This window comes from Manacus candei, unplaced genomic scaffold, assembly GCF_025592945.1.
Source record: "Manacus candei isolate 608988 ecotype Guabito, Panama unplaced genomic scaffold, ASM2559294v1 h1tg000047l, whole genome shotgun sequence".
Classification (NCBI taxonomy): domain Eukaryota; kingdom Metazoa; phylum Chordata; class Aves; order Passeriformes; family Pipridae; genus Manacus; species Manacus candei.
Window position 1 is genome coordinate 10476766 of NW_026138095.1, and position 275049 is coordinate 10751814.

General features: G+C 51.8%; 3 protein-coding genes across 3 annotated transcripts; 2 read left to right on the top strand and 1 right to left on the bottom strand.

The window, feature by feature from the left end:
- Positions 1-4167: 4167 nt before the first annotated feature.
- Positions 4168-106328, top strand: NTN1 (netrin 1). The gene is made up of 6 exons (XM_051797518.1): positions 4168-5682; positions 57936-58124; positions 74094-74243; positions 77230-77283; positions 92999-93073; positions 102329-106328. The coding sequence occupies exons 1-6, from the start codon at positions 4659-4661 to the stop codon at positions 102655-102657; spliced, it is 1821 nt and encodes a 606-aa protein (XP_051653478.1). The 5' UTR covers positions 4168-4658; the 3' UTR covers positions 102658-106328.
- A 2905-nt stretch (positions 106329-109233) lies between these two features.
- STX8 (syntaxin 8) lies at positions 109234-217654 on the bottom strand. The gene is made up of 8 exons (XM_051797564.1): positions 217592-217654; positions 217025-217124; positions 213492-213586; positions 211716-211826; positions 202318-202442; positions 200845-200937; positions 149675-149776; positions 109234-110226 (listed from the first exon to the last, which is right to left on the bottom strand). The coding sequence occupies exons 1-8, from the start codon at positions 217606-217608 to the stop codon at positions 110159-110161; spliced, it is 711 nt and encodes a 236-aa protein (XP_051653524.1). The 5' UTR covers positions 217609-217654; the 3' UTR covers positions 109234-110158.
- Positions 217655-222273: 4619 nt separating this feature from the next.
- On the top strand, positions 222274-230983 carry LOC127475565 (TBC1 domain family member 24-like). The gene is made up of 7 exons (XM_051797517.1): positions 222274-222392; positions 224065-225100; positions 225386-225544; positions 226819-226882; positions 227857-227952; positions 228723-229011; positions 229630-230983. The coding sequence occupies exons 1-7, from the start codon at positions 222290-222292 to the stop codon at positions 229773-229775; spliced, it is 1893 nt and encodes a 630-aa protein (XP_051653477.1). The 5' UTR covers positions 222274-222289; the 3' UTR covers positions 229776-230983.
- Positions 230984-275049: the final 44066 nt, after the last annotated feature.

The following is a 275049-nucleotide window of genomic DNA, read 5'->3' on the forward strand; positions in this document are numbered from 1 at the left end:
TCTTTCTCCCCTTCCCCGCGGTGTTTCTGTAACCCTCCAAGCCAGATGGCGCGAACCGAGTGACGGGTCAGCATTGCTGCACATACACACTCCCTTCTCGCACTCATCGCAAACACTGGTGAAAGAAGCGACCGTTCGATCACTTTTTGCATCCCCCATCCGGCCCTTCGGAGCTCAGGGAATCCCCCAGGCTCCCTCCGCGGCGGTTCGGTCGATGACAAAGCGCTGCAGCAGGACTGGGGAGAGCGCGGCTGCTCCTCGCTCCGCCGCGGGGTCGGCGGGCAGGTGGCGGAGAGCCCCGACGGACCCGTGAGCATCGAGAGGGGGCGAGCGGCCTCGGCTCGGGCCCCGGCCCCGGTGCAGCCCGGTGAGAGATGCGGCGGCCGGCGGGGCCGTTCCGGAGCCGGGGAAGGGGCAGCCAGAGCGGGACCCCGCAGGGTCTCCTCGCCCGCTCCGCCCGGCCGGGGCCCCTCCAGACGCCGCTGCCCCCATCACCTGCGGAGCGAGGTTTGGGGGGTTTGAGGGGAGCACCCTGGGCCGCCCGCCGTGTCAGTGTTTAAAAGATCGCGGAGATATTTTCACACCTCAAACCGCCGCCGCCTTTCCGCCCCCCCGCCCCCGCTCCGCCTTCAGCCCTCATCGCCTTGATTTAGCCCTTGGTAATTAATTTGGCATTTCAGAATAGCTACTGGGCTGGATAATGGCCTCATTCATCTCCCCAGCCTAATCTGAACAGAATCTGGAAGAAAAGCTTTCAGAAAGACAGAAACTGCCATTCGGCAACTGCTCAAAAGAACTGTCACTCCAGGGGAATAAATCGCTCCTGATTATTTCAACCCGGGTCTTCTCTGCTTTTCCAGCCGCTCCCGATCCCGCCGGGGAACGGCCCCCCGAGAGCCGAGGAGGGGAAGAGCCGCCCGGATTTTCCCCCTCCCTTCTCCAAACCCGGGCCGTGCAGGGGGAGGTGGGCGAGGAGCAGCGCATTGTTCCCGGCGAGGAGGACGAGCTCCGGCACCCGAAGCCATTTGACTTTTAAAACAGGCTCCGAGCGCCGGGGCGGCCTTTCCCGCTGGCCCCGGTGGGGCTGAAATAAAGCCCTTCTCGGCTCTCCGTCACGGGGGCTTCTCCCGGGCCCAGCGCGGGGGAACGGGGAGGCTCCGCTCTGCCCTGGACCGGCCGTGCCCCGCCGCCGCTCAGCCCCTGGGCCCTCACGGGGATCGGCCGCGTTCCCGGGGCAGGTACCGGAGGTACTGGAGATGCTCAGGTCCCGGTGAAAGTACTGGAGATGCTCCGGTGCTGGTACCAGCCATGCTCCGTCCTGGTGCGGGTACCGGAGATGCTCCGGTCTCGCTGCGGGTACAGGAGATGCTCCGGTCCCGGAGAGAGAGTGAGCGTGCATCGGGGTCGCACCGGGGCTGGATTCGGCAAGGATCTGTCCCCTTTCGAGCCAGGAGAGGGCCGGGGTTAGCTGGTGCTTAATGACAGGAAAATCAAACCCCAAAGTAGGGGGGCGACCTGTGGCCTGGTACCCCGAGCACCCGCCCTGCTCCATCCCCCCGGGACTGCCCCAGGCCCCTGCCCGGAGCGGGCGGACAGACTCGGGCCCGAGGCTCGGAGAGTTGCGCCTCGGTCCCCGCGGAACTGCTTACACGCATTTAATAGCTCGAGGGCGAGGTAATTAGAGGAGAAAGCCTCAGTAAATCACGTTAATGACCGCAAGAGCCATTACAAACCCCGGGGGTTGTGAAACACCGAATAAACTCAGTGAGAAGGGCAGGAGAGAAGCGAGAGCCGCAGCCCCGGGAACGCCGCCGGGCAGTGCGGGGCCCCGCGTTCGGCAGCGCCGGGTGGTTGTTAAATTAACACCCTGCTAATGGGATTAGGCAGCACCTCGGGTTTGCGGGGGAGTTTAGCGGGGGTCGGGATTGCTTAGATTCACCCCATTTTTTGCCGTGAGGCGTTAAAGAACAGGGCGGGCTTTGAGGGATGGGAAGGTGGGGGGGTAACCTTTAAAAACCTTCCCGAATTTTAAGGAAACGCTAAAATTTCAGCCCTATCCTGTGCCCGGTGCCCGGCAGCATTCCCGGTGCCGCGGCCGGGCCGGAAAGAGGGTCGAGGAGCGTCGGGAGAAACCGGAGCCAAACCCGCATCCTTTCCTGGAGAAACGCGGGTCCTCGCAACGGCACCTGCTGCGCCCCCAGACAGCCCCGAGTGTCCCCCCCCGGGCACAGGAGCCGGTGGCCCCGTGGCTTCATGTCCCCCCCGGGCACAGGAGCCGGTGGCCCCATCGCTCCCCCTCCCCGGCACGGCCCGGAACGGGCGGACGGGGAGTCCCGCAAGGAAGGGCTGGTCCCGGACGTGCGTGGCCGAAGGGAAAACGCCGGGCGGACAGAGCGGGGGCTCAGAAACGACGAGCGCGGATGCTCATGGCAGGCACGTGGAAGAGTCTGAGGGCCCGAATTTGGGGCTCCCGGCTGGAGATTTCCATCCCGAGTTGTCCGCACAGCCGCGGCCGAGCCCACCCGGCGCTGGGGAGAGCCCGCACCGGGCGGCGATGTCCCGGGGCCTCCCGCAGCTCTCTCCCGGCCTGGTCCCCACGGCCCGGGACAGTTTGGTCTAAATTGTCCCCTTTCCTCCTTGAGGTACCACCCTATCTCAATTACGCAAATAGGTCCTCAATTCAAGAGCGGGGGAAAAATCTTTCTTCGGGGCTGGGGTATCTCAGGATTGTCCGTGTGTGTCGCGGGTGTGCTGGGCTGCGACTGAGTCCAAGGACAGCTCGGGTGAGACCAGCGGGACTGGGACACCCCCTCCTAGTCCTGGCCCGACGCATCCCCAACACACACAAACACCCCTCTTCCTCCGGCGAAGGAGCACCAAGAGCCCCGGGAGCGGGACGAAGGGGCTGTTTCCCGGGGAAGAGTTAACAAATCCCGGGAGTGGCGGGGCTGGGGGGCGAGTGGGGGAGATCCGGGGGGAGCAGTGGGGGCAGGGAGGCTGCGGAGCCCCGCTGCCCTGCGGGGAAGGCGGTTGCATTGCCAAAGACGCCCCGCTGGGCTAGCAGGCCCGGGAGCAGATTAATCAGGCACTAATTCAATTTACAACAACCACTTTTATTCAGCTCGGTGGCAAGGAATTCAAAGCGGGGAGAGGGGCGGGAGGAGGGGAGGGGGCGGAGGCCGGCCTGGGGCTCACGGCTGCCCGGGCAGCCCCGTCCCCTCGGGCCGCCCCGCCGGGGCTCGCCGGGGAGGGGACCGCGCCGCCGTGCCAGGGCCGAGCCGCTTGAGTGACACGGCGTGGGCAGCGCTCCGAGAGAGGGCACCTCCGTTGGAAAAATAAAAGTGCCCTTTTAATCAAAGAGAGAGGGAAGGGGGGCGAGCAGGGCGGCCGGGAGCCGCGGGAGGGAAACTCTCCGCTCCCTCGCGGGACCGTCTCTCCTAGATCTCGGTACTGTCCCCTGGGGCTCTGCCCCCGGCCGGGATCACCGGGGGGAAGCGCTGGGACAGAGCTGATCAGGGCGGAGGCAGCCCCCCGGCACGGAGGGTCCGCAGGACGGGCGGGAAGGGGAGACCGGGGCTGGGCCACGGCCCAGTGAGGGACAAGTGCCGCCCTTTAACCCCTTCCTCGCTTTAACGGGAGCCCCGACAAGCTGCAAACCGAGGCGGGGGGCGGCCCCTGTGCCTGGATTGTCCCAGGGTTGTGCTAGGGAGACGAGATCGGCCCCCTAAAACAACCTGCCGAAGGTCGCCAGGCCCGTTAGTTCCCGTGTAGTGCCCAAAGACTCGAGATTTCTCCCTGTTCAACTTCCCTGGCATCGGAGTTTCTGTCCCAAGGGCGAAGGCTGCGGGTCGAGACCCTCTGGGAGCCCCCTCGGAGCGGGCCGGTGCCCGGACGTGCTTCGGGCTCTGCCCCGGTCCCCCCTCCCGGTCCAGCTGAGGGGACCAGTCCCTGTCTGGCCTGCTAGAGAGGGGAGGCCAGCAGCGACCAGCTGGGAGACGTCCCCATCCTGTCCCTCTCGGCGTCCCCACAGGTGGGCGGGGGGCTCCTCCCGGCCGCTCCCCCCCTCTCCCCGCTCCACGCCCACGGAGCATCCCCAGCTGCTGGGGCGCAGGCGGCCCTGGGCTCCCCCAGCCCCGTCGGGGGCACGGAGGGCCGGGGGGAGCAGGATGGTCCTTCCGCGGTGCTCGGGGCGGCTCGGGAGCCCCGCGGCGGCGCTGGCGCCCATCGCCGCGGTGTCGAGGCGGGCTCCGTCCCACTCCCATCCCCCCCCCGCCCTCCCCGAGGCCTGTGCGCGTCTCTGGCTGAGCCGCCAGTGGATGTCGTTGTTCTGTTCCTTGAGCGCGATGTCACTCCTTTAGCATGACCTCAAACGCGGCGGGGGCTGGGACCGCCAGTCATTCTCCGTGCGAGGGCCGGGGCGGGAGGCAGGCGGGACCCAGCCCCGCCGCCAGCCCCACTTTTGTGGTGCCGCCGCCGCCGCGGTCTCCCCTTTCTCCGCGGGGCTGGCCGCGGGGCGGGCGATGCTCCGCGCTCCCTGAGCCGCCGCACCGCGTCCCTCGGCCGAGGCGCCCCGCGGAGCTGCGCGCCCGAGCGGCGGCTCCCCCGTGTCCCCCGTGCCCCCTCCCCGCTGTCCCCACGCCGCGCGGAGGTCGCGCAGGATGCCGCGGAGGGGCGCGGAGGCGCCGCTGGCCCTGCTGCTGGCGGCGGCGTGGCTGGCGCAGCCCCTGCGCGGGGGCTACCACGGCGTGAGCATGTTCGCCGTGCAGACAGCCCAGCCCGACCCCTGCTACGACGAGCACGGGCTGCCCCGCCGCTGCATCCCCGACTTCGTCAACTCGGCCTTCGGGAAGGAGGTGAAGGTGTCCAGCACCTGCGGGAAGCCGCCGTCGCGGTACTGCGTGGTGACGGAGAAGGGCGAGGAGCAGGTCCGCACCTGCCACCTCTGCAACGCCTCCGACCCCAAGCGCGCCCACCCGCCCTCCTTCCTCACCGACCTCAACAACCCGCACAACCTGACCTGCTGGCAGTCCGACAGCTACGTCCAGTACCCCCACAACGTCACCCTCACCCTCTCCCTCGGCAAGAAATTCGAGGTGACCTACGTCAGCCTGCAGTTCTGCTCGCCGCGCCCCGAGTCCATGGCCATCCACAAGTCCATGGACTACGGCAAGACCTGGGTGCCCTTCCAGTTCTACTCCACGCAGTGCCGCAAGATGTACAACAAGCCGAACCGCGCCGCCATCACGAAGCAGAACGAGCAGGAGGCGGTGTGCACCGACTCGCACACCGACGTGCGGCCCCTCTCCGGCGGCCTCATCGCCTTCAGCACCCTGGACGGCCGCCCCACCGCCCACGACTTCGACAACTCGCCCGTGCTGCAGGACTGGGTGACGGCCACCGACATCAGGGTCACCTTCAGCCGCCTCCACACCTTCGGCGACGAGAGCGAGGATGACTCCGAGCTGGCCCGCGACTCCTACTTCTACGCCGTCTCCGACTTGCAGGTCGGCGGGCGATGCAAGTGCAACGGCCACGCGTCGCGCTGTGTCCGTGACCGCGACGACAGCTTGGTGTGCGACTGCAAGCACAACACGGCCGGCCCCGAGTGCGACCGCTGCAAGCCCTTCCACTACGACCGGCCCTGGCAGCGAGCGACGGCCCGGGAGGCCAACGAGTGTGTGGGTGAGTCCAGCGCCGCGGCAGAGGCGGGGAGAAGGACGGCGAGAGGGCGCGGAGGTCCCCGGAGGGGCAGGGAGAGGGAGGGCAGAGCGAAGGACCCGCGGGGTACGGGAGCGGAAGGCACGGGGACATCCAGGGACACGGCGAGCAGGACAGGAACGCGCGGGGAGATGGAGAACAGGACAGGGTGAGGACACTGAGGTACCGGGGAGCGTAGGGCAAAGGACGGGACGCCGAGGGGCCCAGAAGCTCGGAACGGGGCTGTGAAGGCGCTCGGAAGCGCAGGGGGTGGGACACCGAGGCGTCCGGCAGCTCCAGGGAGGGAACACTGAGGCACCCGGGAGCGTGATGGTGACAACACCGAGGGATGTCCGGGTGCAAAGCAGGGGGCATGGGGAACCGGGGACCGCCGGGCAGGGCACGGCGAGGCACAGGAATTTGGGGGAGGGGATACCGAGAGCCCCGGAGGTGTGGGAGGGGGGAGACCCGAGGCAGCCGGGACAACAAGACGGGGGCACACCGAGGCACTTGGCGGTGCAGGACAGGGAGTACGGGGGGACTCCGGAGCACAGAGCAGGGAACAGCAGGAAACCTCGGAAACGCGAGGCAGGAGACACCAAGGAGCTCAGAAGGGGGGAGAAGAGACACTCAGGAATCCGACAAAAGGCCGTTCGTGTCCGGAGAAGCGCGGAGGGGCCCTGGATGGTTGAGGAGGGTCTCCCGTCACAAGCAGGTCCCTGCCGGGGGTCCCGCAGGGCACGGCCTGGGTTCGGTCCGGGGATCCCGGAGCTCGCCGGCAGCCCCGTTCTCTTCCCCGGGACACCGGCTCAGAGACCCGCCGCAGAGCCCGAGAGGCTCCGTGCCCGGACAGGACGAGGACGAGCTCCGGCCTCCGCGGAGGAGGAAAGTGGTTGGGAGCAGGGGAGGGAAACCCGGCAGTGCCTGCGGCTCCCGCCGCTGCCTCCCCGAGGGGTACGGGCGGCCCCGGGAGGCGGTGGCGGGGCGGCGGGGACTTGAATGAGCCCCGAGGCCAAATGAGAACCCGGCAGCAGCCGGATCGTTCCATCCCGGGCGAGAAACTCGCGCCGTTCCTGGCTGTCCCTGAGAGGAGACGGGATGTCCTTCGCTTCTGCCAGGGGGGAATAAGGGTGAAAGCTTTGGGTTGCTCTTCTCCGTGAGTCTTCACATATCCCGCTAACGATTCCCCGCGATTTTCCATTTCCCCGCTTCCCAGCGGGAACCCCGTGCGCTGCCGGTCCCCTCCTCGTCGCGGTTTGGGGGGCCGGTGCCAGCCCCTGGCTCAGCCGTGTGCCGGTGGGGACTCAGCCCCGGGGTCTGGGATGCCTCGGGCTGGGCTCGGCTCTCCGCGCCGGGACCCGCCGGCCCCGCGGAGCGCGGCTCCGGCCCCGCCGCCGCCTTGTTTACACGGAAAACACGGCCCCGTCTTCCAAAATATTTGCAGCTCCGACGATAGGAAAAAACCCTCGCCGAGTGGCCGGGGTTGGGCGCCTTATTTTTTTGGTTTTGTTTTCTTTCCCTTCTTTTCTTTTTTTTTTCCTTCCCCCCCCCCCCAAATCACAATCAGATGTGTCCCTCGCAGACAGCGCAGTTTCTTCGCCGACGCCTTCAACACCGAGGCACGGCCGAGCCCGGGGTGTCCGGCGGGGAGGGGGTCCCGTTCCTGCGGCCCGGTGGCACCGGGGCACACACGGGGGAAGCCCGGGGGGAGGCGCGGGGGTCCCGGCAGCGATGCTCGGCCCCGTTCCGAAGCCCCGGCTCCCCCGGGCTGCGGCTCCCGTCGAGAGGGGGGGAAGCGGCGGGGAGATGTCGCGTCCCGAGCGATGCCGGGGTTATCTCCGCGTTTGCTTTTCTTCCGTCCCGTGGATCCCTCTGCCCGGCAGCGCTCGGGGACGGGGATCCGCGTCTCGGTTATTTCTTATATTATTCTCTGGGCCGAGGACAGGAGGCGTCCAGCTCCCCCAGCCTCAACCCCCGCTCACGGGCTGGGACGAGTTCCCTGCCTGCAGTTACCGCAGTCAGCGATACCATAAATTTTGGTGCGATCTCGGGGTGCTATCGGACCCTCAGTCTACTCTACAGGGTCCTCAAATGCTCCTGAAAAATGCTTCAGTTATTGTGCTGGCCCCGTGCTCTTACCATCCTTCTCCCTTCCAATTTATTTCCAATAAAAGGGAAACAAGTTCCCAGTTTCCAGTAAAATGTGTCACTTTTATGCCAGGCTTTGCATTTCAGACCATGAGCAGTCCCAGCCGCGTCAGACTTCTGCAAACGAAAATCGCTCTGTTTTTTCCTTTTCCACCGACTTTGCTGGGAAGTGAATGTTTTGCAAGGATGAAGGTACCGTAAAATAATTTTCCACAGCCCGATCCCGGTGCGCCGTTCCCTGGGGCCGTACCTATCGCTCTGCAAAACCAGCCACGGCCAAACAACCGTGTTGCCCTGCCAAGCCCACACTGCCTGGAATAATCCCCCCAGATAAAGATCACAATAACCCTATTCAGCTCCCACCCACTTGTTCATGACCATCAGCCCACCCTGGTTTCTCTCCTAAATCCCGAGAGAAAGTCAGGCCCTGCGGTCAGCGGGGGCTGTGGACCCGCCTGCGCCGGGCAGGGGCAGGGGATGAGCGGGGAGTTGGTGGTGATGCTGCCGGTTGCACGCTGGAGGCATCTCCCACCGCTTGAGAGGGAAGGCAGAGGCGGCCGAACCCTGCTGAACAGCTGTGCTGAAGGGGTAGGTCACAATTAGCCAAATTAGCTGATTTTGCCTCAGGTAGTGGTGTGAGAACTAGTTACAATTTTTTCATCAAATTTATTTTTTTCCTTTCTGGAAAATCGTTGGGGTTTTTATTTTTGTTTTTATTTTCATCCAGGGAGAAAAATTATAGAATGTGTCTGCTTTGCTTAAAAATTTGGGTGTTTTCTTTGGTAAGTCCATTCCCCCTGCCAAAACTGAATCTTTGTTCCTATTCATGCTTATTTGGTGCTGAAAAAGAAATGCGCTGCAGTTTCTGACAGAAAGTCAAAATTTCCCACGGGAACGTTTTTTGCCAGCCAGATCTAATTTTTCTTTATTGCTTCTTGCTGCCTGCGAGATCCAGCACTGCCCATGGACAGGACAGGTCTTGTCCCAAGGAGATGTGCTCCAGGATCTGCTCCTGCAGAAGGAACCCGGCCAGCAGAGCTTTTCACAGATTCAGGTTCCCATCAACTTTACCTGGCAAATAATTCATCCACGTAGAGCTTGGCTTTACAGTCCAGCTTTGGCGGAGTGCCTGGGAGCGAGCGTGCTCCAGGGAGGACACAGCTTGGAGACAAGCTTGGAGGTCTGTTCTCCATCCTCCCCCTCTCCAGTGCCGTTGGGCTGGCTCTGTTTGCTCAGCGTTGGTCCAGCCCAAGCCTCATGTCTCCAACCCAGTTTGTCCTGATGAAGCTTCCAGCTCCCCCTGGGAGACGAGATTGCAGCTGGAAAAGGCTTGAACTAAAAAGTTGTCGGAGCTCAACTGCTGGTGAGCTGGTGTGGACACATGAAAATGCAGGCAGGGGCTTGGACCAGATTTAATGACATCACTAAAATGACACCATTCCACAATTTCTCAGGAACAGCGGTGTCATTCCGAGTGCTGGAAATGAACCCGGACAAGCACCTTCCCTTTAGTTACCATGAAATACCTTTTCATTTGGCCGTATAAAGCGCTGCTGGACAAACCCAGGGCTGCAGCCCGCTGACAGGCACTTGGAGAACGGCCTCCAGACTCTGTTCCCAGTGCTGGCTCTGGTTCTTCCCAGCCCATTCCCCCGTGGGGCCGGGAGATGCACCCGCCACCTGCACGTGTGCCTGACGTCAGCAGTGTCTGCCTCTCGGATTTTTGGCCCTCTGTGATGCCTAGAGAGTGTTTAACAAAACCAAGTGCGAGTGCAGTGAGAGAAGGGAAACATATTGTGTTTTCAGATAGGGGATTTGGCAGAGGCAGCGCAGGGAGCCTGGTGTTAGACAGGCTCTGCTCCGTGCTGTGCGCTGCCGTAGGGTTCCCAGGCTGGGATGTGTCTCATGTCAGAGCAATTTCCGAGCAAGTTTCTCATTCAGCTAAAAGGAAACTTCGTCTCGGACAAGGAGTTGACCAGGAACTATGTGAGAACAGCCTGCCAAACACTCCCAGTGAAAAACTTCCTTCCAGACAAACCTGGGGCTTTATCACCTCCGTGGTGGTCCAGGGATGTATTTGCAGGGCAGTGTTTACTAAAATAGCTAACAGGTTCCCTCCACCCTCATCACAGCCAGGGAAATCACATCCTCCCACAGCATTGAGCTCCTCTCACTCTGCTCCCACAGAGGGATGTGAGGACTGCAGGATTTCATTCCAGGGAGTTCCTGGTGTCCCTTATTATGTTTAGTTGATCCCTTTTCTTTCCCCTGCATTAATCACCTCTACCTGAAAAGTCTTCACGGTTCTCATCCTGTCTTTTCAACCGTTTTCCCCAAGGTTGGCAGAGTGGGTAATCCCATTGGATGATTCTTTCCCATTCCTTTGGCCTCCAAATGGGATGAGGAGTCAAGCTGGTGGTGATTGATGGCTGCAGGCACACCTGAGAGTGTCTGCAGGCATCGTTTGGGTGGGCAAGCAGCCCCAGTGCCTGTCTGCAGGGTCCAGGCACCCTGGGAGCACAGGGCAGAGCGGGGAGTCAGGGCAAGTCCTGCACCTCCCATGGGTGACAACAGTTCACAGTGCACAAAACCCATCTGACCAGGAAGGACTGGGCTGGTGGGAGATGTCCTTTCTGTCTTCTCCTCTCCTGGGGTGATTCAGGGCTTTGGAAATGGTCTGTCCTGGAGGGGAACAGAGGGAAAGAGGCTCTGGCTGCAGCAGTGGGAAGTGTAGTGTGGGTAGGACTGGCAGAGCTGACAGGGACCTGGTCACACAGAGGCACTGCACCCGCTTCCCCTTCAGTTCTGGGCACCGTGGTGGGATGGGAGTCAGACAGATGATTTAAGTGGCTTTGTGAATCCTTCTGTGAGAAGATTTTGAGGGGTCTGAGTGTCACCCTGCTTATGGCCACGTCTCTTCCAGAGGGATGTGGAAAGATGCAAACCTTGCCTTGAAAAGCAGCGACGTTCCCAATCTGAGCAAAGAGGCTCTGAGCACATTTTCCATGATGTCCCTGCAGGATGCCCAGAGTGCCCATGTAAGATCCCCAGGGTGCCTATTCAGGATCCCCATGGTGTAATATCCTTTGCCCATCTGAGACAGATGCTGACAAGCACAGCATGACGATGTCTGTACCTGGATCCAGCCAGACAAGGCTCACAGGGGGACTTTGGAGCTGCTGTGTGGTAATAATGCCTGTTACCTTCTGATGGTATAAGGGATACTCAGCATTTCTGATATCCAGGCTTGCCCTGTGCCTCAGTTTCCCCATTTATAGGGAGTAAAAGGGGACTGTGTAAAATCCTTTGGACCTGGGTTAAGAAAGGCATGAAATGTTCTCATACCTAGGGAAACTCTGCACTGGGACAGCTTCACCAATGACATGGCACCAACCAGCAACTGGGCCAGACCCTGGGAGGGTTGCACCTCTTGTGGCATCATGTGCCATCCTTGGAGCCACAGGGCCTTTTCAGCCCAGCCTGGTGCAACTCCCAGCGGGTTGTGCTGCATGGGGAATTGGAGCAGTGGGTAACACTGTATTGCTGAGCAGATGGGTGCTGTAGCCATAGAAATATGGGCCCATAAGCTGCTGAGACTCCCATTGTAGCCTCCCAAGGGAGCCTTGCATGGGCAGAGCTTTCTCACAGGCTTTTATTCTCAGGAAGCTTAAAGTTAAACTGATTTCCAACAGAAAGGTTTTTACACCAACAAACAAACAAACAAAAAAGCGCAGTTAAGGCTAAAACAAAACCAGGCTTGGCACTCTGGGTTGGACACTTGCCTTCCCTTGAGCTTGTCCACGGCTAATCTCTGCCCTCCTCTTTCTGGGCCAAAGCATGTCATCCTTATTCAGCCTACACTGTCCTGGCTTGGGCAAACTCCCCATGGCTGCCTGGGGGGATGTGCTGCCTCTCTGAGGATGGAGCAAGAAGCCCATGAGGGCTCTTTAATCTCTGCTGCCTGCAGGGATCCTGCCTGGAAAAGCACTCCCGTGGTTCTGGTTTTCCTACCTGGTCTGTGAAATGGGAGCAGCTGAGGCACACGAGTGTGTCTTTGTATTCTTAATATATCTCTCCTTCATCCTCAGGGATGGGGGATGGACTTTCTGACCATGGAGGGCTGCTGCCTTTTTGGGTCCTGTCTTCTTTTTTGTGATGCCCTGCTTTTTGGTACAGTGGCTTTGGAGACTCTTGTGCTTATTATGGGTTATTGTGTCCTGAGGTTGGGCTATGCAAGTGGAGTTTTACTGAGGGCTTTCTGGAGGGTTTTAGGGTGCTGTTTTATCCCCAACCAGTTTTGTCTTGTGGGATATCCAGGGCAAAGGAGATCTTGGGTCAGGGTGAATTGGAACCAGCCTAGCATGGTAGAGGTTGTACCTCATTTCACCCCTTGTTGCTGTCAAACAGCAGAAATAAACCCAAACAAGCCCCAGAACCCACCGATTACAACATCCAGCCTTTCCTGGATAGCACTGGCACAGCTGCCTGGGGCACAGGACACACCAATCCATGGCAGGGCTGAGCCCCCAACACATGGGGGGGCTTCACAACCCCCAGACTCAACCTCACCCAGACCATTTATTTGCAGCATGTTCACAATTGCACCAAACAGATCCCCCCCGGTTTTCAGGCAGCAGGAGAGGAGGGAGAGGATTTGCTGCCGGGATCAGCCCGCACAGACAGCTCAGACCCGGGGAGAGGGCTCAGCAGTGGCAGAGCCCAGCAGTCACATCTGCTCCGTCCCCAGGGTGTCTCTGGAGCAGTGGCCGCCGTTTGGCCTCCGCCGCTGCGATCAGCGGGGAGCGTTTTCTTTGCAGAAAGCCGAGCTCCCCTCCCGAGCATCCCTGCCAGATCCCCGCTGCTTCCCGCACGGCAGCGTGGCAGAGCCCAGGCCTGGCACGGCGTGGGGCTCAGCCTGGCTCTGCAGCCCGGCGTTCCGGGGCATCAAAGCACAGCTCCTGCAGGAACAGGCCACATCAAAGCACAGCTCCTGCAGGAACAGGCCACATCAAAGCACAGCTCCTACAGGAACAGGCCACATCAAAGCACAGCTCCTGCAGGAACGGGCCACATCGCCACCCGGCGCAGCCCCAGCTCCGGCCGGGGCAGTGGCTCACCCGCATTATCCACACTCCGACAAGTCCTGATAGCCGGGATGGGGCTGCTCTGGCTGAAGTGACGGGCAGGCTTTTAAAAAGATATCTGTTTAATAGCTTTCATTTATAAGGGGATTAGGATGCCCTGGGGACTGATAAGGAGAGAGGGAGGCTTTTCCTGCCTGAGTCCGTGTGGCCGTGGAGGCAGTGGTATGGAGGGGCTCAGCCACACACTGCCTGGGAGTTTGCCTTAGGCTCAGAAGAAGGCAGGGAATTAATTGGTGGGGAGGAAGAAATCCTGCCTTTTTTTGGTAGATACTAAAGAAACAGATTCTGACCCCGGGAAACCACGGGCACCCATGTCAGCAGCGGGAATGGAGGAGGTGCACAGCTCAGCTGGGAGCTTGATTTATGGATTTATTTTGAACAGCACTGGTTTTAGTGGAGGCTGGAGTTTAAAAACTGATGGAGTGATATGGTCAGAGAGACTTTCATTCCAGGGCTCAGTGTGGATGGTACTGGGCACCACAAGGTCTCAGCTGGCACTGAGGGCACTGATGCATTGGCAGCACAAACTGGGCACAGAACTGCTGCCCACAACATGCACCCCCTGTGCAAAATGTCTGCTCCATCACTGGAGCCGGCAAAGAAAGCTACAGGCAGGCAAAGATTCATGTCCCACACGCAGCTGTGAGAGCACAGAGGATGCAGACAGGAGTTTTCCTTTCAAAGCTTTTCAAAGTGTCTTGCGAGTGATGGGAGGGTTGAAAATCATATCTGCATCCCCTGCCTGGATAGAGGGTTGGAGGCTGGGGAAGGAACAAACTTCTATTTCACTCTCTCCTGGAATCACAGGATTTTTCTAAATTATTTCACGGGATATGTGCTGGAAGGGACCTCTGGCTTTGCCCAACAGCCCTTGTCACTCAGGTTGTGGTTTCACATGGAAAGGGACCTCCTCTTGTGCTGAGCCTGGTGCAGGAACAAGGTGCCCTAGGGTGCTGTATGGGGAACCACAGCCCTCAGCCCTGTTCCTGTGTTGTGTCCCTGGGGATGGAGGAGCTGGTAAGGCTAAAGGATGAGCCCGGGAGACCTTTGCCATATTCTGCCAAAAATGAGCAGCAAGAAAGAGATTGTGTGGGCAGGCAGGTGGGACTGCTGGTGCAGGTGGGGTGAGCAACCTTGGGGCTCCCTGCTTGAGGGTCAAAGCTGCTGCATCTCTACTGTTTGGGGAGAGGAGAGTGGGGAGCCCAGAGCCCACATCCAGCACTCCCAATTCCACCTAGGAAAGGGCAAAAATGACATGAGGGGCAGGAGCAGCCAGGGCACTGATGCAGACTGTGAGCAGCCGGGCTCTGCAAGTTTGTTTTACAGTAGATTTATTCTTTTTGACCATGTGAGATGTGAAACGGTTTCTGCCAGAGGAGAAGCAGACACAATTTCACCAACGGTGCACAATGGAGCGGGAAGAGCGCTCCCCAATTTCTCAAGGCACTAGGGAGGGGGGTGAGATTTTTCTCCCCCCTGTCCCAGGTGGGAATTAGAGGAGGAGTGCAGCAGGAGTGCTGCTGGCTCAGCAGTCCCTGCCTCGCGCTCGCTCTCCGGGCCATGTGCCATATCCGTGCTGGGTCTGCGAGCTCCCAGCCTGTGCGAGGCAAAGCCCAGCTGTTCCATCCCTGATCACCATCTTTGCACATGCCTGTGTGCTCCAAGTTCAGAGCTTTGGATGGAAAGATGGATGAGGAGTCCACGTCATCTTCCCTGTGGTATTTCAGAGCCATCCATCACCCCGATCCCTGCCAGGCTGTGCTTTGTGGCGCCGTGTGGATCACTGTGAGCTGTGCTTTATTTTGACCAAGTGCAACTATTTTCATGGCAGCTTTTTGGGGAGAATTAATGTCCCTTGATGTCGACTATGTGGGTATTTAGGCTCCAGTTTCAGGCAGTCAGACCACAGTGGATGAAGAGAGAAAGTACAGCACATCTGATTGCAAAAAGGGATTATTTTATACACACTGGGGACTGCCCAGTGCCTGGCAGCCTGTGCAGCACCTTGCTTTGCTCTCACAGCCCCAAAAGTACTTTCCTTCGGGATCTAGAGCATCATCCCTGCTTGGTCAAGAGGTGCTCTGGGAAGAGCTGAGCTATGTGTACAGGGAGGTGAGGAGAGGGGAGGGAGGGACAGTGCAGGGAGACCTAAATCTCCCTGTTCTCAGCCTCTTCTTCATTCGAGATCTTCCCCAGACCCCGCTCCCTGTGCAGAGTGGCCCTGGCTCTTCCTGGACCACTGGCCACTGCAGTAGGTAACAGTGCATAATCACTGTTTCAGCAGCAAAGCAAGTCCTGGGGAATGTGACAGAGGTATGAGGACACTGTAAATGGAACAGGGAAGAAGGAAGGCAAATGATGGGTAGAGGTATGGACAGAAGAAAAAGGTCTGGTTTTTAAAATCAACCATCGTGGTGCATGGGATGAGCAGAGCAGCCTGTGGAGCATCCTCAGATTGGGCAAAGCCGGCCGCTCCCTCCTGGTGCTGGCAAGAGGCTGTTGTTTTCCAGCCTCATCTGATAAACGGCACAGAACCAGCCAGGCTTTTTACCTTCCTCTGTCACTGCAGCCTGTCCCGGGCCGGGCTGTTTACTGGGTCGTCCGCCCGCCCTTTTGCAACAGGGAGTCAGTTCTGGTTAATGTTGGGAGATTGTAACGTGATTACTGAAAGTCTCATGAAATTAAATCCCTTTTCTTCAAAGCTGCCGGGGAGGGGGAGCGTCCCTCTGGCAGCCGGGATGGCCGAGCGGATATTGAAAGCAGACTGGTAACCGGCATTGCACCGCGCACAATTGAGCTCTGACAGTGTGAAGGCAAATACAAACAGCAGCTTGTGTTTGCACACAAAGGCTCTGTGCACCAGTATCCCCGGCCCTGTACTTTACACCCTCGGCTCTCGGGCAAAAAGTCCTGGGAGGGTTGGAGGGAGGGAAACTCCGCTGAATATTTAGAAATGAATTGAACTGTGCAAACATGCCATTGGGAAGCTCTGAGTGTAACGCTTTGGATCAGCTACCCGCCGGGGCTGGAACACAACTGCTGGACTTGAAAGGGCGACTTTCACGCTGAAGCAAAACTGGACAAAAGAAGATAAATGAAACGGGCTCCCGGCAGGGTTTGGTTTGTTTGTTTTTGTAACTCGGCTAATATTCCCGCATTGTTCAGCCCAGTGGCCCAGTGTCTGTCCTTCACATGCTGCTCGTAAATCGGGGCTGAGCGGGCAGTGCGGGCAGCGGGCGGTGCGGGGCAGGGAGGGGATGAGCTGCTCCTAAATCGGGGCTGGGCTGCTCCTAAATCGGGGCTGAGTGCTCCTAAATCGGGGCTGAGCAGGCAGTGCGGGGCAAGGAGGGGATGAGCTGCTCCTAAACCAGGGCTGGGCTGCTCCTAAACCGGGGCTGGGCTGCTCCTAAATCGGTGCCGAGCGCTCCTAAATCGGGGCTGAGCAGGCGGCGCGGGGCAGGGAGGGGATGAACCGCTCCTGCGCCGGGCCCTGAGGACCGGGGTTTGTCCTCTGCTGCTTTTGTGATGCAGAGAGTTGGAAGCTCTGGGACTATGGGTGGCAATCCCGCCGTGCTGTGCCGGAAAGGTCTGAGCCGGAGCGGGGATGCACAGCCCTGTTAATTCCCAGGTGTACCCGGGTTTATCCAGTGGCATTTTTGGGCACAGTGCAACATCTAGCCTAGGAGAGAGACGGTCAAAGCGGTCTGTGGACCAACACAGCTTTGCTATCAGCTGAACTGGCATGTCCTAATGATTTTCATGGGGCTGGCAGCAAATCTGCCGAGATTTGCCCAAGTGGGGCCCTCCCAGACAAACGGGTACCAGAGGTGATGTGTCAGCTGTCTCCACTCCACGGTCAGCACAGTGAGGAGCAGTGCTCATCCTCAGTGAGCCATGTGCGTGCCTGGGAGTGCATCCCTGGTGAGCTCAGAGCCTGCCCGGGGCTGGGGGGATGCTGCTCCCGTGGGATGGATGGTTCCTGCAGGATCAGAGCATTTCAGGGTCCCACTGGTGGACCCAGCCAAGTTGATATAGGCACTTATTTGATTTTAAGGCAAAAAGATCCCCAAATGCAAGCTTCTTGAAAATTCCCTTTCCCTCAGGATTTTAGGTAAAGCAAGTCTAATACCTCAATATTTCTCCAGGTAGAGCTGAGTAAGCAAAACTTAATAATCAGCTGCATGATAATTTCGAATAGCAAACAGCAAGAATAACGTTGCCTTTAAAACATTTAAATAACATTTAATGTGCTTTGCAGCATTTACTTTTCACAAGCCTCTGAGAAACCCCCAAATGTTCACAAAAATTTGGCAAACTGACTTCTCCAGAAATCCAGCCCCCCCAAATGAGCTATTTGTTAGTCTCCACTTCACAAAGTTTCACCCAATCAAAATAAAAAAAAAAAAAATCCCAACAAAACCCCAGACGGCTCATCACGTGCCTGGGGCGACCAAAGAAATCCCCTGGTTTGGGTGACCAATGAATGTCCCCAGGAATGAAAAGGGAACAATTTGTCGGCAGCCCATGCACTTGAAAACGAATGATCCAAATTATTCAGCAAGTCTCCCTGGATAGGGAATCCATTGAAAGGGGGATCGAGACAGAGTCATAAATTATGCATTACCCAAAAGAGAATGAAATGCATATAATCATAACAATAATAATAACAACAACAATCGTAACACTAATAATAGCAACCAGAACCCAGTCAGCTCTGCCAAGAGAACCAGGGAGGCATGAAGCCTCACAGACTTTATTTTCCCTTTATTCCAGCTCCCCCTTAGATCAGCTGTGTTAAATAAAGGAATGTAAAGTGGGTCGACATTTGGAATAAATATATTTATTGCCAACAATTTGACTCACTTGCCTTGACTGGGGGTGATGTACTTTGTGCTCTGTTCTTTGGCAGAGAGAAGGTCCGTGAACTCACACGCATCACTGTTAATTGCTTAATATAATGGATTTCTCAGGGTCCTGGGCTGCTTTTAAGGAGTCTGGAAGTGGCTGCAGCGGAGGCATGTACTGTACCACTGTCCCTGGAAAATTTATAGGTGTCCACGGGCTGAAAGAAAAGTGGAAAGTGCTGGCCTGACACATATCCCCGGGATTCGGCTCTTCCTGGCTTGAATGGGACCTTGATTGCAGAGTCACCCGGGACCCATTGAACAGTAAGAGAGCTAAGGAGAGGCCACAACACTTGTCACACAGCCCGCGAGTTTCCTGTTGTCGCTGGCACGCATGTTTTTGGCTGGGAAAACCCCGCCGCAGATACGCCTTGTGCCTGAATTCGGTGCGTTTCAGCTCTCCGTCGTTTTGCTGCCCTCGGGACCCGAGGTTTCCTTCGGGCATCTTTTACTTGGAACTCTCCCCCCCCCACCTCCACCCTCCTGGAGGGATTTTCTCCGAGGGGAAGGCGCTGCTGGGCGGTGGTCGGGGCGATACTGAAGATTCAAATACATTTAAATGCTCGCACCGTGTCGTTGTAAAGCGCCCGACAACCACTTTGGCATGCAAATGAATTCCCGTTCGCAGCGAAGGGGCTCAGCCGTGGCACTCGGCCATCTCCAGACCGTTTCCCACAGGTCGCCCCGTGTTTGCAAGGAGGGGGCTGGAGGGGCCATAGAGTCCCTTTTGCTGCTCTTGGGCTTCCTTGGAGCTTCCTCCGCCTGCTGCCGTCGTTGAGGAGAGCGGAGGTGTCCTGCTCTTTCATGCATGCAGGAAAAAATGATGGTTTTTAAAGCTAAGAAGCAGCAGGTTGGGCCAGGATGGAGCCCCATACGGCTCCATCAGCTTTGGGTGCTGCAGAGGGTGCTCAGCACCCACACGGTTTGGGTGGGATGGGTCAATGCTGCAGCAGAGTGGGGCAGGTTCAGCACGATAGAGTCAGCCCGTGGGGGTATTTTGGAAACCAGTGTGCTGAAATATATTGTCAGAGATGGTTTTTTGTCTGCTTGCTGAAATAACCTACAATTGAAGCTCGGCCCTGCTCAGGTGGGGAAGATGTGACAGGATGAGGGAGATGAGGGAGAGGCAGAGGAGAATCCGGGGCTGGCTGGGGCATGGCCGAGTGTCTGGCACTGAGCCTCGTGCCAGTCAGCTTTTGGGTTTGGTGGCGTGGTGCTGCCTCTCCCTGTGGCCATGGCAGGAGGGCTGAGCTTGTAGATCCTCTGCTGACGGGCAGCTGTAAGGCAACAAGGAGAAGAAAGAGTTCCTGCTGGCATTTTTGTTGGAAGTCGGCTGTGTATTAAGTGGAACGTGGTTTTCATTACCATTTTGGTACAATAAATCATGAACTAGAAAACACACTTTTGGCCTAGATTCTGCCCTCAGTTATGAGTGGCAGTAACCAGAGGCAAAACCCAGCTTTGGCTTCAGTGTTGCGGCCCATATGTTCACCTTTTGGAATTAATTTCTTCTGGTAATTTCTGTGTAATTATACAGCATTGAAGGCTGATTATATGCTTCCTCTCATGGGCAATTAATATTGCTGATCTAGTGCCAAGGGTGCACTTTGTACTGTACAAGCCCATGAAGAGAGACAAGCTCAGCCTCCAGCACCCGCTGCAAGGTGACAATCTGGACCCTGTTACCTTCTCAAGAGGACTCTGGACACCCCCTCCACAGTCCTTGGAGAAGATGAGACCACCAACCAGCAATTTAGCACAGATCAAGCACTTGCTGTTCAGCTGTAAAAAGAACATGGAGTGTTTGTGCGAGCTCCAGCTGCTGCCGAAATATTTGGGAGGTCATTTCTGCCGAGCAGGCTGGAGGAACCTGTAATTGCAACAGATGCTCTCCGATGGCGGTGGCCCCGTGGGTGAGCAGAGCAGCTCATCTCCCCAGAGCAATAATCTAATTTATATCTCATAAGACAGTTTTATTTTTCAGGATTACTGGTGCCTTTTTCTGCCAGAGAACTGGCGGTTCCGTGCGAGCCCCTCGTGCCTGAGACAGGGGGAGTGCGGGGTCGTAAAAGAAACTCCTCTCGTCATGTTATGGTGCCTATAAAATTAGCCCCGTTAGAAGCTGGCTGCCCGTTTAAACAAGCAATTTAAGTGCACAACAAAGGCATCCCCTCGCCCCCCTCGTAGCTTCTGTACAAAAACTGAGTAACTAGATGGGAAGGAGAGCAGTGGGTTTGCTGGAGTCAGGCTTCTGCACCGCTCAGACGCTGCTGCCGCGGATTCTTTCTGCGTGGAAACGACTTCGGTTCCAACAGGATGGAGAGAGAAAGCAAGTGGGAAGAGAAGAATTCATTTCTAGTCTCACCACTGGTTTCCTTGGGCTTTGGATGAAGCCCTGCCCTCCCTCTGTGCAGTTTTCCCTGGGTTTGGACAGGCGGTCGGGCTTGGCCGCATGTGGGCTTTGCTCGTGCTGATGAATTTGCTCCTGTTCTGCCAGATGCAACAACACAACCCCAAACAGGAGAGGCTGAAACCAAAGAGGCAAAGTGCTGCCTCCAGGACTTTGGTTGCCCTGCCTGCTGGGGTGTGGGGTCGTCCTTGCAGCCTGTTCTTTGCAGAGGGGGCTTCCCCAAAGGCAGCCCCCAGCATTTTTCAGAGCAGTGGGGCACAGTCCATGCAACCTCCAGCTTCCCCCCAGCTCCAGCTACTTTCCTTAAGTCCTTAAATGGGAGAAGCAGTGATATCACCTCCCTTGCTGGTGCCTGGGTCTTTGTTAACAGTGTCCTTTCTGCTCATATCCAGGTACAGTCTCCTTGCTCTGAGATTTCACTGTCAGGGGAAAATTCATAGAAAAATATGGGAAAAGAGGGAAATTTTTCTGCATCTCCCATGCATGTGGCAAAGAGCAGCTCTGAAAATCAGACCCAGTTGGTCAGGGGAGTGCAGCTCTGTTGTGTGGACATTCCCCACTCTGCAGGAAGCATTTTGCAGGTCACTTCATCCCATCTGCACTTGGGAGCTTAGAATAAGCATCCCATACTCAGACCCAGTTTGAGATCCCAGGCAGCAAAATGCTACTCAAGCCACAAATTGTCATTAGGTTTCAGAGTGAACACTGGTTTGTAATGGTGAGAGCAGCTTGCCCTCACAAGCTGGTGCCCCCTTAGCTGTGACAGAAAGCTGTGACAGCTTTTCCCACTTCCCCAAACCTCAGCTCCCAAGTTCACAGGTTCATGTTTTCTCTTATTCCTTCCTGTCATGGCAGCAAAGAGAAACTGGGAAAGCAGGAGCTGAAACCCACATGTGACAAACAGGAAAAATGACCAAATTGTCTAAGAGGAGAGAAAACCAGCTGGTTTCACCCCGCACCACCACCGTGCAGTCGGGTGCTAAGGCTGTGCATGGATTTGAGCACTTTTGGGGGGCATGAAGAGACTGTCCAGGGTCTGTCCCTGTCCCAGGGCAGATGCTGGGGAAGCAGCCACAGCCTCTGAGCAACTCTCCAGGCTCCCAGCCTCTGAGACAGCCTCCTGAGAGTTTAATTTTTGGGAAGCTTTAACATCCCCAGCTTACCAAGCTCTGAAAGAAAGGTCAGCTAATCCTTCACAGCGTCTGAATGAATTCAGGCCCAGAAGTGAGATTACTAAACAGGGGAGTGTGAGGCCGGGAGAGCTGCATGGATACAGGGACCCTTCCCATAGTCAGGCCTGGCTTTCTAAAGAAATGGACCTTTTATTTCAGTTCTTATCCCCTGGGAGAAGGGGAGGGGGGTGGGCAGACATGGCCAAAGCACCCAACTCTCCTCCCACAGTAGCAGGGCTTGATGGGGGGCAGCCCCAAAAGAGAGCTGAGCGAGGATCCCCATCCATGGGATGGGCAGCTGGGGCAGCCAGGGTGTCTTTTGGACACTGAACAGCATCCATGCCCTTTTCATCCCCACTGGGTCTCACCTCAAGCATTTAGGAAAAGAAGAACAAAAAACCAGGGTTCTCATGTCATTCTTGGCTGCTTAGGTGGCCCTTGATCGATGACTCTGAAGGCACCGATGTCCCAGCACCCTGGGCACCCAAATACTCCTGTGCACGGGGTGAGACTTAAAAAGCCCATGAATTTAAGGCAACATGGCCATTTCTGTGTGCTCACCACTTCCCACTGTGCTGCAGGTCCCCTCTGTGGGATGCCCAGGGGACTGGGCCTGGCTGAGCAGGGTGAGGTGGGTGCCCAGTGGCCCCTCGGTGCAGCACCCCTTCCTTGGGGAGGGGTGTGGGCACCGTGCCCGTGGGCAGCCAGTCCCTGAGCCATGCCAGGGGCTGCAGGGCAGCACAGGCATCCCCTTTCTGGGCTGCACCCACCCTCCTTTGTGAACCCCTGGGGTGATGACATGACAGGACCACTAAGGACGAGCCTTTCTCCTGCAAATCAACTGTCCTTCTCAATGCTGGAAGAGCAGAGCCCATTGACTGCAGGCAGGCAGCAGCCCCCCGGGTGTGGATGCACTGTGGATGAGCCATGGTAACCTGGCTACAAGTGTGACAACGCAGACACCCAGACCCCGAGCCTCCCTGCCAGGCTCCCCAGGCTCCCCAGATTGGGTATTCAGGCCACAGGGTTTTCTCTATTGACCCTGAAACACTGTTCTGCATGGGAGAATTTTCTTTCTTTCTCTCCTGGTAACTGCAGAATCAAGTGTTTGCAGTTGGAAACTTTCACTACCACCACAGCAAGCTGGTAACTCAGCCAGGAGCTGCTTGCCCAGTGGGTCTTCATTCTCAAGGTGCAGGAGCCAGCTGGGAGAAAATGGAGAAGATGATCTTTTCAGGCACTCTGTAGTGACTCCAGCAAGGTGGGATGCTCCATCACCATGAGCAGAGCACCCAGTAATCATCACGTTGTGCAGAGCTGGCAGGTCCTGCCCTAGTCCTCTGTCTTCCCTGCGAAGCACTGGGTGCCCTTCCTCAGCTCTCTGGGGATGTCTGATGGAAAAAGCCCGTCCAGCCTCCAGAGCTCCAAGTGAAGAGCCCCAAGGTCAGACCTTCTCCACAGCTTGGTTTCTCTTGCAGGTGTCCTGTGAGAGGCCGTGGCAGTGGCTGAGGTGCTGCCTGGCCATGTGAGCCCATCAGCACTGCGTGGGGTGTGCAGATGCTACAGGTTTGCAGGTCCCAAGGAAAGCACAGCACTTCCCAGCTATTCCAGGAAAAGTGGTGCTGGGACTGCCTGGTGCACCCTCTGTTCTTGCAGACCCCTCCTGCAGGGAATAAACTCCTGGTGCTGGGGAATAAGGATCTGTATATGAGAAACTTTGATAAGAGCCATGGCCACAGCCATCCAGATCTGTTCTAGATGGATCTGTGATGCTGTGAAATCCAATGCTTGATTACAGAGAGACTTGGAATCCTGGCCTGCTGGACAGTAAATGCCTAAATTACACCTAGGAAATACTTAAAATCAGTCCCCAAAGGTGGCTTTCACTGGCAGAATCATGGTAGGGGCATGAAGGTGCCCTGCAGGGCTCTGAGATGTGCTGGAGCCACCAGCCAAGAGCAGCTTTCCTTTGGTGTGACACTTGTCACAGCAGCAGAGACAGGCTGGTGCAGGAGCAGTTTGGGAACAGCCTCAGAAGGAGGCAGGGACTCATGCATGACTCAGGACAGTGAGCAGCAGAGTATCTGCCTTTTGGGAAGATGTTTTTCACTCAATTTGTGGGGAAGTGTGTGCAGCCCTGATTAAAGAACAAATTGATGTGAAAGGGTCTGGTGTGACATACAGTACCTGCCCTGGGGAAACTGAGGCACAGGTGGGGGAGCTGATCAGTGAGCAATACAGTGGCAACGAGAGAGACTCCCTGGTCCTAATTCTCTCTTCTTTTCCCCAATCCTGCACTACTGTTACTCCAATTCTCGGTTTACTGGAAGGAAAGAGAGAGGAGACTCATCATTGCTGTGCTGGGGAGCGTTAACCTGAAGCTTGCAGTGCTCGGCATTTGGGGGATTCACATTTAGCTCCTCCTGATCTCAGACTGGACTGGTTTCAGGTATATCTGAAAATTTCCATCTGCATCCTGCTGTGCCTAAACGGCGACAAACGTGAACTACAGGCAGCTGTGGGAGGTGCACAGGGAGTCCCCGAGAGGTGGGCAGGGGTTTGCCAGGGAAGAGGAGAAGAGGACAGCCCTGTCTTCAGCAGGATCAGAGGGTCCATCCCGTGTCCATGCCTGTCCCCTCCTGCCCAAGCCCTGTGTGAGCCCCTCTCAGCCTCCCCGTCACTCCCCTGCGCAGTTCCCGCGTCCTCCGCAGACGCTGCCCCCAGCCATTCAACTGCTCTCCGGATCATTAAACATATTGAGCAACACCAGTCCTGTGACTGGTTAATTAGTAAAGAGTTGACTAATTAGTTAATCGTGTTTACCGAGTGCTTTGAACGTGCTCAGTGTTATTATTTTTAATTATGACTGCGCCCCGGGCGCCGTTCACCCCCCTGCACACCAAGCCTTGCAGGGTCTGAGCTCTTTGTCTCTGCTACCCCAGGCTGGGTTTAAAGATGGGAATTTGCCTCTTATCCTCTGGTTACCAGGTTTCCTTAACAGCCTCTTGTGGGAGATTTTAGAAAAGCCCCTCACAATGTCTTCGTATACCCTGGCACACTTAACTCACTCTTTCAAAGCCATCTTATCTGTTAAGGAGGCAGGAATGGCTCTTGTGAGGCCATACACAGTAGTGCCTTTGTGCACACCTCATCCCACGTCCCTCTCCTGACCTCAATGACAGATCAGCCGATATCCAGGCTTGCTCTCCCATCCCAGCTCCCATCCTCGGTGCCATGGACACCTCTGATTTGGGAGCCTCACATCCTGTATGGAAGAAGACAAAGTTTCCCACCAAAAGGAAAGGCAGGTTCTTCCCACATCTGATTTCAGGCTGGCCAGAAGGAGAGGACAGTTTTGGTGGAGGGCAGGGAGAGAAAACATGAGGCAAAGATTTCATCTGCTGAGAAGAATGTGAATGGGGTTTGTTAGTCAGGGGAGGGTCTTGGCATATCTGAAGGATCAACAAGTCTAATCATCTTGGGACTTTCTTCATTCGTAAAAATGTCATCAGCTCATTAAGCAATGTCGTAAAGAGCCCCAGTCACCTCTTATCACTGTGTCATCTGAAGAGGAGGCTTCTTGCACCAGCTGCAGAAATAAGACCCACCTCCACATAGCACAGAGATAGAAGGAAATCTGGTGCTTGAGCAGACAATGAGCTATAAAAGTCACACAGGGCTGCCACAGGAGCAGGGTTTGGGAATATTTCTGTCCCCGTGAGTTGAGCAGGGGGTCACATGGCCAGTCACAGCAAGTGTGACGTGGCTGCTTAGTCCTGCTGCCTTCACCCCAAACCTTGCTGGCCCCAGGTTGCATTTAGGAGCTCCCAGCTTAGGCTCTTCTAGAAAGCCCATAGAGGTGTGTGGTCAGGGCTTACCAGCTCCAGGTAACACTGCCATAGATGGTCTGTGCTTGTGGTGATGTTATTGCAGGATCATGGAGATGTTGGTTGGGAAGTGGGGAGGTATTTCCCTCTACACTCTGAATTTCCTCCTTGGAAGTCCTTCCTCCCTTCATGCCTGCTAATGAAGGTGAGAGTAGCCAGGTGCCAAAAATGGGCATCAGTTAAAATGCCAATGGTAAGTGGGGATGAATCCCAGCCTCGGCCTCTGTAACTGGCCCTTAGACTGGCCATACTGGTCAGAAGAAAGGACCTTTTGGTGCAGGATCCTGTTTCCAACCTGAGTCGCACCAGACTCCCTGAGAGGTGCTTGAGTATGGGGCAGCCATGTGACAATAGCTGGCTGGTGTTTCTCTGAAATTTAGGGGTTTCTGAACCAAAGATGGAATCCTTGTAATTTATGTTAGTAGCACCTTAGTAGTAATAGTACTTTAATGGTTTTTACCTCTATGGATCACACATCTAGGACATTTTCAGGTTATTTATACAGATTAACCAGTATGGGATAAGGGATTAGAAGTGGTTGGGACCATTTGGAGTCTAGACCAGTTCTGGTCTAGACTCTATGCCTTTGTAAAGGTCAGAAGGCTCTTAGGGCCCTCAGACTCTGTCTGTGCTGTGTCCCCAGCATGTCCCCTCTCTCAGGAGGGAGCCCACAGGGCTGTGTAGCACACACTGGGTTACTGGCTGTAATGGGTGCTTGCAGGAAGGGCAGAAACACTGGAGCTCAGTTTAGTTTCTTCCACGAGACCAGCTTGCCTCCTTGTCTGATCTTCTCCCCACCATCCTCCTCTCACAAACTGTTTCTTTGCCACAAGAAGCTCTTCCTGCAGCAAACTCCAGGAAACTTTCCCCATCCTCTCAACTGCCTCCAGTGCTGGGATATGGAAAACTTGTTTCCTCTGGATTTCTCCTGGGGCAAGGCAAGACCTCCAGCCCTGCTCCAGCCTGCGTGGCTGATGGGGTGGCTGCTGTCTCCCATGGGTCTCAGAACAGTCCCTCTGCCCCAGCCATTGCCTCAATGTTTCCATCCAGGAGGAGAGCCTGCTAAATCTCTCTCTCTTCAGAAAGAGAAACCAAGGAAGTCTGGAAGGGAGGGGGGACACATCTGCACCTGGGAGATGTCATGTTTGGTTTTTCAACTCAAAATGGGCAGTGACAGCAGCTCCGTGGGGGCGTAAGCAGGGGGAGCAGAGCAGATTTATAGCTGTGGGTCACGCTCAAGCTGAGCCAAGCCTTCTGCCTAGCATCAGTTTTATGAACAAGATGAAGTGCAGAACCTCAAGTGCAAGCGCCCTTATTAGAGGAGAAACACTGGAGAGCAGGAACAGGGAGTGCACTGCAAGAGGCCATCCTGCCCCTCTCCCTGCTCTGCTCTGACTCTTTCCTTTCAAGGCTGGATTTGGGCCAGTTGGGGGTTGCAATGACCAAGCACAACCAGCCCCCAGCAGATCCTGGGTCTGGTCCCACAAGCCCATAGAAGTCGTGCGCTGTGAGCCATTGGCAAAGCAGCTGGAGGCTGAGGGAAACAGGAGTCAAAAACTCCCCTCTTTCAAAACAAAATAAAATTCACAACAATTCCCAACCCTGCAGGAGGGAGTAATGCTAGACAGAGAACTGAAACCTCTTGGACAACTCCAAATTCAACACCCTGTTGGGCATCGGAATTGCCAGTCCACGGAGATGCTCTAGAGATTGTCACAACACCGCAGGACATAAGGACCCAGATGATGCCAGGACTTCCCTTTCTGGCCAGACACCCAGACTGAATCTCTTGTAAACTCAGAACCTCATATAAAAGATTAAGCAAAATTACTGGAGGCTCCCAGTTCTCCCTGAGATAAATGTGGCACAGACCTTTCTCACAGATGTGGGTGAGATTGTCACTTCATCACAGCCTCATACTGAAAGCTGGGTTTCAGCTGGGCTTTGCTGTGTAATTGATGAATGATGCAATGGGGTATTGTGGCTGTAATGCCCCCAAATTGTCTTCTTTGGCAATGCCTTTTGATGTACCTCTTCAAAGAAGTGTGGCAGATCCTGCTCTTTCCCCTAAGAAGACATGACCAGGAAAGTCTTTGCAAATATGAATAAAGTGCCTATAGTGTTGAGGCTGATCCTCCTTCATCTGAAGTCCTTAAACTGGGGCAGGTGATGTTTCTTTGACTGATACTTTTGCTGTGGCTCCATTAGATCTTGTGGGATTGCTGTAGGTGTTGTGGAGATTCTGCCTTTTGATTTAGCCCTAGAGCCCACTTTGGTGTTTGCAGTCTGTGAATCTATGCAAAAGGCCTCAGCAGACAGAAAGGATGAGGCTTAGCAGAGTTAGGCCAGTGTGTCACACACTCTGATTCTGCATTTCAGTATCTGGTTCAGAAGTTTCTGCCAGAAGAGCAGCATCTTGGTGCTACAGACAGAGCTAGAGCTCATGCATCCACCCTGAAACAGCTGTTAAAGAAACAAATATCTCTGAAATTGGAAAAATTCTGCATGCTGAGTACCTGTACAAAGCACAGGATATGTGAGGTTTCCACAGAAAGCTGAAAGCACCCAAACTGTCAACAGCCAAAGCATGGACACTCATGTGCCCCAGTGCAGAGTGGTCAGGGAGCTGTCAGTGGTGTTTGACAGATCCCAGTGACTTCTGCTTCCTCCAGCCCCTGCTTGGGTACCTGTGTATCTGTTACCTGGGTGTCTCCACTCTGCTGGCTGTGTTCAGTCCTGGTTTTTATTTGGTGAGATTGGTGTGGTTGACATAATTTGTGAGAAATGGTGAACCTTTCTGCTGGATGGTGGTGAGGGCAGGAGGAGGCAGTTTCACTGGCATCTTTGCATGTCAGTCTGTCACAGGGTGACATGGCTGTGGTGTTTCCCACCCCTGCCTGCACAGGTGAGCCCCATGGCCAATCCTTCCAAGGGAAGCAAACCCCAGCCCAGGTGAAAGTACCTCTCAGTGTGGTGACTGTCAGTGCATCTGTCAGCTCTGTCCATGTCCCATCACAGGCAGAGATCAGAGCAACTCTCCTCCTTCCCTGCCTCCCTCCCTGCCTCCCTCCCTGCCTCCCTTCCTTTTGAGGCTCCCCTGTCCCCAGCACCCCAGCACAGGGTGTTTCCTCAGCCCTTGTCTTTACTGCTCCATATCTCCTGTGTGGCCTTGCCCCAGCGGGACTCTACGGCTCCTACAGATACATACATAATCCTATAGATAGAGTTTTACCCCTATATCTTGGCCTTCCTGACTCATCCCTATGCCAACTGTTCACCTGGCCAGCCTAGGACCCAAGACCTGCTTGGAGTCATGTGCTCTGAGTGTTTTACAGGGGCCAAGCTGGGCATCAAAGCTGCCTCAGAGTGAACTGATCACAGCACCAAGCCTGACAGAGGTCAGGAAGTGTTTGGAAAATACACTTGAGCACATGGTGGGACTCTTGGGATGGTCCTGTGCAGGACCAGGTGTTGGACTCGATGGGGTCCCTTCCAACTCAGCATATTCTGTGATTCTGTGAATTATTCTGTAGGTGCCCCATAACCTGTGCCCTGAGCAGAGATGTAATTTCCCTGTAAATGGTGGCTGATCTCTGAAAGGACAAATCTGGGCCCCTCTCTGTGTGGTGTCATTGCCAGGATCATCCATATCTTCCCCATGGGGAAGTGGCATCTCACTGTGTAAAGCTGGGGGGGGATCAGGTCACTTCTTTGCCATTAAGAGTTTGTACCCACATAACAAGCTGGGCAAATGAAGGGCAAGGGACATCGGTTCTTAGTGAGTTAAAAATCCTACCAGCTTTGATCCAAACCCAGATGGAAATGCTGTTACTTATTTATGTGACTCTAAGGGCTTGTTCCATGCTGGATAAAGCTGATGGAAGAGCTGGTGGCAGTCGCTTCTCTGGAGTTAATTGAAGCATCCCACTGATCCCAGTGGGAGCAGGGCAGAGCTCCAAGGGGAAATGCCAGCACTGGGTTACCTAAGCTGCCCCCACCACGCCAAGGACAAAGGGACTGTCGTGTCTGAGCAGCACCTGCTGCACAAACTGCAAAGGGCACAGCTCTCCAGGCAGCCTGTGGAGGTTTCTAAGCCAGCTCAAGGACTCAGTAGAGTGGGTTTGTCTTCTTGGGGAGTTGTGGTCAGAGCTCAGTTCCCTTCAGTTTTAGCTTCTACTCTCTGTATTGCTGTGGAGCCTTGTGAGCACCACCGACCTTCTGGCTTGGCAAGGCCAGCAAGGACCTTCATTCAGAGCCTGCCAAGGTGCTCTGGGGCTGGCCAAGGAGGGCAGTGATGCATGTCCAGCACAGCCAGGGTGGGTGGTGATGCTCCTCCTGCCTGTCCAGGAAGGCCAGTGATGCTCTCCAGCCTGACTGAGGTGAGTGGTGATGTTCCTCCAGCCCAGCCCAGCACAGGGGGTGATGTTCCTCCAGACCAGCACAGGGGGTGATGGTCCTCCAGCCCAGACCAGCACAGGGGGTGATGTTCCTCCAGCCAAACAAGGCAGGTGATGGTGCTCCTCCAGCATGGCCAACACAAGTGGTGATGCTCCTCCAGTGGCTACAGTGGAGGCCTGGGAGTAGCTGCTTGTCCTGCCCCTGCAACAGGATTTGAACTTGGCTGTGCCTGGAGGGTTTCACAGCCCCTGAACCCACTCAGCAAAGCCTGACCTGTGCAGGGAATGGGGCAGGAAAAGTGTGTGGCTGGGAAGCTCATTTCTGAGCCTCTGAGCCATGTCCTCTGCCAGCACTGGGATGCAGGATGGGTGGGTGCCGATGGGGCAGGATGCTCTGTGAGAACATGTGGGACTTTGTGCAGGAGGGGATGAATGAAGCCAATAGGATCTTGATCCAAGTCAAATGTAAGGATATCATTCCTCCATTCCTCCAGCACTGTGGGCAAGCTATGGAGCTCCTCAACCTTGGATGCAGTGGACAATAGAGGTTTCTGTGGTTCAAGGGGTGACTGTGAGGGAAAAAGGTTGGGTTTAGATGCTCTATTGACATGTAAGGGTAGCTTGACTCTCTCATTGTATTTGTGCTGTTAGGAGAAAATTGAGCATTGTCCTCACACCTTGGGATTGGGGAAGGGGCTGGCCAGCTCAGCCTTGTTCCTTGGGAGCCAAGCCCACAGAGGACCATTAAGCAGAGGAAAGCCATATGTCAAAGCAGGGATATAATGGCAGATTACAGGGAGTTCCTGGAGTGGCATTGAGCTGCCCAGCCCTGGTCAGCTCAGGCATTAACATGCATTGTGCTGCCCATTCCCCCCAACCTCTGCCTCGCAGGAAAACCTGAACTGTGCCTTCCCCTCAACCCCAGTGTTTGTGCTGTCATGGAGTCATTGACAGGTTGCCCTTTTATTCACATGATCAGCTCCCCAGGAATCTTTCCTTAGGCATTTTGATCCCACAGTATGTCAATGGTGGCCCGGAAAGGGATGGACCCTGCCCCAGGGTGCCCGAGGTCTGGGAGAGCTGAAGGTCTATTCAGCAGAAGAATACCCTGAGCCAGCAGGTGGGACACGGGAACCCTTAATCCCAAATCATTTTTCTTGCTGGCATCCTTTTTTTGTTTAGAATTATGATGATTATGGCCAGCAGTGAGGCGTGGGCTCACCGCCTGGGAGAGCGATATTATTCACCTCCTTTTGTGCCTGGTACCATGTTTGAATTGAGAAACAAAGCCAAGCAGCTTGTGCCTCCTGTTGGAAGCCTTCCTATCCCGCTGGGGATCCAGGACCTTTTCATCTCAGCCCATACACACCATAGGCTTCTGCCTCTTCCCATCTTTAAGTCTTTAGTAAATATCATAAAAGAGAAAATAAAGGCAATCCCCAGGGCTCAGGAGTTTTACCTTCCTAGCATTAAAAAGATGGGAAAAGAAGAGAAAGCAGAGATTTATCCTCATTTTATCATTTTTCATGCACAGCTTGCAGAGAGCAAATAGTATTTATCCCCATTTTGCAGGCTGGAGCCACTGTGGAGCAGGGTGGTTTTTCACTCTTTGTGTGTGTACCCAAATTCTGGGGGGATCCAGACCCTCAGTCAGGCTCCTGGGCCTGTGGAGAAAATTGTGGAAGAGGTTATTGGATGCAGCCATGAGAAGGGAAGCAAAGCACTGCCAGGCTCCCAACCTAGACCATGGGCAGGATGGGCAGGAAAAGGGGGTGCTCGGCCCCCCTGGAAACCTTCTGGAGACAATTCAGCTTCAAATCAAGCACCCTAAAACTATCCCACGTGTTAGTGGAATGAGGCAGGAAAAACAGGAGAGATTGAGTCTCAATGCTGTTGGGAAAGAAGTCACATTGCTGCTAATGGGGGAGGTGTTTAAAAACATCCAACTCCTTTGAGTTTACTGTCTCAGATTGGATGTGAATGTTTGAAGGAAACTCTTCCCTTTCCATGAAGTTTTTATTATTATCTGATGGAAGGCAATTCAAAACAGGAGAGAAATATTTCCCTTTTTTTTTTGTTTTAAACCCAAACTTTTGGCTTGGCTTGGCTTTCAAAACCCCAAATGAAACCGTTTAAATCTGAAATAAACCCAAAAAATGTTTCTACTACATGTAGATGTTTTTCATTGGAAAAATGAAAATGCTTCCTCCAAGAGCCTCCAACCAGCGGGTCAGTGTGTGGTTGCTGTCTCGAGCACACACACTGGGTAATCAGTTTTGGGTTTGACACCCAGGCACGTTGGCAAAAGCCACAACTCCACTTCCCAGCTCGGGTTATATGCTCTGACAACAACTGCAGTTGCACAACTCCTTGTTATTTCCTATGCAGAGGAACATCATAGCAGTAGGTTTCTTGGCACAGATTTTGGGGATGGCACTTCTTTGTATGACTAATGATAAACATATGTGGTTGTTGTTCATTCTTTACTCTTTAATACTTCCTTTTCCTTCAAAGACTTTTCCAGGCCAGGTTTTCAGTTTGGCTCATCTGAGATGGAGGAAGAGTCTGTGCCTGGTTCTGCTGTGCCTGGAGGGTGATGGAGTTACTGGGTGGCTCTAAAGTGGCCCCAAGGTGGCTCAGGGGACCTTTTGAGTGTCCCTTGCCCACAATGCCATGTCCCCTCTGCAGAGAGCTGCCACATAAGAGCTCTCCAGTGTCAGCAAGGTGGAGACTGGTCCCCAGCTCCGGAACAGTCTTCTGCAGGAGATGTGAGGGAGGCTGGGGATGGGGGTAGCAGGCACAGAGTGCACCAAGAGCTTCTCCTTGGAGCAGGTGGAGAGACACAGAGCTGACAGAGGTCACACCAATATCCAAGCCTTGAAGCAGGCACACAGGGCACAACCCAGAAGCCAAAATTTGCCCATGCAAATAGCTGTATAATTAGGAGCTCACAGAAAAATAGCCCATTCCCCAAAACCCCTGAGGAGCACAAGGGCTTAAACTCCCCATGACTGATTTTTCAGTCCTCCCTTCAGCCAGTGTGGGGCTGAGCCAGGTCTCCACTGGTGCAAACAGAAGCGGAAAAGAAATTATTTTGCTGCCCTGATTGCTTAGGAGAGTTCCAAGAAAACACATCATGGTCTGTGAGAGCAGGGGAGGGATTCAGTGCTCGCTCCCTGCCACCACCTGACTCGTGGTGCTGTGAGAGATGGACACACCATCAGCAGCACTGTCCCCTTGGGGACCTGCAACCTGAGGTGTGTTGCCAGCAACAAAAGAAGCTGTGGTTGCTTTAGCTTAAGAAGTTTGCCTGGTGTCGTTGGGTTGATTTAAAGCTGCTCGCTCGGGGTGTGTGGGCGAGGGTTCGTGTGTGCGTGTTTACCACTCCGGCGAGGAATGCAGTTTGAATGGCTCTGCTGAAGGTTTGGATACAGCTCACTAGAGCTCTGCAGGTTCCCCGAGGACTCTAATAATTGGTACATTTGGTTTGCTTTTCCTCATTATTTCTAAGTTTTCCAGCTCTAACGCCAAAGGAGGCCGTATTCTATGTAATTATTACTCAAAACTTTGAAAACATTAAGTAGGAAAAATAGGCCATTTAACAACTAAGAGGCAAAGGAACAAGTGTGAATTATGGCCCTGCCCTGTGGTTTGACTGTGATGGGTTTGTTCCACCCATGGAGAGACGCTGGAGAAGGGAAGGTTGAGTGGGTTGTTTTGCTTAATCTCTCTGCTGTCAGAGTTGCAGTCCCTGGAGAACGCAGATCTATAGAGAAATGTGCCTCCCCTTTGAAAGGCAGTGCACATGCCCAGCTCCCAGCAAAGGACTTTTGTTCTGCTCTGATTTATACAGTTCTCTGGGGCAAAGAGAAGTGGCTGTCATGGTTGCAAGGATTACTCTCAACTGGAGGGAAGGGTGGACTCTGCAGGAATAATTTGTTCTCTTGGCTGGGCATGGAAATCCCACTCCCCCTTCCCCAGTCTCCATCCCCCTGTCCCCCATCCCTTACCCACAAGGGGATGCTGGCTCCCAAGGTCCTGAGGCTGGACAGAGCCAGCTGGGAAATGCCAGTCACACGGTGATCCCTGTCTCCTCACACTTCCATCCCTGGTGAATGACAACCTGGGGATGCTCCTGCCCCTTGCCCAGAGCTGAAAGGGGGATGTTGAGTCTGAGCATCTCACCCAGAGCACTGAGAATGGCTCATTGTACCCCTTAGACACCTGCCCAAGGGTGAGGTGCAACACCCTTGGAAGTGGCTGCTGTGGTTCTGAAAGAGAACTTGGGGTGGCTAACTCAAATGTAACATGGCTACTGACCCACAGACTGTAAGGCACGTGGGCTTCCACCTTGTCCACAGTTTGTTTATCCACTTAGCACACCCTGTGCAAGCTCTCCATGATGAGCATCTTCTGCACACACACAGCGTGGCACGGCTTAGGTTGGTGTTTGAGTTCCACTTCAGTGCAACAAAGCCTGGGAGTTTGCTCCTGGCATCCAGGGATGTCCTGGGGGGCTCCTGGAGGAGCTGAGCTCTGTGGCCATGGATGAGTGCCTGCCCTGACGACCCCAGAAACCTCAGAGGGCTCAGTTTGTCCATCAGAGGGTCACTTCCCAACACCATCACCTCACTCGTTCCAGTGAAGGACGTGACTTCACTTATCTGCTCCAGGAATTTTTCTGCCTGTTGGTTTTGTTTTGATCTGAGGAGGAGGAGGAGGAGGAGGAGGGTGGTGCCTCCACACGCACAGGGCCAGCCACCTCTGAACCCCAGAGCCAGAAGCCCTTTTCATGCTCTATAAATTTTATTGGAAAATCTGTTTCGCTCGAGGGGGGAAGGTGGTGCTGGTGTGTTTTTTTCTCCCCCGGTAACACACCATGAAAAGGCTCGTTAAAAGTGAGCTCCTCCTTCTGATTAATCCTTCCAAGCAGGCAGAGGTGACACATGCTAATGACATTTCCAGCCGGGATTGTCCCCTGAGACTCCGGCTGCTCTTGCGGGCCGAGCGCGGCCGAAGGAGACGGCGCGTTGGACGTCGCGCAGGTTGCTCTTGGCTCCAGTGCTCACTTGTAGTGGAGAAATGCCTGCGGGAGCCAGGGAGCTGCTGTCTCTCCAGCAGGACTAGGAGGTTTTGTTCTCCGTGTGAGTCTCATGGACTGTCCTCCTGCGGACACGGGCTGTTCCCGGGCTCCGGAAGGGCTCGGGAAGATGAGGAGTGGACGTCCCTGGCGTCCACACAGATCCCCGTGGCATGAACTGAGCTGCTGACAGAGGACTTCTCCGAGGCACCAGAGCGCCTGTCTACACCAGGTTGTTTTGTTAACCTCAGACTGCTGCTTGGCCCCTGCCAAAGCTCTGATGTTCTTGGAAAACGCCAGGCTAATGAGACGCCTTTTCAAACAACAGCTGACTTAACGAACCAGCCATTGGCTCAGCAGGCACTGATCCCCAGCAAACGGGACCAAGGTGGATCTCCTTGGATCCCACATCATTCCCTCTCCCCATCACTGCCTGGGTTTGGCAATGGAAACTCTGTCTTTACCCCAAAGCCTTCTCCACTACTTTCCTGACAAGACAAACCTGACTTCTGGTGAAGAGCCTGGATGCAGGTCCAGTTTAAGGGTTGTGAGAACCCAAAGTAGAAATCTTATTCTGCCTTATCTATTGGAAACCCCTGCCCAGCTGGAGAAAGGAAGAACCAGGGATGTTCCCAGTTTGGGTCAAGGACATGCCTGGGGCCACCTAAGGTGTGCTGGATGGAGGGCAGACCTTGCTCAGGAGGTGCTGAGCAGCCTGAGCTGTGCTGACATTTCTCCTCTTGGATCCGGCTCCGCAGAGGCACAAGGCAGACAACAGTCAGAAGAAAGTTCCCACATCCTGCCAGCTTCCCCTGCCCTTAGCAAACATCCAGTCCTTCATGCATGGAGTGTTCCACCTAAGCCTGGACCTGCACCAGTGAGGAGCACCCAGCGCTGACTCTGAACCACTCTGCTTTTCTCTGAGGGTCTTGGCCATTGTAGCCAAGAAACATAAGGGTTTATAATGCTTTGTTGGGCCAGGAATAAAGGGAATTTGTTGAAAGAAGGTTACCATGTTATATAAGTAAGGAAAGGGGAGTTGTATTTGAACTGGCAGAGGGCAGTTGTTTTCAGTTAAACAGAGCAGTGCACAGGACACAGCTCATGGCTGCTTCCTCGGTGAGGTCTTGTTCACTTTGGCCTGAGTAGCTCTGGGTCAGGGAGGCAAAGCTGTGGCTCATCCACGGGGGGGGCAGGGGAAGGGAGACATGCAAAGGGCAGGACAGAGCAGTCCGTGCTGCTGGAGCCAGGAGCTCATCTGGTGTCAGCAGGCACAGCCCATCCCGGCTCCTGAGCTGCCAACGCACGGACCAACTGACCTGCACTCAAGGGCAGTCCCAGGTGACCTCGAGTCCAGCAGCTGCCCTGATCTACTCCCTCCTGATCCCAGTCACTCTGAGCTTGGTAGCTCACAGGATCCCCTGCAGACAAACCAAGTGGGAGCATTCCCAGCACTGCCCTGGTAGGAGTTTGAGCAGAATTGGGGCTCCGGCACAGAGGATGCTCTGGAACCAATTTTACTCCATTGGGGCTTTCACTACATAAAGCTGTTGGAAATGAGTAGGAGCTGAACATGGAGGTGTGGAGCGTCCCTGGCTTGGCTGCTCAGCACCATGAGTCCTTGTGAGCATGGCTGGATGAAGAGGCATGAGGGCAGCAAGGAGAGATCACCCCCAACAGAGACACACTAGGAGAGGGCACAGAGCTCTCTTGGCTGCCAGGCTGAGGAGTTTCTACACAAGCAGGGCAGGTGAATGCAGCAGGAGCTGGATTCGGTGTGTGGCCACCCCCATGCTCAGCATCACCTTTCTCACCTCACCTCATGGCTACGCTTCACAAATGAAGATTTAGGAAGGCTCTATCCACATTTGCTACAAGCACACTGCTGGCTAAAGAGGCAAATACAAGATTCTACAAGGCAGCCAAATGTACAGCTCTGGGGCTGGGGCTCAACTCTGCCTTTTTACCTCTGCATCCTCAGCCCATGCTGGGAGCAGTGTCAGTGCAGCCTCAGCCTCAGGGCAGCAGTCGGGTCTGCCAAGAGACCTTGAGTCGTGTCAGGGGTCTTGGGAGGGTGCAGAGCAGCAGATCCACAAACTAAATCAATCAGCCAAGGATTATCAAGAGTTTCCTGGCTGGAATCTTTGTAGAAAACCTGAACCGAAGAAATAAGACATAAGACATGTGATGCTTGGCATGGAGAATGTATTGCACTCCCTGCTGAGTGAACTGTTTCAAACAGCTCATCATTGACCTTGAGACTGGAGTTGCTGTCTCGGCGGGTCAGTTGAGTCCATGGCCATGGGCTGATGTCTTTCAGAAGAAGCCTGAGGCACAAGTGTCTCATGTATAAATGTGTCTCCCATTTATAGCTATGGACATGCATTGCTGTCCTAAAGGGAGGTTTTCTACTTCAATGTGGAACCCAACCAAGGCTGGAGAAAAAATCAAATTCAACTTTGACAAAAATGCGGTGAAAGGCACCAGTTGTGGGAGGAGATGGGACAGGAGACTTTTTTCCTTGATCTGGTTGAAAAGGGGTGGGAAGAGCGCAATCAGTTTGGTGGAGAAACCCCTCAGGGCCATGGGGGAATCTGGTGGACCTTTCCTACATTTTCCTTTGGGGGCCTGGCACAGGGAGCTGTGAGATCCCTGCCTACTTTATCTTGGGTGGCTGAACCAGCCCGTGTTAAAAGGGGATGAACACAACACAATGGAGTTCGACTTTGTTTCTGTGCTGTGTGGTTCATTCAGGGGGATTACAGGCGCTTTTCAGCCCGTTACCACCTGGAGAGGCAAATACAAGGGAGCGCTGGTTGGAATAGGCTACCCACCGAGCAGCCTTAGTTCTGCCAGAGCCAGAGTTGTAGAAGGTTAAAAATGATCCAGGCAGGATCTGGGACAAACAATTGCCTGGAGCAGAGGGACGTGTTGGGCACACGGGGCCGGCGCTGCCCGCGTTTGTTAGCAAAGGGTTTGGAGTCGTGGCTGCAGACAGCCAAGGGGAGCTCAGTGTGGTGAGGCCCAGAGTGGGATGCAGACATGAAACCGAGCCTAAGACCCCTCCAAATGAAACAGTCTCTTGCATTTTTTTAAGGGAAAGAGAATTGTGTAAAGAGTAGGGCTGAAGGTTGGTGGGGCTGAGTTGAAGATCTGTATGGCCGGGGCAAAAATTGCTCCTTCCCTGTTTCCTGGTGTGGGCATTGCTATGGATGAAGGGATAAATGCTGGAGAGCATCAAGGTGTAGGGCCAGGTCTTATGGACTCTGTCTTTCTCCATGCAGATGTGCCCCCAGATGCAGTGTCTCCGTGTCCTGTGAGGGGCAGTGGGGACACCTTGAGGACCTTGGGGTGGTGAATGCAGGCAGTTCTCCACTCCTTGTGTTGCTGGAGCCAATGGAGAGCATCCCAAAGGGCCATCACAGGGTGGAGACTTGAAGGCCCCTCTCTCACAGACCAGCTGAGCATCCCAGACTCATCCTTCTCACCTCTAGGCATTCTGAAAGAAATGTTTTTTGCATCCAGGCAGAGTCCCTGAGCTTCAGTTTGAATAATGTTTATTTGGGGCTGTTTTGCCTGAAAGAATAGTTTTTCAGTTTATTGGAAGTGTGAGCTGAGTGTCAGCAACTACAAAGTTTGTTTTCAAGAGTTTATCCCTGATGAAGCCTCACTACATCACACATCCCACCCCTGAGGGTGATACCCGTGCAAAGTCCTCGCAGCTCTGCAGCGTCTTCCGAGCCAGGACAAGGAGCAGGCAACACCACCCACCCCTGGGGCTGATGCTCCCTAGTTCTCAATCCCTTAAAGGGCTCCCCAAAGAAAATGGCCTGTTTGGGGCAATATCTCTGGCTGGACTCTCCTGCTGAGTGGGTGATGACGGAGAGCAGCCTCCTGCTCCGCACAGGGGGAAGCTCCTGCTCCCCCTGCCCTCCTCAGCCAGAGCTGCTCAGGCTGTGGTTTCGTGGCCCCTGGGGCATTTCTCCTGCCCACGCACTGCTGGCCATGGCCACGCAGTGAATGGATCCAGGACTGGAACCAGTGATAAATAACCCAGTAGAAGTTTAAAAAAATGAGACCAAAGTCTTGTTTCTCAGCCGGGACTCTCTCCATGCAGCTGTCCAAACAGAGGGGAAAGAACCTGCCTGTGTCTGTGCTGCTGCTGAAAAAAATACCCTCTATCACCCAGGAAGGCATCAAAGGCATGGGCAGGATTTCTGCCTGGTCTCCAGTGTCCCATCCCCAGGACACTCAGGGTACTCCAGCCCCTCTGACTACAGTTCCAGCTCTGAACTGCCCCCACAGCAATCTGGTCAGGAACAGCTCCTGGGATGAGCTGTGTGGCTGGAGAGGTCTGCTGTGTGCCACCAACTTAAATCCAGGCAAAACCGCAGCTCAGGGACCAGCAGTTTTGCTGCCTGCCCAAGCAGCAGCCAGCAGTGAGTAGCTGTGCTGCAGCTCTCCCACTGCTGGTCCCTGGGCACAAACATCCCCTTCCCATCCTGGGGAAGGGCTCAGAAGTTGCATTTGAAACACCATTTGAATTATGTGTTCCCTTCAGTGGCAAACACAGCCCAAAGGGCCTCACTGCCGGCCCCAGCTTGCCGGTCAGATGGAGCAGGGGAGTATCCCAGGAAGGGCTGGATGTGCCACGTGGCAGAGTCGTGCCCAGATCCCAGCTGGTGGCACCCGTTCAGCTCTCACCCACAGCTGCCTTAGTGCCAGGCTGCAGCAGATACTCTGATTTCAGATTACAAGTTTAGTTCAGCTTGTCAACAAGAGCAATAAATAAATCCCTCTCACTTGAGCTCCCCGAGATGGTGCAGCTGGAATGAATCTGCTGGGCTGTCTTCAAAGGGAGAAGAAAGCTTTTCTCCCTTGGAGGGAACGTGCTTGGCCACAGGTGAAGACTTGAGCTCCTGGGGGAAGGGACATCAGAGAGAGCTTTAGGCTGATGGTCCAAGCCTGGTTTCAAAAGAAGCAATGTTTGTCCTGGTGAAGATGAGTTTGTTTCTCTGCTTATGATTGGAAGTTCCCATGTCTCTCAGGTGAAAACATATTTGTTTTCCAAAGGGAGTCAGCAACCATCCCACTGTTGAGTTCCAGGACCTTAATCCAACACTTTGCATGGCAGCCAGAAAACACTGAGGGCCAAATTCAAGCCCGTAAGAACTTAAAAGAGTGTCAGCCACTAAGGGAGGGCTAAGAGCCACGTCCCCTTGGCCTCTCAGCCTCTCCTTGTGTACTACCCTTGCTAGGCTGGCCTTTGCTCCTGCTGTCTCCTGCTCCTCTGGGTGTGACCACAAGGTGACACTTCGGTGGGTGTCATTTTCCTCATCTCAACCCCGGAGTCCCTGTTTTTGTGGTTTTTGAAGACACTGTTTCCTAATGTAGGAACATCCCTTAAGGCCCTGAGCATTCCCTGATATCAGGGTGAGCGAGGCCCAGCCTGTTGGTTTACAAACATCTGGGTTCCCAGGGAATGCCTCGTGTTCCTGCCGGTGCTCTGCTGTCTGTTAACGCTCATAACATGAGGTTTGCTTCCTGCCGTGGGGATCGGGCTCTGGCTCCACCTTATTTCCAGGGCTGCTTTGTGCCAGAGATACAAACCATGGCAAACAAGCACTTAAAAGCCCAGTGTTCAGCACTGGGCAAACCACAGGCACTTCACAGGTTTGGCTTTGAGAAACCGGTTGCCCAAAGGAAGGCAAGGCAAGAGAACTGGTGTGCACAGGCTCCAAAGCTGTGGCTGGTGGGGTGGTACCTGGCCCAGAGGGGACCGAGGCACCCACAACCCCTGGGGACACAAATGGGCTGCCCCATGGAGATGGTGGTGGTCTGCATAGCAACTGGGCTGGAAACCCAGCCAGAAAAGCTTCTGTGGGAGAGGTTTTGCACATCAGCCCTCGCTGCAGTCAGGCTTTTTGGAGTTAATCTATGTCTGGGTCTCTCCAAGACCTCCAGGTTTGTGCTGGGGTGAGCAGAGGCAGAGGCAGGGGTTTGCTTTAGGCAACTCGGGCTCTGGGGTGGAAAGGGTGGGTGTTGGGTGATTGCCACCAGTCTGGAGGGGTCTCCCATCCCGGGGCACAGCTCTGTGGCCCCTCATGCCTGCAGAGGGGAGTCAGGAGTGGGCGAGTGCCTGTGGCTCTGGCCAAGCTGGGAACTGCAAAAGCTTTTCTGTCCGGAGGTGGGCTTGAGCTCAAGCCTGTTTGCTTTTCCTTGCCAAAGCATCTGCTGTCCTGCACACTTCCCTTCCCCCTTCCTCCAGGATTGCAGGCCATAGAAATGTTTCATCTGATCCCCCACACCAAACCTCCCTTTGGTTTGATTCTCTGTGGCTTGACACCCCTCCTCTGGTTGCCTTGAGGTGACCTTGGCTTTGTAGTGCCCTTTCACACCGGAAAACCAAAATATTGCATTTCAAAATTGCCCAGATGGGTATTTCCAGTGACCTAACAGGAAAATCAGCATTTCTTTGCAGCTCGATCACCATGACTTCGTGAGCAGCTCCAGCTGGTCCCAAGCTGCTTTAAATCAATAATTTTGGCTGGAAAATGCCCCCAGCCAGGTTGGGATCCTGCAGTCTCGGGGCCAGTGGGTCTGGGTCCTGTGGTGATCCCTGTGGTCCAGCTGTGCAGGACTGCAAATTTGGAAATTGGGCTGTAACAACTGTGAGTGTGAGATGCCCAGAGAGTATGAGAGCCTGTTAACCAGGAGCACTCATGAGGCTGCTGGGGCTGAGCAAGTCTGGCTGCTCCAGGAGCACAGCAGATTTTTGACCTATCCAAGGGCAGGACCAGATGTGCCACTATGGGAGGTGGCTGTGAGGGCATCATCTCACCCATCCCCAGCCACAATTTCATGGTGATTTCTGTTGAAGTCAGGGGTGGAAATGGAAGATGACCCCAAAATTCCCACTTCCTAGGCCAAACCTGGGTTTAAATGCTGGTCTGTGTCTGCACTAATACATTAAAGCTCTGTCATTGTTTAGCCTTGAGCTGTGGGTGGCATAGCTTGCAGTGTGGTGGGGGACATATCTCCCCTCAGGAGTGGCACTGGGGAGCTTCAGACTCCCCTTTCTTTTGTCACCCCACTGTAACCCCTCCCTGATCTGCACAGAGCAGCAGCAAGACCTGTGGGAGGTCTCACCTCCTGCTCATGCCATGTACAGCTGCCTTGGGCCACGAGGAGCCCAATGCCCACAGCAGAGATGCTTCTTGGCCCACACCACTCACAGGGGCTTCAGGACAAAGGACAAGCAGGGGTGTCCTCATAGATGTAGACATGGGGGGAAAGGGAGCAGCTGAAGTTATAAACACCAGGGAAATCACTGGCACAGCAGCACCCCAGCCCCTGTGCTCAGGGTGTATTTCCAAGCTGCTCAGCATCCTCATCCCTCAGCAAAGCCAAGACATTTCCCATCTGCAGGGATCAGGCCCTTCACTGACTGGGCATTGTGATGGAAACCCTCTTGCTGGGCCCTGTGAAGCCACTCAGACTCATTTTGTGGCCAAGCTGGAATGCACTAACCAGGAGTTGTTTTGAGGTCAGAAAGGAATAAGTTGTTTGTAGACAATTGATGTTGTTATTAAAAACATCCACAGGAGAGAGGAGGGGGAGGGAGGTCCTCTTTCCTGTTTGGGAAATAGTTTCTCACTGCATCCATCAAGCGAAAGAATTCTGTATGAAAAATGAATTTAAAAAAAAAAAGGTTTCTGGGGCACACGCGCCTGAAAATGAACCACAGCAGGATCAGAGGTTTGGCTCAGAGCAGCATCCAAGACTCAAAAGCAGAGGCCAGATTAAGATCCAGGACTCCTCGCTCCCAGCCGGTTGCTGTAACCAGAGGAAATGCAGTTTCCTTTAGAGAAATGCAATCTCCTCTCTGCAACACTTGGCAAAATTCATGACCTTCAGCTGAGGCCTGGAGCAGGTCTCCCACAGAGACAGGCTCAGCCTAAGTCTAGTGCAGCAGCTGGGCTGCAGGCAAGTGGGGATCACGTCAAAAAAGGGAGAAAACCCCCTCAGATGAAGGGATTAGACCTGTCCCCCTGCCTGCACAGCCTTAGTGTCCCAGCCCAGGGCAAGCAGCTTTTCCAGCCCTGTCCCACAGCAGGAAGATGTCACCTCAGTGTGACCTGAGAAGCAGCCACACCATGTGGCACTGTCAGGCTGTGGCCAGCCTGTCCCATGGAAGCCAAGCCAGCCTCTCCACACTGTTACCACCACGTGCTCCCTGGCACTGGCATGGGGCTGGCCTGCACCAACTTTCCCTATTTCCAGACACAATGTAGGGTTGTACATCCAGAGACCCTTCCCATGGGATGGAGTGGAGGGAGAACATGAGCTGAACAGCATCCCTGGCAGGTCAGACTTAAGCTATAGGTACAACTCCAGGGGTTTTTTGTATGGGAACCTGTTCAGGGCTGGCTCCAGGATTTGTGGGAACATGGCTCCATTCCTGCCCATGCCCAGGCTGCCCCATGTCCATGTAAGCACAGTCATGCTCCTTGCTGTGACTGCAGGAGTGCTCATGGACTGGACTCAGATCCAGGGACAGGCAATTTTAGGGCCAAAGTGGCCCGTCCCTTGGCTTGAGTGACTCCAGCCCATCTCTGAGCATCCTCTTCACCATCACCAGCACTGCCACTCCCTCCATCCCAGGAATGTCTGCACATTTGCCAGCCCTCCTTTGAAAGGATCCAGACCTGCAGACTGTGCCAGGGGCAGTGGGAGCTAATTGCCCCTTGATAAGGTAATTAAAGGGTTCTGATAAAATCTGCCCGGCAGGCACAGGAGTGTGTGGTGTCCCTGGAGTCCCCAGGGCAAGGGAGAATGCAGCTGCTGGGACACCCAGGGCTCCATTACACCCCCTCCTCCTCCTCTGCCCTCAAAGAGGTTGTCAGCACCTTTGCTCGGGTCTGGGCTGTCTCCTGCTGATTGCTGTGCCCCAGGGTGGGTTTTGGCAGTGACCCTGATGTTACAGATGTGACCACAGGATGCTGGCAGTGCCTGCATGGCCACAGCCCAGTGGAGAGCAGGGGGCTTGGAAAATGTGGGTGATATGGCTTTAGGAAAGGGGGGACCTCAGTATCTTTCTCTCTCCCCCAGGGAACCCTCTACTAGGCACTTCCATTTCCTCATGTCTTGGCCAAAATGAAAAGCAAAGAGTTTCCACAGCCAGAAACAGCTTTTGTGCCCTGAAGAACGTGCAGCTTTGTGTGTCTGGGTGTTCATGTCAAGCTCTTCTCCAAAGACTGCCCCATTGCTATGAAAGCTGTCACATCCAGGGATTAATCATCCTCTTCAAACAGTCCTGGTCCTTCCTGGCCCCCGGCCTGGGGTGATAACAGCAGCGAGGGCCAGGCTGACCAAGGCAGTGTCCCAGGGCTGTGGCATGCATTGGAGGTTGATCCCAGCAGAAAAGCTGGGAAATCCCTGTGTTTGACTAGCTTTGATCTGGATTAAATCCCTCTGAGAGAAAGAGAAAAACAGCCTTCCTGGGGCTGTGTGTTTTGACTTGATGCCATCAAAGTTTGCCCTAAGTGACCCTACAAAGTGTGCAGGCAGCCGTGGGCTCTGGGCTGGGCAGTGAAGTGCTGCTGCATTTTCAGGTGCATTGTCCTTGCCTGAGGGAGGCTGTGGGGTCAGATATGGTGGCTTTGCTTCAGGACTGAGTGAATGTCTGCTCTCCTCATCTTTGCTGATGCTGGGTCAGTGGGATCAGGCCCACACTGTCTCAGGGCTGGGCTGAGCTGTGCAGAGCCAGGAGCTGAGCATCCTTCATGAAGTGAACATCACTTCCTCTGGTGCTGGAAGTGTCCATACCCACCCATTCCCCTTGTCCTGCACCACCAAGCATTTTTCCATCCATGCCCTCATGACCATGCTCAAACACTGGCTTAAGGTACAGACTTGACTTAAGTTCCTGCCCTACATTGTCCGATAGATCCCACTGACCCCAGAGAGACTTGCATTTCCAGCTCATCAGTTCTTTCTATAAGGATCCTCACATCCCTGTGATCCCTCACTGCAACCTTGGTTTTGCCATTTATAAAAGGGGATAACAGCTGCCTGGGAGGATGAGCACACACAGACCATGAAGCTCCTTGAGATGCTGGCATTTAAGGGGCACTGTGGCTGCTGAACCCTCAGGTAACAGCCCATCATGTACAGCATCCAGACCCTTCTCTGGGGTGAGCTTTCAGCCAGCTCAGGCTGTCACTAGTCACCTGGGAAGCAGGAGAACAGACAAGTAACATATCCCATGGCAATCCAAGAGAAAGTGAGAAGGTGAAATACTGTGTTCCAGATGGATGTGTGTGTGGGACACCCGGGCTGGCGGCTGCCCTCTTGCAGAGGGACCTTTGAATGTTCACAGGTTCTGGGGTTTTGATGTCAAACATGGCAGGACAGTGCAGGACGGTCCCATTCACCCACGGGATCGTGGCACTCCTTTCCATGGAGACCCCTGCAGTGGGCTGAGGATGCTGAGCTCAGCTGTGGTGGCCTCCCATCCTCCACAACCAGGCACAATCAACATTTTTGCCCAGAGCGTGTTACAGAAAACCATTAACGGTAGCACTGCTGCCCTGATAAGGCAGGATAAGCCTGTCAGCCTTTGATAAAACCCCAATCTCCAGGAAAACAAAATACACCAGTGCCTTGCTGGGGAGTCCCGGGACTGCCCAGCCTGGCTGGGAGCACTGAGCAGAGTCACCATCCTGAGCAGTGCAGGGGGAGGAGGGCAGACAGCTTGTCCCAACCCTCTGTGAAATACTGTCACGTCCCTGTTGATGATAACGCTGATTGGGAGGTCAGGCCCAGCAGCCTGAGCTTTCCTTCCCTCTCAGATGCCCCGGTGATAAGATAGCTCTGTTTGCCCGGGGCACAGAGGAGAGCTGTGTCCACAGCCCCGGAGTGTGAATATCCCTGAGCAAACACGACTCCTCACACCTGCACAGCATTTGGGAAGCCAACCCATACAGAGTCCAAGTGACTGTGGGATGGGCAGTGGATGCTCATCCCATCAGCTGCTGGGATTTGTTCTCAGGACTGTGTGGCTGCAGATTACCTCAGGTTTTGGAAGACTTGGAAGTGGAATTCAAATCCATCTCTGCTGAGGTTTCCCAGGTAGCGCTGAACTTTTATAAGTCATCTAACAGAGAGATCCACAAACAATTTGGGCTCCTGTGACCCACAGCTCTCAGCTTTTGCCACAACAAAACCCTCCCAGGGTCCCCCTGAGGCACCTGCCCACTTCCAGGAAGGGAAACTGAGGCACGGTAGTGTTAGGTGGCTTGGATTGGCCAAGCCATGGCATGACCTTCTCTACTTTTGGTGGAATTGTTTTTGTGCCAGAGTGCAGGGAATGGGACAGTGCAGCTGTTTGTTTGAGACAGCAGTTTGTTACCATCTGGGGTGTCCAGGGAAGTGTGTGCCCACGCCTTGGATGAGGCAGTGGTGGGCAGGAGTGGGATGGGAAGAAGGAAGTGCTGACTCTGCTCATTGCCTTGGCATCAACAGCTACTGGATTTTGGGGTGTTTGCAGAGCAGAAAGAAGGGCAGAGCAGAGAGAAAAAACACATGTGCCACTGATCAGCTTCCCACCTTCATCCAGACGTGCAGGTAAGGATGGATGGCCCCTGTTTTCATGATCACTGTAGGATAGATTGAACAGGGATTAATTAGTAGCAATCTACTGTACCTTATTAGCATAGCAGGGAGGTGTGCTGGTGCCCAGCCCCAGGCTCCTGGAATGATGTTTCCCATGCACACACCTGCCTCAGCAGAGCACTTTGCAGATTGTAGGAGCTCAGGCCCTTTTCAGGGTTGGTTGATGGTGAACTGAATCTGCCCAAAGTGATCAGGGAACTTCATTGCCAGAAAAACAGAGACACTCACCACGCAGGGAAGATCAAGACTTATTTTGGACCAGTGGTGCTTTGGAAGACACTAGTTCTTCCCTGCACAATAGCTGATGCAAGAAACCAATCCTGCAAAGCACTCATCTACTTTTAAATGCATTAATTAATATAATAGGGTTGGAAAATATTTTCCAAAAATGGGAAATGGCAGCTCAGGGTGGCTCAAGGCTTTGGTGTCATATTAGGACGTGGGTGTCCTTCTGGACACAGCCAGGGCTTTGCAGTTGGGGATGGCACAGGCAGAGATGAGTGTTTCTGGCTCTCCTGGTGTGGCCTCCAGCCTGGGAAGGGGTGCTGTGCTGGGAAGGGGTGCTGTGCTGGGAAGGGGTGCTGTGCTGGGAAGGGGTGTTGTACTGGGGAGCATCTCCTCACTGAGGAAAGAGCTGCTGAGCAGAAGTGGCTGAGCCCAGGCTGTGTGGCACAGGGACAGCCCCATGGCCAACCTCTCCAGGTGCTTGGTCCTGCTCTGCCGGGTGGAAGCGAACGCGCTGAGCTGCCAACAGCTCCCCTGAGCCAGCTCGGCCTCGGAGAGAAACAAATCCCTTCCCGAGAGCCGGCATCTGTCAGGCTTGTGTTACTGCCTGGTGTGTCAAGTGGCCAAGCTGAGGTCTGTAATTCATGAGGAAGGGGAGGAGGCCGTGGTGAGTGCTCCCAAAGCCACCCTGTGCTCTGTCTCCCAGAGTAAGGCAAGGGCTGGAGCAGCATCTGCAGGCACAGGCAGGACCATCTCCCAAACGGTCCCACAATGTGGGACAAAACAGAGGGGACCATCCCCTTGGAGAATCCCCTTGCCTGGCTTTTGTCCATACTGTAACACAGCAGTTCCATGAGCTGCTTGTGGGATCTGCCTGCAGGATAACATCCTTTCCCAGCTCCAAGAAGGATGGTATCTTATGGGCAGGGGTCCCCTGTCCTTGCTGCCACAGGGATATGGGGTCTAGAGGGGTGTAAATACACAGATGCAACCACTGGCACTGCCCAGGGAGATGAGGTGATGGGATCCTGGCAGAGAGGAGGGAAGGCAGCATCCAACCAACAGTGGGGAAAGGACAAAAGGGTGTTACAGAAGAAAGTGGTGCCGACTCGGGCTCCAGAGGGAAATCCTGCAAGAGCTGGACTTCAGAGAGGTGTTTCTGGTACAATGACACAGGGCACTGACTCTGTATCACCTTGGTGGGGGTGCTGCTCAGTTTGAGGAGAGATGCCATGGGATGAGCTGAGCTCCATGCCAGGCTCTGGCAGCAGCCCTTGGTTCCCAGCTACAGAGTCCCTTCGGAAGTGGGTCTGGCTGGGGCTGGTTTAACAATTCCCCTGGCCCTGCTCCAGAGAAGATTGGGAAATGATCTAGGGTTAAAAAAACACAGCACGTTCCTGAACACTCTTTGTTTGTTTATAAAGTAGATCCCGGCACAGCCCGACCTCACAGGAGGCTGAATTAGCACCACGGGAGCAGCAGTGACTGGGCACAGGAGCAGCAGCACTTTAAGCTGGGTCTGCCCTGGAGGAAGCACGGCCTGAGCCAGTTTAAAACAGCTTTGCATTGCTTTCACCCCTGGCTGATGGGGAACCATGGCCAAGTTTCCTGGCTCCCTGGGGCACTGATGGAAGCAGAGCTAAAGCTGTTTGTATCTCTGGTCCTTCTGGGCTGGAGAGTTTTAATACAGATTTGAAAATGCTTTGACTCTTTGCTTGGGCGGATTACACATCAGCCTTTTGCATTTTGGGTAAACTTTGCTCTGAATGAGCAAATTCTTTCAATACCTCTTTGTGCTGGGGCTTTACCCCTCAAATGGCTGATTCCTCCTCGATCAGAAATGTAGGAATGTTTATAGGAAAGTGTCTTGGAGAGGGGCAGTGATGGCCTGTGCACTGGGTGTGCTGGCTCCTGCCCCTTGGTCTGGGTTGGAGCATCACCTGAAGGTTTGCAGTGCTCAGACCCACCAGGTGCCCTCCTCTTGAGCTGCAGGGTTTTACAGAAACACAGACATATTGATGAGACCAAGCACTTGGGGCTGGGATGATGATTTTGGCAGTTTGAAAAGCATCCACTCAACCTGCAGCGGTTCAGAACTGCCTGTGGGGTCATCAGGCTGGACAGGGAGGAGGGAAACACCGAGGAGTGGGGTAGAGAGGGGAGAAAGGTCTTGCAAAGCACCACAACCCACGGAGCAGGGAGCAGTCGAGGGAAGCTGCTGCTGAGATCTGTACCAGATAAGAGGAAACCACAAGGCCAGAGTCTAAGTGGGTAAATTGTTCCCAAGTGGATTCCCCTCGGACTCTAAATAAACACTGACACTTAAGGAGCACCTCGGAGCTGAGCTGGGGTGGGCAAAGGGGGGGGCTGGTGGCTGCCTGCTATCTCTGATAACCTGTGGGTTGTGGGGTGAGCTCTCCATCAGCTCCTGCCTTTGGATGGCATCTGGATGAATTACGGGAGGCAAACAATTCATTTCAAAGGATTTACAATCTCAGGAGGCTGGGTTTGGATGATGCAACTAAATAAAGAAAGCTGATGACAGCCTGGTGTCATCTCCCACACTGAAATAAAGAGTTCACTTCCTGACTTTTCCCTTCTCAAAAAAAAAATAAAATTAATTAAACTCTTTCCAGTCAGAAGGTTATCTGCAAACTTCCTGCACAACATCTGATTTGCAGAGGGGAGCTCTTGTTGGATCACTCAGAATGTGCCTGCAAGTGCCATCACTTCACTGGCTGTGCTGGGACCTGGATGTGGGTACAAAGTGCTGTCAGTCAGTGTAGGAGACGAGCCTGGCACACACTCTGCCCATGTCCTTCTGAGTCACAGATCAGCCCTCAGGTGAGGTCCATCTGAAGCTCTCATCCCACTCCTCAGAGGTGGTTCCTCCAGTCCTTGTTGAGGCAGACTCATGATGTAGACTACAAGGCTGAAGGCCTCATCTTCAGACAGCTCCCAGAGGTTCTCTAGGTGGAAAAAGAGTCTTCTCCAGTCTCTGTTAAAGAGCACTGATGTTCCTACCAGCACACTGGACAAAGTAAAGGCAATTTGCAACCCATTTCCAGGCACTTTGAGTACAATCCTGTGTGTGCTGCACCAGGGCAAGGCTTGCTTTGTGATTTCCATCCTGTATTGAGTAAGACTTGCTTTTGTCTTGGGATAAAATGCCTTGGGTGAGAGGCTGCCACAAATCCCAACATTTCAGTGAAACACAACAGGCCCACAGGTTTCTCATCCACCCCAATTGCCTGTTGATAGACAGTCAGCTGCCTGGTGGCTTGGAAGGAGTCATTGCAGGTCACTGGACATGTCTCCAAGGGTTCCAGGCAGGAACCCACCATTCAGTAGGACCTTGCTGGCTGCGAGCAGCTGTTTGCCACGTGTGCTGGCTGGCAGTGGGGGGATCTTCACTACCCAGAGATTGTTAAAATCTGGCTCAAAATCTGAATAACAAAGAGCTGTAAATCTCCCAGAAGATAAGTCTTGTTCTTGCTCCTCTGATGCTTCCTGTGGGGCCAGAAATGCCACGTGTACAGGCAGGAAATACCTACTGAGATTCTGGTGTTCCAGTCCAGTCTGGAACTAATAAATGTGGAAGTAGTTATGAAAATATGTCCCTCCACAAAATTAATAAAAACATATATCAGACCCCAGGCAGAGAGGTTCACGTTGGAGGTTAAGTTGTGAGTGGTGTCTGTCCCTGTTGGGACCAGCTCCCATGGCATGGGGTCTGGAGGATGGACAGGCAGCCACAGTGCCTGGTTTGCAGCAGCTGCTGGGTGCTCTCCAAAGGGATCTTCTGCTGTTGGGAAGAGCTTTGGTGACCCTGCACTACAGAAAACTTGATAATTGTGCGTGATGACAAAGTAACCCTCAGTAGTTGATCTGATGGGACTTGCTCTTCCCTCCTTGGGGTTTGATCTGTGAACAGCTCTGGACTTTCTCCCTGTATCCGCTCTCATAACCACATGCCAGAGACCACATCCTGGGAGCTGGCCTTGCCAAGCTGTTGGCTGCCCAGTTTTGATGGACAGTATTTAAGCTGGCTATGAGTGTTGATGGACATCTGCTTTGCCATGGACATGCCTGGTTTACCCCTGCTGTCAGCCGGGTTGAGGGCAATTCCCAAAACACATTCATGGGTTGAAGCTGTCAAGCTGTGCTGTTTAGCATCTGCTTCTCCCACTCACTCTGCTGAAAGTTCACCCTTCCTGCTGATGGAGTTGATGATGAACATGGTAGGGCATGATGGACTTTGCATTGAAGGCAGGAGGGATCAGGGTGGGTTGGCACCACCACATTCAGCACCAGAGTCCACCAGCAGCTACCCTTTCTCTACAGGCTTGATTTAGGCAGTGAAAACTGGATTTTCACGGAATTAATCTACAAAACTTCATCAGCTTTAACCAAACATGTCCCCCATTTCTCAGTGCCTTTAGAAACTCGGCCAAGCTCGAGGAGTTCTTCTTAGAGACAGCAAAAGACACATCCCTGCCATAAAGCAATGTTTTTCTGTTTAAGCCTTGGCTTCTAATATAAGGGCAATAGATTTTCTTTAAGGAAATAAATCCCCAAATTTGTTAGCATTGGCACAGCACAGTATTTTTCACTAGTCTTGTTTCTCATTACCAGCTGAATCATTTTAGCAGGGACTTTTCTAGAAATATTCAGCCTGAGTCAGATGCCTGATCTCAAACATTTCAGTCCAAACAGAGTCTGGCTATTGTTTTTTGTTTTTTTTTTTTACATAAAAGAGAATGAGTGTCTTATCACTGGAAATCCCAGGTGGATGTAAATGTTGCTGTTACCAGCTTGGGCTTCAGTGTTGCAGAGAGTTGTTCTACTTTGCAGAACCAATGTTGACAGGGGGTCATCTCCAGGGCCTCCCGGTCCCTCAGGGATGCAGGGGTTTGGGAACTGGGCAAAGTGGAAAGTGAAGGGCACTTGGGGTGTGCATCATCCCCAGGGAGGTTCTGAGTCACTCGGATGACATCTCGTCTAGAACTTTTCCACAGAATGGCTATTTCTCAGTTTTTTCAGGCATGGAAAAGTCTTCTGTTCCCCAACCCATTTTTATGCCAAGGGGAAGACGGTCTCAGTGTGTTTCTCCCCAGGACCCTTCTTTCTTGCTTCACCCACCTGTGCAGTTTGGCCATTCCTTGCTCTTGGGGTGTTTCTCACGGGTGAAGAGAGGGGAGAGGCCTCATGGGGAGTAGCTCAGACTGTGAGGGGCTGCTCAGAAAGCCTTCAGGCCCAGCAGTGGGGGGGGTCCCATCCCAGCAGGGGATGGGGTTTTCCTTCCCCCACCACAGTGCACACTTGGCTTTGCTGCAGGCCAGGTCTGTGGCTCGGGGCCCGTGGGCGATGCCAGCCATAGCTGCATATTTTGTGGTGTGTCCACACACTTCCCTCCATCCTTTTGCTCTGACTGTCAGGAAAACCTGGGGCCTGGCGCAGACCTTGTGTCTCCCCCTCACAGCCACAACCCCCTGATGGATTTCCCCTTGCTTGAGCAAACCAAGCCAACTTCTGAGCCTGCTCCTCACTCAGACTCAGCAGCTCACGCAAATGAATTTTCCTGAGCAAACGTTTCTGTTCAGTGTCTGGCTGGGCCTGTGGTGGGTGGCACTGGGACACACAGGAGGGCAAGCAGAGCTGGGTCTGGGCACTCTACTGATGGCTCCAAGCTCCTGGGGCCACACATGGTGGTTCCACTTTGCAGGACTTTGTCACCACCACGGCTGGTGTTCACCCACATTTGGCCATTCTGCTGCAGTAGGCACGGACAGAAACCCTCTCCCCCACATCCATAGCCCTCAGGAGAGATCCCTGCATGCCACACCACCTGGGATCACTCAGCAGGCACAGCCCTGGCAACCCAATGCACAGCAGCCTGTGCTGGACCGGTGGGCTCCAGTGCCATGTAGTGGTGTGGGAGCTCATCCAGCAGCTCCAAGTTCATGCCCAGCTGTTCCAAAACCTCAAACTAGTTGCCAGCAAGCTTGAAGAGACACTGTAGGGGACCAGGGATGCTCTCCTGCTGTCTCTAGAGGGGATTTCTCTTTACCTCCCAGTCCAGCAAGCAGACAGGTCTCTGGCTGCCTCACCTCTATTGTCTCCTCTCTTTGATTTAAAGGTGGCTCTTTCCTTGACCAGTGTGGTCCTCAAAAATAAGATCCCTGAAGATATCTCCAGGGGTGCCCTGGGAGCAAAGCCCCCTCCCAGATGGGTAAGGACAGGGTGCCCTCTCAGCAGCCAGGACAGTGCACGCAAGGATTGCTCTGCAGAAGAGAAATAATGGCTCAGGCTGAACTAGCAATTTTCTAGAAAAAAGAAACTTATTTGGGAAAAGGACGATTTTAAAGAGACTGAGACTGTTCATAAATTCAAGTCAAATTTAGAGATTACTTTCAGCCTCTGGGTTCTTCTATCCCCCCCTTTCCCTTCCCCCCTTCCCCCGAATTATTGTTTGCAAAAATTAAAACAAAATGTTTTGGGGCTTTCGTTTGTTTAAAAAGCAATTTGCATTTTGAAAATTGCCAAAATATAAGCTTTGGGAGGGTGGGGTCTTTTGAAAGGGCAGCATTGTCATTGCTGAATGAAAACCACGGAGAGGAATGCGTCCTGGGAGACGCAGGGCACTGGGACATGGGGCCTGGGGGACACAGCAGCAGCACAAAGACCACAACCACAGCTCCCACCACACAGCTCCAGCCTGTGCTTCCATTCATGTATCTCCTTTCGTTCTCCCAAATGGAAAATCCTGCCCACCTTGGCCTTCTTCGAGTGATTAATTTGACCGAGTCGCTGTTTTCAATGCGGAGAAGACTCTGCGGTACTTTCTTCAGCAGGGTCCAAACCACAGCTTTCCCCTTTTCCACTCCAGCCTTCTCCAAGTTTCTGAACATCTGTGTTTAAATGAAACCTGGTTATTCATATTGGAGCCTGGCTGCTCAGGTAGAGACAGTTTGATGAAGCTCTGTACATCTGTGTGCAATAAAGCAAGCGAACAAAAGGCTTGTGAGGTCCTTGGCAAGAGGGGAGAAAGAGGAGAGCAGGAGACAGCAGCACTGAGCTTAGCTGAGCAACTGCAGCCAAACCCTTTCATCAGAGAGGTCTCAGCACCTGGTCCATGTTTTGCTCATAGCTGGGTCTGCAGCCCATGCAGGGGTGTCTTCTCCCCCAGGTGAAAAGCAAAGCGTGGGGTGTGAAGGTGATGCCAATACCGGGAGGTGATTTTTACTACAGCTGGCAAAGGCATTCATAGAAAGAAAAGTTGGGTTGCTAAAGAGCCACTTAGTGTGGCAGGGAAATTCCAACCAAGAAGCAGTGGCTGAAAATTAAAGCCAGGCCAAGTCGTGTTAGGAGCGAGGCAAAACTCTTCAGCACAGCGGGGGATTAACCTCGGGTGAGGGAGAGGGAGGGCGGGATCCGCCTCTCCCGAGTGCCTCTGTCCAGGGAAGTGTGGCCGGGTGAGCCACACGCCCAGCCCACCGTGGGGAGCATGGGGAGCACCCAGGGACTCTGCACAGGTTGGGAGATGGGATCCAAGAGCATCACGACCTGCTGCTGGGTCCACAGCACATCTGCACCTCCGGGTGATGGATCCCATCCTGACATGTCCCAGCAAGGACTTTCTGATGGGTCATTTACTGCATTGCCCTAATTCCTCTATCCCTATGTGCTATTGTCAGGAGAAAACAGGATGGCTATCTTCCTTCTGTCAGACCAAACCTCTCCCACTGGGCATCTGCAAACACATCAGGCTGCAGAGGGAGCTTCCATCCAGCCCCAGCTGGTGGCCAGGGGTGCACAGCACTGGCCACTCAGGACCCAGGCACTGAGGGTGAACACAGGAGGCAGTAATTTCAACTAAAACCACTCTCCCTGTGTCAGTTTGGCCACTTCTGTCAGCAGAGACAGGTGGATCAGGAGGGGGTGGATGATGGCACTGCAGCTGTGTGCTAGGAGGCAGTCAGTGTCCAGGGGTGTCCTCTGTGCCTTGAGAGTGCAGGTGGAAGGAGGAGACAGAACAAAGGCTGAGCCGATGGAGCCAAAAAACCCTGAGAAGTCACAGCGGAGGGGTGGCTGTTGCTCCCTGGCTGCTTGTTGTGCTTGTGGGAAGCTCACAGGGAGGTCATGCTGCTCATGGAGATGGGCTGGACCAGCCCACAAGTTCTCCCAGCTCATTCACTTCCTCCTTGGAGGGTTTATACCCCAAGGCATCCACAATATTTAGGTTGTTGATGCTGGGTGAGGACAGGGATGGCTGTTTTGGGAAGCTGTTTTGGGAAGCTCCTTGCAGCATCTTGTGAGGGTCAGCTTCTTCCCTTCTTCAGACACTGGATATTCCCATCCCTGAAGATCAATGTAAAATTGATCCCAGGAGCAGAGCTCTGAGCTGCTCTGCACACTCCACTTATTCCTCCACATTCCTGTGCAGCTCTGCTCTGGTGGGACCAGCAGAAATATTAGCAAAGAACTTGAGAAAATCCCAAGAGTCCTGTTTTCCTGGCTTTGCAAAAACATTTCTGCTTATCAAGCAACCCAAAGAAATGCGAAGATTTTCAGTCACTCTTCGTGTGGGCTCAGCTTTGAATTTTAAAAAGGGATTTGCCAATGCAATCTTGCAAAATACTTGAGTGCCAAGTCCAGCTCTCCTAAAATACAAGTTTAGGAGGAGGTGAGCTTTCACTCTCTGGGGAAAACATGCATTTCTGACAGATTCAAGGAAGAACTAAGTCTTTTGTGAGGCCATGCCACCCCCTGGAGAAATGTCTCCTCTTGTTAATCAACAGGGACTAAGTCCTGTGGTTTGTAGCACCAAAGGCAGAGCTGCTCATGAGCCTTAAGGCTTTGAACGATGGAGATGTGCCCATGTGGTCACAGGCTACAGCAGGGATGACCAACCCTCAGACTGAGGCATCTAAATCTCTTTTTTCCTCTGCTTGAGCTGAGTCCTGAGGCTGTGCCATTGATAAAGGTGTTGCCTTGGGATTTAGGTACAGCCAAGAGATCATCCTTCATGTCACAGCCCTGGTTAATGGCTGGGGAGAGGTTCTGCCTTGAGTGAAGGAACCAGCCCTTGGCTCTGCACCTTCTGCACGCCCAGAAAAAGGGTTTAATCTCAACATCTTCATTCACCTCCGTAAAACAAGGATTTTACCTTCTGAAAAACAAGGATTGGGACTCTAAAAACTTCACCTCCTTCCCAGAAGCTCAGCTCGTGTGTTCTGCAGGGCAAGAATCACCTCTAACCCCCTATTTTTACTGCGTGTGGTGGAGCCATCGTGGTGGCTGGGGCTGCTCAGCACGTGTGAGACCAGGAGGAACCAGAGCTGAGCAGCTGCTCCAGCAAGGCACAGCATGCTGCTCTTCCTGAGGTTTAGATGGGAGGGGGAAAGCCTCCAAAGAGGGCACAGAAAGCGCCTGGTGCGTGCTCCTGTGCTCCTTTTAGCTGCAAACAGGCTGTTAAAGCGCAGCATCAGCACATGTGTCTGTGGGACCGGCCAGATCTAAACAGCAGCCATTCCCTCGGGATGCAGGAGCGGTGTCTCCGGTCTCCTTGATGGCCATCTCCTGTTTCAGGAGTTGACAAATGCACCCACAGGCTGCTGGGCTGATCTAAAGGAGAGGCAAACCATGGTTCAAAGCCGTGGCCCTGCTCAGTGTCAGGAATCTCACTCCCTCCCGGCCGGCAAACCGCTCCCGGGACGCTCCTGTCACCACTGGCTGCTGCTCCTGCTCTGCCAGCGTTTGGTGGGGACCTGAGGCTTGGCCTCACCACGCCAGCTGCAGGAATTTCGACTGCAAGGCATGGAGAGAGCAGGCTCCATCCCACTGGTTGGATGTGGATGGAGGATTTCGCTCTTCCCTTCCCTTTCCTTTCACGTCTGGTGTCAGCTGGGAGTTGTTCCTGATGAATAATGCGGAACTGCACTGTAATTTTCTGGGTTGAAATTTGATAATTAAGCAAATATAGCATGTCTTTGTGTTGGGCAAGCACCATAAGGTAAACAGGAAGGAATGAGGGATTAAGATGTCTCTGCTCTAAAGGAAGGTGACAAGCCCAGAGCCGTGACACCTTCGTGCTGAGCCGAGAGGCCCAGCTGTGGCCTGGCATGGCACAGCTGCATTGTTCAGGGGTGAAGAGCAAATAAAAGCAAGGGGAAAAGAAAACAAGCTATAAAATTCTCAGCAAAGCACAGAGCCCCAGCAACTGCCTCTTGATGTCCCCGTGACAGCTCTGGGGAGAGGCAGGCGAGGGGTCGGGCTTTTGAAGTCCTTAAGTTGTCCTTTGCGAAGGCCCCCTGTTAAAATAGTGCCTGTGTTGACATTAGGCTGCATATGGTGGAGGAATTGGACATCTCAGTCACAGCACATGCAATCAAAGCACTGGGGGACTTCTTGGTATTTGCCTAACGGGGTGTCAGGCCGGCCCTGCCCCAGGCGGGATGGGGGATGCCGAGGCAGAGGTGAGGTTTATCAGCATACCTGAGGCTGCAGAGGAGTAACAGAGCCTGTGGCATGGAAAGACAAGGAAGAAACCAGCTAGGAAGGTCTTGAAATGGTAGTTGGAGCTCAAACACACACGTGTGTCAGAACTGGTGAGAGTGGGACTACCGGGAAGGTCAGGCAGGTGATGATGGAAATGCCCTTCCTGCAGGGGTGGGCAGAGGGGGCTCCTGAGGTACTGGGAAGGGAGGGATTTCATGGCAGTTTGGGGGCCTTTGTGCTGAGCAGTAGCACAATACAAAGTGAGAGTGGATGAGAAGGGAGAGAGCGGTGCTTGCATGGGACAAAGTGCTTGTGACAGAGCTGGAGGAGGAGTGTGGGGGGCTGTGCTCTGTTCCCTGACCATGGATGGGCTCCCGGTCCTCACAGCCCTGCCTGCACCCAGATTCTAATCCACATTAAGAGCAGGGAGAGGCAAAGGCACATTTGCTGCAAGTCAGGATAGTGAAATGAGGTTTTAGTGATCTCAGCTTCCCCTCCAGAAAGCTGGACTTATCACACAGCCTTGGTCGGGAGGGGGTATGGGTTAGCAGCTGCACCAAAGCATCCCACCCTGTGACACCCCGCTCTGACAGGGCACACCGGGTGCCCAGCCCTGCTCACACAGGCTCCCCTGGGCTTGGCACCTCCATGGCTGGGCACAAATGGTGACGATCTCCACTCTTTGCCTCTCTCAGCCTGCAACTGCAACCTGCACGCCCGGCGCTGCCGCTTCAACATGGAGCTGTACAAGCTGTCGGGGCGCAAGAGCGGCGGCGTCTGCCTCAACTGCCGGCACAACACGGCGGGGAGGCACTGCCACTACTGCAAGGAGGGCTTCTACCGAGACCTCAGCAAGCCCATCTCCCACCGCAAGGCCTGCAAAGGTACCGGGGTCGGGCGTGGGACAGCCAAGACCCCGCAGCTCCTTCCCTTCCAGCCCCTTCCTGCAGCTCCTGCTCCCGCAGGAGCCAAACTCCTCCTGCTCCTCCCTCTCCCAAACCAATTTGAAATGACTTTTCTTGCCGTTTGAAATTGCTTTTCTTGCCCCCACGTTCCCTGATGTCACCTCTCCCTGGTCTCCTCCTGGTGAGGACGGGGCCATCGAAATACAACAAATCCTCACTGCTGAGAATGACTTTATTTCAGTGTTTATCAGTTATCACGTGCCTCATCTGCTAACCTGGTCATCACACATGTAAAGTGCATAAAATCCCAGGTATGGGGTCAGATGTAGCATCTGTAAATCAGCCTCCCCCGAATACCCTTCTCCAGCTCCCCCACTCCACCCTCGCCCCGGCACTGCTGGGGCACAGGCAGCGCTTAACCCACGCACAGAACATGTCACTCCTCGGGACGAGGAGGGAACAGTAAAAAGGGAAACGAGTTTATTTTGAGCTCAGAGTTTTTTGAGATTTCCTCGTGTGGACGTGGAGGCGAGCTGGGCTTCAGCTGGGGCGGGAGCAGCAATAAGAGCAAATCCTGCAAATGAACCTTTTCCGCTCTCAGCTGGGGGAGACGTAAATCCTGAACCTGAGGGGCAGCGAAAGGAATCAAGCAAACATTCAAAAGCCAGACTAGAGAATGCTGGTGTTTCCCACAGAAATCTTCAGCTCTTTTCTCTCTAAAGACTCATTTCAATAAGAAATGAAAAGCTTTTTGGCCTTAGCTGGGTATTTTTGGCTGGAAAGTTTTGAGTCTTCAGCATTTTAATTTTTAATGAAAATGCTGCTTCTTTATTTTTTTTTCCCCACTGAAAACAGACACTTTTGGCCAAAACAGAAAAAGAAACCACTTCTTTAGATAGTCCTATTCCTCCCTTTTCACCTTGTAAAAACTATTCACACGAGATATTTTCGACCCACCCTGCACTGAGGCTCCTAACCAGCTCCAGCTGATGTGTGGGCTGCTGGGAACCCCATCCATGGGCCTGGGCGGCAGAGGAGCTGCCATTTCAGGATGCAAGGAGCCAGAAGAGAGGGCTGTTGAGGGGCTGAGCCACTTCCATGCCAGCCCCAACACCTAGAGGGACCCCAGCTCTGGCAGGGAGCTGCATGCTATGAGTGGAAATGCTTTGTCTCCCCATCCTGAGAGGATCTGTGTCGGAATAAAGTCAGCATTTCTGCCTTCACAGCCAGGTCACTGATGAAATAACAGTGAAATAGCAGTGAAGGAGTGTTCAGTTGGGCCAGTCAAATGGAAATGGTGAAGGTGTGGGCACTCCTTGTGGGATGCATGTGGGCATCCATCACCCTCCATCAGCAGCACTGCTGCTGTCCAGAGCCTGATTCCTGTCTACCTTCCTTCTCCCCAGAAAGGGTTTTGGGCTGCCCTGCTGGGAAGAATTCTTGCCCTCCCCAAGGACAGTAAACTCCTTCCCAGGGCTGTGGTTTCTGCCTCCCCAGCATGGGGACTTCTGGGGATGTGGTGTGATTCGGAGGAGAGGAGGGCTCTTTGTCAGCCATGGGCTCACTGTGCATCCACAGGAATTCCAGTCCTCTGGGATCAGCACAGGGAGCATGGAGCAGGAAGGGGATGCTTGGCTGGAGGGTAGGATGGATTCTATCTCCTGCTTTTCCATTCTGGGAAAATGCAGTCTCTGCCCTGTGTTGGCAGTGATGTCCATGCTTAACCCTCTCTTGACTGATCCTGGCACTTCCCAGGACCATCCTCATTCCTGCTTTTCCCAGCTCTCCTCCCTGGCCAGGCAGCCTGTTCCCCTTGTCCTGCCCATCCCTCCTTGCTGTTCCCTGGCCCTTCACTCTGCTGACCTCTCCCTGGCTGAGTGGTCCTACCCAAAAACACAGCTGGGTGGTACCTGCAGGTGGGAAACCTCAGAGCTGCCTCAGTTTCCCCAGGAGAGCACTGGGAATTCAGGCACTGGCCTCCATGAGGCCCTCCACAAGGATTTTAGGCTGAATTTCCCAGTTGCTGGGTCATTCACTCTATTAAATGCTCTTTGCAATTGTCCTTCTCTCAACCTCTGCCTTCTCAAACTGCTCCTGCACTTCAAATTGGAGGTGGCCGAATTTAAATACTTCTCCAGCCCCCATGGTTTGTAACAGATACAAAGGTATGTGATAACTGTGCTGAGCAGCTCCCAGATTGCAGCCTATGAGCAGGATTTCACAGTACTTGTTGGGTTATTGTTGGTGTAATCCACTGTTCTGCATGAAAGCAGCAAAATGAAGTTTCCTACAGCACAGGCATTCCTTTGAAAACTCGTTTTCCTGAGGTCTGTTTATGACACAGTGCAGGTTCATATTCCCTCTATTTTTCTTTCCCAATTCAGGGCTTTTTCTGAAGGAATTGTTAAAAACAGGCATGTTTAAAAAACAACCCTATCATCTAACAGCTTCAGCCATCTCACCATTGATAACAATATTCATTTATCATCTCACCAAACCAGCTGACAATGGGCAATCCTCTCCCAGAGCCTCATCTTGACCAAATGTGTTTCAAATTGAGGAATTAACCATTCTGAAGCATCTGCCATCTCCCTCACCACTACCTGCTGTCTGCTCTCACCCACCAGACTGTTTTCTCTGTTAGACTTGAGTCTTTCAGCCATCACATTGCTCTGATTGTGTTCCACATGCAACAAATTTAAATAAATGCATACGATAGAGCCCTGGTGCCCCGGGAGCTGCCAAGAGCACGTGACACACTCACCTACCCTGGCAAGTGTGTGAGCTCACAGCAAACACCCCATGGAAGAGCTGCCAAGGAGATTTTTGTACTAATTCAACTCCTTTATTCAGCCTAACACACACATCCAGCTAAAATGCCTTTCCTCTCACTCACATTCCTCATCTCCCACTCCATCCTATACAAGAGGTTATGCACCTCAACTCGTAACACATCTAAGGTTAGAAAATTAGAGAGGCATTCTTTTCAATGCTTGGTTGGCTATTTATGCAAAAATACAATGTTGCAGAAATGTTTGCACAAGGTCTACTTAATTTCAACTCGGAGAAAAAGAGAAATCCACAAATTTTGCAGGTGTTCATAGGGCACAGCGTGAGGCTTAGGCAGCAAAAGGTGAGCAGAAAGCAGAGCTGGGCAACATCCTCCTACCCATCACAGGGCTGTTTGGCTTTCTAATAGCCAAACCTATAATAACTGTTAAATTATAGATTTTTTTTTTTTAATGATCTGAAGTCGTCTCAGCAGCACAGATGAAGGCATAAGAAGCTGGGCTTTAAGGATGACTTTTCCCTGATGGTTAACAGCAATGCAGCTGTGCCATGTAATTCGCCTCTGCGTTTGCTTCCAGTGGTTTTCTTGCAAAAATGATAAAAGCAAAGAATTTGTCAGTGCCCAGAGATGCCTTGTCACAGAGCCACACAAGGCAGGGCACGGCACGGAGTCTGCAAACCACATGCAAAGGAATTGATGACAGATGGAGCGGGGATATTGCATGAAGTGGCAACGCTGGGTGAGCGCCAGAGCCTGCCAGGCTGGGGCTGGAGCTGGGGCTGGGGCTGGGGCTGGGGCTGGAGGAGTGTGGCTGCTGTGGGTGGGTGGTCAGGCAAACCCAGGGACAGCAGTTACTCAAGCCAGGGCTCGGGTTCCCCCTGTGTTTTGAGGTCAGACCCCAGAGCTGATCTCTGCGTGGCCCCATCTGGGGACTCTGGGGCTGGAGGAGTCCCGTGGTCCTGCTGCTCCTCCACCGGGGGGGATGGATGGGCTCATCCCAGAGGGCAAGGGAGCAGGATGCCCTTTGCCCTGGACACGTCAAACCCCTGGTGTTGCATTGACCCTTTAGGTGTGGGGGCTGTCCAGAGAAGCAACAAAGCTCCAGATATAAGAAATTTTGCACATTCGTCTTTTAAGACAGACAAGGATGAATTGTTCCTTTCTCACTAGTTTTTGAGAAAGCACGAAGAGTTCCCAACACACCAAAGCCGTGCTTCCAGTTCCTTCTGCTTTCCCTCTGCTCCAAATGATGTTGCAAGTGAAATTCCACATCTGGGTCCTGCAAACCTTCGTCCGCCCCGCTCTGCCGTGGGCCGCCGTAAATCAGGGCCCTGGTGTTATTTCTTTTGATTAAATTCCCTCCTGATATTTGCCAGATTATTGGCACTAATGTAATTCTATTGGAGCAGAGAGTCTGCAGGATTTTATAGCCCGGCTGTAAAACAGCTCTGCACTTGAGGGAGAGGCTTTACACACTTTTTGATGAAAAGATGACAAATGATACACGTTTTGAATGCACTTGTGCTGAGGCTGCCAGTGTAAACCCCTTGTAGAGAGGCAGGATTTGGCACCTGGAGAGGTCACATTCATTAGGACTCCATGTTTTGGTAAAAAATGGGATTGTCTGATTCCCTGGTGCTGCCACAGCTCCACGCCTGTGCAGAGCCTGGCAGGTTTTCCATCTGCACTGAAGTACTTAATGGCTTGTTCAAAACCCAAAAGGCACTCCCAGCCTACCTGCCCATCCTGCCTTGTAACCACAAAGGGTCAAGCCTTGACATTTTCATTTTGGAGGCAGTTTGGGTCGAAGCAGAGGGAAGGTGAGTGCCATCCCCATGGGCTCAGCCTCTGATCCTTGATTTCATGGGTGCAGACACAGGTTTTCTTCCCACCCAGCTGCAGGCCCTGAGTGGGGGGGACTGACACAGTGGAACCCCTTTGGCTCCCGGTGCTGCCTGGAGAGGGGAGCAGAGCCTCTGGTGACAGGGACAGTGGGACGAGTCCCCGCCTCTCTCCACTGACTATAGAGGGAGCTGCGTGACCAGCTTAGAGCTGAGAGCTCATTCCCACGAGGCTGAAGCCAGGGGAGATGGAACCTCTCCTTGCTGCCCAGAGGCCCGCTGGGAATTTGGGGTGCAGAGGGCAGTGGGGATAAACCCCACCTTAGACAGCAGAGTCTGACAAGGGGCTCCCTGCCATCAGTGTGCTGGTGTCCCACTTGTGTCCCACGGGCCATGTGCAGGACAGTGAGATCAGTCTGTCCGTGGTTTCAGTTGTGGTCAGCACCCCTACACCCTCAGGGATGTCCCTGCCATCGTGGTCCCCAGTCCACACCCAGGTAGAGGTTAGGCCAGCTCGCAGCTAACACATCCCACACATAGAGATGGCCTGGCTGGATCCCCTACACCAGGGCTCCAGGGACAGCAGGGCCACCAGTGGTGACTCCTGACAGGGCTCCTGTCCCCAGCCTTTCCTTGTCTGCAGTGAGTACCTGCTCCCCAGGCACCCTCCCATCACTGCAGGGAGCCCATCCACGCCGAGATGTGCCCTTGGCATCCACCTTAGACAAGGGTGAAGTGCAACCCAAGAGAGATGTTCCCCTCTCCAGAGCAACCTCATTTTGATGCCCATCTCCAGTCCAGCTCAGTTGTTGTTTCAAGGCAAAGTCCAAGGCAATACTTTCTAGGAATTCACACCAGTGAGTTGTCCTTAATTACCAGACTTCCTTCCCTTCCTTTTCTCCTTTTCTTCCTCTTTGAAGACCAGCTGGAGCTACTGTTCAGATGAGAGATGAGCCAACTCATAGTGCTGGTAGAGCTTGGGTCGAGCTCATGTGTCAGGGCTTGGTCATCTCTGAGAAATCACATCACTGGAGAAAGTCCAAATTCCAAGGCATCGATCTGCCAAGCGCAGACTTTCATTTCTCCACAGGACATGCCCTTCCACTGCCACGGGAACAGATTTCTAGCTGCTCTTCCATTCTGCATTTGTTAGTGGCTGTGCCTTAGTCACCCCCTTCCCCAAGGCCCCTCAAGTCTTTACATCGATATTACTCCAAGTGCCAAGAGCTGATTTATGGTTTCTGCATCTAAAACTTGTCATCAGCAACCCCCAATCAGTTGGGGAAGGTTTATGGAAGTGCAGCTTTGAGCTGTCCGTGCTCACGGGTCGCTATGGGGGGGTGTCCTGGGGCAGCTCAGGAGTTCCAGAGCCACTGCCACCAAGTGCCACCTCCTCTATGGCACCCCCAGGACCCAGGGCAGAGCTGCACCATTCACCAACTTGGGCTGGGAGGGTCCCAGAGCAAAGAAGGGACATGAGTATTACAGAAACTCCTAAACTGGTTTGCATTTGTTGTGTGAAAACGTGGAAAAGGAGTGATTTTTTTTTTTTCTTTTTCAAATGAATAATGAAGCTCAACACAAGGCATCTACCTGGCCATTCCAGCTTTTTAAAATCCATAATTTTAATCATGTATGGTTCTCCATTTTAGTGCAAATTAGCTGGGATGAAGGTAAACTCCTGCTTTCTGGTCTTCCCAGAAACTCATCACTGGTTTTTTCCTCTCTCTATCTTCTGATCAGGGCCACCTCCCATAACACAACAAAGTTTAAACAGATATTTGCTTTCAGCAGAGGATATTTTAGGCAGTCCAGGATTGAAACCTGGATGCTTGGAGAGAGCAGAGAGGACCTCAGACCTCCCTCCCAGCCCCAGGGGCTGGCAGAGCACCAAGGGGCATTGCCATGAGTGAGGAGGCTCTGCCACCCACATCCCAGATAAAAAAATACATGTGCTGGGAGTCTCTGCTCTGCTACAATCTCTGGAAGTTGGCTTTCAAGGTCATTAACCAAAAAAACAAAAGAAAGAAAATTTAAAAAAAAATAAAAAGAAAAAAAAAGGAAAAAGAAGAGAGAGGGGTTTGTCTGTTTGCCTGTTGATAAGGTCAGAGCAAAATCACCTCCATGCCAAAAATTTTCCTGAGTTGCCGCTGTCTTCTGGCTCCAGGGAAGTCAAGAATTCCACATATTGCTCCCACCAGGCACTTTTGCTGTGGGATATGACTCCCCTGCCAGCCAGGACTCCTGGGACTGCTCTGGGCAGGCCCTGTGCACCTTGAAGGAGGGGACTGCTGCTTATCTGGACTCCGGTTCTCCTCCAAAGAACCACACTGGTACTTCCAGAGCCCTTTTCAGCAGGGCTCCCCTCTCTCCCAGGAATCTTTTGGACTTTGTTGCGTTGGTACAACTCCCTTGCATTTAAAGGTAAATTTGAAACAAACCTGGTTTAGGGAAGGGGAGGTGAGGAAGGGACTTTTGACATCTTCAGATGGGCTGGGAAAACATGTGGACATAACCAGGACACCAGTTCATGGGTCAGGGGCCTGACCTGCTGCACAGACCCCGGAGTGGGGCTCTGCTGTCTCCACTTGGCATTCCCAGCCCAGCCAGGAGCTCCTGCTCCCAGGGGAGATGCACTCAGGGCCCCAGCACGTTCTGTGTGTCACAGCCCTGGGAATGCTCTGTCAAACCAGGACCCCAAACACCACCCCCCAGGAGAGGGACACCCCCAGGTGAGCTGGGTTAGAGATCCACCTCCACCTGCATCGCTTTTGGTACGGGAGGGGAGGAACAGCCCAGGGAAGGGATGAGCTGAAAAAGGGAAAGAGGAAAGGGTAAAAGCCATGGCAGAACCTGCCAGCACTGTGTGGGGCTTGCAGGGTTCAGGGAAAGACACTCTGCTGACTCCAGGGAACCAAAAGGTGTGATGAGGAGGATGGAGGATGGAGGAGGCTCCTCTAGAGACCCTCAGAAGGACCTTGAGTCTCCACTGCAGCCTAGAAATCACCCCCCAGCACCTTCAGAGGGGAGATATAGCTGACAGCTGAGTCCCAAATCCATGTTAGGCACTTGGATGATCCAGCTGAATCGGAAAATGTAGATAGTTGATTCCCTGACAGGAGCTAGCTCTGCATTCCTGAAAAATCACATCCTGGCAATGCTGGTGCCCAAAAGGAGTTTTATTGGCTAAACTGGGGGCCAACCATCTTCAAAACTGTGGCTTGGGTTTGGTTTTCCAGCAGAGATACATCCAGAAGCAATCCTGGAGGGCAGGTTTGGACTGTGGTTTTTCAGAAGTGATGGCATGTGACACAAGAGAGGGGAATTTGCACCCTAATTAAGAAATAAAACCAGACTAAACCCCAGTTCTCCATAAGTCTCAGACTATGAACAAAAGTTGCTAAATTCACTTGCATAGCCAGACTTCTGCATATCTCCAAGATAGAGGAAAGACAAGGAATAATTTGCCTTCTCCACAAGTGTTTTCAAACTGTTGAGATAATTTCCTGCTTCAGACCAGTTCTCCAGACTGGAAAGTCCTCCAGGCTCTCAGATCCTGAGAATTAAACCAAAGCTCTGTCCTGATCATCCACACACTCTGGTTTTCAGCATTGTAAAACAAAAAGGCTTTTTTTTCTGGTGGAAAAGGATTTATTTTCCACTTAAACATAGGCTTCTTGGAGCATTACAAATTAGTGACTGGGATTTGTGCCCCGAGAGCTCTCATTGCCATTTTCCCCTGCACTTGAGGTGTTGGGGGCTCTCCTCACTGTGGATACTTCAGTGTCCCATAAGGGCCATGCACACTGAAGGGATTCCCCTCTGCAGAGCTTTTCCTAGAGTTTCTCTCTCATCTTCTCCACTGCCTTTTTTTCCTGAGGCTTGTGGCAACCTCATTATCTCTGAAACTTTTGCTCTGCTGCCAGATTTGACTGAAACACTGTTAGTGGGAGAATACACTTGTAGGAACTTCATTTCCTCAGAAGCCATGCTAAAAACACATCAGGAGGAGAAAAGATGTGCCTTTTTTTCCCCCCTCAAAATTAGTATTTTCTAACACTCTTTCCCCTGCAATGTCTCCCACGAAAGCAGGATGAGCTGTATTTTGCTTCAGAGTCATGTGCCCCACTAAGCTGCTCTTTGCCTGGCCAGAGCTTTCCCTGCAGGTCTTAGACCAGACTTGACATCTTTTGATGGAAAAACAAAAGGGATAACATCCTCCATGACAAAACCCAAGCCCTGCCAGCAAAGCAGGGAGAAGCAAGCCCCCATGCTTCATCCCGGGGTGTCTCAGCATCCCTGGCTGAGAATCACCCAAAAGCCGGAGCTCCCAGACGACGGGGGAATCTCTAGCAACTTTTTTAACGAGGGAATTTTCGAGCATTTTGGAGAGTGCTGCCATAATTGTCTTATTGTCTGTATCTCTAATGCCTGCCCATAGTGTGCCTGCCCAAAAAGTGGATTTATTGCCGTGGTTCAAAGCCCCCTCCGGATTAGCGGCGACTCCTGCTCAGTGGAGGCTTTGTGGGCCCGTCTGTTCCTTGTTATGGAGAAGACAAAGACAAGGTCTAATCTGTGAAATTTGGCCCAAACTGCAGGGCGCCAGGGCCCTTGGCTTCCCCGGGTGCCAGTTCAGGAGGAAGAAATGGGAGAGCCCTGAGAAGCGGCGCAGGAGGAGGGACGCTGTGGAACACCAAGAGATTATTTGGCTTCGCCCGATAAAAGGAGGAATTCATGTTCTGCTGGCAAGAAACCTTTAAATCTCCAAGAGAATGTGCTGAGGGACATTGTGCATGAACATGATCCTTTGGAGAGCTAAATCCAGTTCACAATATCGCAGACAAGCCGACGATCTCCTTGCAAAGCAGTTAATAGTTAATATTTAAAGTCATTATTAGTATTCAGGGTTAACACAGAGACATTTCAACCTCTGCTTCTGGTTAAGCAAACTGGCTGGGGCCAGACTGGGTGGGTGCACAATAAATACCACAGTTTCTCTTCCCCATGACATAAATCTGTGGGATTTGCAGGACGTGCTGCCCGTGGTGGAGATGCTCTGGCAGTGGCTGTGGTCTCCCCCATCCCCACAGGGTGCTGCCCTCAGAGCCAGCACCACTCAGGTGCACAGAGATCAGACCAGATTTTCCTCATCCATGGACAAATAACTGGGATAGGTCTCCAGAGGAAGGAGAGCTGCTTGTTTTGAATCGATTCCCCAAAGGCAGGAGCCAAAGCAAATCTCCTAAAATAGCCTGCCCAGGTCAGGACTTTGTGACAGTTTCAAGGGGTCATCTCTGGGATGGATTATGGATACCATGGGAGAGCTGGACCCACCCAAGGAGTTCTCACACCTTGCATTCCCTGGGCAGATATGTCCAGAGGAACCAGGATCTCAGTATGCAAGTTACTAAAGACAGTGGAGCAGGAAAAAAATAACTACAACAACAAGAACAAAAAGCTCATTTAAGTAATAATATTGGAACCACACCTTTAAATACTAAAGCATAAGGCTGAGATATGGTTACTGCACCAGGTTGTGTTATTGAGGCAACAGGCAAATTTGAGCTGTTTTGACATTTCGGTGTTTAAAATACTGCTGGAATCCAAGAGAAGGGGTTTGAAAGAAATCTGGGTTTGGGGTATTTTTTTTTTCCGACAGAAATTTTCTGCAGCCACATTTTTCACTCCCATTGAAGTCTTCAGAGGAGAGAAGAAAAGCAACCACAGGGAAGCAATTTTTGGCCGTGATTCTGGAAAAGCATTTTAAAGCGTGGACAAACATAAACGTGCACCTAAGGCATCTGGGCTATATGAGACATGAATTCATACTTAAAATTAATGTGATTTCTCAGTATAGGGAACTTCATCAGTGACCATTGTAAATTAAAGTGTTTCTTTCCAGTCTGATGCACTGTTGGGTCACTGCTCAGTACAGAGGTCACGCTTTGGGCAGTTGGATCTGGAAGCCCTGTGAGGTGTGTGATCATGGCAGATCCAGTGTGACAAGAGGAAATCTGCACACCTTGTAGAATCAAAGCCTTTCTTCTCAGTCAAAAAGATTTTTTGTCATTCTGAAAGCATCTCAAAGACACAGCTTCCCTGAAAGCAGGAAGATGTTAATTCTCCAAAAATGCAGGCCTTTTCAGGTACCTTCTCAATAAAGGTCACACTTGAGGAGAGCTAAGCCTGGAGATTTATCCCTCTGTTTACCTTTCAACACACGTGTGTGGGGGAAGATTAGCAGCTGGGAATACCTCCGACCAAAATTCAGAGGAGGAAAAATATTTGCACTTTTGTCATGCTATTTGTCAGCCTTCAGCAGGGCAGAGACACCCCGGCAAGTTCAACCACTTTCCCAGGGTGTTTTGCATCCTTCCATGAAAGGCCCTAAGATTTGCTTGCAGGTATTTTTTCGTCCCAAACCTCGGCTGAGGCACAGAAATGTGTCCCTGCCTGTGCTCGGGCTGGTGATGCTCTGCCTCAGCAGGTTTGTACATATAATAGTGGCTTGTCTTGGAAGCTCCAGACAGAGATATAAAACTCCAAGACAGCCGGTTCTGCAAGAGCTTGGCCCCAGGGGAAATCTCCTCCTAACTGCAGGCAGTTAGTAGCTGGCTTGGAGTGCTTATATCCGTATATATATTAATCCCAGCTAATGTAACTACAGATGTTCTCATTCATAGCCCTATCTAATCCTGTTGGGCCCTTGCCATGGTGTCTCGTAGCATGAGTTCTACGAGTTAATTACGTGCAGTGCAAAGAAGCATTTCCTTTTATCATTGAAAAAGGTTGCCTTTTAAATGCCTTGAATGTCCCTTTGTCCCCGTGTTTTAAGGACCAGTGAAGAGGAGCACCTGTCTGACCTTCCCGGCGCTCAGCGTTGCTTGGCACCCCTCCATCGTCTCTTGGCAAGGCATCCCTAATCTTTTCCGTCCTCAGATGGGTGCCTCTCCCTGCCTTTCACTGCAGTTCCCCAGCTGAGGACGTGCTATTGATTTCTATAGTGCCACGATATTACACATTCACTGTTACTCTCTACCCCTTTCATAACACAACCTCCCATCTTGTGGCTCTTCTGAGCTCCGTTGCAATCAGCCAGATGTTTCATTGACTCCTAGATCTTTTCCTGGAGTGGTTGCAGTTAATTGGGACCCTTCAGTGTGTATGAGCCATCCTGTTCCCTCCTTCCAATTATGCAGCCTTCTGTGCACCGGATTTTGGCTGCTCTCCCCTCATCCATTCGGCCAGTTTGGGTCTGTCTCGCAGAAGACCAACACATCTGGACTAGCCAAGTTGCACGGGGTCACCTAGAAATGCTTTTAGCTCCCTGCTTTCCACTCCATGATTATTTTATAAGAAAAATCAGCTTTTATGGGCCGAGGCACCCCCACTGCTACCATCAGTGCCCATTAAAACCTCACCATAGATTCCTGCTCCTTGTTTCCTCCTCCACAGCCATGTTTTCGAGCAGCAAATAATTTCATTTTTCCCTAGAAATTCCGGATCATTTCTGCCACATCAAAGATTTTTCTTTAAGATTTTCTGAAAGAACTAAATCCTGATGGTTATTTCCTTCCCCCAGTGCTCTGTGGACTAACAGACTGCAGACCCACTGTTTTCTTGCACCGACATAATTCCTCTTTGCTCCTCTCTCATCTCATTGCACCCTTGCACCCTCCTCTGTGGGGTGATCCTTTCAAGCAAGGCATGAGGATACAGTAGAAAAATAACTTCTTATCCCCCTTATAATCCCCAGTCATGTCCCAGATACCCTCCTTTCCTGATCAGTGAGCTTTCCTCAGCCCTGGGGCCCCAAGGGCTCTGCTCAGTGCAGGGCACTGCTGACCCTCTGCATCGTGGTGGGTGATGGACAGATCCTTGCACTCAGGGAAGTTGAGGCCTGAAAAGCCGTTTTGTGAGTCCAAAGGTGCCCATCAGGAAGGTCATGGGGATGCCAAAGGGGGCGTTGGCAGCAATCACACCCCCACTGTGACTCTACTGCAGTCTTTCCTCAATTTGGCTTTACAGCCCAAAGGAATTTGAACCGTACTAGAAAAATCAGCATCAAGCACCAGCAGCCCAGCCACTCCACGGCTGGGGAAGGAGAAGAGCCTGTAATTGCTGGCTGCAAGTGTTTGCACTGGCCAGGGAACTGCAAATTACCTTTAATTGCTCCTAATTGCTGGCGCTGGTTCAGTTTCTCTAGGACAGGGACGGCAAATACACATCTGCAGACACCGCCTAGACCACCTCCTGCCTCCCCGCTCCTCGAGGGCTGAGTTGCTGCTGATTCAGAGAGTTTTCTGGAAGATAGACAAGTCAGAGCGGGGTCAGGCTCTGGAGGAGCCGGAGTGCTCTGCCCGGGGCAGCGGTCCCGGACACGCAGGGTCCTGTGCCCCAGCCTAAAGTTGGGGACTGGTGACACAAAGCACATCCCTCCACCCAGAGGGGATTTACCCCACCGTGTGTCAGCATGAGCTGTCAGAAATCAGCCAGGGCTTTGTCCTGGTGACGTCCTGGACCACGAGCTGGTGAGTCCCAGCTCCTCCATGACTTGCCTACTCTGCAGCCTTGGGCACATCACACGTGCCCGTGGGGACACGGGTGACACTTGTGTGCAGAGCCCTCACAGGAGCCCAGACTGGGGAGAGAGGAGACAACCTCAGACAGATAGGGCTGTAAAAATAACCCAGCAGCTCCGGACGAGCTGTGCCGAGGCATTACCTCATGAGGGAAGGAAGCAGCAGCATCGCTATTTATTTATGTGGTGTCCAGAGGAGCGCTCTGTGCTCTGCAGCCCAGCCTCCAAGAGCCTGATTCTGTAAATCTTACTCATCACCAAGGCTTTTTTCCCTCCCTTTCCCTCTCTCGTCCAAGCAGTCCCACTGAAATCGGTGCAATCCGCTCACATGGGGGAGGATTACTCACAGGATGGGGGTTTGCAGGCGATGCCTGAAACCAGCGCGCAGCCCCAGAGGGGACGCCTGAAACATGAGGCATGTTCCTCCCCATCCTCCTGCCCTTTGCCTCTTCTTGTGTAACCCTTCCCTGATTTGCTTATTTTTGTATTAACTCCTGCCTCTCTGCTCTTCTTTAACTCTTTTCTGCCCTGGCTCTTCTTCACTCTTTCACTTAATGTGTTTTTATTTCCTCTCCCCCAGCCTTGTCAAAGCCATCCCCTGGGGCTGCAATGGGCAGGTTTTCCCACCTAAACATCCCTCTGCTCTCCGAGCTCATCACCAGCCACACTCATTTCATGTTGAAAGTTTTTCAATCAAAATTAAGTTTAGAAAAGCAAATTTTCTGCTGTGGGCAGCAAGCAGCAAGCAGGGACAGCTCACAGCAGGGGAGAGAGCAGGACCCTTAACCAAAAAAAACAAATCAGAAGTGTTAGGAAAAGAGGAGAAAAGAAGGAAAAGCGTTGTTGGTTTCTTGAAGGGTTTTTTTCCCCTTGCATGTGAAAAAATCATCAGGTTTTGGCAAGGCTCCATCTCTTCCCACTCAAGACTGGTGGAGTCAGGGATGGCAGCAGTTTGTTGGTGCTCTGGGAAGGGCTGCACAGGGATGGGATGTCCCACACAGGGAGAAGGGGAAATCCTGGTGCAAGGAGGCCAGAGGCACTATCCAAACCCTGCTGGGAGGGGGGTCAAACTGGGAGCTGCTGGTACAGGGAAGCTGGAGCAGGATCGTGCTGGGATGGGTTGGAGGGAAGCTCCAGCCAAACATCAAAGCTTGGACACCCAACACAGATGAATGTGGGATGTGATTTGTTGTCCCCAGATGAGGCAGATTTAGGGTGTCTCAGAGCTGAGGGGTTGCAAGACAAACCAAGAATCATTGCAGGGTCCAGAACAAACCCTCATGGGAGTGGTATGCCCAGTTTGGGGGATCTGGGGGTGTTTTAAGCCACTGGAGCCCATGGAGACACTCATACTGCTCCTGACCCACAGACCAGCTCCCTCCAGATTTTGGGCAGTGGGACACATTTTCCCCCAAGCCCCCTTTCTAGCAGGCAGCTCCCCTGAGGGGCAGAAGGAGAGCGGGATCAGTGCTCCCCTGGGAGGGATTTGGCTGGCTCCTTCTTGAGGATGCTGCAGAAGAAAAGGAAAGCTTTCCTGCCTCTCCCTGCCACTGCTCAGCAGGGGCAGACCACAGTCTGGCACGGTGCTTGCAGCTCTTAGAAATCAGGGCTGTTAACAAATGTGCGAGGCCGTAATCCTTTTGGAGCAGCGATGATAACAAGCCCTGATGCCTTTTTTTTTTTTTTTTGGCTTTTTTTTCTTTTCGGCTTTTTTTTTTTTTTTTTTTTTTTTTTTTTAACCAAACAGCTGCGCCGGTAAGTCCCACTGTGGGAAATGAGATGGTGAATGTTTTCAAGTGCAGTATTTACATCCCCTGCCAAACCCTTCACATCTGCCCAGCTCTGCCGTCAAGCCTCCATCCATCTGGCCGGGAACAGCAGGTCCTCCAGCCTGCCTGCATCCCACAAGGGCATTTCCTTCCTGCTCCTTCAGTGCCAGCTGCCAGGGATGCTGCTCAGCAGGGAAGGGCTCAAGCAAAAGCACTGAAAGGAGGAGGGTGGCTGGTTTGGTTTTTCTTGTAGTGCACGTGAAACGAATTCCCAACATCTCTGAAAGCACTCGCTCCCTGCCTGAGATCTCATGTGCTGAAGGGGCAATGAAACACTCCTGGGTTTTGTCCCTCTTCCTTACAGTCCTGCCACTGCTCCTGGGAGCCTGAGGGCGTTTGAAGCTGCTGGGGTGGGGGCAGCGGGTGCTGCTTTGCCTGCTCCCCTCCTCTTTGAGTGCTGCAAACTCTTGATCACAGCACTCATGGATAAGGCAGTTGTGTTTCCTCTCAGGCACACGGTGTGACTCTTGGGGATGGGCCTGTGCAGGGCTAAGAGTTGGCCTCGATGATCCCTTCCAGTTCGGTGTACTCTGTGATTCTGTGCCCACGGGTGGGTGTCCCCACGCTGTGATTCTGTGCCCACGGGTGGGTGTCCCCACGCTGCCTCCCCAGGGCTGTGCAGCACCTGAGACATCCTGGCTGCGTTTCCATCCCCGCAGCGGGATGGGCTGTGGCAGGGCCACCCTCTCTCCGGTGCCATCCCCTCTGTGCCCAAGTAAGGGCCTCCACACCCCCTCTGCCAAATGCCACCTCCGTTCCAGGTCAGTGCAGTCGCTGGCTGGGTGGGATGTTTGCCGGCGGCAGGAAAGGTGGAGCCACGCCGGGATTGCTCCCCGGCGATGCCACAACGTCGCCTGCGCCCGCTCTGCTCTCCCCTGACCCTCTTGTTGTGTGTTCCCCCCACAGAGTGCGATTGCCATCCCGTGGGTGCCGCCGGCCAAACCTGTAACCAAACCACGGGCCAGTGTCCCTGCAAGGACGGGGTCACCGGCATCACCTGCAACCGCTGCGCCAAGGGCTACCAGCAGAGCCGCTCTCCCATCGCCCCCTGCATAAGTAGGTGGATCGCTCTTTCAGTGTCTGTAGATTAGAGATATTAACCCTTAGAAACCCGCAGGAGCCACTGCCCGCGTTGGGAGGCTGCTTAACCCTGTCACGACCGTGCCAGCGGGCAGTGCTCGGGGGATGGAGCTGCCTGGGTTCCCCTCCCATCCCCACAGGAGGGAACATAGCCCAGGATCCAGCTCTGGCTTCCAAACAGCTCATCTGCCTCATTGGCTGGGCTGTGTGGGTGCAGTTACAGACCAGTTTGATGGTAATTTGGTTTTGCTTCAGGAGCAAAGGTGCCTCAAGAGCACATTTATTTTTGGGTACCACATCAGGTCTGGATGCTACAGCAGATCCCTACAAACAGGATTTTCTCTCCAAAAACAGGTTGTGCTGCACTGACACAGAGCTCATATCAGAGGAGCTGCTGGTTTGGTGAAGTTGCCATCACAGTAACACAGTGATAGTACCTGGGTTGCTAAAGGGGATCTTGCACTCACACAACCCTCCCAGAAACAGAGGCTGTTTTATTGTTTGCTTCCTTGGGCTTGCTTTTCAATTTGCCTTCCCAAGGCTGCTCTCCTCCTCTGCTCTTCAAACAACAGCAGGGAGCACCCTGGTACAGGTACAGCTCCCAAAGTGTCTCCACTGCAGCATTTGCTCTGCAAACACCCAGATCCCCACTCAGCCCCTGCTGAGCTCTCACTGCCCAGGCAAGGTGGGCTTTAGCCTGGTGCTCCTCTCTGCTGCCTGTTGGGTTTGCTGCTGTTGGATCATTCAGTGGCTCATGCACCTTGTGAGACATCTCCCCCCACCCTAACGAAAGGAAGCATCAAAATTAGTGTGCCTGGGATGGGCTGGGAAGGAGGAACTGCTCCCCTCAAGGGTGATTCCTTGCTCCTAAGAGGGGAAAAAGGCCCAACAAGAAAAGTGAAGGTTGAAAAAAGTCTTTCCTGGGAACCCAGAGTCTGCTCCTGCTCTGTCCCCCCCCAGCATCTCCTTCTCAGCATGGCCATTGCTGAATTATGGGGAAGATACCCTTTGTCCACCTTCTCCTGCTGAAGAAAACATGCATTCTGGGATGGGTTTTGGTCACTTGAGATTCATTTTTCCCCATGTTGCAATGGGACAGCAAGAGCTCAAACTAGATGCTTATTTCTCCAAGCCCTCCAGTCGTGGCTCCAGGCTGTGCTGCAGCAAGTATGCACAAAGGTTTATCATCAGCCATTCCCCAGGGCCATGGCAAATCAGAGAGTAAATTGTTCCTTGCATCAGCTCCCTTGGGATTTGTTGCACTAAATAAAGACAGACACAGGATTTCAACACGACCCATCCAGGGGTTTGGAGCCGGGCTGTGCTCACACAGCTCCCGACCCTGCGTGCTCAAGGCTGGTGTGAGCCTGGCAGGGCTGCCCTGCCTGGCCCTGCCACCTGACCACCACCCAGCACCCATGGGAGCCACTTACTTCTGTGTCACTGCAAAACATCCTTGCCTAGGGATGTTTTGCTGAAAATGCTTTCCAAGCCAGGCTCTGGCCTGGCCGTCAAGCCCACGTGCAGTTGTTGGGAGCTGGATCTGCACATAGGACTCTAAAGCAATTCAAGTGAAGATATGAGCAACTCACAATTCCCTCATCCCAGAAAAACCCAAACCAGGACATTTTCATCCTTGAAAAATGTCAGTCAGCATATCCCACACGTGGGAGGGGATGGAGTTCACACGTATTTGATCTGTGTGTAGTGGGGGGCTCCATCCCTGCCCACGCTGCTCTCCCACTGCCACAGGCTCACTGCCACTGGCAAGGGGCTGCCACCTTGCCTGCAAGGGCACAGTTACTCTCTGATTTACCACTGCTTATATTTTCCCTGTTCCAGAGACTTACAATCATGCAAAAAACGCCTCATGGGGAATGAACAAGACCCCAGTAGGGTCTGTCTGCACTGCAGGCAGGAGTACCCACCCAGCCTTTTGGGATGGCTGTGCTGGCTGTCCATGTGCTTCCTGACTATGTACCATGTCTTTCACATGGGCTGTGCCTGTGTTTAATTTCATGAGAGTGAATGACTTGAAAAAATCATCTAATGCTAATTGGGCTGCACCCCTATGAGCTGCTGTCACCACAATGCAGACTGACCTCAGCAAACCCTGCCTTCGTGGCCAGGTGTGTTCCCAAGAGCACAAGTGGAAGGAGGCAAATGCTGACCCCCAGCTCATGCCTAAATTCCACTTTCAAACTGGGCTGGTGGGGAGTTCCCCCACCAGGATTACCAGGAATGCACAGAAATTGCATCATTATGCCCTGAATGTGTGAAGGATGTCTGTGATGAGAGCTATGTATGTGCTCTGGGAAAGGAGAGCACCCTGCAAAGCTGGGGCCATCCCTCCATCCACAGCCCATCCCTTGAATTTCAACAAACACAGCCAGGCGTGGGCACGAATATCCCGAATATTATGTGGTTTTTGCTCTGCAAAGCTGGTCCCAAATCAAAACCAGGGACCAGTGCATTGGCACCAGATATGTTTGGTTTTCCCTTAAATGTGTGAGGTAACACTTGCATCCCTGCAGAGAGATGCAATGCTTTACCTGCACCCTCTCTCACAGGAGAGGAGCGCTCACACTGCCTCAGACGTGGGTGGAGACAGCAGCTGGAAGGGACAGCCCTGGGACAGGGAGAGGCAGCAGCATTCCCACTGCCTGCAGGGGCTGGGCACAGTGCAGCCCGCAGCCACAAGCCAAAATGTTTTGTTAAAAACCCCTTTCCCACACCCTCCAGGGAGGCCTGACTCCCCAGTAGCTATGGTCCTGGTGCGCTGCTCTCTGGGGCTCTTGCAATGCTCCTTGCTGGAGGACATCGTTGGGAAACCCTCCGTGCTGGTAGACATGGCTGGGGAGGGAACATGCAGTGTGTGCAGGGGCCAGGCTCTCTGGGATTTGGAATAATTCCTCCTTCTTTTCTGTCCCCTCTGCTCCTGCCTCCTCGCTGTCCCGCGCAGAGATCCCCGCCGCGCCCCCCACCACGGCCGCCAGCAGCACGGAGGAGCCCGCAGGTACGTTCTCTCTTCTTTTGAAGCACTGTGATGCTAAAAGTCTTCTGAGCAACCCCCTCCCTTGAACGAAGTTCCATTAAATACATAAATTCTGGTCTTTGTGCCGGGACAAGTGGTTTCCTTTTACGCCCAAGCGTCTGAGTGTTCGAAACAGCTGTGCAGCATCCTGAGAGACGGGTGTTCCTCAGAGCGTGTGGGAGTGTAGAGAAGGTGGAGGGAGGTTTTTCCAGAGGTTCTAAATCCATAAGCACACAGGGTGGAACCTAATGTGTGGTTCCACTCAATGTGGAACCAACACTTGATGGAAAAGGGGTAAGGATTTGAAACCACCTCTGGTTGATTATAAAGTTTCGTGGTTACCTTCTCAGAAGGATGAGAACAGTTCCAAGGAGATTTTCTGGTGGAGAAGGACTGGAGAACCAAAAATCCTCCAAAAGGGAAAAAATACCTAATCATTGCTTACTGCTGTATAGGAGCATTCCTGTTGTATTCCTAGATCTGTGCATTCCTTGTGCCAGGCAATCTCGGGTGCTGATGTGACCTGTGTGTGTTATAACAGTGTGTCTCATGTCTGGGTCTGAGCAGGGGATGATGGCAGGAGCCAGAGAGTCCCAGGAAAGGGTGACTTGTCCCACTGCCTGCAGATTCCTGGGGTATTTGAGCAGCGCCACAGCTGTGAAGGACACGAGGTGTAAAGGCTGTTTACTTTTGCCTCAGCAGTGTAGGAGGGTTCATAAATTTAGGAGTTTGTACTAAAAGTGATGGACGCCACCTTGAATTGAACTCTGAGCCGAGGCTCGTCCCGTGGCAAGGGTTGTCACACGGGCTGTGTGTGTTGCTGTGTGCTCAGGAGCTCTCCCAGGGTGGGGAACCCAGGGAGCAAAGGGACAAGGTCTTAGGTCACCAGTGTCATGGCAAGGTAAATCCCAGGGTGTTCCATGGGACTGATTTAAAGGACAAGTCCTGCTACGTGTCAATGCAGAAGCAGCAACTCTGTGTTTCAGTATCAGGCTGGTCCGGGCAAGAATGATCTCCCAGCCTTGGGTTGTGCCTGTTGTTTCCCGTGTGCTTCTGGAAGTGTTCCCTCCGAGCTGCAGGGCTGGAAGGAGCCTGAAGATACCCCAAGGGCTGCCCCAGGCAGCTCCCTCCAGCCCAGCCCTGCTGAGCAGCCCTTTGGGTGCTTTGCCTTAGACATTGGGTGCCAGCATGAGGTGTGTTGTTTGGGGAGTCCCTACAAAACAAGGTGTTGGGTTATCAGGAACAGGGACCATCACACTTAAGCTGAAGCCAAGCAGGAGCAGGTCTTCTCCTCCTTACAACACTGTTTCCTGGCAATACCAGCCTCTGTTACCCAACTCCATCAGGAGAAATCTTCTTCCTCAGGTCCTCAGGAGCTTACTCGTATGCTATAGTGCAGCTCACCATCTTCTTTCAGCCACACAGAGCCCCTCCCCACAGCTCCTGTTAACCCCTCTATCTTGTCCTGGCTGTAAGGGGACTTGGTGTGGGGATGTCCCCACCTTGGCCACCTGTGGGCTCCATGCAGGTACCAACACAGCTGGGGAAACAACTCCTTCCATGAACCCCCCCACTGCCCTGGGCAAACACCAGCTGGGGCAGCTGCATTTGGCCATCCCAAATCCCCACGTGCCACCTTGGTTGGCCACAGCCCTTGTCAGTGCCTGCCCTGATGTGCTGTGGCAGTGTGACCTGTAGGAGCCCCAGGCTGCGAGTCAGGGCCACCAGCTCAGCACCAGGCACTGTGTGGGGTGGGCTGGGCAGGACTGGGGCTGGTGCCCCCCTGGCCCCTCAGCGGGGTCAGGACAAGCACGGAGCCTGCAGCAATTGGACCCTTGAGCAGGATAAGGGGATGCACAACCCATTTTAGGCACAAAATGGGGACACTTTGATGAGGAGCAAGTCCCTGTGCAACTAGTGGGGAGAGCCAGGTGCTCCCTGCCAGCCCTGCATCTCCCTGAATGCCAGCAGGGATGGCTGCAGGGATCAGAGGCAGGTCGGTCAGGAGGTGCCCCTCACCTTAGACCAAGGCTTTGGGTAGGTGACTGCAGGGTTTTCCAACCTTTCTCCAAAGCCACCTTCTCTCCCTGGTGCTGCTGGCAGGGCTGCACCCCCTGGTCCTGACCCCCCACAGCCCCTGGCAGCAAACAGCTCCACTGGGGAAGGAGTGAGTCCCACAGCTCTGCATCCTCTTTGTGAGGAAAGGGGTTATTTAGGGATCTGCCCAAGCCCAGCTGATTTGCCATTAAGCCACTAACTGAGAACATCTCAACAGGGTCAGAGACACCTCCCTTCAGCAGAGGAACCCTTGCTGGAGGCTGGGAAAAGGTTATCCATGGGGGCATCCTGACAGCCTGCAAGCCATGAGCAATGACTTGACAACACTTCTTGGATCCCTGTGTCACTGGAGGGCTGGATCTCCCCACTCCCTGCCCAGAAGGGTGACCAGGGACCAGCCCAGCTCACCAGGAGCCACTTGTCCTGCCTCCTCATGAAAGCTGAGCCAAGCTGAGCAATCTCATGGGCCCAGCACCCCATCATAATTCTACTCACAGTGATTTTATTGGACTTTTTAAGCACCGTTTTGTCCAAGGAGCTTGAACCGTCCACATTTCATCCCTTCCCCTTGAGGGGAGCATCTGACAGTGCTGTGCCTTGGCAACCCTCAGCCCCCCCCATCCTGTAGAATTCTGCTGAACTTTGTGGGGGTTCTTAGCACATCTTTAAATCAGTGTGTCTGCAAGCCAGAGCTCCTGTGCTGTGGGAGCAAAAGGGTTACAGAGATGGAGAAGGTAAATAGTGAGAGATTTTGGATGCAGCCAGTTCTGGGAGAGATGCTGTTTTATTTCCTTTGCTCAAAGCTGCAGGGGACAGAAAGCACCACCCTGGCCAAGAGCTGAGGGAGCATCACTCCACTGGGAGCCAACGAGGGGCACATTGCAGAAGACCATGGGCCAAACCTGGCCTTGGTACAAGGGGTGGGACAACATCAGCTTTGGTGTGGGGGGTCCTGCCTGGCTCTGCTTAGCTCTCAGAGGTCCCAATCAATTTGAGAAAACAGTCCAAAACTGAATTGTTTAGATGAAATGCATTCATGCTCTCCCACTCCGGGAGATTGGAGGATGAGGAGGGGGTGCTCCTCACTTTTGCAGCCTTTCTGAGGCAAGAAAGTGCTACTACCCCATCCTTCTCTGGTCCCATTCAGAGAGGCAGAAGGGCCCCAGTGAAGGGGCAAACAAAAATAACAGTGGGGGGTAAAGGTTTACAAACTTGCCACTCAGTCATTGTCTTATCTGAATCAAATCCAGATTGGTTTGGGAATGATTATCTGAGGTGGATGATTTTGGCTAGTGGGCTTAAATAAAACCAGGTGATTGGATTGATGCAACTTCACATGGTTTTCCCCTGGAAATCAGCCTCTGCAGCTTCAAAACCAGATCTGGAGTTTCCAAATGTCATTTGGGCCCTTTTGTTCCTGGCTGGTGAGGAAGAGGCTGGAAGCAAGTGCAGAAAAGGGGGAAACCCCCAGTCTTGGTGATCCCTGGTGTGCACAGTGTGCACAGTTTGGCTGCAAGTTGCAGCTTTCCCAGACTGCAGAGGTGGGTACATGCCTTGATATCCAAATTTAGCCAGAATCCTCCCCCAAGAACCAGAAATGGGGAAAATTTGCCTCCCTGATGACCTGGAACTCCTGTTTCAGCAGCATTTGCAGGTAGCCAGAGTATTCAAGCCCTAAAACAGGGTTGGTTTTCTTCTGTCTGAATGTCAAAAGCTTTAATCTTTGCCTGCCCATGCCTAGATGAATTGAGGTGATGCAAGGCCACCCTCTAAGAGTGCCCTGCTCCCAGGTACACACCATCCCTCCCAGGACAATCAGAGGGTGAGCAGCAGGAATGGGCTCCTGCATCCCTCAGCAGAAAGGCAAAATGCAGGTTTCAGAGGGTGGTCAGAGGCTCACAGCCTGTCTCCACAGATAGGCATGGAGGAAAAAGGGGTCCCTGGGGTCTGCTGCCACCAGCATCTGCAGCACCCCAGCAAAACCTCAGCAGGCACAGGTAGAAGATGAGTTAAATAAATCCCTTGCTCCCACCACATGTACAGGAGCTGTGCTTGAATTTCATGGCTCGGGCAGATGGGAGAAATCTCCTTATCCCCAGCCTCCTAGCTAGTCTGTACCCCTGCATCCCCAAGGGAAGGTGCCTTTTTGGCTCCACAGCTCCACTCCAGGCACATGAGTGGATCACTGTCCCCCTGCTCACAGCCCTGTAAACACAGTGATCATCACTGCAGCAGCAGCTTCAAGGCAAGAGTGACAGTAGGAAAGGATTAAATGTACCACAGCTCCTTTTAACGAGCTGCAGCAGCTGGAAACAAGGAGTCAACACCGTGTGAGCTGCCAGCTGCCTCCACAACATCTGCGAGGGGTGCGAGGCTCGCTCGGAAAATGACAGTGCGGGGACAGGAGCACAGTCAGGCTGAGCTTTCCTCTGGGCTGGGAGCAGAGACCTGCCTCAGCCATCACCCAGCACTGCTGTGCAGGGCACAGGAGTGTGTGAACGTGTGTTGCCACTCGTGTCAGCACTCACAGGGCCTGGAGGGGATCAGCAGCACCGGATCTGAGCACGGCCCCGGCACTGCTCCCTTCCTTCCCAAAGGGCTCCCAAAGGGCCAGGGGGAGCTGCCAGGGCACAGCCTGCCTGCTCATCTGGGTGAGAATGAGATGGGGCATGGCCAGAGGGACCCTGTGGAGAGAAAAGCCACAGCACTTTGCTCCGAGGAAGCTCTAACAGCGAGTGTCAGCTCTGTCTGTGGAGAGCAGGGCACATCCCACAGCCTGGGAATAAAGGTCTGCCCAGCTGCCTTCGGCACAATCGGGGGCAGAAACCGTCATTTCAGTCACCCTGGTGTAAATCTGGGCTCAGTCTGGGGGTCTCCAGCTTTGTACCCATCCAAATGAGGAATGAATTCAGCCCTGCATGGGTATTCTCTTGCCTGTCTCGGGCTGTAAGCGAGGTGATGGATTGACTGCATGATTGATTGACTGATTGATCGGCCGCAGTGTCCAGCTCCCTCCTGAAAAGAGGTTTCTCATGGTGATCTGCAGTGAATGGCTGTGAGCACAATAGGGGTGAGGGACTTCCAGAGAGGAAACTTCTGGTCACTTCAAAATATCTCAGAAAGTCTGGGGAAAAAAAAAAAAACAACAAAACAAACTCCACAAAACTGCTAAAATGCAGATAAGCCTCAGGCACAACTGCACCGTGCTCTTATCACCCCAGTGCAGGGCTTCCTGCATCCCCACATCCATTCATTCCTCCATCCCTGCATCCCTCCACTCCCAAATCCTTCCATTCCTCCATTCCCTGCACTCGATTCCCTCCACCTCCAAATCCCTCCAGTCCTCCATCCCCTTGTTCTTTCATCCCCATATCCCTTAATCCCTGCAACCCTTTATCCCCACATCCTTCCATTCCTCCATCCCCACATCCCTTCATCTCCATCTCCCTTCATTCCTCCATCCCTCTGCCCCCAAACCCTCCATTCTTCCATCCCCATATTCTTTCATCCCCATATCCTTCCATCCCTGCAACCCTTCATCCCCACATCCCTCCATCCCTCATCTCTCCATCCCACGTATTTCCATCTCCATCTCCCTTCATCCCCACATGCCCAGCTCTGGACACTGCCTGAGGGACTGTCCTTCTGACCCTGGGGGTACCTGGGTGCCCACAAGCCCTGGGCACTGTAGCCAAGCCACGAGCTTCAGATCAAGGACTGCCCAGCTCAGCATCACCCTCAGACCCATTTGCAAAACCAATGATGATGATTTTGAAGTGAAACGAACTGATTCTCTCCCCATTGGGGGACATTTCCAGATTCTGATTCCCCTTGGAGAAACAAAGCCCTTGTCCCCAGCTCTCTGTTTCAAAGTGGGAAGTGTGATTTTCCCTGTTCTGGTTCCGCTCAGCTGGGAGCTGCTTTTGGGCAGGAATTTAGGGGGTGGCTGATGCTCCCGAGGACAGATGGCTTCCTATGAATGTATTTAATGGTGTTGTCAGTGGCTCTTGGCAGTTCTGCATCCCAGGGCACCCCTGGAGTTCAGGAAGCAGCACCCCTGGAGCTCGTCAGTGGCTCGGGATATGTTTGGAGTGGGGAAGCACCAGGTGTGGATGAAGCCCTGTCAGGGCTGGCACCCCCACGTGTCCTGGGGCTCAGTGCTGGGTTTGATCCTGTGGGAAGGGGGTAGAAAATGTGCTGCCAGCCCCGTGTGCTCCTGGGAGAGAGTGAGGAGGGTGGAGAGCAGGGGGTGGATGAACCATAAAACTCGGTGTTGGTGTAGTGTTTTCCATTGAACTGTTTTCCAGTGGGTCACAGTGGGACTGTCCCCACTGTGTCACCAGCAGCCATAGCCTTCCTACTCACTCCCTTTATATCTGGGAAAATTGGGATGCTGATGAGGCCATGGCTGCTCTGGGCACCCATGTCCCAAAACACCAGATATCATTCAGGCCATTCTCTCCTGTTCCCAAACTGGCAGCAGGCAGCTCAGGAGGCAGGGAGCAAACTCACCCCGAGGCACAGTGGGGCTCAGGGAGTGCCTGGGGGTGATTCTTCCTCTGAACACCATGACCAGGGTTCCCAGGGATGCACCAAAGGCACCCAAACCATGCCTGGAGCACAGCTGGAACTGGAGGCTGAGCACGGGGGGCCTGGCAAGGGCAGTTCCCCTGAGGTCATGGGCAGCCCCGGCCGCATCCTGCGGGTGCTGGGGGTCATGCTGGAGGGTCCAGTGGCCCCCAAGCCGCGCTGGGTGCTGGGGAGGTGAGAAGGGGCTGCGGGCTCCCAAGCCCTCGCTGCTGCTCCCGCCGCTCCAGGCGAGAGGCTTTAATCTAATTACATGCTTTATTTGCGCCAATTTGTTTTTCAATCAATCTTGCTCAGCCAGAAGAAAGGAGGCTACTGTGGGCTCATTTGCACCTTCTTGTTCCAAGGGAGAGGTTAATGGCAGTTATCCACTGGGATGCTGTGGTCCTGGCTCTCCCCCGCGGGGGTGCCCAGCCGGGGGTTCAGGCAGCTTCTCCCTCAGCACCAGGCAGCAAGTCCCCAGTTTGGGCACGGAGCAGCCTGGATGCTGCCTGGGGATCTTTGGAACAGGCTGTCTTGTGAGGATCTGCTGCAGGCAGGGCTCAGGATGCTCCTGCCAGGTGGCCCCAGGGAGTCTCGGAGCTGTCCTGCAGGAAAGGTTTTGTGTATCTGTTTCTGGGGGTTTCAGGAGGGTCCCAGGTTAGGCCTGCAGAGCACCAAAACAAACAAAAAAAAATAGTGGGAATAATTCCTGCCACTCCTCCTGCCCCACTGGGGCTGGTGCAGCTCAGTGTGATCAGTACAGGGCAGAGTTTGCCTCAGTGCCCCACATATTCATGTACTGGTGCAAAGGTGCTCCTCAGCCTGCTTTGGAGGTCAGAAGATGCTCTGGTGCCCAAGCAGGTGCCTCTGCCTTTGCAGACTGGTCACAGACCCTCTCCAAGGCTGGGTCTCAGCTGATGGGACAAACCCCTGCCAGCTCCTGGGGACTGCTGCTCCAAGGCTGCCCTGAGCCAGCTCAGGGGGTGGCCAAGGACAGACAACGAAGCCTCACAGCTGTGTGGTTAAATGCAAGGCTGTACCAAAGTCTTGCTGTGCACCAGGAATTTGCACAGACCCTCTGTGAGGAGATCCAGACCCTTGGAGTCCCTGTCCACAGGCTCAGGTAGGGACTGCTTCAAACCTGGGGACCATTAGGTAGACAACACGTGTGACTTGAGCAGCCCAGTCCCAGCTCATCCCAGGTCAAAGGCTTGGAAAAGATGTGTCTCCCCATTCCAGCTCCTGACTGTGCTGGAGGGATGGCCAAGGCCACCAGCCAGAGGCACTGGCTGTCCTGCAGCAGGCCCAGGATGAAGGGCACTGATTTGCAAAGCATATTTGCAAAGGGCATCATGCTCAGCAGCTGGGTCATCACCAGGTGGGGGGAGAGGAGCCAATGTAGTCATAACAGACCCCCTGCTCCATCCAATGGCTGGACAAGGGTGCAGGAGGAGTGATCCCACTGCTAAAGTGAATAACCTGGGAGGGATTCTCTGCCCTAAGTTTGCTTTTTTATTAAAGCTTCTTTATATTAAAGCAGCCAACTCTGAGACAAAGACTCCCACTGGAGTCCAGCCCAGATTAGGTCACAGCATCGATCCCTCACAGGCTGTGTGTGCTCTGAGGGCCAGACACATTGCAGTCCCTGCTGCTTGTCCCACAGGGAGGATCCCATCCATATTCCCTGGACAAGGAGAGGGCCACTGCAGAGCATCCCCTCCCTCAGGATGTGTGGGCAGCAAAGGCCAAGAGCTGGAAGCTTGGAGCAAGCAGAGCTGGCACTCTCCAAAATGACTCTAACAGTCATTCACTGAGACTGAGGGAGGAGATGTTAAAATAATTCTTTGGGATGGAAGCAAGGGGCAGCCTCAGTGCTGTGGGAAGCAAAACAGGATTTCATGGTCATCTGGGGAAATCTCCAGAGGTCTAAGAGCCAAAGGCATCCCTGCCATAACTGCTACAGGCCAAACCCTGGCACAGGGTCATCCTCTCCTGTCCCAGTGCTGGGTAGTTGTGGATTGCATTTTATCCTGTGTTGCCTGGGAGTTAAACTGCCTTTGGGATGCCTTGAGACAGCTTCCAGAAATGTTTTCATGCCCAGTTTGAGCACACTGAGCACCCAGCTGAGCCCCTGCTCAACCACAGGGCAGAGACACGGTGTTGTCGCCCCTGCCCTTCCCAAACAAAAACTGGCTCCCCCCACACACCCCTTCTGCTCCTTGTGCTGTTCCTCCATGTCCCCAGCCACAAGCTGAAGATGTGGGATTGCTGCCTGTAAGAAGGGCTGGAAATTTATTCCCAGAGTCTGAACAGCCTGGAGGAGCACTCAGTTCTGTGGGGAAGGGGCAGCAGGAAGCTCTGCAGACCAGTGGAGCTGTAGGCTGCAGTACACAGTGTCCTGTATGTCCCACAGGACTAAGGCTGCAGCAGTTCTTTGGAGCACCTGGAATAGTTTTGTGGTTGTTGGATAGGCTCGTGGAACCACACCAGGGCTTTGGTTGAGAGCACTGCTCAGCTGCAGGATCTAGGCATGGACACAGCCAAGAGCTGGGATTCCCTAACTCCTGGTGAAGGGAGGGATCACTTGGGTACATCTTCAGCATCACTGTGATACCAGAGCTCACAAAAATACACCTTCCTCTCCTTCTTGAGCAGATTCTGCAGCACAGAAACATAAATCACATCCCCTAGGTGGGGGCAGACACCCCCCCCCCCCAACTGTTAGAAAACCAGAAGCAGCAGCACAGCTGGAGCACGGCTTTGGAGATGCCTGCAGAGAGGTTTAGGTGTTGTGCACTGGCATTTCCAAACACAGTTTTGGATATACCTGCAGAGAGGTTTAGGTGTTGTGCACTGGCATTTCCAAGCACAGATTTGCCCAGAGCTGGTGGGGACCTGGATGCTGCCATGTTTCCCCTGTCACAAGGGGCAGCTCATGCACCAGCCCTGTGTGGGGATTTCTGACCAGTAATGCTGGGGAAGGAAGAGAAAAGGGCAGAGAGATGAGAGCTGCTCACCACCACGGTCCCCTTGCATTACAGCAAGTCAAAACAGCCCCACTGATATGCACTGGCCCACTCTGGGGGTATTTGGGACCCCAGGCAGGCCCTACTGCATTTCCTCAGTCCTGGTCTCTCCAGTTATAGAATCATGGATGTAGGATTTGATAATGGCCCTTTACCTTCATTTAGAGGCTCAGTATGGTTGCACATCTCACCCAGGGACTACAGGAGATGGGGGCACCCAGGGCCCCCCCTCCAGAGCCCCAGGAGGAAGCACAGCCCCCTGGGAGAGAAGGCAGGAAAACGCCCTTCACCCTGAAACGCTGAGGTCAGACCATCAAGGCTGGGGCTCCCCTTCTAAGCCACAACACCTCCACTTTGGATCGCAGCCCACAAAGGCATTTAGGGCCCTACCTGGGGGAAATCAATAGGAATTTAGCTGCATAAATTGGGATTAGAAATCTGAATCCCCTTGGGGATCTAAGCCTTATATCTGCATTTCGAGTTAGGTACCCAGGCCAAGAAATGTGGCTTTAATCGTTCTATCATGTCAGAATCAAGGGGCCTTTAATTTCCGTTACCGACATGTGGCTTTCGCAGGGGCTTAAAGCTCATTTTGGAACTGCAAGCGCAGCAAGAGGCGCCTCGTGCAGCCTCTTCTCAGGAACAACACTCAGCACCCCCAGCTCTGCTGCCAGCACCTCCATCCTGCCCAACCCTGGGAGCATCAGCACTCAGAGTCACACGATATTCTGGGCTGGGAGGGACCCACAGGGATCACAGAGTCCCAGCTCTTAAATAAACGGGCTCTGGGAGGAACGTGGTGCGTTAGCAAAGCACGGGGTGCCCGGGGGGCCCAGCATCCCACAGCTCCCAGCCTGCTGGGAGCAACCCCAGCCCTGCTCGAACCAACCCCAAAAGGAAGATGTTTAAAAATAAAACAAAAAAAAAATTAAAATTAAAAAAAAAATTTAAAAAGGCAAAACAAAGAAGGTGTTTAGCTGTGAAAACTCTTTGCTCAGCCAGAGAATTAGTTATATCAAGGGGATGGGCTGAGCTGCAAAGCTGCTGAAGGCTGTGCTGACACTTTTTACTAAGCTGCGACGGACACGAAACAGCCGCTCCAGCCGCCCGCCACCTGCTCCCTCTGCGAACAAGTAGCGCCAAACGCCTCTTCCCAGATCCCCTCCCACTCTGTTTATCCGGGAAACGCAGAAAGTTGGTGCTTTCCCGCAGGGAAGGGCGCTCCCGGCCCCGGGGAGCCGGCAGGGAGGAGCAGGATGTCACCGCGCCGGGAGGCAGCGATGAAGAAAAAAAAAAAAACAAGGCACTAAGGTCTGGTTGTGCTTTGGGTTTGAGCCTCTGAAACGGGGATTTGCTCTGAAATATTTGTGCAGCTGAGCAAACTCGGGGCGGAAAGTGCCGGGAGCAGGGGAGGAGGGTGCTTGGATATCAGCACTTGGTTTCTCCTGCCCCGCGGTGCTGTAGCCAGGGGGGTTTGGGTCCTTCAGAAGGGGGGTGGCTGGGTCGGATTAAGGCTAGGAGCAGCTCAGAGAGGTCTCAGGTCCTGCCCAGGGCCAGACAGGCTGAGAGGACAGGTCTGCCTGGAGGAGGAGCAGGGCAGGGCAGCAGCAGGGTGAGCACCAACCCTTGTTCTGCACCCCCCTGTGTACAGCACGGTGGGCAGAGAGCTGGGCATGACCCCATCCACCCCTCCTGGTGCCCCCACATCCCACCTATAGGACCTGGCTGAACAGAACCTGGACACCAGTCACCCCATGCTTCAGGTACCAGGTTGTTCCCCACCCCAAAGAGGCTTCACCTCTTCAGGCATCTCCCTTAATCTTCAGCCTGACCTTCTGGCCAGACTCTGGCATCACCTTCCACGGGCAGGTTACCTCAGGCTGATCCTCTGCAGCCTCCTGGAGAGGGGCAAGAGGGACCTGCAGGACAGCAAGCCTCTGGAATAACCAAGCAACACATGTTGGGACTCCAGAGGTTTGCAACAGAACCATCTGGGAACAAATTTTGCAAGAGTCTCACATGGTTTGTACCTCCTGTGCACACCCACGAGTCACTGGAACGGCTGTAGGAGCACCCTGGGCTCCACATCCACCCTCTCCTCCCCTCTCAGCCAGCTGATCCTTCCTCCCATCCCTTCCCCAGCTCCACTATCACTTTCCATCAGGGAGAAGCAGCTCAGCAAACCTTCCCCAGAGCCCAAATGCTGAAGTGTCCCTTGGTGGAGGAGAGCAGGGTCTGTCCCAGGCGTTAGGCAGCACTGAAATAACATCCTGCAGCATCTCTTCCACACACTTTCCCTAAGCAAGAGTCATCTCTCAGCGTTACCCCATGCACACAGCAGTGCTTCCCAGCCAAACTGGCTCAATGCTTGGCTCTGGGAAATCTCATTTGCCCTCCCAAAGAGGCCCCACAGAACCTCCAAGTCACCCAGGAGGCAGGAGAGCTCTCCACATCGGAGACAAAGGAAATGAACCGGGGCAAATCCCCCACCCACGGAAACCAGCCCTGGCATCTGGTGATTCACTGTGATTTACACCAGCTGGCTCTGGCCACAGAGAGTTCAATTCAAACCAGCTGAGGCTCTGGCACAGCCCGTGGGGCTGGAGAAAGAGAAAAGAGAAGGCAGGACAGGGTTGTGTCAGTCAAAACAGGGTCAGACCCGGCTGTAGGTGGGTGTCTTGAGCTCCAGATTTTCGCCCTGGGAGCAAGCAGAGGTGTGGGGATGGGGTGCTGTGGAGATAGGGTGCTGTCCTACAGCGTGTGTGGGGTAGCTGGTTGGTGCCCAATCACCCCACAGGCTCCCTGTCTGGGAAACAGCACTAGGATGGGTTTCCAGCAGGTCTGGAATCTCAGGCAGTGTGGAATTATCATAGCAGTGGTGCAGGGACTGAGAAGCTCAGATGTGGTTAGTGATGCTATTGTGGGGAGAGGCTGCTGAGGTGACTTGGGGTTGTTCTTGTCAGAGGTCTGGACTGAAGTGCAGAGCAATGGTTTCTGTCTGATTGCTGTTTATTGGGGTGGATCCCAAAGCAGTGCAGTTGGGCTGGAGGAGGATGTGCTCCAGGTGGGCTCTGTCAGCCTGGATGGTGGAGACCCCCCTGCCGATCCAGGGGCTGAGCCGTGGAGGTGGGAGCTGCTGTCCACCCCACTAGTGCTCAGAGCCAGCTGCTTGCCAGCATCTGACTGACGTGGCCAGGATAGGAGGGATGTGCAGCCAGAGCTCCCAGGCTTGTCCCTGCTCAGCTGCTCCTTCTCCACCTGCCCCTGTAGCAGAGCAGCTGCTGCCCAGGGGCTGAGGGGTAACAGCAGCAGTGAATATCCACAGAGCTCCAGGATTTCTGTGCCAGGGGAGAACCATCACCATGTTTATCATAACCACGCTGGTGTCCTGAGAACATCCACAGTTGAGCAGAATGATGCCAGAAATCTGTGGGAGCTGCAATGGCCTGTCTGTCCCTTGTCATCCCCTGCTCCACTGAGCAGCTGAGGGGAAGCCTCTCTGGGCTGTCAGGTCACTGCATGCACATTTAGTTCCCTTATAAACTTTTCCTGCAATGTTTATGGCCAGGAACATCTTACCAGTGTGTTGGATCAGGAATATTTTTGCTCCCCCAGCTCAGGGACACCAGGCAGTCACGCCCCACCTGCCACGTAGGCATGGCTGGGACTTTGCTAGCGAATCTCCATCATCTGAACTGCAGCTTTTATGGAATATCCACTCCTTTCTCAATGCATTTCAAGTTTTACTCGATGTTCAGAGTCATGTTAGATGAGAAAAGCAAATGGAATCAGAGGCTGGAAACCCTCAGTCATCAGCTCAGCTCCTGGGTTTTGAGGGGCTTTGGCTGGGTTGTAGCTGTGCAGAGACCTCAGCTGGGTCTCTTGGAGGAGGAAGGGGCCTTGCTTCAAATCATAGCTTTTGGTTTTGGCCCTGACTGGGTAATGCTGAAAGATGAAGCCATGTGTTCCTGTGGATGCTCTCTTGAGGAGTGGGAACAGCAGGCAGAGGTGGGGCAGGAGGATGGTGCTGAGCTGGGGGACTCTTCATGGCCATGTTGAGAGGGGCTGGGGCACACATGGATCAGAGGTGTTGGTACTGAGGTGGTACCTGATGATCTGGGCAAGTGTGAGTGTCCAGCTCCTTGAGTTTCCTTCACTTGTTAGTTCCTCCACTCAAACTTTTCAGCTGCTGCTTGGCTCAGGCTGGGTTTGGCTCTGCTGCCAGAGGGATCTGGCAGAGTTGGATCTGGGGTCCATGAGACCTCCTGGAGCATCTCCTCTCCACCTGACAAAGCTCCCCGTGGTTCTGAACTCACCTCCCACTCCAGGGACACCTCCTGTACTGGGGCTGGTGAGCTGAGAGGGTGCAGAGCACCCAATGCACCACATCTGCCCTCCTTGCCTGGGCTGGCTCTGGGCATCCACCACTGGAGATCACCTCCTCCAGCATGGCCCTGTCCCAAAGCTGGCTTCATACCACGGCCCCTGTGTGCACAGCAGAGCTGCAAACAGAGTTATGGCCAGGAAATGCTGCCACTGCTGTGGCTGTGCAGCCACTTCCAAGCTCTGTGCCTGTTTCCCCTCCCAGCCCGCTTGGTGCCAGTGTCCCTGGGAAGGAACTGCTTCTTGCAAGGGCTTTTGCAGCACACAAGGAATGAGGCCTCAAGCCCTGCTGAGGCTGTGGCATGTGCCACCCTGGAGTGTGACACAGCCTTGCTGACAGGGGACAGGGAAGATGCTGCATAGCTTCTCCCCCAGGGTTTCATGTCGTGGTACTGGAGAGGAGGAAGTGTTGCCTGGGCAAGTGTGTTCTGGTCTGGCACTGCCCACGTGGGCTGGGGCAGGATACGGGCACCTGGCATGCACTGGCCATGGGATACCAGCAGCATTCCCATCCTTCCCTGCATCCCCACCCTGCTCAGAGAGCCCTGGGGCCCTGCTGGGGCACTTCAGTTTTCACCTGGGCTCCATGGGTGGCTGTGCAGGGATGATGGGCAGCTGGGACAGTGGAGGTGTCTGAGGGCTGTCACTGTACCAGACATGTCCCATTTTTTCCCAAATAAGGGGATTCTGTGTGTTGGGAACCTCTCTCCAGCACCTGTGGGTGCTGAGGAGACATGAGGTGTGCACGGGCAGCACGTCCATGAGCCCACCCCGATTCTGGGAGCTGGCATGGGGTGGCACATCTCCAGCTGTGGCACCACTGGAACATTCCCAGCAGTGGCTGGAGCGCACCGACCGCGCGATGCCGTCCAGCCACATCCCACGACACACATCCCTCACGGAGCAGGTCCCTGGGGAGCAGCAGCTCCCGGGGCAGGGCTCAGCATCCCTGCAGCCACCCGGGCCCGTGGCCCGGCTCCAGCCCTGGTGGCAGTGCCAGGAGGCCGTGCCAGCCCTCCCGCCTGCCGCCGCTCCGGCCCCTGCGCCGCCCGGGCACGGCCGGCGTGTCCCAGCAGTGGGGGCCCATTAGAAATGAAATGTTCCTACTGGGGCATTTTATTTGCACACTTCAGTAGAGTGGACACCAAAAGGCTTTGCTAATGCTTCATGGGCTGCTAATTTCCTCTCTGACCCGCATTGTCGGAGGGTGACCCCAGCCCGAATCTCTCGGCAATGAATGCCAAAGGCTGACACTGGTCCGGGTTAGGGGTGACAATGGGGCCTCTGTGGGCTCCGGGCAGGCTCCAGTTGGGAGCTGGAGAACAGGGAGAATTTGTGTGGCTCTCAAAAGCTCTGGGTGGCACAATAAGGGAGGCCCCCGGGGTCTCCCAGGAAGACAGAGGCGGCCCAGGGAAGCCGGGCTGGGGGAGGCGGGCGGGAGGATGGTTTCCTTTGTGAGCAGCTTTCTTTAGAAAGGAAGGGTTTTCTGAATGCCCCCTTAGACGACCCAATCGGGGCCTGGCAGATGGATATCACAGGCACGCTGCTTATTCATGGCAGGCTGCAGCTTTGAGCCGTCCCCCCTTCCCCCAGTCCTTTATTCATTTTAAGGCTAATTTGTTTTGTTAATGTTTTCTTGCCCTCCCCCTCTCTCCGTGCAGATTGTGACTCATACTGCAAAGCTTCCAAGGGGAAACTGAAGATCAACATGAAGAAGTACTGTAAGAAAGACTATGGTGAGTCCTCCCTCTCAGCGCTGCTTCCCAGGGATGAGAGGTGGCAAAGGGATGCAGAGGAGGAGCATCCCCCTCTGGGGTGTCCCCAAGCCCTTCCAGCCCAGGGAAAGGCTGCTGGCTGTGTCCCAGCCACAGCCATGGGCAGCCCAGCTCTACCTGTGCTGGGTCGTGTGCAGTTTTGGGAATGATTTTTGGCAGGTTTGGAGAGGCAGCCTTGGGCAGCAATGCTTGGTGGAGAAGGTGATGCAGTGTGTTTCTTGGGAATTTGGGATGAGGACACTATGGACCCTGATTAGGGGATTGTCTTAGCGTCTGCAGGGAGACTCATATTTTCCAGGTGTTTCCAATGTCTTCTTGGTTACAATGACACCATTTCCCCTCTCTTTATAAGGTGCAGCAGCTTTCAAAAAATGTGCTTTGCCATGGGGATGAGCAGAAAGCAGCTCCCTGTCACCCAGATCCATCCCCCTTAAATCCCGGGACAGTTCAGAAGGTGGTGCAGCCCTGGGACAATCCAGGAACACTGTGGAATCCTTGCTGGTACCCAGGGTCCTGAGAATCCTTCCACAGCTCTGCCCTGCAGCAGTGGCTTGGAGCAGGCACATCCCAAGCTCTCTGCTCCAGGGATTATTTTTAATGTGGGTCCATTCCCAATATGGTCACCAGTGGGTCCATGCAGTGTCCATGCAGGACATGTCCAGGGTGACCCCAGGAGGAGCTTCTCTCCTCCTTGGCTCAGACATCACCCACTGGCAGGTGGGGAGGGATGGCTCTGCACTGTCCCTCCTTTGCCAGCCATGCCAACGCTGCTGGGATGAGCTGAGTGTCAGGAATAGGACCAGCCTGGAAAAATCTCCTTAAATACAGATGCTGTGTGCCAGGGGATGGTTAGAAATGCAGCTAAACTTATGAAGGGGTTGGAAATTATCTCCCCCCTCCATGGACTGTAGAGGGGGGAGCGAAGTGTCTGGAGGAAGGACCAACCATGAGCTTTTGGGTTTCACCCAGGGATGGGGAGTGGGCTGAGCACTGGCAAGCCTAGCTCAAAGCTGAGCCTTCACACATGCAAAAACCAGGGAATATGAGATGCTGCAGGGTTTAGCATCTGTCCAGTGCCTGCCAGTCCTTCCCTCCACAGTGGAGGAATACATAAAAGATATCTAATATCTGTATCTAGATATAAATATATGCATGTGGATGTTTGTATCTGTGTGTATATATATTTCCACCAAACTATCAAGCAAAAGCATCGCATTCCATCTACATGAAAACACCCAGGAGTGGAGATACCTCCTCCCTCCTTCAAACACACAGCAGCAGCTCAGCATGTCTGGGAAGTGTTTGCAAGAGCAGAACGAATTCCCATTTAACAGCCCATCCCTGGACAAGGCACTTCCCAGCAGGGCTGGCTGAGGGATGCTCCACACTGGCTTTGTGCTCTGATACTCCCCCCTGAGCTCAGGGGAGGGAAAAAGGCCTTGGAGGCAAATCTTTTATTTCCATTCCCATTTATCCTTCCTTTATCCACATGGCAAAATGGTTGTGCAGCAGAGAGTATCCCCTTGCAAGGGTGAGGTGCCAGGGCTGGGGTGCAGTTGTGGTCCCCATCCAGCAAGGCTGTGCCAAGGTCTGGTCGTGCTCGTAGGAGCTGCTGGAGGTTCAGCACGTGTTGGAAAGGTCCAAGGAATTCCTTTTCCCTTGGATAAAAGGGTTTAATGGCACTTGGGAAAGTCGCTGCTAAAAGGATATTAAGGTTATATATGGGGTTATTAAGGAGGGGAGCAGGGCTGAGCCCCAGGCCACTAAAGCCATGGGGTTTCCTTGTTGGGTGAATTCTCTGCTGGCTAAGAAGCTACAAACACATTTCCCACATGTGGACCTGCATCCCCCATTTTCCCACCTGGCTTCTCCAGCATGTCTTGAGAGCTGAGCTCACACTGGAGCATTTGCCCTCTGAAGAGGAGAGAAAACAGTTGCTTGACTGCAGGAAACTTGGACTTGTCATGATCCAAGTCGGCCCCAGGGGTTGGGAGAATGGAAGGGAGGACAAAAAGGCAAGTGCATCCCCCTCAGAGCAGGTTTCCAGCCAGGCAGTGTCACCTTTCCCTGCACTCTTGGGGAGAGGATTGGGAGGTTTTGGTGGTGGCAGCACTTGGGTTTTGCTGGAGGGGCAGCCCTGGTGTCGTTTTGCTCCTTGGCTTGTCCAGTGTCACTGGGGGTGTTGGGGGTTCAGCTGAAAGCTCACACTTGGTTTTGTTTGAGGCTGTAAAATGGTGTCATGGGCTCCAACAGGCCCTGGGGAGATGAGAGCAGCTCAAGAGCTTTTTTGGGCAGGAGATACCCCTGGAGCCATGAAAAGGGGAGAGATACCCCCAGAGCAGTGATTAGGGGAGCTGGAAAGAGCTTTTCTCTTCTCTTTTATCCCACAGTAGCACCTTTCTGCAGCTTCACCAGTGAGCCAAAACCATCTGCTGGTTTGGGTGAGCGAGTGCAGGAACTGGGGTGCTCCCAGCCGAGCCCTCCTGAGTCTGGAGGGGTCCCCAACACCCCCAACCAGCCCCACAGCCACGGCAAATTTGCTTTTCCAAGGGCAAAGCAGCCTGGCGAGGCAGCAGGGTGAGCGGTGCCGTGCCGGGGCAGTCCTGGCTTTCACCGGGGTGAGGAAGGGAAGAAAGGGATGAAAAGGTGCAGGGAGGGATAATAAAGACTTTGGGACTGACACCCCAGCAGGAAGCCAATTAGGAGGCTCTTTTCCTCACCGTTCTGCTGCCGGCGCTGTGCTGAATGTCCTAAAAGGCCCTAATTAGCTTGAACAGAGTTACTTCTCCCGCGGGCTCAATCGGGAGCTATCATCCGCCCGCGCTCCTCAATGGGGCTTTTTAGCTCCCCGCTTCATTCAGCCATTCAAAGGGGATATTTTCCCTTATTTATTTTTCTTATCTGTTTGTTTTTGTTGGGTTTGCGGTTTTTTTTTTCTTTTTATTTTAAATTGGGCTTTTTCCCTGCGAGATGGGTTTTGGTGCAAATATTTGGAGTGAAACAGGGGAGGGCGGGCTGGGAGATTCGGGGAGGGGGGAAGGCAAGAAGAGAGGCAGAAAAGCTTTTTCTGGGTTTGTTTTGGCTGCGTGGGGGAGCGCAGGGTCACCCAGCTCCCAGAAATCCAGGGGTAGAGGAGGGGTTTCACTGGGTTGGGGTCACTTAAATTAGCCTGGGGGAGCAGAGGGGATCCCTGCTGAACCCACTGAGGGTGGAGATTCCCCCGTGGCCCAAAAGGAGAAGGGATTATTTGATTAGAGCAGGTGATGCTGATCCAGGTGATGTGGGAGCATCCTTTACTCACTTGGGTGCTGCCATTTCATCCTGTCCTTTGGGGCTTTTCCCCACTCTCTGTGTGATTGTGGCTCGTCCATTGTGGCTGTGGTAAAGGAAACCTGAAGCTTTTAAACCTCATTTCCCCCCTGATTCTGAGCCCCCTGTGCTGTACCAGGGCCTGATCCTGCCCAGGTGATCCCAGAGAGTTGTGCTGGGTCCTGTGCCCCCAGCCCAGCATCGGGGAGAGGATGGGGGTGAGGAGCAGGATCCTCATCTGAAAGGTGAGATCATCTGCTCACTTTGCCCTTTCTTGGAAAAAAAAAAAAGTGAAGAAAAAAAATCCTTCCTTTTGCAGAGCCTTCACTTAGTCACCCCCTTTGTCGAGAGGAGCTTGGCAGGGGCTGCTGGAAAAAAGGAAAAACGTGTTTTCAAAAGGCAGCTTGCAAAGAGGGAGGGGGGAGAAAAAACCCTGAATCCACAGGAAAACACGAGGCACGGGGGGGAAGCACCACCCCGGGTGCTCACAGACCCTTCCTCTGCCCGGGAAGGTGGAGAAATCCCGTTCCTGGAGCGGGGAAGCACCGAGCAATCCCTCTGTAACCACGTGCTGAGGGAGTGACCTGGGCAGTGAGGGGACCCCCAGCACCACGGGGAGGGACCGTGCCTGGCCAGGGCACACCCAGGCCGGCAGGGATTAGGGGTCATAAATCTCCAATATTAAACCAGTAGGAAATTGGCAACTGGAGCGAGGCAAAGCCACCGCCAAACAAATTAAAAATTAAAAAATAAGGGGAGAAAAATCCCGTTTTAACTCTTTGCTCCAGCAAGGAGCCAGCCCTTTACATTCCCAAACCCAGATGGTGTCGGGGTCACCTTTAGCTGCTGGGTTGGAATAAAATCCACATGGGCTCCACTCTGCTTGTGCAGTGAGATGGGAGCCAAGCCTTTGGAAAGCCCCATCTCAGGCTGGGACACCTGAACCCCAAGTACCCGCTTCCATCAGTCCATATTAAACACCTCCTTCCATCAGTCCATATTAAAGACCCTCTTGTCCTCCCAGCAAACTGCTCTGCTCCCACTGCCACCCCCTGGCCTGTGGAATCTTTCTCAGAGGCCAGCACAGCGATGCTCCCAGTCTCTGGAAGCTCCCATGGACAGGTCAGTCATAGGATATACACAATATTCTGTGTATCCACAATAGGATGCACAGCCCAGCCCTGCAGCCCAGCCCTAGGTCAGCCTTGGCAAGGGAAACCTCAAAAGCAGGAGATTTATCACAAACCCCGAAAGCAAACCTGAAAATTTAAATAATTAATTTTTTTCCCAGCCTCACTCTTTTCATGGCAATCCCAGGATTTCTGGGCCCCTGACTCATGGTCTCTGAATGCTGTGAGGAGCTGCTTTGCTTTAAGCCTTGTGCAGCTGCCCTCAGACATGTTGTTTGGAGGGTTTGGGTTGGGTTTTGTTTTTATTAACATCAAGCCATCCACCCTTCTGCTTTCATCTCCAGCATCCAGCCCTTGGGTCTTTCTTGTGGCTGGAGGCTCCCTGCCAAGCCTCCAGGAGCCAGGCAGCATCCTGAGCCCCTGAGCTGAGCTCCAGGGAGTGCAGGAGGGGAGCAGGGACACTCCATCCCCTCCCACAGCCCAGGGGCCACTCGGCCACCTTTTTCTTCCAAAGCAGCATAACGTGGTGAGACTTGTGAGGCACCATCCAGGCAGGATTTGTGGTCCAGGAGCACCAGTGTAGGGTTGGGATGTGGTTCATAGGGTGGCTCTGTGTGCTCACCAGCTCCCCATGCCCATTGCTGACTGGGGCTCCTTTGGGGCTGACAGGGAGCAGAACAGAAAAATCCCTGGAGAAAAATCCCTGGAGCTGTGGGGGTGTCTGGGGTGCAGCAGCCCCAGATTGCCTGCAGGGCTCAGCTCCCCACTGTTTGCAAAGCTCAGGGACAAGCCACAGGCAGCCCCAAGGCTCTGCCAGGCTTGGAGCCTGCACTGGGGTCCATCCTCACTGGAAACCAGTGTCACCAGCCTGCACTGGGGCCCATCCTCACTGGAAACCAGTGTCACCAGCCTGCACTGGGGCCCATCCTCACTGGAAACCAGTGTCACCAGCCTGCACTGGGGCCCATCCTCACTAGAAACCTGTGTCACCAGCCCCAGCTGGAGCAGCAGCACTGTGAAAGCTGCAGTCTGTTTGATTTTTGTGCTCCTGCTCCAGGTCACCACCCACTCCCAGGGCATCGTGGCCAGGGGAGCACCATCTCCCCAGTGGTGAATAACCATCATCCCCTGTTGCATCCTTTCATCTGGCTGCCCCATGGATGCTTTCAGGGATGTTTTTCCAGGGATGTGGTGACAGGGACAGTCTTGGTAACAGGGGTTCAGTGGGAGAGCACAGTGAGAGCAGTTCACCAGGGCACAGATAAAGCCAAGCTTTGCCCTGGGAAATGGCAGGTAAGGACAACACCCAGCACTAAAACCAGCTTTGGGGGGGGGGGCACAGCTGAGCCCCCTCCAAATCATGAAGGGGCTGAAACCTTCTCTTTCACGAGAAATGAGAGTCTAAATCCCTGGGGATTCACTCAGGGGAGCCAGCTTAGGTACCTCCTGGTACCTTTCTGTATCTCTGCATGTCTTGTGTCCTCTGGGAGATGCTGGACAAGCTGGTCCCACCCCACCACTGAAACAGGCACTCCAAAACCAGGCTCAGGGGGAACTGCATGTCCTGGATGTGAAGTTATGGGCAGAAAAGGGGCTGTCAGGGGAGGCAGCTGCAGCCACGCCAGCCAAGCCTTCCTCAAAGCTTTCACTCCTTCCACTTCATTAATAAAAGGGGAAAAAAATAAGAGACGGGGGCCTTGACATCAAAAAAAATACAGACTGTGTGTTTTAGAGCAGAGTTTCCTGTAACCACTTCTCTCCGGTTCCTTTTCATTCATTTTCTCCATTTTGTCAGTGTGGACCCAAGGCAGGTCAAAGGTTTAAGCTTTTTTGGAAAGATTTGTTTCCAAAAAATAAAAATTGGCTAATCTTCACATTTTGTTACCTTCACACCAGACAGGGAAATACATGGTCAGAGCTTAGGGTTGTTTTTTTTCCTTTTTTTTTTTCTCTTTTTTTTTTCTTTTTCTTTTTTTTTTTTTTTTTAATGAAAGCATCTGGCCTCCATGACATGCTCTGAAAAAAAATACCCCATATATTTTGCAACGTGTTAAAAAGCTGTGCTGGGCTGCAGAGCTCTGCTTCCTCCCAGAGCCTGGGATCAGTTGGCATGGTGTGTTTTTATAGAGGGGGTGATTCTCCTCCACCTCTAACCCGGTGGGGGGAAATTGGGTTGTTAAAAGGCAAATGAGAGAGTTTTGCCTGTTTTTTGGGGGGGTTTCTTCTCCTGCTGTTAATTTATAGAAGCAGAATTGGCCCTGCTTGGGCCTGGCCAGACAGCTGAGACAGGCAGGTGGATGGGTAGGGGGTTATAGCTCCCAGGGCACAGGGGAAGAGTGGGAAAAAGGGAAAAGCTCAAAGATTTAGTCAAAAAGCACTTTATAGTTGGGCTGCACCAGCCTGCAGGGAGCCCCTGCCTGCTCTCCCAGCCAGGGCTGGCGTCACCACCTGGGATTTTGCCTCTGCCTCTGCTGGTGGGGACAGTCAGCAACAGTCAGCAACCCCAGGAGGGCTGGGTAGTCACTGCCTGGTGAGGATATTTTCCTGGAAGCTGACTTTTGGTGAGGAGGAATGTGTTCAGACTCCCTGGAGGATGCAGTCCCAGCTGACTGCAGCTCCCATCCTTATTTGCCACCCCTGCACTGTGAGGAGCTGCTGTCAGGAGGAAGCTCACTGGTGCAGCAGGAGCTTGTATCTCCTCTTCCTCACCTTGCTCTGGGGGCCAAATGCTCCCTTTCCCATGTGGGTCTCTTTCCTTCCCTTTGATTTAAACCCAAGTCAGGGTTAAAGCCAAGGATGTCACCTGAGGAGGGCACAGCAGCACCTGTAGGGATGGCCAGGAGACATGGATGTGGTCCAGCATGGGCGAGGTGTCCAAGGAGGAGGAGGAAGAGGAGGAGGAAGGCTGGCAGAAGTCACCATTGGGGCCACCTGGGCTGCAGGACAAAACCATGGTGGCTGCAGGGGCTTCTGAACTCACTCGTGAGCAGAGCCCTCCCTTCGAGCATCCAGGTGTCCAGCACCATCCCAGCTCTGCAGCACCTTTGTGGACAACCTTGTAGAGAGCCCTCTCCCACCCCAGTGTGGCTGAGCCAGCTCTCCTCTCTGTCCTTGGTGGGACCCTGGGCCACCACTCCTGCCCAGCTGCTGGTGGCTGCAGGGATAATGTCACATGGGAACTGTGTTGTGTTTCAGGAAAGCAAGAGGTGCAGTGCTGGAGGGCTGAGCCCTCCCCAGGCTGTCTCAGCCCACAGGGCAACAGGGGAGGTTACACAGCATCAGCCACAGGCTTGGAAAACATCATCACCTTGCTTATGGATCACAGCTGTGCTCCCATGTCAGTCCTCCTTCGGGAGTTTGTGATCTCCCGGTTCTCTGCCAGGCTGCTGCACACTAAGTTATCCCCTTGAAGCCCAAGGCTGCTATTCAGCACCTGCAGAGATGCTCCAGTGACTGCCAGAGCCAGAGGTAAAGTTGGACACTGCCACTGACCTCTCCTTGTGATCACTGAGCCCCACCCTCAGTCCTTTTTCTGTGCCTTTTCCAGCAATGGCTTTTTCCACAGCAAGACATGGATAACCTTGACTGAGGAACATCTCCTGGAAACACCTGACCAGGGATCCTCCTCGTTTCCAAATCCCTCCAAAGGTCTGAACCTGCTCAGTGTCCTGGTCCAAGGCCAAGGTCTCATGAGGAGCTCCCTCCTTGCACTGCCCCTGAGCAGATGTGCTGGAGCCCCACACAGGTCTTTCCTACCTCCAGATTCCAAGTGCTTGGAGATAAGGAGCAGTCCCAGTGTTTTGCTCCAGACTGGGGCTCATCTTCTCTTAAAACCTGGGGCTGCCTGAGGGTCCTGGTGCAGAAGCACCAAGTTGCCCATCCAGTGAGGAAAGGAGAGCAGAGGGGCTGGAGGGTTCCTCTGGCTGAAGCATGAGCTGCTCTCTGGACATGTGGATGGGAAAGAATATTCATCCCATGTCCTAGGACTGCAGCCTGGGGCTTTAGCACTGTTTGGGAACAGGCAGTTCCCTGTCCTGCCCCCTACAACACCTCGTGCATGGGGCTCTGCCCTGTGCTCGGGCCACCCCCGAGGCTGGAGGCACCAGCTGTCCCAGGGTTTGAATTCTCTCTGTGCTTGTGGCTTCAAGGGAAAAGACAGGTCCAGTGTACACGAATCCACCTGGTTTTTTAAGATTTTCTGATCACTTTAAGAGTTCACAGGTACTGGGGCAGATGTTGCTGCACCAACATCCCCGGGAGCTGCTCTGTCTGTGCTTGTTTCACAACCACGCCCTGGGAGATGCTGGTCCTCCCTAGGACACAGAGGAGGACAAGCAGCCTGCTCCCTGCCACTGCTCTGGGTAGCCCTGTGTCATTCCCAGGGCTGCCAGCACAAGGAATGCCCTGGTTCTTGCTGTTACAGCCACTCCTGCAGCCCCCGTGGGCCTTGGGTTACCACATCCATTCTCCCTGGGAACCAAGGGCTGTGTGTGGCAGCAGAGCTGGAGAGCATCTCCCAAGTCTGTGGTGGCCTTAGAACCTTTGCTGAGACCCTCAGATGCCAGAACTGGCTGCTCTTGCTCGTGGTGGGTGGCCTGGGGACAGGGTCAGTTTTGGGGCACCCACCACCCTTGTCCGCCCCCAGCCTGGGCTCCGGAGACAAAACCCTTCTTCCTCACACAGCCCTTTCAGGTAAGACTTGAAATTCATTTTCTTCTCACCAGCTCAGATGGTAACATCTTTTCCTCTCTTGCCTCGTGTGTTGTTTTTTTTCCAGCTGTTCAGATCCACATCCTGAAAGCGGAAAAAAATGCCGACTGGTGGAAGTTCACGGTCAACATCATCTCCGTCTACAAACAAGGGAGCAACCGGATACGGCGCGGAGACCAGACCCTGTGGATCCACTCCAAGGACATAGCGTGCAAGTGCCCCAAAATCAAGCCCATGAAGAAGTATTTGCTGCTGGGCAACAACGAGGACTCTCCTGACCAGAGCGGCATCATTGCGGACAAAACCAGCCTGGTGATCCAGTGGCGGGATACGTGGGCCCGGCGGCTCAGGAAGTTCCAGCAGCGGGAGAAGAAGGGGAAGTGTAAGAAAGCCTAAAAGGAGGAGAAGGCCACGGAGGGCGCGGGAGGGAGAGACTGACTGTGCATGCTGCTTTGTGTAGAGCTGGGGTGGGCAGGGACCGGCGACGGGGACGCGCCGCCGGGGCGGGCTGGGGGGACGGGAGGGGGATGGCGGCCGTGGGGCTGTCGGGATTGCACCTCGTGTTCCGGGGGAAAACAAAACTTAAACCCAACAAAACCAACCGTGCACATGGACACAAACCAAGAGGAGTGTGGGTGCGGCACCCAGTGCCCCCCCCACGCTTCTTCCTGCCCCCCATTGCCGAAGAACTCAGAGACACCAAACTGCCTTCCAGCTGCCAACATCTGCTGCTTCCAAAGCACGGCATGGGAACATCAGACCTGTAAGAAACTAATCAACAGCAACGCTGGAAATTAACTCCCCATCCCCAAAATACGTATTCGCAGCTTAGGTTGACCAAGACAGTTGTTGTAGAGGAAACTAAACAGAGACTTTTCGCCGAGGACAGATCCGAGATCGACTGACGGGTTATCGAAGACTCGGGTACCCCAGAGCCGTAACCACCACTGCTGGGTGGTCCCTGGGGAGGTCTCCAGCCGTGATGATGCTCTGAGCCCAGTTTAGGCACAGCCAAGAGGGGACCTTGTTGGTGGGCAACTTCCCCATGTGCATAACTCGGGGAGCGACTCCTCACTCCAGCCCCCACGCCCTGAGAAGTGCTGTCCCCACCACACTGAAGGAGTGTGAGCCCACGGGGTGCCCTCCCAGCCACCGATTCCCAGTCAAGGAATTACTAACCAGGTTCCCCAAGGAAACACCCAGACTCAGCCAAAAACTGGCATCCAGTCCCAGAAGTGCTCCAGAAGATCCCTGAGTCTCCACTGTGGCCACCCCTGAGATCTCCTTCATGGGCTCGGTCCTCTCTGTGCTGTCAGCAGACCATGAACCCTCAGATGACAGAAAATCTGTGCAGATGACACCCAGGTCCTGGCTGGCCACTGGTTTCACTCCCGAACTCAGGCAGCTCTCCCAAATCCACACCAGCTCTGCCCTCACTCCCTCTGGAGCTGTAGCTCCCTGGCATCCCTGCATAAGGTGGCCACTTCCTTGGAGACAAAGGAGGTGGGGCAGTGAGTGCCAGGGACTGTCCCCGTGGGGCCAGGGTAGAGCTCTAAGGCTTGGCTGAGGTGGAGCCCGTGCAGGGCAGAGACCTGCCCGAGGGAAGGGACTGGATGAACAAGGTGTAACCCACCTGGAGCTCCCCAAACTGTTCTCCTCCTTCTGCTGGGGGTGAAAACTCCGAATTTAATTTTCCCAGTTTCAAATCACAAACACAACTAAGCCAGGTAGGGGCTGCCTCACCTCCAACCTGCATCCTGAGGGCAGGACTGGCTGTTGAGCTGTCACCCAGGCACTGCACCCCCGTGCCAGGCTGCTCCCCTGCCACACCAGCCCGTGAGGAATGGGGATATCCGAGTTCACCTCATCCAGGGAGACAGGAAAGGCAGGGAGGGCAGGACGGGTACCTGGAGGAGAAGCAAACATTAGTCGCTATGAAAAGCAAAACCTCCCTGATATTTTTCCTTTTAGGAAACTTGGAAACATCTATTTTATGACATTTTCCAGTGGTTTTGCCTTGTTTTATAGCAATTGACAATATTTATATAATGACATAAACCACCATAAAGCGAGGCAGCCATGTAAATAGGTGCAAAGTGGAGGCTCCCAGGGAAGCTCCAGCCAGCACTGGGCTGCTGGAGACACCACCCGGAGGGAGCAAGCTCTGCTGAACCTCCCCCTGCCACCACAAGGCCCTCCAAAATTAGCCCGGGTATTAGGAGAAAAATCCCACCCTGGACATCAAGCAAATCCCCCTCCAGTCTGTGTTTTCTCGCCTTTCCCAGAGTGGACTTGGTTTTTCTCATCTCAGAGCTCAAGGAGAGGTGACAGTTTTGCAACCCAGGGAACCCAAGCCACCAAGTTTTGAGGAACAAAATCTGACCTCAAGTGTCTAAATGGAGACTTAAAGCCCCAAAGTGGGGGTTGGATGCTCTCCTGCAGCCAATGTCAGCTGATGCCAGGGACACCCCACCAGCTGGAGACAGCATGTCCTTGGTTATTTGGGATGTCTTGAACCACAGGAGACCTTCAAATGGCCTAAAACCAACGGGATCCAACCCAAAGCCGGCTCACTTGGAGTGCAGGAAGGCAAGGCCAGGGGACATGAGGACTTGGGAACTGCCCACTGAGCACACCTGGACTCCCATTTTCCAGCCTTGTCAAGCACAGCCACCCTCCCCAGCGCAGCCCTGACCCAGGGACACCACCCAGCCCCTTCCCCGCTCCCACTGGTCTCAGAGGCTGCAGAAGAACCACCACCCACTCCATGCCATGGCCAGACCCCTCCAGGCACCGACACAACCTGGGAAATCTGAAGGAAAGGAGTTCGCACAGGACATGGAACAGCTCAGATCCCACGGGGGTGAAGTCCCCATCCCTGTCCCACCAGGACACTGTCCCATCATCCCTGCTGGAGTTTTGCATTTCCAACCAGACCAGGGAAACCCCTTCACTCCATGCACAGTCCCCCAGTGCCCCTCATGCGCTCCCAGTAGCCCTGACCCGCAGGAGCTGCTGGTGGAACTGGCACACAGCCTCCCCCACACCCATTTTCGGGGTGCCCAGGGATGCAGCACTTCCCTGCAACCACCCCCTGCTCCAGGACATCTCCTAGGGGGACACCTCTGTCCAGTCACCCAAAGAGGGACAAGATGCGCCCCTAAACATGCCCTGCACGGCCGGGGGTGCAGCTCTGAGGGGAACCAACTGCACCACGACCAGCAAAGAACCCCCCACGGCCCTGGGGACAGGACAGGGGCCGGGAGGGCAGTGGGGGTGACCGGGGAAGGGGCTGTGGTGCCTCCAGCAGGGCTTTGGAGAGCAGCTGAAATGCCAAAACAATCATCACTGACGGTAGCACCCGACAAAAGTCGCTTCGTCTCGTTTCTGTTCGTCTCGTCGTGTCCGTGCCCTCTCCCCGCACACCCCCCTCGTCCCCTCACAAAACCTGTGTTGTTCTGGGGTTCAATTGTTTTTGTCGATTTTTTTTTTTTTTATTATTTCTGTTAATATCTTGAACTGTAAATGTTGTTTAGTTATGACCATGGCAGACTGCTTTGGGCGATGTTTCTTTACAATGCATACTAATATATTATGGTTATTATATATGAATATATTTAATGACACGTGAAAAAGTTGTGGATTTTCTTATTGTTTTCCCAGTTGTTCCTTTTTATTTTTTTTCTTTCGTTTTTATTTTTTTCCCCCCTCTTTGTTTGTTTGTTTGTTAGATTGGCTGTAATTTACCTGAAGGAGCTTGTAACTGTTCAGCACCCACTCGGTAGAACTAAAGTCAGAAACCAGTTGAATAAACTCTTGTAAACTGTAAAAATCTGCGTGGATCTCTGCTTCCTCCCACCCCTCAGGCTGGCAAGGGACGGGGAAGTGACGGTGTCCCCTCTGCCTCCCTGGATCTGCCATTGTCCCCTTGAGGGACATTGTCCCCTTGAGGGTTGAGGTGGCACAGCTATTTTTGACTGCCAGTCCCAGCCACGTCCCCCAGATATCCCCCTGGCACTGCTCCCTGCCCCTGGGGACAGTGGGTCACCATGGGAGACGTGAGGGGTGGGATGGGGGGCCCCTCCCAGCACCTGCCAGAGGAGACTGAGCCCTGCAGTGAGACAGAGCCAGGGCCTGCCAAAACCTGTGGGACCCCATACAGAGCTGGGGGACAGGTGAGGGGACAGGGCAGATCCAGAGTCTGGGCTCAGGGGAGCTGCCAACCCCACTCCAGACCTATTTCTGTGCCGTGCCCAGGCTGCTCACCAGCACTGTCCCCTCCTGCTCATCCTGTGCATCAGCTCCACCACCCATCACCCACGGGGCATCAGTGGGGCCAGTGCTGCTGCTGCACCCGAGCCCAGGCCAGGGCTGGTGGCACCAACGGGATGGAAACCTGGAGGAGGGGGGAACTGAGGCAGCAAAACACTTCCAGGGAGAAAAATACAGGCAAAAGGTCCTGCAAACTGCCGAGGGGTCAGACCCCTGACCCTGCCCCCGGCATCACTGGTAATTTATGGATCTAAAAACATCTCGGAGGTCAGAAATCTCAGATCTTTATTGCACAGACAAATGGGCCACAAGTGACACCCCCTCTGCTCCGGGGCCATCGCCTGTGGCTCCGCTGAGGAGCAAATGGGTTTCCCACATTGCTCTGGCTCCAGGCAGGTGGCCCAGTCATCCAAAGGTGACACGGTGGCTCTGGAAAGAGGGGGATGAGCCTATTCCCACTGAGGGCCAGACCCAGAGCAGTTCTCCCAGCCTGGTCCCACCAGGCAGCGTGGGAGACCAGCCATCCATGCCCTGAGCTCAGCACTGAGCTCACACCAGGAATGAGAGCATGTGAAAATGCCCAGCAGCCTCCCAAGGTCACCTCTGTCCTCACAGAGGAGCCGGGGACGTTTTACTCAGGGCACTGTGACATCCAAGTGTGTGTAGCACGTACCAGGCCTTCCCCCAGCACTTGTATTTTTGATAAAATAACAACTGGAAGCAACTGAAGTCCTGAGCACGTTGTCCAAGAGAGAAAGGGAGGAGTGGAAGGGAAGGCAAAGGGAATGTGTCTCTCCGGGTACATTCCAGGAAGACCTTTGCTTGGAGAAGCCACTGCAGGTTGGCTTCTCCAACCCTGCTGCTCAGAGCCAAAAAACAGCAGCTCTCTCGTATTTTAACCTTCCCTTTTCTTTAGCGGGGCAGGGAGACACCACAGCTTTCCTCCTCACAGCAGAACGCTGCCAAATCTGCTGCTTTTTAATAAAATTCCTCACCCACACAACACATTAAATGTTACCTAAAGGGCAAGTCTGAGAACCCCTTTGTTCGACATCTCGGAGAGCAAATCCTCGTGTTTCCACCCAACAGGAAAAATGTGCCTGAGGACCCAGTGGGTCAGAAACCGCCTTTTAAAGGCTCCACCAGAACAAAGTCACAATGTAACGTTGATCGGGATGAGTTACACGTCCGTCCTGCATGTCCTGGGAATTCAAACAAAACCTTCATTCCCTCTGTAAATGACAGTTCTAATTAGAAGCCCAAGCCCGTGGTCTCATCCCAACGAACCACGTGTTGTTCTGCTGCTGGCGCTGAAGATCCACTGGGCTGTTCCGTGAGTGAAATCCCACTCAGGGCTGGGGCACAGGCTGCTGCTGAGGAACAACTCCAGGAGCATTTCCAGTGTCAGTCCCTCTGCAGAGCTGCAGGAATGCACAAATTTGGAACACGTCTCCAAAGCCGCCCGTTACTCGTTTCCAGCTGGAGCAGCCCTGCTTAGAGCTCCGTTCCTAATCTGACATCAAGCAATAAACTAATCAAACCCCTGCCGCGTCCTCTTGAAAACCACAAGAACATTAAACTCGCTTTTTTTTCCCCCTCCCCTCCTCTGAAGGCTGCAAGACAAAGCATCTCTAAGGAAAAGCAAGCAGGCACAACCTGGATTGGACTTTTAAAGGCTTCAAGGATAATCTACAGCAAAGCACTTGTGGAGCTGGTCCCTCCTCCAGCTCTGACCTTTGGTGCCAAGCACTGAGTACGGGCTGGGTGTCAGCACAGCCCTGTTTGAAGCTGCTGCCCAAGCCACGAGGCACAGCTGGATCTACTGGCCTTTTTCTCCACCAAGCTCCTCTCTCCACCTACCCTGTGCAATAACCAGGCACACAAAGACAAGGAAATGCTGCTCTCCAGCTCCAGGGCACAGTTCCTCCGATTGTAGGACACGATACTATCAATGACAGGTATTGAGAGAAGCTGCCCCATCCCTGGAAGTGTCCAAGGCCAGGCTGGAGGGGGCTTGGAGCAACCTGGGCTAGTGGAAGGTGTCCCTGCCCGTGGTCTTTAAGGTGTTCTTTAAGGTTCCTTCCAATCCAAACCATTCTATGATTCTCTGTATTCCATGGGGTACCCAACAGATCCCTGCCTCTGTTTCCTGCAAAACTCCATCTTCTCCCAGCACAGCCACCTCTGTCATTCCCAGCTCAGGTCCTGGAGTGATGGAGTCAAAGCCTCAGCTCCAGCCAACACCTGCCCACTGCAAGGAGATGGCTGGAGGTCACCTCAGGGCACAAAGCCCTTAATGAAGGGGCCTCTGCCCAAGCCCCAACTAAGATGGAGAAACTGAACCCAGAAGAGCAAAATAACTTGATGTCCCTCAACAGGGGACACAGCACCAGGACACCCTGGCTTCCCTCCTCCCAGAGCAGCACCCCCACCCCAGCTGTGTGGGTGGAAGGCAGGGAGAGGGACAGGAGTGCCAAGAGCCAGCTGAGAGCTGTGAAGGAAGACACTCCACCAGGGAAGGTGGGGACGAGCCCAGGGCTGGCAACTCTCACAGACCTTCACAATGAACGTCAAGTCTGACAGAAATTGCTTATTTCCTTCTGCAAATCGGCACTTAGGAAATGTAAGTGCTGGATAAATCATTCATGGACAGCATGAGATGGCAGGAAACAATAAAACCCCAGGCAGATAAACTGTAAATAAATGGATCAGCTTTTATTCAGTATTTATTGCTTGCTCTATTAATGCTGAAATCAAACTGACACATGTAACAAAATAATTATTTTCTTGGCCAGAAGCAAACATTCAGTACTTCTTTTCCATTAGTTTTGAGATGGGTAATCCTTCCTCTCAGCTTTAGCAGCGTGTAAGAAGTTATAAAGGAAGAGGCAGAGCTCGATCACCGAGATCAGGACATTAGTGATGGTACATCTCCCGTGGTCAGCCTGGCAGAGTCTGTGGGGAGGACACCAGGGCAAGGCTCTCCACCCTCACATGCCTGGTGTGAGTCCTGCTGCTGTTCACCTTTCTCTCTGTGGAGATCAATAACTCCCCAGTAACTCTGGTCTGACTCACCAGCGATTCCGTGCAGCCCATGGGGGGTCCTGCCCCTCCCAAAGGGCTCTGTGGGCTCTCACATTCCACCCTGTGAGAAATCAGGTGCAGCCATTCCCCAAGACTATTCCTTGAAAAACGTTAAGCATTTTCCTTCTGAAGGAAGGTATCAGGAAGCAGAGGAATGTCACAGCACTCCAAACCACTCCTGCCTTTCAGTATTTTAAAGCCCTCGGGACGACTGAGCTCAGCAGAAGTGGTGGCAGGTGGGCAGGTGGCACCAGCACATCCTCAGACACAGATGCAGGAGAGATGTATCCACTGTACAGCTGCTGCTGCCTGAGTGCCAGAGGAAGGTGGGAAGAGAGCCCTTTTCCCGTTGAAATCCTCCAAATCACACAGCTCTGCTCAGCTGCGCGCCGAAGGAGAGCGGATGTCTGGAGGACACGGCTTCGGTCTGGTACTGCTGAGGTTATTTCCAACACAGAAGGTCTCTGCACACAGTCAGGCTGTTCTCTGGAGTCCTTGTGCTCAGTGTGGAGCAGCTGCTCCCACCAGCCCTGGATCTGTGTTAGTTAATTGGCCAGACAGCGACCACGACGATGGCGATGAGCAGCAGCACGATCACCACCAGCATTCCTGCAAGAGATGGAACAACGTTAAGGTTGTGCCTTCAGCATTTACAAATGGTTTCCTGCAATTAAATTCTTCCTCTGAGTCCTGCTCCTCCACCCAGCTGAGACTGATTCCCTCTGCTCATCCCTCACAGATCTGCACACCAGCCACAGGGACAGAGACGTGGACTCAACCCCCACGTTGGCAGAGAGGCTCTTTCTCCTCCTGACCCTTCAAATATTTTCTAACGGTCCCTGCAGGGTATTTTCCTACCTGAACATCTGTCATGCAAAGACTAAGGGATGTGTTTAACTCATGGTGAGGCCAGTTAAGCTTTTCTAGAATCCCTCTGTACCATCCCACTGGGGCAAAGGATTATTCGGAAGGAAATCCAAATTGCATCAGGAAATTGTTTCCAACACAAACTTCTCCTGCTTTCAGAAAAACCTCTGTGCAGACAAAAAAAACAGGCTTTCAGGCATGTGCCTGACTTGGGAAAATGTGGATCATCCAGCACTGGAGAGAGTCCAACAGTTCTCTGCCCCACGATGCAGCTTGTGGCTCCCTGTGCCCCATCCTGCCCCCAAACCCACCAAACTTTAATGAATGTGATCTTACAAAACTTCACAACTACTTCTCAATTCAGGCACACCAGCTGCTCTGAAGGAAAGTGTTAAAAAACATGAGTTATGGATCGTTTTAAAGACTGATCCCAAAACCCAGCACAGCAGATTTTCTCTCCCTCCCAACTGAACGACAGTGACAAGGTGACATGGCTGTGGGAACCCGCTAGAGGAAACTAATTCATACAATCACAGAGGGGTTTGGGTTGGAAGGGACCTTAAAGCCCATCTCATTCCAACCCCCTGCCATGGGCAGGGACACCTTCCACCAGCCCAGGTTGCTCCAAGCCCCGTCCAACCTGGCCTTGGACACTCCCAGGGATGGGGCAGCCACAGCTTCTCTGGGCAACCTGTGCCAGGGCCTCCCCACCCTCAGAGCCAGGAATTTCTTTTTAATATCCAATCTAAATCTACTCTCTGTCAGTGTGAAGCCCCTGGAAATAGTCTCTCTCCATCCTTCCTGTCAGCTCCCTTCATGTACTGGAAGGTCACAATTAGGTCATCCTGAAGTTTCTCTTCTCCAGGCTGAACAATCCCAACTCTCCCAGCCTTTCCTCCCAGCAGAGCTGCTCCATCCCTCTGATCATCCTGGTGCCTCCTCTGGACTCTCTCCAGCAGCTCCATGTCCTTGCTGTGCTGAGCCCCAGGGCTGGAGCAGCTCTGCAGGGGGGTCTCACCTGAGGGGGCAGAGGGGCAGAATTACCTCCCTTCTCCTTTGCTCCCCCCTTTCTTAGGGGACCTCCTTCCTTTGTCTTCCCTTTTTTAGAGGAAAGGAAGAAATGTTTCAGTGAGAATGGCCTGGATCTCTCCAGTCCCCCCATCACCTCCCCAACCACCCCCAACACACAAACTCCTTGCTTGGCTGGACCACTGTGCTGGGCACTGGCATCACACACACAGGGGTGTCCCCTGGGCTTAAATGATCTTTTAATTAAGAGCCTTTTATTTGTGTTTAGTATCTGCTCCGTGCTGTCTCTCTGTCCTAGCTGTGGGAATGGTTCCAGGAACGGAAAACCTGTCCCTTCCTTTGGTCTGCTCACACATGACTATTACTCAACCACTTACAGTATTTACAAGTCCAGCTCATGGCAATTAAAAAAGGATGTATTAAAATAAACCCCTCTTTCCAAGCTGGAAAAGGATATTAGACACTGCTTTTTGTAAATAGTGTCATGTTTTCTGTGCAGAAACTGTTTCTCTGCCAGGGGTCCAGGATTTTTTTTTTCCAGGGAAATAAGAGTTGCCACCAACAGTATTTTTTTTTTTCTTTTATGCTCAGTTGAAATCATTTGTTATCTGAGCTTGGGCTGTGCTTCCCTGCACTGGCTCCAGCAGGTCTTGGATACTGAGCCTTTTCCTTGCAGAAACAGCTGTTGGCAGAGAAGGCAGCAACTCCATGTGCTCCACCTGGGATGCCCTAGGATGTGGCAGGACCTGGCACTGCAGTGGGAACAAGCTTTTTGGCTCGTGAGGGACAGGAAGCAGTGACTGCACCCTGTGGGAAGGATGGTTTGGGTGATTCTGTTTAGAGGACACCTGGGTGAAACTGTTTATTAAACTGATTATTTTCAACACCATTTATGGAATCACAGAATGGTTTTGGTTGAAAGGGGGGCCTTAAAGATCATCTTGTTACACTCCCCTGCCATGGGCAGGGACACCTTCCACCAGCCCAGGTGGCTCCAAGCCCCATCCAACCTGGCCTTGGACACTTCCAGGGATGGGGCAGCCACAGCTTCTCTGGGCGACCTGTGCCAGGGCCTCCCCACCCTCACAGGGAAGGATTTATTCCCTCCATCTCATCTAAATCTACCCTCCTTCAGTTTAAAGCCATTTCCCCTTGTCCTGTCCCTCCAGGCCCGTGTCCCCAGTCCCTCTCCATCTCTCTTGGAGCCCCTTTAGGCACTGGAAGGGGCTCTGAGGTCTCCCCAGAGCCTTCTCTTCTCCAGACTGAACAGCCCCAACTTTCTCAGCCTTTCACTATCTTTCTGGTCTCATGTCTTATACACCTTAATATACATTTTGCAGTTTTCAAGAGAGCCAGAAGCAAATAATTTGCTTATACAGGGAAGAAATAAGGTCTGATAAAGCCACCACATTCTAATTCTCTGTTATGTTTTGCACTGGAGGGAAAAGTTTTAGAGGGTGCAAATCCTTCGCACAGTTTCAGCCTAACAGAGTTTATGGACTCAAGCAATTAAGAGACAACTGAGATCAGTTGCTTGGAAAATACTCTATAGGTGTGAATTAGTAATGATACAAAGTGGAGTTAATGGGGTGTAATTATTCTTTGACAACTCCCAAGAAAAACTGCACATAAACCCTGAATTATTCCCCAGCAGGAAGAGGGGAAGGTGGGGGACTAATAAAGTGTTGCTAATGGGCAATGCCAAATGAACCCAAAATTTCAGGAGACCTTCAGGGCAGTAAGAGCAGGACAGCAAAATGAAATAATCCTGATTTTATTCCTGGAAAGAGACTGGTATTAAAAACCTGGAGCCAAAAAGCAGTGGTCAAGTCCTTATCCCATGTGAGCAGCAGAGCCAGCCTGTGTTGGTGCCCCTCCATCAGTGACCAGGGATCTGATCAGAGTGATTCACACACAGAGAGCAGGACAACATAAATTGCCAATAGCACACAAATTTCAAAGCACCTCTTGCATGATAGAGACCAGATGTTACACACATTTTTCTCCCCCCTTGTACCAAAGAATAGCAGATTAAAAGGATCTGAAGGTTTTAAACCTGGGTGTTTCACATGCTTTCCTGACAAAAGCTATGGATAAGATCTGACAGAAATTCTGCATTCTGGATTCCCTGCCTGCTTTGCCTTTTTTTTTTTTTTTTCCCTGCTCAAGTCCTGTAAATTATAAATATTCCCCTTGACAAGAAGCCCTCAAAGAGAAGTTCAGGAATCAAAGTCACTAACAGAGTCAACAGGAGTTGGACAAGAACAAAGAAAAGATTCTTGCACAAAAGTGACAGGAATACAAATCCAAACTGCATCTCTCAGGGAAAGGTGGGAAGTGAAAGCAGAAATCTATGAGCAATTACAGAGCAAATAACGAAGGCAGGCTGGAGAAAATGCCACTCCAAGCTCCCTCTGCTAAAGGCTCAGTGTTCCAGCTGCTGTTCCAGCTGCTGATCCAGCTCGGAGGAGCAGAGTAGAAATGCAGAGAGCATATTCCCAGCTTACACTGAGTTCCAGGGCATGGCAGGATGGCAGGATGGGGATCTCCCCACCATTCCTGGGAGCACCAGCCCTGTTGCTCTGCCAGGGGTTACTGCTGCTGCTGAGATCAGCTACACCTCTGCTCATCCCCCCAGTCCTGACCCCCAGTCCCTGGGCTCAGGGGAGGTTGATACTTCAAACCCCACCAAACCTTTTCCAGAAACAGTGAAGATCAAATTTTCAGATGTAAGATGGAAAAAAAAAGGTTAAAATACATGTAATTAATCTCTAGGTTAAGATCTCTCTTTAGTCTGTCTCTCCTGCTCTGTCCAGCCCTGAGAGCAGAGGATCTGGGGTTCACACCACACCCCATCTTCCCAGGGTCACCTGGGGCAACCCAAGTCCCCAGGCTACTCCCTTTTCCCAGGATTTATCAGCTCTGAGGGTCACTGGTTTGGGGTTCCTGATTTACTTCTATACAAACAACTTTCCAATCTGAGCTTCACATAGAAATGCAAACAATTCCTCCAGGTCCAAATCCACCTGAAGGGGTTTGGGCATCCAGGAGAGGAATCTGCACCCCCAGTTACACCTCAGTGTCCAGGGGGTTAATGATCATGTCAATACAGGCTGGCTGAGAACTCTTGTTCCCTTGTGCCTACTCAGCCTGGCAGTAGCCACCCCTGCCTGGTTGGGCCCTACTCCAGGGTGTAAGTTCTCATTAGGTTGTTTCTTACTTACACCCCACTTAGACTCTGCTCCCTGGAGCACTGCCATCCCCAGCGATGGCAGACACCAATCACATAGATGACAAGTCCAATAAATCGTTGTATTTCCCTCTCTTTATCCCAGCCTTTGCTGTTTTCCCATTGCAGAGATCCCAGACATGGCTCGCAGCCACACCTGAGCACCCTGTACAACTGGACACAGCACATCCCTGCCCTGGGGAACATCCCTGCCCTTGCTCCCTGCCCTGGGGAACATCCCTGCCCTTGGGAACATCCCTGCCCTGGGGAGTATCCGTGCCCTGGGGAGCATCCCTGTCCTCTGGGATGGAGCCCACACCACAGGCACAGCACACGTGTTGCTGCCGAAATCTCGTGTGTGCTGCAGAGCTGTGAGAGCACAGAGAGTTAACAAACATTTCTGGTTTGTAAGCTCATGGAAGCACAGGGTGGCATGTCCCAAACAAGCCTATTTGCCTGCAATAACTGCTGTGAATCACAAGCAACTCTGATGAAGTGGTTTCCTCAGGGAAGAGCGGATCCCTCCTGTCAGCCAGCAGCAGCTTTTGTGTTTGTGATTAATCAGCCAGACTTTCCTGTTCCTCCTGCTGACTGCTGGGATGGAGGGGCTGAGGCTCAGCAATCCACAGTTCTCCTTAGAGCCTCTTTAACTCCTAAGCTGAGGAAGGTGGGAGCCCAGCAGGGATGTTTGCTCACAAGCAGAGCCGCCGATGGAGGGACGAGACTCGCAGCACCCACACAGAGCAGCCCAACTGTTGCTTGTCAACTGGGTGCTGTGCCAGTGTTCTGACAGGGCAATATTTACTGTGAAATATCCCCTTATTGTGCTGAACGGACCTCCTGGGAATTCGAGCGCGTTCAGGATCTGGCAGGGGCTCAAGTGCCTTTGAACAGGCGGGCAGGAACTTGGTCATAAACCCATCGTGTTTTGACAAGTCCCTCTTGAATAAGTGTCAAAAGATTTCTGGTCTCCTTCTATCAGACTATTGATTTACCACCACAGTCACTCTGTGGCCACTGAGATTTAATGTGTTATCAGCCAGGGCATTCTACAAGGTGTCCAACATCACATCACCCTGGGCAGCCCCTGCAGAGGAGACATTGCACCTTCCTCCTCCCCTTGGCATCTCCCTGCTCCAGAAATGAGATCCTGGTTTTATTTTTATAAACACACCAGCAAGGTGTATTCCAGGGATTGAGGAGACCCTTGTTTAAGGGCACTACCAATGTCAGCAACACTTCAGCTCTTCTCCTTCAGTCCCCCACCAGTCCTGGCACAAGGAGTGGATGCCTGATGTGCTCCATGTGGCTGCTCAGCATCCCATCACCAACATGCTCCATGACTGCTTGGTCACCACCAACCAGTGCTGCCACCCAGCTCAGGCAGGGATGTGAAGGGAGCAGGGAGATGCCCCCAGGCCTCCACAGGTCTCCAGTGGCAACACTGATCTGTCCCTCTGCCTTGGAGGCATCTTCCAGTGTAAAACCAGGTCCACCCTACTGCTCTGTTCAACCCCAAACCTGCCAGTAATGGCACAAGATATCACAGCAAGGTGCTCACCCACTGCTCTGAGCACCAGCCCGCCTTGGGCTGCCCCTGGAAATACCCAGTCACTGGGGAGAACACCCCAAGTGCTTCCAAAGCACATTGGGAGGGTCTGTGGAAGCAAGTGCAGAGAGAGTCTGTCTGTGAGAGCTGAGGTCTGGATTCCACGAGCAAGGAAATCTCTTCCAGTCCCTGCTGCTATAATTAGTGCACAGAGGTCTTTATAAACAGGGGAAGTCAATGGAGCATATGCTGAGGGGTGATGTCTCCTCTCCACAGGGGGCACAGCCACGGCTTCTCTCCCAGCCTGAAGCAGATTGCTGGGGCAGCAGGGCAGCCCCTCCCAACAGGGAGCACCAACTCTTTTTTGGCCACAGACGTGACCAATGTGATCCCCATCTGCCATCCCCAAATCCACCTCAGCTGGAAACCTGGAGCCTCAGGAGGGGGCTGTCCTTTGGGTGAGCTGTATGGACCTGTGGGCTTGGTGCTCTTGCTGAATATTGAGGGTATTCAGAAAGCAAACACAGCCACACATCAGCTGGTTCCTGGGCATTGAAGTAAACATTGATTTCAGCCCATTAAAAAAAAAAGAGTCCAAGGCCTGTGCATGTGTGTGTGTGGCCAAGTCCTCTGCCCTGACTTCAGAAGCTGAAAGGTTACATCCAAGTCCATTCCAACACCACCTAACTTGCAGCTGGCAAATCCCACCCCAAAAATGGGATGTCTCTTTGGGCCATCCCCTGGCTCTTGGTGTTTGCAGAGAGGAGACACAGGGAAAGAAGCCCTGCAACAAGCCCTGAGCACCCCCAGCACCTTGCTGGTGAATATTTTTGGGAACAGGAGTTGTCCTTGGGGTTTTCCTGAGCTTTTTTGCTGATTTGAGCATAGTGTTATTCTCAATAACCCTAAAGGTTCAGCACTGGTGTCTTTTATAGATTATAAAATAATAATAAATAGCATGCTATGACTTTAAAGAGTCTGGTATAGCATTACATTATCTGGAAAAAGCAGCTTGGTTTATGCCAAGTAAGTTATATTCCCACAGAACTGTCTATCCAGAAGTTTATGAACAAGTCTTCTTTTATAAGTGACACAGAGCATTAACTTATAAACACATAATAGTTGTTTTATAGGGTAGGAGAGAAGCAGGGGAAGGATGGGAGCTTCAACAAGGGGCTGTAGAGTCATGGCTGCTTTCCTTGAGCACTTCTATTTAATATCACAGTTTTTAAAAAACCCAAATTTTATCTGCTTTTTCAGTAAGTTAATTTTAAGTCTGTGTTGCCAGATATATGGCAGAAACCCTGCCCAAATGTGCTCAAAACCCTGATTTTCGAGGCAGCAGAGAACCAGCTCGGCCGCTGGCTCCGAACCCACCACACATACCTAAAGCACTAGTTTCACATGGCAAGCGCCCCAAGAAATCCATCTTGCTGTCCTTCACGTTCCCTAAAAAAGAGCCAAACACTTTCTCCCCCAAAAGCTATAAAAAACCTCCTTCCTTCCAACGTTCTCCTCGTTCCGAGCGAGCCGGGTATTCAATTTGTGTTGCATTAAGAACCACTTTAGCACAAATCCCACGCTATTAAGCTGGCTTGTATGTAAATACATCCCCCCTCCCCGATTCCTACACCTGCATCATTGAAACCATCTCTCTGGAGGCTTGTTCTTTATTAGTTCTGTGACAGCCAAACGTTTTCTTGGGCGACAGGTCCGGGTAAAACGCTGGGATCGCACATTATCCGACGCCCCCGCCCGCCCAGAGGAACCTGGGCCTTATTGCTTTTGACCTTCCTTTTCAACTGGTCTGACTTGAGAAATTTAACACTACAATTGTACCTCTCAACCCTGACATCAAAATCATTGGCAGTTCTCAAAGAAATCAAGAGCAGGCTCTGCGAACAGTTATTAAAGGCTCCAAATGTTCATGTGTTTCGTTGGGTCTAGAGGAGGGGGGGGGGGGGGAAAAGAGGTTTCTCAAAAAAGCTGAGCTCGTTGGAAACAACAACTATTGCATTATTAATTCCTTATTTGGAAGAAAGAAAAACCCAGGTCATTCCTATGTAGGATGAAAAAACTCCTAGTCTATGAGTTATTCCACATTTGGAGCTGTTCATGCGATGCCAGATTAACCTGAAGAAACGATTTATCTGAGGGAAAGGTACAGACTTTGTTTATACACATTAACTCCTCAGTCAACATTATTTCACACATTAAAAATTGCATTTTTGTGGGGTTTTGTCATATCAGGTTGGAGATACGATTCCCTCTGGGGCACACAGATGAGCCTTTGATCACGGCATGGAGACACCTCAGATCCCTGACAGAGGGGCCTGTTGGCAAACAAAGTGTGGCTAAATCACAGAGAGATGAAAACCACCACTATCAGAAAACAAAAGTCAGATTCGGCCCCAGAAGCAGCGTGGAGTGAGTTTACATCCAAAACATTTATTACTTCAGCAATCGAATAATCCCAAACTTTGGGTCTCAAACCACATGTGCAGCCCGGCTGAAGGAAGGGAAGTGAGATAAGTGTTTCTCTTAATCCATTATTGTTATACTTCAATTTGTTTCTTTTTTAATCTATTTTTTCAAATCACAAACGCATGCCAGACAGTGCATTGAACTGCTTCCAAGCACAACTGCCCAGAAATCCCATATTCCTTCAGAAAGCGACACAGAAACCCAACCTCACCAACAGCTCACAGGGATTTGGTCACAGCCCTCAACCATGTGTCACCATCTCTGATGCTCAGCTGCTCTGTGGGAAGGTCATCTCCTGCCTCTGGCTCTGGTTGGAAGGTATAAGGTGCCCCACAAACACACATTTGCCTGTATATCTATTAAACAATTCCCTAATCTCTTGCACTGCCCTGAGAACCAGATGAGAGGAAGGGCAGTTCAAAGGCAGAAAGATTTCCTATGGAAATTTAGAAGTATAAATAATTCTGCCTTCTGAGCCACCAGAAGTGAAGCTCAGAGACAGGCAAGACATTTGTTTGGATCTGAAGACAAGGCAAGAGCACAGCAAGAACTAAACTGTCACAAATTCTAACTTTCAGAGGAGTCTGTGGGAAAGGGAACACTTTGAGCTAAATTTGTATCTCCTTTAAATAGCAGAAGGTAGTTCAGAGAGGACAATGCTGGAGAAATGGTTCATGTACCTCTGAGGCTGAATTACTGAACCAACTTTAAAGCCACTTACACACACGCCTGAACGACACCTTTCTGCAAAGACACTCAATAATTTCCTGGACACACCATGGCACAAAGAGCAGGTGTAAGAGGCAACAGCTTACCCAAGGGACTCCCCACCCCAAAAACCCCAACATCAGCCCAAAACTGGCAATCCCAACCCATCTCTGCCTGCTGTCCTGTTCTGAGGGCTGAGCTGGGGCAGCAGATCCGGAGCTGTGCAGATCACCCAGCTCCCAGCAAGCCCCAAACTGGAAACATTCTCATGGTTTTTCCTTTTGTTCTTCTAGAGTGACTTCACAGACTTTCCTTGCTTGTCCCCACACTATTATCAAACTGTTTCCAACCCCAAAGGTCATCGGCAGATGTGGTTACTGGATTTTTTTGCATGTGGTTTATTTTTTTTCCTTTTTTTTTTGTTTTGTTTTTAATTAAATAAGCACACACACTTTCCAATTTTCCCTTCTCCAAACTCTCGAGCATCCTTTCCTTTGCATAAGGGATGCCAAGAAACAGGATCAGTCAAGCAATGTGCTGCACTTCTGAGCAACTGTGCTACAACTTGGAAAGGGACTTGTGGAAGTTTCACAAACCTCAATGTGCACTAAAGGTTTCCCAGGAGAAAAGACACAAACCAGCTCAAACAAGATCACAGAGGATCTACAAATCCCTTCTTTCAACTCAGGTTCACCGAAGGGAACCCAATCAAGCCACAGGTGACCCCTTAACCCTTTTGTTCTGGAATAAGCTCAGCGAAAAGCAGCAGGGAAGGGTGAGAAAACACAGGTTTAAGTGGGACATCCTCATCCCCAGGCCCCCCAGCAGATATCCCCCCATGCCACAAGGAATGAGGAGCAGAAGTGTTTGGCAAAGACCACAGCTTCATGAACTGTGGTGGGGAGAGCTCAGGGGGAGAGCTCAGGGCGTGAAGGACAGCCAGGGGAAGCTCTGCTGGCAAGAAAAAAATGACCTAAGAAAATCCAACAGTTACAACCATCAGATGGTCCTTCAGCAGCACGAACCACAGGTCACTGAAGAGACATCACTGGGGATTTACCAGCCCTGGCTGCAAGGAGAGACACCCACCTGGGGCCAAGGTGAGTTAAATCCCAGGGACGGGGCAGTGCCCTGGTGGCTGGTGTTCCTCCTCAGTCCCTGCACCCCTGGATCTTCTCCAGCTCAGCTCCTCTCCCCAGCCCCTGCAGCAGCTCAGCCCAGCTGGCAAACTCAAAAGGGTTTTCCTGAAAGAAAGGGTCACCCCGGCACCGGTACCTGCAGCAAGCTGGGACGAGGCAGAAGCCGTGACAGATGATCCCAGCAGGGAACTGGTGCTCCTCCACCACTTTCTCCAGTAAAAACAAATGGGGAAAAATAAATAGTGAAATGAAAGGCCAGCTCTGCTGGCCTGGTGCAGAAGGGGACATCTGCCCACGTCCATCTGCCATCAGCCCAACACCCCGGCCTTTGTTTTTGGTAGGGTCAGTTTTCTACCATTATAGCTCCCTGAACTGCCTCACCAGGACACCAGTGCCAGCACAAGGAAAAAGGTGGGAACATGGGGAGAGGGAGCAGGCAGCCACCAGCTCTGCTTAGATGCATCACTAAATTGTCCCATTAGGCTCTTAAATCACTCGAGAAATTATTATCCTTTGTTTTTTCACTCAAACAAATGCTGGGATTGCTCCCTCCCTAGTTAGATGGATATATTGCAGTGCCAAAATGCTTCCAAAATGTTTAAAGCATCAACTAAAGTTACATGTGAAAAAAAAAAACCACCTTAAAATAATCACAGCTCAGTCAAACGAGTGGAACGAGCTGCAACAACAAAACCACAGTTTTACTGATGTCTCTGAAGTCACAAGAGCTTCACCAGCAAGGCACTGATCAAGGAGAAAAGGTTACAGCAGAAAAAGGATCGTATAGTGTTCATATCAAGTCATTTAAGGTCAGATTAAGTGTTCTTGAAGTTTGGTCCATGTGTCTCCTATTTTAAAAAGTGCCCTGCTTGCACAGGAATTGTAGGAACTTTTGAAAATGGGCTGCTGGCTCCTAAGTCCCTTGGATGCTTGACCGAGTGGTCAGGAGGGTTGAGATTTACATACAAATTGCAAAGCTCCTAAATGGCTTCCTCAGCCCAAGGACGGGGGTGGAAACGGGAGAATATTTAATGATTAGTTCCTTATGGCTCCGACATTCTTGACGCATATTTCTTGCAGTCCCTGGAACACTCCTGCATTCTTGATTGCAAAATGGCAATAAGTGATTTCCTTTAAAAGCCTTGTCTTTTATTGGAATACTAAAAATACCCCACTAGCCCCACTCCACTCTCTCTCTCTTTCCTGGACAGGCACCATCAACCCTGATGTATTCTATTTTGAAGACAGCAATAAACATTTCAGCATGGGCTGTTCAATCCACTTCATAACAGATCTTGCATTTCCAGTGGAGCCCCTACTAGCACCATAAATCATCTTTACACAGACTTAAGTATGAGAAACTCCAGCTCAAAAGCAGCACTGATTTTTTTTTTCCCTTTTAGAAATTAAGAATGGTTACAAAACAGTCAAGAATTAAATGACTGACAACTTTAAACATGAAACCCCTGGGCTGACCCTGTAAACCAGGGCTGTTGTGATGGTTAGAGCCACACTGTGCAGTGCTGCTCCAGTCAATCCACTTGACATAAACCCACCTTGGTGGGGTGAAATTCAGAAAAAATTGTCTGCACATCCACTACGTTTGAACAAACATGGGCTTCAAATCTGGGATACTCTGGCTGTTGCTGATTTTAAAAACCACAGATGAAGATTAATGACATACCACGTCTGAACTGCTTACACACATCTAATATTCCTTTTGTTTTTCCAGTCTGAATGGGCCCAAAGTCTGAACTGTTCTCCCCATTGCTCCACTCATTATGTCTCTCTCCATCTGCTGCAGACCTTGGAGAACAGCTCGAAGAGATAATTCCAGGTACACCATGAGGAGGCTACTGCACAAGCCAGGATTAATGTCCTGGCTGAGTCAAGGAGCTTCTCCAGTAACAGCGGTTGAGCAACCGCGTTCAAGAACCAAGAGCAGGGTGCAGCCAGCCCTCCTCAGCCTTCAACATCAAAGTCTTCATGTAGCCAAGAGCTAGAAGGGAGTAACTCAGAGCCCCAGCAATGGATGAGGAGGAGAGTTTCCCCAGGACTGGTGTGTCTGTTTAGAAGTTCAGCTGGACAAGGTGACCACGTGGCTCCTGAGCCAAGCCAGTGTTGTCAGCCCCGGCACAATTCCTTCTTCCCACATTAAGGGACTCTGCTGGGAAATCTGACCTCACTGAGCAAATCTGCTGGTCACATCAAACTCTCTTCCAGCCCTCGAGTCCCTCCACACACTCCACATAGCTCAGCAGCCACAGGCTGCTGCCCCACGTACAGGATGAAACATAAACTGTAGTGCTCACCTGAACTCAAGCCTAATACAGGTGGGACATGGTTATTTCCCTCCTTTTGAAGTCCCAGAGGGAAGTGAAGCTGACTTTGGCTGTTGTGGTTAGACAGTCTCATCACCTGCCTCCTGCTCATGAACTCCCTGCTCATGGGATACAGGCAGCAACAGGCTTTGCTCGGCATCAGCTTCCCTTTCTTGGGTAAATCCAACCTCACTGAGCCCTCTCCTACCCCACCTGCAGCTGGGCTCAAACAGGACAGTGTGCAGAAGGAAACTGCACTTCTTTTTAGCTGACTCATTCCATGAATTTGATCTGGGTGAATCTAGTACTCCAACTCCAAGGTCTGGTGGCCACAACAAGGACATGCTCTGAAGGAAGACAATGGAGTCATCAATCATAAAACCATCGTGTGGAAAGGGATCACGGCAGGTTCCTGTGCAACTCACTGCTCCAAGGAAGGTCAGCTCAGGGAGCCAGGCTCGATGGTCCTTATGGATCCCTTCCAACTTGAGATATTTTATGATTCTATGACCACACTGAGACCAGGTTGCTCAAGGCTTTGCCAACTCGATCCTTGAAAACCTTTAAGGGCTCAGAACTGTTCAGGGAGCACACTCTGGATTCTCTTGGACAAAACCATTCCAGGAGATGTGCTCAATGTCACAAACAGGCTGTGCTACTCTGAGAAAGGTATTTACTAACCCCCAATACTGCTTTGGGAAGCACAGCATGGACAACCCAAAAAGGTACCACTGAAGTGGGCAAGTGCTTCTCATCTCAAAACACAACACTGAGGAAAGGAGAAAAACCTTGGCATCTTCCCATCTGGCTCTTGAAACTTTTAGGTGCAACTCCATTGCCTTTAAAGTCAACACCACTTTGGACAAACTGGGTGTTTCACCCCAGTTTCTGCAGAGGTGTATCAGCCTGCACGTAAAATTCTTGACACAGACACAGCTGTTATTTTGTCGAGAATTGTGTTTTCACAATTCAAAGAACAATTCTTCTTTTAGAAACTTGCTCAACCTTTGGCAATGCAGCCTAATCAGCACACAAAACTGCAGAAACCAGCAACCAAATACTCCTTATTAATACCATTTACAGCTGCTAACAACTGTAAGAACCTCCTAAAAATGCCAAGGGAAACAGGGTGGGTGAAACAATCCCTCGCAAACAACCGAGCCAATAAATACAAGAACTGTGATAAGAAATTAGGTTTGACTTGCATAATCACTTTAAAAGTTTTTGGAAAATGGAGTCTGAAGAGCAGGAGGCTGATAAAATAACAAGAGTTCAGTAGCAATGCGAAAATTTCATGCCGATGAAGTAGGGAATTTAATCCTTGCTGAATTCTTGACATCATTTAGATGTTAACAGAAGTTTCTTCTCCAAAAAAGAAGGCAAGGCATCTCTCAAAGCCCACACACAGATCTCTGACTCCTATATGCTGGTGTACTACACAAAACTATTTTGGTTTTGGACGACTGCATTGTCTCATGTGTCAGGATGGCTATTTGATTTTCTTTTATTTCCTAATTTCTGACTTGAGCAGAGCCAAACCTGTACAATTTATGCATGTGCAGTACAAGAGGTCCCCTCTCATTTTGTGTTTAAAAGACAGAAAGGAGGAGGGAAAAACCACAGTATCATTTCATCTCAGAACCTTCCTAAAACCTGAGAAGTTTATAAGTTTTTAACTCCAGGTCTCTGCTTTTGCCTCCCCACATGACAGCTACAAGCTGCCACAGCAGCTGCACAGTAAATGTCTTCAAAGGAAATAAAGAAATAATTGCTCTGAGAACAAAGTGCTGGGGAACAACCGGCACCAGCTCCACACCCTGACCCACCAAAGGGGACTTCTGCTCATCACAGCAAAACCCAGGAAAGCACTGGGAGAACCTGCAGAAGGCAGGATGTTTTGGAAAATCCATCGTCTCGCTTACCCAGAGAAGTTGTGGCTGCCCCATCCCTGGAAGTGTCCAAGGCCAGGTTGGACGGGGCTTGGAGCAACCTGGGCTAGTGGAAGGTGTCCCTGCCCGTGGCAGAGGATGGGATGAGATGAGCTTTAAGGTCCCTTCCAACCCAAATCATTCTGTGATTCTATATTTTGCATCATATTCTCCTCTTGGAGAACATTTCCCTTTTTCAGCTCCTTAAGTTATTCCTAGATATGTGTGGGGGTTGTCACAGAGAAAAAAGGATATGAAGTTAAGGAAAAAAGGTCTGTGTAAGGAATGGAGCCTGTTATCAAACAAACAACCAGGATAAAAATACTTGGGAGCCAAAAGAAGTTGCCTGATTTACTAAATAATTTTTTTTTTTCCTGAAGTCCAATCCCACGCTTGAATCTACTGAGCTTGTTCCTCTCACACTTCCAGGGGGAGAAGAAACCCCCACAGCAAAGAGGCACATAAATCTCCCTGGATCATTTGTCTGAATCCTGCTCCTTCCCGAACACAGGACACTCCAGATGCTTTTGCAATAGCTCTGTTTTGATAGTATTACCAGGAGTGTCCCTTATTAATCATGTTGCCACTAAAAGTCTCTCTGGAGTATTTGCTTATTCTATACTTTTCCAAACTCTTTCAGTTTACTCCTAATTTATTAAAAGCCCACTGAAAATGACCAGTTACAGTGAACCTCTGCTACTACAGAACTGGAAGGAAATAGAAGGGGGAAAAGGGAGAAAAATCACCTTTAACCATGAATTTTCCTCTATTCCCTAGAGGAACCCCCCCAAACAGTCTTTGTTCTGTTTCTCTGGCCGGTTCAAGTTGTGGAGCCTGAGCTGTGGCTATTTAAGGTAGCATTAACATTCAAGGAACACTTTCCTGGATGTTACTATTTGAGTCGGGATCATTGGAAGAAATTTGGTATTGGCTCAATCCTTCAGTGCCCTGAAATCAATGAGCTTATTTCAGCCTGCAAAGTGTTCTTAAAGACACGCTGAAGTGCTTTGCTGGAGGGGGAACAAAGCACTTGGCACCCCGCAGGACTGAACCCTGCTGAGGTGCAAGGCGTTTCCAAACATTCCCAATTAACTAAAAGAATCCACAATTAAGAAAGTCGCAGTCACTGGGCTGACAGGATAAAGGCAGCGCTCTGCGCTGTTCCTGCTCGGGGCACACAGCCCTCCACAATGCCCGGCACGGGAGCACAGCCCTGCCCCACAGGAGGGGGGAGAAAGGGCAGAGGAGTTCCTGGGTGTCCTTTGGGAATTCAGCAGCGTGCTGGAATCAGGCTCCAGGCCTGGGCTTGCCCTGCTCCAAGGCTGGGAGATACGGAGAGGGAGTTTGCCGGAGCCAAGCACCAGGTCCTGCTCTGCTCCCGGCTCTCCTGGGTTTGGGATGTCATGGATCAGCCAGTCCTGTGAGGTTCTGCTCACTTCAAGCAGTGCCAGTCCCCATCTCCTTATCTCAGATCTAAAGATGGGCTGGAAAGGAGGGGAAATCAGCTTCCACCGAGTCCACGTGGGCTCTGGCTTTGAATCGGGAAGATCCCCATTTATCCCCGAGATTTTACATTGTTTTGAGGACTCTGTTGTCTGCAAAACATTAACTCAAACCAAGTGATACAATTCTGCTAAAATTACACTTCTGAGCCAACTACGTCCTTCTGAGTCAGGAAGCAAATATGCCTTTCCCTGCACTTTTAGAATTGCAACATGGATTTCATTCTTATTTTCTACCAGCTTACACAGAGTTTAGGTGAGTTATTTCTCATGTTTATCTTTCCCCATAACAAACACCTTGGTGCTCTGTAAACAAAAGCTGGAGGTACCCAGGCGAGGGGCAGGAGGGAGAGAGGCCCCTTGGCTCTGCAGGCATCCCTGATCCTGCAGACAGACTGGCACACGGGCAGACAGACTTCTCATGGATGCAAGCATTCCCAGGGGGAACTGGAGGCAGAGCCCCAGGGACCTGTGAAATCTGGGTGGAGGATTGGAGAACTCAATGGGGATGTGGGGATGTCCCACCTGTGCTCCACAGCTGCTTCCAAGGAGACCAGAAGTGGGGCTACTCCAACAGGGGTCTGAGTTCAGTTGGGGGGGGTTATGAATTGTCCAGCACAAGAACAGAAACAACAAAACACTCCATCCCTGGAAGTGTCCAAGGCCAGGCTGGATGGGGCTTGGAGCAACCTGGGCTAGTGGAAGGTGTCCCTGCCCGTTGCAGGGGGTGGGACTGGATGAGCTTTAAGGTTTCTTCCAACCCAAACCATTCTTTCATTCTGAGAAACCAAAAACACGCTGGAAACCAGAAAAACCAAGCCAGCTTAATGTTAAGAAGATGGAGCTGAATCTCAACATCAGCACCCACCTTTGTGGCAGCCCTGAGCAGCTCTCTGAGATGATCCCACCTCCAGCCACCAAGGGGAAAACCAACACCACGACTCCTGTGCAGTGTCACCAGGCAGAGCTGTGCATGAAAGGCTCTAAAGTAATGGTAAGAGAATTATTTTTTTTAAGGTTTCCTCAAGTCCTGCCTCGATCACTTCAAAAGTTCCCGGCTGCACACGCAGCACTACAGCAGAAATAAAGTAATCTGCAAATGGTTAATGAAATGCATATTAGGTGCAAACCACTGGGACTGCAGTAGGATGCCTGGCAGGGTTTGATTTCAAGCAAGCCACAGAACACGACAGTAATTTAAATAAAACCCGTACAGTTTATCCAGAGCTTCCCATCCCTTTGCTCCCAACACAGCCTCTCCTTCTGTCTCTATTCCCATCCAAGCCTGCACAAGCTGACCACGTATCACAGAGCCTATCTCCAAGCAGGAATTTTATTCACAATGTTTGGCTTTAAGAGGAGGCAAATTAAAAACAGAGACGAAGGGATGCTTACCCTTTTATTTGTAGCACAATCAAGGTTTGGTGGGAGGGGATCCTAATAAAAATTTAAAAGCCAACACTTCTGATGGACCACCCTTAACTTCTTTTTAAATACAGATGTAGATGCAGTGATTAGTTTTTGCTTGCTAGCAGCTTTTTTTTTTTTTTGTTATTTAAATACTGTTCGCTGTGGTTTTCATGGCTTTGAGGGGAGACTTTTAGTCTGACCAGCTGCCAAGAACGTCTCCCATTTAGCTGCTTTGGTCATCAGTCAGTAGCTGCCATTAGCACAGCAGTTTCTACCTGCAAATCCAGTAATCCTAGAGCTACCAAACATAATTTTCCCTCGAGATGAGCTTTGGTGGAGAAAAACATCCTTTGGAAGGCAAAATATGGGGTCTTTTTTCAGTATTTTAGCTCTCAAAACACAAGGTGCAGCCTAGAATGGTGCTGCCCAGAAAAGCCCAGCTCTGCTCCTCACCCAGCCTGCCAGTGAACATGGGAAACCAACACCTCAGGCTGCTCCAATTAACTCCCAGCATCTTCCTCAGAGACCCAGACAATCCCGGGCTACTTGTCATGCAAACAACCTGTGAGACTCATTCTCCTGGCAAGGCAAGAGGAGGGGTAAATGACTGAGTTAAGTAGATTACTGGGGAAGGAGTCACACTCAGCAGCCTTATGAGATGATTAGACCCTGGGAAATTCATACTCCAAATCCCCCAGCCCTGATAGTGCACATTCATTGCCAGCTCCAGGATCCACCGCAATCAAGAACCTTCTCTGGCAGCATTAAATATTCATTTCCCAATGAACTTCCATTCAGCCATCCCCCCCCAAAAAAGGAAGATTATATTAAAATTTTACAGGGGGAAAAGTTGCAGCAGCGTTTAGAAGCAGTTCAACTCTTTTCAGGGAAGCATCAGCATTTTGGAGCAAGGCTGGCACCAGCACCATCACCCACACCAGGGATAAGAGCCCCTGTGGGCACCCAGGACTGCACAGGATGAGAGCAGCAGTCTTCTGCCATGTGCACTGAACAAATCCAACACAGCACAGCAGCTTCTGCAGTCCAAAAGGAGGGAAAATAATCGGATTTCTGGCCGAAGAGCCAGTGGCTGCTCCCGCGCCTTCTGCAGCAGCGAGTTAAGACTTTGAGGTCCCCACTTAGGGTCTGTTTGCCCTCGTGGGAGAGGGGTGATGCCTCTCTCTGTACTCATCATGATCTGCCAGAGTACATGGACTGAGGTTGGGAATGAACTGCCTGGAATGCTGGGTGAACAGCAGCAATCATTACTTTTCCCCAGCTCTTGGAGAGAAGCACTGCTGGGAGCAACAGGTTCTGGGAGAGGCTGTTCCACAGAGGCTTCAGACATGGCTTTATAACATTCTATGTTATAAAAGACTCCAAGTTTAACAGGAGTCTATACAGCATTATTCAGCAACCCTCCATTATCCAAAGAATTACAAATTCCCTATTTTCTTGAGCTATATAAAGTAAAGGGCGTAACCCCATCACACTGGAGAAGGTGAGTGTGCCGAGAGTTCTCCCTCCTACCTGTGGTATTTTTATCAGAGATGTCTTTAAAAATATCTCTCAAAGAAAGTCTCTTATGCAAGAAGTTAGACAGCTGAGGACTACTGAAGTGCAGTCTAGTTCCATCCAAGGAAACTCCACCACAAGTGATGGATTCACGCCCTGGTACCTCAAAGGAGGCCACGAGAAACTGCAGAAAACCAGATGACCAACGTGATGAGAAGGACTAATCCTCTCAGAAAACAGTGAGGTGGGACAGATATGAAGAAGGAAAGTACTAGGTAGGAATATGAATACTAATAGTATTACTATTCATGCTGAGAGAGTTGAGGTTGTTCAGCCTGGTGAAGAGAAGGCTCCAGGAAGAGCTCAGAGCCCCTTCCAGCGACAAAAGGGGCTTCAAGGGAGCTGGAGAGGGACTTTGGACAAGGCCATGGAGGGACAGGACAAGGGGAATGGCTTCCATTGACAGAGGGCAGGGTTAAAACGGGATATTGGGAAGGAATTCTTCCCTGTGAGGGTGGGGAGGCCCTGGCACAGGTTGCCCAGAGAAGCTGTGGCTGCCCCTGGATCCCTGGAAGTGTCCAAGGCCAGGTTAGATGGGGCTTGGAGCAACCTGGGCTGGTGGAAGGTGTCCCTGCCCATGGCAGGGGGTGGGACTGGATGAGCCTTAAGGTCCCTTCCAACCCAGGCCATTCTGTGATCTGTAAGGACCCAACAGTGGTGATGGGGGCACTTGAGAACCACCATGAAAAACGCTGGGTTTACCAAGCCACCAGATAAGTAACTTCCCTTGCAGGGCACTGAGAGCCAATTCAGAGCTCATGGGAGCAAAGTGTGACAAATTCTGGATCCTGTCCCTGAAATTCAGCAGCTTCACTCCAGCTGCTCTCACACCTCACAGTCAAGGCTGCTCTGAGATGCCCCCAGAGCAGGGTGACAGTGACAACAGTCCAGGCAGGCACAGGGACCTGGACACAGCCAAGCCACAGCACTCAGATGGAGACAACAGCACTCCCTGTTTCACAAAGGACCTACCTTAAGGGGCTACCAAGACAGGTCAATAACTGCAGGACAGAGACAGCGCTGTCCTGGCAGCAAAGGACAGCAATTCCTCACAGAGATCAATCCCAGTTCCTTCCTTAGGGCCAGGAGGACTTTTTTAGCACTCACCTTCCAAAAACCTTGGCAAAAGAGCACAAACCCTACAGGGAAGGCAGAACCAGCCACATGAGTCCACAAAGATGGGATGCCTGCCTAGAAATAACATTTCCTGCCTTCCTGATCCCCATTTTCAGATTAATACTGAATGAAGGCTTTAAAAGGAGGCAGGGGTCCTCCCCACTATCTCGGAGTCATGGAGCCAACTCAGTGTCTCAGGTGAGCTGGCCCACACTAAAGCCAGTCACTGAGCAGAACGGAGCCAAAACCAGCCCTTACCTCACGCTCGGCTCTCCTGCGACCTTTGCCAAATTAAGCAAGGAAGCAGACGACTGGAGCTTGAATGTTGTAAAACTTGTTCAGTCATAACCCATAAAAATACCTGAATGCCACCTATGGACACCCCCTTCCCTTCTGGGCACCCCCACAGCACTCAGGCTGCAGCCAGCTCAGCTTATTAAGCTATTTAACACCTAAATATACCCAATTCCAGGCCTTCTTATGACTTAACCACAGACTTATTGCCTGAATTAGCAGGACAAAAGATGGCCACCAAAAAGCCATCAGCACCCCTTGACCTTGATTTACACAGCAGCAAAGGAAAATCAGACCTGCTCTTCCTTCCTTGGAAGATGATCTCTGGTGTTCCCCTGACAGCCAGAATGCAGCATGGATATTCACAACGGGAGCAAGCCTGGGCCTCATAGAATCATGGAATCTTACAATGGTTGGGTTTGAGGGTTCCTAAAGAACATCTCATCCCACCCTCTGCCATGGGCAGGGACATCTTCCACCAGCCCAGGTTGCCCCAAGCCCTGTCCAACCTGGCCTTGGACACTTCCAGGGATGGGGCAGCCACAGTTTCTCTGGGCAACCTGTGCCAGGGCTCCACCATCCAATGTTCCAACCTCCCTTATCTCAGCAGGGCTTATACAGCACAGAACACAACAAGCTTATAAATTCACCAACTCCTTATTTCAAGAAGAATCTTAAAGGCAGAATCTCCTCCTGCAGGGACACCACTGCAGCTTCCCAGCAGCTGGAGCAAGTCCAGTGGCAGAGAGGTCCCAGAGGAGGATCACAGCACAGGAACAGCCTGTCATCACTGGGCAAGGCTGGCTGATCGAAATTCAAGATACTCCTTTCCAAGGAAGTTCCCCTCATAGACCGTTAACCACTAATATTCACACACAAATATGCTGTGAATGTTTGAAGGGGGGGAGAACTGAGCTTATTCTGCTTTTGGCACAACTGCATCCAGCTACCAGAGCAATCAGCACCTTCAAAATACCAAAGGTGATGGTAAACAAGCATAAAACACTCAATGATGTAGGAAGTGGCACAGAGGACATGGCAAAGCAGCCACATGTCCAAGGAAATACTAATCATGTCTTTATTACCACAGTAACCAGTAAAGCAGAAGCAGCAACAGTGGGAATGATGTGCAGGAATTAAAGAATTCTCACTTCAGCAGAGGTGTAATGTCAGGTCTGAAGATCCACTTCTCCACCTCATCCCCCATCCAAACCTGAAGGTCTAACAAATCCTGGAGATCAACTTTAAACCTTTACACAGCTCCCAAGTGATTTGAGTCTCTTGTCCTAACACACTGTCCCAAATAAAGTGTCTCTAAGTCTGCAAACACAGAATATACAATTCACAAGAAGAAATCCAATCCTCTCATCTCAGGAAATTGGGAATGTTCCTGTTTATGGTGCTGTGTTGCCCCTGAAAGCATGTTGTAAAATACCCAGTATGAATCATTTGGCACTGCTGGTGTTTTTCTAGAAGGCCTAAACATGGGGCTTTTCCCCCTTGCTTTTAAGTCTTTAATTCAATATTAGGGTGGGAAATGAGTATTTTTGCATTTTATTTAAATACCAGAAAAACATTTGCTGCTTTCCTAGCAGGAATGAGTCACTTTGGCTCCACTAAGGTGCTTTTCCCAAACTTTTTAGCAGCACTGTCACCTTGCTAATGCTCTAGAGCTAGACATAAAACATTGCCTGCTGGGATCCCCCAAGACTTTATCAAACCACCCAGCCCTGCAGGAGCTGGAAACCTCAGTGCTAAATAAAATCACCAAACCCAGTGAGAAGTGCTAAAGCCAGGAATTTCTTCGCTTCTGGAGAGTTTATACTTTCCAAATTCCTTGAATATGTTAAAAATCTAACCCTCACTATACACACTGTGTTGCATAAACTACTTGTCTTTTCTCACAGGCAACCAGAAATAAGCAGCTAGGGGGCAAATGCCAGCATAAACTGCAAATTCCCTGTGCCCCTGCCCGTGCTGGAGCACAGGGAGGGGCAGGAGGAGCAGTTATCACCTACACATAGGGAACCACCTCACAGGACATATATAACATCTCAGTTACAGCCACAATCCTCAGCTGAGGAATTCAAACAAGTTTACAGGGTTAGGTGAATGCTACCCCCATTCTGCTCTGCCTTATATCCACCCCAAATCCCAGCTGGCAAGTCTCCCTCCCCAGCTCCCTCTGCCAAGCCCTCACAGCTCTCCAAATTGTGTAAGAAGTTCCTGAGGCTCAACATCCATCACAAACTCCTGCCTGGGCTCAGTTCCCCAGCAGCTCCACCATCTTCCTCTCCCATCCCAAAGTGGAACCAAGGCTTCTCCTCGGGTTAATTTGCATCCCCAAAAGAGTAGCAGAGCAACATGATGAAGAGCAAGTGTTTCAGTGTGGATCCAGGGACATGAGGCTTCTCCAGACACCAAAGGCCACCTTCAGCTGCTTCTCCAAGAGTTCTTGGCCACTGGGCTGGGACCAAAGGCCACACCATGTATTTGGGAGGCGATGCTGCAGAGCCTTCAGCCCCAATTAACCAAGACCTGGAGACACCCTTCCAACTGGAGAGGAAAAAATACCTCTCTAGGCACCTGTTAAGCCCCCCAAAATTGCAAAGACTACAACCCCCTTCATTTAGCAGTCCTGCCTCAGGTGAGCAGACTTTTGTCCTCATTTTTGGACCTTAGCAGCTGACTGACTGTCAGCGTGGAGAGCCTGACTGGACTCCAGCCTGCTCACTGCTCCCATCTGTGCCAGGACTGAAGCCTTCTCTGGCTGTCAGCTACAAGGACCTCAAATCTCCTGGTCATCGTGATCAGGACATCTGAAGACAACGAATGCTACTGTGGCATGTACTTGTAACCACTCTGAGCAAACAGGCTGCTGACTGCGAGAACAGGTAGCTTTTTTACACCACACACTTGAAAACTTTCATGTTATTTTGGGTAGATTTGATTCTTTTAGGTGACTTCCAAGGCCTTGAGCATTGCCCACTGCTTGCACCATCCCTCCAACAGCTCATCGTTCATCTGGCCCATGGAATCAGAATGGTTTGGGCTGGGAGGCACTTTAAAGACCACCCAGTTTCATCCCCCCAGTCATGAGCAGGGACACTTTCCACTAGACCAGGCTGCTCCAAGCCCCATCCAGCCTGCCTTTGAACACCTCCAGGGATGGGGAATCCCAAAGCTAATACTCTATCCCGTGTAAATACACACCTAGACACCTAGGCAAAGTGTTTGCCTTTTTCGGTGTAACCTCTGACCCTCCCTTGGGTCAGATGAAGTGACTGCATGGACAAAACCCTTCCCACCCTCAGGAGTTACTCCTGTTTCCCCACGCAGGCAGCGCAGAGGGTGGGTTGGCTCGGGGGCTGTCTGAGGTGGGAGGCAGCACAAGGGATGACCTCTGGCAGTGCCCAGCTCCCGCTCCTGCAGTTTGGCAACAGGGCACAAAGGGGGTGTCCTTGTGCGTGTCCCTCCCGCCCCAGCCCCTCTTCATGTGGGGCCGGAGCTTCACACATTAACGGGCCCTCTCAGCACAAAGCCCGCGAGTTTCTTAATTAAGTCCAAGTGAAAGCCGGCCTAAAAGCATCCCACTTACAGCCCGGAGTGCCTCCCGTCTGCACTTCAAAGGCCGGCGGGCACTGCCCGGCAGGCACAGCCTCAATAGCGCTCGGCGCTTTTCCGTGAATGGGGATCGCCGAGCCTTCAGCCCGGCCTCTTCAGCCTCCTCTCGTCCTCCCTCCAATTTTAGATGTGTCTCTGGGATATAGAGGGGGAAACAAAGGGGCTGCTTGTGTGTCAGAAGCCCTCTGAGGGGCTGCGTTTCAGTCCACCCTTCTCCAAAGCAGGGGCAGCGTCTGGAGAGTTCTTTAGCGGTTTTCGTCTCATTAACATTTCCATGAGGGATCAAAGAACATATTAAAAAATATCTAAGTACAATTCCTGCTATGGAATGAGAACATATATAAAAACCCGCTCAGATGCCTTTCCCTGATCCCTGGCATTATTATTAGATAATTGTCTCTTCATGAAACCAGCTTTTATTCCCACTAAACCCCGCGAGTGTCTCGGCAGATCCGTCCCACCAAACCCCCGCTCCCCTGTACTTTTTTCCATCGTCAGGGCCGAGTTGCTCTATGTTCCTCCCAAACAGAACCCGATTATTCCCTGGCAGTAAGTCACCGGGAGCAGGAATTGCTTTAATGTTGTCCCTTTGAGCAGCTGCTGGGGGTGGGCTGGGAGATGGGATGAATACTAAAGAAGCACTGAGGCATCGCGTCCCGCATGGGAGGGGGGCTGGAGTAGGATTTTCTCCTTGGAGGAAGCAAATCAGTGAGCTTTACATGTCCAAAATGAGCCTTTTTCTTCCTCCTCCTTGGATGTCTGCATGCCCAAACCCTGCCAGGGTGAGCTGCCACACACCTGGTGCCTTGTCCCGGCTGCTCCGGCAGTGCCAGCCGAGGGGACCGTGCCCACCGCCCCGGCCCCACTGCCACGATTCCTCCTCTGCTCATTAGAGATGCCCAGCAGCACCCCACAGACAAAGCCACAGGCAAACAAAGTGTGGGGAGAAGGGGGAAGGGGAGAGAAGGGGATTTTTTTTCTTTTTTTTTTTTTTTAAAGAAAGGAGTGTGGAGGAATTCTTCATTCACTGATCTGTGGAATACATTAATATCCCAAGTGTTGGCACAGCCTCCCATGCTCGGGGGACCAACAATGCAAGCAATGACTCCGAGTCTGGGATCTTCAAATAAACCACCCCTGCTGTCATGGCCACCGGGAAAGAGAATAACAGCAATATTAGCTGACCTTCATTTTGTTGTTTCTCCAGACCTGACTGCTGGACCTCTGTTTGCCTGTTACTAGGATTTCTTGGCTGAAAAATGCGAGCATTTCCTAGACGATACAAGAGGCAGTTTATTAGGTAAATAAACCAGGCCTTAAGCAGCCACTGCTGCTTCATAATGAGGAGGGAAGGAAAGGATCAGACCTCCCTGCACCACGTAAAATAACCCCAATCAAGGCTCTCTAACTACCATCAGAGGCATATTTTTCAACAGACAGTTAATGAACAAGAGAAGGTCATCCCAGCCGAGCCAACTTGGGCACAAAACAAAATTTGCTGAGAAAACTATAGGCCATAAAAATCCCAGCAAGCACTGTCTGCATCCTATAAAACTGTCCTCTATGGAAGCAGAAAGAAGTTTAAAAGAAGTGTATTCTTTCAGGTTCCTGACAACAGAAAGCATCAAGGGGAAGATGTTTAAAGAGTCCTGCAAGGAGGGATAGGAAGGAGAGCAACAGGGACACCAGTCCCTGCTTTCCTGAGCTCCAGGAGCCACAGTGATAAACATCATTAATTATCAGGCAGACAAGGACCCAAGGGTGAGGTACAAGCCTGCAGCACCTCCCACAAATGGCTACTGCAAATTAGAGGCAAGTTTTCCAACATTTCCCAATGCATCTCACAGATAAATGTAATAACCAGACGGATTCAGAAAGCATGGCTTGGAAAATGAAGTTTCCACTGAAACTGAGTTAGTGGTACTGTTTTCCTTGCCAAAATAGCAATGTTCTGGTGCATTTTTTTTAATATTTAGAAGGCAAGTATTACACAGGAGCTACTGTGTGTTACAATCCATCTGGGGATGTGGTACAAGACAATCATAACGCATCCAGTGCCTCACGAGTCACAACCTCACACCTGCAACCCCTCTGCAAAGCCCAGCACTCACCAGAATTTCACCCCAAAGTCACTGATCATCCTGCAGCAGAAACAAACGTCCTCCCTTGTCCCTAAAGTGAGAAACTATTTCTGAAGCAGACAGGCTGCACATTCAAACAGCAAATCCCACTTTGCTGCTGCAGATCTGTGCCACCACTGCCCTGCTGGGTCTGCAAACAAGTGTGATGCCCCAGTGACACTCCTCTGCTTTCATCACGTAGCTGTGGAAGTCACTGCAAACACCAGCTCCAACACTGGCACAACAGCATCAGGCTGAGCTCTGTGTCACCTCTGTGTGACATCCAGCAGGGTGGCACTGTGCAAAAGAATGCAAAGCCTATCTGAAGACTCAGGCAAGCAGAGAGGTAGCCCAGGCTACAGCCACCTCAAAGGTACCTTCCCCAGAGCTCCACTCACATCTTCAGCTGTGGCAGGCGAGGCTGAAGTCATGGACTGTAATCTGCAAAACCCACCTATTTTTAAATACAGTGTTAAACTAGGGTTGCTGTATTAAGCTCATGATTTAAACCCCCATTTCTGTGAGTTTGGAGAAGCTGTGACTGCATGTTCCACCAAAAGGAAGGTGCTGAGGCTCCTTCCAGAGGTAGCACACACCCTCAGACCAGCTCATGGCTGTGAGTCCAACCCAGCTCATCGTTGCCAGACACGAAACTGCCCTTGTTGTAGCTGTACAATCTTTTAGGAGCTTAAGTCGGTTAAGCAGCTTTTCCCCTGGATGCCCAAGCAGAAGGTCAGGGTATGAGTGCTCCTTCAGATGGCACCTCACCCTCTGCTAGGAGGCAGGTATCACATTTAACCTCCTGCCCTCCCTCTGCACGGGGCTCGGTGATCCCACAGCAATTGCACAAGCTGCTCCTGGGGGCTGATCCACTGGAAACCTCCATCAGCTCCACAGATCACCCCGAGGATGGGAGTGTGAGGTCCCACTCAGGGCAGGCAGCAGGACAGTCAGTGCCTGCCAGGGAACACAGGGAACCCTGTGTGGAACAGCACCCACACTCCAGCCCAAACCTGGCTCCTTGCTGGTGCTCCTGAAAATCACAGAATGGTTTGGGTTGGAAGGGACCTTAAAGCCCATCTCATTCCAACCCCCTGCCATGGGCAGGGACACCTTCCACTATTCCAGGTTGCTCCAAGCCCCATCCAGCCTGGCCTTGGACACTTCCAGGGATGGGAAGCCACAGCTTCTCTGGGCAACCTGTGCCAGGGCCTCCCCACCCTCACAGCCAAGAATTTCTTCCTAATCTCTAATCTTAACCTCCCCTCCCATCATTTTAGTCATTCCCCCTTTCCTGTCACTCCATGGGCCTTGTCCCAAGTCCCTCTCCAGCTCTCCTGGAGCCCCTTCAGGCACTGGAAGGGGCTCTCAGGTCTCCCCAGAGCCTTCTCTTCTCCAGCTGAGCACCCCCAGCTCTCCCAGCCTGGATCCAGAGCAGAGGGGCTCCAGCCCTCGGAGCACCTCTGTGGCCTCCTCTGGACTCTCTCCAGCAGCTCCATGTCCTCCCTGTGCTGTTCCCCAGGGCTGGAGCAGCTCTGCAGGGGGGTCTCACCTGAGAGGGCAGAATCCCCCCCTGCCCTCTGCCCACGCTGGGGGATCAGCCCAGGGCACGGGGGGTTTCTGGGCTGCCAGAGCACAAGGCCAGGGCATGCTGAGCTTCTTGAGAAGCCCCAAGTCCTTCTGCTCAGGGCTACTCTGAGTCCATTCCCACCCAGCCTGTTCCTGGGCTTGGGATCGCTCCGACCCATGTGCAGGACCTTACACTTGGTGCTGCTGAACCTCCTGAGGTTCACAGGGACCCAGCAACCCCCCGTGTGAGCCCCACACCCCACACAGCCTGCACTGCTCCCAGCCCCCCTGGAACACGGACACTCTCCGGTCAGGACCGTTCCTGCAGGCACAGCTCCCTGGCCTGGCTCCCACACGCCTTCCCAAAACCAAACCACCAATCCCAGATGTGCAACACGCTTTAATTAACACTCTGCTGGAAGCCCAACTCCTGCATTGGAAGGCCACAAGACAAACACATTTGATTTTCACCTTAAGTAAATACATTTCCTAAAGTAACACCAGAGATGCCATCCCCTCTCCCCGACCTGACAAGCCCCCCCAGAAGGGCAGGGCTGTCTTGCTGCTCTTCCCCTGGGCCTGAGGACAGTTCTCCTCCAGCCAGCTAGCACGATGGCAGGAATCTACTGTATTTTTGCACAACAAGGAAGATTTGAGCTCACAGCCCCTGTTGATTTATATCCCCGGTTTCTGGTGGGATCAGCATCTTCCATGCATCTCAGAAAGCCCTGAAGAGACTGCATAACCACTTGTCCCTAGCAGACTAATTTCTCCATTGACCACATCCTCCATGTATTGTTGTGTCCCTCGAGTGCCCGAGGCCTGGGAAGCAGAATTCCAGATGCTGGACCCTCACTCTGCCCAGGCACTGTGTGCTCAGGACAGCTCAGAGCTGGGGTGGATTTAGGGTAATGAGACCAAGGGAGGCTGGAAAGGGCTCAACAATTGGGAGCCAAAGATTAAGGTAGAATTTCAGAGTCACAAGGAGTACTACAAACATTTAACCCCACTAATTTAGATTTAATGTGGCACAAAATTCCCAAGCCCAAACACCGTTGTTTTTCAGCTCCAGACCGGGTAGAGCAATTATTTTGTCATTGAGCACATTAGGAATGAAAAGGCAGAAGGAGGCGAGTTTGAGCCTCTTTGGTAATGTACAAATTAACACATTTCATCACCATTTTCAGAAATATAAATTAATGATTTAATTCTGCAACATGTAGCCTTGGAAACCAAGCTGTAAGCAGTCACCCTTGGATATTTCACACAATTCCACTTTTTTCAAGATTGAAATACAACTAATTGCTTGGCCTTTCGCAGTGATGGACAGCTTGGGTGAGCAGGGTGCCCAGGGGCTTATTTTACCACCAGATTTGTACAATCCTGCTATGTGGGTTGACAACAGCTGCTCTAAATCTCCTGATAGGTATGAACAAGCACTGATGAAGTTCAGTCTGTTTGAACAGCTGCATATGCAAATGTAATTAAGAAGATGTCTACTGCCTTTTGCTCTCCCGCTTCTCCCTCTCCCCTCACCCTGTCTCCTGATGGGGAGGGATGCCATTTCACAGCTTCGGGCTTCAACCTCTGCCTGATTTACATCTCACAACTCAGTCCCAGAAATGCCACTCTTGGGGTGTTCTTAAAATTAGGGCTCAGCTGCTGATTATTTTGCAATCTCGATGCCCACTTGAAAAGCAACCCCTTGGCAGCGTATCCAGCAAAGCAGCTTTTCCCCACCTTGTTTTACACACTTATGGCTTCCCTTCACCCTGCATTTGTACCACACTTGCTGTACAGCCTGAAGTGAATCATTTCACTCCTGTCTCTGTCTGCCATCGCTACCCAGGGAGATGCTTTAGGGGTCACCACAGCCAGAAAAAGGCATATGGGAAGGGGTGGCACAGGTACAGAAGATGGGACAAGTGCACTGGATCCTACACTTGGGCCACAACCACCCCCTGCAGCTCCAGGCTTGGGGCAGAGCAGCTGGAAAGCTGCTGGTGGGAAAGGCCCTGGGGGTGCTGGTGACAGGGGCTGGACATGAGCCCAGGTGAGCCCAGGGGGCAAGAGGCCAATGGCCCCTGGGCTGTGCCAGCCATGGTGTGTCACAGCCCCAGGGCAGGGACTGTCCCTGTGCTGGCACTGCTGGGGCACCTCCAGTGCTGGGGCAGCTCTGGGCCCTCAGACAAGAGAGACATTGAGGGGCTGGAGCGTGTGCAGGGAAGGGAACGGAGCTGGGAAGGGGCTGGAGCAGCAGGAGCAGCTGAGGGAGCTGGGGGGGCTCAGCCTGGAGCAAAGGAGGCTCAGGGGGGACCTTCTGGCTCTGCAATCCCCTGACAGGAGGGGGGAGCTGGGGGGGGGTTTGGGCTCTGCTCCCAGGGAACAAGGGACAGGAGGAGAGGGAACGGCCTCCAGCTGTGCCAGGGGAGCTTTAGACTGGATATTCAGGAAAATTTCTTCACAGAAATGGTGGTAATGCATTGGCAACTGCCCAGGGAGGTGGTGGAGTCCCCATCTGTGCAAGAGTTCAAAAAACACATGGGTGTGGCACTCAAGGACATGGTTCAGTGGTGAACATGGTGGTGGTGCTGGGTTGATGGTTGGACTTGATGATCTTGGAAGTCTTTTCCAGCCTTAGTGATTCTGTGATTCCATGTTTCTAAGTGATCACTGGTTAAACCTGAGAAGCCAGAGCTTGGTGGCAGGATGGAAGAGGCTGTGGGTGGTTCTGGAGGGTCTTGGTGCCACAGGACAAACTGTCATTAGATGAAGTGATCTGGTTAATGAAGGCAGGACTGATGCACCCAGAGCTCCAGGTCTTTCCCTTCCAACTGAGAATTATCTGGGTGTCCATCCCAAAATTAGGTGCAGCACCCACATGACTGCCCCACAGAAGGGGAAAGTGCTATGAGCAACCCCAGGCCTGTCCAAGTAACCTGAGCAGGATGGAGGTTTCAGAGCAAACTAAGAAAGATTAATTAGAACATGAAACGAAATGGTAAACAGGGTGGAAAACACTGGGACTGCACCAAGGGGAAATCAGATCAAACAGAGTTAATCAGGTTAGCTGGGAAGATAATGAATTTTCTAGACAAAGGAAGTGTGATAGAGCCCATCCACAAAGACTTCAGCAAAGCATGTGATCTGTGCCACATGGGAAATTCTGAGAGGAAAAAGATGGGGATTAGCAGAAGTGTAAGGGCAGGAAACTGGTGAGAGGAGAAGCAGCGTTGAAAGAAGGACCAGAATGGATGGAGGTCATGGGCAGAGCTCCTCCAGGAATGGTCAGGAGGCAGATCTTAGTAAATGTTATTATTAATGGCCTTGGCACAAAAAGTAAGTGTGCTAATGAAATCTGCTGATGACACAAAGTTGGAAGGCAGCATCAGCACAGAAGAAAGCTGGGACAGAATGTAGGGGAAAATGGGTAACTCTGAAGATGAATGGAGGAAGGTTGGAATTCAATGGGATGAAAGAGGAAGCAGCTCACTGGGGATAAACAACAGTTTTTGCTATGAGTTGGAAAGAAAATGAACTTGGGTAGAAAATGTTCAAGAGTGAGAAAGGGCCAAGCAAACAGCTCAAAACAAAACTGACTGAGGTACCAACATACTGCAATTGAAATATTTCCAATAGCCAGAGAAGTGCTAGAGCCAGTGGGCAAGACATCGTGAGAAGGCTCCCAGTTCTTGTGGTTCTTGTGGTTAAAAATCCAAAAAGTTCAAGCAGGAATAAGTGTAAAAAAGACTTATCAGCAAACAGATTAATTGAGGAGATTAAAATGTAAAGACACTTGTTCTGCAAAACAAGCCCTGCAAAATAAAAGCTGGGAGGGCACAGTGAGTGATCTCTTGGACGAACACATTTGAGGGGCAAAAATAAAGGAGGGGAAAGAACTATTCAAGACACCAGAACAAGGGCTGCACGTGGGTAACATGAAGTATCCCTGACAAGTCCAGGCTGGAAATAAGTTTATGACCATTTCAGCCTTCCAATAGGAGTAATGGGGGGGAAAAAACAAGCTTGTTCTCAGAAATTTATCTTGAAGGGATCCTCTGACCCAGAAGGCTCTCTTGTCCTTTCCTGCTCAACACACACAGAGCTGACACCACCAGGACATGCTGTGCTTCCCACCTGGAAGGAGATTCATAGAGCAACTCCAAACCACCTTTTTTTACAAAACCTCCATGTTTATGACCGCTTAAGTCCATCCTCTTTCATCAGCTGAATCCATTTCCACACCTCAGCATGAGCAACTTTAAGGCAGATGCTTGAGCAGTGAATATTGTGTGTGTGAGGAGGAGGAAGAGGGGAAGGCTCAGCAAGGCCATGAGCTGGCTGGAGGGTACAAAGGCATTGGAGGAGTGAGTACCAGGCTGTGGGACACACCAAAGGCATCATCTCACACCACAACTGACCTTGTTCCAGTGGATCTGCTGAACTGGAAACACCCTTTGGGATATTCCCTCACACCATTAGTCATCCCCTGAGCTCTTCACCTGCTCTTTGGGGGCTCTGAAGTAACAAAGCCAAGGAAAAGTGTTTCATATTATGGCAAGACAATAAATGAACCAGAAGTCTTAGATAAGCAATGTGCCAAAATTACTGGTTTGTTTAAAACTTGTTCTATTAACGTAATTAATGATGTCCCTAAGCTAATCTGCTTTGAGGTTTGTCTGGTGTCTAATGAGACTTGAGCTCCCATTGCCAGCTCAGACTTGAGTTGCCTTCCCCCCTCAACAGGGCCCTTAATTGGGCCTCTCTAATGAGGCTGGATGCCCAAGTAAACTTGCAGGAGCTCCTTGTCTTTGCAACCTCCCCCTCCAGCTCATTGCAGCCTCAATTAGCCAGGGGGTGCAGAAATCACTGGGGTAAGGAGGGAGAAAGAGCAGGGCTGCACCCACCAGGTGCTCCCAAAACCAGGCTCACCTCTGGCAGACCTGCAGTTCCCACTCACAGCTTCCCTGTACTCTCCTGGGGAGGCAAAGGAGCCGTGTGAGGGGAGCAAACACCTCATGGAGCTCAGATGGGAACTACAGCACTGGGGGGGGATGATCCACAAGGCAGCAAGAGCAGTGGGAAGCTAAATCCTGCAGGGAGATGTGCTGGACTCCTGGCGTTCCCTGGCAGGCTGGCAGGGAGAGCTGCTAGAGAAGGGAAGACAGAAAATCCCAGATGGAACTCCATGGCTGCCCCTTGGCCACCTCCCCGGGCTGCTCTGCCATGAAGTGTTGGCACATTTCAATCCACATGAGAGAGAAGGAAGAATTCTTTTTTTTACTGTGAAGGGGGTGAGGCCCTGGCACAGGTTGTCAGAGAAGCTGTGGCTGCCCCATCCCTGGGAGTGTCCAAGGCCAGGTTGGACAGGGCTTGGAGCAACCTGGGCTGGTGGAAGGTGTCCCTGCCCATGTCAGTGCCCATGGACCAGATGGCCTTTAAAGGCCCCTTCCAAACCCAAACCATTCTGTCCTTCTATGATTTAAGGCACCAGTGATCAGCAAAGACACCACAGATGAGCCCAGTTTAACCAACAGATTCATCATTCCTCTGCTGAAGTTTCTTTTCAACTTTTCGTGCAGGGGAAACAACTCAGAACAAACTTTTCAACATGTAATTGCTTAAAGTGGAAGAAACTGGAGGAAGGAAAAATTATAATAAAAAAAAAACCAGGAAAATATATAATTTGCCAGGCCAAGAAAACTCATCCCAGTGAAGGCTGGACAGGTGACTCAGCCAGTGCAGTTGTCAGGGCAGCACTGGGGAGGAATATCAGTGTTAACTTCTCCAAGGGTCAGATTGCAGGAAAGGCTGATTTAATGGCAACTGCACCAGCTTCTCCTCTCCACTGAGAAAAAAACAAGTGGATGGGGACTTGCTCATCTAAACACACAGGACACGTCAGAGGAACAAACCTGAGCGACTGCCATCCATAATTTATAAAACAAATTAAATCCATGGCAAAAATAACCAAGACTTAGAACAGAGAGATCACAGAATCTGGCAGAGAAAGGCCCCAGCCTGCATGAATCATTATTTTGTAGAGGAAGCCTTATATAATCCAAGCTACTCTGTTTTAAAACAAATCAAACCTTCCAAAACCTCCAATTAATAGGTTTGGCAAAGCTCTGTTTTTAACAGAGTGTTTTGGTGTTTTGGTTACTTGGTAAGATAAGAAAAAACCCCACCTGGTACAGAATAACTTCACAGTAGTCTACACCCCACTTTTGGCATCCCCAAAACCCTCCAAAGGAAGGCAAAGGGGAGATGAGAGCATCTACCTGGGGCTGAGGGAGGCGATTAGATTGCATTGCCATCTTGTGGAACAGGAGAAAACCAAACACAGGGAAAAAAACTGCTCAGCCACCACTGCAATGGGGTGTATTCCACAGGACACAGAGCCTGGCCCAGCAGGGGATGTGCTGGGGTTGTTCCTCCTCATTTTCAGTGTTTATCTGAAAGGTCAGAGGGATGCAGGCAGTGAGAACTGCACAGGCATGGTCTGCTCCCCCCACACTGCTCAGAAGGGATGGATATGTCTGTCAGAAATAAGAGTTTGCTTGATTTTGCTTGTTTTTACTGTAAGGAAATCATAATCTTCTGTGTTGCTGGCCCAGGAAACAAAAGCAGCCTTTCTCCTTAGCTCCGGGAGAGCCACCAGAGAGTGACTTGGGTAGGACCACACCAATCCCCAGGTGCCCTCCCCAGTTCATGGTCTAGTTCAGCAGGACCTGAAGAACATTTCTGACCCCACACATTGCACAGCCTGGCTGTAACTGCCTCCACACGTGTCACATGTGCCAGCGGGGCTCCCACGAGTGTCCTGGGCCACTAAAATAATCCCTGTGACTCCTTCAGAAACAAACACTTCAGGATGCTTTTATCCCAGAGCCTGGTTTAACCATCCTTTCTGCGGGGAGCTGCCTACTTGTGTCTTTGGGTAAAAAAACCCAAAACCACAAAAACCCACTACAAAACTCAAGGATGGGGGGAAGGTTACCCAAAAGCACCAACTGGTGCCAGGCTGGGAGCCCGGGGAGGAGTTCACTGCACTGGTTCTTGTGTTCAGGAAATGACTGGACATGGCACTCAGTGCTCTGGTCTGGTTGACAAGGTGGTGATTGGGCAAAGGTTGGACTCGATGACCTCGAAGGTCTTTTCCAACCTCAATGATCCTGTGATTCTGTAAACCCTATAACCCAGCCCAAAGGGACGAGGGGTGGAGATTGTAATGGATATAACTTTAAATTGGTGTAACCCATGCTTTGAGTTGTATGCTATAGGAGACACCTGAAACAAAGGAGAAGAAGCCCTAGAAGAAGTAGCTGCAGTGCAGCAGTGACCTGAGCTGAGCTGGCTTTGGTGCCCAGTAACTCCACACAACACACCACCCCCCTGTCCTGAATGACCACCAGAACAGATGGAGCCCAAAGTCATGGACTAAATGAAGTCAAGAGACATTTTCTGGACTTTTGTGGGCATTTTACAGATATTTCATGGGGGCTGCCCACAGACATGGTATCTGTTATTGCATGAAAGGATTGTAAGGGTGGTGGTTAATGAGGACATACTGCATGGTGACACAACAGTGTGGACTAAGGAGTGGGGAGTGTGAGGTTTGGCTGAGGTAATCTTCCTCCCAGTAGCTGGTAGAGGGCTGTGGTTTGGATTTGTGCTGGAAGAGCATTGACAGCACAGGGATGTTTTCCTTATGGCTGAGAAGGGCTTACACAGCATCAATGCCCTCCCTGCTCTTCATCCCACCCCACCAGTGACCAGGCTGGGGTGCACAAGGAGCTGGGAGGGGACACAACTAGGACAGCTGACCCCAAACGACCCAAAGGATATTCCAGACCATATGGCATCATGTTCAGCAATAAAACTGGGTGGAGGAGGTTGTTGTGGGGGACCACTGCTCAGGGACTGTTTGGGCATCGGTCGGTTGGTGGTGAGCAATTGTTCACATTTGCATCCCTTGTCCTACTTGGGTTTTATTTCTTCGTTATTTTCCTTTTCATTACAATTATTCATCATCATCATTATTATTATAGTTCAAATATTTAACTGTTTTTATCTCAAGCCATGAGCTTTGTCACTTTATGCCCTTCCAATCCCCTCCTCCACCCCACCAGGGGACAGTGAGTGGGTGGCTCTGTGGGGCTGAGCTGCCAGCTGGGGTTAAACCACAACACCCCCCAGCATCTCAACCTGTCATTTCTTTGCTTATTTTTAAATGCAGTTCTTAAAAGGACATTCTAAGGGTTAAAATTCCTAATTAAAAAATTACTGAGAACTGGTTAATGAGTGTTATTCTGCATAAACCCCTGAAGGTGCCCAAACTGGAAGAGAGAGGGGGCAAACAAACCCATGAGCATCAGTGGTGAAACTGCAAAGTCAGGACTGTGCACACAGACATTCCTGGAGCAAAGCTGGCAAAGGCAGCCTAACATCTGACTAATGATTTGTGTGAACATTTTGGTGAAAGCTCAATGCAAATTCCTGAAATCTAAGAAACTTATATTTCCTACCAGCCCTCCTAATGCCCAGCACACACTGAGGAGGAACCGAACAATGCCAGGCAGTGTGCAAACATTTGCCCGCGGATGACTGATGATTTTCAACAATAATTTCATAAATGCAGCAGGCTTGAGTATATCCCATGGTTTATTCTTCCACTGCAATCCCTGGGAGTTCCCACTGACACCAGTGTGGGGCTGCCCAGGGCCACCAAGGGAGACGGGCTCGGAGCGGGACAGCCTTCCTGGGGCAGAGGCAAAGGCTGGGACTGTCAACAGCTCTTGAGCCAGCAAGAAATATGGCACGGAAAATAAGCTGCAAATGAAACTACCCTGAAAGGTTTCTGCCAGGCCTGAGGATGGACAGAGGGGCAGAGGCTGCTCCTGGCAATGCCACCACACCCGGCGCTACCTGTGCCGGGCAGGTGACACCGACGTGGCACAGGCCACTGGGAACAGCCTCCAAAGCTGGAAACGCTGTTTGCATGAGAGAGAGAGATGTTGAAATATTGATTAAAGTTGGATTTCATCAGCCATACTTTGATTTTATGATGATACTGGCTGCTAACAAAGACACACCCATTAATGCATGACATTCTTGCTTGTAAAACAGGGATTATTCTGCTGTTCCTGCCAGTGTGATCCGCTTGTATCCACAGCCCGTGGCTCCAGTGCAGGCACTCAGCAGGAAAAAAGAAGGCATTATGATTCAAAAAATGAGGGGAAAACACAGAAACAGGCACATGCTGGAACAATGTGGAGACTGGGTCCGAGCAGGGAAGGGGTGGGCAAGGGGGAAGACTGAGCACTTCACCTTAGTTTAAATCCAAAGTAAAACACCAAACCCAAAGGGTTACCGAAGATTTTATCAATTTAAACTAAATGTTGGAGGGGGGAAAAAAAGCACTCTAAAAGAGTTACCTAGCAGGTGCCAGTTTTCCTGCTGCCTGGATTTATTCAAGGAATAATCATACATACAGGGAGAGTCTTTCTCATCTTAATACACTAGTTCGCTTCCAGTGCCAGGGATAAGGGTGGAAAAGGGATGGGAAAAATGCCATTAAAGCCTGTGTCTTCCAGCTTTGTTGTTCTAAAACTCGTGCTTGGGCAGAATGAAGCAGCTATCTGAGGCAATATGGTGTTTACATATGCCCAGATTGTTATGCAAACACAGGAAGACCTATTGGAGCAGAGAGAACAGGCACTGGGGGCAGTGCTTCTCACCACCCCTTGCAGAAAAATGTTTTCCAATGTGGAAAGGGTGAGAGAGGTCACCCCCAAGGAATCCAGCCCAGGATCCTCCCAGCCTTCGCCTCTCCCATCCTCCTCCTTCCTCCTCCTCCTCCTCTCAAATTCCCCAGGCAGCCAGCACAAGCTTCCCAAGTTAAAGAGACAGGCCCATCATCCAGCAACATGTCTGGGGTGCACTTGCATGAGGAACATAAAAAAGGGGGGAGGAATCCTTCCTGGGTGAAATGGGACTCCCTGCCTGCCCTGCACAGTCACATCCCTGCTCTCGTGCAGAAAACTAAACCACAGGAATTAAGAGGAGACTCCAAAGGCACACAGGGGTACTCAGCATCATTCAAGTGCACTTAATTTTAAATTAAATCCATCTTGCATCAACATTAAAGATCTAAAATGAAAGAGTCAGTCATGAACTCTGCAGTCACGCCTTTAGTTCCATCTGTAGTCGGTACGAGAAGAATGGGAGACAAATGCCTCTGACAAGTCAACTTTAACCTCCAGAAGAAGCCACAGGTTTTCATCAACCTATATCGACCAAGCTTTCAAAAAGTTATTGCTGATGGAGAACCAAATAAATCCCTGAAATATACTGTCAGTGCCTGAAAGATGCCTCTGCCAGCCTAAGCTCAGGAGCTTCTGCTGCCAGATCCTCACTCTACAGGATAAAATCTCAAACAGGTACGTGACCAAGTCAGCTCTTGACTTGCTCTTTACTAAACTACACGAGCCAAATTTCAATAACTTCTGACTATAAGTCAAATTCCTACCAAGAGTTTTGAGCCTTCTAGCACGGCAAAAATGAACCACAGACAGCAGAACCAGACACGCTGCTTCCAGCAGTGAACTGCCACCATGTCTCCCTGTGGACTTCATCCCTCCATCAGTCACCCTCTGCACACAGAGACATTTTCTGCCATCCCCCACAGCATCGTGCCCTGGTCGCTGCCATCAACCCCCAGCTCTTCATCCGACAGAGGGAACCTGCCTGAGATCATAACCTGCCTTGGGCTCTATGGAAAGGGATACCAGTTTAGCTTGACCAGCCTGCCTGTAGCTTGAGGAGTCCCCAGGAAGGATTTCATGCCTGGCAGACTCTGAATGCTTGGTTAGGAACACATTCCTGCAGGACAGCACCAGGAACGCCCCTGCGGCTCCGCTCCCCGCTGGGACCGGCTTGGGAGAGCCGGTAGCAAGTTTTTGTAAACCTCATTAACACACACCACTCTCATTTCAGGCAATTTCCAATCAGAATATTGTGCAATGCTGGAGTCAAATGGCTCAAGGAAATTTAACTGCACCAACAAGCAGCAAGCACAGAGAGTCAAACCCGCACATCAGCAGAAGCCTAAAGAGGTGGGATTTTTGGCTTTAAAAGAAGCTGTCCTGGGGGGGGAACACACTGCACACCAATTAGTAACAGTTAATAGCTGCACACCACCAATTACTAACTGTCCTTATATATAAATATATATTTATATATATTTGTGTGTGTATATATATATATAAAAAACCTATATATAAAAATAACACCTGTTTAATCAGGTGTCTTGGTATAGAAGGTGTTTTAACAAAAGGTTGTGCAGATGGTAGGGAAAACATTCAGCTGTTTGACTAAAAATCAATTTCTCTCTCAAAGAGGGAGTGCTTTCACAGACCCCCTTAGTTCAACTGTTAAACTTCCAGGAGTTGCCACGGGGTACAAAATGCTTGGATTTGGTGGCAAAAATTTATGAATAAGAAAAAAACCGGTGAAAGAAAAAATAAGTGCTAAACAGCCTTAGTTTTTGCTGTACACATCCAAACTGATTTGTGCTCAAGCCAATCCCTACCACAGGAGGTTGATTTCTTGTCCACCATCTTCACGTGCCGGGTCTGGTTGCGGAGCCTGTCGTCCGTGTTTTCCACCAGGTTAGTGAGGTCGTCGATGATCTCTGGGGAAAGAGAAACGTGAGCATTAATCTCTGAGCCCCCACAGCATCACTGCTTAACCAGCTCCTGCTGGAGGCTCCAAAATGGAAACCAGCTGCATCCTTCTGTCCTCCAGCAGGACAGAGCAGTGCCCACGTGCACTGAAAGGTCCAAATGCTGGGAAATACTCCACACAAGAGACTTCAGACTCAGTGCACTCCCCCACTGGAAGAGTGGAGTTAAAAATACAGCCTGAAGCAGCAGTATCAGTTTAGACAGTCATGGAGTATAAGATGATGGCAGCACATCACAGCTGTATCAAATGATCACAAAGCACCAGGTAAAGTAAGGGAAATAGTGCACATGGAATCACAGAATCATCAAGGTTGGAAGAGACCTCCAAGATCATCCAGTCTGAGCATCAACCCAGTACCACCATAATCACCCCTAACCCATACCCCCAAGGGCCACATCCAGAGGACTCTTGAACACTTCCAGAGACGGTGACTCCACCACCGCCCTGGGCAACTTATTCCAGTGCCTGACAACCCCTTCTGTGCATTTTTTTCCTGATATCTACTCTGAAACTCCTGTGGCACAACGTAAGGCCATTTCCTCTCATCCTTTCACTTGAGACATGGTAGAAGAGACCAATCCATCCCTCACTACACTCTCCTTTCAGGTGTAGAGGGCAATGAGGTCCTCCTTGAGCTTCCTCTTCTCCAGACTGAACGACCCAAGTTCCCTCAGCTGCTCCTCACAGGACTTGTGGAACGGAGCCTCTCAACACTGGGCCAGGACACCATCATTAAACCCCATCCAGAATCACCACCCTCACAGAGGTTTCTGAGAGCACTCACTGTGGTCCCCACCACGCAACCACAGAGGGCACAGTCAAAGCCCTGCCCTGGTTCTGTTCTGGAGCTGTAGGGATGGCAGCTCTCCTTGCAGCCCAGATGGTCTTCTGGGGAAAGGGAAGTGGGCAAAGTTTCTCCTCCTTTCTAATTTTAAGACAGGGGAAGGAAAAACTTCAAACCAACCCACCTTCCACCTCCTGTAAGCGATGTAATTTAGTCACGGAAATGGGAGCAGGTACAAGGATTACACCAAGAGCAGTTGGTGGGTCAGGATTTTTTAACACTGGAAATTAAAAGCCACATTCAGGCACAGAATTTCCTTCTCACTGACTGTCATGCTCTAATTTCCTTGAGACACACAGCCAGTGCTTCGTGCCGGGTGTGTGAACACATCATGTCTGAGCTGCTCCACAGGCAGGAATGGCTTGCTTTGTGCATGAGAAATCAGGAGGAGGACAGCAGCCAAACCCTGAGTGATACTGCAAAGCATCTTGCTCTGGTTACACTTCTAGCACTTTCCCACTATTGATCACTGTCTCACTAAGTTCAGCCTGTCTTTGAGCCCAGGTTGGGGACACTGGCCGTGCCAGCTGGTGGGTGCTGTGCCCTCAGCTCCTCTGTACCCCAGCAGGTCCTGGCACTGCATCTCTGCTCTGATGAAATGGCCCATAGGCAACAAAAGCAGAAGTTAGAGCACACAGCATCCAGTCAGCAAGATATACTGATATTCTGCTCATATTTATGGACCATAACCCCGTGTGGATGCTGGTTGAGGGTTAAAGAACACTTAAAGAACACAAGTCCCATCAAATAGGACAAGGCCCTTATTAACCAGCCTTTACTGTTTTGACTATATTCCTTTAAACAAGAGATTCCCCAAAATATCTCTACCAAAAAGGGGATGACATTGAAGAGGGCATTTATTGTACTTTCAAAACTTCCCTGTGACACTAGAAGGAAACCTTGTCCTTACAAGGGTAGTGCCAGCATGTGACATTAGTTCCTGCAGCTTCTCAAGCACACCAGCACCCCTCTGCCTCCATCCCTCTGACACCAGCACTTGAACAGGAATGGCTTCCTCCAACATTCACCTTCCCACAGCAGCAGATCACAGAAACTCCTGAATTAGAAGGACCCACAAAGACCATCCAGTCCAACTCCTGGCCCTGCACAGACACCCCAACAATCCCACCTTGTCCCTCAGAGCGTTGTCCAAACCCTCCTGCAGCTCTGGCAGCCTTGGGGCTGTGCCCACTGCCCTGGGGAGCCTGGGCAGTGCCCAACCAGCCTCTGGGGGAAGAACCTTTGGCTGAGATCCAACCTGAGCCTGCCCTGACACAGCTCCAGCCATTCCCTGGGTCCTACAAGTTAGTTTTGGAGGGTGTTTATGTCCTCAGCTTTACCAAGGAACAAGTACTCTATCCAGATACAGATAAAACCAGTCTGATTGTACATATAGATAACAAAAGACACATAAAAATAACCAAAGCTCTGCAGACACAAAGGAAATATCAAAGGCACATGTAGCATGGAGGTTTTACTCTCCCAGAGAGCTGAGAGATTTAAGCATCATCCTTCCAATGCACGTTTCAGTCTGCTCCACAAACACTGTCATCTTCAGTGAATCCCTGTGTAAAATGATAGCAGCATCTGAAAAATCCTGTACTTTCAAAGTATACAGCTTTCTTAAAACATGAGCTCCTGATTCATGTGCTTCATGTCCCACAGCCTAAACCACCCCCATATTCACACGAAGGGAGGGCAGAGGGCAAACATCAACAGTTTCCCTGCATGTGCAGCAGCAGTGTTATCCTCTGGATCTGGCCCATCCACCACTCCTGTGGTTAAGCAGCACCACCCCACTACTGCTCTATTCCAGACACAAACTCTCCTTATTTACGAAGTTGTTAATAATACTCGAGATTTTATTGTTCATCCTACACCAAAACACATTTTCCCAAGTGATGACAGGGATTTTGCATGAGCTGCAAGGTTTGTTCAGTTTGTAGTTCAGATATTCACTCTCCTCCCCCTCCCACCCAATTCTCCCAGGTCCAACATCTGCAGAGCCAACAATATTTTGGGGACACTTTATCTGTCCTGTGTGATTCAGCACTCAGGAAGAACAGGACAATGCTGCCTGCAAGGGCAACCTTGCTCATGTTTGCCTCTAAATGAAAAAAGTGCCGAAAGTTCCCATCGTTGTCAAGGACAAAGTGATAAGCATGCTTGGGAAATAAGAGACTTTCCTCTGCCAACACTGACCAGACCCTCCTTGAAAAACATCCTGGTGAACAAGCTGGAGCTAAATGAGAACAAATGTGAGCAGGGAAATTTTCTGTCATCATTTCAAAGCCCAAGGCACTGCAATTGGGATTATGTCTAGAGCCTCTCCTTTCCCATCCCCCTGTCAGGAGCCAATTCTGAGCCAAAGAACTGGGCTGGAGAGCTTGGAAGAGGCATTTGTCTCTCTCTGTATGTTTCTTGACATGACCAGGTTCCAGGGGAGCAGAGCACTTCACCCAGCACGTAGCCCAAAGCTCAACAAGCAACCAGCCCTTTGATGTGACATGCAGTTAAGACCTGCAGAAGTATTGGGGTGCTCATGGCACAACTAGAGGATCCTCCCCTCTGCAGCTGTGCTGGGGCTGAAGTGGGGAGGAAGCACAGGGAGGTTCTCACCCCATCACCAATTGAACCAGAAGTCCAGCCCAGCAGGTTCCACAGGCTGGAGGGCCTTTGCAACCACCACCACACTGCAGAGAAACATCCACCCACCCTCTGTGCCCACCAACACCCTGGAGAAACATCCATCCATCATCTACCCCCACCAACACCCTGCACAGTAACATCCACCCACCCTCTACGCCCTCCAACACCATCAAGACCTGCACAGAACGATCCACCCCCTACCCTCACCAACTCTTTGTGGTGACACCCGGGTTTAGAGCAACATTTCTCCCCACTCCAAAGCAAAGGAAACCCAAGGGAAATACAGGCTGTATAAGGCTGAGTTGAAGATCAGTAATGAATTTCTAAGGTAGGCAGAGCTGCTGCCAGAGAAAATTAAGTCCATGGCTAAGGAAGTCTTCAGAGCACTGACAACCCCTTTGGCGTTCCACAGGCTCCCACCTTTCCTGACGGATGACCCACCTGCAAACCCCTCTGCCCTTCAAGCTGGCAATTCCACCTTCTATCACCTCCTATTTAGCTCACTATGCAAGGGGCAAGTTGAAAAAAAAATGGAGAGAGACGTGAAAAGAGGGAAGGAGCGAGGTTGCCCCGTCGGGAGGGAGCAGACGGGAGAGGCAGGCTGGCTGCCGAAGGGTTGCCGGCGACCTTCCAAAGGACGTTCCTGTAACACTGCACTGCAAACCACAGCTCAGCTGGCAACACAAATTTAGCCAAGGTCTTCTTTCAGGGAAGCAGGAACTTGAAGCAGAAGATAAAACCCACTGCACAACCCCAGAATTAAAATCTGAGTCATTTCAGCACAGCTGAAGTGGGAGAAGTTTGAAGGTCGCTCGCTGCTGGAGGTGAGCGCAGCCAGGAGGGACTTCTGCTCAAAAACCAGTGGCACAGCCTTCCCCGTCCCTGCACACGTGTCCCTGTGCCAGGTGACAGCCATCAGCCAGGACTGTTGGCTTGGGAGCTGCCCAGCAGCCAAGGCAGCCAAAAAATCCATGCAGGGAAGCGCCAGGTCTCTGTGGGAAGGCAGAGACGGGGGGTGGGCACTACCAGGTCTCCTTTCCTCACTCCTGCAAGGCCACAGCAGGGAAACACAGCCTGTCTCTACAACTCTGGATGCTTCTCCTGGTGATCAAAGTTATAAAATCTGGGCTGGAGCCCTCAAAACGGCAGAATTTCTTCAGAAAGCTGGGATGTATCACCAAAAATAGCAGTGGGATCTGAGGTCAACACATGCACAGCTGAAACCAGAACAAAAGTCATGGAAGGTCTTCATTTTGTGGACACAAACCTGTCTGCAGTGCTGCCCTTGCTCCTGCAGCTCTGGGACCAGCAATGGAGAGGGCATGGGCAGCCCTTTGGGAAACTGGGATGAATTCCACACATGGGCTTTACAAAGAAAACGCACGATGAGGGAACAGCGAAGCCAGGAGATGACAGGGAAAAATGCAGATTGATATATTCTGAAATATGGGACATTTTTTTGTTAAAAATACCAGAGCAGCAGTTTTTGATCTTAGGCAATGTGTTTTGGACAGTGCAGAGCAGCCAGGTTGAGCGTGGGTCCAGGGCAGAAGAAGCATCCCTGAGGAAGAGGTGGGAGAGGCCAGAAGACAAGTCAGCCCTCTCCCATTCCAACACTAACTCTGTCTCCAGGAAGGGAAGAGATGTTTACCAGAGAAAGCCTGAGCAAAGTGAGGGAAAGCTCCTTCTATTCATTTTTTTCAAAACCAAAGACCAAATAAATTTTGGGTTTGTTTAATATTTTACATTAAACAAAATATATTTTTGCCCACAAAGACTAATACAAAAGTCACTTAATCATATCTGAATTTGTCATTGCATCAGCCGTCACAGCCTGGAAATTAAAGCTTCTAAGCTACAGCTGAACACAAAGAGTTTAAAAAACCCTGCTCTTTGACTTGCTTCTCCAATCCCAGCAAACTGAAGCACTATCAGTGCCTCCAGTCAACTTCCAAAGATTCAAGAACCCACTGATTGATCCTGGTCAAGACAGAACTGCTCAGAGATGTGAGCACAGAAGTGTTAAATATTTCTTTCCACAGTTTTATTGAAGTGGAAAATGAACAGTGAAGCAACTGGTCTGAACCCTGGATCACAAGCACATTTCATGTTGTTCTATCATGCTTGGCTTTGCATTCCCAAATGATACAGTAAAGGCTGAGAGAGTTGGGGTTGTTCGGCCTGGAGAAGAAAAGGTTTTGGGGAGACCTCAGAGCCCCTCTCAGTGCCTAAAGGGGTTCCAAGAGAGCTGGAGAGGGACTTGGGACACGGGCCTGGAGGGACAGGACATGGGAGAATGCCTTTAAACTGAAGGAGGGTAGATTTAGATTAGAGATTATGGAAGAAGTTCTTCCCTGTGAGGGTAGGGAGGCCCTGGCACAGGTTGCCCAGAGCAGCTGTGGCTGCCCCAAACCTGGAAGTGTCCAAGGTCAGGCTGGATGGGGTTTGGAGCAACTTGGGCCAGTGGGAGGTGTCCCTGCCTATGGCAAGGGTTTGGAATGAGATGAACCTTAAGGTTCCTTCCAACCTAAACCATTCTGGGATTCCGTGAAAGGTTGAGAAAGATGATCTTTATATCACCTCTGAATTAAACAGTAGTATCATAAATCACACCAGTGTCACATCTTGCTGCACCCGATGTCTGGGTCCCTCCATGTGCCTGTGTGTGTATGTGTGTGTGTTTTCACAAGGACTGTGCTAAATGTGCCTACCAGGATGTCAAATCCTTCCCTGGAATTGCAGGGGAACAACCACCCAGGAGCAGCAGTAAGGGTGTATTTATACCCATCTTTAAACCCACATCTGCTAAGAGGTAGAAAAATAAAGATTTATGCAAAGGACGCCAATAGGAGACAGATGATTAAAAATGGAGCAGAAGAAACTGTATGTAATCCTAGGAATTTCCCAGAAAAAAAAGCTCATTCTTCATATTCTTTTTTCTTCAGAGACTCTGCCGCTGCCATGAAAATCAGAAACGTTCTGTCTGAATTCCTAAAATCACCAATACCTTCTGTAAAAAGCTGGTTCTGCTTCTCTCCAGCCACAGCATGGATAATTTCAGTGCCTCCCGTGAGACAGGAGCCCCCCACATTAGAGCCATAAGTCATCCCTCCAGGACACGGCCGTATATCCCACCACAGCTGGGATGCACAGGATGGGAAAGCAAACCCTGCCTGAGCCAAGCCAGGTGCTGGAATAGCCTGTGGTGTCCAAATGGATCCTTCTGCTTTTCTCCTCTGCTGCTCTTCAGAAATGCTGTAAACTGCAGGCACTGGGAATGCCCACAGACTGCTGAACAGCACAGCACAGACTATGGGTCCCCATCCCGACCCCACCGCCTGTCCCAAATTCCCAACGTCTCCGTTGACATTTCTAACCACCCTTCCCACAGGTTTGGGAAGCAGCCCCATCTTCTGCCAACCCAGCCATCAAGTCTTTCTGCAGCTGGTCAGAAGTTTTCCAAGGGAACAGTTTCCACTGGAAAACTGTTTGGCAGATGATAAAAACAGCCCATCCCAGAGCCCTGCACGCCTGGACCGTTTCACCCCCTTGAAGATGCCCCTTATGCTGAAACACAGCCCTGACCAGCTTCAAGCGAACAACCAGCTTCCAGCTTGCAAATGAAATTCACAGTTTTGCCAACAAAACGAGGAGCCCAAACTTTTCCAGAGAGCAAAAGCCCCTATTCCAGCTCCTGCAGCCACTCCATCTTTCCTCCCTTTCCAGCCTTGGTGCCAAAACCCCACCAGTGCCCAGCCAGCACTGCTCTGGTCCAGCAATGCTGAAGACAGAGGAGCGAGTGGATTGTGAGGTCATGAGACCACAGCAGACACAAATTCACACTGCCCCCTCCTCTGCAGGGCCCAAACAGCCCAAACATCAATGTGCACATTCCAGCCAAAAGAGGTGTCACCTTGGAGAGGACAAGTCATGTGAAGACACGGAGGAGATGATCCTGTCCAACAGCCTTGGGTGCTGCTGCTCTCAGCACCACAGGCCCTCTGTGCTGTTCCTGCTGTTCAGGAGCTCATGAGAGACAAAACAACTCCCTATGGAGAAATGTGAGCAGTCCTTTAGAGGAGTGAAAGCCAGAGAGAGGCAGAGATGGAGAGCTGGGCCGTTCCAGGGAATACCATGTGTTATTTTGCAGGAAACCTTGTGGGGTTTTCCCTCTTCTTTCCTCACTCAAGAGCAGGAAAATGACCCAGCTCCTTTCCATCCCGTGCCTCCCTGCCTCTCCCCATGTCCCACACAGCTGCAGCACCTTTCTGAAGGTAGCTGGGAGGGTTTTTGTTTAAATCACTCTCCTTAACTCCTGGAGTCCCTGGGAATGATGACCACCTCTTCCCATGGAGTAGCACAGGCTCTTGTGCAGAGTTCTGCTTGCAAACGTGAATTACACTAATGGATTTTTTTGTTTGTTTTCTTTAAAACACCTAAAAAAGCCTCATCTGGTTTTGGCAACTCCATCTTTGATTTGCACTCGTTCTGTCTGTGGAGCAAGAATGCAAGAAACCCAAAAGCCAAGTGAGAGTGACCACATGAATTACAGCACCAGCAGAGAGAAACAACCCCGGGGTTCGATGACAGTTCAGCAGGATGGTGTTGCTGACCAAACATTTCCTTAGAAGCGTTTGGATTTTCCGTGGATTTAAATTTACGGATCACCCGATAGTATTTATCGATGAGTAATGCATCTCCCCGGCACAGCCACTGAGTCATGGAACACTGCAGTCAGCCTTAAGAAAACATATAGAGCACTAAAATCCCTCATGTTTCGTGCTACACAAAACCAATTACAATAAGGCTGGAATTCAGTGGAGAAGCCAAGCAGGCTTTCCCTCCCTCCTTCAGGTCTCTGGTGCCTCAGGAGAAGAGCTAGATACCAAAGAAATGAATCATATAGTGAATGCCAACCTCTATATGTCCAAACCCCATAATTACATGTTAATAAGAAAGCAAAGCATTGTTCCAAGTGCCAGGGCTATGAAATGAAGATTGCAACTAATGTAAGTACATCAGAAACCTAAAGAGCCTTAGCACGATGTGCCAGCTGCAATGTCAAGGCAGAGTGAAAAGAGAAAAATACAGTAAAAAAATACAAATCCAAGAATATTAATTTCTCTCCCTTGCTGCAGCCCCTCTGAGGTGCACAGCTCTCTGTGCCACAGGCAACGTGGCACTGCAGTCCTGGGCTTCTCCTCGCCCTCCAACTCCAAGGTAACAGCCAGAATCCCACTGGTGTCCACACGGATCCAAGCTCGGTGCTGCTCAGGACAATGGGATACCAACACTTTCTGCTGGGATGAGGTTTGCATTTCAAGCAAAGATGAAGACTCCTCCCTCCACTGTCCCAAATTTAACTGAAGACATTTAATCTCTTCTTTGGCAGACCTTCATGTAAGCAGTAAAAAACCCAAAAATACTAACTTCTCCAAGGGGTCAAACCAACTTCCAGCTGCCTCACTCTTTAGCTCTTCTAATTTACAGGGATCTTGATGGTCCTTGGAGACAGTCAGGTTCAGAAGTTCTCTTCTGGGCTCCTGTTGGGAATGTGTCTCCATGTGCCACGTGCACATGGCAGTGCCAGAGCTACAGGGAGGCCAGAGGGGATCTCACCTCCCACTGCTTCCCCTGCAGCTCTGTTGGGGTCCAGTGGGATGAAGACATTTCTCTCCCTTCCCTGTCTCTGCACTGCTGGCAAAGCAGTGCTGGGCTGTTGGATCTCCAGGTGGAGCAGAGCAGGAGCTGCAGAGTGGGTTTATATCCACAGGCAGGGAAGGAAGCTCTTCTCACAGCCCAGCCTCCATGCCCACATTAGCAGCTCGAGGCAGTTGATGCATCAGCTGTCACAGCAGAAGGTCCTTCTCCCAACACGGACTCCAAGCCATGCCAGCCCTGAGGAATCCTTGCAGAGCAACAACTCCTGCTTCCCCGAGGCACAGACTGGAAAGAACAAGCTGCTCCAGAGTCCTGTGACCTCTCCTGCCCTTTGGGAAGTGAGGAGCAGCCCATGCCTCCAGCAAAACCCTCCCCACCAACCAAACCTTCACCATCCTCAGGGCTAACATGTGCTGAAACAAAGAGGAACCCGTTTGTTCTGCTAGAGAAAACCTCACCATCTGCTCCAAGGACATGTCCAGGACCACTGTTGCCACCACACACCACCTTCCCCACCGCAGCCAAGCGGCCTCACTCATCCATCCCAAAATATTTCAGATTGTATCTGGGTCAAACTTTGATAGCTGCAAGCAACACAGAACGCTTCATCCTCTCAAAAGCTGGTCCAGAGGCAGCAGATGGTGATTTGATAATGAGTGGAGGTGACACAGAACCAAGGCCACTGGAAGCCCTCAGTGGATCATCCACAGCTACAGAGCAACACTGGGAAAACAAACAGCGGTATCGATTCCAGCTCCCAGAGTTATTAGTTAAGAATTGTTATTTTAAAAGCACACACTGAGAAGTTTTCCCTCCTCCAGCTGCTTATTTTGTTTTATTCGAACAAAACCCATGGACATTAATTTTAGCTGGACTTAATTGAATAATTTCTCCGGGGAATAGTTCAGGGACAGTTTTAAAGCAGGCTGTTTCCAAGAGCCATTACTAATTGGCATATACCCCAGGGTCAGTGTGCCAACCAAAATAGTACATTTGAATGTTACTGGAACTGCTCTCAGCCCAGATGTGTTGAGAACTCACAGTGATACAAGGCAGGCAATAACTATATTCACATGATATGGCATTTTGAGTTTCCTCTCCCATTTATCTGGAAGGAGATAATAGTCTCCTTCACTGGAAGTATTTGAGTGTAAAGTCATTTGTTCCTCCCCTTTATTCCCAACAAGTGATTGTTCCTTTTATTAACCAGCACAGTTACCTGTTATCAAACAGACATTAATATAAAAACAATATTCTTGTAGGAATTATAAAATATTGCCTCCAGTTCACAGCATGTGAAGTCCCCAGTGCCACACTCCCAGCACACTGTTCTGGGTGGCACTCCAAGTTCACAGCACTCACCAGGCTCCTTATACTTGTAACTAATACTTATTTTTATTCATATCCCAATCCCGAGTCCTCTAGTAATGAAACAGAGATTTTTAGACCAGGATATCAAAACTTCCAGTAAAACCTTCAAGTTACAGGGACAATGTCATCAAACTATTTTTCTACAGATTTGACTCTGGAAGAAAGCAAGGAAATCCTGCTAACAGATAAAATAACCATAAAATCTGCATGTCTAGGAAAGCCTGGAACACTTGAGAGGCTGGAAACAGAGGCTGGAAACCTACTTATGGGCTATAACAAATGGGTATAACAAATCCCTGCCAATCAAAACACTTTTCCTGCTACAATGTGTTTGTTCTCTGCAAACTCACAGCAGAAAATGAAAGGACAGAAGCTATTTCAGACTCCACATTTGTTTGCTTCCCCTCTATCCAAAATTTAAGCAGGATTTTAAAAATACTGCCCGGTAACATTCACTCCTGCTTTCTTGTGGTAATTCTCGTTTTTCCCATGTTTGTACTCATACCTTTTCCATAGGTATCAACAGCTTTCATTACAAATACACATCAGTTGCCCTAATTCCCCAAGGTAGAAGGTTTAGCAATTCCCCATAAAACACTATTTGGCTACTGAACACCTTAAGTTGAGGTTTCCGGTCCATTTCACAAAATAAAAAACATAAAACAACCCACAAAAATACCAAACCCAAAACACCTAAAACCAAAACAACCAACACCAAAACAAAAACACAGAAAGAGAAATCTAAAAAAACTAAGTTATGCTCCATGCAGCTGTTGCCACTTTAAGATCTACTTGGCAGTCACTCCTTCTATACTTCATAAACTGTGGACCCATCCCAGAGATGTAATGTAATCCTTGGGGGTACCAGGGAACCAGGCCTTAGTCCACTGAGAAAAAAAAAAATAAATAAATAAAACAGTGAGAGCATCTCATCCACTTGGGTGAGATAAAACCCAATTCTCATACATTTTTGCAAGCTTGAAAATAACCACAGTTGATGCATCTACAGGAGGACTCTCTCAAAAGCCAGCACAAAATCTGCCAAGGGCTTTAGGGAACCAGGATGAGGAGCTCACAAGAATTTTGAGTTCCCAAATAACCTAAATTAGAATTCCTAAATAAGAATTCCGAATAACCTGAAGTTTTTTCAGTGTTCTGGATAGAAAGAGGATTTGGGGACTGAAGCTTTATGAAGTGGCTGACAAACTTCCAGCAAAAGGAGGAAAAACAGAAGAGATTGAAAACAGCCATCTGGGTCACCCTGAAGTGATGGCACATCATGTGCCATCAGAATATCTCACAGTGGTTCAAAGGGCTTATTCTCCTGATTTCAAAGTGAAATATCCTGTCTGGAAAAGAAGCTGGGATGGGCAAGGGACAGTTGTTTTTGCTGCTACACTGAGTTATCCTCAATATCACATAATATATGAAATATTTCACACGAGACCTGTGGTATGAAGTTGCCTACTCAGGGTTTACTCACAGGAGGTGCTTCCATAAATCCCCCCTCGGCGTGCGGGACGCTGATGGATCACCCGCTCCCTCCTCCCAGACAAAGGGCTCCTCACCTGGGAGTCCCAGCAGAAGTTTCCCAAGCACCTTTGAAAGGGATAAACCTCATTTCTCAAAACCTGCCTCTGAGACAGCCCCAGCTCCAAGGACGGTTATAAATGACTTCATGTCATTTTGTCCCCATGAGAAAAATCACCAGATTGTTCAGCTTGGCTGGGAGAGGGGCCGGGCAGGATCTCCCTGCTCCATGGCCAGAGCCTTCAAAGAAAGGAATACTGAAATTCCTGAGATGTCTAGCAGGCTGTGCAGGATGTATAAACTCATTCCTACTCCAGTTAAAGAAAATTCCATCCGAAAAAGCAGGACCGACCCATCCCTGAGGTGTTAACTGCAACGCCATTTCCAACCCACGGGAACATCCCACATTTTTCACATTAAAAAAGCTTAAAAGTTAGTGAAACACTTCATTGCTGCCATGGTCCCTACAACTGAGAATTATTCAACAACTGGAGATTAAGTGCTCTTGGTTTCGATGCAGATTAAGGAAGACTGGAAAAAATGACCAGCAGTGTTGCTGCACAGCTGGAGCCCAAAACTGTACGGCACGGACTGGAGCTCGAGGAGCAAAAAGGGAACAGAGCTCAATGTGCTGATGTGGTGCTGACCCCAGAGACTCAAGGTAAGGGGTGCATTCCTTTCCTTCCAGTTTCATTCATTTTTGGAACAGGCAGTGTCCCTCTCCAGTGGTACAGACACACGGGGGGTTCTCAGGGTTCTCATCCCCCACCGCCAACCCTCACCCTTCAAAAGAAGATGGGGCTTGTTGGTTCTTTTTCTTTATTTTTAAACGAAAACACCCTTGAAACCTGATGAACGCCTTCCCCCAGACAGACCAACCTGACCCACACATTGTCTCTGAAGGAGCAGCTCAAACACCACGAGCTCTCCCTCTGCAGAACCCCAACACCACACAGCAGCAGATGCAAAATCTAGGTTAAAAAAAATTCAAGTCCTGGCTCCTAATTACATGAGGGCTGCCACCAGCCTCAAAATTCACACAACTTTTTGAACACTGGGATCCACACCACCTTTTGATTGGTATTAATGTACAGCCCTAAGGAAGATGCCACCCTGCAGCCCACACCCACACAATGGCAATGGGTGTCAGCATGCTGGGAACACAGCAGAAGGGGTCACAAGGCCAGGAGGAAAGATTTTCTTCACCAGCCTGTCCCTTAGACCTGTAGGAGCTGAAAAGAACTCCAGGAAAGTTCACCAAAACCACACTTAAAAGATCAAACACCTCTGCCAACCACTGAAAGCTGATTTCTACCAGCCAGCAGGTACTGCTGGTCTGTACATCCACTCTGTACACCCACAGCTAAACCTGTTCTAAACTAACTCAGGCTCACCTGAGCATTAAGGGACTTGTTTAATTCTGCTCAAGATATTTAGAGAAGAGGAAAAAGCAAAACCAAGTGTAAGTGGGATGTCAAGCTCACAGAACACAACTGGCATTTTAATAAACATTCGGGTTGGGAATGAGCCAAAAGAGCATCAGAGTATTCACCACAAGAGCATCATGCTGTGGACAGCTGCATGGCATTATCCTCTTGGATCCCAAATGAGGAGGAAAGCCACTTCAGAACTGGTCTATCAATCACAGGAGGAACCAGAAAACTTGCAAGTGCTTCATGGTTACAGTATTGAAAGCAGCTGATAAAAGCTAAGGTCAACCCAGGCATCTGGGACTAATCTCCAGCTGACATACTTCATCAAGCTCTACTGGAATCAATGATAAACTGACTAAATTAGCAAGAGGAATACACCACCTAACCACATGTTCAGAGCTGGGCAAAGAGCAGGAATCAGATGCCCTGCAGTGATGTCACTCCTTGGATATCACTGGAAGCACACTGTCCTACCTGCCCAGCCACCTGCCCAGCAGTCAGGCCAAAGGCAGAGAAAAAGGTCTCTGGAGCTGATGGCTCAAAAATATTCCACTCCCAGTCTGCGGGCATGGAAAAAGTTCAGATTATTCAGAGAAGTGGTTAAAACAACAGAAAGGGGGGAAGAAGAACTTCCACAGATAAGACGACCTCAAGTCTACGGATCCCGGTTGGCCTTAGCTAATGATTTTCTTTCTTCCCACTTCCTTCCACCAAAAGTTGTGCCAACTTTCCACATGCCCTCCCATGGATTTTCTGCAGATGTGGCTGAACACTGAGTGTTTGGCGTGGCTCCGTGCCCGCGGATTTCTGCAGAGCAAGGGAAGGCTGTTATACACAGGGAGCCCTTATACAGCTGCTCTGCTCCTCTATGATTTTCTCCTTTCCACAGCTCATCTGTTGGGAGAACCCAAAGTGATTAATTGGCACAAGCTGCACAAAGCTGAGGGGCTGGTGCCACTGAACAACCCGTGTGTGAGACACTTCAGAAGACCGTGGCTAAATATTGGTTTGATCTCGACGCACGAGCTCCGAATTCCAGTGTGACAAACCCCAGTGCAGGAAGGAAACTTTAAGCCTCCACTTTATCAAGTTGCACAAATACAGGGTTTATCAAACTGCAGAGATTACTGGGGCTTTATTGTGCTTCGCCTGCAACTGTTTGCAGCAGCAGTTTGATCGCTCTCGAAAGTATGGGAACGAGGCAGCACAGTACCTGTGCAGCAGCCAGAGTTCATACATCACACAACATCTTCCTCAGCCAAAAGAATTGTGTCCAAAAAGAAATATTAATAAAAAAAGAATGTGAACATATACAGGGCAAGATATTACCTTCTAGCTCTGTGTGTGCATTCTCTAAGCTGTTATTTCTAATTACTCAACTTATGACATCCCACTTCAAGCAAAAAAACAGTGATAGTGCAAAAGGCACATTTAGCCCAGGGTTTTCATTTTTCTCCTAATTTTGAACTAGGAAAAACATAAGCCATTTTTGTAATTTGTTAAATCTGTTTCTTAGCATATACTTGTACCCATGTGCTGTTCCACAGCCTGGTATAAAGGCAGAGACCTTTCTGACCAGAACAAATTTCAGCTGAATGAACAGAACTTCTACTTGCAAAGCCACTGTTCTGCAGAGGCTTCCTGAACCTGATCTGAGGAGAACACCAATCGGATTATAAGCCCCAAATAAAGAGCCACAAGCTTTTTACCTCACAACTCCAGTTTTAATAAATCCCAATAAACCCCTTTATATTTCCCAAGACAACTGGAGAATGACCTGCCCTGTAAGATCTGCCCTTTTTACCTCTGAGGCTACGAGCTCAATTTTAAGACATCTGGTAGTACAGGCTCCTCATGTTTGCTCTTTCCACATGGGCTGGGAGAAAGTTATGGATGTTTTTGTGATTTCTTTGAAAGGACAATGAACTCTTGCTGCATTGTTTCCAACCCAAATAATTCTGAAACCCAAATGGATATTAATTGATAGATGCACTTTAGAAATCCTCACGAGCACAAAGGATCAGATTCAATAGCTTGGCTGAGGCCATTATGTTTCTCTCTTAAAAATAAATGTTTTGGACATTAAACACCACTATTACACCGTTTTCCAGTTTAGTCATGACCCTGTGCCCTGGTCAGACCCTTTACCCTGCAACAGGGATGATGGTGAACAGACCTGCACCATCTGGGCCTTCCTCTACACACCCTGAAAACAAGGATGATCCTGTTATCAGGAAAACTGAGGGGTCAGTTTGTCAAATCAGAAAACGTGAGCTACTTTAACTGTGAAACTTGGTCATTTCCAAGTGAGCATCCACAGTTGTTCCCACATCACCACACACATTTCAGCAGGAGCAGTACCCAACCACTCTTTAACTTGCACTGACTGCATGAAGATGCATCATTTGATTAACTGACATTTTGTGAAATCTTAGGGAGGCCTGGTCCAGGCAGTGGCAGGTGCCCCAAAGGCCACGAGGGACCCACAGTCTGGCCAACAGTGACACACTTTCAAGCCTCCAGATTTTGAAGCTTCCCATCACTAGCAGCATTTCACGACTTTCAGATGTTGGGTTTGGGGCCTCAATCTTAAATTATTTTTTTTCAAACCCTCTTAAAACACATTTAATCCTTTGTTTTCTTTCTGAGGAGAAAGGTTTCACATCTGGACTGTCAACCTGCATTCCAAAGCATTAGCCTGGCAAACTAAAGCAGCTGAGCTGTAAATCTCCAAGAAGAGAACTTGTCATGGGAATCGAAACTCAGCGTTAACTACGAGCCCAGTTCAGCAAGAAAGCCAACATAAAAAGCCAACACAATGCAGGCAGCCCCAAGACAACTTTGAAAATGAATCCTGCTGTCTGAGAGAGCAAACTAAGCTCACCTACCCAACCCAGCCTTGGAGCAGCATCTCTTACCTGGCTTTAACCCCAAACACTCACCTAAGAGCCCACTGAGAGCAACCCCCAGTTACACAGTTGAAATTTGCACCATTTTCTACAACCAATACCCCAATTTCATGAGCAGAGCACAGTTTTCAAATATGCCTTGTGAGAGCTGAATGCTCAGTCCCTGTGAGCTCTAAGACAGCCAAGCTCCTCATTCCCTTGGGCTCCCACTTCCAATGGCTCTCTGCTGGCTGTGAGTATTGGGACACAAAGCAACAAGCTAAGCTCCAAAGATTTAAATTCTTCCACTTGGATTTCAATGGAAATCCAAATGTCAGCAACAGAGATGCAAAACTAAACCAGCAGCAAAAAGGTGTAGAATGGTAACATTAATAAAAATAGAAAAACCATAATTGCCCCAGGATAATGCATGTCACTGAAATGTCTCAGTTAAGGTAATAAAAAAGTATTAAAGTGACATTTTTTGATCATTGCACCATTTATTTGTTCAGACTTTTAGATTTATAAGTTAGATGCTAAAAAGAAATGCATTTTTGCTATTAATTTTTTTTCCTTAAGGGGGAAAGCATTTTTGGAAAAAGATAACCTCAGGCCTAATTCAGCCCTGGAGCAGCCTGGGAGAAGGGACTGGCTGATGCACAGAAGGTATCTGAGCAACAATGGTCTGGCTGGTTCACCCCTCTGTCAGCACTGGCTTCACGGAACACCCGACAGCCCAACTCAATTACTTCTTATATTTATACTAAAGCACTTTATTAAATCTCTCTTCCTACCAGACATCCAGTGCAGAGCTCTGACTGTTGGGCTCTGAGGATTATTTTATTCTTTCAGCTCTGGTTCCCTGACTGTGTCTGCACTGATAAACCCCACCAGGTATGAGTCCATCTCTGCACCTTCACTGTCAAACACCACAGCTGAGTCCTCTTTCTTTTTCCAAAAACTGGACACACACTCTTCCTGATCAACCCAATCCAGTTCTTCTGTGGGATTAATAGTGCTAGCACAACCCTCTGCTGCTGCATGAAGGCTGCCAAAAAATCCCCTTACCCTCCAACAGCAGTATCTGTAACACAGCCAGCCTGCTAACGGGTACAGTTACTAGAACCACATGGGGTCTTTCCTGTCTGGTTCCTAAATAAACAAGAAAACACACAGAAGTTTTGCTCCAAAGTATGGCAAGTGCCATGATACAAGTACTGTGACACCTGAAGGAAAAACATTGTGTAGGAGCACGTTGTTATCTCCTCACACTATTGCCATCAGCACCCTGGGCCACCACATCTTCCTCTACTATTTTTGTGCTGTCACCTACCAACCTTTCTCACCTCCTGCACACTGACTCAGTAAGCTCCAGGCTAAACCTACATGTGTATCCATGTCCAACTGTTCCCAAGGGCACTGGGAGCCAGAGGTCAGGAGGAAGAGACAACACAGCACACCTGACTCCAGCCTTCCCCGAGGTGATCCTGCCTGCAGCCCTTCTCTGGGAGGTGCAGGAGGATTACCCAAAGTCCTCCCTCCACAGACCTTTCAACAAAGGACACTATTATAAGATTAAAACCTAGTTGAAGTAATTGTGTATGGAAATTCCTTTTATTGGGGCTGTGGATTGAGTCTTATCAGGTTTCATGGCTCAGAGAGAAAACTCTGGCAGCCAGGCATGTTTGGTAATAGCTATTCCAGCTGTGGGCAGCTATTCCTGCTCACCTGCTTTTTGTCACACTGGAACAGGACACACTGCCATGTTTTGTGGCAGATATTTCATTAGAGTAACACATTTCCCCTTCCTCACTTAATATCAAGTGCTGAGCATAATTAAACTGCTTAACACAACATCTCTGCCATCCAGCACACACAGTTACCCCATTCACTGCTCGAGACACCAGAGAGCTGCAGCTCATTCCTGGGACAAGCTCGTTCCAAGGTCTCAAGATGGAAAAAAACCTCAATACACCACTAGAAGAGCGTCTGTTCCAGCCTATAGTCCAGAAGGAGCTACCCAAAAGTTCAAGTCAACACCTGAAACACGGCAAAAAGCATTACAATGGGCAAAGGACAACAAACAACAGAAAAAACTTGACCAAAGAGTGCAATGCCATCATGGGGTTATGTTCCCATATTGGTGTCAGAGCACTGCACTACTGCAACCAAGGGTCAAAGCAGTTTTGAGGAAGCCCTCAGGGCCAGGAGGGTGAGCTTTGGGCAGGCTGGCACACCCACATCAGCAGTGGCCACCTCTGAGGTGGCACTCGGTGCCCAGCTGTAACACTCGCCAGTGCCAACATTTAACACTCACCACATGATGTAGGTGAAGCCACCAGGTACCACCTGGCAGGGATATCCACCATGCCATGGGATGGAGCAAAGGGATAGGAAACAGGGATAGAAACATGGGAGAAAAGCAGAGAAGAGGGGGTCAAGGAGAGGGAATGTGCTGGCACAAAGGAAAGCTGGCAAGTTCCCTGACCTCGAACTTGACTGCCCAGATTGGATCAGACACTTTGATTTTCTACCTCAACCTGTGATCACTAAGCATCAGTTCCTTCTCAAGGAGGCTCAAACAGAGCACTGAAAACCCACCTGTCAAAGCCTGACTCCCTTCTTTGACCAGCATCTGAAAACACAGCCAGTAACACATTCCTCATGGATAAAATCCAGTGGATTCTGAAATCTCAGCTGAACAAAGCCTTCAGCTCTCCAAGCTTCTCCTTCCTCTCCAACTGATGCCTATTTTCCAAACTCTAAATGTCCTGGAGATTCTACTTAGAAGAGAAGACACACAGAAAACGTGCTGTCTGCTGAACTGCTCTGCTGTCAGGGCAACACAAAAACCTACGAGAGCACAGCTCAGTCCAGGCTGCTTTTCTGAGGGGGCTTCAGCAGCCTCCACGAGACTTCTTTGAGAATAACCTCATAGAAGCATGGGAATTTATCTTATTTCTTTTCTTGCCCACAGAACACTTACAAAGAAGTCCTGTCTGGTTTCTTGGACATCAGTGTCACAGTCATGTGTGGGGTTCAGCCACTTTAAATGCCTTTTGAAGCTGGTTATTCTCACTTCCAGCAAGTTCCTCACCATCTACAGTAGCTGAAATTTTAAGATGCTGGGAGAAACAACACACACAACCTCATATAACCCAATGGGATTTAGTGCTGCACATCCTTTTGCAGGAGAGAACAGCAGCACAAGGCCACATAATAATCCCAGAGCTCATCCTGCAGAATGTCCTACAGGCAAAGTAAACCTGCCTGGTTAGTACTAGGGCAGGACAAAATTCCCAGTAACGGCCCAAATCACCATCAGCATCACATCAGAAGGGTCCCTATCACTGCCAGAGGCTGTGCACCATCACCCCAAAATCAGGCAGCCTGATGCCAGAGCATCCTGGTCCTGCACTGAGCTGCAGCCTCCTCAAGCAGTGCTAGTTGGACAGGGCTTGGAGCAATCTGTTCTAGTGGAAGGTGTGCCTGCCCATGGCAGGGGTTGGAATGAGATGAGCTTTAAGGTCCCTTCCAACCCAAACCACTCTGTGATTCCACGAAACTGGATGCACCAAGTTGCCACGTTTCAAGCTCACTCACACAAGCTTGGGCACCTCCACCCAGCCCCAAATAGCCAGACATATGCCCTCAGGGGTCTTTGAAACTTTATTATTATAGCTTTGGGGCTGCAGATGTTTAAACAGTTAGAAAAATACCATATATGCTCTAAGCACCCTTCTTGCCTCAGGTCTCCATTCTATTGCCCAAAGGAGGATGATGCTGCACCCGTGAATGCTGAGAGCAGATCAAAGCCCGAATCAGCAGCCCAGCTAGCTCAGCACCCCATCCATCTCTCAGGAATCTCCTCCTGTCCTCACTGATGGCCCTCCCTGTGCCATCCTGCCATAACTCTGGGGTAAATGAACCCCCCACCCCAGCGAGCTCGCTTTCTGTGTGTGTTGGCTGAGGTAATGGCTCCGAGCTTTCACAGGGCAGAGCACACTGGGTATAATACAAGCTTTTGAAGTCCAGCAAGAAAAAAAAAAAATAAAGAGGGTTTTGTTTGGTTTGTGTGGGGTTTTTCCCCCCCTTTCTTTTTTTTTTTCTGAGCGATGTGATACAAACCAGCTTGATACACAAATTAGAGGTGATCTCATCAGTCCATTAGCCCCAACTAAAGCAGGACCATCACTTGGGAGGGGATGTGCTGGCCAGATACCACTGATTGGCCTGTGAGCAGCATTACTATGGGGGTACAAATGCAGCCTTCATTACACAGGCAAGGCATGGCTCCCAGCTTTCAATCCACCACTGCAAACAGTTGGGCTGCATTGAAAAGTGGGATTTTGGAGCAGCGTCTCACACTCACCACTCCCGTATTTAGGCAGAGACTGTGGCCAGTCTTGCCACCTCTCTGGATAGAAGGAAATGACCTACAGACATCACATGCATTGCTGATTCACACCAAACAGATGCCTTGTACAGAGTGTCAGCCCCTGAAAGCAGAGGAGGAAAGGCACTTGAAAATTCCCTGAGAATAGTCAAATGTGGTTTAGAGGCTTTCCCCTTTCATTTCTCATAAACTAGAACTCCATCACATCTTTCCACCAAGTTCCTTTTGATTCCTTTGTTGTCGAGCTAACAATGCTTGAAAGCGAAGAAAGTCTCATTTCTGAGATGTTTCTGTTTTCAATCGAGCAGCAGAACTATTTATTTTCCTAGCAGTGATGGAATTAAACAATTTGTCTTTGAAAACTCTATAAGCCTTCACCCTGACATCCCCCCATCTGCTTTTCAGATTAAGGTACTTTGATTTTTACCAGCTAAAGGTTTATGAACTGCTGCATAAACCCAATTACTCTCATAGTAAATTATGTAAAGCTTACATGTTATTTTTTAAATTTTCCCCCATGGAGTACTCTGGAGATTCAGAACAGGAAAGGCTCACTAGGGCATCTTGAATTAAAAACACGTAACAGGGAAAATTGTGGAGCTTCCAGAAACTTGGAATAAAAAAAAAAAAATACAAAAACCTCAAGATCATTAAGTGAGGATGAGAGATACCCTGAGAGAGGCTTTTCAGGGGAGGACTGTTAAAAAAAAAAGAGAGAGAGAGAAAAGAGCTCCATTTCATTGGGAGGGAGTTCTTTAAAAACAGATTAAGTTTCATCTGAGGTGGTATTTATTCCTTAGCTGGTCTGTGCCTCACTTCCTGATTGAAAACAGGGATAGGAGAGATCTTGGTGTGCTCACTTTGGATGTCATCAGCAGAAAACACGCAGTGGACAGTGTTTCATTTAAAGGAGAGCTGCCCTTTGTGCTCACTGTGTGTGTTTTAGCTGTGTCCACAGAGGGATGGAGCATGCCAGGAGCAACCAGGGCAGGCTGGGTGGGATAACACGGGGGGCCATGTGGAGCACAGGACAAGAATTGAACCCACTACTGCTCCTCCAAACCAGGACTGATGTAAGAGGAAAACCACGAGTCCCTGGCAATAATCACAACCTAATGCTGGCAGGAGCTGAGTCACGTTCTGGCACCAGTTTTGGGACAACTGGCACTGCCCACAGAAAGGGGCAGGGCAGGCGTCAACTCCGGAGCCCAAATCCTCCACTCTCTGGAGCAACTCTTCTCCCTGGGGCACAGAAATCAGCCCAAACTCTCCCTGCAGTCACAGTGCTTTACTGAGATACTGCAGAGAAGGAGTTTGCTTGGCTGTGGTGTGACACAGCATTGTTTGGAGAACACCAGCAACCACCTTTATCTTCTGTACACCAAAAGCTGAGGAAACGGGCAATTATTCCATTCTCAGTTTTAGGACAGTGAGTAACTGTTCCCATAAATTGATATTTGCCACATGCAAGCTGTTAAAAGAAAGCACAGCCCTAACTAGGCAAGCTAACCACAGTGGGCAGCAGCTTCCATGAAGTGTCCCATCAGGATGTCCCCGGGCAGGGCACACAAAGGGGAGGCAGGGGAACACCCCACTTTAAAGAGCCAGCATTCACAGCAATTTGTTCTGCACAGCTCCCTTCTGGTATGTTTTGTCAGTTATGCATTCAAGCACAAAAAAAAAAGTGTGTTAAAACAGCATCACAGCAACACTGAGTGATTCACTCGAGATGTCTGGTCTGCATGTGCCTGTGGTGCCAAAGCCTGACTTACGTGACCAGAAGCCCCAATTCCCAGTCACCCTCCCTTCTGCCACTGGTACAGCACAGCCAAGCAGCAGGCAGGTGAATCAATGCAGTCATTTAGATTAATTATCATAGAATCACAGAATGGACCTTAAAGATCATCCAGTTCCAACCCCCTGGCAGGGTTGCAACCACTGTCCCAGGTTGCTCCAAGCCCTGTCCAACCTGGCCTTGGACACTTCCAGGGATGGGGCAGCCACAGCTTCTCTGGGCAACCTGTGCCAGGGCCTCCCCACCCTCACAGGGAAGGATTTCTTCACAATATCTCATCTAACTCTACTCTCTGTCAGTTTGAAGCCATTCCCCCCTGTCCTGTCACTCCAGGCCCTTGTAAATTGTCTCTCTCCATCCTCCTTGTAGCTCCTTCAGGCACTGGAAGGCCACAGTTAGGTCACCCTGAAGCTTCTCTTCTCCCAGCTGAACAATTAATTAGGGAAGAGCCCCCAGGGGCACTGACTCCCACAAGCATAACACAGCCCATCAAACTGATGCTTTCCTTCAGGACTGGTGACTTCCCTGAAGCTTAGCAGGGCTGGCTCCTGGGGATCAGTGCCAGGGAAAGCACCAGCCCCAACAGCACAGGGACCAGACCTCCAGCCACAGGATGACAAATAGCTCCTCAAGAGCTCCCTGGGCTGTGCTGTCAGATTTCTATTGGGGGTGGTTATCCACCAACTGGCCCCCAGACGAGGAAGACCAAGGTGCTGAGTTCAACAGCTGCAGCTCATCCAGGGAAACGCCAGGGAAAGGCAGAGCTGCCTGTCCACGCTGCCTGCAGAGCCCTGTGGAGCTGCCTTGGGGGGTAAGAACCTCTGCCCCCAGAAACACATCCCTAGTGCCCATCTGCAAGGCAGAACAAGAGGACTTTCTAAAGTTGTCAGGTTTGTAATGTAAAGTGCTGGCACACAGGTGTGAGGGGGCAGGCAGAGGGCAGATACAGCTCAGAGGGAATCTGAACAGCAGTAGAAGACAGGGAGCAGCTGCAAACCCCAGGGATGTGCTCAGTGGAACTGGGATGGCATCAAAGGCAGGCAGCTTCCACCCCTCTGGAGTTCTCCATGAAAAAGGGTCAGGGGAAGAGAGCAGGACACACTTTGTGCCTTCTGTCTACAGTAACCACGTACCAAGAGATGCTGCACAGCACCCTGCTCTTCCAGAGGGTGTCCAGAGAGTGCTAAAATTACAGAACAGTTTAAAAGACCTTGAGAGCACACAAAACTCAGAAGAGCACACACAGAGGGTATTACACCTTGGCTGCCTGTGCCCTGCCACCAGCCACAGCTTCACCCCTGTCTGGGTCCCTGCCTGTTTCCTCCAGATGCACCAAACCTTGGCTCAGCTCCTGCAAGGACACATCCACCCCACAACCTCCATCCTGGGGTTCACCTGAGTGAAACTGAGCCCATCACTCCAAACTGAGACATCTTTTTTCCTCTCTCCACAAGCCGTTTTATTTTTAAAAAATGGAGTATTTTGGTACACTTGGAACACTTCTCCTTCAGCTCTTCAGCTTTACCTACTATAGATCTCTTTGGTTCAGATGTCCCAGCACTAGCAGGAGTCAGACTCCATGAATTTAGGACACTAACAGAATTTAGCACTTGTCCAGACCAGGAAAGGAGTTGATGGCACTTTATCCTGACTCCGGCACAGATCCACTCAATATTAAATCAGTTTTCCTGCCTGGATTACCTCCTGACTCTGAGTCTTAGGACACTGATGCTGGTCTGTAACAGCAGGTCACATACTTTTAGGACTGATGCATCTGTGTCAGCTTTCCAGACTTGTGCAGAACACTGTGCATGCTTATCACACTTTGAACACAAACCCTGATGTAATGTGTTCCCAGAGCACTCCCAGCCCTCCTGCCAGGGCCCCGCAGAGAGCTCGTGCCATTGAAGTTCCATTAATCTTGTATTTGCAGCAATACAAAGTTCACAAGAGATCATATCACGAGGCCCTTCCCCAGCCACAATTCCCAGCGAGTCCTTGACACTCTGAGCAAGGAGCAGCCGGGCTGTGCAGAGCAGGGCACTGTGCCAGCTTTGTGCCAAAGCTGGGCAGAGCCATCACTTGCCCTCTTGCACCCCAATATTGCTTTACCCTCAACCACTTCAGAGCTTTCTGTTTTGCTTCAGGATCTACTGTTAGAGCTCCCACCTTTCTAAGGGCACACTCCCAGTATTCTCTCCCCTCTTCCATTAACATTCCTCTTTCTTGTGCTACAGTTTGCTGCAGGAAAAAGTTAAACTAAGTACTCAAAAGTATATTTTGCAACACAGAATTTATATTAATCAAGCATCTTTGTTACACAAGCATCATGATCTTGATGCCAAGTACATCTCTCTCATTTCCAGCATCTGCAATGATCCACGAGCCCAGCCTCCTCTCAAATCCCAATTCGTTCCGGGAGGTCCTGCCCATGCCTCCCTTTTGTCTGCTCTGCTCACAGGGGTGTTTGAGGAAGTTTTAACAAATCACTGCCATGGCAGTGTCAAGCTGTCAACATGACCACAAGCCCACTCTGGTTATGAAAGGGCTGCACTGTACAACAGGCTCTGCTGCACCGCCCAGCTCTGCACAGCCCAGGAGCTTGTTAGGAGCCCTGAAACCAGCAATCCTTGCTTATAAAGCCAGGAATTATTGAGCAGTAAGTGCTCAAAAACCTGAGACAGGCTATAAGGAAGAAAAAACACTCCAAAGTTTTCTGAAAAAGAAAATAAAAGGCTTCTGAGCTTTCCTGAGCTGAGCAAACCACAGAGAGATTTGAGAACTGGAGTATCTCCAACGGTTTGGTTTAGCCACCTAATCATCTTAACAAAACATTCAAATAAGCTCTGTTTTACCTGGGAAGGGTATGACCACCAGAGAGAATATTTAGCTGTTGTGGACTAAGGGTGCCTTACAAACAAGCCAACTCTGCTGTGATGCTGCTCAGAGCTGCTGGAGCAGTGACAGCACCTCCTCAGCCAAGCAGGGACACGGAGCAGGGACATGGAGCAGGACCACGCAGACACACTTCTCCTGGCACAACACAAACCCACTAGGACACACACCCCTGAAAAAATTAAAATACTAAGACTAAAGCAAGAGGAAACAGGAAATAAAAGTATTAGAGGTGGCAAATTAAGAGAGGAGTCTCCCTTTTCTTTTGTTTTCAAGTTTTTCTGGAAAAGAACAGGAAAGTCCTTCCCTTATACAAGATGTTTTAATTCACATTTTCATTCTGACATCTCCTTCACAGGCCCACCAAAACAACCCAGGGAAAAGGTCAGACACTGTGTAACAGCTATACATTAAGCAGCAAGGAAAAACAAGGAACATCCCACGCTGAGGACACACTAATGGCTCTTTGGAGTCAACACTTACCTAATTCACTTTTTAAGACTTTCAGTTGCAAATTTTTTATTCAGCTTTCACAGCACAAATAGCCACAAGAAAGCTACCCAAAGCCCCAACTCGCCACGTCAGGATTATTTGATATGAAGGTCACTTCCTCCAGCCCCTGGCAAACTGCTTCAAACCCTTTAACAGACAGATGGAAAAAGGACAAGGAATACTTGTATTGATTTTAGGATACGAGACACAGGTCAAACGGTGAGTGCACAAACATAATTCCTGCTTCTAGAAGGAACAGAAAAGCACTAAATACTCAGAAATGCCCTGTGCTGGTATCTGTGGGGTGCAACAGTTAATTTATTGAGACAGATTAATGTACCCACAAAACCTAGAGCATCAAGGCAATTGTGACCTCTCCAGGTTGGCTGCCAATGTGATATAGGTCCAAAAGAAATTACCCTTTTCTGCTGCCACAGAACAATAAATCGGCTTCCTTGAATACAGTGGTTAAAGAATCCAAGTTCTTGACCTTGAATGTTTCCCTAGTAGGATGCTGTGCTGTAGGGAACAATCAGGATGACATTTGCTGAAATGTGTAGGATTTATGGTATAATAGGTTGCATGTATGCGCCAAAAAGGAAAAAAACCCTCTTAAATCCAAGCAAATCAAGATTAATTAGCTATTAAAATAGCTAAGAGAACACAGTGCAGTACAGGTGGTACAACAAGCCAGCTCACTTTCCGTGTACGGTGACTGAAGTTGTTTTTGAGGTCACACCGTCCGTGTATCTGCGATCGCACTCTCACTGGGAAAAGCAAAAATTGCTGCTCCTTTGTAAACTCCTGCTCTCTGGAATTCTCTAGGTTTGCACTTTCCTAAACAAACGTTACACAGTCCTTTTATAGGAAGTCCCACTAAGTCCACAGGAAAATCCCGTTTTGTCTGGCTTTGATCATCAAGACAGACTGAAAATTAACTCCGGTGTTTTTACAGCGATCCTCGTACGAAGGGAGAGGCCACACACTCACCTCCCCACTCGAGCACTTGGATTCACTCTAACTTCCCCCCCTTCAACCAGCCCAGTGACTTTTTGGTTCATTGCTGCTAACTGCAATTACAGGTGCTCCAAACCCCACAGCCTGGCAGATGCCTCATACCTTAAATGCCATCGCACTTTGCTGGGGACCGTCTCTGCAGCAGCACCGAGCACCACAGAGCAAACATTCCTCTGAAATCACAGCAGCCTCGCTTCTTTTTCCCTTCCTACTGCCCCAGGAATTCGAACAAGTTGTTAATACCCTGCAATCTGCTCGGTTTCCCTCTTAATCCCCGTTTGAACCGAGGCTCTCCTCGCAGGAGATCGTATCAATGTGTCCCAGCAGCCGAACAATGCGGGACAGAGCCAATGTTATTGTGAGCCTGAGGTGGAACGACTCCATTCCCAGCAGGAGCTCAATTTGTACAAGGAACCAGCCAGTTCTTCCCTAGCAGGGGCAACCACTTCAAATGAGGCAGACTCCCTGCCACAACAAATATCCTCGCTGGGATATGGTCAGCCAGGAGCAGCTCACACAGAGAGCCTGCCCTTCCCTCTCTGCAGGTCAGGGGAGCAAGGCACACACATTCCCTCTCCTCCTGCACAGGTCTTCAAACAAGACACCTTTATACAGCTCTTCACATCCACAGGCATCTCTCAGTTCCAACTGGGAAACACAGCATGGGAAAAGACATCTTGCAGCCACTGTCTTTGTCCACATTAACCCACAGCCTGGAAATCTGAACCACATCCCTCCTTCCGAGTGCCTTCACTCCAAGCTCCTTACCCTGCAACATGGTAAACTACCCATGGAGTTTATTTTCACACCATTTTCAGCAGCTCTCAGTTCCCCACCAGCCACAGAATTAAATTCAAACACATTTCCAGCACAGACAACTGGCGACCCTTCCCTGGGGCTGCACATCCCTTGGTTTGTTGTGCACAGCCCAACTGCAGCAGCCAAGAAAACTGAAACACCAACTTACTGACACTCCACACCTACATCTGCAATGTCACTTCTTGTTACATTACCCCATCCTGGGAAAACCTGGGTTATTGACAGAGAAAAGAACTACAGAGCGGAGTGACTACAGAAGGACCAGCTGGTGCAGGGCCACATGGATACCAAAACACTAAAAGTTGGGCTAGAGAAAGTCCTCCCTCTCCAGGATTTTGGAAGTCTCCTTTAACACTGTAACTCTTTTCATTCAGCCGTTTACAGGACATTTGAGCTTTTTGTTAAAGACTCAACATCTTCCACCACTTACCGGGAGAGCGGAAAAACTCCTTAATCCGCTTTTGTAGGTACCAAAGTATCACCCTGAACAAACTACGACTTACCCAGAAAATAGCTGATCACCAAAAGCCTCCCACATGAACACCCTGATCCCAGCTAAAGAATACTGACACAAAAAATTACCACGGGAAAGCTTTAAATCCTCACCAAAACTCATTCCCATTTAGGAAAACGTGAGGGCGACGCAGTCAAATCAAACACAACTCCATCGCCTGAGCATTTTCAAAACACATTCTCGCTGCTTTTGATTTTCCAAAACTACAACAACAAAAAAAAAAAAGGCAACGAAGAATTCTTTTTCAGAAATGCAAGAGAAAAAGCAGCAAAGAATTCCCTCATAGCTCAGTGTGGCCGTTGCAGAGGCCGATGGAGAGCAGCGATACGCCGGCACCTTACACGGGGATTACGACGTCGTTACCCTCGGAATTGACGGACGTATTAATTGGAGACAGCTGCGAGGAAAAATATCCTAACGACATGATTCATTAGTTTTCATAGATAATTACATCTGCTCATGGCCTCACAGTGAATCATTCATTTAGGGAATTTTTGGGGTATTAAATTTAAATGCAGTAATCAGATTTGTTAATCCGCGGGACAAGGCAAACCAAACACAATTTTACTCAGGGAATTGTTTATACTTTCAACGTTGACACGAATTCAGCAGCAGGAAAAAATTAGCAGCATAACGTATGTTCATGGAGGTTAGAAATTATTGATGGTAATCTTCACTCCCCCAGTGCTTGTGATGAGACTGGATAATTCCTTCCGGGCTGCCTGGACTGCAGGTTTCTTCCCTGGATGCATCTTTGTGCACTACACAATCCAGTGGCCTTTCTACAATATAGAGATTCACTGATAGAATGAAAGACTTAAAATAGTTGATAGTTGCTTTTGCCACTCTCTAGATTCAAAATTCAGCTGTTTTTTTCATTGTTATTTGATTATACATTAAATAATCAGTTTTATACACAGTTTAGCTGTTTTATGACTCTGAAGTAGCAGTACATATTCTCACTTAGAAACCCTACAAAAATTCACAGATCTAGGACAGTTCCCCGCCCGTCAAGTCACAAACTCTTTAGTAAACTGAACTCCACCTTAAAAACAGATAATTTTTTGCCCACTTATTCTCCTAGAAGCTTCCATGGAGCTCCTATCTTTAAGTTAAAAAAAAAAAAAAAAAAAAGTAATTTTCTCATCTGTACTATTTATGGTCAATTCACACCCATTTTTTCTTGAACCAATATTCTTCTTCAGCTTCAATAGTTTTTTCCCTCTCCAATATTTTACTGCCAGGACACGAACAGAAAGCAAATCATATCTCCTGTCCATCCACACCTGGCCAGACTACACCACCCACACATCAGAGCCCTCTCTGTGCTTTCCCACTGACCTCAATAGCCCTCACTTCTTCTCTGGACCTACTTCTCCTCAAATTCATTCTTCTGAATGAGAACCAGAAAGTTAAGAGAGTATTTTTCACAAAGCTGTGTCCAGGTGCAGTGACTCCACCACTGTCACCTGCTCCACCTTATGCTGATTCTCTCTCCATCAATCCAGCAAATATTTGGGACAGGGTCAGGACACCATCAACTGCTGCAGCTCAATGGACCAAAGGTAAACTAAGGTAAACTCAGGGCTTCATCCTCACAACCACATTTTAGGAACTCCAAACTCATCTGAACCGCGCTGAAGAGAAACGAAAGATCCAGCAGGTAAAAGAATCCCACGGGCTTTCAACAAATCAACTTTCAAAGAGCAGTTCAGGTTTCAGTAGCACCATCACACAGGGGTGATGCACCTTCAGCAGCACCTTCTTTGGGGGTCAAGAAACAAAATGCAAGGTAGAGATCCCTGTCCAAAACCACACAGCGACTCTTTGGCAAGCCAAGAATGCAAGTCCCAAGCTCCAACCACCAGACCACAACTATTCAATGGCAGCCACAACAGAGCTGCTCAGAGGTGTATAGGAGAGAGCACCTTTGATACCACAGCTTGGATTTCTCTAAAATCCACATGCTACTGCTGAGAACCCAAAATTAATGTGCAACTTGATATCTCCTGCTTTGGTGAAGCTGCACCTACGCAGTCGTATTTTTTCTCACTGAGGTTTGGAGAATGGGGAGCTGCTCCATGGAAGCTGGAACAAATTAATATTTCCCTGAGAATTATTATTTTAAGAGAAAGAACCAGCAGAAGTGAAAAGGTAAGCCAACATCTTCTATTTTCTTTTAGTTAAGTGTCTGACAACACACAGTATATTTTATCAGGATCTATCCCGAACACCATACGGCGATAAGCTCCTTCTTAGGCTGTTCCTGGAAAGCATCCCAGGCCCTGCAGTAACATCCCCATTTTTGCAATACCTACAAGCTTAACGCCCATGTCACAGCCGTGACTTGCAGAGAGACCTTTCCCAAAGAACGGCATCCGAGGTCCCCGCTCGTCTCTCCCAAAAACACGCTGCGGGGCTCCGGCGAGAGCAGCACCGCTTGTTTGTGTAACTGGAGAAGTGTCAAGCCCTCTCTTCCCGTGATTTAAACTCCACCAGTGTTAGAAGGAAAACAAAGAACAAAGATGCTGAAATATCCATCATCCTGCAGGGCGCCCACGGGGAGTAGCTGGAGGAATGTGGAGCGCCGGGATCCGCTGGCCCCACTTCCAGGTTACCGCCTGCTTGGTGCACACAGACTGCCCTTCCTGTGCACACGGAGAGGACTTGGGGAAGAATTCACCTCCACGGCTCTTCCAGACCATCCAGGGCTCAGCATCCCCAGGAGAAGATGCCTGACCTGCTGCCTGATGCTGGTATGATGCTTGGTGCTGTGTGACCACAGCAGCTTCACGGAATCCCAGAATATTCTGAGTTGGAAGGGACCCACGAGGATCTTCAAATCCAACTCTTCAGTGAATGGGATCCACAAGGATCTTCAAATCCAACTCTTCAGTGAATGGGACTCACAAGGATCTTCAAGTCCAACTCTTCAGTGAATGGGATCCACAAGGATCTTCAAGTCCAACTCTTCAGCAAATGGCCCCTCCAGGGATTGAACCCACAACCTTGGCATTATCAGCACCAGGCTCCTCCTGGAGCCCACAGGCTGCAGGGCAGCAGGCAAAGCTGTGCCTGAACCATTCCTGCATGGAATTCAACAACCTAAAACAGCAAACCCAAGAGGCAGAGCTGTTTGCTGAGAAGGGTTTCGGTTACTAAATGCAGAAACCCACACAAGACATTTTTCTCTTATTCTCCAAATCTGGAGATGATGCACACCTATTTTATTAATACCATCAACCACACAACTGCCAACAAAGGAACTAATTTCCAGTGAAAATTAAGATACCAACTTCCCTCTTACTTGTTGATAAAAGGGAACACCGGAGGGGAGATAATTAAAATAAATTACATAAATGCAAGAGAAATGGGGTAGTGAGCACACTGCAGAGACAAACGAGTCAGACACGGCCCTTGGAAACCTCAGCACCAAGGGGCCAGGCTGAGCTCAGCAACAGCTTCAGGACACCTACTCCAGCCTAACCCAGGCACAACCCCACAGTGCTCAGTGTTCCTGACCAAAAGGGGCAGGAACAACTACATATCTCATGGTCAAGACTCTTCTGCTCCATCAGCAGAAGCACCTTGAGCTGAGAGCAGTTGGAATGAGAGGGCGTGGATGCAGAAGATCAGTCCTTTATTTACTGCACTGCATTTTCTCATGGGAGAAGAGTTCATCAGAGATCAGAAGTCAACTTAAGGAACAAACCAAACACTCAGAGCCGTTTTCAGGAGCAAGAGAATCAAACAAGAGTCACAGTTCTGGAGGAGCTGAGCAACAATGATGGTGAAGGGCCTTGATTTGAAGGTGTGTGAGGACACTGAGGGCACTTGGTGTGTTCAGCTGGAGCAGAGGAGACTGAGGGGAGACCTCACTGCAGTTCCACCTTCCTGGGCAGGGGCAGAGGAGGGGCAGGGACTGAGCTCTGCTCTGGGGGGACCAGGGACAGCAGCCAGGGAAGGGCTGGAGCTGTGTCAGGGCAGGCTCAGGTTGGATCTCAGCCAAAGGTTCTTCCCCCGGAGGCTGGTTGGGCACTGCCCAGGCTCTCCAGGGCAGTGGGCACAGCCCCAAGGCTGCCAGAGCTCCAGGAGGGTTTGGCTGATCCTCTGGGGCACAGGGGGGGACTCTTGGGGATGTGCAGGGCCAGGAGTCGGACTTGATGATCCTTGTGGGTCCCCTCCAACTCTGCATATTCTGGGATTCTGAGATAGGTACTCTGCTCTCAGGATAAGACCAGAGGGGAGATACTTTTCAGCAGCAAGTGATTGGATGTGCTCAACCTGCTGCACTGTGGTTGGGCAGGAACACTTCCACCTCCTCCTCCCCTCCAGGCAGCACTAGTTTCTTTTAAACAGTTGGGCAATTGTTTTAAGGAGAAGTCAAAGAGGGAAAAAAGACATTCCTCTGAAACACCATCACTGCCAGGCACAGGACTGCAGGATCATCCAACCTGCAGCCACTTGCTGACTACATGCTTAAAAAGCACCTTGAAAATAAAACATGTGCATTATTTCAGGCAATATTAAAAACAACAAGAGAAGCAGTGCCTTCTTTTTACAAGGGACAAAACATACCTTTTGATTTCTAACTCTCCTCTTTCAACCATTTATTCTGGATTTCTCTCCCACGTGGAAGGGATGAAGAATTACTGGGGAGTTCAGGACAGTTTAAGTGTGCATGAACCGGCTGTTCACTCTCAGCACACCCACAGCAGCCACAAACCCAGGACACCACTCCTTCGTTCCACAGTTTCATGAATTCCAGCTGGAGATTCCTTTTTACTTCCCCCGGGGCCAAAGGGAAACTTACGGATATTTGTCATGTTTAGGATGTGGGGAAGGACACACAGGAACATGGAAACATATTAAATTGCTGGATTTCTCTTCCCCCACTCGTCCCCCCTTTTTTTTTTTTCCAGAAGAAGGGAGTCTTCTAATCCCTAAAACAGATCAAAAAAGCAGACTGCATGGGAATAGCACCAGCGAGCACTGAATTCTTGTGGCCCTCTCACCACACAGGAGTCACCTGTGCTCACAGCAGCCACCACCAGCTCGACTCCCAACTCCTTCAGCTGGTGCTAAAGAGAGATTTGTTTTGGGGGAACAAGAGGAAGAGCATCCTCTGCAGGAGGAACACAAAGCCAGAGGTCTCTGCAGCACTTGGGACAGCTTTTGGCTGGATCAGCTCATCAGTCTGCAGCTTCAGGCAGAAAAAGCTGCTGCCAGCAATGACACATCTTCCTATTTTACCCAGGATCTTCTGAGCAAAGCTAAATTTAGAGAATTCAGTGTTTGCCACCATCCCTTTAATCCAGAAACACCAGAGGGAGCTTCAGAGGAACAGCAATGAATAACCTGAGTTATCAAGGACAGCTGGGCAGGACCAGAACTGTGCAGTGTCTGCAGCTGATTTTCATACAATAGCTCTTAGTGACAGCAGTTGAAGAGCCCTGCCCCCCTCCAAACCCCAGAGCTCTCCTTGAAGCCAACAGTGCCAGTCACTTTATGAAATGTTTTTATCCCAAACTGAAGAATGGCTTTTTGGCTGCATCTGTGATTTGGCAATGTCCATACATTCAGATGATTTAGGCAGACAAGATCTGCTGCCTTTAATGCCCAGCTGCTCCATTTAATCCCTGTTAAAACTGATTTTCCCCTTCAGATTTCTTTAGGCACTTTATTGGGAGACTTGTTTAAAACATACTCCTTATAAAGGCTCCTGGCAACTCTGAAATGAGAGTTTTCCTTAATCTTCCTACTAACTTCGGGGGATAAACTGTCCAGCTGTCACCATCTAACAGTGTGGATGATGTTAATGAGCTGGATGAGAAGCCAGGACACAGAATTCCCAAGGTCCCACCCCATCTTTATTCAAACAAGGTCTACTGACACTCTGACACACCAGGAGTCACCCAGTCCTGCAGAGCAGCCAAGCACCTTCAGTCCAACGGCCAGCAAATATTTACTGATTCATATCTACTAATTAAGATCCTCTTAACCAGGAAGATGATGCCAGCAAGTGTGTCCACTGGGACTTGTTCAGTAGAAAAGAGTTCCTGGGCATTTTGTGCACGAAACTTGATTTCCCTTCCCAGAGAGATGATCCCTGTAGGTGTCTGACAGGGTCAGGTTCACGCCTGCACTTGGCCTTTGTAAACTGGAATGCTGATCACCCTTCAACTCAGTGTCACATCAAATACACAAAGATTATGATTAAAAAATACATATAACCACCTTTAAAAAATACCAAAGAGGCAAAACTCCAGACATATCATGAATTATATAATTCAGCTTGTTATCACACACAAGTTGAAAGCAGTAAGAAGCACAGCAAGCCTGGCACGTGCTCTCTTTAAAAGGTTACCCAGCCCCTGTATTACTGTTTTTTTCTCCATTATTCACAAAAATCTGAAAGCTTCTCTTTCAGCAGGGACTATGGAACAATTTTTACCTTCAGAATAAAAACATATAGAGACACAGATGTTGAGAGCAACTTGCCATCACACTTGCACTGTGACTGCTCAACAGAAGGCACAGTGAGAAATTTACCTTATGCTTACAATAAAGCTCTAAGAATCTTTTAAATCAGCTTGATTATTATATCTTTGGTTTATGTTTGTTTCTGAGGGGTGCAACCTTCTATCAAAACCTCTTGCCATTCTGTTCCAACACAAATTCCATTTTGACAGAGCCAGTTAGGAAGCACAGAGCAGCTCTGGGGTTTGATTCCATTTCAAAGAGTTCCCTTATGCTTAGGAAGTGAAACAAAAATGTGCCTCTCCAACATCCAACTGCATGTGGGGGACAGATCACAAGGTGTTCTGTGCTGCACGTGGACACAGGTCAGTGCAAAAGTAGGATAAATCTGCTGGTTTCCTTTGTCTGACACTTTGCCTGAGAGAGAAAATCTGCTTAGAGAGCTCAGGGAGGTGGAATTGGTCCCCAACTCCAATGTCAGTCTCTCTCATTTGCCTCCTTGTTTTTAGAACAGCCTTCTAGGCAAGAAGGTGATGCCACAGTATAAAAACTGGCCCTCAAACTCTCTGAGAGGGTTTCTGGTCCTATCGACAATAAGAATTTGGGACATGCTCACTGGCCACAAGCAGCAATGCCACATTTGTCATGCTTTATTTATTACTACCACTGCTAAAAAGCCAGACCAGAACCAATAAAATGCCCACAAAATGAGATGAAAAGGGAAGAGAGAAGCACAAACCATTGGTCCCCTCACCTCCTGCATTCCTAATTGTACTTTTTGGAAAACACAAAGACACAATATCAAGTAGCCCTTTCCCTTTTTTGTGGCCAGCAGGCCCAGGGCAGGGACTGTCCCTGTGCTGGCACTGCTGGGGCACCTCCAGTGCTGGGGCAGCTCTGGGCCCTCAGACAAGAGAGACATTGAGGGGCTGGAGCGTGTGCAGGGAAGGGAACGGAGCTGGGAAGGGGCTGGAGCAGCAGGAGCAGCTGAGGGAGCTGGGGGGGCTCAGCCTGGAGAAAAGGAGGCTCAGGGGGGACCTTCTGGCTCTGCAACCCCCTGACAGGAGGGGGGAGCCGGGGGGGGTCGGGCTCTGCTCCCAGGGAACAAGGGACAGGAGGAGAGGGAATGACCTCAGGTTGTGCCAGGGGAGGGTCAGGTTGGACATCAGGAGGAATTTCTTCCTGGAAAGGGTGGTCAGGCCTTGGCAGGGGCTGCCCAGGGAGGTGGTGGAGTCCCCATCCCTGGAGGTGTCCAAGGAAGCACTGGCTGTGGCACTCAGTGCTCTGGGCTGGGGAACAAGGTCACAGGTTGGACTCAAAGATCTTGGAGGTCTTTTCCAACCTTAGTGATTCTGGGATTCCCAGAGAAGGCTGGAGGCCCCAGAAGAGGGGTCCAAAGACTGTACCTGCAAACAAGACCTTCCTTGCACACCCTCAGCTCCACTGCCCCGAGGTGATGAAGGGTTTTGTGCCCCATCAAAGGAGTGGCTCTGTGGTGAGGAAAAGGAGCTTATTTTCTGCCAGCAGCAGCACCCCAGAGGCACCATCAGCCTACAGGTGCTGTGGGAGAACAAGTCCCAGCCAGTTTTTCCTCACCACCACCAAGATTCCACAAGCAGACCACCTTTCCTAACAGATGGTACCTGCACTTTAGAGCCACCCACTCCCCCCCAGTCCTGCATATCTGCAGACTCAGATATCAACAAATATCTGAGGGAAGGCCCCACAGCTGCCCAGCTGGCCCTGGAGGGAAGCAATACAGAGCTCAGCATGGAAAACCAGTGATCAGGTTCTATCTGCTGTCTCTAGTGCTGGTCTAGAACCAGAGAAGTTGGAAAACACGTTTCTGACAGTGGAAAACAGAACTGGAAGGGAGGGATTAGACAAATCTTTGGAGTGACAATGAACTTGGGGAGAACATGAGGTCACTGAGAGCCATTCAGTAAAAGTAATTTTCAGTCAACACAACACCCAGCTGTGAAGAACCTCTGCTATCTGGGCTTCCACCTCCTCCATGCTCAACATCACCACATATTCAACCTCTCAGCTTTAAAAGCACCAGCCTCTGTGGATGAAGGCTGGTCCTGGAACAGAAAGGAGGAATACACTGATTTTACACATAAACCCTCAGCCCTTCCCTCACAAAAGTCCTGTGGCCTCCAACTATGAAAGTAATTTTCCTTTCATTGAAAACACACCACCCACATTAGCCATAAGCAGAACTATTACAGTTCCTATTGTAACAAAGCATCCAATGGAGTTTTTTCCTTAAGAAGTGAAGTCACAACAGCTGAACTAGTGGAAAGTACTGCACTTGAGCTAAACAGGCTCAAATTCGAGTTTAAGCACCACTACAATTACTCATGATTAGTAAAGTACCATGAAACAGTGGGAAAACCCAGCTGGCCAACACTGACCCCAAATGCCACACAGATGCACCACCAGCAAATGCATCACCCAGCCCCAGTCCTCGGCAGCTCTTTGATGATTTGCACATCAGTGTGTGCCCTGTTGGAGTCCTGGAATCTCAGAATGGTTTGGGTTGGAAGGGGTTTTAAAGCACCTCTCATTTGACCCCCTGCCATGGGCAGGGACACCTTCCACCAGCCCAGGTTGCTCCAAGCCCTGTCCAACCTGGACTTGGACACTTCCAGGGATGGGGCAGCCACAGCTTCTCTGGGCAACCTGTGCCAGGGCCTCCCCACCCTCACAGGGAAGAACTTCTTCCATGTATTCTGCACACAGAGCTCTTCTCTATCCACAGGCTGGTGCTCTGAGGCAGCTTGGTCCTAATAATAATTTCCAAGTGAAAATACTTATTTATAACAGACACTATTACATATAAAGTAGCCTATGTCCTGAGCTCAACCAGAAGGAAGCTTTCCTCCCAGCTTATCTGATTTTCTATTCATTTAAAATATCACATTTCAGAAAGGCCACTTCAGAGTTCAATTCACACTGCTAATTTTCTTTGGCAGAACCCCACGTTATCTACAAGCACTGGTTGAAAACCCAATTGCAGCAATGTGATACCCACACCCCTGTTGCACAGCAACTGGATAACAGAGGGATATGGAAAAGGCTGATGTTTCAAAATAAGGGCAGGTAACAGAGTTATTACTTATCAACATCAGTTAGATGCCAGGGGGATGGAGGAGTTCAAGAGGCAAGGAACATCAAAATGAAGAGGTGCCACCTTAGTCCCCCAGTTTGCTTGGGGCACATTCCATGCCTGGAATGACCCCTCCCTGTGACACTGTCCTGCTCTGAATCCCACAATGCCAGAAGGCATCTCCTACTTCCTCTCCCACTTCTCCACACTGCCCCAGCCTCTGAACCAGGAACAAGGAAACATCCTACCCACCCCTTCAAGCCTGAGCACAGCTTGCTCAGGGGAATGTTAGCTGGAAAAAAATGAAGCAGATAAATCAACAGATCTCTATTGGAGCATCTTCCAGGAGATTTCCCAGCTCAGCAAGTCATGATGGATTTTTCCTCAAGCTAAGGACCATCTCAAAGGCTGGCATCAAGTCCCCTCCACCACTCCCTATCTCAGCTACAGCAGAGATACCACACCTCTGCAATATAAGATTAATTAAAAAAGTTTCAACGCAGTAAAATAAATAATTTCCAAGTTTCTTGTCCAAATCACCATGTTTCCCACTATAATTCCCTCACATGAAAACAAAAAGCCCATGACAAACAACCAGTGAGAACCAAAAATCTTCTCTCCACCCCCAAAAGTTATTATAGTTCCTATTAGTTCCCCTACAGCTCCTTTGCCTTGCAGTGTTTGCAAAGGGAAGAGCTGGATCCTGATCCCTCTGCCCAGTGCTGCTGCAGGGTACCACAATTCCAGGACTGACACACAGATTTGGGGGGTTCTGTCAGTGGTAGTAGGTTGTCTTTTGCTGCTCTCTGTCAGCACTATAAATACAAAGGTCAGAAGCACACAGAATAAGCATTTGGGGACTTTACACCAAATGCTATCTTATTTTCATGAAGGGTTTGCCCAAACCAGACCAAACCCAACCTTCTGAAATCACTGGCAGGACTGGAGACTAATATTTCTTTCAGCATTTCTGCCCACACCAAGAGGAGTCGATGCAGCAGGTTCAGCTGAGCAGCCGTGGGGAGCCCTGGAGTCTCTGGTCCCCAGGATGATCCATCAGGAATCCTCCTTCAGAACTGGGACCCCATGGCCTCACTATCTCAGAGCCAAATTCATCACTTTTTATCACAAAGGTATCTCTTGAATTCCTACCCCGAGCTTGGAAAAAGGCCGACAGGCCCAGATGTTTCACACTAAAGACTGGACTCAAACCAGCATTTTTCAGCAAACTTGGTTCTGCAAGAAAATTTCCAACCAAATTTTGAGATCAAGCATCCCTGGAGCTGTTTCAGCACAATGCAGCCAAAAGCCATATTTGATTGTGCCCCTGCACTTCGATGCCAGACACTTCATGTTGTGGGACCTTATGTACCATTTGTGATTTATTCCCTTCATGCTGAAGTGTTTCTTATAAAACTGCTCAGAGAAAGTAAAGAGGAATTTTGTCTCCTTCCACATCCAAGACCCAGACTACTGGAGGATCATTTCAGTTCTTGATGTCTGACAGCTGGGAGGAAAAACTACATCCCACAGACACCCAGAGCTCACCAGGGCCATAGGAAAGGACTGGAGTTGGGCAACAAGGCAGAATATTTTTCACAATTCATGGCATGAACTGGATAATACCTGCATCAACTTATTTGGTTTGGGATGCACAGGGATAAAACACGTTTTAATATATCAGCAATTCAAACAAGAAGTTTACACTCTTACAAGACTTATTCCACTCAAACTTGCCAGGAAGTTACTTAATTTTATTGTAATTTATAGTAATAGTTAATGTTTGTAATAAGATAGTTAATAGTTACTAATAATAATTAATAGTTAAGAATAGTTATAGCACAACTGTTTCAAGTGATCTCAGGATGCTTTAAGCATTTCAAAAGAGTCCCATGCTTATGTCACATTAATTAAGCTTATGACTAAAACACAGCTTTAAGGAAGGAAGTGTTCCCAGCTTCTCCCTCTGCTTCCACCAAGTTGCCATGACCTGTGTACACTCTGATTTCAGTGTCTGAGCACGACCTGCCTTCAGTGGTGCCCAGTGACAGGACAAGGAGCAATGGCCATAAACTAAAATACAACAACTTCCACCTCAACATGAGCAAGAACTTCTCTCCATGGAGGTGGCAGAGACCTGGAACAGCTGCCCAGGGAGGGTGTGGAGTCTCCCTCTCTGGAGACATTCCAGCCCCACCTGGACGTGTTCCTGTGTCACCTGCTCCAGGTGACCCTGCCTTGGCAGAGGGTTTAGCCTGGGTGATCCCCAGAGGTCCCTGCCAAACCCTGCAACTCTGAGTCTGTGATTTCCAGCCCTGATCTAAGAGCAGATGTGACAAACATCTAAGCAGTGTTTAACCAAGCAGGAGAGCCACGTCTCCCACTCAAACACTGCACCACAGAGACCCATCCACATACCAGCACTGAGCACCAGCTCTGTCCTGCTTCCTGCTCCTCCTGTGCTCAGAGCCCTGGAAGATGCTGCACCTCAGTTCCTGGTTCTGAGAGGTGCTGGTTCCCAAGGCCATTCCACATGTCCCATCTCTGTGTTGCAGAACAGATCAGCCAAGAACTGAACCTCCTGCCAATGGCTGATCCTGGTGGGCTCTATCCATTTTCCATACAGATGCCACAAGCAGGTCTGTGTTTCAGGACTGACTCCAGAAGGGAGTCAGCACTACTGGGAGTTGATGGTATCCTTGGTGCATCCATCCAGGGTCCCACCTGCTGCAGCACACTTGGAATGTTTCCCTATATATCAATCCCAATCCCTTCAGGATACAGGAAGGGTTGCCCTGATCAAGCCACCTCCAGCTCAATCCTGAGCTCTGGAATTAGCAGTATATCTGCTCTCCCACCTCACCTCAGCTCCATGCCACTGCATCCAAACTCCTTTCCACACCACATCTACTGGGAATTAAACAAAAAGGTCTGACACAAAAGAGACTAAAAAACCCTCTGTAAAAAGCACCTCCCACAAATGCTACAGGCACAACTCTGGCACTTCAGCTTTCTTTAAACCAACACTTAAAACTTCCATGACAAATCCACGCATAGTGTTGCACCTGTGAATTGATTCTATTGTCTCACCCCAACTGTTTGGGAGCAACAAACTGGAATTGTGAGTTGTGTTGGACATCAGCCTAATGTGGAACAATTCAGCACCAGGGATTTTGGGCATGATAAGCCATAATCTCCAGAGGATTTGACAGGAGCATCAGAGAAGCAATATATTCTGCTCAGTGTCCAGGAGAACAGGAAAGATTGGACAGTTTCTCCATGAGAAGACAGGAGGAGAGATGAGCTGGATGCACACTTGGAGGTAATGGGAAAACCAGGAGGATCTGCTGGAGAGCCCTCACCAGCCGGCTCGGTGGTGAGTAAACCCCGTTCAAAGCACTCCTCAGATTCCAGCAATACCTCACGATAACAACGTGCACAGAAACATGGTTTTCTTATTCTCCCCTGCACTGTAACCGTTCAGGTTTTGACCCTACAAGTTTTCTGGGAAATCTATTAAAAGCCTGTTAAGGCCCCACCAGCCCCCTCACCAAAATCACCATGACGCAAGAGCATCTGGTTCCCAGCAACCATGACTTCCTTTCAAGCCTGAATATCATCTTCTCTCCAATAATGCCTGGGCAAGCAAGTCACCCAGTGATGTGGGGCAGAGCAGTCACCTCCTTCTTCCCCCACAAAACCTCAAAAACTCCTCTGAGAAGGGGAAGGCAGAGAGGAAGCACTAAAGTCAGAGCCTTTCTAAGCGTAAACTGAAGGAGAAACCCTTGAGCTGTATTTCACTGCCACAAATAGCAAATATTTAAAAATAAAACATTATTTTTAGCCTAAGTGGTGCTTAACAGCTCGAGAATAAAATATTGCCCAGAGACAGTGATATGTCATCATGTCAAAACGCTGAAACAGCCACGTCCTGTTCACAGTGAACACCAGCTCGGGGGAAGAAGAAGGCATTGGGGATCCTGTCTCCACCTTAAACCTTAAAACCATCCCCGATTCAGCCAAAAAACCTTCAGGAGAACGAGCCAGGTATAACACCTTGGTGCATCCATGAAGGTAAAATAAATAAAATTACACAGAAACTCCCATAACAGTTTCCTAGATCCTCTAGCAAAGGCTGTTCTGCACGGGACAATTTATCCCCTGCCTTTCTTTTCCAAAAGCAGCGACTGTAAGGTCAGGATATAGAATTCCAGCTGCTCCCAGACAGGTAGGGATTTACCAAAAAGGGGTTGTAAAGGAGAACAGACTGGGTTTGTGCCTTCCTGCTTCTTTACGACGCATGACAGACAGACACCCTAAAAAAGTAGGAAAGCAGGCTGGGAAAATAAATCCCCTCTCCATGGTCTCAATTTGAGATTTTCTGAACAGGGGAAAAGCTAAATTAACATGGAAAAAAATCATCAGAGTGTTGAAAAATCTACAATTACAGTTAGGTTTTGTTTTCTTTTTAAACAGTTTAAATCAAACGCCTGAAGCAGCAGATGGGAATCTCTCAGGTGCTAAAAGTTGAGGCTTATGTCCTTATTAGAGCTCTCCACAAGCCCTGCTAGAAAACTAAAGACAAGGTTTAACAAACACGATGTTTAAGATCATAATTCTTATCAGAAACGCCTGAAAGGCTTAAAAAAAAAAAGTTGTAAGCCCATTTTTCCTCGGCGGTAATTCCTCCAGCGTTTCTGATCACCGTGCAGACAGATGAAGGGAGACAGCTTCCCCCTCCCCACCGCGGGGTGGGTGAGGTAGGGATTGACTAACTGTGGAAAAATCCACATAATTGAGAAGACAAATGTTGAACAGTTATTTTATGGCTTGAACTGTTCAAGGAAAAAGGCTGCCCGTGCCAAGAGGCCAGACAGACTCATTGTGCGTGTGTGTGTGAGGACGCGGGAGCCCGGGCCCACGACACTTTTATCCCCAGCCAGGTTGTGCCTTGCTGGTTTATCTGTTTCTGTAAAGTGCTTCATCAAGCTGTAAAAAAATACTAAAAGTATCATCTCCCACTATTATGTGCACAGAGAGCAACAAAAATCCACACACAGGCTCGGTAGCATGACCCGCTATTGAGGCCATTTGTTGCTTCCCACGAGGAGCCCTATTTTCAGTTGCTTTAAAAGGATGAAAAACTGCAACCACTCAGGCTCAAGATTCCCAACTTGGATGTCTGCTTCCAGATGGATTTAAAAAAAATAAAATGAAATTAAAGTTTCAGCCAAAATATCCGAGCCATTTCAGAACAATGCCGTTTCTTCCACGTTAAGGCTCTCCAGTGGCCTCAGGAGCTGCAGAACCCCAGTGCTTCCACAGGGAGACACACAGAAGTTAGAGGGAGAGGAAAAAGGACCCAGGAGGGGAACTAGTTGAGCAACAATGCTGGAATACTGACAGGTGGTTTCAAAAGTGAGGATTACACACATTCAGGAGGGGAGATTAAAGATCAGCTCAATAAAAGTAGCAGAATGAGAAGTCTGAAGGAAGCCAAGTTGTAGAAGGGAGAGAAAAGAGAGCTAGAGAAGGTCACAGCAGGAAATAAGAAGTTGTCTAGTCCATCTCCAGCTCTAACTCAGCTGAAGCTCTCCTAAAGATGTCCCACAACAAGGTCTCCCCAACCTCCTCACACAGGCTCCGTTGCTGCTGTTGGAAGGATTTTCCTGCTTCTTTTGACCTCGACTCAATCCTATCACCAAAAGCCTCCCCCCCCTTGAACCAGTTTGCTTCACTCTTCAAGAACCTTGTGTTCCCATCTCAGCCTTCTCTCCTGCAAACTCAGCTGCCCCAGCAGTTCCTCAGTCCTGATGAATTAAAGCTTTAAATCACACTTGTGCTGACCCTCTGTGCCCCCTCCCCAGGCCCCCGTCACCCTCAACGCTGTGTCCTCCTTGGTGCCAAGAGTAACGAAGGAGCACATGTTCTCCAAACACCACTGGCTTCTCCACAGCCTTTTCCACGCTACTGGTTCACATTTAAGAGTTGACTTTATTCACTACACTCATCTGTATTTTGCCTACACCTTACAGAAAGGGTCACCCTTTGCAGGCAGCTCTTCAAAGGATGAAACCAGACGTAATTTCACTCTCGTTTCTCAGGATCATTCAGAGGAGTTCTGGCACTACTCCCAAGGGAGCTGAAGTCTTTCCCATCTCTGTATTACATAGGAGGTGAGTAAACACACTTATACTTCAGCATCCCTGTCTTAACCACAGTGCTGAACAGAACCAGACAGACCCCACAGCCCAACTCCAGCCATGTTTCTATTCCACCTATGAACAGCCAATTCCTAACTGTATTCATCCAGTCTACAACACACCTATTGAAGGTTAATCATTTGAACCCAAGTTTCCATAGACTACTTACAAGAAAGTCTCATGCAACAGCATCAAAGCCATTCTAAAGTCCAAATGACACCTAATTCTTTCCCCCTACTCATAAAGCTCTTCCACAGAAAAATATCCAAAGCCATTTGACACAGCTGACTCTCACAAGGACATAGTGGGAGCTACCACAGGCCTGTCATCTCCTCAGTGCTTACAAGGAGTGTTTTGCTGTCCCAGTTTGACTGGAAACCCATCCCACCAGAGCCTGAAGGGCAGCACGGAGATCATCACTCCTTATTCTTCCCTCTGCTGTCAGCAACCCTCTGTGAAGCCACAACAAGACATCTCACACCTCCCTCCTGCTGCTCCACATCATCCAACACCGGTGAAATTACCCCGGCAGCTCCAGAGGTCCCTGTGTAGGTTCCCATCTGGCTGCTGACCCAGGCTTGGAGACAGATCCATACTGCAGCAGCTTCCCTGCTTCTTCCAGCTTTATTTTTAAGAATACCAGGGAATTTCACAGATAAATAAACACTGGAAACACTGAAGCAGCAAAATCTTGTACTTAAAAGGTTAGGAAACACCCTAAATAATACTATTTTGTGTAGGTACTCTGAATTTACATTGAAAAATGTAACCTTGGTTTCCATCACCTGCTTCTTCAGCAGGCAGCACAGGCAGGGTTACTTCCTTGACAGATATGAAATAGATGGTTTTCTTCTCATCATCCAGCACAAGGCTGCATTCCTTATGGGCTGCATGCAACTCCAAGTCAGCTCTGAAGAGTTAAAAACTCCCTCCCAGACCTTCCCACGATGCCCCTCCTGACAGCAGGTACAAGTGTAGTTTGATTTTTGACAGCTTCCTTGGGAGATGAAACACTATCATCCCACCTCTGAAGGAAAACAGGAAAATTAATAGTTAAGGTTTATTTTGGATGTTCAATAAAAGAGGGTTTGAACCTCTTTTTTTTTTGAAAAGCCACATGCAAACCAAACCTTATCTATCCTTCCACACAGTATTTAATATATTCTCATATATTTCAGGGCATGGTTTAGTGATGGACTTGGCAGTGTCAGGCTTACAGTTGGACTCAGTGATGTTAAAGGTCTTTTACAACTAAATGATTCTACACTCCTCAGTGCAGAATTCCTCAATACTTCATGGGGGATGGACTAGATGATCCTTAAAGGTCCCTTCCAACCCACTCCATTCCATGATTCATTGCACCCAGAGCACAGCCTGCACCAAGTTCTGCCAAGTGCCAATGCCCAAAACCTCGGCAAACCAGTCCCTACAGTGCCAAGACAGACACACAGAGGGAATCACTTCTGGAAAAGCTCAGTTCAGATGAGTTAACCACCATCACAGGGAGCTGCTGGGCAGGAGCAGACAGTTTTATGCTCTAAGGCAACATTTATCTGCTGCTGCTGCCACAAAACCCTCTTACAACCCTTGCCTTACTCACTAAACGTTTTCCCACACCTGGAAGAAATGAGGCAGAGACCTTACAAATAGTTTTTGTCACCACAAATGCACAATTCAACCCCAGAAGAGATGGAGTCCTATGCACAAAATGAGGCAGGACATGCAGAAAACACCATGCAAATGTTTTAAGACTAGAAATACATGCAAGAAGTGCCAGTAACCTCAATTTTGGCATTCCCTGATTTCTGAGTGGGGAGCCTAAATATTGCACTATTTAGATCACTCATGACAAAAAGTAGTGTTTTAACAGGCAGGTTAATTTTTCCCCCTTGGAAGGGTTAAATCCACCTAAACAAAATGCAATAAAGACAGAACAGTGCCCCAGTAACACTGAAGTTGTTTCTATTTCCACACAATAACCTCGGGAAGCAAAATTAAAATCGATCTGCATAGTATGAGGTCAGTCAGGCCACGGATGGTTATTTTACATCTGAATATCAAAAACATATGCTTCTCTATGGAGGCTTTTAGAAAAGCTGAACCTGCTGGTGCTCAGCCTTTCCCAAGGAATGCTGAACACCTCCCAAGCCCACCGAGCAGGACTGGAGCCATCTCCCAAGGGGGTCCCAGCATGCAGGGCTGTAACTCTGTAGGATGAGACCAGATCCTGTTTAGACAAGATGATGAACATTTCTAAAACTCTTATCTTCAATCATTTCTTATTTACAAACGAGTCCTAACAATGATGCAATGTATGCACAGCCCCACTGGTCTGAGTCTCATAACTCAAACATCTCCCATACACAATGGTAATTAGTTTGTATTATATTAACAAACAGAAATGTGAAACAACTGCAGGGTTCCTTTTTGATTATGCAAGAGATATGTAAATAATCTTTACAAGAAGCCCTTTACTGACCATGTTCTGACTGGGTTGTTTGCACCAGGAGTGATGGGCTCGTGGCTGAGCCCTGACCTGGGAGAGGGGAATCACATTCCTGATGCTGTTTTCCATAAGTCTCTGCATCACCACAAATACTTTCACTCACTTTATTGATGATACAAGAATATTTCTCCATGTGTGTGTAGAGCAACAGCCAGACCAGGGCTCCAGTCTCAAGTATTTTGATGTCATGTGAGGGTAACAAAAATCACACGCCAGGCCGAGCCGAGTCCTCCGTGGAGGCTTTTGTGCCACCCACTGTGACCAGAGGTGACACAGCAACCTTGATTTGCAAAGCTATTATAAACAAAGACATAATGCTACAATTTTTGGTTGGCTTTGGAAATTTGACTTTGACAAGAAATTAAAAATGTTACATAACCATATAATTAAAGGATTATTATGAGAGATCATTTACTTAAAATGATGTTTTGGTTGAGAACATCCTGACTGTGCACAGCATTCTCTTAACCATTGAAAGGACATAAACAGTGTCTGGTTTTGCAGCTTATCTATTTATGAACTTATTTCTGCTCTGATACAAACTTTAAAGGACCTGGAAGCAAAAGGACAGCGACAGGGTAAAAATGCCAAACACGACAAATTTTGCAAGCTCCATATTTACCATCCATCCCAGAGTACTACATTCTCATGCAAGCATGTCACAATGAGAAAACAACATCTCTATAAGGGTAAAACAAACAGCATTCACAATTTCTGAAAGCATTCTTCCACAATTATTGCACTAGATTAGATTGCCTCATCAACAGGGCCAGAGGCCATTTACACTATTTTCTTTCTTTTTTTTTTTTATGGAACAGATGAAAGGATTACAGAAAGTTTTCTGGGGCCAAATTTGGAGCTAATGATGGGAAAATTCTTTTGCTAATCCCCACTGCTAGCAGACTCCCGAGGCTGGAAAAAAACAATGTCTCCTGGTACCCTGCCTCTACTTTGCTCATCAGTGCAAAATACCCCACTCAGGAGGTTTGTAAAGGCCCATAGGATTTAAGCAGAGCCACAAAAAGTGCAGGACAGGGATATCCTGAAAACCTCAGTGAAGAAGGACATGAGACTCCAATTAAACCTCGGACACATGGCAGTGAAATCCAAGGATGGGATTCAATTGCTGTGCAAAGCAGCCACCTCCATCCTAGCCCAGGCTGGCTTTATCCTTGTGGGAAAGAGGCTTTTCCAGGACCTGCTGTGCCAGGCAGGCTGGGGGGATCCCACCTGGGCAATCCCTGCTGACTACAGAGGATGCTCAGAGTGGAAAGACGTGGAGCAAAGCGAGGTTGGTGTCACCCACCAACCCTTCCAGAGGGCACAGCAACCACCACAGCCCAGGGACACCCTCCTACAAACCTCCAGCACTGCTCCTCCTCCTGCCTGCCAGCACAGCATGGCAGGAAAAATAGATACAGCCAAGTAACCTCCCTTCCAAAGGCAAAGTTTAATCATTTTTCAGTCATTTAACAAACACAAAAGAATTCACATGTACCAACTCTACTCGAGAAGTAAACTTTGCATAATTAATCAGGATCCCTCAGAACTTGTACATCTGCAAATGCACAGCTACACCAACTGGCACTCGAGGGAAAATGCCTCTGGCCACCTCAGAGAGCTGGGAAGTGCAAGCATCTGCACTGAGCAGAGTCTGAGCTGCCAGGGAATGGAAAAAGCAGGTTGAGGAACAAGTTGTCTGGAAAATAAGTACGAAACTCCCTAAAATCTGATTCATTAATGGACATTATCAGCTCCCTCTGCATAAAGCCATATTTTATCATAATAACAGAACAAGCTAAAGGCACCTACTTAGTTGCAGAAGGTGGGAACATCCAAAGCAGGTCAGGGAGTGGAAGTCAAGCTTCCCACAGAACGGGCAATTTGGTGGAAAATTTGACTCAAAGAAAAAGAAATACTGAAGCAGCACCTAATGAAGATGAACTTCCCCTGCCTCCCCACAATACAGCCCATGCCATTATCACTCAGCACTAGGAAGGAAAGAGATTCCAAGGAAGGGGAAATTACAGGGCAGTTATCCTCATCAACCTGAGCGTGGAGCAGTGACACGGGCTTGGCAGAGAGCCTGAGCACAGTCTGCACATGGTTAAGCACAGGGCACGAGCAAGATGTGCACAGGGAAAGCAGCCCCTGGAAAATATTGCAAGGGAGTTCAGCTTTTCCATGGTGCCAGTGGCAACAAAATGCCCAACCTTATCCCCCTGTATCCGCAAAAAAAATAAAACCCAAAAACACATGGATTGCATAAAGGCAGAGGAAACATGGGAGTTCCACTTGCCCAGCAGTAATGAAGCCAAGTGCTGAGTGATCTGCTCCCCCATCTGGAAAGTCAGGCTATTTCCCACCTATTTTGGACAGCTTAGACATCTACAAATGACACTCTGTACATGGCTGGCAGGTTTTATGCTCATAATTCTAGGACAGCGAGGAGCAGATCTCAGGATCTGAGCAGTTCTCTCAGGATCTGAGCAGTTTTCTCAGGATCTGAGCAGTTCTCTCAGGATCTGAGCAGTCCTCTCAGGATCTGAGCAGTCCTCTCAGGATCTGAGCAGTTTTCTCAGGATCCGAGCAGTTTTCTCAGGATCTGAGCAGTTTTCTCAGGATCTGAGCAGTTTTCTCAGGATCTGAGCAGTTTTCTCAGGATCTGAGCAGTTCTCTCAGGATCTGAGCAGTTCTCTCAGGATCTGAGCAGTTTTCTCAGGATCTGAGCAGTTTTCTCAGGATCTGAGCAGTTTTCTCAGGATCTGAGCAGTTTTCTCAGGATCTGAGCAGTTTTCTCAGGATCTGAGCAGTCTTCTCAGGATCTGGCTGCAGTCAGCACAGACAATCCTCACCATTTCTTACTCTGAGCACTCGGGAAAGTTTCCATGTTTCTCTAAAGAGTTGCCTGAAGCTCAAAGAAGAGCCCACATGAAAACACAAGACAGACAACATTGGCACTATCTGCATTATTTGTAAAAAGGAAGGTTAAATACATTCCCATTTCACAGATGTTTCGAGGCTCATTGCTAGAAGAAGTCTGGCACGTCCTGCGGAAATGTGACGGTACAAAACAGTACCTTCAGGGTCCCAAAAACATACGGGTTTGGGGAAACATCCCCCACCCCCAACAGAGGGAAATGAGACACAGATCATGTATTTTCCTGATGAGAAACCAAGGTTTCACAGAGAATCAGTAAACATGCTCATGCTCCCCACCTGTTTTCTATTTAGAGCAAAAAAAGGCAATTAATATGACTTTTTAAGCAACGATTAGTAGAAGAAACCTACGAACAGAGATTCCTAATTGAAAATGTCTTTACTCACATGAGACAGAGGATCAAAATATGACAAGACCACTAAGCACAGTCTCTCCCAGCTGCACAAACCATTCCTTAACAACCTTCAGATTAATAAACAAAGACATGCTCTAGCCATTTCATCTCCCTCCTGGATTTAGCTGCATACAAAAGGCAAACAGGAGAAAGTCACCCTCTGACTTAACTCCCCTTCAGAATGGGGCTCCCAAGTAGTACATCATGTTAATTTGGGAACCCCTCCCTCTGAGCAGACACGCAGAGAGATACGAGGGGGGAAATCTCCTCGCAGGAAGAAGCTGATTTAAGGGTATCATTTATTAGCAAGTAAAAGGACATTTCCCCTCTCAGTGGTGAAGCACAACACAAGCCAAGGGTAAGCCATATGGGTGAAGCCTTTGTGTGAGGGAGAAAGCTGGCAGGGCTCCACGGCTCTAATTGAACTATTACCATATTGTGAGAAATGAAAAAGTCAGGAGGGCTGGAGGATCTGCTCTCCCAGGGCCAGTTCATGTCATGTGGACAATTAAGTGAGTAACAAAGCGTATTCACCAGGAGAGCAATTCCACCATTTGGACACTGGCTTGTTTTAAAGAACATAGGTGCTCTTCTAGTTCAATATTGCACTTAATTTGACACTTGCTGCCATGAAACCTTCCAAATCTAAATCATTTGTAGCAAACAATGCAACGCTTCTCCTTTAATTGCTGGCTCAAGACTTTTCCATGTAGTTAATAAGGAAAGACACGGAACGAAAACGCTCGAGTGAAACCCTGCAACACATAAAAGCTTACCATAAAAACTGTCATAAAACAGAAAAATGCAAAAGATTAAGTACAAAATTAATTTTGCTCAAAAGACAGGCTTGGGAAAAACTTCCCAAGCGTTAGACACTGCACACACACAACTGGGACTGGAGGGAAACACAATAAAACCAGGTGATGAACAGAGAGAATCTGCAGTGGTTGCTCATAAATAAACTTTACAGTGTCATCTGGTTACTTTGTGGGCAGAGAGAAGTGGAGTTGTATGAGGAGTGAAAAAAAAATAAATCCCAGTCTTACAAAAACGTGAGGCAAAATCTTGTTCTTACCATTCTGTTCATCCAGCTCATTCCCAATTTCCTGTCCCATTTGCTTTTGCCGTGATATGATTGAAGAAAGAGCATCCAGTCCTGCATCTTGTTCTGCACCAGAAAAATATATTAGATTACATGAAAAAGTTGCTGATGTGCCAGGCTACACAAACTACGTAGAAGTGAATAAAAAGATCCACTCTGTGCTTAGAGAGCTAAAATGTATTAAGTAAAATACATCAACACAACATGAAAACTAATCATTATGGGAACAGCACTCTTAAAATAATGGAAATGATGGGTAATTAATTCCTCTGCTCTGGCTGGGACACTTTACTGAGGGTCCCAAAAGAAAAAAGAAAATAAAATCCAAGAATTCAACATTCAGTTGTTACTCAGTCATAAATGCAGGGGATTTTCTGGCACACAGAGTGAGCTCCTGATTAGCCTTCTTAAATTTTCCAAGCAACTTTTAACATGGATAAAAGAAAACAGGTGATGCAAACACCAAAGAATTCAAATGGTTTTTTAAAGCTGCAAGAGGATCCAAAATGTGTGAGAGAGCCTGAGGGAGAGGGGACACAGGGGACAGATAAAATTGATGTGCTGCCACCTCTGCAGACACTCCTTTGTGAGGAGCTGCCAGTCTGTTGGCACCACATAGGCCTCAGGAAGCCCCTTATCCAAAATGTGCAGCTCTCCTTGCCCAAATCTGCCAGGAAGTGGCACAAGAAGAGCTGCAGGAGGCTGGAGGGTCGGTGCTCTGACCACCTGCACAGAGTAAGACTGGCAGTGGCTGCACTCCAGGATGGGCAGGACCCCCTTCCCTTCAACAGGATGAAGGTCTGGTCCCCCAACACCTCTTTCAGCCTCCCTTTAATTACTCATGGTGTAATTAAAAACTCAGGTTGAGGTTTCTTCTGGACCATCCAGACAGAGCTCAGAACATCTGAGCAGCATCTACAGGTATTTCCATGCAGGCTGAAGTGAGTCTTATCTGGAGTCTGATTTCATTCAGTCACTTCCAACACTTTGATTGCATGGAAATGACCTCATTAACCACCTGATGTCCTCAGGCTGAGGTTTTCCAACACTTCCAAAGTTACAGATTCCTTAAGGATGATGAGGGCCAAAATCTAAAGACTCCTTTTGGATGAGTTCATTCCCACCTAGTTCCAACTCAACAATCCATCTCATGCACCCACCAACACCACTACACCCAGTGCAATTACTGTGATCACCACTGCAAATCAAAACCATGAACATGGTCAAAATCAGGTCTTTCAAAATCTGATTTAAGAAGATGCTTCTAGTTAAGAACATGGCAAGCACAATGTTGCTCCTGCAAACACAGAAAACATCCACCTGGAACTGTTATGTTTGACAGCTCCAGATAAGAAAATTCCAGCACAGGTGGGTGTGTTATTATTCAAATAAGGACTCCTCTCAGAGTGCCAGAGATGCTCACAACTACCACAAAGACTCCTGTACCTTCTATGATCCTTCTCTGCTGCTGCCTGAGATCATCAAAGCCAAGCCCTCTGGTTTCCTCCGGTTCTTCCAAGAGCCACGGGTTGGTGACACCTCGTTTGACCCCTCCTGTCATTAGGCTGGATCTGAAAATAACTTCAGTAAGTAATTTTCAACACAACCCCCCCCAACTGTTGTATAATTTGCCCCTCCCAGAGAGGCTGACAGACAGCAGGACAAGCATTTCCTGCACTCCATGGGGTTCTCTGCAATCCCAGAAGAAATCAGACAGGAAAGAATCCCACGATCTCCAATAACAAATCCATCTCACAGGCCCCATAACACTGCCACTGGAAGTGGTAAGGAAGGAGAGAATTCATTTTGCAGTGAATAATCAAAGTACAGAGTGAAATGTACCACATATTGTATAATACATTGAAATGTATACCATGTACTGTATCATATATTGAAATGTATACCATGTACTGTATCATATACTGAATGTACACAATGTATTGTATAATATATCCATATCAAATGGTGTTTGCAGGTAGAACACACAGCATTCAAAACTGCCACAAAAAGAATGTATATTCCTGGGAATACACATCGTTGTTCCTGTGTTTGTTCCACGATCAAAACACAAACTTATAAAAACACTGCTACAGACTCAAAGCTTCCAACAGCAAAAGGATGCATTCTGCTAATACAGATGCAAATCAGATGAGACTTCTAATTCCCTGCAATCCTGACTAAACCTCAACAGCAACATTCCTGCATTTCAAAAACTGCTGATGGACATCACACAGCTCCCCTCCTACACCTCCTAATCTGGCATCGACCTGAACAAGAAGCCAGGAACACACACTTTTGAATGAAAAAAATAATCAAATGATGGGTTTTCTTTTAAAAGAATTATGACTTGAGGTTGTTCATGTTACAGACAGTTCCCTGGTGACAATGGAAACCAAATTCTCCATGTTCAGGGCACATAAATCCAAGCAGTAAAATGAAACACCACTTAAGTGTTTTCCTCAATACCAGATTTCTAGTTTCTGCCTTGTAGCTCTTCATGGGTTCCTCCTACAAGACAAATCTTGTATGAGAGACTGAGAATCACCTAAACCCAGAACTGCAACTCAGGTTTGGGGACGAGTCGTGGTAAGATTTGTTCCTCCACAGCAGATTTTGCTTTCTGCTTTGTTTTTCAAACTCTGGTTTTTATTCCCATTTTACCTTTTCCCTGTTCTTTCCCAAAGCAACTCCACAAAGAACACAAGAACAGAGAGCATTTTCAGGGTCTCTCAAATTCTCAAGTTTTTTAATCACACTAAGAGCTAAGTTTAAATTTTGTAATTGTTTTGCTTGTTTAATCGAGTCCAGGTCCTCCTCCCTGAGCATTCTGTGGGCAAAGCCCCATGTCAGGAGTTCACTCTGCACGAGGATCAGCGGGGCCAGGAGGGGCCAAGAACCTGCTGACATGGGCTCAGGGTGAAGGGGATCCAAGCACAGCCCAGAACTTGCGTCGGAGTTCCTGGAGGAATTGTGGTGAAGTGGGGACATCTCCTGGCCGGGAGATGGATCAGCACTGCTGGGAAATAACCCAGAACTGAGTGAGTCCAGGCACACTTCCCACCACACTCACAGCCACACGTGAGAGCTCTTCACCTCTTCTCACTGAACGTTATAGTGTGGTCATGGAACTTCATCTCTTTATTTGTCACAATTAAACAGGAATATTTTTGCTAGAAGCAACTAAAAACCACTTATTGTAAACCACACCATCTCCCTTAAGCACCCTGGTGATGCTGAACACCAGAGCACACCCAGCCTGCCCTGCTGTGCCACAACCAGCTGGATGTCTTGGGCAACAGCACAGAGGAGCTGGGATTCTTCTGCATTCCAGTCCTCACACCTCCATTAAAATTTACAGGTACTTATCAAGGCTGGGAATCTGGCTTGGTTAGACAAAGATACACACACCTGAAATGCAGTTTTACACATCACCTAGCTTTCTTCATTGCTTTGGGGGATTAAATATGCTCTTCTATTTCCCAGTCTCACAACTGCCACCAGGTTCACAATGGAACACGATGGACACTGCACTTCTGAAGGTGGAAAAACCATTTCAGTCGACCCAGTTCAGCAGTTCAATTAGCAAGGATACAAAATCCAGGGGAACATCTGACAAAATTACTTAACTAAAGCAAACAGAACATAAAGCTCTCTGCTTGCTAAAAAGAGCACAACTATTTCTGCCCGTTAAAAAAAAAAGCCAAGGCAAGCAAATTTGCAATAATTTGCAGCGCTCGCTCCCTCCCTCCCCCCAGTGATCTGCCCTGTTCCTGTAGGTTGGGTCATGACAAGGGGTCTGCTCGTTACAATAATCTTTTTGACATGTTTGGTAACTACCTTCCCACACAACACAGCAGAACTTCCTCCTTCCTCTGATCTTGCCATGTTTCGCTTTGGTGGTGTGAAGATTAAAGCTTATCCAATTAGCCACCCACTGCCTCCGCCAAGTTAATCACGTAAATCTTGGAAACCGTCACAGAGCAGTGGAGTGTGGGGATGGCTTTTGATTATAGGAACAGATTTAACTAATTACAAGGCTCAGCAATGCACCCAAGTATAAAAGATGATGGGGGTTAAAATCAGGGAGCTATGTCACCGCTTAACAAGGGAGGGCTTATCTTCCAGAGGGCATTGTTTCACTGGTAATTCTTATAACACTTCTCAAGTAACTTAGATTAGTCAACCAGCACTTACTTTAGACCAAGGCCACACATCGAGGCTTAGACCGATCAGCAAGACTGAGTTTTAAACAAAACCTGGGTCATGTGACAGCTGGGTGGATGATCACTTGAACATTCCCTTAACGATACTGTCCCAACTGGGGTCTTTGAAGCACCCAGGGCACCTCAGCTTGGCTTCACAGGTCAGTGCCCACGGCCACAGTGAAGGGCCAGGGCATCCTCTCACTTACGGTTTCACTGCTCACACAGCCAGGCAGTGTGTTTTTAGGAGCCTCCAAGCTAATAAATAAAACAAGTATCATTTTAAAGCACAAAACAAAAGCACTCTCTCTCCCTCTAAAAAGTCTGGGAGAAGCCACATGAGCACAGGCACTTCCAAATCCCTCCAGTTACTATCCCAGGTGGAGATTTCCCCAAAAGAAGGGGCAGCATTCCCTGCAGGTGGCAGAGGACCTCCCAGCCCCACCAGCACAAGAACTGGTGTTCTCATGTTCAAGGAAATGCTGTGTTGCTCTTGACACCATTTACCTGTGGTTGGGTTAACTGGTCCCACTGGCTTCAAGGGCTGGGAGCTGCACATGCTGGCTGCCTCATGGGATGCCAGACAGAGGATTTCCAGAACAAAACCACCCTTCAGCTGCTCCAGGACCACCAATTCTTGCCCACAACACCAGCACAGCACCTTCCCACCACAGAGCAAGTTGTTCCCACCCACCTCATGCATCAGTTTTGCTATCAAATATTACTGTCTTCTTTCTACACCATCCCTTATTTTCCAAGCAAGACTGGACATAGCACAATATGAAATATATTATAACCCAGCTCATACAGTTCTCAGTGAAACAGTCTCAACTCTACAGCCCACCTGCACCCCTCAGGAATGAGAGCTATGAGAAAGAAGAATTCTTTCTAGAAAGAAGCAGCACCTTGTATTATTACACCCAGAGAAAAGGCAGAGGGACAAACCCACTCCTGTGAGACCAGTCCAGGTCACAAAGTGCTCAACAACTCCCTCACCTGCCCCTCAGACCCTGTGACGAGCCCTCCTGGGCCCATCCAGAGGCTCTGGGCAGGTCTCACTTGGCATCTGTGCCCACTGGAGCCAGGCCAGAGGGACCCAGGGACACAGCTGGGACAGGAACACCCTGGGCAGGGAACCCCATGGAGTTCTGACCAAACTTCAGGGGTAAAACCCACACAGGAGCTCAGCCCTGAACCTGCCCTGCTACAGACACTCCTTCCTGAGGGTGCTGAGCCCTGAGCCTCAGGGACAGCCTGTGGGCTCAGCCTGAAGTGCCTGAAATTATGGAGTTTGACTTGCTGGGCTTAGGAATCCCTCTCTGCTATTCCTTACAAATCCAAGGATATACAGACAGACATCCCAGGTACAGAGACACAGGTGAGGGGGTGAGGAGGGTGTTGGACAATCCTGACCACATGGCCAAAGACACAATAATCCTGGAAAAAGCCTGCCCCACCCCTAGATTTGATCTCACAACTCAAGCCTCAGGTATTATCAAGGATGGGCTCCTGGAGGGACAATTCACCTCTTCTCCCACCCTTTCCATCCACCTCCCAGACACCAAAGGCTAATCCCACTCCAGGTCAGAACACCATAGCTGCAGCTGGGAGGGCTTCCAGCAGTAACTGGGAGGGAGGAAGGACACCAGGAAGGAGTTTTAAAGGCACTTAAACAACTATTTTTTATTTTATTTCCTGAAGAGCATTTGCCCCTCCACAAACAAGAGTCAGACTCCCAAAAGCATTAACACCTGATGGCTCATGGATTGAACCCGGGCACTTGATGCCTGTTTGGCATTTGGCAAAATTCCTGTTGGGATCAAAACTGAATCACCTCACATCTGACAGAAACGTGTTTAAACAGGAAAAATGGTAACCCACGTTGAAGAAAAATGAACTCTTCTAAAATGTACCCATGGTAGCTCTTGCTGAAGGTGCTTTGTGTCACTCAGGTATGAAAAGTTTTCTATCTTCTTGAGAAATTCCAAGAGAAATCAAGAAAGGCCAGTTAATTTGTTTGTTCTCTGGTGATTGACATGCACAGTTGACCTGGTCAGACAGGAGGAGGAATATTTCAATTCCTTTGTCCTCACAAATGTTTAAAGTCTCAAAGAAGTTCAACATGTGATTCCCAGAAAGCCAACATTTCTGGTTGCTTTTTCCACTTCTGCTTTTCAAATGGTGTGAATCCACAGGGAATTCTGCCCCATTCCAGTGTCTGTTACAACAACCTGCACAGATCTCTCTCCAAGGAGAAAAGAGGGGAGAAGATACTGAAACTGCTACTGAAAACCAATTACAGGAAATTTAACTGACCCTGCTCAAGGGGAGTCACATCAACAGCACAACCTTTCCCCTGGAAAATTCCAGTTGCATCTTAATTAAGGCTGACACGCCGGAAGGTAAAGGAATGCTGTCCCAAAGGAATGGGGTGTCCTGCCCCGTGTGCTGGTCCCAGTTGTCACTTGGGATCAATAGTGGAGCATTAACAAACTGTACTGCACAACCAGGAACAGCTCTACAGCAGCTTTCAAAGGAGGTAAAACTCACTGAATGGTGACCGAACACAAACGCAGATTAATTCTGGTGAAACCCTCCCAGCTCCAGGCCATGGGCACAGCAAATATGTGATCAGTGGTGCAAGAAGGTTAATGAAAGGAAGGACTGCTGGAAAAGTGTGTGCTGTCACATCAGAGATGGATTAGATACGGAAAACCAGCCCAAAACCCGGGACAAGTGTCACTGCAAGAACTTCATCAAACAACAGGTGCTGATTTTTCTAATGCAGGGGAAAAGCTGAGGCTCAGCCTCAGACACAGCCCAGAGTGGGCTCTGCCTCCCAGGGAAACCCAAAGCTGGGCCACAACTCTGCAAGGATTTTAAAGGACCCCTGAGCTGGCAATGGCAGCTGAACCCCATGGAATGTGTGGGCTCTGAGCCCCAGACCAGCTCCTTCCAGCTCCTTCCAAGCCCTTTCCAAACTCCTTCCCTACCAACCCAGACACAGGCCAGGCTCAGGCAAGAGAGGAAGGCTGGACTTACTGGCACAAGATCCAGGCCCTGACTATGTCTCTGCCTGTACCTCTGAAAACAAGACCCAAGAGGGAAACTTTGGAAGGGGTGTGAATTCACCAGACAGAATAGTTGGAGTAATTTTATCCATTTTTAGTAAGAAGTTAAAAGAGAACTATAAAACAGCAAGTGTTGCAACACTAGCATAGAAATACTCTCTCTGATGTTATCTTGTGCTGGAAAATACTGGTTTCCCTGATCATTTCTAATGGAGCATGAAATTATCATGGGATTTTGATGTTTTCCTCCTGTTTGCCTTGACACCTTCTTGCTTGAATCCTCACCCTGTGCCTGCTCCACAGAAGTACCATGACAACACTGTCCTGCCACAGCAGGGATGGCCACATTTCCAAAGGTCACATCACAGAATATCACACAATATCACAGAATCACAGAATTTGGTCAGTTGGAAGGGACCCACAAGGATCATATCAGTTAATGGACTGCTCAGAGCAGGGGACACAAAAGGGCTTCACAGTCCCTGTAAACATTTTGCCCACTTGTTATTTCCCATGTTGTGGTTGACTCAGAGATAGGTGTAAGAGCCACCACACCAACTGGGTCTGCACAGGGCTCTGGAGAATCCAAACCTCAAACAATTGCTGTATTCCATCAAAGTCTGCAGCTTTATGACCTGCAGCATGTGCTGCACTGATGTCTGGTTATGCAAACATGACAAACAAATCACAATCACAAATCACGGGATGGTTTGGGTTGGAAGGGACCTTAAACTCCCATCCCACCCCCTGCCATGGGCAGGGACATCTTCCACTAGCCCAGGTTGCTCCAAGCCCCGTCCAACCTGGCCTTGGACACTTCCAGGGATGGGGCAGCCACAGCTTCTCTGGGCAACAAAGGTAGCACAAACATCAACACTAGAGAAGGAGAGCACTGAAACCAACCCCTACACCACGTCACTGAACAGACCCTCACAAAACACAAATACAGATGGGAATGCAGAAAACTATCAGCTGAACTTTGAGTATCTCTTCTACCTGCTCCAAGAGACACAAAGAAAACAAACTGGAAGAAAAAAAATCTTATTTTCAGTCATTGTGGTAGGACACAACACTCACACTGGTACCCAATTTTTTACTACACAGTAGCTTCAAAGTTGTCTCTGGCACAGCACAGCACTGATTCTCAAAGATATCTACAGGGAGGGGGCAGAGGATGGCCCAGGCTCTGCTGGGGGGGCCCAGCAATGGCACAGCAGGAACGGGCAGGAACTGATGCCCAGGAAGCTCCACCTGGACAGGAGGAAGAACTTCTTTGCTGGGCAGTGACCCAGCCCTGAACAGGCTGCACAGGGAGGGAGTGGAGTCTCCTCACCGGGGATATTCCAGAACCCTCTGGCCACACTCCTGTGCCATGTGCTCTGGGATGGCCCTGCTGAGCAGGGAGTGGGACCAGTGACCCACTGTGGTCCCTTCCAGCCTGACCCAGTCTGGGATTCTGTGAACATCAGAAAAAAGGCTCACATATTGCCTCAAAAGTGCAAGGACTTAAAAGTATATGAAGTTTTTTTCTAAGACTGAGAAAGGGGAGAAAGTTCCTCAGGAGGGCTCTAACACTCCCTCCCACAGGTGACCTTCCACGTGCACAGTGCAGGGCTGTACCTGCTGCAGAAAGGGTCCAGTGAACACAGTGTGTTAGGAAACGCTGCCACTCAGAAGCACAAACTAAAAATTAAAAGAAAAATCCGTATTTCTATTGCATGTGCACACTGCAGCAGCACAGTCCCACTCCTCAGAGGCAGGAGCTGCAGCAGGGCTCAGCAGAGGGGAGGATGCTCTGCTCAGCCACAGAGTGACCCAGAGCACACAGGGAGCTTTGTGAGGGCTCCCAGGGCACAGCACAGCCCTCCTGGGACCCACTGCAGCCTCAGGGCTCTGACCCCACACATCACCAAAAGGGGTGCCTGGGCCCAAAAGCCATGAATCTTTGAACATTTCTGAGAAAGGATGTTCTCTTTTTTAAAAATATGAGGTTTTAAAATGAAATTTTACCAGTTAAGAGTAATCTCATTGACCCTGGAAACAGAGCGAGCTCTGCCCTCAGAGACTCCAGTTCCATTTCTCCTCTGCAGGACAGATCTCCTGAATGTGCAAAGGAAAAATTAGGAAGAGCAAATGCAATTATCTGTGCTGGGGTTTAGCCAAAATGGGTAACTCTCACATGGAGCAGTACTGGTGACCTGTGTGGGGTCAGCAGACAGGTAAGTCACACTCTGACAGGGGGGGTTCCATTTTTTGCATGAGTGTTTGCTCAGGGATCAAAGCAGATCACCCAGGGAACCATGAGGATGTGTCTGAGGCTGTCCCTCAACACCTGCCACTTCAATTCCAACATGCCACGGCCCAAATCCTAAGGTGGCAGATCCACTACTATTTCCTAGAAAGGAGGAAATGGCAGCTTCATTTCACTGTCCATAGCCTGGCTACCATAGCCTTTTTTATTGTTACCCCTTCTCTCCTCCCTCTCCTCCAGGAATTAATTCACTGGGCAGTTTGAACACATTGAAGGAAAAAGGAGTCTGAAAGGAAAATCAACTTTTACAACACAAACGAAGAGGCAGAAGAGAAAGAGCCTCGTGAGCCTTTGGCCCATCTCCAGCCCGTGCAGAGCTCCAGGCTGAGCCCAGGACACCCAGCCAGGACACTCCTGCTCCTCAGCAAGACACACACACATGCTCAGGCACAAACTGAAGCCACCAACAGCTCTCAAGTTCAGCCCAGGGGAGCAAACACTTGGAGTGGAATTCCACAGGCAAAAAGTGAAATCCAAAAGGCCACTGACAACCCATCCTCCTCACCCCACTGCACACAGAGCTCACAGGAGCCATGTCTGCAGTGAAAATGTCTTTTTATAGAATTATATCAAGTCTGTGCCTAATGTGGTTTGTTTGTTATGGACACAGCACCCGTGTGACTCCATCAAACCCAACCTGTGCTCTGCTAATAACTGATTAACTCAGGCAACAGACCCGAATTTCACATTCAAAAACAAGGCTCTGCCTTTCCTCCTGGCCAGGTGGGGACCACCAGGGATGGATCCTTTCTAAGAACCTGTTAGAGAGGACAAACAAACCCCCTTCCAGTGGAAAGGGACTATGTGGGAACAGCATAACGAGAGCACAACTGGAAGATGAATAACCACAGTTAGTTCCCCAGCTGTGAAGGACAAACCAAAATGGAAACTGAAATGTCTTCCATCTGAAGGCACTGCTGACTGCTACAGAGTGGTCACTGGGGACTGCTTCAACCTTAAGCCTCATCCTGACAGTTTTCTTCCCAACAATTCACACAGGCTTTGGATGGTGGCACCCACCTGTCCAACACAGACCAGTTGGTCAGTTATTACCTCTTCTAGGCAATTCCCACTCCCTCGTCCTCCCCAGCTCTGCAGACACACATGACCCTGTCACTGAAGGCAGCACATCATTTCTAAGCAAATGAAACACCCTTTGCTACCTGCAGAGCTCAATGAGTTCAGTGGGTGCTTTACCATTACCCTCAGGCACTCCCAAAGCACAGAGCCCATTGCCCACTTGAGGTGACAGGGCCATACCTTGTCATATCTGGTTCTGGGCCTTCGTTCTTGTAAGATGCCTCAAGTTGTTTATGTCGTGTGAGAAGGTCGTCCACCAAATTCTGCCTCCTGTCTCCCTCCAGCTGTGTGCTGATGGCACTTGGTTAAGGAACAAACTTTAAAACACTGAAAAACTTTAATTTAATTATATAAAATATCTGTTATACATTCTGAAAATAAATCAGATCCCCTGATCATCAACATTAACTAGGGTAACTATTTTACCTCAAGAAAAGGCTCCAATATCTTAAAGGATGGGTCACATCTTTCTGAATGAAATCTGCTGTTATTCTAAATGTGTTTCTGAACCTCACATATCTCAAACAAAAAGTTTCATACAAAGGCCACAGAATGATCTTCATGTCATCACCTCAAAGCAGTAAGAGAACTGGAAGACTGCTTACTGCCAAATTAGCATTAAGAACAGCAACTCCCTCTCCAACACCCAACACAAGTCTTTTATCTATCACCAAGGAGCCCTGAGCAGTTGGTCTCCTCTCCAGCACTGACAGTGTAACCATACTGCATGGGTTAAGTTCAGGGAAGGATGAGACTCCTTAAAAGAGTTCCAACTCACACTGTCACAAACGGGGCAGGCCCAAACAGAACAGAGCTTTTAAAACCAGGGGTACTTCACATCTCATTTCACTGGAGGCTCATAATACAGACCAGGGGAGTAGCTCTTAGCCAAGTGATCAGAGAACAACCAAAAATTTCCTTTGAGCATCTGTTTCCATTTGCAATTGGTCAGCAGAACACCCCGACAGCCACTGGTGCAGCAGAAAAACAAATCACGCAGTGTCTCTGAAAGACAAGATGCCCTGAAGTGCTCTTGGCTTCAACAGGGGATGTGTGTTTGCTTTCTTAAATTAACCTCAGTGAGTTCTGAAGGAATACTAACCCTCTTCCAAGTACTGCTGAGTGGATTAGGCAATAGCTGAACTGATCTGTGTGTGCTTTCTGCCACAGCAGCAACATTTGCCTGCTCTCAAGCACTCACTGGATGGGGAAGTGTCACCCTTGCATCAGCACAGCACTGAGGGGCCAGGGCTTAGGAGGGATTTCTCATATAATAGGCTTGAAATTAAATGTGCCTTCATCAACTCAGATTGCTCCTGGATACCTTCAGGGAGATGGACAAACTTCTTTGACTCCTTTGGCCTGACTCTCCCAGCATATGGGAGGAGCAGCATATCCAGGCCACAGGGTAACACTCCTAGAAGAAAACCTGTGATTTCTTCCCAAGGCATATTTTGCAGCGTTTTGACAACATTCTGAAGATGGAGCCCTGTTGTTCCTTAAGTCAGTCAAAGTCAGGACTCCCAGAGCCCTGTCCACAAGGCTTCATCCTTCCCTGTAGCAAGGCCTGGCCAAGAGAAAATATCAATTAGCCAGTTTTGTGCTGGACAGGTGACCTTGGCTCACACTGCAGCACCCGGCCAGCAGTGCCAGCACAGCACAGGCAGCATCAGGACAGCTCTGAGATGGCTCACACCATCTTGTTAAGCTCCTGTCTGACACAGAGATAACCAGAGCCAGCCCCATGCCCACCACCCCAGAGGGGTGCAGGCTCCCTTCCTGCTCTACAGCTGCAACGAAAATACCAAACAGCAGCACAGGGAAAGTTCCAGTGACAAGGTCTTCTGCACAGGGAATGAGGGGAAAACCCAAACTGTGTGGCAGAGCAATCCCAGTGTCTTTTTCCACTCTGTCCCACAACACCAAAGGGTCAGAGAGTGCTGTTTACATGGATACATTTGGCGGGTTGACACCGCCCGAAGCAGCAACTCCTTCAGCTGATCAATCTTCTCCCTGAGATTCTGCAGTGATGATCTGATGGCCACATTGATCTGGAGGGGAAGAAAGAGAATATTTAAGTTTTTCTTTTTGGTCTGAGTTATAATTGCATAAAATTTCATACTGCGTCATGCAGTATTTGATATAAATATATACATATCAAATATATAACATATTATATATAATATGTAATATATATACTGTAATATATATAAATAATATGTATTTAACTTCAGCCCTACAGGTGTGAAGGGCTTCACTCCAGCCCCAGAAAGCTGAAAGGAAGTGACACAGCTCATGGCTCTGGGATGCTTAGAAAATAATGGGAGAAATAGTTCTAGTTTCACAAACACAATTCTAAGGCATTACCGCTGTTGAATATGGAAAGCTGTCTTTCAAGCCTTTATAAACACACTCCTCTATATGGGCAAAACATTTCAGCACATTTTAATATTTTTTAGATAGTTTTCCACTTCTCTCCTTTGATCTTTAACACAAATAAAAGCACCAGCTCCTTCAGCCACCAGGTTTCTTCCCCAGCTCCCAGGATTAGAGGGAAGGTTGCTACAGGTTCAGACATTCCCTCCACTGAACTCCTCCAAACTTTAAACTAAAGATCCCAAAGAAATTCAGATTCCTCCATGTCCCTTCTCAGCAGCACCTGGGACCCTCCACCCTTTCTCACCACTGACCTGCCCAGGATTCAGATGTGTCTGTTCTTACCAAAGTCATAGTTCAGTTGTTCACAATTCTTCCCTGCTGCAAGCAAGCCCCAGGCTTGCAGGAATCCTCCTCTCCCCACCCCTTCCCAAGTCTGGCTGACATTATCCTCTGGGATTTTCCTCCTTAAATCTTATTTCTTTTCATTCCAGTTATGCAGAGAGTTCTAGGAAAAAACACTGTAACTGCAATTAACCATGCAAGTCATCCTAATTAAGACTTGATGTGCTTCTTGTTTACAAGCTCCTAGCCCTGCTGTGGGTTACAATGGGCTGCAACCCCAGTTCCTCTTTGAGGAACGTGGATCAGAAGAGGAATATCTGCTCTGACTCTCATTCCAGCCTTCTTGGAGACACAGCAGCAGCCAGACAGCAGCATGTCCCTGAACAGGATCCTGCACAGCCACACCACACTCAGTACCAGCACAGGGATGGAGCAGGAGAGCCCCAAAACCCCCCTGAAAGCATCAGGAATTTAAATCCCTCTGACTCTGTGAGGTTTGCTCTCAAACACCACCAAATACAACAGCAAGCAGAAGCAACCACACTGAGCCCTCGAGAGGATGCAGCCAAAATCCACCTTCAGCCCAACACCACGGCAACGATTCCCAAACCAGGGTGGGGTCCCAGTGCTTTTGGGAAGGCTCAACGTCCTGCAGGTCCTCTGGCTCTGCAATCAGGTAATCAGCCTTTTAATTTCACGTGTTCTCGTGTCTCCAGGAGGAGAACGCTGCATTTAATCAACCCAGAACAGCAGAACAACATAAAGGTGACACGGCCAAGAAAGTCCTCAAACACAGACACCACTGGCCACAACTGCAGTGAGACAACACAACATTTCACTTCTTCAGAGGAAAAAAGGAAAATAGAAAAAAAGAAACCAGTGGAAGGCTTAAGATCAGCTCGACAGAGCAGAGCTCACAGATGGTAAGTGCTGCCTCGAAATCTTTCCTTATAGTTTATATTTCCATTTTAAGTTTTATGCTCTATTTTTGGCAACAGGGTTTTTAGCCATGCCAATGGCAAAATACTATAAAAATAAAAAGTTGTTTATATTCTCCCTAACAGGCAAACAATGTACAAAGACATTTCCCTGCATTAAAGCGCTCGGGAGGCACAGAATACAAGACTGCTCAGCCGTGGATTTCTCAACAGGCATTTCTGTTGTGAAAACAACTCTCTCCTTGTTGGAAACTTGTTTATAGTAGAATCAAGCACTGCCAAATATTCATCTTTACCTGTTACTGGATGAAAGGGAAACTGGAAAACACAGGGCATGGAACAAGTGATTTTATGAAGCACTAAGTCAACCATGTAATGTTTCCATAAAACACAACCTCGGAGAGTTCTGGCCCCAGAAAGGCTTCAAACAACAGCCACACGAGGTTTGTTGGGGTTTGTGGACACGTCACGGATGGCACTGATGGAAATAGAGGACTTTGTCCTCTATAAATACACACAGGTTAAGCAGCAATCTTTTTATTAGTCTTCTACTGCTTGGGCATATCTGTACAATTTGTGATAATTCACCATCCTGCAGGCAGGGACCAACCTCCAAACACTCCTCTCAATGCTACAGCCAGAGAAAACACTCCTCTCAAATCCCACTTATTTGGGCCTTCTGAAACCTCAATTCATGATGAATTTGAGTCACTCATTCAGCAGCACTGATTATTGGACAAAGCCCACACAGTTTTCCTCAACATTTCTTCACGGGAAACATTTCAAAAATGGCATTTTATTTTAAAAGCTGACAGATTTTAAACTGGAAGAGGAGATTCAGTGACTGGGCATCATATTAAATCCTTGCTTTAAAGAGGAGCAGAGCCTGCAAGATAAATCAGTGGGGCTTTAATTATGTCAATTATTATAAAGGACCAACTCAAGGACTTGCAGCCTTTTTTTATCTTAACACATCCAGGGGACCTGTTGATGGCATGAAGCTGCTCCTGCACTGCCTGGAGGAAAGGATGAGGCTTTTAGTCCTGGACAAAGGAGCTTCCTGAGAATCCCAATTTCATTTTATTTTTTAAACAGGAAGTGTGAAAACGTAGAGAACATTTTCCTGGGTAAGCTCTCACTTCTGCTTCTCATTTATATTTAATTCTGGTCTTATGTTTTGTCCAAAATGTGGCTAAAACAAGGCTGCAAAGTTCCTGTTTCCTCTGCTGTAGAGCCCCTGCAGAAGGCAGCGATCCAGCCTCGTGGGGACAAACATCTGTTCCCTATTCCCAGAGAGGGGCACAGAGCAGCTGATGTGCATCCCAGCACCTCTGAGCCTCGGGATCTCTGGGAAAGTTCTGATCCTGGCAGCGACAGCCCCGAGCAGTCAGCAGGGTGAGCCCAAGGCTCCCAGGGCTCCTCCTCTCCTCCTTTCAAACCAGCCTGATCGCCCACAGAAACATCAGTCCTGTTAAACCCAAGGTGACTTTTGGGAGGCTGAGAGGCCTCTGTTAATGTCGAGTTTGCATCCTTGTTGTCTTTACAGGACCCCTGAAGAACAGAGCGCTGGCGGCGGGTTCCTGCCATCGGACACAGCGTGTCCCTGCAGGTCCCCAGCGGTGACACCGACACAGCCGGACCCGGGCAGGGCCGGAGCGTCCCCCCCGTCCTGGCACCGGCTCTGCCCCTTCCAGCAGCTCCCGCTTCCCTCCGCGCCCCTGCCAGGGAATTCAGGGCTCCCGGGCACATCCCCCCCCTGCAGATCTAAAGCTGAACCCGCTCCGAGAACGCTCCAAACCCAAACCCGGCTCAGCCCCCGTCCCGGGGTACCTTGGCTGAGCTCTCCCCGCTCCGCTGGCACCGGTTCCGCTCCTGGATCTTCTCGGCGATGTCCTGGGCGAGCTGGCGAGTGGCATCGAGCAGGGAGAGCCTGGAGGGAGCGGGGGAGCGGCTGAGCCCGGGGGGGCCGGGAGGGGCACCGGGAGGGCACCGGGACCCGCCGGGACCGCCCGGGATCGGCCTGGAAAGGGCCGGGAGGGGAAGGTAAAACACCCCCAACACCCCCGGGATGGGGTTTGGGAAAGGGCCGGGAGGGGAAGGTAAAACACCCCAAAACACCCCCGGGATGGGGTTTGGGAAAGGGCCGGGAGGGGAAGGTAAAACACCCCAACACACCCGGGATGGGCTCTGGGAAAGGGCCGGGAGGGGAAGGTAAAACACCCCCAACACCCCCGGGATGGGCTCTGGGAAAGGGCCGGCACGGGAAGGTCCAACCCCCCGCACACACTCGGGCCCGGCCCGGCCCCCCTCCCGCCGCCCGTGACGGGCCCCGCAGCCCCGGGGAGGCCCCGCAGGGTCGGTCCCGCCCGGCCCCGCTCCAGCCCCGGCCCAGCTCACCAGGGCTCCGGAGCCATCGCGGGCCCCGAACGGGCCCGGCCCTTCCGCCCGAGCGGCCACAGCGCGCAGGCGCCGGGAGGGGAGGGAGGGGAGAGGGACACGGGGATGGGGGATACGGGGATGGGATAGGGGGGACGGGATAGGGGGGAACAGGGATATGGGGTATGGGGATATAGGGGAGCAGGGATATGGGGTATGGGGGTACGGGATATGGGGGACAGGGGGAGAGGGACACGGGGATGGGGGATACGGGGGACGGGATATGGGGGACGGGATAGGGGGGACGGGGATATGGGGTATGGGGGACGGGATATGGGGTACGGGGATATAGGGGAACAGGGATATGGGGTATGGGGGTACGGGATATGGGGGACAGGGGGAGAGGGACACGGGGATGGGGGATACGGGGATGGGATAGGGGGGACGGGGATAGGGGGTATGGGGATATAGGGGAACAGGGATATGGGGTACGGGAGTACGGGATGTGGGGTACGGGGATATAGGGGAACAGGGATGTGGGGTACGGGATATGGGGTACGGGGGGAGAGGGATAGGGGGATATAGGGGAACAGGGATATGGGGTACGGGGATATAGGGGAACAGGGATATGGGGTACGGGGGTACGGGATATGGGGTACGGGGATATAGGGGAACAGGGATGTAGGGTACTGGGACATAGGGGAACAGGGATATGGGGTACGGGGATATAGGGGAACAGGGATATGGGGTACGGGGGTACGGGATATAGGGGACAGGGGGAGAGGAATACGGGGATATAGGGGACAGGGGGCTGGGGATATAGGGGTACGGGGGAACAGGGATATAGGGATACAGGGATAAAGGAATACAGGGATATAGGTGTATGGGGGTGCAGGGGTACAGGGAAACAGGGATAAAGGGGTACAGAGGGATATGGCGATAAAGGGATACGGGGGTACAGGAGTGAGAGGTGCAGGGCTGCGGGGAACGGGAATGGGGTGCCCGGTGCAGAGCCCGAGGGTGCAGCGGTGCTGGTTGTGCAGTACAAGGTGCAGAGGGGCTCGGTGGGGAGGCACAGATGTGTGGGGTGTGGGTGCAGAGGTGCATGGTTTAGAGGTGCAGAAGATCAGGGTTTAGAGGGGCAGAAATTCGGAGTGCAGGTACAGAGGTGCAGATGTGCCCAGTACAGGTGCAGATCTGTGTGGTACAGGGTGCAGATGTTCCCAGCCATGTCTATCCCTCCCTGCCCAGCCCCTCCCGCTGTCTCTCCCCAGCGGGGTCACTCCTGGCACCTGATCCCCGCCATCCACCGTCCAGCACTGCGTGGGAAGTATCCCAGTGCTGCATCTTCCCAAGGGCTGCCTGCCCTGGTTGGCACCTCTGCAGCACACACCCTCCTTCCTGCTCCTTCCATCCCTCCTCCTCCTGCTGCCTCCCTCCTTTCTCTCTCTTCCCTTCCTCACTTTCTCCTTTCTCTCTTTCCCCTTCCTCCTCACATCTCACCCTCCCTTCCTCCCCAGTGCCAAGCAGTGGGTCACCCTATCCCGTTCTGACCTTGGGTGGCAGCTCCTGATGCTCGAGGGTCACTTTAACCCCCCACAGTGTCACCTGCAGTGCCCAAGGCCGGGGCTGTCCCTCAGGCAGAGCAGCCCCACGGGCTCCAGAGGCCTCTCATCCCTGGCTCAGGCCTTTCCTTCCCTTGAGGCAGCTGCCAGTTCCCTTCTCCAGATCCTCAGCTCCATCCCCTTTCCCTGCCCATCTCCTGATGACAGTCCCTGCCCTGCCCTGCCCGTGCTGATGTCCCTGTCCCCCTCATCCCCATCCCCTGGTCCCCACTGACACTGCTGGTGTTGGCACAGGCCCTGTTGTGGCTGCCAAGGGCCCTGCAGTCACCTGGCAGCGGGCACAGCCCATCACTCCCACAGCAGCCTCTGTCCAAGCCCAAGGAGCCCTTCCCACCCCGATCCTCCAGGATTTGGCCTCTCCTCTTTGTTTCTGGGTGTGATTGGTGACGCAAATCAATGCAGGCACAAACCTGGGCCCGGGTGCCTGAGGAGCAGTCACGAGATGCTGACAGAGAGGCTTTATTGTCCTCGTGACACGGGGCTGCTGCTGCAATGACAACGATATTGATAACGACAATGACAATATAGATAACGATAATGACGATACTGATAACAATAATGATAACAAGTGCATCCTCATCAGCACGTTCCCGGGGGGCTGTGACCCCGCTGTGCTCCCACATTCCTGGGGGCTGTGACCCCGCTGTGCTCCCACATTCCTGGGGGCTGTGACCCCACTGTGCTCCCACATTCCTGGGGGCTGTGACCCCACTGTGTTCCCACATTCCTGGGGGCTGTGACCCCGCTGCACTCCCACATTCCTGGGGGGCTGTGACCTTGCTGTGCTCCCACATTCCTGGGGGGCTGTGACCCTGCTGTGCTCCCACATTCCTGGGGGCTGTGACCCCACTGTGCTCCCACATTCCTGGGGCTGTGACCCCACTGTGCTCCCACATTCCTGGGGGCTGTGACCCCGCTGTGTTCCCACATTCCTGGGGCTGTGACCCTGCTGTGCTCCCAGCGAGTGCCCGACCCCACAGCAAAGCCCCTGGGGCGAGTGTTGAACACGAAGCCAGAGGAGCCCCCATGCCCTGGGGACCAGCCCCACCGAGCAAAGCTGCCCCGGGGTGGGTTTGGGGGGTGCTGAGCACCCCCAGGCACCAACTCAGTTCCCTGGGCAGGGCTGGGGACGTGCTGGGGTGGGGAGCAGGGACACGCGTCCCACTCCTGCCGTTGCGGGGCTGAGATCGCTGCGTTCGGGAGGACCCAGGTGCCGGCAGTGCCCCGGGCTCTGCGCTCCCCGCTGGCCCTGGCAGCCCCCCGGGGTGGGCTCCATCTCCCTGTCACAGCTCTTCCCACATCCGGCTGCTCCCGCAGCTCTGGGCATCAAACATTCATGGCCTTCGACTGCGCTGCTCCGCTGGAGCCACACGGCCTCTACATATTTAATTTTTTCACCATTAAAAACGCATGAAGTGATGTTTCGTTTCGCCCTGTCCCTAATTCACTTCCACCTCCCACCTCCGGAGCGGCTGCCGGGAGCAGGAGGGCGGCGGCGCTGCCGGAGGTTTCAGAGCTGGGTCGGGCTGGCAGGGAGAGGCATCCGCTGTCCTGGAAAAGGCACATGAGGAGAAGGCCAACAAGGTCCAGGGAAAGGCAGCAGGACCCACGAGCCTGGGCAAAGGGGTTTGATTTGGAGAGAGAATACGTAAAAAGGGTTTGAGTTGGAGAGACAGTGAACGATCCCTCGGCACCGGGAAGCAGAGGAGGATGTGGTGTGGGGACCCCCGGGACCCCCAGGAGCAGGGCTGGGGGCCACCACCTGCCCCTTTGGGTGCAGCCAGAGCTGCCCACTGGGTGCCCAGGCACGCTCTGGGTGCAGACTGGGAGCCTCCCACTGGGAGACCCCCTTGGCTCCCTCCCACCCAGCACAGCCCTCGGGGGGCCCTTTGCTGACACAGCCCCTCGCCCCCACCCCCTCGGGCTCCAGGCTCATCAGGGGCAAAGGGAGGAGAGGGATGACGGGACAGCCGTGCTGCTCCCAACAGATTGTGGCACACGGTGGAGAAGGTGCTTCATCCAGAAAGGAGAGGGGCTGCAGAGGGGCTGCACTTGCTTAGGAGATGCCCCGAGACCCCCGGTGCCGGTGGATGCTCAGGGATGTGCTGCAGGTGGAGACGGACGTGCAGGCAGGGAGGCAGAGCAGGAACAACCTGCAGCTGCTCTTACCACAACAGAAAATATCAAGTTTTTAAAGGGAAATAAAAATCTTTTAAAATGTTAAGGTGCCTGTAAAAATGTACAGGAAGTGCAGCCTGAGCTGTGAGTTCTCCAGCAGCAATGCTGGATCGGGGTGATGTGCTGGGAGCATCTCCCAGCTGTTGGAGGGGACTTTTCCTTCAACTGTGAACACGATGTACGGTTTGTAGCTCTGCAACGCGTTTTGAGGCTAAAAGTCAATCGATACCAACCATTTCCCGGGGGCAGGTGGAAAGGCTGCAGCCCCACAGCCGTGCCTGCAGCAGTCGCGGTCTGTGCTCCCGCCGGGCGGGGGGCAGGGGCGGGGGGCTGTGGGGGGCACGGGCACATCGCCCCCAATTTCCCTGGGGGTTTTGGCGGCCGGTGCTGAAGCCGCCCCGCACACACGGCCGGCAGAGCCCCGAGGAGCGTCCCAAGGGCGGCACTGGCTCCTCGTGGCCCCGATCCCTCCTTGTCACCGGCTCCCGGCACTCGCTGCTCACGTGCCGCTCTTCCCGGCTCCCCCGGCACCATCCAGCGGGAAGCGGCTCCAAACCCACGCTCTGTGTTTCCCTCGTTCAAGGACGGGCGGCGGCCGCAGCCCCGGCCCCTCCTCAGCCCCGCGGCCCCTCCTGCCCCTGAACCCCAGAGCGGGAAAATGAAGGTCATCCTTGGGAAAAACAAAGGATTCGGTTTAATGGCCGCGTTGCTCTTTGATGGTATCTCGTTCCACGGGGTGTTTCCACCCCCGCCCGGCCTCGGTGCAGATTTAGGGCAGGAAGGGGCGACGCGGGCGCGGGAGCTGCTCCACCCCTCGCTCTGTTTACTCCAAATAAACCCCCTGTGCCCTCGCCTTATAAGTCAGGGCAGGTGACGGGGACAAAGGGGACCCGCCAGCGGTGGCCGCACCCGGGCGATGCTGCAGGTGGGGCTCAGCCTGCCCGGCTCCCCCGGGGGGGCGGCCGGGGGCTTCCCCGGGGCCGAGCGGGACGGGGGCGAGGACACGGGCACGGGGCGAGGTGAGTGCGGGACGGCCCCGCTCGGGCCGGGGACACGTCCAGCAGAGCAGGGACAGGGGCCGGAGCAGAGCAGAGGGGCCGGAGCAGAGCCACAGTTCCTGCCCCAATCCCAGCGCTTGTCCCGGGGCGGGCAGAGCTGGAGCCACCAGCCCGCACCGGGGACAGGGTGGGCTCGGGGTGATGCTCCTCAGGGCTCCGGGCAGGGCAGCACTCGGCTGGCAGGAAGAGGTGAATTTGGGGACATCGGGTCAAACAGCCCCTGCTTCAGCCCCGGTGTTGTTTCAGCCTGGTTTCTATGGCCAGGAGCCTGCGGGATTGGGCTCGGGGTCGGGCTGTGTCCAGGGCAGGGAGTCAGGATGAGCAGCCACCGCAGCAAACTGCTGCCCCTTCCCTGACCCAGCACTGAACCTGATCTGCTGGTCCTCCTGACCTCGAACAGGGGCCAAACTGAGCTGGAGAGCAAGAGCCAGAGCCGGACCCAGCCCAGGCGTCAGGACTCTCGATGTGCCACCCCGTGCTGTCCCCCGTGTCCCCTCGGGACAGAGGTTTGGCTCGGTGCGAATCCATCCTTGACTCCCCAGGCACCAGAGCACATCCGAGATAGATACACCCGAGAATTAACGTGTGTGAATTGACTTTATCCCTGCCAATGAATCCCTGCCCAGCAGAGCTCACCCAGGCGGGGACAGCTCCCGTCTCCTGGGCAGGGTTTGGAGCCGAGCTGTCCTGCAGCCCCGGGGAAATGCCGCTCCCGTCTCTCTAGGAGGAGCTCAGGCTCTGCTCTTCCCGGAGCGGGGCTGGCGGCTGCCCGAGCCCTGCCCCTGTGCTGTGTGCGGGAGCCTCCCGCGATGGGGACCTTCTGTCCCCGAGGGGCTCCTCAGGTGCTCACCAGTCCCTGCGGGCGGTCCCCGGCCGGGGTCTCTCCAGGTGCCTGGGGGCACACGGGGCACAGGGACCCTCTGCACCCCTAGAGCAGCCCCGCACCCCCGGCGAGCCCCTCGAGCTGCAGCACCTTCTCTCCCCTTCTCTCCGGCTCCCGAGTGGCTGGAGGGGTCGGGAGGCTTTGGCAGGAGGCAGCAAGAGGAGGGCAAACACCCGAGGGCGGCTTTGCCCCCTCTGCCTGGGCTCGGAGCAGCCTCGTCCTGGGCTGCCCGACCCGGACAGGACCCTCCTGCCCCGCGCTGTCCTTGGGAGGGGACACGATGCCGATGGTCCCTCTCGGCCTCAGCATCACTTGGGCCCTGCTGCCCGTGAGGTCCCTCCTCGCCCCTGCAGAGCTGGGCTGGGACTGAGCTGCTCATCCTCCTCAGTGGTGTGACATGTCCCGGGGGGCAGGGACTGTGTCCCTGCTCTCTGCACCTCCCTCTCAGCAGGTCACAGGCTGGGAAGTCAGGAGCTTTTTGGGGGGTACAAAGCCCCTCACGGTGGGAGAAGCAGCCCTGACACCCAGCTGGGACCTGGCCCTGAGCTTCCCCAGGGTCCTGAGCCAAGGGGAGCAGGAGAGGGCAAAGCAAGCAGCTCCAGCCAGGCAAAGGCTGAAAACCTTCCCCTTGCAAGGGACAATAAAGAAATACAGGACGTGGCTGTAAGACTTCAGAGCACCCTCAGCCAGGGTGAAACGCTGTTGGCTGGGGCGGTGGAGAGTGTTGAATAAAAGGTCTTTGTCCTACAGAGGAGTTTGGCTCATCTCCAGTCACCATCGTGGTCACATCCGAGGCTGACAGCTGGGACACCGACGCCTCCTCCTGCCCGGGCTGTGGACAGTTCGTGGACTGGGACAGGATGCCGGACCCGCAGCGGCCGGCACAGATCCCCCGGGACATCCTGAGCAAGCCCCAGAAGGAGCTGAAGAAGCTGGCGAGGGAAGGCTGCTGGGCCACCAGCCACGCCCTCAGGGCTCGGCTCTACCACCAGCTCATCCAGCAGGTCTCCTGCCGGCTCATCACCCCCGACGCTCTCGTCTACAGGGACGTGGCGAGCCGGCTCTTCGGGAAGCCCGGCGGGAGCTCCCACCCTCTGCCAGAGTTCCTGGAGGGATGCCCCATGCCCACCTACTGCCTCAACCCGGAAGGGGTCACTGCCCTGAGGAAGATCCTCATCTGTGTTGGCAACCTCTTCCCTGACATAACCTACAGCCCGATCCTGCCCTCCCTGGTGGCTCTGCTGCTGCACTACAGCGAGGACGAAGCTCAGTGCTTCGAGAGCATCTCTCGCCTCCTCGCCAGCAACGCTCCCCACACCAGCTACATCGACCAGTCCTTCCTGGCCCACCAGGCCTCCTGCATGACATTTGGGGACCTGGCCAACAAGCACTGCCCAGCAGCTCACAAACTCATAGCCAGCGCCTCCGAGAACATCTTTGAGGTCTACTCGGAGTGGTTGTCGTGGCTCTTCCACGACCTGCCCTTCGCTTACGCCATCCGTGTGCTGGACGTGTTCCTGCTGGAGGGGCAGAAGGTCCTGTACCGCATCGCCCTGGCCCTGCTGAAGCAGTTCAGGCTCTCGGGGAGCTCGGCCGAGCCGGAGGGCACTGACATCAAGGCAGACCTGCAGGCTTTCGTGCAGAACATTGCCGAGCACGTGACTGTCGACAAACTCCTGGAGAGAGCCTTTGGCATCCGGCTGTTCTCCCGCAAGGAAATCTGGCTCCTCCAGATGGCCAACAGGAAGGCGTTAATGGAGAGGGGCATAACCATGGTGCAGAGCAGGTAAGGAGACCTCTCCCCTTGCCAGCCCGTGGGGCTGAGCAGACAGAATGTGAGCTACTGTGGAGACACACGGGGGGAGCTTCAGGGACCCCTCGTAGCTTTGGCTGTGCTGGGGGCTCCCAGCCCCTCGGGGGACCCTGTTGGGAGACACGGGACAGCCAGAGCTGGTGGTGGTGGCAGAAAGCTCACGGTGCAAAAAGCAGGACAAAACCTGATGCCTGGGGGCTGCACCCCAAAAAGCAGACGGGCCCCAGAGCTCGGCACAATGTCCCTCTCCCCGTGCAGGCAGCCCTTCCACCTGGCCGTGGACATGCAGAACTTCAGCTCCAGCATCGTCACCACTCAGGAGATGCGCCTCGTCTGGTCCTGGATCCCCGAGCGCTTCTCCCTCTTCCCCCCCCTGCTGCTCTTCTCCACCTCCCAGGACGGGTGCAGCCTGCAGAGGTAAAGCAGCCCCTGCCCAGGGGCCGGGCGGGTCGGATGTGTGGGGTGAAAACTGGGCAGGGGTTGGTGGTGTAGAAAGGAGCAACACAGAGTGTCCCCAGGGCACATGGGGGGTCTGCTGGGGACTGTCCAGGGCTCAGTTCAAGACCCTGAGTGTGATCTGGGCCGGTGCTGACTCAGGGGAGAGGGCTGAGGCTCGCTCAGATGGTGATCAGCAACTGGGGAACACGGAGCCCTGGGGATGTGCAGTGCAGGGGACGTCCCATGTGCCACACTGGCCATGCTGTGAGCAGCCAGGTCCAGCCAGCACACCCTCCCCAGGGCTCCAGCTCCCTCCCAGGGATGGGACACAGGGGCTGCTGGGCACTGCAGTCAGTGCTGTGGCTCAAAACAGGCAGGAAACCCAACCCTGTCCTCTGTAGGTGCCCCTGACAGTGAGAGGTGCCGAGCTCAGGGCAGGGGCATGTGGGAACATCCTGCTGGGGGCAGGCACCAAACTCCAGTTGAAAGAGCCCAGGTGTCAAGGCCAATGCCCAAAATTGCAATAGCAAGATGTGTCAGAGCAGGAGAGAGCCCAGGCCCCAGTGACACCCTGGCTGTGGAGTGCAGGGTGTGTGGGAAGCAGGGACATCCCCACATCACTCAGTGCTGGGGTGTTTCTCTCCTGGGATGCAGCTCAGGGCGGAGCGGGAAGGGCACTGGGATCACTGGGATGTCCAGGACTGGGTGCTGCCCATTACCCCCCGTTCTCAGGGCAGTGTTTAAAGGGGGGTGTGATGGGCACCTCAGTCAGCACCCCGAGCTCCCCCAGCCCCTGAGAGGTGAGTGGGTGTCCCATGGCAGTGGTGCAGCCCCAGGAAGCACAGCCCTGACCTTTCCAAGGCAGCACAGGGTGCAGAGCCTGGACTGTGAAACACATCCAGATTAAAAGTGAGCTCGTTGTGTAAACTCCCCCCCAAACATCCCCCCCAGCCTGGTGTCTGAGGGTAGGGTGGGAGGGTTGAGGGTTTGGGTTTGTCTGAGCTTCACCAAACAAAGGTGATGACTTGAGAAGTCCCATAAGGCAACTCCCTCTGCCCTGCACAAACCCTGGAGATGCTCAAGCTTTGTGACTCTGAGTTTCTGCCATGTCCTTCCACGAGCTCCCTTGAGACAGATGAGAAGAGCCATCACTCCCTTCCTCTCTCCTTCCCAGCCCTGTGCTGGCCACACGCTGGGCTCACTGCTCTGGGGTCTGAGAGCCCCCAGCCCGACCCCCTTGTCCATCTGTGCAGGTTTTACACGTGCTGTGAGGGCTACGAACCGACCGTGCTGCTCATCAAAACCACCGAGGGGGAGGTGAGTGTTTCCCAAGCAGAGGTGGGGAAGGGGACAGGGGGGTTGACCCCACTGGCAGTTCTTGGAGCAGCCACGGGTCTGTGTGGTCCCTCTCCTGCCCTGCCCCGGGGTCTGTTCCATCTCCCAGGAGAGAACAAACTGCACCTCCAGCCACCAAGACACCCCTCAGACAGGGGATGCTGCAGGAAACAGGAGGAGTTGGTGAGAGGAAGAGGGGCCACGAGTGATACTCTTATTGCAAACACAAGTCATGAATCCTTGCTGAGCAGACTTCCCTCAAGTCAGCAGATGCTTTGTCTGAGCCAGGACTTGCTTTCAAAGCACTAAATGCAAGGTTCTGCCACTGATTGCAGGAGCAGCCACACAAGGGAAATGGAGGAGAAACAAGGACAGTTTCTGCTGGAAGCTGTGAAATAACTGCAAAGCCCCCTGAGCCAGGGCCCTTCCAGGGGCTCTGACAGGGGCTCAGAAACCTGTATTTTCTCTCTCCACTCTCATCCAACAGCAGAGGCAAGTTCTGTGAATTGTTCAGGCCTCCCAAAGATTTACTGACCCACCAGTGCTGATGTGCCCAGCCTGACACTTCAGTGTGGTGTGGAGATAAACACCTGCCACCCCCAGGGCAGGTGCAGGTGACCTGTAAAACTTGGTTTCCTACACATTTTAGCTGATGTTATTCCTTGGCTGTGCCAAGGACAGGCACGAGTTCCAGCCCTCGGTAGGTCCCTTCCAGCCATGGTCAGGTCAAGGACATCCACACCAGGGTCAGCCTTGGGCACAGAAGCCGAGTGGACTCACGGCCAGAGCACCAGTGATTGTCAGTGCAGGACTCAGCTGGCACAGCAGAATTTGGCTCCCTGACTCCCCCAGGACTGAGCAGAGCCCCTGCCCTGCTGCCCCCACGGGCCATTGCCAGTGCTCCAGGGGCTGGCTCTGGTCCTGATCTCCCACTGATCCCTCTGCTCTCTCCCAAGGTGTGTGGGGCGTTTCTCTCCTCTGACTGGAGTGAAAGGAAGAAGAGCGGGGCAACATCGGCCTTTTTTGGGACAGGGGAGTGCTTTGTGTTCACTGTAAGTCATGGTTTATTTCTGGCTTTGGCCCTTCATTGCTGTTTCCTTGACCCCTCAGGGCACAGTGAGCCCCGAGGTGCTTCCTCCCCACGGCCCCAGCACTGCCCTGAGCTCTGGCAGGAATTGCTGTGCTGGATCAGAGCAAAGGGAGACTCAGCTCCTGCCCTGGGTGAGCTGGGGCTGCCCTGAGCCCCCCAGGAACGTGTGATACCCCCGTGTGGGTCTGGGAGCCCCTCCTGGCATGGCAGCAGGGCAGGTTTCTGCCCAGTTTGCTCAGGGCAGCTCCTGGATGGGGCATTCCCAAATCAGCCCTGGCACCCCTGAAGAGGGAACAGGCTGAGCTGGACCAAGAGATCCCAGGGACAAAGTGCAGCATCCATCCGATATCCCACTGGCATCCACCCAGCATCCACCTGGCAGTGTGGGCAGTGCAGGTTTGCCCATCTCTGGCAGCACCTGGCAAAACCAAAACCAACTTCTCAGCCACACCCTCCCCCAGGGCAGCCCTGGCACTACCAGGATGCCCTGTCCCTTCCTAACTCCAGATCTGGCCTTGGCTACAGCACTGAATCTGAGCAACCTGACCTGGCTGGAGATGTCCCTGCTCATGGCAGGGACTAGCTGGCCTTTAAAGGTCCTTCAGCCCCAGCTATTCCATGATTGTATGATTTGTGCCCTGCCCACCCTGGCCGGGCAGCCCCATCTTCCCCCAGCAGTGACAAGTGTCCCACAGGCCAGGGCTCTGTCCCCACGTGTGTCCTGCTCTCCAGGTGCGCCCCGAGGCAGAGAGGTACGAGTGGGTGTTCATCAAGCAGCCGGAGCTGGCCAAGGCTGTGCCGCGCTCCCGCCAGCGCTCGCCTTCCCCCTGTCCCGACTCCCGGCCCGGCTCCTGCCCGGGCAGCCCCAGCTCCAGCCCCAGCTCCAGCCCCAGCCGCCTCGCCGTGCCCACGCCGCACAGGAAAGGCCGCCTGTCCCCGTTCCTGGCCGTCAGGCATTTCCTCCTGCCTTCCAAAACAGCCTCCATGTTCATGTCCGGCTCACGGGAAGGGATCGTTATCGGTAATTAATTAATTACCCATCGGGGCCCCCGGGGGTGGGCTCCGACCTCCCGCCACTGCTCCGGCTGAAAAGGGCCCTTTGTAACTCCAGGTTAAAACCTGCCCGGGGCAAACACCTCCTGTCGGGGGTGTCAGTCTAAAGGCAGGGCAGGTGAAGGGCAGGTGAAGGCAGCCCCTCTTCCTCAAGTTAGGACAGTGCCGAGCTGCACGAGGGCCGGGTGCTCCTTCCGAGAGCCCCGAGGGGGAGCAGCACAGCCCAAACCAGGGGAGAGGTTCGTGCCCCTGGGGCTGGTGTGTCCTTCCCCAGCCCTTCCCTCCACTGTGGGTGGGATGGAGGAGCCGTGGGAGGGGATCAGCCCGAGGAGGGGCCGGGCACGGCCACCGGAGCAGACACGGGGTCAGGCTCGGGCTGGGAGTGGGATCTTTGTGCCCCCCGTGCTGGGGTGTCAGAAACCCCTGCAGCACTGCCAGCCTGTGCCCCCTGGCAGCCCCGGGAGCAGGGTCAGGACAAGCCCGGGGACAGAGAGCCGAGGGGTGGGCGCAGCCCTGAGCCCTCCCGGGCCGGGCCGGAGCCGCCCGAGGCGGGAGCTCAGCCCTGAGCCGGCGCTCGCTCTTGCAGGTGGAGGGGGAGGCCAAGCCCTGTCCCTCGACGCCGACCTGCTCTGGGGGCACACGGAGCACTGCGAGACCTTCGACAACCCCCCGCTCTGCCAGGAGGACTTCAAGGTGCAGCTCCTGGAAGTGTGGGGCTTCCAGAGCGCGTAGGTCCCGTGGGGGACGGAGCCCCTCGTGTGCTGCCCACGGACACGGGGACCCCTCCCCGTGCCGGGCACCCCCGGCCGGCCTGGGGCCGTCTCTGCTGCAGCTCCACTCTCCATCCCCCCTCCACCATCAGCCACCGCGGTGCTGTGGAGAGAGGGCAAAGCAGGGCCAGGAACGGCACCGCGGGTGCTGCCTTTGGGGACACTCAGGGTCCCTTCTGCAGTTTAGACCCAGCCTGCTCCACCCAGGCTGGCCCCGTTTAGGGAGCTGGAGGGGAGGGCAGCCAGTCTGGTGTTTCTCACAACTCCCTGGCCTGTTTGCAGCTTGGGGCTCAGCAAACCAGTGGCACCACAGCATGGGCAGGTTTTGTAGGAATTTTGAGCCCAGGAAAAACCCAACACTGAGGTCCAAAGCTCACCAGAACCACTCTCAGCCCCACTTCCCCATGGCCCCAAGCTCAGCACAACCCTTCAAGCCACACACAGAGTTCTGTAGCCTCCACGGGTTACCAGGACTCCCTGGGACCCATCAGCCTGGAGCAGAGACTCTTGTCCACGGCTGGAAGTGCTGGTCGGTGATTAGCAAAGTCCTGCCTGGGGTTTGCAGCAAGGCCCCAGGTGTGAACCCACATTTCGGGCAGAGCCCTTTGCCCAGGGCTGACATGGGACTGCGGGTGCTGAACACAGATGAGCCTCCACCAACGTGCCCTGACTGCCGGGTCAGGACCACAGGGATGAGCCATGGAATGTGAACATGTGACCCTCAGGAGGGCAGGAGACCATGGAGAGCACTGTGGCTGCAGGAGGAGAACCTCTCCCACACCCAAACACACTTTACACTTGGGGGTTTGCCTTACACGTGCTCCAGCTCTGCAGCCACTCGGAGCAGGAGCAGGGCATGGCAGGAGCTCACACAGTGCTGGGCACATGGCATACTGGGAATGACTTGTAGCTTCCATGGGTATCCAGGGCCAGTGAAGAGGGGGGGTGAGACACAACCCCCATGCCTGACTTTCAACCACAGAGCCCAAATCAAAGAACTCTGCAGAATTGCTCTTTCCCTTCAATTAAAAAGCTCTGCCAGGCCATCCTCAATGTATTTTATTTCCATGATCACATACTGGACTTTTTGTCCAGCTGAAAGTTTCCCATGGGAGTCTCTCACCCTTCCCAAGAGGTGTTTTGCTTCTGCTCAGAGGTGGGAGGCCTTGGAGCCCCTTCCAGTGCCTAAAAGGGCTCCGAGAGATGGAGAGGGACTTTGGACAAGGGCCTGGAAGGACAGGGCAAGGGAGAATGGCTTCAAACTGACAGAGGGCAGAGTTAGATGGAATACTGGGGAGAAATTGCTCCCTGTGAGGGTGGTGAGGCCCCGGCACAGGTTGCCCAGGGCAGCTGCAGCTGCCCCAGCCCTGGGAGCGCCCAAGGGCAGGAGGAGCCCGCTCGGGAGCTCATGGCGGCCTGAGGGGGAGGCACCGCCCCCCACGCGCGCTGCAGCGAGGCGAGCACCCAATGAGAGCAGCGCTGGGGGGTGACTGGCACCAATGAGCGCTGAGGGGCGGGGCAACAAGGGGAGGGAGGTTTGGAGGGCGGGCGTATGGCGGTTGCCATGGCAGCGTCTCAGGGCGTGGCCCAATGGGAGGGCGGCACCTGGCGGAGGAGGCGGGGCCAGGGGCGGCGGGCGGTGCCCGGACATGGCGGGCGCTGCATGGGCCGGGCCCCGCGCTCCCGGCCGGGCCGAGCGGGGTCAGAGCAGGACAGCGGAGCGCCGCGGGAGCGCAGGTCCTGGCCTCTGCAGCGTCCGGATGGACGGCGCTGCTGCTGCGACCGGGCCCACCGTGGGACCGGCCCCGAGGGACCGGCCCGCGTCGTTGAGCCAGGCCCCGCCCCTCCGGCCTTGGCCCCGTCCCCGACCACGCACCGCCCACTCCGAAACCAGGCCCCGCCTTCTTAAGTTGTGATCCCGCCCCCTCGGCCTCGGTCACGCCCTCTTGAGCCACGGCCCCGCCCACACACCGAGTCCGCCGACTTTAACCTCGACTCCGCCCATAGCCCGGGCACCGCCCACTCCACCCTAGGCCACGCCTCCTCGAGCCGTAACCCCACCCCCATCATTGACCACGCCCACCGTACCCAGGCCCCGCCCCTCGGTTCCATACCCGTGTCCCGGGGCCGTTCCCGGGGGTCCGTGGGGTCCCGGAGCAACCCGGGGTTGGAGCCCATCCCCCCGGATCGGAATGCAGCTTCCCAGCTGTTTGGGAGCTGTTGGTCAGCACAGTCAGGAATCAGCGATTGCACCCCAGCGGCTGATCCTCTGCTTTGAGGAAAAGGGAAGGTCGTCCCAAGAGAAATGTGGACCCCGGCTCCAGCGGAGGGAAGAGCTGCGCCCGCCGCTGATCCGCTCGGGAAGGGAGGGATACACCGGGCAAACAGGGGTTTGCTAACTAATAAAAAGCAAAAATCAATACAACGATGTCATCGGCAACTAGCGAACACTGATGCCCCTTGTTTGTTAAAATGTATAAAATAATGCCAAGTTTGGATGAGCCGGGAGCCTTTTGTGGGAACCTCCCAGCTCCCTTCATTTTGGCCAACTGGGATAAAAAGATAGCAACGCCTCGGCTCGGGGTGGGAATTGGGATGAGCCCCCGGGATGCCCTGCCCGTGTCCCCGTGTGCCAACCCCGTCCTGCCTCCCCGGCAGCCGAGGGGCAGCATGACACGGGGCTGGGGACAGGAGGGTGCAAGAGCTCCCAGGAATTGCCGAGGCTCCGGAGGCTTCAAGTTGGAAATGACGAAAAGCACGGTTTTAAATGTGGCATCTCTTTGTTTTCCACCAGAACGCGCCTCATCCAGGGTGCGGAGGATGGGGAAAGCCGTGCGCCTCCAGCCCCTCACCGCACATTCCCAACAGTGAGGAGGTGATGCCCTCGCCAGGATCTGGGAAAAACAGCAGCGTGTTTGGACAGTGAGGAGAGGAGACACCCACGCACCGGAGCTCAGCACAAGCCCGAGTCCCCAGCTCGCCATAAGGTCTGAACATCCAGGGAAGCGATGATCCCAGGGAGCACAGCAGATCTTGGAGACCGTGTCAGCTCTCTCCTGCTTCCCCGAGGAGCTGCAGTCGGGGACAGCCCAGGGTGGATCTCTACGGGGTCCTGCATGGGAACTTCAGCTCCTGGGGTGGTAAAGGCAGCTGAGTTCCCTCTGCACCCCCCAAAACCGGCTGGTCAGGGTCAGGGCAGAGCCAAGGGAAGGGCGGGGGGACCTTGCCATGATCTGTTGAGCTCTGGAAGAGCCAAATGCTGGGATGCAGCCGGTGTTTTTCCCACCAACCTTTACCAAGCCCAGGACACAGGGAGAGCCCTGGGCTGATGCTGCCTGTATATCCCTTTGGCTTTCAATCCACAGGGTTGCTGAAGAGGCTGCAGGGGATACATTTCCAGGATACAGGGGTAGAAGTTGCCCATGGGAAGTGTCCAGGAGAGCACAGGCAGGGGAGCTGCTGGAGTCAGCTCTGGGGAGAGAATGGGCAGCACGAGGTGCCCTCATGCTCCTCACCATCCTGTCTCCTGCTGAGGAGGTTGCTCCACATCCTACCTCTCTCCGTGCCTCCCTGCCTTTCCTGCTGCTGGGATCCCTTCTAGCTGCTGGAGATTGCCCTGGGCATGGGGAATCTCCCTTCCCCTACAACTGTGCCGTTGTGTGCAACCCACAGCAGCAGGTGCAATGGGTGGAGCAGCACTGGCAGAGCCCTGATACCATCACAGACCCTTCCCCAGGGCCTTCTGCCCTGATCCTCGTGGGAATTCCCTGCCACCCACCAATTCCCCTTCTCATTTACATACAGCTGCCGCTCACAAAAGGGCTCCCTGGGATGGAAACCTCCGGCAGCATTTCGGAGTGGGAAAGCATGTGCAAACCTGCCACAAGGGGCTGCCTGCGAGGCAAACGCCTGTTCCTCCAAGGCTCCTTCACTCCCTGGATCACCACCCGGATCATCCGCAGCACCTTGGCCGCGGGAGCCCTGGGATGTTGCTGACTGTCCTCCCGCTCCCTGAGCAGTAAACCTGTTCCCAGGGCTCCTGCCTGGCCCCGGGCAGCAGGGACTGGGGCACATTTGAAGCCAGGGCCCAGCCTGATCATCAGGATGGCACATGGTGAATTGGGAGGCACAGCTCTGTGGATCCATGGCTCATGTGCCTGCTGGGTCCCCTCCACCCTCCTGTTTGGGGCTGTGTCCCCTCTGTGGGATGAAGGCTCTCACGAGGAGCAGGAGGCACTGCAAGAGCTTGGCAGAGCCCTGTTCTGAAGCTGAGGAGCAAGGGTGGACACCAGGGCTCAGCAATTCAGCACAAGATGCCCCAAGGCCGCCGAATCTTTCAAGAAATCTTGCACAGCCAGCCAAGGAAGGGCTTGCCTTGGAACCCAGGAGAAGTTTGGGAACACAGGAACCTGGGCAGGTGGAGGTGGTTCATGCCTCACTCTGCCTCTGGGTGGAGAAGCAAAAAGCCACCTTTGGCCACCCCTGTGCCCATCCCGGGGTGGGACTGAGCTCACACTGAGGCTGCAGGAACTCAAACCAAGCCTTCCCTGAGGATGTGGGCTGCCAGGGTCTGTCTGGGAGATCAGAAGCAGAAAGAGCCCCAGAATTCAGGAGAAGAATGTGTCTGTTGTTTGTTTTTTCAGTAATGTGTTCTGGGTTGTGGCTGAATTCTGTTTGCAGAGTGCTGAGCCTGTTGTGAGAGCTGGGAGCAACCTGCACCCGGAGGCAGGAGGGGGAATCCCACAGCACATTCCTGCTCCCTGGGCAGGCAGCTCTGTGCCCCTCCTGCTCCCCCTCTGAGAAGGGAATTGCTCCAAGGACTGAGCATGGACCTGGGAGCCCCAGGGCAAGTGGCCCCAGCAGGTCCCCTTGGACACTGGGGAACAGATCCACAGCAGGAGTGGAGCCTGTTCCTGCCTGAGACACCTCCCCAGCACTGCTCCTGGGATGGGATGAAGCTGGCTGGAGCCTGAGCTCCTGGGATCACAGTTCCATCACACTTCCATTTGGGATTCCATTTGGGAATCCATCTGGAGGCACAGGAACTCTCTCCCCAGTTTTCAGAGGGCGCTGAGCCAAAACATGTGTAAAAACAGCCCTGCTGTGGGGGGGATCCTGCACTGAGAGCTCTGCTGCTCCCAGGGGAGTGGGAGCAGGAGGTGGCAGAAGGTTCATATGTTTTTAAGTGGGGATGCCATTGAATCAATGCTCTCATTTTCCCAGGGACTGCAGCAGTGACATTTTCAGTGCACATTTTTTGGAATGGGTCAAACAGTCAGGAGGAGGAGAGCCAGACAAGGCCCATGCAGGAAGGCAGCCAGGTTGCTGGGCTGGTCCCAGTCGTGCGCCACAGGGCCCCAGGGAGGAGGACATCCCTGCCCAGCCTTGTCCATCATCCAGGGGCACATGGCACCACTGGCCCATTGCTGGTGTCCTGGTGGGGCAGCCAAAGGGAACCATCCTCCCTTTGCTGCTGAGAGGCACCTCTGTGGGTACAGAGGAGTCCTCGTGGAGTCATCACAGCCCACCCCACTCTCACCAGGGCTGTGTGACATGATGGAGCAGGGAGGAGATAACCCAGGTTTATGCTGGGGTTGCTCTGGTCCTCCCTGCCCAGCACCTGTGAATCCAAGGAGGGTTGCAAGGAGCTCTGAGAGCTGGAGAGGGCGGGGGTTTCCCTGGGAATGGGGATGGTGCATTTCTCCAAAAGGATCTCCAGGGTCATTTTCTATTGCACAAGAGCTGCTTTAGCCAAGCCACCCTGGATATGGACACTTACCAGGCCAGGACACAGCCCTGTGCTGGGACACAGCTGCTACAAGCCCTGGCCTTGGAGAGGGTCAGATACTCACCCCCACTGTGCTCCCCAGGCTGGGGATGATCAGGATTCCCAGGTTGGCCCAGCCCCAGCACCCCCAGGAACTGCTGTGCCACTCCCCACCCCTGAAATTCCCCCCCACGTTTGCTTTTGCAGCTTTTCCCGAGGGACACCCACTGTGGGGAGCTGGATCCCTTCTCAGGCTGCAGCTCAGGAGGGCACCCACATCACATGTCCCCACGTCCCCTCAGCCCGACCACACAGAAAATCCCCATCAGGCAGAAAATCCCAGGAAAAAGACTCAGGGAACCATCACTTCTTAGAAACTGTCCAGGGCCTTGTTCCCCTCTTCCCTCAACGTGCCAGAACTCTTGCAATAAATCCGGGGGTTTTCCCAGCACAGCACTCCTGCTGCCAGACCGAAGCGCTCTGCTTGTGCTTTTGTCTCTTGTTCTCAGTTCCTTCCCTCCTCTTTGCTTCCCCGTGGCCTTTGCTGGGAAGTTAACACCGTTTTTGTTGGGAGTGCGTCAGCAGTGCTCCCTCAGAGCCCCGTTCCCCACAGCTCCCATCACTGGGTGTGGGATTGCACAGCTGAGGGGGGGAAGTGCAGGTGGGTGCTGAGGGCACTGGCCCCGAGGAGGCATTCCCAGGAACAGTGGCTAAATCATCCAGTTCTGGTTTCAATCCCTGTGAGTTTTTCACCTCCTCTGGTTTGGAGCATCCAGGCATCCTCCATGCCTGGTGTTCCTGGCAGCCCTGGGGCAGAGTGAGGGGGCTCTGCAGAGCTGCCCCAGGCAGGATGGGTGGCAGGCAGGGAGGGCTGGGCATGGCAGAGGCTGTCCCACAGACTGGTAGGCAGATGAATGATTTGGGGTACGATTCCTGCCCCCCCTCACCTTCCCCCATGCAGCATCCAAGCTAAGTTTGCAGCCCCACAGCTCCAGATGCACAGCACAGGCCCTGGAGCCAGTGGTCCCCTCTAGAATGGGAAGGACACCAAGGGTTGTCACCCCAGGACACCAAGAGACAGAGCAGTCTGTGCTTCAGCTCCCTGTCCAGGGTCCTGGGTGCCCTGCAGGGACAGAGGGCACAAGGACAGGCTTCCCTGGACTCGACCACAGCTTAAAACTGTCCACCAAGTACCCAGTGTGCCTCCCCTGGGGCTGCTGGGGGGATCCACCCTGCTCTGAATCCTGTGTCCTCCTGGGGTCTGGAGAAATCAGGCATGGAGAAGTGGATGGGCTGTCTGAGGTGACAGCTGAGTCCACCAGCAACAAGCCAGTTGTCCCTGTGTCCCCAGACACAGCTGGTCAGCTGCTCCCAACAGGGAGCATTCCTGCTCCCTGAGAGCCACTCGCTCCTTCAGTCTGTGGGGAGGGAATTTGCCTCCACATTTCTGTGCTGGCAGGAAGAGAGTTTGTCTGCAATAGTGCAGGTAGAAATCCTCACTGAGGGTGGCATCCTTGCCCAGGACCTGCTCCAGCTCCACAGTGCATGAGACAGCAGAGGAAATATTTGCTTCTGGGAAAGTGTTCAGGTCAGCCCAGGTGAGGACATGGTCATGCCCAGACAGTCCCTGCTCCAGGGGTTTGTCACTGGAGAGAGAAGCCAAAGAGCCAGGAAAGGGTTCACTGCAGCTCAGAGGCACAGGAGGAAAACTTGGAACTAAAGCCCTCAATCAGCCCTTCCATGGCTCTCCAAAATCCGAGCTCTGACAGCAGCAAAGCTGTGCAGGTAGGAAAAGGAGGTTGGCTCCAGCAGTGCCTCTGGAGCACAGCAGCTTTGCAAAGTGAAGGTTGTCCATGAAGGCCCCACCAGCTGCTCTCTGCTCTGCCCGGGAGCTGTTCCCAACATCTGCCTGGGTTTGTGATGAGAGAGGACAGAGAAACCACGGCAGAAGCAAAACAATCTGCTGTCCCAGGTTCCTCATTTGAGGGACAGGAAAGACACAACTCTTGGCACTGCAGTTCTTTTCCATCCCTTGGGAAGGGCTCTGACAGAACACGACAGAACCCAGAGCAGCTCTGAGCCCTGGCTGGGTGGGTGGGAACAGGCTGGTTGCTCCAGCTCCACACCAGCAAACCAGGCAGAGGGGAGGATTTGGCTCTCCCATCCCATGGACTGTTAATATCCCATTGAGGACGTGGCTCTGGCCCTGGGCTTGCACACCTTCTCCTCTGGCAGTGGCCAGCTCAGCCTGGGCTGTCTGACCCAGGCCAGCTGACATTCCAGGAGTGGATCTGGTACCCCCTGCCCTTCCCCTGGGTGCTCCTCAGCATTTCTGAGGAACAAACACGGACCCCCCTGCCCTGCCCAGGGCCTCTTCCTCACTGCAGCTCTGCCACTGGAATGGATCCCAGGTGGCAACAGCCCAAGAGCTTCAGACACCTCGGGGGAGACACAACAGGAGGGGTGGTGGCCACGATGGTCCTACAGGAGAGGGGAAAATCCACCACAGGCTCCAAAGCAGCTTCAGAGTCTTGGAAAGCTGGCAAGATGGGAAAAGAGTAGGAGATGCAGATGAATAGGGTGTGCTGGATTTTTTGCTATTAAATGGCAAAGCAAAGCAAAGCAGTCAGTGTTTCCATCCCACTCGGTGTCCTGCTCGTTAGGCTTGGCTTTTCAAAATGGGATGAAAATAGGACTTACTGCTGCAAGGCTTCTCATGTTTTTCCAGTTAGAGAAACATGTTGAGACTCATTAATGCTGAACTGGTTAAAAGCAAACCATCCCTGGTGCCCTTCCTCAGGCAAGGGGCTTCTGAGTGGTGTGTGACAAGGTCCCATCATGGTCCTCATGCAGCACTTGTGGCTCCCAAGAGACTCCACAGATGCAATTGAGGAAGACTGGAGAGCATCAGGAGAGAGAATGAATTGTACCCCTCTATATGGCACTTGTTGGGACACTTCTGAATTAACTCTGTGCAATTTGGGGGGCCCCAAGAACAAGAACAACACTGACAAAGTGGAGAGAGCTCAGTGCTGAGGCCCAAGAAGGTGTGGGACACATAACACAGGTTGGAAAGGTGGATTTCTTGAGCCTGGAGCAGGTGAAGGGAGGTCTGGTGGCCTTCTGTCTTCAAACCCCTCATGGAAGGGTGCAGGGACAGCAGCAATGATCTCTCTTCAGAGGCAAACACTGAAAAAGGCACCAGACACAAGTCACAAACATGGAAATTCTGATGAGATTTAGCAAAAGAATCCCTTTCAGCATGAGGGTGGCTGGACCCTGGACCAGGAACCAGTGAGGCTGAGGAACTTCCATCCTTGGAGGTGCCCTGACCACAGTACTCAGCTACCTGATCTCTGGTGTCCCACTGGGAGCAGGGGTTGGGCCAGAGGTGCCTCTGAACCTCAGATCTTGTGTGGTGAGAGCACCAGGGGAGCTCTGAAAGGAGTTGCCTCTCCTGCTGCCTTCTGTGGCCTGTGAACCTCCCAGAGGCCAGGATTCACAGGTGGAACAGCCAAATTCCTCTCTGGGAGCTTCCAACAGCCTTTGGGTGGAAAGGTCTAGGATGGTGCCACCTCACCTGGAGATTTGGGCTGTGACTCCCTGGTTGGGTGTCTGGCTAGTGAGAGCCACAGCCCTAGACCAGAGGCTGGCCTTGAGACCAGAAAACCAGTCCTGTTTCACATGACTCATCCTGGAGAAAAGGCCCAGGGCCCAGAAGTCCCATTTAGCAAAGTGTCCTTCCCACTGGGCTGTGACTGCCCAGCTCAGCTTCCCAACAGCTTTGCCCTGTGTGTTCACAGCTGCTCTTTGGTGTCTTTGCTGCACAGCAGATTGTTCAGGCAAAGAAATGGAGCAGGTTTTCACCCAGCCTTGCCAGGAGGTTGTCCCCAGGACAGAAAAGGCTTTTATGTATTTCCTAAATGCAGACTTCAGCCAGAAGAGATGGGAACGCTCGACTCCTAGGGTCCAGAGAAGGAAAAGACAGAGACTCAACAAGGGCCCACAGTAAATACAGTCACATCCTCCCATCCTGCTCACGTGGGATCTTCCTGCCTACCTGCAGATCCCCACATCCTGCACGGCCCCGTCCCTCCCTGGGGGAGCTGGACTCATTCCAGGGGACAGCCAAGCCTGCTCTGGCCCCAGAGCTCACCTTTCCTCCTTGGAGCTGCCTCTCCAGCCTGGCCACAGACGGGCACTCCCCTGGACAGGGTGAGGTGGTCACTGCCCGGGCACGTCCTGCTCACTGGAGCTCAGGTGCTCTCTGGGAGCCCAAATCCATGGCTTCATTCCAGGAATCACTTCCAGCCACCAAATGGCTCTTTGCAGTTCCAGGGAGACAGGAAACATCTGCACTGTCACAGCTGGTGGGTCTGTGTAAACACAGGATACACCCACTGAACAGCCTGTTTCCCAGCAGCCTGACACCACACTGGGTCTGTGCTCGGGTGGGACAAGTGGAGCTGCACCAGCTCCACTCCAGCATTCCCTCACACACACCTTGGCCAAGGGGGTCTGGCAGGGGGGCAGCCCCTTGGTGGGATGGGCACCTCAATGTGCCACCGCAGGGTGGGAGGGTGCTGGGGCTCAGGGTGCTCCCTGTGCCCTGGCACACTCAAAACTGGGCTCTGCAGCTGTTTCCTTCCAAGGGGGACATGGTTCCAAATGCACAGAGAGTGAACCAGTGACAGCAGCCAGGGAAGGGCTGGAGCTGTGTCAGGGCAGGCTCAGGTTGGATCTCAGGCAAAGGTTCTTCCCCCAGAGGCTGGTTGGGCACTGCCCAGGCTCCCCAGGGCAGTGGGCACAGCCCCAAGGCTGCCAGAGCTCCAGGAGGGTTTGGCTGATCCTCTGGGGCACAGGGGGTGACTCTTGGGGATGGGCCTGTGCAGGGCCAGGAGTTGGACTCGATGATCCTTGTGGGTCCCTTCCAGCTCAGCAGATTCTGGGATTCTGTGACAGATGGACAGAGGTACCCCTTGCTTCTACGTGGCAGAGACCTCATCTTCAGTGTCTCACAGCACTGAAACCCCTGCCCAGGCTGTTTTGTGTGACCATTCACAAAGGAGACAGTAAAGGCTGGTAGAACCCCCACCCTGGACCTGAAATGACAGGTCAGGAAAGGCTTTGCACTTGTTTTCTTCCCTGGACTTGCTTTTAGTCTGCAAGGAGCAGAAAATGATTCCACCACCAAGCACCACTCCGGTTCCAGAAAATGTCTCCTTTGCCCCCAGAGAGAGTTCCTGCTGTCTTTAATGTCACCTGGGAGTCCATCAGACAGGGAGATTTGCTTATGGAAACTCCATGGCAAAGGAGAAATGGGATAAGGGAGGTGAACAGTAAAGTTTAACTGAACATTTCATGTTTCAGGCTCTCCTTTCCCCAGTATTCCTGTATTCCTGCAGGGGTTAAAAGGACTTTTGAAGGGATTGCTCATCTCAAGACAAAGCAAAGCTGGTGCCTGCATCAAGCACAAACCAAGCTGGCCTGCTGGTCACCCTGCCATTGTGGGACCAGCACTTTGCATCCTCTGGGCTGGGTTTCCCTGTTGGCAGTCCCAGAGGATGCTCCAGATTGGAGCTGCCCATCCTGGATGGTCTGTCCCCAGAGCAGGGGTGCAGCAGGGGTGGGGGCTGTGTGGCATGTGCTGCTCACCCTCTTCAGAGCTAAATGGAGGGCTCTCAGTGCTCAGCTAAATTAACCTTGAAAAATTCATTTCACAAATGACTGCAGCAATTAGTTGCTTTTAATGAGCTGCTTCACCCAGGCTGATGTCTGAAGGTCCTGGAGGAAATCAGAATCTGCTGCTCATGCTGAGGGCTGATAGGAACTGGCAGCCCCTCCTCACCCTCTTCCCAGGGAGGAATTCCCACATTTGTGGCTCCAGTTTTCTGCTTACAGGTTTATAAGCCCAAGTGCTCTGATGAAGGCTCCCAAGCCCAAAGCTTTGCTGCTGTGCCACTGATTGCCAGGGGAAGAGGAAAGACACTCATTTTCTATCAGATGTTGGGGAAGGAAGAAGCACCACAGAATTTTTGTGTCAAATCCAAAGGGAGAGAGCAAAGAAACAGTGTTGGAGCTGCAGCCTGATGCAGGGATGTGCCCTGCCCCAGCCCTGCAGGACCTGCTGCTGTGACCCCCCAAGGGACTTGCCCTGGTGGGCTGCAGTGTGGGCTGGCTCGGAGCAGGCTCCCTGTCCTGCTGAGGTGGATCAGCTTCCCTGGGACATCCCACACCACACTGTCCCAGGGCTCTGCCCTGCTGGAAGATCCCTCTCCATGACCCAGTGGAGCCTGTGTTGCTGAAGCAAAGCAGCAGCCTTGACCCTGGAGGTGTGGAGAGACACCAGGCCTTGCTGGCTGTCCATGGAGACATCCACCCACTCCCTGCCCTTGTTCCCACCCCTGTGCCTCCACTGTGCCCTCCAAGAGGGATGCAAAGCACCTGCAGACACCAGGGACCTGCAGTGGTTTGGGACTGCAGGGGATGCCAGGCTGTCCTGCTGCCCTCCCAGGTGGGACATCGACTCAGGGATCCTCGTGGGTCCCTTCCAGCTCAGAAGCCCCTGTGGTTCTGTGCCTCTGTGACCCCATCAGTGGGGTACAAGCACCTGTGATGTTCCTCCCTCCTGTGAGGAGCCAGAGCCACAACATCCCTTGGTTCCAGGGAGTTCATGAGCCCACACAGCCCCCAGCACTGCTCTGGGGTTTGTCTGAATCCACTTGCAGGCTGCAGAGCAGCTGAATCGGATGCTGGCCCAGATGTTTGGCTCATCTTCCCCTGCTTGGGGCTGCAGCTCATTGCTCCCACCCTGCACTTCCCTTCCCACTCCATCAGGGCCCCATCCCACCCCCCTGGAGGAGCTGGGATTTCCCACTGTGTCCCTTGTGGCAGAGCTGCCCTGAATCAAATCCCACACCCAGGCATGCCCCAGCTCTGGAGGGCTCCTGTCCCTGCCCCTAGTCCTGTGTTTTGCTTTGGGCTCACACACACAGCAGGGACATTGTTCAGGTCCCACTGTGGCTCCACCTGGGACTTGTAGCTGCAAGATTTGCTTTCACAAAAGCCCTGCTTTATCCCAGGTCTTGCATTTCACTGTTTGCAGGCCCAGGTTAGACCTGATTCCTTCCCTGGGTCTCCCCTCTCGCTGTGGCTCAAATTAACGCTAATAAATCAAATGTGGATTTTTCCAAGTGCAGCCTCCTCTCGTGCATGACCCCAACATAGCACAAAGGTTCTCAATGTTCTGTTTTAAAAGCTATAACCCCACAAAACCTCAAAACAGATTAATATTTACCCATTAACCACTGGAAGAACACCAATGTTTTATTTTATTTCCTTTTCCCTAGTGCAGATTGCTCAGCTCTGAGAAGTCCCTGGAATGGAATACTCAACACCCAGCTATTCCTACCATTCCATGAGCAGTGGGTACTTCATGTGGCTACAGTATTTAGATAAATCTTTTCACACTGAAAATGGCCTTATCCTGCAACTTCCCTGGCAGTGGATATGCACAGGAATCAGGAGCAGCAGAGGACGTGGCCCCAGGGCAAAAATACCAAAGTGTCAGGGGGAAAGCAGTGTCATCCAAACCAGATCCCTCCAGCACGGGGCAAACCTGGATGTAACTGAGCCTTGGAATCTGCTGCACTGTCCAATTCTCGTGCCAGAAGTGTCAGAGAAACAAGAAAAGCTGTGGCAGGATGTTGCAGGGGTTTGCTGGGACTCAGGGAGCTGCATGAAAAAAATGTGTGTGATAATTTGATATGAGCCCAGCCAGAATCCAATCTGTTTGTTTTTCCAGAGCTTTGTCATTTCCTGGGCAGTATCATTAAAGAGGAATTAAAGTATTCCAAACCCACTCCAAATGGGGCAGATTTTGCAATACACCCCAGAGCTCTTTCTAAGTATGCACTTGGCAAGCAGAGTGCTCTGAAAAAGCACAAATCCTTCTAGGTTTGGCACTTTTTGCTCAGATCTACTTTTCAGGAGTTCCTTGCCCACGGCACCACTTCCCAGCACATTCCTCTTTGGCCAGTGTGGCCTCAGGAGCTCACAATGGCTGAGCCCCAAAGGGATGTGCCTGTGCAGTGGGAAAGGCTGGGGCAGCACATCTGGAACCAGCTCTTATCCCTCCCTGAGGCCTGGGAACATCTCAGCTCCTGTGCTTGGATAGACCTACGAGTCTCCTACTGGAGTCCTCCTGGACTGGAAATGAGCAAGTCAAGCCCTGATCCAGACTTGGTCCAGCACCTCTTCCCTGCAGTTTGACTTGCCTTGAGTGCAGGTTGGTCCCAGACTGGTGAAGAGCCACTGGTGACTCACTGAGTGGGCTCTGCACGAGGAGTGGCTCCTCAAAACCACCCCCTTCCCAGTGTCCCAGGGCTCAGGGCTCTCCTCCAGGCTGCTCCCAGCTGCAAAGTCCCTCCTGGAGGGGGGCTTCTCCCCTCTCCTGGGGTGCAGCACGACCTGGGGACCCACATGTCCCACCCCACATGTCCCACCTTGACCCCTGCAGTCCCACCAGCTGCACCACTCCCAGCCCTCCTGATCCCAAGGAATCCATGTCTGCCAAGAGCCCTCTTCTGCTGCATCTTGTACCTCAAATAACCTCTGATATGTGACTTACCCTTCCTTTTTTTGTGCATTTTTTTGATGTCTGGCAGTGGAGCTGAGCTCACTGACGACTCTCTCTTGATGGCAGTCTGAGTGTGGGTCTGGTCTCTCCTTTCCCACATTTTCTTGCAAGAATAAACCATTTTTGACATTTTAATGTCTCTGCTGAGGTTGGTAGGAAGTGGTCAGCATATTCTAGCTGACTAGAGACAGCAGACAGGCAGGGAGGGAAACAGCAGAACAGTTTAAGCCTCTGCAATAAAAGTGTCTTTGCAAACATTTACAAAGAAATTCTCCCTTACTCAAATTTTTCTGGATTTTGCATTTTTTTCTGTCATTAAAAAAATAAAATTGTGCCCTTTATGGCAATAAATATAGATTTACTAATCATTTAGGCTCTGAGCTGCTTGAGGCAGAGTGTGCTTCCTAGTTAGGGAGTTTAGGACCAGGAATAATCAATAAATCCCTTTGTTTGACCTCCCATGTATAACCATGTTGCTCCTGTGTTGAGCTTGCAGCTTCTCCAAGGGCTAAATCACACCCTCAGGGAGGTACCCAGGAGCTGGTGCCACCTCCACGGGCACAACAGAGGGACCCAGAGGTGAGCCTGGGGTGAGTTTCCCTGGCAGAGGATTTGTGCTGTGCCAGAGACCCTCTGGCTCTGTCCCCCTGGTGTGAATTGCTCCTGAAGGGACTCTTCCTCTTTTGTCCCAGGCTGTCCCACCTCCTTTTGTGGTCGTGGTGGTCCCTCACTCGGGCTCCAGAGACACCCTTCTCTAGTCTGGAGGCTCCAGATATAAATACAACTGAATTTTCTCTGAGATTATCCCAATAAATTGACCCCAGGCCTCCTGGCACCCCAGATGTCTATGAGACCCCTTGTTCCCCCAGTGCTCCCAGAGGCAGGCAGCTCCAGGATGTGCCTCTCCCTCTTCCCTGCAGGTCCCAGTCTGCCTTTCCAAAGGTCTCCCATGGCTGGAGGGTCACCCCTGGCAGTGTGATGGTTCCAACAGGCACCTCTGGCAACGGGAAAGTCATTCCAGGCAAACAGAGCCAGGCTGCAGGTCTGCAGTGACCCACTGACCCACCCCTGGGGAGCTCCTGGTGGTGTGTCTGCAGGAGGGGAGAGCTCAAAAATGAGCTGCTGTGACATCTGACACTGCAGAGGGCCCGAGCAGAGAGGATGGGATGGGATGGGATGGGATGGGATGGGATGGGATGGGGTGGGATGGGATGGGATGGGGTGGGATGGGATGGGATGGGATGGGATGGGATGGAGTGGGATGGGATGGGATGGGATGGAGTGGGATGGGATGGGATGGAGTGGGATGGGATGGGATGGGATGGGATGGGATGGGATGGGATGGGGTGGGATGGGATGGGATGGGATGGGATGGGATGGGATGGGGTGGGGTGGAGTGGGATGGGATGGGATGGAGTGGGATGGGATGGGATGGGATGGGATGGGGTGGGGTGGGATGGGATGGGATGGGGTGGGGTGGGATGGGATGGGATGGGATGGGATGGGGGGGGAGTGGGATGGGATGGGATGGGATGGGATGGGATGGGATGGGATGGGATGGGATGGAGTGGGATGGGATGGGATGGGATGGGATGGGATGGGGTGGGATGGGATGGGATTGATGGGATGGGGTGGGATGGGATGGGGTGGGATGGAGTGGGATGGGAATGGCTCTGCCTGGACACAGGAACTATCCAAAGGCTGGGCTGCACAGCCTGGAGATAACTCTGCTCTGGTGTCCCAACCCCTCACACCATGTGTGGGGCCCATCAGCACCTCCTGCAGAGCTCCAAGAACATTCTTCAGGAATTAATCATCCTGAGGTTCCCAAGGGAGGGGAGGGGAGGGAGAGGGAGAGGTTATTTATAAGGGCTGAGCTCAGGATTGCTGGATGGAACATACTCATTTCTGCTGCATGTTCTAAAGGATCCAGGGCTCCAGGGCCTGAGATCAACCTCCAGACACAGCCTGGGCCCTGGGGGCACTGGGCCACCACTCCAGCCTGGAATCACAACCTCCTCTCACCAGGGCTCGTACACAAAGGGGCCTTAGAGACAGCTCTGGATTAGAGCAGCTCCCAGGGCAGTGGGACAGGAGCCAGGCCCTCAGCTCCAGCCGCCGGGTTCCCAGCACAATCCTGCCCAAAGCCATGGAATCCCATTCCCCAAGTGATTTTCTCGAGGGTTCCCTTACTGGAGGAGGAGACAGGAGCTCCACGTTCTCTGCCCCAGCTGGGACTTGGCCATTCCACGAGGAGCAGTCGTCCATCTCCTCCCCCTCCCAGCTCCGGGGCTTCAGGGCTGGACCCTCCCAGCACCAACACAGCTCCAGGCAGATCCCGGGGTGCATTCCAAATGTGCCAGGCAGTGAGATTCCTTGCTCCCACCCACCTACCCATTTCCTCTGCCCAGCCAAAGGCAGGTGTGGGGTGAGATGAAGCAGAACTGAAACGTTGCATTAACACAGGCTTATCAAGAGCTGACGTTGCACAGCCCGGCCAACAAACCTCACCAGGGAGCTGTGGGAAAAATGGGATCCACATGGCAATTCACACTCCAACTGCTGCCTTATCTCCTGGAAACGTTATCTCATGCAAGCTGGAGCTATTTTCTTTTCAGCTGAGTAAAAACGTGTCAGTTTTATATTTATGTATCAGGCCATGATCCCATGGGAAATTAATTTGCCCAAGAGCAGAAATTCTGTCATCGCACGCATCAGTCAGTCTGGGAATGGGGATCTCCAGACCAGGGCCCTGGAACCAGGGGAAGGGCTTAAAATAACAACCACAGGAGGATGTGGGAGCCTGAGCAAATTACAAGAGCTCCTTCCTGACTGCAATTGTATTTTGGGGTATTTCAGGGTTGATACCTAAATGCAGAGCCAGGGGTTTGGTGTGACCCCCATCTCAGGGGGTTCCCCATGGGGAGGAAGGGTCTCAGCCCACACACCCCAGGGGTTGGGGAGGGATGGTCCCCATGCCCCTGGCACTGGCCCAGCTGGGTGCTGTGTCCTGGATCTCCCTGCAGACTCTGGGTGGGGCCCTGTGGATCCTGGGCATCACTGCATCCCCACCACTTGTGGCACAGCAGCCTTTAGTGCCCCAGAGAGACTCATCCCACCCTTCCTCAGGGCTCCCACCCACAGTCCAGCTGGGTCTGGGAGCCAGAGGGATCATCCAGCCCCACTGGGACCAGTTGGTGAAGAGGGACAGGGACCCCCTTCCCTTTGGATGTGGCTCTCCCGTGGCACCATCACTGCCTTTCTCTGCTTCCCAGCTTTGCAAATAAACTGCTCCTCTTTGTTCAAATCCACAGGCTTCCCTTAAGCCTCAAAATGTTCCTGGGATCCTTTATCCTTCCCTCCCTGCTCCGGCCATGCGGAGCACACGGGCTGGGCTTGGGCACCATTATCTCATGGGTCAAATACAGACAAATCCCTCCAGGTTCAATGAATAAATCCAGCCTGTTTTCTCATGGAGACACTCCCACCATTGAAAGCACCCAGGCTGAGTTGGCAGCAGCCTGATTTACAGCCCAAAACACCAGGGCCACCCCAGCCTCTTCTTCTCCTCCTGTTTTTTTTTAAGAGCAAACCCATCCCGGCCACTGAAGGGGGATTGATACAGAGGGATGGGCTGATGCTCCTGTTGATATCAGGGCTCTGTGGAACCCCTAAGTTCAGGTTTCACACGGTAAATGGGGTCTGGCAGGAGCTGGAGGCCGGAGCAGTGCTGGAAGCTCAATCCCAAGCTGCTCCAAGGGTGACGTAAGAGCAGCCCCGAGCTGGCTTGCTCACCACATACCTAATTTTCCCATATAAGGCCAAGGAGAGCAATAACTCTCCTGGCAAGCAGATCAATAAAAACAGATGGTGGGCTTACAATTAGAGATTAAGCACATACCAATCCAGAACAAACAGGCCATAAATCATACGTGAAGGAGGGTATTTATAGTTTAGATCACATTCCTTAATTAATTCAAAATGGCCCAGAAAAGAAAATAATACAAAATTGCTCTTTTTTTCCTTTTTTTTTTTTTTTCTGCTTTGTTCCTGCCTTGCTTTTGCAAAGCTGAATTCTTTCCTCGGGGGGTGCAGGGGATGGGACAGACACAGGGACGGTCCAGCCCGCGCTGCTGGGGGAGGAGAGCGAAGGCTGGAGCCTGGGAAAGAGCCACAGATGAGGCAAAGTAGGGTGAATTTGATGGTGTGCAGGGAGAGGGCTGGAGCACAGCTCAACCCTGAATTTGTCTGCACAGTCCTGGGTTCATGGTGCATCCTCCCCCACAAGCACATCACCAGCACCGTGTCCCCGGGGCGGGTGGGACGATGGACCCCTGGCATGGAGGTGCCACACACAGGAGCCAGCACAACCAACACAAGTCTTACCAACAGGGCATTGGACCTGTAGAGCAGTGGCCAAGCATGTTTCCCATGCAGCAGTGGCTGTACTAAATTGACTTGCTCCATAAAATGATAAGAAGCTCCTGGCTCTTGGGGGCACTGCCAGGCTGGAGGCAAACGTGATGTGACAGAGAGAAAACACCTGCCAAGACTGGTTAGTTCTGAACATGTACCTGGGCCAGAGCTGTGGAGGGTCTCAAGCTTTCCAAAGCACCTCTGTGACCCCAGTCCAGACCTTCAGGATAGTTAGGAGTTATTAATGGGAACTGGATACCTAAGGGCCCTGGGAAATCCAGGCTTCAGGAATTCCCATTCAACCGCAAGCCTTGCTCTGAACTCCTGAAACTCTGTCAGGAGGATGAAGAAGTTTCCCCTTGGTGAACACAAAGGACTTCACCCTGGAGAACAAAATGGGCCTGTCTACAGCCAGTCAGGTTGTGCAGAGAGGATCCAAACATCTCAGCCCTATTTAGGTTCACAGAATCATTAAGGTTGGAAAAGATCTCCAAGATCATCAAGTGCAGCCTTTGACCAAATCCTGTCCACTAAACCATATCACAAGGTGTCACATCCACTTGATTTTTGAACAATTCCAGGAGTGGTCATGCCAGCACTTCCCTGGGGAGCCTGTTCCAGTACTTAACCACTCTTTCAGTGAAGAAATTTTTCCTAATATCCAACTTGAACTTCCCCTGGTGCAACTTGAGGCCATTTCCCCTTGTCCTGTCTGTAAGAAGAGCCTGACCCCCACCTTGTCACAACCTCCTTTTGGGGAGTTGAAAAACTCCCTCGTTGGACAGGGCTGGTTGAAAATCTCATTTCCACCCTCCTCCCCCTGTTGCCGTGTGCCAGGGCTGCAGTGGGGCAGTGCCCATCCCCTGAGGGATGCTTTGCTTTGCAGATCCTGCCAGCACAGCTCCCTTTGTTCTCTGGGTTCCTGGGGGGCTGCAGACTCAAAGGCATGAGAAGCAACCCCAGCTGTGACTCACTGCTCATGACAGCGATCCCCAGGCATTCCCTGACAAGCTAATCAGCACAGGGAGCAGCTCCTTAGCTGCCCTCTATCTCACCCATCTGTTGACAGGGTAGGTTGTGCAATAAATCAGGACTCCCGATCTAAGGCTGGAACAGCCCCTGCTCTCTGCTGCTGGGGCCTTTCAGGCAGCCCAGCACTGACATTCCAGGCATTCCAGACCCAGGGGTCTCCTGCCATCAAGTGCCACCGAGGTGGCTTCACCTCAGAGACACATTTCAGCTCTGCCCTGAGTCTCTCAGGGGGCTGCACGGTGCAGACACTCCCTGAGGAGCAGGTACAGGACCCCCAAAGCAGTGCTGGGGCTTTCTCATGGGCAGCCCAGGTGCAAGGCCCGGGATCTTTCCTAGGAACTGTTTAATTGACCAGCAAGGCTGTAACCCCTGCAGCACCATGTGCTGACAGCACCTTCTGAGGCTTTCTTCCAGCAGAGATAAAGCCTGGGAGTGCCACCAAAGTCCCTGATGCAGACACAGTTTGCTGCTTGAAGGACAGTCAATCCCTGACTGTGTCCAGCTCCCCACCACTGCACTCATCCCTCCCTCTCTCTCCCACACACACATAACTGGTCCATTGATAAAATCCATACAAAATGCACCAAAAGATGCCTCTGTGTTTTTGTTGGAAGCAAATTTCCCCTTTGGGAAAAATGGTTTAACTTTTATTTTTGAGGGTCTTACCAAACCTTTCACATTTTTACCCCCAAGACCTTTTCATGCCCTGAACCATATTTTCGTTGCTATTCAAAGCAAAAGGCACATGCAAAGCACTCACAAATGTTTAAACTATAGAGGAGATTCAGAGACATACAAAGATACAAAATCCTTGTACCCTTGAAGCCAAAGCCATCCCTGGCCATGCCTGGTGCTGTGCTTGGTGTTGTGCTCTGCCCCAAAGAGCCTCAAAGAGGAAATAGGGATGGCTGTGGTGTATTTTAGAACAGGAAAGGGGTGCCACAGGTGTCCATGGTTTCACAGGGTGTCACACCCCGCTGAGACCCAGCAGAAGTGCCCTGGGTGCAGCTGGATGACAGGCAGGATGGACTGATGGATGATGTCTGCCCAGGCTTTTGCAATCCCACTCCCATCCCAGCCCATTCCTTCAGTCTGTGGAGGTGGATAACTGGAGTGAGGAGCTGTCAGCAACCCCTCCAAGCAATATTCAACAATCCCCAGTACTGGAAATGCAGACAAGGTGTGAAGCTTTGCTGTTTTGTCTCCTTCCACAGCCCTGGAGTGATCCAGGCCCTGGTGATGTCTCAGCTCTGGACTTGTTCCCTATTTTCAGCCTCCCCAACAGAGTCTGCTGCCATGGCTTTCACTCAGGCAGACTTTGCTGAGGGAAGTGCCACCCATCCCACGGTCACAGTCATAGTCTTCCTCCACTCATTGGGCACCTCCTGCCCACAGGCTCAGATGAACTTCCCCTGGGGAATTCTGGCAGGGAGAGGAGGTCCTGTGCTCTGGCAGTGGCTGTGGAGGGCAGAGGAACCCCCTCCACCCCGGGCAGTGGCGTTGGTGTGACCCCCCTGCCCATCCCTCCCCTCACAGCCCAAGTGGGTTATTCCCAGGCTGTGTTAGTTCCACGGACACCACTCCAGGGATTGAACCCAAACCCCTCAAGTGAACCCCTCGTGTGAACTGCTGTGGCAGGAGGAGGCAGCCAGCCCTCCTCCCTCCCCGGGATGGAGCTGGACAAGCTCTGCAGCAGCTCGTGCTGCCCCGTGCTCGTGTGTCAGCTCCGAGCAGACAGACAGGTCTGGCAAATGTGTCCCAGTCAACAGGAATTGTGAGCTCGGCCCTGCTCAACACACTGGCTGGGGGTGGCTGTCCACTCGCTCCTGGGGCAGAGCAGCTCCTATCTGGCTGCTTTCATCTGCTGTGCAATCACTCCAGGAATTCTCCTGCAGCAGTTAGTCATCCTCCCCTCCCTCCCGGAAAGAAAAGAAAGCTGTTTTGTCAGTAAATGCGATAAAAATCTCCCCTTCATCGAGATTCAAGGTGAAGTTAATCAAAATATTTACACAATCCTCACGATACTGCACTCCCAGGGTTTTTGTGGTGCCCTGATTGCAGCAGGTGCCCCTTGAGCATCACCCCAGCCCAGAGCAGGAAATCCCAAGGGAGCTGCTGGCACCTCACATTGCCCCGTGTCCCTGCCCACCCTGTGCTGCTGCCTGCAAGGAGCCACATCTGTCAGCAGCTGGAAGCCTTGCACATCCGTGGGATTGGGGCTGGAAGGGTGAGTTCTCACCCATGGGGCTGGGCTGGAGCAATTAAAGGCAAAGCACTTTAACTGCAGCTCTGCACAGCACTGGGCAGGAGCTGGACCCTGGCATGGTCTGTCCAGCTGAGCACGGGCAGCACAAGGCTGAGGGGCCCATGGATCTGCACATCCCCAAGCTCCCTTGCCCTGCTGAGCCCCTGCCCACCTTGCTCAGGGGGTGTGGATACCCAGCCCCTGGCACCTGGCTGGGTGGATGTCAAAATTTTCCATGGCAGTGTCCCCTGGGCAGGTGCTTGGGCATTCCTCCCACCTCTGCTCACAGTGACAGGTTGGAGAGATGGAAAGAGCCACATCCTGGCCAGAGGTGCTGGCAGGGAGTGCTCCCCACTCATGAACAGTGAACCACAGCCACGACAACCCTGGGCTATCAGACAGTGCCCAAGGGGATCTGCTTGTGCCCTCTGGGCTACCAGTTTTCCTGTGGTCCAGCAACTCCATCCATCCTACCTTGTCCCACCATACCCAAAGCTCTCTGCCCATCCCACCTCGTCCTACCCAAACGTTCAGCACCTCCCACGGGTTGGGTTTGTTGCCCAGGACCTTCCTGGATGGAATGCCTGACTGGCCTGGTGGCCCCTTCCTCTCAGATTTGCAGAAGGGATTGGGAATTCTTCAGGTCATCCACCTGGAGAAGTGAACACGGGCTGTGTCCTGCAACGCCCTCCACATGGACATCATTGTCTCCAGGCAGACGTGACGAGGGATTTTTCAGGAAGCAGTGGCAAACCCTGGCTGAGACTGGACCCAGACCTTGGTTTGCCTTCACTGGCAGTTCACACACCTCATGCTGCCCATGGCACTGGGGTTGGACAAGGTTCCTCAGCAGACAGGAGCTCCCTGCCCTGGCACCAGTGTGTGATTTCCCCACGGGATTGCAGTTTGGCTCCTCATTTGCACCCATTTATGGAGCTGTGATAATGAAGATTAAATGCTGTGTTTCCATTTCCACCTTTCACTGCTTAACTGTGTTAATACTGACATGTGGCCCAGCCCCTGTTTGGCCAGGTGAGCCACATCCACCCTCAATGCTTTGGATTTCTATCCTCAGCAGCTGTGGTAGGTGTAGGAAGGATGTTTTAGACAGCTGAGAATAAAGATGTAGAACAAGGTGACCTTTTTGTTTTGTTTTATTGTTGTTTTTTCTTAACCAGGCAGTATAAAGAAACCTGTGCTACTTTGCTCCTGGAGGAAAGCTTTTCCTGCACCATTGTTCCAGGCTGTTTTCCTTGATGTACTCTATTTTTGGCACATGCAATAAGCCCTAACGTCCTTCCCCTATCTCTATGTTCACTGGAGCTCAGTTTAAAATATTTCTGGCCTTTAGCTTAGATTTTCCAGTGCTGAAGCAACACTATATATCCTTTAGACCATATTTTTGGCTTATGAATCACCAACCTCTAAACAAGCCCCTGCTGGGTATAAAGAGCCCCTGCTAAACAGCCAGCAGTGCTGGGGTTATAAGGTAGCAGCTCCCTGCAGTAGCTCTGGCACTCTCTTTGCATCCTGCCAGAGTCTAGACGAGTGTTTCTGATCCAGCAGAGAAGTATTAGCTCGAGCTCTGGACTTTGCTCCCACACACTTTTATCAAAGGCTCTGGGAAGTGCATTTGGAACCACTAAATCTTCTCCTGTTAACAGCCCGTTTGCAGATGGGAAAGGTATTTCTGGAGTCTTGTGGGGGCAGTTTGTCAAGCAGGTTTCACTAATATTGGCTGTCTGTAAATAAAGGCACGAAGAATTCACGCTGGTTTCTCCTTCTCTGGGGATGTTGGTGCTCCAGCACCAGGCTGGTCTTGGGGTTCAGTGTCAGTGTCCCACTGACCAACAGCTCCCCTTTGCAGCAGAACAAAAGGGAACCATCCATGGAGAAATTCCCACTGGAAGGTTAAAGGGGGTCCCAGCTCCCATGAGCTGTCACATGTAGCTCCTCATGGCCCAGGAGGTGCCCCCCTCTGTTCCTTTGCAGCTCTGATCTCGCCTCAGATCTCCCCAGGGTGAGACACAGTCAGTGCAATATCCCTGATCCTTGCCAGAGCCACCAGGTCTCATGCTGAACCTCCTTTGCCTAATTTTGGAAACACCTGAAACAGGAGGTTGTCCAGGCATGGGAAGGGGCAGGACAGGAAGGGAGAAAAGAATTCCTGGGAAATCATAGGTGAGGATGGCTGGAAAATCACAAACCACAGGAAGATGGCTGGGAGAAAGAGAGAATGAGGGCAAAGGAGGTACAAGATTTGGTCCACAGCTATGTGGACATGCCTTCCTGGCAAGGCCCAGGGCAAGATAACCCCTGCCTTGGTGCTGGTCCCAACATCACAGGGACCCCTCACCAGCCCCCGAGCACCACTGGGGTCACTGCAGCCTGGAGCCACTGTCACAGCAGCATTGGAGGGATGAAACAAAGAGAAAAACACTTCCAGGGACTCACCTTCTCCACCAAAACAGGTTTGCTAATCCCACCCTGGCACAGCCTTCAGACTCCAGCTCTGCCCAAAGGCCACCCAGCAGTGAGTGCCCAGGAAGGCCCATCACGTGCCACGATGTCTCCTTGTTCAGGAAGAATTTCAGCTCCTGGAAGAAACAAGTTGGCTCCTTCTTAATGCATTAAACTTAACAAGCTTGGACAAAGCAGCTTCAGGTTTGCCCGGGAGGGATTCAGAGCTGATTTATCGTGTTCTGCATGTAGGACCTGCCTCCTGGCCCCTGTCAGTGCTGCCCCCCAGTGAGGCTCAAAATGCTCCTCAGCTCCATGGTGGCTGCCCTGAGGCAGGGCCAGGACCACAGCATTGCTCAGGGATTCTGTCCCTTCACCCCAGAACCCCAAAGCTCCGTGTGAACATCCGTCACCCCTCCGAGGCACAGAAACACCACTGCCATTTCAGAGAATAAAATGAGCCACAGGATGCTGAAGAGACCTGTCCATGCTCATCCTGGAATGGGTCCAGCCAGACCTGTGATACAGGGGGCCCTCAGTTCTGAGGTTGGAGATGAAATGTCAGGATTTTGCCCCAATTCTTAAACGTTTTCCAGTAACGGAGCAGTTCTAATGAGGCAGGCAGCAATAATCCAATTGGGTGTTCAAGCCAGGGAGTTATGTGAAATCCCTGCCATTGCTTCTAGATATTTTTCTTGCTGATCCTGTACTTGTTTCAGAGCTCCCAGGCTGCACCTGCAATGAGTGAGGTGCACTAATTACTAACCTGAAACTGGTTATGTTTAGGATCATGAATTTATGCTGCAGGGTCCTTTCAAGTTAACTGTAACAGTCTCAATTAATCCTTTATTTATGGAAACAAACTGAGGAGAGGAGGAATGGAGACACTTGGGTTTGGTTCCTTGCTCTTTACCTCTGTCACTGACCCCAGACACAACTTGGCAGAAGAAGACAGGCCTGGTTGAGAAGATTCAAATGAGATTTAGGAGCTCTGCATCCAACTCCTGGCTTTGCCACAGATTCCCTGGGTCAAGTAAGACTCCTGCTCAAACCTAAACCCACACAGCAGCATTTCCAGGATCAGGGTGATCACAGAATCACAAAATCACAGAATCACAGAGTCAATTAGGTTGAGAAAAGACCTCTGAGATCATCATGCTCAACCACTTTGTCAGCTAGACCAGAGCACTGGGTGCCACGTCCAGTCATTTCCTGAACACCCAGGGATGACAGGGATGACTCTTATCAGGGGTGAGGCCAATTCTCTGCCTTCCTGGCATTTGGGCAAGTACATTTTGGCCATCCAGCACAGAGAGCCCGTGGCTGTCTGAGGACTCCTGCTGCCAATCCCCCAACTGCCCTCTGGATGAGCATCCCATGTCCAGCCATGGGAAGCAGAGCAGTGCTGAGCTGCCAGAGGTGTTCCAGGGCTACTACACACAGGGGATAATATGGATTGTGACTGGGACATTCCCAGTGCCCAGCAGTGGTTGCCACTGGTGAGAAGATCTTTGTCCTCCCTGGCTGCACCACCACAGCCCCACGTGTGCACAGCATCTCCCCAGTCCCAGCCCGGGCTGGAGCTACACTGTACGAGCAGAGCAGGCAGCAGCTCATCCCACATTAAAGCTGCTGCCAGCAAAACCAGAAAATACAGTTGTCTCGCCAGCAACCAGAGAGGCAAGAGCCAAACCAGCCCAGCTGGATGGGAACCGGTCGGGCAGCCCCGCTGAGCCCAGCCAGGCTGGGCTGGGAGCACGGAACGGGCACGTTTGGGAAACACTCACCCAGCTCCTTCAGAGGCCTCTGTTTGCACAGCCAAAGGCACTGGCCACGGGCAAGCACGGTGTGTGACCCCTCGGCCCCAAGCCCAGCACAACTGGCTGTGGCTCCTGCAGACATGGAAAGTGCAGCTTTCTGCACCCGAGAGCTGCTGCTGCTCCAGGGCTGGTTACTCCAGGGTGGTTACTCCAGGGTGGTTACTCCAGGGTTGGTTACTCCAGGGTGGTTACTCCAGGGCTGGTTACTCCAGGGGTTGGTTACTCCAGGGCTGGTTACTCCAGGGCTGGTTACTCCAGGGTTGGTTCCTCCAGAGTTGGTTACTCCGGGGTTGGTTACACCAAAAGTTGGTTACTCCAGAAGTTGGTTACTCCAGGGGCTGGTTACTCCACGGTTGGTTACTCCAGGGGTTGGTTACTCCAGGGGGTGGTTACTCCAGGGGTTGGTTACTCCAGGGGGTGGTTACTCCAGGGGGTGGTTACTCCAGGGTTGGTTCCTCCAGGGTTGGTTACTCCAGGGTTGGTTCCTCCAGGGTTGGTTACTCCAGGGTTGGTTACTCCATGGTTGGTTACTCCAGGGGTTGGTTACTCCAGGGGTGGTTACTCCAGGGGGTGGTTACTCCAGGGTTGGTTACTCCAGGGTTGGTTACTCCAGGGGTTCAAAGGTGATGGCAGAGTGAGTGTGGCTCGTGAGGCTGTGGGGTGAGGAACAGCAGGAATCCTGCTCGTGCTGGACAAGCACTGAGGGACACCTCCAGAGCCCTGTCCAAAGGAGGGCTGGGGTAGATGGCATTGCCAGCTGGGTCTGCTCAAGCAACACTGGGCCAGGAGGCCTTTTCAATTTTGTTTATCATCCAAGGGTGACAAAAATGATGGACACCATCATTTTGGATGATGACTTGTCTTTAGTTGTTTGCTGACTGCTGAAACAGCAGCAGTGCCACTGCTCAGCCTGGATCAGAGGGGGCTCAAGGGTTTGGAGAACTCAGAGTTCCCCCTTAAAAACGGAGAGGATCTGCTGTTCACTACCTCCTCCATTCCAAAAGCCAAGGGTCACAGGAGAGAGGTAGGAGAAACCAAACAAAGGCCAAACAAAGGTGTGGTTCACCCCGTGAAGGTGGAGGATCAGGAGAACACCTTGCCAAAGATGTGGCTGCAGAAGGTTTAGATGGATTCAAGGAGACACTGAATAAGTGCTCGAAAAAGAGATCTGTGGAGATTTGCTAAACCAACAAACCACACCAGGCTCAGAAAATCTTGCAGGGCAAAAGAAGTTGGAGGCTGGGAAAGTATCCAGGGGACAACCTGTACCTGCTTATCCTGATCTTACTCTTCCCTGGTCATTTAGGTGCACTGTTTCTACTGGATTTCTCCTGAGGGCTGGCTGTCAGCCCCTCCAGCAATCATCAAATCTTCCTCTCCTCCCCCAAAGGGGGTCTTCAGGAAGAGAAAAGGATGTGATTTTGTGGGATGGCAAAGAAAAGGAGAAGTCAAAAGATCAAACCACTTAAACTGGGGACCTGGAGTGAGGAGACCCCAAGCTAAGGAACCCCCACAGTACCCACCACCCTCAAAGGCTCTGCCTGGAGATGTGAATGGAAAGAGGCTGCACAGTCAGTGGGATTGCCCTGCTGAGCTCCCTTCTCCTGTCTCTGGGGATGGCCAGCCTGGCCAGGGCCAGGGAGCCAGAGAAGACAGTCCTATAATATATAACAATTATAAAATATTAATATTATAGTATATAAAATACTACTAATAAAATAATTTTATATATAAAGATACATATGAATATATATTTATGTATAATTTTTGTTTGTGGGTAATTTTATATAAACCAATATTAATAAAATATTCTACTATAGAAAAATAAATTTTAAAAATATGGTCTCTTTAACGGGGATGGTGCAAATAAAAAGGTGAGAAGAGCTGCCAAAATCTCAGCAAAAGGCTGAGATAGGGAAATCAGACATTTTTCTGAATCAGTGTAGCCTTCAGGACATAAAAATTATCCCACACCTTCTATCACAGAAATGGCCCACATATTGAACCTGCCTCAACTAAACACAGGGCAAGCGAAAAAAATCCACCCAACCTTCAAATGTCTTCCTGGAGAGGTGGGTCCAGGCTACTCAAGAAACAGCTCTAACGTATTACAGCAAAAAAAATGGCACATCTGGGCACAATCAGCTCTGTGGAGCCGTTGTGGGTGGGAATTGGGACCCACTCATCCCCACTCCCTGGGCTGGAGCAGCGGGAAAGGATTTGGGACAGCAAAGGTGCACAAGGGTGACTCTGAACCCCTGAGTCTGCAGAGGTTCCCCTGTACTGTCTGTCAGCCACAGGATGAGCAAATGCAGCCACAACACCGAGTTTCAATCTTTTATTTCCCATTCTGCAGAAAATGAGGGAAAATGCTCCAGGTTTCATCAAAACAACCCCCCTCCATTGTCCTTCCCACAAGAGCATTTCTCTCCCACCTGATACCCCACTGAGATGCAGGAGCTCAGCTTCCTTTTCCAGCCCTGACCTGTCCTTCTTGCATTGGTGGCACTGGATGTTCTTCCAGCTCTTTGCAGGGTCCCCCCTGGTGTCCCTGGGGTTGGCAGGAGGGTGCAGGGCACATGGAGCACTTCATGCTGACCCAGGAGGATCTCAGAGGCCCAGTGCAGGCACATGGGAACCAGAGGGGTCGTGAGGGGTCCTGCTTCAGCTCAAGGGATTATTTCACTTCTTGGTAAGTTTTTTTTACAAAAATCTGAAGTCCAGAACATTTTCTGTAAAAGGAACCAAAGGAAAAACATCTGTGGACAAAACTATTTTTAGTGGAAAAGCTTTTGCTCTGCTCTGGAAATTGGAGACCTGGCACAACTGGAGGGAACTGATGGGGAGTAACAGGGCAAAGGGGAAGGTGAAAACACCCACATTCAGGTGGAAATATCCACACCCAGGGATCCTGGCTGCACCCCCATGGCCATGTCCACATCTTCCAGGTCAGTGAAGGAGGGCAGCTGCAGAGGTTGGAGGAATGCTGGAGGGAACCACCGCCCTCTGCCATCCCCTCCCTGCACAACCCAGTGCCTGGGACTCCTGGCTGCCAGAGCTGGGAAGGCTTGAGAGCTGTTTTCAAGGACTGCAAATAAAATCAGGCCTGTGCAGTCACCCATGGCTTGTCTGACAAGGGGGAATGGCACAGGAGAGAGAATCATTGACAGGCACAGTGGGGCTGCCAGACTGCTGGGAAATGTCTGCTCTGTGACATCCTGCTGAAGCCTGGCCAGGAGGTTCCTGGAGGGAGATTCTGCCCACCAGCTGAGAGCCTAGGACAAGTTTAACCAGCTTGGCCAGGTGGTGCTCAGGTCCCCACTGTGGGGTCCCATCCCAGGAGCTGAGCACAGCCTGGAGGTCTCAGCTGGGAAAACAGGGTGTGAGGTTCATGGAGGGTCAAGCAGGAGAAGGCTGGTGGCCAACATGACTGCAGGAAAGCTCAGAGGCAGCTCAGGCGTTGGGTGTCCAGGACTCCTCTCTTGCCAGGGTGGTCTCACTAACCACAAACATTCAAATAATCATCAGTTCAGAGTGAAAATAAATGGAGGGACCTTTATTATCTGTGCCTTTTGGCTTCACCAGCTTCTCATTTTCTGCTTTGTTTGTGCAAAGGGCATTTTGCCTCTGCAGGGACTCAGGACATTTGGTGGTGTGGTTTCTCCTGAGTGATCTGGTGTTGCTGGTCAGCAGGACATGGGGTTTTTACAGCCCCAGGGTCTCTGTGAGCACAGGGTCACCTCGAGGTGACTGGGAGCCCAGTCAGCAGGGCTGGGTATGCAGTGGGGCCACATCCCAGGGAAGGCTTCTGGGGGCAGGAGAATCATAGAATCAGCCAGGTTGGAAAGGACCTCTGAGATCATCAAGTCCAACCCTTGGGACTTGGACTCTGAGAAGCACCAAAACACCTGGTCCTGGGTACCAGCACCAGCTGGGCTGCTTTCGAGGCTGGGCAGGGTGGGACTGGGCAAATCCTGTGCCCTTCTGCTCCAAGCTGTCTCCCAGGCTCTCTACAAAGGCCTTTTGGCCACATGCAGAGAGCCCACCCTGCCCTCCCAGGGCTGCCCAGAGGGGATGGTGGCAATGGGGAGGTGTGAGGCAGCACCTAAGCACGGCCTCTGCTCCCCTGCAGGGGCTGCACAGCTCCAGGATGGGTCCTGGGCAGGACTGCCAGCTCTGGGCATCAGCCTCTCCTCCTCCTCCCCCTCACCTGTGACCCTCCAGCACGTCCCTGGCACGGATCATCCCTGAAGGATCATCCCACAGGAGGGGGGGGGGCTGAGCTGCAGGCAGGGCACAGGGGGCTGCTCAGACTTGTCCTCCTGCAGCAGGTCCCTGCCAGGGGAGCGATGCCGGGCGATAGGAAGCGGCTGAGTGAGCAGGGCAGGGCGTGGGGCAGGAGGTGCTGCACCCTGACTCAGCCCTGGGCCTCATCCCACTGATTTTCCACCCAGGCAGGGCAATTACTCCTGATATGGGAAAAGGGCAGGACTCGGCCACATGGTCCCATCCCAGGATGGGATCCAGCGTGGCTCCCACGCCCGTGGGGCACCTTCCCAGTGCCACTGCTCAGACCACCCCACAGCCTCCACCTGCCGTGGGCACAGAGCCAGCAGGAACCACTGGACCTTCTCCTGCCAGGACCAGGATGGGAGCTGAGCCACACACACAGAGAATCCCAGAATCCCTGAGGTTGGGAAAACCCTCCCAGCCCGTGGAGTCCACCCTGTGCCCAATGCCCACTTTGTCCCCCCAGCTCCACCCAGTCCTTCCTTGGACACCTCCAGGGGTGGGGACTCCACCACCTCCCTGGGCAGCCCCTGCCAAGGGCTGACCACCCTTTCTGGGAAGAAATTCTTCCGGAGAAGAATTTCACACATTTCACTCATGGGTATTTGCCTTCAAGGGCCTTTCATGTTTCCACCCTTTACCCACCTGCCCTGCAGTTATTCCCAGGAAACACAACTTTTACAGCAGCAGAGGTCAGATTTTCAGCTGGCATAAAGTGACACCCTCCCAAGCAGCCTCTGGAGCTGCTTCACACCTGCTCACCGTGGGGCCCTACACCAGTATTCTCGGGAGCAGAAGAGCTCTGCACCACAGCTCAGCAGCTTAAAAATATTTAAGGGGCTTCTTCAGTGCTGGGAAAGAAAGAGCTGATGGCTGGGAGTCAGCCAGAGCTCCCTGGAGGCTCAGGCTGTCCGTGTGGGACTGCTCGTGGCCATGGGATGAGAGGTCAGAGGGCTGGGTGGGCAGCTGGGGGGTGCTCAGATGCCTTTCAGGTCTGCATCCCACCAAGCTGCAGAGCATGTGTGTGAGGGGAAGAGATTGCTGATTTAAGTCAGTCTTTTCCACTCTAGATCTGGGATGTCAGATGAGTTTGAATACAAAGAGAGAGACGAAACTCTGGGGGTTGATTTGGCATCCGTAACAAATGTATATGTCACATGCAAAAATGGTATTAAGCTGGAGTTTTATGGAGAGGCTCAAATATCAGTAGTTTGGGGGTGAATAATTGTACAAGGTCATTGCTATTAAGTTAAACCCAAATGTTATAAATCCAGGAAATTGGGAGCTGAGGTTAAGCATCAGGGAATTTCAGGCACGTCAGGAATGCAGAGATCAGGCACAAAACACCTGTAGTGAGACCAGGGAGGGGAGAAACGAAACAGGTCTGTAAAAGTGGGTTACACCTAATCCAGCCACAATGGGTGTATCATTCCAGCAAGGCACAGGGAAGAGGAGGGGGGGATATGAGTGTGAATTAACAACTGCATTTGCTCACAGCTCCTGTGCTGGTTCTGTGTGGTCGAGCCTGCCTGCACATGTTCCTCCCCCTACACAGGCAGCTTTTGGTTATTCCTGAGCAGGAGTGGGGATGTTTTGGAGAACCAGAGAGCCAGGGGGCTAAAAAAGAGAGAAAAATCAGTTTTTATGCTCCTGAAGGGAAGGCTGAAAACATGATGGATGTGGGGGTGCTCTGGGCCCTGGGGTGGCTGGGGTGTCAGTGGGAGGACCACCCTGCTGGGGACCAGTCCTGGTTTCAGACTGGCTGCATCCATGTCCTTTCCCATACACTTCTCATCAGGGATGCTCAGGGATGAGTGATTCTGTTGCAGGAACATGTTTGGTGGCAGCAGTGTTGTCACAGTGGGGACTGGCCCAGTAAAAGCCAGTGGGAACTGGGGCCAAGCAGCCCATGTTGGGCAGACTGGGGAGGTTCATGGCATTGGCTGGGCACAGGAGCTGCCAGCCCTGGGCAGAAGGAGCATGTGGGTGTGCAGCCAGGCTCCAGGGACATGGGACAAGCTCAGTGGATGGGGCGAGTGCATGGGAAGCGAGGTGCTGCAGCTGGAATTCTGCTGGGCTGTACACTGAGGGCATTCCCAACACGCCTGAGTACCCCCAAGAGTGATGCCAGGAGGGAAGGGAGTGCAGGCCAAAGATCCAGCAGCAGCCCCTGGGACAGCAGCCCCCCAGCACAGCAGGACACAGCAGCCAGCAGGGCCTGGGCAGGGGCTTTGCTCAAGGACAGCTCCCCACTCCCGGCTGTGCCCGCTGTGCCCGCCCAGCCCTGCTCCCGGTGGGGCACCACATGAAGCCTTTGGATTTGCAGTTAATCCCTGGTGACAGTTTTCTTCCTGGATGTGGGAGTGTTGACTCCCCTGTGCTGTGGCTCCGTGCTGGCTGGGCAGGTGGGTGGCTGGGGGTGGTTCACTCAGCACAGTCCCAGTTAATCAGATGGGAATCCAGTTTAATTGCAGGTTGCCTGTGATCCTTCATTCCTGCTCTTACAAAGTGATGGAAAATGACAAATATTTATCCCCACTCTGGCAGCGGCCCTTTATCTTCCCACATTGTCATCAGGCTTTTCCAGCCCAGCTTCCAGGAGGGAAGAGTGTAAGCAGATACTATATAAGGGTAAAAGCTGGTTTGGGCAGCTGTCAGCTTTTGCATTCGCAGCATTCCTGGGAGGAGAGGCTGGGGGAGGAGGTGTGAGACACTGAGGTAGCTCACGGACACCCAGGTGCTGCCAAGGGACTCCCTGGGGTCCCCCCTGCCCAGGGTCCCCATGGCCTGGGAGGTGCAGGGAGCGTGGCAGAGTGGGCACCTTTGGTGGGGCACAGAACAGGGGGGAGCAGGTCCTCCCTTCTTAGGGAGAGATGTGTGAACCTTGAGTTAGGAATGGGATAGCCTGCAGTCATCCTTGAGCTAGGGAAAACCTTCCTGGCTGTTGTGCAGGGGTGTGGAGAGGTGAACTGTGCTGCTGTGACACCTGCCCCCAGCCCTGCAGTGGGCACAGGGGGGGATTGTTGGGGTGTCCTGTGCAGGGCCAGGAGTTGGACTCCATGATCCAATGGTCCCTTCCAGCTGAGCATATTCTGTGATCCCATGCTGGGAGCACACAGGAGGGCAGAGAAAAATGCCTTTGGGAAGCACAGGCAGGGAAAAGCGAGGCAGGGAAGGAGCTGCAGCACCACACGAACACTGTGCTGCTTCAGATACAGTGACACTGTGACCATGGCCATGGGCTGTAATGGAGGCCCAAGCCCTCACCAAAAAACCAGGATTTCTCCCAGAGGAGCTGCAGTGCTCCCAGGAGATGCAGTTACAGCCTGTTCCTGCAGCCACAGCATGTCCTGGGGATCCTTGGGGCTGCTCTCACCCCATCTCCCTGAGCCCTGGGATCACCAGTGCATCCCAGTCCCTGGGGTGCTGAGTCTGGGAGCCCTGATTTTGGAGCTGGAGGCCAAGTAGGATCTCAGACTGCTGCCGTTCCCCAGCTCTTCCAAAAAATCTACCTGGTTGCTCCCTAGCTGCCCAAAACTGAGGGGCTGAGGGGCCGTGCCCTGACCCCTCTGCAAAGCAGCTGCCCTTCACCCTCTTCCTGGCACTGCTCTCTGGGGACAGGGATGGGTGCAGGGGTACCCACTGTGCTGCTGAACAAGGTGCTCGTGGGGCATTTGGCCACACCAGCCCCACACAGGCACTCCAGGCAGGGGGTCCCTACATGGACATACCTTGGGAGGGCTGCTGGAAACCCTCTTTTTAGCTGCCTCCTTTGGCAACACAGAGTATGAAACCATCTTCTGCTGAACAGGACCTGCCCAGCCACAGCCATTTGGTGCCTACACCAGGGTCCAGATTTTCCCCCCACCAATTAAAAAAAAAAGATACACAGGAGGATTTGAAATCTCACCAGATGCCTTCAAGTTAAGTGCATTTTTAAAGATGAGAAACAAATAAATTGCAGTCTGCCTCCCAGGGGTCTTTTGGCTACAAGAGCCCATCAGCCTTTCCCTGTTTATGGATTTGCTGCCATGGGTTGGGATATTACCCCAAGTGGGTTTGTCTCCCAGACATCCTGCAGGGTCTGAACTCCTGTCAAGCTCTGCCTTTCTTTCCTGAACAGTGCTCAGCCCTGGCCAGCAGCCAGAGTCCTTCCTAAATGTTCCCAGAAGGGCTGGCAGGGATTCAGCCCTAACTCCTTACAGGTCCTGCAGACATTCAGCTGGGGGGGGTGAAGGTTGGCCTCTTCTGGGACACTGACAGAGGATTTAAATTGAAATGGGAGGATGGAGAGGAAAGAGTCCTACAGAAAAATGAAATCCCAAACTCCCCCACTGGCTGTGATTCCCATTGTGTTCCCTGCAGCATTGGCTCTGGGAATGGCAGGGATGTGCTGATGACATGGTTACCTCAGGCCTGCTCAACCTGGGGATGGTGGGGGGCTTTACACACCCTAAAATAGCAGCTTTTCTCCCCCCAGGGTGGTTCCATCCCCCCAGCTGAGGCAGCAGAGCTCAGAGTGGCCCCTGGGTGCAGGGACTCTACTGGTGATTCCTCATTTCTTTGCTGCAGGGCTGAAATGAGGGGATTCCTTCACCTCGAAGCTTTGCTCGTTTCTTCTGTGCTGTTCCATCTCCTTTGGGGTGCTTTGCACCGTGCAAACCCATCATTGCTCAGCACCATTCAAACACTGCCCCTCTATGCCTATTTCCACATGATTTTACATTGAAAAATCCCTTGTCTCTCTGCCCTGGGGCCACAGCAGCACCTGAGAGGTTGTTCCAGTAGAAAACAAAAAAGAATATGGTATTTTATTATTTTTAGAATCTGGTTTTGTTTCCACCCTGTGGGTGACTGAATAACAGCGTGCATATAAAATTACAACTGAGAAATAATAAATAAATAAACCAATGACAAAAAGTTGAGCTACTAAAAAGACATTAATTTCAGCCTCTTTAAACCCCAGGGTGTAAATACAGGAGGAGGAAGGAAGTCTTTGTTAAATATTCAGCACCAAGATCGTTCAGCAGGGGTGGGGGAGGTCGCAGCGGCTTTGTCTCCAGAGGACCTTAAATTCCTGGGCCAGATGGGTTCACTAAACCGGTGCCACTGGGCTATGTGGGCTCTCCCCAGTCGGGTTGTGGATGATTAAGTTGAAGGTGTTTGCTGATCTGTGAATACCTGCCCCGGTTACCTGAACCCAGCAGGGTTCATCCTTGAGGAAGAGCAGACCTTCCTACAGTGCCTTCCAGCAAAGTCAAAGACAACCAAGGTTCACATGCAGGATAATTAATAGCCTGTGTGTTTGTTTTACAAACAACCTTTTCAGGTGCTCAGACCAATCTCATCCATCTTAAATAGATGAGGAAAGGCACGAGTCCAATTAAAAACAAAATCAGTGAATCATTTGCAAATCGCCTTTGTCTCCTTCATCCTAAAGCTCTACCAAGCATCACCTCTGTGGTGCTCAGCCCTCCTCTGTCCCTGAGCAGGGAGCAATTATCAAGGAGTGTTTTCCCGTTTTCTCCATCCCCCTGACATGGGCTGCACCCAGGCCAAGGTGGGAAATGGGAATGCTGCCTGTGTGGGAGCAGGGTGATTGCCATGGGAACAAGGAGATGCACATGGGAACAGGGATGCTCATGAGGAGATGCTCGTGAGAGTGAAGACCATATTGGGAGAACCCTGCTTCCATGATGCTCTGCCCTTTCAGTCCCAATGCCACTCTGTAGGAACAGTAGTTTGCATTTTTGGTACCCATTTCTGTGGTACCCAGGAGCTCCAAGCTCTGTGCTGTGGTTCTTCCCATGGCAGAACCCCCATTTTCCACCAACAGAGCTCAAACCAGCGCCATTTGCAGGGTGTGAACAAGCACTGGAGGTATTTTAGAAGTCATCTCATGGCTGAGTTGTCCCTGCTGGGGTTGTAGAGGGCTTTCAGTGCTCTGCTCCAGCCCTTTGCTGATGCTGGGATTGCTCAGGGTGTGTAGGGGAGAGCTGAAGGTTTCCCCACTCAGCCCAAGTAGATGCTTCAGGTCCCCATCTCCCAGCTGGGGACACTTCACCACCCTTCCCATCACCAAAAGACATTCCTAACCCACCTGGAGGAGTTCCTGTGTCACCTGCTCCAGGTGACCCTGCCTTGGCAGGGAGTTTGGACTGGGTGATCTCCAGAGGTCCCTTCCAACCCGAACAACTCTGGGATTCAGTGATCCTTTGGGAGCTGTGGCTTGGGGACAAGGTACACCCAGCCAGCACAGAGCCTGGAGCTCTGGACACTGCCAGCAGGATCCCAGTGCTCAGGGCACAAAGTGGGGAGCACCCTGACCCTGGCAGGGCTTTGGAAGTTCATTTTCCCTTTGGCATCAGGCGAGGTGCTGGCACCCATCTGAGAGTGGAGCTGAGCTCTGCCGTGCTGATGTGCTGTGTGGGCTGTGCCAGGGGTTAACTGCTCCTCACCCTGCTCATCCTCACCGCCTGAGGGAGTGTGGGATCGCTGGGATCGATCCCCCCATCCTCCCTCCCCAGCCCAGGGAAGGGGTTGGCATATGAGTTACAAACTGAACGACCTGCTGATAGCTGAGTATTGGCTCGTTAATTAAACCGGGAGGGTTCAGTCAATCATTAAATTGGATTGAATGAATTGAGTTAGGTGGGGGCTGTGGGCTGACATTCCAGGGCCAGCCTAGCTGCCAAAGGGAATCCCTGTGCAGTGTATCCCTAGGGAGGAACACTGACTGCTTCCCCTTGCAGGAATTTCCCTCGGGAATAATTTATCTTCCATCTGCTGGGTTTCTAGGGGAGAGGGTTTCTCCAGCTGGCAGTAACCAGTGTCTGGATGTTGGTGTCCCTGAGGCCTGACCCTGCTGCTTCCAAGCCAAAGATGAATACCCAAGGAGGACACTGGTAAAGGCCAGTGGGATCCTTTGAATGGAATATGATAAAACACACTGTGTGTGATAAATTGATAATTTATCAGCCCAGCAGCCCAGAATGCCAACTAAATCCTGGACTGCATCAAAAGGAGCATGGCCAGCTGGTAGAAGGAGGTGATTATCCTCCTCTAGTCTGCTCTGTGAGACCCCACCTGGAATACCATCCTGGAAGGTTGTGGAACTATTGGATCAAGTCCAGAGGAGGCCATGAAGTTTGTAAGAGGACTGGAGCACCTCCCCTATGGAGACAGGCTGGGAGAGCTGGGGCTGTTCAGCCTGGAGAGGAGAAGGTGGTGTGGACTCACAGCACCTTCCAGGATCTGAAGGGGCTCCAGGGAAGCTGGAGAGGGGCTGTTCATCAGGAACTGGAGTGACAGGGCAAGGACAAATGGGTCCAAACTGAAAGGGGGGAAATTTAGGTTAGATATTAGGAAGAAATTCTTGGCTGTGAGGGCTGTGAGGCCCTGGCACAGGTTGCCCAGAGAAGCTGTGGCTGCCCCATCCCTGGAAGTGTCCAAGGCCAGGTTGGATGGGGCTTGGAGCAACCTGGGCTAGTGGAAGGTGTCCCTGCCCATGGAGGGGGGGTTGGAGCTGGATGAGCTCTAAGGTTCTTTCCAACCCCTTCCCATTCTATGATTCTGTGCTAACAGGAGCAGACCACCCTCCCCCTTTCAGGCACACATTGTCATGGCCCTGCCCAGAGGGGAACTGCACCAGGACAGAGATCCTTCACACCCCTGAGACCAAGGAGGGCAGTCATACCATGGATGGAAAGGCTGAGCTGCAGCATGAGATGCATCCTACAGCCACTGCATCTGCCACAGCCTCTGCTGGACACAGGACAGTGAGAGCAGCTGGACATGCTCCTCTCTGAGCTGTGCTGAGCTGGGAGTGACCAGGAGCTTGGGGCAGGTCCAGCCTGGATCTTGTCTCCTGTTCCACAGCAGAAGCTGCGTTTTGCACCCTGGAAGGGTGAAAATCTCCAGTCAAAAACCTCAAGGCCAACCTTCCAGGGCAGCAAAGCCACTGATGATCCCCAAAGCAGTGGCTGAACAGTGCTGGAGCTGCTGAGCAGGAGGAGTGGCTCCCTGGCCTGTCAGCTCAGACAAACCCCTGCCCTGCTGTTGGGTCTGCTGATGGTCAGCTGGACCTGCTCCCGCTGGCCCCCAGGGTGAGAGGGAGCTCTCCAAAGCCCAGGGAGGAGCTGTGGTGCCAGGCTGCTCCTGAGCAGGCAGCAGCTATAAAAAGCCCTGCAGTTGCCTTCCAAGCTGGTGATTCAATAACAAAATGCACAAGTAATATTAAAGCTGCCTGCTGTGCCAACTGCTGGCTGTCTGCAGCAATAAAAATGCTGTAAATCAGCCCCAATTAAAGGCTGCAGAGTCGAACAGGAGGCTCCAAGTGAAGCTGGGAAAACCCCCAGTACACCGGGATTGCCTGGGCAAACCCTGCACGCTGTTACTTGCCACTTGCAGGGGACTGGGGCTGGTCAGAGGGTGAAGGGCTGAAACCTGGCCCTGCAAAGGCACACTTTAGAAGTGTGAGAGGGTTCTACAAGGTCAGGAGAGCTGGCAGTACCTGTGCCCCATGTCCAAACATGAGGCAGGGCTCGGGAGTGCTCTTCTGTGGTTTTCTAAGCAGACACAAGCTCTTGTGGTCAGCTCTGAAGAAACTGGAGTTGCTGCTGGCCCTGGAGACTGCTGGCGGTCTGGTGGGACCTGCTGATGCACTTGACAACGTCTGTGGCACCCTGAGGAGTTCACACCTTCTCACAAGGCAGGGAGACCTCCTAAATGTATTATTTACATTAAAAGTGGACCCCAGGCTCCCAAGACACCACAGCAGCCACCAGATCTCCACTCTTGGTGGAAGGTTCTCCCCTGTGGTCTGTGGCTCAGGTCTTGGCTGTTTGCTCCTCACAGATGGTTTTCTTCTCTGTGGAACATCAGGGCATTGCAAGACCCCCCATGGGCAGGTGGGAGGTCGGTGTGTGGGGCTGGGATGTGCAAGGACAGGCTTGGTTGCCACTGAAGGTCTCATCCTGTTCCAGCTGTAGGTGGGCTGGGGGACACCTGGGGCAACCCTGGCCCAAGTGTCCCCTCTTCCCTCAGCATCCCACCCACCCTGGCACGGCCCTGGCATGTCCCCCAGTCCTGGCTCTGCTGTGCCTTTGCTCCTTGTGCAATGGGCACAGCCAGGGCTTCTGCCAAGGGGGGCACTGGATATGCCCTGGTGGGAACTTTTTAGCACTGTTTCCTCTTTGATAATCCTTTAATTGGGTAAAAATTGAATGGTTTTAGTTAAGTCTCCTCCAGAAAGGAGTGATTGGTCTTGAAAGCAGGTTCTGGCCCGAGAGGAAGGATTTGGTCCCTTCAGCCCAGCCAAGGGCCACTGTGGGGTGTGAGAAAAGAGGAGAGCTCAGCTCTCCTGCTCAGGGGCTTTGGTGCCTTTGGTGACCTCTTCCAGGGGAAGCCTCCCCATTTCTGCCCAGCCCCTCCAGCCCAAACCCTGGGCCATGCAGGGGGCTCGTGTTCCTTGGCACCACTTTTGTGTTTGTATGTAACAAATCTGAAAAACCCTGCTGGGATTGCCCAGACAGAAACATGGCACTTATTTCAAATTAGGAACCACTCTGTGAGCCCTGGCAGTGTGGGCAGGGGGACAGGAGATGAACAGAGTTTACAGCCAGGGTAGGAGAGGCGGGTGTTGGACCAGGAATGATGCACCAAACCTGTCTATGGGCCATGAGAGACCAGGCTACAAATACACCCCAAGGCCCAAATGTGAGGAGGGGAGTCTTTGCCCTGGGGAGAGGAATGTGTGACGTGCTCGTCCTGCTGGCATCCACGCACCTAATCCTGCAGTTGTGCTGAGTAAAGGCCAGTTGTGGATGAGACAGAGGTCTCCAGGAATGTGCCCTTTGCAAGTGGCTCCATGGGAAATCCCCACTGTTTTCTTTGTGTCTTTTAAGCCTACAAAATCCTAGTGAGGTTGAATTAGATGATCCTTTGTGGTCCATTCCACCTTGACTTACCCTCTGATCCTAAGATGCCTATTAAACTTCCTTCTATGAAATCTATTGAAATAGAAAAGTTGTGAGAGAAAAGAAAGGGAAAGAGAATTTTTATCAATCATAATGATGAAGATTAGAAGACAAGTTCATTTCCTATACATTAGGATCTCTGAATTCACCCAAAGAAGCCTTTGGGCTTTACAGAAACCATTTATAATAAAAAGACGACCCATCACTTACAGATGTAGCTGCAAGACTGAACTACATGCTTGATCTAATATTTACCATTTACCTACGGTATCAGTTACCAATTCTGATCTCATTTTCAGTTCCAATTTACATTAACTCACATCAGCTCCAGTGAGACTGCTTTCTGCTGCTTGAAGTTACAGCTCCACTGACTGAAGGATGTCTGGCCAGTAAGACCAAGGTAGTTATCTGTCTTGTGCTTTACTGAGATCTATGCTTGGTCTTTCTTCTGGCCTTCCTGCTGTAGGAAGTGCTTTCTGCAGTGCCAACTGGTGTAACTGGGGTGAGAATCCATCCCAGTGAATTGCAAGCTCCCAGTTAGACAGAGGTAAGAGGGCAGCTCCCCAAACCTGCCGCATGTGGTTTTCCCGGGGACTGTTTCTGATCCCAGGGTGTGGCGAGCGGGGTGGGAGGACAGATCTCACAGACAAGCTCCTGCTTCCAGGGGAAAAGGGAGGTTCAGGTTCCTGGCTGGTTTTAGGCAGAGACTGGTGAATGAGCCCTCCTTTTCCTTAAGGGAAGAGATACTCATGCCAAAGAGGTTTGGTTGCGAAAATCCTGCTCTGCCTTCCCAGTCTCTGCTCCTTCCCAGCGTGGTGGGTGGAGGAAAGGGGAAGGAAGGGAGACAGCAAGGAGCAGGTGAGCACAGGTGCCCTGTGCATGTCCAAGTCTTGCTCCTGCATGGTTGCAGCGTGATCCAAGGTGGATCTCATCCTGGGTCCTTCACTTCAGCCTTTCCTGATCGAAGAGGCTCGAGATGCTCCGTGAAGTGTCTTGGTTTCCAGCATGACCTATGAAGAAATGTCTGCATGGAGGTGTGCTCAGAGGGAGTGCAAATCTGTCACTCTGCTGCTGCTCAGGCCTTGACTCACCCACTGCAGAGGTGGCTATTTCTGCTGATCTGACATCAGGTTCACTGCAGCCTGGCCAAACAACTTTTGTGCAACCCCCTTCCGAGAGGAAGGAGCAGACTTTCCATTCCTGATTTAGTGAACTTTTTAAACTACCCAGGACTGAAATATATGCTGGGTGAGACAATGAAGCTCATGTTTGGTGCTGATCCCTGCATGGTGCCCTGGAGAACACCTCCTGTTTTGGAATGTTTCCTATTGACACATGAGATAAAATAACCAGTTTGGCCCTGGAGGACAGTCTGCTGCAAGAAATAAATGTAACCTCATCTTACTGTCATTTAGTACAGCTTGGAAAGCTTTGAAACACAAGCATTAAATATGAGGCTTGAATTTCCAATTCCTTTCAAGCTTCTCACATAGAAATGTTTATTATAAAGTAATTTTCTTGTGGAATAATTTATCTTTTATTCCTGCACTTCTCTGTTTTGATCCCACGCAACAAAGCAGGCAGCTTGTACGTGAGCAGTTCAACCTTTTCCTCCACCTTCCTTCGGAGGGGTCACAGCACACTGTACAAACGTGACCTCATCTCTGCCTTGGTAAATGGGCACAGCCAAGTCTCTTCCCTCTGCAGGGTGAGCGAGGGCAGGGGAGGTGCCACGACTACCCAAAGTCACAGCAGGTCAGGATTTGAACTGGAAACTGAATCCACATGGATTTTATGTGTCCCCTTGTCACCACTTATTTAATTCTAAACCCTGGCTCAGAATTGTTCAAGACTTGAAGTTTTGAAGAACAAATGTGACCCAGGAAGATGCTCTGCAGTGACATGGGGCTGCTGGGGGAGGCCAGACCCGGGTCTGTAACTCTTGGAGATGCCCCCAAAAGCTGCTGCAGACAGAAAGCAGGGCAGGGAGGCACCAGTCTCTGTAGGAAGCAAAAGTGCCAAATAATCAAGGAACGGGGGTTGTTGTGCTTACTTGTGGATTCTGGTAGGGACATGGGACAGAACAAACAGCTGTGGGGTTCAGGGTTGTGCTTTCTCCTTGCAGAAGTTCATCCTGCCCAGTGCTGTCCCAGGCAGGCTGGGGATGGAGGTGCACATCATCCATTATGGAAATGAGCTTTCCAGTACATGTCATCAGTAGTAAGACCTCTAAATTAGAAATTAATGGAGCATTTTTTGCCTAAATCCTCTATGTTGTTTTAAAAATTCCAAGTGCTGCTTTAGCTTTCAGTGGTTCTTATTTACCTGCCTGGTTCTAGCTCTGGAAACACCCACAGGACAGGCTTTGTCTTAAGCACACAATAGGAATGGTTTTATGAGCCTCTTGTGTAAAGGTATGGAAACAATTTTAGGATTAGGGACCAGCTGAGTTTCTATTTCAAATAAAAACCCTACGAGAAAAATTTTTGCTCTTTCCAGTCTCTGCTCTTTCCAGTCTCCGGGGTAAGACTGAAATATCATCTTTCCCTCCACGGGTTAAAGACATTTAGTGGATTTGGGGAATTCCTTCCTAACACCAGCCTGGATAAAAATAATAGTGTGACAAAATAACCCAGTGCTATAACCCCTACACGCTCCATGTGGCATCTACAGGATCCCCAAAGATTTTCCGTGCAAATAATTTCCTACAAGAAACTAAGCTCTTCAAACAGCTTGTGTCTAATGTTTTCTGGGTGATGTTTCTATTCCTCTTTAAAAAGTTGCTGTATGCCTAAAAATGGAAGTTTTCTGAGTGAAGCTGGAAGCAGTGTCGTGTGGAGGTGTTGAGGTGTGGATGCTGCACCATCTTTGGCCTCCTCAAGAGGTGACCATAACTGGTGATGATGGTTCTCCTTGTGTCCATGTCTTTCCAAAGGGAGCAAAACACCCATCAGGCTTCTCTGTTGCAGTCTTGGTGCTGCTGAGGTGCTGGTATTGCTCTGGCTGAGTATCTCCTCTCCTGGAGACCCGATGGCTGAGCAAGGAAAAATTGTGAATCCTGGGAAATGTGGCATGCTGGATGTATTTAGGTAACCCAAAGTGCACAGGGTGCTGGTCTGGCTCTGCTGCCTGTGGCTGCTCGGGGCAGTGGCCACAGGAGTGGCACAGTCCTTGCACAGCGAAACACAGGGGAGGAACCAGTTCAGCCTTTGGGCTTTCATCTGCCTGCGAGTCAACACCCTGATTTTTAGGAGAAACAGGATGTACGAGCCCTCCCACTGAAATGGTAATTAAGAGGGAGCCTTCCCCAGAAATGCGAGTGCCAGGAGCTGCTCCTGAACTGATTTGTGTGCAGGATGAGCAGAGATGACCCAGTGATTCCCAGCTCTCTGCCAGGAGCCTGCCTGACTCCCCACGGTTTGTCTCCTTTTGAACCGAGCAACCCGTCCAAAAATGCCAAGTTGCATTGGAATGGCAGGAACTGCTTTGAAACACCTGTTTGTGCGGGTAATCCATATAAAGCCCTGCTTCCTAAGCACAGGAAAAATGGGACATATCCTTACTCCCGTCCCCAGCCCTTTCCAGGATTTCCCACTCTGTTTGCCCCAGGACAGGTCTGATGCTCCCTCCTGCCACTTCCCTCTGCTCCTCACCCCGCTCCCAGTCAGACGGATCTCACACAAGTTCCTTCCACCAAAACAGCTCTGATTCCCGAGCCACCCATATGCGTTCGGTCCGGGCAGGAAAAGGCAGCGCCGGCAGCTGGGAATCCTCCAGCTCTGGAACAGGAACCCCCGAGCTCTGGAACGGGAACTCCCGAGCGCCGGGATGGGAATCCTCGAGTTCTGGGATGGGAACACCTGAGCTCCGGGATGGGAATCCTCTGGCCCTGGAAGGGGAACCCCCGAGCTCTCGGTGGCCGTGGATGCGGGGAGAGGCTGTGCCCGATCCCGGCAGGCTGAACGCTCCACGTGTGGTCCCCGGGAAGCTCAGACAGAAAGGAACCACAGGAAAGGCTTTGGAAAGGGCCAGGCGAGGCCATCGCGTTGCTCAAGGCTCCATCCCAATCTCCCCCCCTGCAGCAGTGCTGGAGCTCGCGGTCCAGCAGCCCCCGAGAGACCCCCGAAACCCACCCGGCACCAGCGAGCCCGAGAGACCCTCAGCGGGGCAGCAAATGGCCCTTTTAGCGCTGCTGCACCTCCTGCCACCCCACCCGACCCAGAGAAGGTGCCGGGCAAAGGGGCGAGAGCCCGAAAACCCTCAGGGTGATGTGTGAGGTGAGGAAAAGCAGTGGCTGTGCCGGGCGGGCCGGGGCTGGAGGGGCTGCACGGGGACACTCGGGCGGGACCCCGCGTGTGTGTGACCGTGCGGGGAGTGAGGCGGGAGCGCTCCCGGGGGCTGCGAGCGAGGGGGGGCCGGACCGGGAGCGGCTCTGTCCGAGGGGGAGGGGGGGGCAGGCGCGCTCCCGCCGCCCCGCGCCGCAGCGCCGGGCACGCGCCCCCCGCACCGCCCGTGCTGCAGCGGGGGGCGGGGCCCGCGCCATGACGGACGCGGGAGGCGCCCAATGAGCGCGGGGCTGCGGGGTGACGGC

What these genes read in the sequence shown, in the direction of transcription:
- NTN1 (XM_051797518.1), top strand. Translation starts at nt 4,659, where the DNA reads ATGCCGCGGAGGGGCGCGGAGGCGCCGCTGGCCCTGCTGCTGGCGGCG. An exon ending in CCACCGCAAGGCCTGCAAAG is followed by an intron (nt 58,125 to 74,093) that starts GTACCGGGGTCG and finishes TTCCCCCCACAG; the next exon opens with AGTGCGATTGCCATCCCGTG. An exon ending in GTACTGTAAGAAAGACTATG is followed by an intron (nt 93,074 to 102,328) that starts GTGAGTCCTCCC and finishes TTTTTTTTCCAG; the next exon opens with CTGTTCAGATCCACATCCTG.
- STX8 (XM_051797564.1), bottom strand. An exon ending in GCGGTGTCAACCCGCCAAAT is followed by an intron (nt 211,827 to 213,491) that starts GTATCCATGTAA and finishes AAGTGCCATCAG; the next exon opens with CACACAGCTGGAGGGAGACA. An exon ending in CAAGAAATCAACCTCCTGTG is followed by an intron (nt 110,227 to 149,674) that starts GTAGGGATTGGC and finishes CATCTCTTGCAG; the next exon opens with GAATGCTGGTGGTGATCGTG.
- LOC127475565 (XM_051797517.1), top strand. Translation starts at nt 222,290, where the DNA reads ATGCTGCAGGTGGGGCTCAGCCTGCCCGGCTCCCCCGGGGGGGCGGCC. An exon ending in ATAACCATGGTGCAGAGCAG is followed by an intron (nt 225,101 to 225,385) that starts GTAAGGAGACCT and finishes CTCCCCGTGCAG; the next exon opens with GCAGCCCTTCCACCTGGCCG. An exon ending in ACGGGAAGGGATCGTTATCG is followed by an intron (nt 229,012 to 229,629) that starts GTAATTAATTAA and finishes TCGCTCTTGCAG; the next exon opens with GTGGAGGGGGAGGCCAAGCC.